The 288,358-nt window shown below is 40.1% G+C and overlaps 1 protein-coding gene across 2 annotated transcripts; it reads right to left on the reverse strand.

Moving 5' to 3' along the window:
- Positions 1–71,598: 71,598 nt before the first annotated feature.
- Positions 71,599–239,625, reverse strand: tafa4 (TAFA chemokine like family member 4). 2 transcript variants are annotated; one of them, XM_062969691.1, is made up of 6 exons: positions 239,202–239,625; positions 177,304–177,439; positions 171,648–171,763; positions 105,228–105,383; positions 87,412–87,495; positions 71,599–75,171 (listed from the first exon to the last, which is right to left on the reverse strand). In XM_062969691.1, exons 2-6 carry the CDS (start codon positions 177,381–177,383, stop codon positions 75,068–75,070), a joined length of 540 nt encoding a protein of 179 aa, XP_062825761.1. In that variant the 5' UTR covers positions 177,384–177,439; positions 239,202–239,625; the 3' UTR covers positions 71,599–75,067. The 2 variants fall into 2 exon arrangements, with proteins under 2 accessions (XP_062825761.1, XP_008103606.1); XM_008105399.3 differs by having other exon boundaries at positions 87,371–87,495; positions 239,202–239,623.
- Positions 239,626–288,358: the final 48,733 nt, after the last annotated feature.

Raw genomic sequence — 288,358 nt, forward strand, 5'->3', positions numbered from 1 at the left:
TAGTGAACCAGTATGTTTTCTCTGATGGTATCCCAAACATTTTTTCAACTCTAGAGATCTGGCTGGGATATCCTTGTTCCTCCTTAACTAAGTATTGTGAACACAATCTTATTGTTCTGGTGTGCATTCAAACCACTTATGGCAACCCTACAAGAAACCTTGCAGGGGCTTTTATGTGACTAAGATTGTGTGACTCATCTAAGGTCATCCAATGAGTTTCCATTAGCAGGGAATCAAACACTGGTCTCCAGAGTCATAATCCAATTCTCAAGCCACTACACCATGCTGGTTCTTACAGTCAGAGCAGTGAAAGAGAAATCATTTTCACCATATGGGTTGACGTGTTTAACCACTGTGGGTTAGTCCAATGAGATTTATTTTTCTGGTGGAACAATCTGAAAGCCTAGAGCATTATGTTAAAATGTTCAAGGGTCTCAAAAGGGGTGGAATTCTTCCTTCCTTCCAAGTTAAAATGTCTGAAAATGCTTTTACGAGGAACAGTAAAAAAAAAAAAACCCAAATATTATTTGAAAATGGCATGTGTCACTTTTGATAGCCCAAAATGATAGCTATTTATGCTATGCAGCCTTGCAAAAATTACATATACATGCCTTTATCTATATGCAGCAAATTTAAAATTTAAAATACAATGTGGTCCAACTCCTGGCAGGAATGATCACATGACCTGTTGGCTCTCATCACCGCCCACCAACCAGTTTTGGGCCACTCACCCCTAACTCTTTTCCCAGCTCAAATGTGCAGCCTATTGGGGACAGCTACACAATAACAACAAAAAACCAAGAATTCATTTGGACCTTTGGCCAGAATGTGGGGTAAAAAGCCATTCCTTTTAAACTCGTTTAAGAGCCAAAGAATCAGCTAGAACATGAATCATAATAAATGTTGTGTATCAAGATAGTGGCCAACATGAGGTGAACATGAAAATGTTTTTGTCCAACTAGAAAAGCCCCAAGAATGACAACCTTTGGATTTCCTTTCTAACAGAACAGGATAAATATTAACTCTGAAAATCATTTCTTCCTCTTTTCCTTTAACATTTTCTAAATTTCTCCTTCTTCATTTGAGACTAATAGTCCCCTTGATTCACCAAACTTTAATTTACTATCTTCTTGATGTTAAACTCACTCTTTGGTTGGTGAACAATAAGTCCTTGCCTTCATTTTTTCATAGAATCATAGAATCATAGAATAGTAGAGTTGGAAGAGACCTCATGGGCCATCCAGTCCAACCCCCCGCTAAGAAGCAGGAAATTGCATTCAAAGCACCCCTGACAGATGGCCATCCAGCCTCTGCTTAAAAGCTTCCAAAGAAGGAGCCTCCACCACAATCTGGGGAAGAGAGTTCCACTGCCGAACAGCCCTCACAGTGAGGAAGTTCTTCCTGATGTTCAGGTGGAATCTCCTTTTCTGTAGTTTGTAGTTTCTGCTGCATTTCTATTATTAAGCCTGATGTTCCAATCCTAAATATATTAATCAATCATATTATTTCTATAAATGTTTCTTACTGTAAATCAAAATGAAAACTGTAGACAAGAAAACATAAGACTTGGACTTGGAAGGGCACATAAGATTTTTATGTGTAAAAGTCCATCATTTAATAGAATTTCCAGTTTTTATGTATGGTTGTGAAAGCTGGGCAGTGAAACAGCTGTCAGTAAGATCAACTCATTTGAAATGTATTGGATAAGAGTCCTACCATGGGCTGCTAAACACAAATAAATGGGCCAGAAAATAAATGAAACCTGAACTCTCACTTGAAGCCAAAATGCTTAAACTGGCAATATCTTTGGAGATATCTCTTTGGAAAAGTTGATACTACTGGTCAAAGTAAAGGGCGGTAGGAAAAGAGGAAGCCCACATTAGCAATGTATCTATTCAATCAAGGAATTCACAGCTCTGAGTTTGCAAGACCTGAGCAGGACTGTGAATGAATTGAGCTCTTGGAGGACTCTCATTTATAGTGATGCCATAAATTGAAGCCAACCTGATGACAAATGACAACAAAGGTTTCCTAGTAAACTAAAACATCTGTTTTCTGTTGCCTCTGTTCTTGAGCTAATTTCCTCATTTTGTAATTACAGTGTAAAATTTACTATGCACACCCCCACACCTCTAGGGGGAAAAAAACTAAATTTCCAGGATCATCAGATATACAAATAGGAGTCATTCAAGTGAGTGTGCAGATATTATCTTTGCTGTGCGGAATGGGGATATACGTTACAATATTGCAACCTAGCAGTCCAATTAATAGTAAAAAGAATTTAAGGTCCTTTCTACACATACATTTTAACCCATATTAAATTAGGTTATAGGAGGTGGCGACTAAACGATGTTTAGCCAAAATGCAGGAGGAATCAGTAGGAATTGGATTAAGGGTTGGAAAACACGTGTTAAAAAGGTGTCCTTTAAACTCAATTCTTCTTGAAAAAAGCCACTTTCCATGCCTGTGTATCCCTGCAGCCATGGAAAACTCATGCTTTCCTTCCCTCTCCCCATCTAGACTCCTTCCAAGCATGTGTGTGTCAATCAAGTCACATACACACATAGCTCAGGTAAGCAGAAGGGAAAAGGAAATACAAATTATGTCTTTTGCACTTTGTAATCTTAAGAACTGAGGGAAGACAGAGGTGTGAGGGAAGTTTTTTAAAATCATTCTGTTATGCTCTGGATCACATATATGCATCTCCAGAGTGAATTTTAAAATAAAACTTCCACCTGATATCCCCTGTCCACCCTCCATCTTAATCTGGATCAAAAGACAGCTGTGAGGACAGCTGGGGATGATTTACTGAGATTCAAGTTTCCCTGTCTGGACTGCCTCTCAGGTACAGTGTTTTTTAAACTCAGTTCCCTATCTTATGTTTTGGGGCAGTCTGGCAATACCCTATGAGGTCATTACTTCCTTCTGTGATATTTACATAATATCTTTGGCTTTAGAAGTTCTTTTGAGTAGATATTGAAGAGGACACTTTTCAGATTTTCAAATCAGAGTCAATTCATTGTTTCATTAGAGAATCTCTTAGATGTATGGAATAGAAATTTACACAATCTATCAAATAGGACACTTGTGAAAATACTCCTTTTTTCAGTATGATATTTTATTTTATTTTATTTTTTATTAGTAGGGACCCCTGGTGGCACAGTGTGTTAAAACACTGAGCTGCTGAACTTGCGGACCAAAAGGTGCCAGGTTCAAATCCCAGGAGTGGAATGAGCGCCCGCTGTTAGCCCCAGCTCCTGCCAACCTAGCAGTTCGAAAACATGCAAATGTGAGTAGATCAATACGTACCGCTCTGGCGGGAAGGTAACGGCGCTCCATGCAGTCATGCCAGCCACATGACCTTGGAGGTGTCTACGGACAACACCGGCTCCAACGCCCAGAGTCGGTCACGACTGGACTTAATGTCAGGGGAAACTTTTACCTTTATTTTATTAGTGTTCCATAAGACAAAAAAGGAACTGTGATTTCATCATGTTGATATTTGAGGATGGGGTAGTGAGATCTGGACCACTTTGGGTCCTGACTCTGAATGGAGTTCCCTTAGCTCAATGGTGAAGTCCTGAAAAAAATGTCTGAACATCACCTAGTGATTGTTTTAGACATTTACATGAATCTATTGTTTACAGTGGACTTTGCAGAAGATGCTTCAGCTGTACTTCATAAAAAAGAAAATCAGCCTCTTTAGCAAGCCTTGCAAATGCTGATTTATTATCAGTAAATGTTTGTTTTGTATGCCTATTTAATAGGTCACATTAAAAAAAATTCGGGCCAAAAGGAGAAGTTTAAAAGGCCCTGATCAGGAAACATGCCCCACTGAATATATTTTGCTTTAAATTGCATATAGAAATTACTGGTTTACAGCAGCCAAACATAAGAGCACTAAATAGCCTAGTATTTATACAATACATATAACATTAGCATGGAACTCCTTACAAAGAAAGATGCAAGACCATAAATAAATATAACAAAGGAAGAAAAAGGAAGAGAGAAGCTATATATTGGTTTTCTTTGAGGGGGAAACCTAACTAGAGCTCAGGTGAACCCAACTGACCAATCAAGAATTGCAAATTCCTGATCATTTTAATATCCTGCCACTCAAATGGATTTTCACCAGCAAGCTTATTCTCTCACTAATGAGGAAGCCATTGAGCTCCCTTGAAAAGCAAATCAGAGATAATGTGAGTGCATTTAGTATTACATTTTTGCTGGACTGGCTTCTGGAAGTGTGCTGTATATAAATTTGTACAAAATGGAAACTACAGGAAGAAACAAGACTAAAACAGGATTTCCTGACATTGGAAATTGTATCATCTATCATGGAATTGCCCTGTGAATGTAACATGTCTAATTGGGTCACATAATTGTGAACCTCTTTCCTCTTTCTGCCTCCTACCTGAAGTTTCCTACCTGAGCACAATCCACTTGTCATATTATGTGGTTATTTCAAGGCTTTCCCAGTGCATGCTTATTCTGTCACCTGCAGGCATACCTAGCTGAGCAAAGAGATTGATAGATTTGAGAAAGGAAAGTGAAAACCCCAAGTGGGAGGCAAACACAATATAGGATCATGTCAAGAAGAACTAATTAAATGGAAAAGAGTTGAAACAGAATTTAGAATGATTGGAATGAGTATTAAAGTGTAAGAGATAAACTCTCTCCCATACCGCACTGATGCTTTCATGTTATGAACGGAAAGAGTAAATCAAAACCAGGTAGAAGTAAAGCAGATCAACATTTGGCATGAAAACAGAGCCAAAGAGACCTGCTAAATTCCCTAAGTGCTGAGATCAGTTTCAAAAGAGCAAAGCTGAAAATATACAACTGGCTTCTCTGGCCCAGGATAATACATGTGAGTCATGGACTACACACGTTGATAGAAAACCAACTATTATAAATTGTCACTTTCTGAAAGGGAACTGCTATGTGTAGTTCTACCGACTCAAGGCACAGAAAATACAATTCCCACACCTTATAGGAAAACTATCACAACAATACTGGAAATGTCATAAAACAAGAGTAGAACTGGACTTTACAGCCTGTAATGGCCACCCTAAAGAGAAAGAGCAAAGCATTTTGCCATTAGCAGGCTAAATGGCATCTGAGATAAAGCATCCTGGACGGCTGTAATAAGAAACCACTATACAAATCTGGGTTATGCACTTTACATTAATGGGGACTTGATAGATCGTCCACAGCTTGTATAACGGTATAAGACTGATGGACTTCCCACATTTCTTGTCTACATTTCATGTGCAAAATTGAACCACATTCCTTACTAGAATGTAATTTACATTTGTATTCAAACATACAATACAGATATGTCTTAGGGTTCATATTATAGATACCTGAGAGGTGCATCTACATTGTAGAATTAACACAGTATGACAGCTACAGTGGTAACAAATCAGCATTTTTTGACAGAAAAAGCTAACGACCTCGCAAAATTAAAACTCCCATGAATCCTATTATTGATCCATGACAGTTAAAGTGGTATGAAAGTGAATTAATTCTACACTGTAGATGGACCCTAATGCATTTATATTATGCCTGGCTCCATCCTAAGCTAGATACTGAGTGTTTCCCTGGTAGCGATTTCTAATATATTACTCTAGCAGAGAATCCCACCAAACTATAAATCCTAGGATTCCATTAGATAATGCCTTGACAATTATAAGTGGTATAATATTGCTGTAACTGTGTAGCAGAGACATATTCTAAATTGTTACAAAGTTTATGTATTCAACTGTTTTACCATTGCTGTATTTTAATTAATGTAACTGATTGCATACACAGCTAACTGATAAATGCTATCTATGAGGATATGGTTAACTAACTGCTATGATTTTGAAGGCTATTTCAGTCAAATAAAATTTTATGTTTAGAGATTACATTGTAGTTTTCCTCCCATTTATAGTTTTATATTGATTTCTTTAAAATTATAGTTAGCACGAAATGCGAACAGTAAAGAAGAGAAGAATGAGGGAACAATGGGCTTGCAGTCTAAGGGAGAAGATAATATTATGATCGCTTATACTGGATATTAATCTATATGGCATATATTGATACAAAGGAGGAAAAAAACAAGTGCACACATCTATATAAGCCACCCAAATAAGGTGTTGGAAAAACAAGGCACATTTTCAGAGACCCCAATCCTCTAGAATGATTGGCAACAGGGATTGGGCTTTCACTGATGGAATAGAAGAGTGTCTTGCCAGCCATAAGCATTCTCATGTGCTGATGATAATGATATAATAATGATGATGATATGGTGGTGGTGATGATGATGATGATGATATTATTTAAAACACCCAGATAGTACACAATACCATAAAATACATATATAAAAATACAAAGATTAAAACACAATACTAACAGAATGCAAATTTCAAATTCAGGTGTTAAAATTGACTGGGTAGGTCTACCAGTTGAGATAGGTCTTTCATTGTGTCTTAAATTTTGACAGCTCATTTAGCTGTCGAAGCTCTTCCGGCAGGTCATTCCACAGTTTCGGAGCAGTTGATGAAAAGTTCCTCTGAGTGGCTGGTTGAAGTAAATGTCACCCAGAGGACCTAAGTGCATTAGAGAAGATGATCCTGTAAGTAACCTGGACCCAAACGATGCAAATCTTAAAGGACAAAAGCACTTTGCACTTTGCTTGGAAACTATTTGGTAACCAGTGGAGTGATTCTAGCATAAGTGTATATTCTCACACCCAGATATTCCAATCTATGTCCATGTTTTGACGTAACTGCCATTTCCAAACTTGGTACAGCAGTAGCCCAATGTAAAGCACATTGCAGAAGTCCAACCATGAAGTTACCACAGCATGCACTACCATCTTTAGGTCTTCTGATTTTAGGAATGGGTGCAGCTGGTGGATCAGCTGAAGCTGGGAGTAAGCACTCCTGATAGTTGCATCTGTCTGGGCTGACGTTTGGAGAGACGGATCCAGGAGCACTCCCAAGCTACAAACGCAGTCTTTGATGGGGAGTGCGACCCCATCCAGAACTGGTTGACAGTGACATACTTCCATCCTCAGATTAGGATCCTTTATTTGTTTTTTTATTTATTTATTTAATTTATATTCCGCTCTTCTCGCTCAGGGGGACCCAGAGCTGTCTTACATTATGGCAAGATTAATGGCCACATATAATACAAAATATAGTAAAAACCAACTATCGTAAAACACATTTAAAAACCAGTATCATACCCAATTAAAACAGTAAAACACTGTGTGACCGTTACAACAGGGCCAGTAGCATTGGGCCAAAAGTCAGAACCAGTCTGTATTCAACTTCACATTAATTCAGGTTATATCAACTTGTATCTTAGGATGGGCCAAAGATGCTTTATGGCAAGCATCTTTGTCTTATCTAGATTCAGTTTCAATTTGTTTTTCTTCATCCAGCCAATTACCTCCTCCCGGCATTAATTCAGAGAAGATACGCTGTCCTTAGCTGAAGCTGTTTTTGGGTGTCATCAGTAATGGCACCCATGCCTTCATATAATTTCTGACAACATGTATATGTTTAAAAGCATTGGGGATGGAATACCACCTTGTGGAATGCCATGTAAGAGCTCCTTTTTTGAAGAGCAGCTATTCCCAAGAACCACCATCTGGAACCTGCATGAGATGCATGACTGGAAACACTGCAGCACAGTGTGTCCGATTCAAATCCCCAGGCATTTCAGAAGGATACTATAGTCGATGGTATAGAAAGCCGCTGAGAGGTCTAGAAGCACCATCGGGGACACACAGCCCTTGTCAATGTTAAGACTGAGATTATCCACTAAGGTGACCTTAGCAGTCTCAACTCCTCATCCTACTCTGAAGCTAGTTTGAAATAGATCAGAAATTGTCCTAGTAAAGCCCAAGGAACAAGCATAACATTGTTAATGTAAAATATGCCCTACCTGGCTGTTTCTTTCCCTTATACTCGATACTGAGGGGCCATCTAGACTGTAGAATGAATGCACTTTGACACTACTTTAATTGCCATGGCTCAATGCTATGGAATGCTGGGATTTGTAGACTGGCAAAGCACCAACATGCTTTGGGGGGAAAGGCTAAAACCTTGCAAAACAACAACTCCCAGGATTCCATAGCATTGAGCCATGACAGTTAAAGTGGTGTTAAACGGTATGGATTCTACAGTGTAGATGCACCCTGAGTGAATGGGGGAGAGTAGAGATAAACTCCTTGCTTCCATGGATTCCATTGTGTTCTCAGTGTCCCTGCCTTGTGACACTCCATAGCTTGGGGTTAAGATTAAAGAATGGAAAGTCTAGTCCAGGGGTCCCCAAACTAAGGCCCGGGGGCCGGATGCGGCCCTCCAAGGTCATTTACCTGGCCCCCGCCCTCATTTATAATATAATATTTTTATATCAGTCTTAATAATATAATATATTGTATATACATATGATATTGATAGTAATATTATCATTGTTTACAATATAATACTAATAATACCATATAATAATATTAATTATATGTTATATATTACATATAATATTACAATATAGTGGTATAGTTCAATATAGTAATATATAATGCTAATAATAATATTGTGCAATAATAATAATAATAATAATAATAATAATAATAATAATAAGTTTATTTGTATCCCACCACAATCTCCCCCGGAGGGGACTCGGGAAGGCTCACAGAAATATCAAATGCAAAACAATAACAATATACAATACATCAATAAACAATAACATGCACCAATTGTAATATTTGCACATTAACCAAAAAGAATAAAAACACACTTCTTAAAAACATAGAATTTAAAAACAGTGAGGTTGTAATAGTAGATTAGCAAAGTGCACATCATAGGTTGTAAACTCAAAACATAGATAAAGTGCTATGCTAATAATATAATATAATGTATGTACACACAGCTGCTCTAAGTCCCCTTTGGGGTGAGAAGGGCAGGATATAAATGTAATAAATAAATGTAGTAAATGAATAAATAAATAATTTTAGACTTAGGCTTGCCCAGAGTCTGAAATGACTTAAAGGCACACAACAACAACAATCCCAATTAACCTGACTAACTCATTGGCCAGAAGCAGGCCCACACTTCCTATTGAAATCCTGATAGCTTTATGTTGGTTAAAATTGTTTTGATTTTTAAATATTGTATTGTTTTTTCATTGTTGTTGTTTTGCAATACAAATAAGATATATGCAGTGTGCATAGGAATTTGTTCGGTTTTTTTTTTCCAATATGATAATCCGGCCCCTCAACAGTCTGAAGGATTTTGGACCGGCCCTCTGCTTAAAAAGTTTGAGGACCCCTGGTCTAGTCTATGCATTTGTAATGACTCAATCTGATTCTAGCCATTGGCTTTAAAGCTTTGAGACAGAACTAACTTGTAAGCTCAACTGCTATAAATGCACTGGAAATCAATAGCTTTCTTTTGAGCAGTACATCAGGAGCATGACAGAGATGCATATCTCCAGAAGCTTTTGCAATCAGTCAGTCTGTAAGCTATACAAATAAACTATCAAACATTATAAAACAACAACACTCATAAAATCAACCATGATTACAATCACAATTAAAATATCATAATTGAAATCCACTTCAGTTATAATTGCTACCCTTGAGTCAATTAGTTTCAATCAACAACACAGAATATATTTTTCAAATTACATACACATTTTCCTACATGTATAACAAATAATGCCATCATGTCATTAACAGAAAACACATTGTCTATTAAAGTTCTATTGCAACAAATTGTTTAATTTTAGCCCAGTACTGAGAAAGATATAATCAGAACCTTCTTCCATTCCGCCCCCAACCATATACAATAGTAATTATTATTATTATTATTATTAGTCTCTGACCAACACTGTCCGAATTTTTAGCACTGATATCAGCATGGAGTTTGGTTTGGACAAATGTTCGACAGTGGCATTGAAGAAGGGAAAAATCATTGAAAGTGAGGGCATAAATATGCCCAATGGCCAAACAATAAAGTGTCACCAGCCAGAGGCCTATAAATATCTGGGCATACTACAGCTGGACAACATCAAGCATGAACATGTGAAAACTGTGGTCAGCAAAGAATACACACAAAGGGTCAGAAAAATTCTCAAAAGCAAGCTCAATGGAGACAACACCATCAAGGCCATAAACACCTGGGCCATACCTGTCATAAGATATACTGCTGGCATTATAAATTGGACACAGGTGGAACTGGACAATTTGGACAGAAAAACAAGAAAACTCATGACCATTCATCATTCCCTGCACCCTCGCAGTGATGTTGACCGGCTATATCTGCCTAGAAGATCAGGGGGCAGAGGACTCTTACAAGTAAAACAAGCAGTCAAAGAAGAAGAACATGCCCTGGCAGAATATGTCAAGCAAAGTGAAGAACCTGCTTTGATTGAAGTCAAAAATCAGAAACTCCTCAAAACACAGCAGACAAAAAACCAGTACAAGAAAACCGCACTACAAACTAGAGCTGACATCTGGCACAACAAAACACTGCATGGAAAGTTCCTTGACAAAATTGAAGGAAAAGCTGATAAGGAGAAGACCTGGCTCTGGCTCACGAATGGGACTCTGAAGAAGGAGACAGAAGGCCTGATCCTTGCAGCCCAAGAACAAGCCATCAGGACAAAGGCAATTCAGGCCAAGATCGGAAAATCAGCTGATGACCCAAAATGCAGACTGTGCAAGGAAGCTGACGAAACCATTGATCATATCCTCAGCTGCTGTAAGAAAATCGCACAGACAGACTATAAACAGAGGCACAACTATGTGGCCCAAATGATTCATTGGAACTTATGCCTCAAGTACCACCTCCCAGCAGTAAAGAACTGGTGGGATCACAAACCTGCAAAAGTCTTGGAAAATGAGCACGCAAAGATACTGTGGGACTTCCGAATCCAGACTGACAAAGTTCTGGAACACAACACACCAGACATCACAGTTGTGGAAAAGAACAAGGTTTGGATAATTGATGTTGCCATCCCAGGTGACAGTCGCATAGATGAAAAACAACAGGAAAAACTCAGCCGCTATCAGGACCTCAAGATTGAACTTCAAAGACTCTGGCAGAAACCAGTGCAGGTGGTCCCGGTGGTGATGGGCACACTGGGTGCCGTTGCTAAAGATCTCAGCCGGCATTTGGAAACAATAGACATTGACAAAATCACCATCTGCCAACTGCAAAAGGCCACCCTACTGGGATCTGCACGCATCATCAGAAAATACATCACACAGTCCTAGACACTTGGGAAGTGTTCGACTTGTAGTTTTGCAAAACGAAATCCAGCATATCTATCTTGTTTGCTGTGCCATACAACGTCGTTGTGTTGATAATAATAATAATAATAATAATAATAATAATAATAATAATAATAATAATAATAATGGCATTTGGAAACAATAGACATTGACAAAATCACGATCTGCCAACTGCAAAAGGTCACCCTGCTGGGATCTGCGCACATCATCCGAAAATACATCACACAGCCGTAGACACTTGGGAAGTGTTCGACTTGTGATTTTGTGATACGAAATCCAGCATATCTATCCTGTTTGCTGTGTCATAATAAAATAATAATAATAATAATAAATTAATGGATAACAAATAATAAATTTAATCTTAAATGTGGTTGTGTCCGAATAAGTATTTCCTTTGGTGTTATAAGAATTCAATTCTTGGGACATAAGGTCTGTGAAAGCCTTAGGTAACTGCTTTTGCCTGACACTATAGCAAGACTCCACCTGCTTCTCTCCTCTCCCACCGGCTGAGGCCCCTTCCACACAGCTCTATAAAATCCACATTGAACTGGATTATATAGCAGTGTGGACTCCAATAACTCAGTTCAAAGCAGATATTGTGGATTTTTCTGCCTCGATATTCTGGATTATGTGGCTGCGTGGAAGGCCCTTGTGTACTTTGAACTGAATTTGCACCATCAGAAGTAAATGGAGACCAAAAGGAGAAAGTGGGATGAGCAATGATAAACTGTCACAATTTTAAAGTGTCTGGGGAAAAAATGAGGCGACTGAATAATCGTGGCTGTCTCTACCAATTCAGAGCGGCTTGAGACTATTAGTGGGTTTAGTGGGATTGCCAGGTTAAATAATTGACAGGGCTCCTATTGCTGCTGTTGTCAACTGCTATCGAGTCAACCCTAACTTATCATGACCCTCCAAGTCACCCTATCATCAAGAACCTTGCTCAGATCTTGCATATCAAGAGTCATGAATAGATTTAGATTGTCCATCTGGGATGTGGTCTTATTTTCCAGCTGTCTTCCTCCTTACCAAGCATTTTTGTCTTCTCTAGTGAGTCATGTTTTCTCATGATTCATCCCAAGTTCAATAGTCTCAGTTTAGTCATTTGGTTTCTTACAAGAATTCAAAAGCCCAGCCACTGAAATCTGCAATAAGATATAGCCTGAGGTCAAGGAGCCATAAATCAGAACAACTTCCATGTAGAGATGTCAGTGAACAGTTCAAGAGTCACAAATCCAAAACATTCAAGAGCAGGGTCCAGTGATCATGAGGTGGTTTGAAATTGCTTTCAGTACCAGACAGGACTTTAAGCTTTCTTTAGCAAGCCCCAGCTCAGCCTACATACCTATGCCCTATAGAATTTGTGTCTGAGGGTCTGCTTAATTTGTCTTTGCTCAATTTGTCTTTGCCCTTCTTGCTGAACTAGAGAGGGACTCAAGCTGCTTATTACACTGAACTTCTGAAGAAGGACTCAGTCTCTTCATTTTCTGAAGAAGATGAACTCTCCAGGGGAACATGACATGGAGTTGCCTTTGCCTTCCTTTTAGGTGAGAAGAAGACAACTCAATGGGTTTCCATGGCCAAGAGGGGATTAGAATTCTGGTCTCCAGAGCAGAATTTCAGTACTCAGACCACTACATTTAATTCTCTTTTTAGCAGTATCCATAGAATTATTCGTGAACAGATCCTGGATTAGAACAAGGTACAATAAGGATCCATTAGATGGAAGTATAGCATATCTATTTTCTGTCTCACACACCAACATACCTTTTATCTACTGCAGCACCTGCAAAAGCGCTTTATAACAGCCAAATTTGTATTTAAGCACTTCCATCAAAATGCACAATTTAAGTTGTGACTGTGCAAATGCAGTTGTAACAGTGCCAAATACAACCCATGCCAAGTTTTATTACAAAGGATCAGCTGTTGTCCACTCCGGCACCCATTCCCCACTTCATCTCTGACATTCATGGAGCAATCCTAAATCCACATTTAATTATCTGATGTATAAACGACTGGGTTGCCTTACAGGATTTTAAGCTTCAGATCTAAATATCAAAGTCTTTCAAAATAAATAAGAACAGAAATACAACAAGTTCCCACCCCCACCCTTGATTTAATCAAACCAAATTCTTCTTGTTATCCAGGGAGAGCAACAGGCTTGCCTATCAGAGTGGCCTAGGCTGAATGGATTAATATTTTTGCCTTATACTATCAAGAGAGTCTCATCTCCAAATAAATCCATGCTGATCTGTGTATAAGAAACTGGATTATCCCAACTAGCCTGCCGGCAAAATTTTAGCATTGGAACCGACTGGTGAACTGGGGTGGAAGGAAGCAGACTGTTTTTAATAGGCATACGCAGGAGTGGGGCATCCTGACTTCTTCATGAATTAGTCTTTGGCAGTAGGCGCACAACATGTGTTGTTTATCAGAGCCATGTTGAAAGGATACACTGAAGAAATACTGTAGTGCGCCATCCAGCATAGCCTACCAATAATTTGCAATAAAGTGGTGCAAAGGGTACTGAGGAGTTTCCCTCAAACTCTGGAATATTCCTCAACTTGGATCAAACCCATGTGATACTCACTGGAAGCCGCTGTGTGCCATGATGACAGCCAGTGGTCCATTTGGGTGGGTCCAGGATTTTTTGTTACTTAGACAAGCCCCTGATGCACCTCAAAATAGTTATTTTTAAAGATCTTTTAACTGGCGATACAGTTTTGTTTAATGTGCATGCTAGCTCCCCCGCCAGGTGCCACTGCACTCACACTCATCTTATTGGCTTCCCTGAGGCAACTAGTTGCCCAACTTTGAGGCTATGCCTTCAGATTGATTCCATGCAGCTCCATTTTTATTCTTCTGCCAATCCTGCCAGTAACTTCCTTGGACGGTATAAGTATTTTTGTGTTAGAATTTTAAGAAGCAGAATACTGTATGAGGGTGCAATTGACAGCCATTTACTTCAACAAACACAGTCAAATAATATAGTGGTCTATTTTGGTTTTCCTTTAGCCTATCAAATAGAATCTGTCTATTCATTGTTTACAGTTGCGAGTTGCCTCCCTCCACCTAATCTGGTGCTGTTCAAGTTTTTTAAAATATTTTTTTTTTTTGCAATGAGATGAGTTTAAATGTAAGAGACTTGTTGCAGTTTTTTCAATGCTCAGAGAAAGGATCCATTTGCATTAATGTGTCTCTTTGCCCAGCTGAAGACACTACATAATTCTTTCCCATTTGTACAAGATGGTTATCCCTTTGGCCTTCATGCTCTTCTAGGCGATGAATCTCTGCACTGCAAGATGCCTTGGCTAAATGGTGTGCATTCATTATAATGGGTTTCCTCTGTGCTGTCTGTCGCTCCTAATAGTCACATATATTGCTTTTAACTTCTAGAGCTATTCTGGGCACACACTAAGTGAAATGGGTTGTTTCATGAGTTGCATATGGGATTTTCTTGTCCATCAGTCTTTTAAATAGACAGTGCAGTGTTGTAATTTTCTTAAAACAGCTTGATTACATTGATCTCTCACCATGGATTAGTAGCAATTGCATGGCTATTTATTTCCCTGTTTCATAAGCATGGGGGGGGGGGAGTATACCCCCTCCCTCATTTATGACCTGATAGTTCAATCTCATCTCTTTCTTTACACCCAGTTGTCTCTATAGGAGAAAACAATACTTACACTTTGGTCTGAGACTTAAAGATAGTCTAGGACAAAACTAGGCTTTTTATCAAGCAAAAGGAACAGAATGCCTCGTTGTGAATTTGTGATCACAACCATAGCCAGTTCACAAGTCTTAATTGATTTATTAATTTGAGATATATCTGTCCTAGCAACACACAACATTTTTGTAATCGTGGTTCAAACTACTGCAATGATATAAATTAAGTAACAGAGCAGTACATTTAGACCAAAAACTAGTACACATGTATAGGATGGGGGCTTCTTAGTTCAGCAGCATTACATATGCAAAAGAGCTTTGGGGTTATCATTTATAATAATAGAATAATAATAACTTTATTTTTATATCCCACCTCTATTTCCCCTAAGGTATTTCCCCTAAGGTGGCTTACATGGGGACAAGCCCAATCCAACAAGATTAAAACCAAGCATAGATCAAAACATATTTCAATAAAATCAATGAATTTATCTTAAATTGATCATGTCCCAGTAGTGAGATGCTGCAACAAAGAATGCAAATAATAACTCAGCCTGCATTAATAGAAGAATAGTTTCAAAGTAAACGTAATAATCCCCTTTTGTACTGAGCAGGCCTCATCTGGAGTCCTGTGTTCAATTATTGGCACTTCATTTTAAAAAGGATATGGAAAAGTTGGAGCAAGGCAATGAGGATGATCAGAGGAATGTAGAACAAAACATGTGAGGAGAAGTTGAAGGAGCTGGTGAAGAGAAGACTGAGAAATTACATGATCACATTCTTTAAATGCCTCAAAATATGCCACAAGGACAGAAGTTCAGGTTTTGTTCTCTGCTGCATTAGGGAGTAGGACCAGTTCTAATGGTTTTAAGTTACACAAGAGTAGATTTCTATTGAACATTAGAAGGAACTTCTTGACAGTAATGATGATGATTCCGCTGACAAGAAATGAAAGAATTTTAGATCTCCAGTATAGTCTATAGTTAGAAACTGCTACTTGTTGTCATTCCTGCTCAGGATAAGTATTTCTGAACTAGAGATGTAAAACATTGGGGGGGGGGGGAATCTCATTCTCAGTGAAAAAGGATAGCCCCAAAACCTTGAAGTACCTTGCTATAGAAATCTTGAACTGCCATGAGATTTTTCACATTTCTGGATTTGTTTTAGAAAAAAAATCTTTTGAGCAAAAAAAACTCACATATGGTTTCTGAGGAAAAATCCCCATGACTAGCATCCTGTTCAGTATTGACAATGTCCTAACCCATACTTTGTTGTTGTTGTTGTTGTTGTTGTTGTTGTTGTTGTTGTTGTTGTTGTGTTCCTTCAAGTCCTTTCTGACTTACGGTGACTTTAAGGCAACCCTGTCATATGTTTTCTGAGGCTCAGAGTGTGTGACTCAAGGTCACCCAGTGTCACGACCCAGGCTACAGAGCACCAATAACCATACGCAGAGGCCAGATTCTATCTAATATCTTTATTAAGGAAATATATAAAGTTAATAAAAGCAAATGTAAAAGTTAGTCCAGAAGCAGACCTTTCAGGAAAGGTCAAAATTAGTCCAAAGAAACAATGTCCAATATGAAATATTAAGGTCCAAAGTTGTAATCCAATAACCGAAACACTCACTTTGCCAGGCAAAGTGAGGGGAGATGACAAGGTCCTTTAGTCCATGAACTTGAGCAAGGCTAGGAATTAACTTGATACTTGAAAGCAAGGCTTGAATCGTGGCACAAGGTAACAAGGAACAAGAACAAGATCCGTGGAATTTCTTGGTAAAATCCGTGAAACAAGGCAAGGTTTAGTCCTGAAAGGCGAGGCAAGGTCCGTAGGTAAACAAGGCTGGGAAACAGGAGCGAAGGCTTGAAAACAAGAACAAGGCTTGAACAGGAACGAGGCTTGAATCGGAGCGCGCTGTCCAGACACAACTCGCTCCGGAGGCTGACGAATTGACTCCGCAAAGTTACTCCGCGGGTAAAACACCTATATAGAGTCTAACTTTCCCGCCGAGAGCAGTTCTCTGGGAACCAGAAACGAAAGCTAATCTCTGAGACCAGATGTTTGACTCCTTAAAGATTCTCATGGAAAGCAGGCTTAATTGGCTAAATTCTTAGCAATTATTCTAGCACTCCTGCGCGAGGCCGCTTCCAAACCTCTCTGTTGTTTACAAAACTCATGGCGAGAAAACACAGGAGATGTAGCCTCAGTGTTTGTTTGACATACTTCTGGAACATAACCCTCTTGCAGGTGCAAGGTTCCCAGATCTGGCTGGGAAGAATCTGTCTGGGAAGAATCCAGTTCTGACTGGGAAGGTAAAAAACCCAAGTTTTCTTCTTCATCAGGCATCACAATGTCATGAGCAGGACTTCAAGGCCCATGGGTCATCACACTATCCCCCTCCTCAAGCCCCCTCCCAAACTGGGACTCTCTCCCCGAGGCGCGAGGTCGCGGCTTGGCGGGATAGGTCTGATGAAAGCGACGGGTTAGATCAGGAGCATGGACTGTGGAGGCGTCTTCCCAAGAGCGTTCCTCAGGGCCAAAACCCACCCAGTCAATGAGATATTGCAGGCGGCGGCGGTGAAAGCGAGAATCCAAAATGTCCTGAACCTCGAACTCGTCCTCCCCATCCACCAAAATAGGGACGGGGGCCGGCCGGTCTACATCTGGCCGCACACCATCCGCCGGAAGGAGCAGGGAGCGGTGAAACACTGGGTGAATGCGCATTGAACGCGGAAGTTGGAGTTTGAAAGTCACGGGGTTTAATTGCGCCACCACTGGATAGGGGCCAATGAAACGGGCATCTAACTTCCGGCAAGGGCGATGGGAGGGCAAAAAGCGAGTGGACAGAAAAACCCGATCTCCTACCTTGATTTCGGGGCCCGGCTGGCGATGTTTGTCCGCGTGACGTTTATAGTCCTCCTTGGCTTGTTCCAGTTGCTGGAGCAAAAGTTGTTGCACCGCTGTGAGTTCCTGCAGCCAATCCTCTGCTGCGGGAACTTCTGAAGTTTCAATGACAGGGGGAAAGAAACGTGGATGGAAGCCGTAGTTTGCAAAGAACGGCGTTTCTTTTGTAGAAGCCTGGACTCCATTGTTGTAGGCAAACTCCGACAGTGGTAACAGAGAAGCCCAATTGTCCTGTTGGTAGTTTACATAACAGCGAAGGTACTGTTCCAAAGTGGCATTGGTGCGCTCCGTTTGCCCATCCGTTTGGGGATGATGAGCTGAAGATAAACGAGAGTCTATGCCCAATAGTTTTTGTAGTGCCTTCCAGAAACGAGAGGTGAATTGGGATCCACGGTCTGTGACCAAACTCTTGGGCAATCCATGTAGTCTGAAAACATGTTGGAGGAATAAATCTGCAGTCTCTTGGGCCGTGGGAAGGCCTTCACAGGGAATGAAATGGGCTAACTTGGTGAAAAGGTCCACCACCACTAGGATCGTGGTGAATCCACAGGAAGGTGGTAAGTCAGTGATAAAATCCGCAGAAATTATTTCCCATGGGCGAGATGGGGTAGGAAGGGGGTGTAGAAGCCCTGAGGGCTTCTCCCTTCTTATCTTGGAGCGCTGGCATACTGGGCAGGTGTTGACATATTTTTCCACATCTTTGCGGATCTTGGGCCACCAGAAATCTCTTAGGATCAGATGCATGGTTTTAAATAGTCCGAAATGCCCTGCTGGTTTGCAGTCATGACACAGACGAAGTGCTTTTTCCCTGCCCGGTCCGGGTGGGATATAAACATGATTTCTATAGCAAAGCAGTCCATCTTTAAGCGAAAAGGGAAAATGCAGACCTTGACGAAGTTGGTCCTGCGCCCAGGCATCTGCTTGCTGACTAGCCCTGATTTCTTGAGCACAGATGGGTCCTGGAGTAGAGGGAGTTGAATCAATGGGAGTGGATTTGGTGTTCCCCACTGTGAGCGTGGCAAAGTTCTCGGGTTGTAGTAGTTGGGATTCAAAGGTCTCCTTGCGTCCTGCAGCGTCTTCCGGTTTACGTGACAGGGCGTCTGCTTGTTTGGTTTGGGCTGGGGTCACATAATGAATCTGGAAGTTGAAACGTTCAAAGAATAAAGCCCAACGTTGCTGCCTCTGATTTAGCTTGCGGGCAGTTCTTAGATGTTCTAGATTCCGATGATCAGTGTGGACTTCAATGGGAAATTTGGCCCCTTCTAGCCAATGTCTCCAAGTTTCAAAAGCTGCCTTTATGGCTAATAGTTCTTTTTCCCAAATGGTATAGTTCCTCTCTGGTGCGGTTAGTTGACGAGAATAATAGGCACAAGGATGAAGGTGATCTCCCACCGGTTGTAGGAGCACAGCCCCAATTGCCACATCAGAGGCGTCCGCTTGCACCACAAAAAGGGTTTCAGGATCTGGATGCTGAAGGATTGGCTGGGATGTGAATAATTTCTTTAGTTGCTGGAACCCTTTCTCTGCTTGATCAGTCCAGCGGAAGGGCTGTTTTCCACGGATGCAGCTGGTGATTGGGTCAGACCAGCGGGCAAAATCTGGAATGAACTTGCGGTAATAGTTCGCGAACCCCAAGAATCGCTGCACCTCTTTCTTGTTGGTTGGCGCCCGCCATTCCAATACTGCTGAAACTTTTGTCGGGTCAATGGAGAGCCCTAGAGGCGAGATGCGGTACCCCAGGAAATCTACCTCTTGTAGATCAAAAGCGCATTTTTCCAGCTTGGCATAAAGTCCATGATCCCGCAATCGTTGTAACACCATTTTAACGTGGTTCTCATGTTCTGATTGTGATCTAGAAAACACCAAAAAATCGTCCAGGTAGATGATCAAGAACCGATCTAGATAGTCCTGAAAAATGTCATTGACAAAATGCTGGAACGTTGCGGGAGCTCCGCATAAACCATAATTCATAACTCGGGACTCGAATAATCCGAATTTAGTCTGGAAGGCGGTCTTCCACTCGTCCCCTTCTCTGATGCGAACTAGATTATAAGCCCCCCGCAGGTCCAGCTTGGTGTAGACCTTGGCTCCTCGAAGTCGGTCTAGTAGATCCGAGATTAAGGGCAGGGGATAGCTGTTCCGCTTAGTGATATTGTTCAATGCTCTATAGTCCACCACCAAACGTAATTCCCCTGACTTCTTCTTCACAAACATCACTGGGGAGGCGGCTGGGGATTGAGAGGGTCTGATGAATCCCTTGCGAAGGTTTGTCTCTATGAATTCCCTGAGAGCTTCTTGCTCTGGTTCAGTCAGGGAGTAGAGATGCCCTCGCGGGATCGGGGCCCCCTCCACCAAGTCAATGGCACAGTCATAAGGTCTATGTGGGGGTAATTTTTCGGCTTCTTTTTCATTGAATACATCCCAATACTCGGAGTACTTCTTTGGCAAGGTGATAATGGGCTCGGTGTCTGTGGCATGGCAGACCTTGGCTACGAGGCAATGGTTTTGGCAGTACTTTGAAGCAAACTGCAGTTCTCTGTTGGACCAGGAGATGCTTGGGTCGTGAAGTGTCAGCCATGGAATCCCCAAAATCACAGGGAAATGGGGAACCTCAGTAACAAAGAAGGAAATTTCTTCCATATGTTCCCTTATCCACATCCTGGTGGGTTCCGACCACTGGCTTACGGGGCCCGTCTTGAGAGGGCGGCCATCGATGGCTTGCACCACACGGGCATTCTTGAAGTCATGATATTGTAATCCCAGAGAGTCGGCATACTCTCTATCAATGAAATTGTTGGTAGCTCCTGAGTCTATCATGGCGTGGATCATGACGGGTCCCTTTTTTGCTGACCATAAGGTGACCACTAGAAGGAACAGGACCCCGGTTGGCGGCTCTTGAATGGGTTTCTTGACCGGGTTGGCGAGCCTCTCTACGCCCGGTCGTTGGCTTCCCCCGCCGGCTGTGTGCCAGCCGTCTCAGACGCCATCGTCTCCGTGGAGGACGCCGCCGCAAGACGGGCGGCGGGCTTCCCTTTGGCTGGGCACTCTCTGGCGAAGTGGCCCCCATTTCCGCAATACCAACAGAGATTTAGGCGTTGGCGGCGGGCCTTCTCGGCGGCATCTAATCTGGGACGCACATTGCCCAACTGCATCGGCACCTCCTCGCTCCCTCTGGGGTATGGGGATGGTGGTGGGGGTCTCCACACTGGACGCGGCTGAACGCTGGCGGGAGCGGGGGGTTTTGCCCCAGCTCTACCGCTCTGGCCTCGTACCCACTGTTTCCTGTTGGCAATCATGACTTCGGCCCGTAAACATTGATCGAAGCGTTTGGGGAGGATCCACCTTGGAGATTTCCTCCAGCATTTCAATGTTGAGACCCTCCCGAAATTGTCCTCTGAGGGCAACATCGTTCCAGCCGGTGTTGTGGGCCAGCACTCGGAACTCGGCTATGTACTGAGACATGGGTCTGTCTCCTTGGAAGAGGCGGCGGAGTTTGTGACCGGCTGCCTCCAAATTGTCCTCGATTCCCCAAGTCTCCTTAAGGTGGTCCAAGAAGCGTTGCGCTGATCTTAGGTGTGGAGAGGCTTGGTCGAACAGTGCCGTCGCCCAGTTGGCCGCTGGCCCGTCTAGAAGACTGTAAACCCACGCCACCTTGATGTCTTCTTGGGGAAACTCGGCAGCACGGGCCTCTAGATAAGCTTGACATTGGCGACGGAAAACATGAACCTTAGAAGCTTCTCCAGTAAACTTGGTTGGCAACGCCATGGCCGGAAGACGGATTCCGCGTTCCTTCAAACCCTTTATTTCCCCATCCTGTGCATTGAGCTTATCACGGATTCGGTCCACCTCATCCTTGTCGATGGTGTAGGTAATCGGCTGGCCGCCCGGTCCAGGTCCGGCTCCGGTAGACATTCTGGCCGAGGTTAATTGGTGCTTAGGGTGGCGGAGTCAAACTGTCACGACCCAGGCTACAGAGCACCAATAACCATACGCAGAGGCCAGATTCTATCTAATATCTTTATTAAGGAAATATATAAAGTTAATAAAAGCAAATGTAAAAGTTAGTCCAGAAGCAGACCTTTCAGGAAAGGTCAAAATTAGTCCAAAGAAACAATGTCCAATATGAAATATTAAGGTCCAAAGTTGTAATCCAATAACCGAAACACTCACTTTGCCAGGCAAAGTGAGGGGAGATGACAAGGTCCTTTAGTCCATGAACTTGAGCAAGGCTAGGAATTAACTTGATACTTGAAAGCAAGGCTTGAATCGTGGCACAAGGTAACAAGGAACAAGAACAAGATCCGTGGAATTTCTTGGTAAAATCCGTGAAACAAGGCAAGGTTTAGTCCTGAAAGGCGAGGCAAGGTCCGTAGGTAAACAAGGCTGGGAAACAGGAGCGAAGGCTTGAAAACAAGAACAAGGCTTGAACAGGAACGAGGCTTGAATCGGAGCGCGCTGTCCAGACACAACTCGCTCCGGAGGCTGACGAATTGACTCCGCAAAGTTACTCCGCGGGTAAAACACCTATATAGAGTCTAACTTTCCCGCCGAGAGCAGTTCTCTGGGAACCAGAAACGAAAGCTAATCTCTGAGACCAGATGTTTGACTCCTTAAAGATTCTCATGGAAAGCAGGCTTAATTGGCTAAATTCTTAGCAATTATTCTAGCACTCCTGCGCGAGGCCGCTTCCAAACCTCTCTGTTGTTTACAAAACTCATGGCGAGAAAACACAGGAGATGTAGCCTCAGTGTTTGTTTGACATACTTCTGGAACATAACCCTCTTGCAGGTGCAAGGTTCCCAGATCTGGCTGGGAAGAATCTGTCTGGGAAGAATCCAGTTCTGACTGGGAAGGTAAAAAACCCAAGTTTTCTTCTTCATCAGGCATCACAATGTCATGAGCAGGACTACAAGGCCCATGGGTCATCACACCCAGTGGATTTCCATTACTGAGCACAAAAGACAGTATTGTACACTTTTTTTTTTTTTTTTGCAAAAATGAATTTTTAACACACACACACACCAAAAAAGCACGGAGCTCTGGAAAAAAACCTTGAAAAATGCCTCCATACTTTTGGATTTTTGCCCAGCAGAGAGAAAACTTTTGAAGTTATTCTTTCTTGAATGTACAAATGGAATATGTGAGAAGTTACATCCCTTTTATAAATACATCCACAACTAATTTTAATGATATCCAAGTGCTGCATTATAAGAAATTGTTTTCTCACAATAAAGTAGATTAAAAACTTAAAGATGAATAATACAAGTTCCAAAAATCAAACAGACTGTAAATCTAAAATGCACCGTATTGGCATAGCTACTGAGCAAGGCACATTTTCATTTGTTAATAGAATTAAAGATACTTTTCCATCTTCTCTTTCTTCATGTTCAGAATATAAGCCCCTTCAGCAAACAAATATCAGTCTAATAGGAAAGCAACCAGTGTCTGCTTCACCCGGGCTGCTTTTAGAGGAAAAGCTATTGTATTTCCAGGAGAACTGAGTCAGAACAAGCATATTCTCAACCAAAATAAAAGAGAACCAAGAAAAAAACAAATGGATCTGTAATGACAGGATAAGGCCCATACAATGTACCCAAAAGGGCAATGATGATACAATCAGATATCTTCTAGAAATTGATTCTTTTATTGAGAAAATATAACCCAAAAAAGCAGTGAAATGACTAACAACTGAAGGCTTCTTATAAAAGGAGGAGAGCAAAAGGAGATATGTGAAGGAAAGGTTACAGGTGTGTATTAAACTTTAGCTTCAGCAGAAGATAAGAGAAAGAAGGATTTTCGCAGTAAAACTGAGAAAGACAGGGAAAGAGATTTAGAGCAGAAAGTAAGTGATCAAAACATTTTATTGATCTTTTATTCTAGTCTGTCTGAATCCTTGGAAGGTGTCCTGGTTCAGGGACACACAAACATGCACACACCACACAGTAATTCATGGCCATTTTGGTAAAAAAAAACATAAATAATTAAAATTGTTTTGAAGAAAGTAAATCAGCTTTGAAATTATGGTTATTATTTCAAGCCAGCCCTCAACTGCTCATGCATGCGCACATATCCACCCATTTCCAGCATGATCTATTCATTCATATTTGCCTGAAAGAAGCACATGGGACTAAATAGTAAAGACAAAAATGTTGAAGGAACCGCTTGCTAAAAACACCGCTTGCTAATTTCAAACTTCACAAAAGAGGGGGCCAGGCTGTGGCACAGCTGGTTAGTAGCTAGCTGCAATAAATCACTGTGGACCAAGAGGTCATGAGTTCGAAGCCCGGGTAGGATTAAGTGCCCGACCCTTAAATAGCCCCAGCTTGTTGTTTACCTAAGCAACCCAAAAGACAGTTGCATCTGTCAAGTAGGAAATTTAAGCACCGCTTAAGTGGGGAGGCTTATTTAACTAATTTACATCACCATAAAAATGTCCAGAGCGTGCGTGCCGGAAGATAAGGAAGTATTCTATCAAGGACTCAGTGTTACAGTGGGTGATGAAGCAGCAGCTCCCACTGTGTCCAGAATCGAGCATGACTACCTCATGAAGTCAGAAAGCTAGAAAATGTTGAATAGCCTCTGTGTCTCTGTCTGTGTGTGTGTCATATGTTTAATGGCATTGAATGTTTGCCATGTATGTGTACATTGTGATCCACCCTGAGTCCCTTTTGGGGTGAAAAGGGTGGAATATAAATACTGTAAATAAATAAATAAATAAGATATATCAATCCTGTGTTTCCCTCACGGAATGGGCAAACCACTCAGGACAACAAACACCACTTTCCTTTTTTATTTATCACACAAATGTCACATGATTCATTGACTTTCTATTAATGGATCTTGAAGTGTGGCAAAGTGTTACTAGAGCAATTGCAAACCTTCAGCAGACAACCCTTCCTGAATGAAGCAGTGTTTGCTGGTGATACAAAAGCCCAGTTGGTGTGAAGAACTCCCCAAAGGTGGTTCAGACATAAACACCAAAGTAAATTTCAAAAATAAGAGGATCCAAACATATGGCAACCAAAGCTGGCAAAGGTGCGATGATCTGTGATTCCTGTCCTAAAGTCATTTTAAACTTCATCCTCTTTATGTCAGTTCACTTGTTTTTTTAAAACACTGATAAGAAAAATAATGTAATAAAATGAAATCTGAATTCATGTCAAGCCAGAGACACTTCGAGAATCCTCAAGAGAAGATGAGTGGAATGTCTTTTATAACAATATAACTCATGAATTATCCTGGCGACTGTAGGTTTAGGCTGATAGATTAATTTCCAAAATAGTTTGGAACTGTTTTTGGTTCAAATTAATCATCACACATTTTCCATTTAAATTGAGTTCCTGCGATGCAATGTCATATAGATATTTCTATGCAGGAAGATTATTGGTTGCTTGCATACATCAGGATAATTAATCAAAACACACACAAAAATTCAACTGATGATGATATAGATGTAACTTTGTGTGGTTCTTTTATATTGCACAATTATAATACCATTATTCTATTTAATCTATCATTACAACATTCTATAAAATCCTGGGCTTTGTAACTTGGGGAGGCATTAGAGCTGTCCAGTAGAGAATTTGAATTTCCCTTCCCCAAACTGCAACTGCCAGGGTTTCATAGGATGTTGATATCGTAGTGGAATCATACTGCTCTAATTGACTAGTTTAACTGTGTTAAATTCGTTCCTGAGTGAGATGGGAAGAAAACTGTGGCCAGGCTGTGGCGCAGTTGGTTAGTAGCCAGCTGCAATAAATCAAACTCATGACCAAAAGGTCATGAGTTTGAACCAACTCCGGGTCGGATTGAGTGCCCAACCATTAAAATAGCCTAGCTTGTTGTTGACCTAAGTAACCCGAAAAATAGTTGCATCTATCAAGTAGGAAATTTATGTACCATTTATGCAGGGAGTACGTGGCTACCATTCAAACCCATGCCACTAAACACAGCAAAGGACACTGTTCAGTTTAGCTGCCAAAAGAGGGATCTGCATTTCAGCAATCTCTGGTTTTTGACAGCACTCTGGCCACTTACTTGTTGAATAAGCAAAGGTCACCTGTATTGAATTTAATCCCATGTTCAATTTATTTATCGTATCAGAAGTAAACCAAGGGTACAGTTGTAATGTATTTTAAAAACACAAACAAAGTGAAAAACTTTGAATTATACTAAATGTCCTTTGACCAATAGCTGGCTACTTGGAGTGCCTCTGGTGTTGCTATAAGAAGGTGCATGTGGCAGGGATCAGAGTGCATTGTAATAGGTGGTCTGTGGTTTGCTCTTCTCCACACTTGCATGTCCACTTTGTGGCCCCATTTCTTAAGGTTGGCTCTGCATCTCGTGGTGCCGGAGAGCAGTCTTTTCAGCACCTTCCGGGTCACCCAGTCTTCTGATCAAGACGGTGGAATGTCTGGGAACCAAGCCTTGTGAAGAACAAGTTGGGAAGCTGGTTATGTTTAGCTTGGCTAAGATTATAAAACAGTCATGTTGAAATATTTGCCGGGATGCCATGTGAAAAATCAAGTGAGCTTGCTTTTTGCTACTCAAACATGAACCAATGGTTTCAAATTAGGAGAAAAGATGTTCCACCTAAGCATTAGGAAGAACTTCCTTATGGTAAGCACTGTTCAACAGTGAAATGGGCTACCTTAGAGTGGAGATTAATTCTGCTTCTGTGACAAACTTTGAACAGATATTGGGTGTCCAACTTTCAAGATTGCTTTGGTTGTGTATTCACATGATTCTGATTGTATGAACATTTTCAAGTGCTGTAGCACACCAAGCCCTCCACCATCCTATTTCTCATTGAAGGAAAGCTCGCAAGCAGGACATGAAAACCCTTTTTAAGCAATTGGCATTCAATATTATATTACCCTTGGTTCCAGAGGCAGCATACAGTCATCATGGATAGTAGGCATCGGCAGAGTTATTCTCCCTGAATTTTGAAATCCCCTTTAAATCCTTGTAAATGGTTAGCCATCATCAAAGGTTGTGGCACTGAATCCCTTGGTTTATCCCATAATTTAAATATGTGCTGTTTTAAGTTATAACAAGTCCAATAAGCTTTCCCACACAACAGGAGTTCTCAAATCACCAGCTTTCTGAAACTTTGACAGGGATAAAGCTTTAAATTCTGTTAAATCATACAGTTCCTTAGCAGGAATTTCTCTTGGGAAGGGTAGTCTTCTCTTCAAGTGTCATGTTATGACAAGCATGACAAGAGTTGATAGCAATCTATTCCAATTCATGACATTGTTTAAATTGGGTCAGATAGAGCATCTATGTGGCTTTCCAAGAACAACTCCCAGGAGTATGTGCACTTACTATTTTTGTTAATATCAGTGCATCAGATTTTATTCCTTTAAGAAGAGATAGGCTGTGTTAACATGTCATGTACTACAAGGTAGCACATGGCTCATGAACAAGGCAACTGTCCTATTATATATATTGCAGCCTAAATGAACAGTTGAATGTATTATTCTATCTTTGGTAGCACATTTGTCCATACTCCTTTATGAATGTTCACTTAACTGATCTCTTGCTTTGAACCTCCTGCCAGTTCATATATTTAAAGTACAGAATGTCCTAGAATCAATCCTTCTGGACTCCAGGAAGGACTCAAAAACATTCTTACCTGAACATCATCAGATTGGCTGATTTGCCTGTTGTACACGAGTTCCTCTCCCCTTTGGCCATGGAGCCCATTATACGATGCACAGGGACTTCTGGCAGCGACGCTTCCTCCCCATGGGATGGGGGCAGAGGTAAGTCGAGTAATGCGGGAAGTGGAGTGATAGGATATTCACTCCCTCCGCTGAGACCCCACGGATTTGCCATGATGCATAGCAAAGCCATAGGCCTTTGTGATAAGGTCTATAGAGAAATGCAACTGGTCACCATAAGCTGGTCGTTTACTAGTATTGTTGGGTCACAACTTCCAGAATTCCCCATCAATAGCCAATCAAGCTAAGACTTTGACAGTTGACAAACCATATCTGAGATCTGAGGTTGAGATTTACTGCCATATACAATACCAATTTAAATGGTCTGACACAGTATAAGTCACCATCCTATATTGTTATTTTTCACATTTCTGGGGAAATAAAGCAAAGGATTCCCCATGAGTACTGTTAGATATTTCACAGTATTGATAACAGGAATATAAAATAAGAGGACATGGCTTTATAGTATTACCACCCCACCCCCCCCCCAAAAAAACCTTACTGATAGGCTGTTTTGACATGCTCTGTATTTAACCAATATGAAAAAGACAATCAGGAGTGCATTGATTGTATTTTCCTGTATGGTGGGGGTCGGATTAGATGGCCCTTGTGGTATCTTTCAACTCAGGATTCTAGATGTACCTTCTCTTGGGACGCACCTATACAGTAGAATTTACGCAGTTTGACATCACTTTAACTGCCATGGCTCAAACTATGAGAACATGGGATTTGCCATTTGGTGAGGCACCAGCACAATTTAGCCAAGAAGGTTAAAGAACTTGAAAAACTGCAACCCCCATGATTTCACAACATTGAGCAGTTAAAATTATTTAATTCTACAATGTAGATGTATCCTAAATTCCTAATTGTCATGGGCACATCTAGCCAGAACATATGATAAAGAATTTTGGTGGCTTCTCTGTTGGGATACTTTGATATGTTCTGCTTTTAACCATCTCTCTCCATCTGCTGGATGTCAAATAGCTTTTTATTTAGTCAGATTTTTGGCAATGAACTGATTATTGGCTTTTAAATGCTCTTAATCTATTTTATGTTAGCACTGTTTTCAATAGCACCATATGTGTATTTAATTGTTGTTGTTGTTGTTGTTGTTGTTGATGATGATGATGATGATGATGATGATGATGATGATGATGATGATAATGACTGGTGGGAACTGTATGTGTGAATTATGATGATGCAAATCAAATTTCACCATCTATCTCTTTTTTGGTCATGCAGAGTCCAACATTCTTCTCCAATCAAACAATAATCTACCAAAATCTACCTAGTAAGCCCTCTCAAACTCAACTATTTCTGTATTGTTGGAGAACAGAGGGGTAGGCTATTTTCTTGTAGTTGAACATGGTGCAAGTGTGTACCCACAGGGAAGTCTTACGGAGCTCTGGAAATCTCTGAAGATGCCTGTCATGGTGCATTAGGATTAAAGAAAACAGCTAGATGCATTCTCTCTTAGCCTCCTGCCCTCCTATAACAATGAAAATGCTCTTTGTGGAGCTACACAGCTTACAAGGTGGGTTTTGGGGGAGCTAGCATCAGGAGATGTAACTACAGAGGCATAGCTGCATAATACTGCCTTTTAATGCAGGTTCTTGGTCACTGATTTTTAACTACCTTTTTGTATGAGCGTGCTGTGAATATATATTGGGAGAAAAACAGAAAAATAAATAAATAAATAAATAAATAAATATATTAAATAAATACATAAATACGGATTCCTGCAATGCACTCCATGTCACATCTAGGCTTGGGGAAATGGGTTCCACCTCAGGCAAATCGAAGGTTCAGACTCTATTGTCCTTTACAAAATGTTTAATGGTTGTTTGAAAAGTGGAAATAAAATAGTGAGGAGGGGGAGCATGTATCTCGCTATGGAGGAAACAATAAGAGTTGTTTTGCCCTCTGTTTTACATAGTCTTATTGCTTAGAGCTGTTGCTATGCCTGCTCACTGCAAGGAGAATTACCCCTGCATTTTGCCAACCATGAAATACTATGAAAAAAACTTGAATTACATCTCAGTGTAGACAGAAAAAGAAGAAAAATGTCCAGTGTGACACCTGGGATATTGTTGACGGATGGCGGGCAAAAGAGTGCCAAAAGAGTTGTCAGCATAACACAAGCCTTCTGTACACTTTCCCATCTGCATGTCTGAAGTACATGCACACAAATCAACAGCAGGTAATTTTGGTTTTTCTGCACTAATGATGAACGAGTCCCAGGCTCTTCCAGTAAATAATCGAAGATGGAGAATTGAATGAAGTAGGCTTCTCCTGAGATTTAGCTATATAACAAAAAAAGGAAAGAAAAACTAATTTCTTTACAGCTCTTTGCTACAACAGAGCTTGGGTCTCCCTCTGTAACAGAAAACTCAGGCTACCCTTGCAGGTAAAATATACGGTACAGCAGCTCTTGTGGGAAAAGTCCGCTTCAGTATGAAAAGGGCTGTCAGGTCAGGTCTTAATGTGATCGCTTTGCATTCTTCATACTGGGAGATATCATATATGATTCTGCGTACCTGAACTGACTTTTCAGTCAAGCTATATAAAGGCCAAGTTTACAAAGAAAGGCTCGATTGTCTGATATTTTCCTTGCAGATGACCAAAGACATTAAAAATTGTCTACTGACTGAAAGCTTCCAGCTCTTTTGATGCACACATGCATTTCTTTAGACCAGAGCTTTCCAAACTGTGTGTCATGACACATTAGTGTCTCAATTGCAGGTGCGTCACAACAAAAATCTTGGAGATGTATGTTATTAACTTACTTATAAATGAACGTTTTTCATGTGATATGTTGTGTCCTCATACATTTTGTTATCAAAATTCATGTATATATATCTCTTTAAAGGGGTTGTTTTAAACTCCATTTGCTACTTAAACTGAATTACTGTGTTGCAAAATGATGCATGTCTAAAAAGTGTATTACCAACATGAAATGGTTGGAAAGCTCTGCTTTAGATCCTCATTTGTTTCTTGTGAAATGAGAGTTTAAAATCGCACACATAAATAGAGATGGATGTAAATGTGTCAGGTACATGTCTTTTTGTTTTCTTTTAATTGCATTAAAAATAAGTGTTAATGAAAATTATTTTAAAAAAATACCTCCCTGCTTCAGCAGTACCTATTTATCTACTCATAGCTGTTTTCAAACTGCTAGGTGGGCAGTGAGCTGGGCTGAGGGTTGGGTGCTAACCCTGAGCCAGGCTTCGAATTGCCAACCTTTCAATTGGTAAGATTTATTGCAGCTGATTGTTAACTTGTTGTGCTGAAGTCCACCCCTTGTTTATTAAGCTGGTGGTTAACCCTGTGCTAAAGCCTGATTCATCTTAAAAGTTTAACTCAACCAGTTTCATAAATATTCCAGTGAGTTTTACACTGTGTTTATGCCACATTATGACCACATATAGTTGCTTTTGAAAGAAAATCAAATTGATCAAGAGCAAAATGAAAAAAATACTTATTCCCCCATAACTCTTTCGATATTGTATACATGTCAATTCATTTTTTTAAAAAAAAAATACAAATGAGATGCAAAGAAATGCTGGTAGGTATGGTGCAGATACAAGAAAATAGTCCTATGCAGCTCCTGTTTACACTTTCGGAATTGTCTTTTTAGCAGTAACTCACAAAATTTCAGAGATACTCATATTTAAATTCAGTCTTTGTCGCCATAAAGAAGCAAAAGGAATGGAGAAAAGATGCAGTCAGTGCTTTTCTTTGACACACTACTTTTCATATATTTGCTTTGCATAAAAATATCATTACAAAGGTACACAGAGAATTCGATATTCCAATCGGGTTCAGAGCCTTTTTAGTCTGTAGTTTTTCATTTAGGAAAGAAAATATAAGAGTTCAACTTTGTAGCACTTGCTTTATCTGAAGAGCATTGAGCTTTTGTAGGGCAAACCCCACTTTATGAGAAGTTAACATGAGATGGTATACATTGTGCAAAACTCTGCCAGAAAGGTAAAATAACTTGCTCACTGTGTGTCTTGCATAAAGGGGTCTACAGAGGACAATGATTAGCAGATGGAAAAATGAGATCAGAAAGGGCAGAATTTTTCTAAAAGAGACACATGAGGTAGCAAAAGAAGGACTCATTTAGAAAATGTCATATCGTTATATTAAAAACAAGACCTAATTGTTATTAGTATTCTAAACCACATAATGCTTAGCATAGTGGCTAAAACAAATGAATAGTGGTAATAGTGGCAACTGGTAGCTTCAGGGTTTTAATCGAAATAATAAAGAAAAGTGAAGAACCCATTTTTGCAACTTTTTAAAAAGCCCAGCTCAAGTACAACACTTCAAGTCAATGAGGACATTTAGACTGGAATCTTTATCAGCCACAAAATATCTGAGATGGTTTCAAGAGCATGCACTTTCTTGTAGGACAGTAACTAAGAGGTGTGTGTGTATGTGTGCATTTGTTCATGCTTTCCATTCTAATATTTGTTGCACAAATATTTGAAAAGAACTAATTTCTCCAGTGTCCTCATATCAGATGCATGGAGTATGATTACAGTGGACTTGCCTCCAGAGAGGTCTCTATACACATGCTCTTTTCCAAGACATAAAACAGAAGGATCCCCAAATCTCAACAGCAAACTCCTTCAACTAAGTGGAAACACTAGAACAAAGTATTACTCAAAATGTACAATAAATTGCCATCAAAATGGAGGGTAAAATTTCAACCACCTGTATCGATGGAAAGAAAAGAGGTAGCATAGCATGTTCGGTATGAAAGCCAATGGGCCTGCTAAGCAGTGCAAGGGAATTTCAAGGGTAGAACTTGACTATGAAATCTTCCTTAATTGCAGTTCTGTTAAGAAATCCCAGTATGATTCAAAAAATAACCTAGGTTTACTGATATTATTATTTTTGCTGAGTATCCTCAAAGTAACTTAACACATGCCATTAAAATAAGCATAATTCAGTAGAATAGTAATGGTAGGATTTTTTCAGGAGTTGTTTATTTGTTTGTTTGAAAAGGAGGGGAAAAAGAAGAAAGTATCAGCTTAAAATAATTACGGAGACTAAAATCCAAATTAAATAGAAAACACATTTTTTGTTCTTTACATAGTATTATCATGGTGGGGAATAGATTATTATTGCTTATATGGTGTAATCAAGATACTTGATACTTAATGAATTTTGGGAGAAATCCTTTCCAAATATTATCTAATTATTATGTTTGACTGTTGAGCTATAAAGGCATGTTTACAAACAAAATCCTATGGGTAGTCCTATTTAGAGCAAAACAGTTGATTCAGAGGAATTTACATAAGTGATGACTCACCAATTAAAACTGATTTAGTGGGCTCTCGCTAGTTGGAACTAACAATAGAGATCAAGTCCTAGCTATAGTATTTGCCTAAAAGATTGCTAACTACATTTCAAGGCACTTGGGGTTCTGGATTAGAGTGAATAGGTTCATGTCCATATAAAGCATTGTGGTTCAGGCCAACTCTTTTTTGCTGCCTGAAATGGAGTAGTAAATAAAACATTGTAGCCATGCAATTCAAGGTGCCTACTTCCAATGCCAAAAGCCAAAGCAGTTATTTAGCAGAGGAAGCAAAAAAAATGTATCTGTTGACAACACTCAGCAGATGTCTGTAAATCAGCCAAACCCTCCTTCTGTTCAACAGGTCAGTTCGGGATCAGAGGAAGAGGAGACCCCCTTCTCTGTTCTAAAGGAGGAACAAGTGAAAGATGGAGGATAGAGAAAGATGGAGGATCTACACTGCCCTATAATGGAGGTCAATGCAGTTAGACTGCATTCTGGAACTAAATCATATGGCAGTGTAGATTGGGCCCCAGTAGGCTGTTATTAAATATAGCTGGACGTCTGACGTCCACCTATCAAATTAAAAAAAGAACTCGAGTTCATTTTTAGGAGCAATACATTTCCTGGCTCTCCGCCCTTGGCATGGTTGCACTGTTCCCAATGGATTTATGACTCTTGTGTTATTAAATTGCTTTATTCTGGATAACCCCTGAACTTCTATCTCTGTTTGATGCCATTCTTGACCTTGACCTTGGAGGTCATCTGTTTTGTCTCTTGCTACTAACAGTGGGTCTTTCTGATACTGGAACTTGTCTTCTTTCTGACTACAGCTCATGAACTCTGAATACCTGAACTTCATTAAAGCAGGGCAGATAAGTGTTGAGTATGAATGATTCTATTGTAATGCCATTACAAGGGAAGAAAAGGTGACAAAAAAGAAAAAGTGGTCCTACTGTGTTGACTCTGACTTCTCTTCTATGGTCCACCCCTGCACTGAATGTATGTATGTTTCAGCATGTTGTGTGCACACATCATTGCATAGAATGAACTTCCTGACAGTTTGACAATGGAATACACTGCTTTGTAGTTTAGTGAAAGATCCTTCTTTGGAGGTGTTTAAACAGCTGGGTGGCCATCTGTCAGGAGTATTTTGATTGCATATTCCTGCATGACAGAAGGGGGTTGGATTAGATGGCCCTGGTAGTCTGTCCTGTGATTTAGTTGGTATATTCTAGTTAGAAGTAATTAATCAGATTTAAGACAATAATTTCCTGCCCTTTCCTGGAATCCTAAATCTACTGTCTGGGTTGACCACCTTCCATTGTCTCACCTTGTCTGATGGACATGTCTTTGAAACAGCTTCAGCCCAGGATTGGTTCCAGAAGATTATGATGTGAGATAATAAGTTATTTCAGAAGATATACAAGGGAAAATGGGTTCCCCAGCCTATTCTTTAACATTAGTGCCATCAAATTAGGAAGCAATCTAATTCTCACTGTCTAAAAACCCAGATTTGTAGCAATTATAGGGAGAAATTTACTCAGGATAGTATTTCTTTTTTGACAAACTCCACTGTTTCCTTAGAGGCTTCTGTTTGTTATATCTTGTGAGGAAAGCAGCTTGTAGCCCTGCATGCTCTCAAGCTCCATTTTATAGCACTCAGATGGAAAACAAAACTTTGCTGCCTGTATTTCACTTTTATGGGACACGTGGGTGGGAAAGTTATTGTTCTAACCTAGAAAAAGAAAACACCCTAATTCTGCCTCCCCCTCACCCAGCACATAGGAAGTCCTAGCATTTCTCTTCAGAGGCAGAGACATAAAGAAAACTGAGTTACAGTAGCATCATTATTTTTCATTAATGAATAGCAAAAGAGGTGATACTTGTCAGACCTTGAAAATGTTAACGCGGTGCATTTTCATAGGATATAATGTATGCTTGCTCATACTTGGTATTACGGAGTTTCAGCAGAAATCATGTATTGCCATAAATATAAAATGAGCGGGTGGTGTATGGATTACCAACATTATCCAAACTTCAGTGATATTTTTATAATATTAACAGACTAACTGGACAGTGGGAAAGACAGTAGATCTCACTGGCTTGTATATGCATTGCATACAACTAATTGTCCAACCAACATGGAGGCTACCACTAAGTGGCTTCTTCCAGTCCTAAAGATCTGTTTAATAGATACCAGACAACCTTTGGGCAGTCAAAGCCCACTATTGATTACCTGCATCGGTGCTTGAATCATAGTATTTGTGAATCATAGGAAATATTGATACACACTGAACAGACCAACACTTCCCAGACTAATATGCCGTGTGGAAAATAATTATTCATAATTAAATAGTATATTTTTAAAACAAATATTTTGAAATATATGTATGTGCATATGTATGTGTCATTCTTGAGGAAAAATCATTGAAACGTATCTGTGAATTTATATATCAATTTTTATTCATATTGGGATAGGGGGTAAATTGTAGATGCAGAGTATTTTGGAATGAGATATGAAAATTTGATATAGACCAGAAAACACTGTGATTTCGTACTTTTGAGTCACCAACATACGTGCACGCACACATACACACACACACAGACAGAAATAAATATACACATACACAAGGAATGCATGTGATATGATCAGCCTGCTTTAATTCCTTCAAATCCTGATTCCCAAAGTCTGGTCCTCCAGGTCCAAAACCCCTGAATAACCAAAGTTTGGAAATTGCTGGAATATCTGGAACTACACTTTTAAATATCTGGAATTACACTTTCAAAATGTACCTGTTCTGACTTATAAACAAATTCAACTTAAAAACAAATCTAAAGAACCTATCTTGTTCATAACTTGGGGACTGCCTATATATGGTATATCTCTGGAGCAGTTAACCCTTCCTTATGATATAAATTTTGGATACCATAGGGAAAGGTTAATGCCACTGTTGTGTTTGTTTTGCTGTCTATGTCTCTGTTCAGATAATTTCACCTCACTATCTGTCCCTGTGATAAGTGGATTTTGAAAAATGTGCCTTGTTGTGGAAACAATTATTGATGATAAAGCTTCAGTGGAGACACCTTTTCCCCATGATTACTCTTTCAGGAGTGAATTTCCCTTTCTAGGGGTAGATTTATCTTGCTTCCTGTTGTCTCACCCCAATCTTAACTGTGAGTCATTTGTAAGTCAGATGTAACTCGGGGACTCCCTGTAATGGAATGGAGAACATGTCCTGCATTATGTGTTGGTCTGCTATCCCTATCATTCCACACCACTGGCTGGGATGCATAGGGCTAAGTATGTTGCTGCAGTCCCACAATGTTTGTCAGGTAATACATTCTCCATCCTATGTAGAAAGTTTGCAGGAAATTTAAGTGGTGGCTTCCTGATCCAATGTTCCAGAATGGATCAGAGAACTGCTGCTTTTCCCATCACCATACCCATGGAAGCTAGATTTCTGTGTTGTATTTTAGTCTGAACTATAAAACAGCTTTCCTTGCATTCAGCACCTTGGATAGCTCCTTAAAAGATCAGGCTAAAGCTCACTGATCTAAAAGCCAGCCTTGAGTCTTGTGAACATCAGTCCCCCGAAGTGTGCAGTCAGCCCAGGTTGAAATGTGAATATTCAAAACGTTGTGAGACATACCCAAACAATGCTATCCCATCCATATTGAATGAGTTTGAGTAGGAATACTAAATGGCAACTTGTAATCATTTGAATTTTATAATTTCCTCACAAAGCCTGATATCTCTTCACATCCCACAGAAAGTAGGAAACTCAGGCATGGCTAAATACAAAATGTGATTGCTTGCAAAGATAGCCTTCTGAAGTACATTATCATTTCACAATGCTTGCTCTTTATGTTATTCCTGATGGCTTGATTAAGAAAGTAAACATGGTGTTTGGATCAATAGATTACACTTAATTTTAAAAAACTCAGCAAGGAACCAATCCTGCCTGCCAAGTCTTTTATTATTAGGTTTTTTTAGCTTTTTGATCCCATTTTTGATTCAACCTTGAGAAAAACAGAATGGTCTGATGGGATAATATTAGGTAAATTAGTCTGAACAAACTCTGTATTGTCAGCAGTTGTTGGCCCCTTGGAAGTAGGCAAGGTTGCATTGTAATTAGCAATGCTTCAGCTCTTTCCATGGATTTGGTCAGGTAAGTTGCTTCTGAGCTTTTAATTATGGGAATCATTCCCATATTGATTTTCCAGAAGAGGTTTTTAGCCAGGAGACTATCAGCATTGCCCACTCCCTCACATTGCTCATGATTGCTCAGATTTAGAGAAAGAAAAAAGAGTTCTCTTTGTCCAGTTCCAGCTACTTCTATTTGCTTTTCTGCCTAAAAAATAACTGGTTAAATATATTAGCAAATTTGTAAACAAAAATCCAGGTCGAATATTCCTTATCCAGGAATCAGAAGTGCTCCAAAATTATTCGCATAGGTCGCTAAAATAGTGGTACCTTTTGGTTTTGGGGTTTTGGTTTTTTTTGTGATTTTGTGTACACAAACTGTTTCATCCACAAAGTTATTAAAATGATTGTGTATAAAATTAACAATAGGCTATGTGAATATGGTGTATAAGACACAATAAATTAATTTCGAGTTTAGATTTGGATACCGTCTTCAAGATATTTTGTTATGTAAATGTACATCTTCCAAAATTTGAAAGACAGAAAAAACACTTCAGACCCCAAGCATTTTGCATAAGAGATACTCAAAGTGGATCACCTTTCTTTTCTTCTTTAAAACAAGAAGAATTTACCTGTTTTTTTTTTAATAAGCATTAGTTCATGAAGTCTGCAATCATTAATGTTGGAAATTATTGTGTAAGTTGGACTTACACAATTGTAAGTATTTTGTATTCATATTCACAATTGTGATTTATTGCTATGCTCCCAAAAATGTACTTTACAAGACATCAACTTTACTGAGAAGACATTCATTTTGATGGCAAGCAGGGCATGAATAGATGACATCTTCTCCCATTCCCATCAGCAAGCAAGTCTGTGACAACCAGACGCAGGGCTCTTATTGTACATCTGTGTGGTAGGGTCACTTGGTGGTAAGTGGGGACTTTCTGTATCTCAATCACTAGCATGCTGATCAAAGTCTGTTCTCCTGTTGATCAGGATGCAATAGATTGACATTTTCACCCCTTTCTACCAGTATCCTCAGTGCAACATCTAGAAACAGGATCCCTGTCTCAGTTTCTTCTCATACTGTTGTTTGTAGAGAAGCTGAAAACAACAGTTGGTTACATCCCTAACAACTGGAGAACTAACTGCCATCACCTGCAGTGGCTACTACATAATAAGGCAGAATTGGGAGCCTTTATGATACCTATGTATTCCTTGGAGCCACCAGTGGCGCAGTGGGTTAAACTGATGAGCTGCTAAACTTGCTGAAATGTCGGTGGTTCAAATGAGGGGAGTGGAGTAAGCTCCCACTGTTAGCCCCAGCCTATGCCAATCTAGCAGTTCAAAAACATGTGAATGTGAGTAGATCAATAGGTAGCACTTTGGTGGAAAGGTAACGGTGCTGCATGCAGTCATGCCAGCCACATGACTTTGGAGGTGTCTACAGACACTCTTTGGCTTAGAAATGGAAATGAGCACCAACCCCCAGAGTCAGACACAACTAGACTTAATGTCAGGGAAAAACCTTTACCTTTACTTATGTATTCCCCACTTTATTGCCATGATTGTTAGTACATAGGGATCATGAATATGATTCAGTTACAGATGTGTATACACATGTAATTGCAATTAGAATTTCCAGCTGCAGTTATTTATTAATCAAATCAGAGGCAATGTTAAAAGCTGAACACATTTTGTAATTATTTATGGAATTCGAAATGCAAAAGATTTTAAACCAACAAGTAGTAAAGAGGGGTTGGAAGCATTAAAAGATTATTTGTGTTCAGATTGTCTTCCTGTGTTCTCCACAAGATACCTTATTAGCAATTAACTAAATGCATTAACCCTTTCCTGCTAATTTCCTTCTCTCTGCTCATGCCTGAAGCCCCAGAGCAGTGTTTCTCAACCTGGAGGTCGGGAACCCATGAGGGGATTGTGAGGAGGTTGCCAAAGACCATCAGAAAACACTTATTTCTTATGGTTTTAGGAACACCTTTGGCAGAGAAGGCTAAAGATCTCTCTGCCTCTCCTTCTCTTCCTTTTTGGAAACAGACAGAGAATCCTCCCGAATTTGTGCCAAATTTGGTCCAGATCCATCGCTGTTGGGGTTCATAGTGCTTTCCATATGTAGGTGAACTACATCTCCCTCAAATCACTGTCAATTCCTCCCAAATCCCTCCAGTATTTTCTGTTGGTTGTGGGGGTTCTGTGTGGGAAAATTTGCCCAATTCGATCATTGGTGGGGTTCAGAATATATTTGATTGTAGGTGAACTATAAATCCCAGCAACTACAACTCCCAAATGACAAAATCATTCCTGCTCCCATCTCCACCAGTATTCAAATTTGGGAGTATTGGGTATTTGTGCCAAATTTGGTCCAGTGAATGAAAATACATCCTCCATATCAGATATTTACATTACAATTTATAACAGTAGCAAAATGACAGTTATGAAGTAGCAACGAAAATAATTTTATGGTTGGGGGGGTCACCACATCATGAGGAACTGTATTAAGGGGTCATGACATTAGGAAGGTTGAGAACCACTGCCCTAGAGAGTCAAGGTCAACCAGTGTCAATAATATTGGACTGGATGCTTCATTGATTTGACTGTGTTTCAGGCTGCTTCTTTTGTTCCTCGCTCAAGTGGCAGGGCGCGAGCATCTATAAAGTTGACCATGAAATGCTTGGCTGAAAAAATAGAGGCCCTGAAGCAGAAGAAAGAAGAGTCTTGCGAAACAAGCTATTAAAAATATTTTTAGCCGTAATTCATTTTATTACTCCTTCAACCTTATTAAACACTCCTGTTCACCCAAGTTGCTTTTGGCAATATCCAAGTAAGCAACCAGTGGTGTATACCCAAGGAGTGGTCTCCTCAGAGTATTCCCCATTTTCACACTTTGGAAGCATTGCCTGACTGTCAGCATTTATTTTATCTGTTGCTGTTAGACTGCACCTGTATCTGAGTCTCCTGAGACTGTCAAACCAATAATCCACCTGACATCGCCTCTGTCTGCTACACATTTTATTGTTTTTATAGCATACCTCTCTATAGAGTCATTGTAAGCATACATTTTATGCAGGGTGACCTTGAGGGGAAAACCCATTGTCATGTAACCAACTCCATAAATCCTGATACACCACTTTATGTCTCTGCTTCCCTTTGTCATCCTCGATGATGAGACAAATGAGAGAAACTTCAATTCTTCTGCTTCTACCACAAATGCAATATCTGGCTCAGATAATGGCATGACTTGGTTCAGTTGTGCCACTTTGCCTTTCAGCAAAAAGGCTACATAATATAATTGATGCACAGTCTCATAAACAGAGATTTGCATCATGAAGCTTGCGGTAGGGTCTTGGCCAATGTCTTCGCAGAAGGTTTGCAGAAGTACCAAAAAGCCACAAGTTTTTCTTGATGTAATAGGAATGTAAAAAATATCTAAATTATTCCATTCCAGCTTGAAAAATGGGTTTCCTGACAGTGTGGAAATCCCATCAGGAAGAAAAATAGACCAATTACAATTTTGCACAATTTTCTCCTGGCATTGAAATGTCCTAAAATGTGGTGGGTTTATTCTGTGAGAAAATAAAATGTGGAGATTTTTTTCCACAAATACCTATGCATAAAATGGGTTTCCTACATAAAAAAAAAAACAAAAAAGGTTACTTTTGTACAAGGAGGGCTAACAGGAAGCTGTCGGAAGTATTATTTTCCTTTTGTCCTGCTCAGCACATGAACTGACCTCATTTACCCAATCTGGCTGCAGTTTGTTAGGAGCCAGATTGGGGAGGATTTACATAGTTGTATTGAGTAAGATGACTTTCCTTATAAAACCAAATCTTGGGTCAGTTACATTCACTAACTTACAACTGGTGGGATTTCTTAAAGTTTGCAATGGACATTCCTTTGGGGATACCTTCCACAAAAACCACTATGAAAAAAATATAACTCCACAGGTATGTGGAGGAAGTTGGTATTTGATATTCAGGAAATAATTTTAGTATAACCTTTTTACTTTATCCATTCAATGCTTGTATAAATAGCACAGCCCACACCAAAGTTTATTTCTTACATTTATCAACTTTCCAGCCAATATTCTCCACGTCTATGCTTTCATAAAATACTTTCCCATGTGATCTCCTGCGATGGAACTCTTGTTCAGGTTGCCCTGCCATGACAACTCTTGGCCTCCTATCACTCACTTTGGCTTTCCTCTCTTAAGATCCATCAAGGTGACCCCTTCATTGGACAAATGGTTATGTCACCAATGAGTTCAATAATAAAACTCCTATGACTGATCACTCATATTAATTATTAACTTAAAACATCAAGAAGTAAGAAATAAGCATCTCATTTTATGTTGATTTCACACAGTACAATGGAACACTCAGTGTCAACCAAAGAACATTTCTTCCTGAATTCTTTTCATATTCTCAGTTCCTAAAACTTACTCAGATCTCCTCCATTCACCTCTTTCTAACTGGCTCTATCTCTAGTTCTGAAGATGCCGATGGCTTGGTGGGTTAAACCCTTATACCGGCAGAACTGATGACTTGAAGGTTGGATTGCTGACCTGAAGGTTGCTGGTTTGAATCCAACCTGGGGAGAGCATGGATGAGCTCCCTCTATTAGCTCCAGCTTCATGTGGGGACATGAGAGAAGCCTCCCACAGGATGATAAAAAATCAAACATCCGGGCATCCTCTGGGCAACGTCCTTGCAGACGGCCAATTCTCTCACACCAGAAGTGACTTGCAGTTTCTCAAGTTGCTCCTGACACTGAAAAGAAAAAAAAGAAAGCTTTCTAGTTCTGGTTGGCCTTAATTCTGCTTCTGATTGGCTCAATCTACTTGTTTTATAGGCAGGCATCTTAGTTAAATCAATTCCCGAATACCCCCCTCTCACAGCATCCCATTAATGGTGTGTGGCTAGATTTAACCGTGGTTGTGTTACATCCCCCCCAAAAAAATTCACAGGAAAGCTGAAATTTGAACTGTGGTTTCCAAGGGCCATGTCTCATATTCTAATGAGTAGATCACATTAATTTTTATAGCAGAAATATATTTATTCCAATGACTTATTCCAGCAAACACCAAAAATTGTACTCCTTTAAGTGTCTCCTGTAAGAGTCAGGTTACCAATGCCCATTATACAGAAATACAGTGGCACACTGTGCATCCCAGGCATTTCCACCACACTATCGTGGACACCTTTCTGGATGTTTTTAGGGTTATAGTGATGATCACCAAGATCATTTACCACACAAAAATATTTTACTGTATGAACTGGGAGACTATCTTCCGCAATAGGAAGCCACCCATAGGCTGCAATCACCTACCAAGGCCCCTTTTGATGTCCCATCATTGCATAAGTTTCGCCTAGTGTAAAATCCAGGCAATGCCTTTTCTGGCCAGCACTTTGGATCTGAAATTGCCTCCCTGGGGAATGCAAAGTTGCTCAGTGGATAATGGCTCTTAGGCATATGGCCAAAAACTGTTTTTAAAATACATCAGTGGTTTTTAATTTGAGAGTGAAGGTTTTAGCTCCTCTCTGGTTTCAATACTCTGTTGTAAATCTGTGACCAACTTGTTTGTGTATATCTTTTTTTTTTTAAATGTATTGGAGTTGCCTTTTGGGACCAAAAAAAGGTAGTGCAGAAATGTCTTTATAAAGTAAAATAACAGATGTAATTTCAAGTGGAATCTGAGTGATGGCAGACATATAGTCTAAATGAACTTTTATTAGCCGCCCCTGCATTGCTAAGCAAGATGATGAGAGGCGAGAAGAGAAAAAACATTCAATAACAGGCATCAGTGGGTACAAAATCAAAATCCTTGGTGCTGAAACCAATAAATCAGTAATGTCACCAGCAACCTTATACCCAACTGTTTGTACATATCACTCAGTGTGGCTTGCCATGTTTGCTAGCAGAGGTCTTTCCAATCACCCACTATTCAGTCACCGCAAATGACTGTGTTTGAATGGGGATATCTGCATGTAAGGCCTACATTATCTTCCTCATCTACAGGTCCTTCTGTATCTGAATTCAGTCAAATCACCCCCTTTAAGGATCCTTCTAAACTGACACATAAAGTCCAGATTATCATTCAGATAATCCACATTATTTGCTATGAACTGGATTATATTGCCATATAATCCAGTTGAAATAAAATAATCTGGATTTCATATAGCAGCTGAGGCCCCTTCTACACTGCCACATCAAATCCAGATTACCTGCTTTGAATATATGGCAGTATAGACTCATTTAATCCAGTTCAAAGCAAATAATGTGGATTATTTGCCTTGACAATCTAGATTATATAGCAGTAGAGAAAGGACCATAAAAGGTCATCATACTTGGTAAGGTGAAAGGCAATTGGAAAACAAGGCTCCATCTACATTGCTATATAAAATCCATATTTTCCACTTTGGCAGTGTAGACTCAAATAATCCAGTTCAACACAGATAATGTGGATTATCTACTTTAATAATCTGAATTATATAGCAATGTAAATTCAGCTTAGGAAGGCTATATTGCATTGCATTGATGTCTTGAGTTTGCAAGACCTGAGCAGAGCTGGTGAAGACTGGTGCTCGTTGAGGTTTCTCATTCCTAGGTTTCCCATGAATCAAATCTAACTTGACAGCAAATAACAACAAATTATACAGCGGTGTTGTTGAGTTATCCAAGCATTTCATTTCTGACTTGCTGCTGATCCAGAGGCTAAAGTTGGTGAAGTGAGAATAATGATGAGATCAGAAGTTAAGTGAAGGTGATCATAAGTCTATTTTGTGTTAGTACACTTTGACATGGTTCATCTATCTTATATTGATAGCACACAAGGAATCGGGTCATAAAGGCATCCCTCTGAAGGGCTCTCCCTTATTCCTTTCCACAAACAAATACTTGGTTTCAAAGCACTGTGATAAATAATTGGATTGAAATAGAGATTGGTTGTAAGAATCTTACAACCTTTTAGCTCACTTTTAAGTGCAATCATCACTCACTATTCTAATTCAAAATATGTTTTATAACACACATGTCCAATGCAAGGCCTGTGGTCCAAATTCAGCCTGCCGATTCATTTTTTTGGCCCACAAGGCTTTCAATGCCAAGGCAAGATACCACAATTACATTTATATGGTCTTACAACTACAATAGGAGTCCCCAATGGTGCAGCGGATTAAAGCGCTGAGCTGCTGAACTTGTGGACCGAAAGGTCACAGGTTCGAATCCGAGGAGCTGGGAGCACCCACTGTTAACCCCAGCTTCTGCCAGCCTAGCAGTTCGAAAACATGCAAATGTGAGTAGATCAATAGGTACCGCTCAGGTGGGACAATAACAGCGCTCCATGCAGTCATGCTGGCCACATGACCTTGGAGGTGTCTATGGACAACGTTGGCTCTTCAGCTTAGAAATGGAGATGAGCACCAACACCCAGAGTCAGACATGACTAGACTTAATGTCAGGGGAAAACCTTTGCCTTTGCCTTTCTTCTTCTTCTTCTTCTTCTTCTTCTTAGGTGATCTGTCGTAGTTCGAGGATGATGGTCCTCCATTTCTTGGAAGACGCCTGTGTGTGATTTTTTTTTTTAATGTGTGGAGGTTGGTGCACAACCGGTCAACACACAGTCTTCATAGATTGAGGTCCCAGCAATGGTGTGATTAACACAACAAGAGTGGCTTCTCAGTCTGTTGCAGCCTTCTTCCGCCTTCACAGCCATTGTAACATATACCATGCTATCCTCTGCCTGCTCCGCCGTTGAGGTCTTTGGGTCTTTGGATTGTTCTTGGTCTGGATCTTCCCCTGTGGCCACTCCTGGGAGTGTGTGACTCCCGTGGTTGTGCCCTCAGGTTCATTGGAACACACAAGCCCCCTCACCACGTCAAGGTGACAATCCATTTGTAACTACAGTTACAAATGGCCTTTTGAAGGCAACCATAAGGCTGATGTGGCCCTTGCGGGAAATGAGTTTGACACTTCTGTTTTATGTACAGTAGAGTCTCACTTATCCAACACTCGCTTATCCAACGTTCTGGATTATCCAACGCATTTTTGTAGTCAATGTTTTCAATACATCATGATATTTTTGTGCTAAATTCGTAAATACAGTAATTACTACATAGCATTACTGCATATTGAACTACTTTTTCTGTCAAATTTGTTGTATAACATGATGTTTTGGTGCTTAATTTGTAAAATCATAACCTAATTTAATGTTTAATAGGCTTTTCCTTAATCTCTCCTTATTATCCAACATATTCACTTATCCAACGTTCTGCCGGCCCGTTTACGTTGGATAAGTGAGACTCTACTGTAGTTCTTATAGACTCATTTAGCAGATTTCCTTAGTGCACCAAGATATTTTATGATGGGCCATTACAGTTTAGATGCTGAAGATAAAATTTTCCTATCACTTATTTTGGCTGAAGCATCATCACAGCTAAATGCAGGTTTAAGTTGCATCTACACTGTAGAATTAATGCAATTTGACACCACTTTATCTGTCATGTTCGATACTATGAAATCATGGGAGTTGTAGTTTTACAAGCTGTACAGCCTTTCTCTGGCAAATTGTGCTGGTGCCTTACCAAACTACAGCTCACATGTTTCCATAGCATTGAGTCATGCCAGCTAAAGTGGTTCAAGCTGCATTAATTCTACAGTAAAAATGTACCCTTAGCCTCTATGAAGTTGTTTTTTCAGGCACCATGGGGCCGGAAGCAGCAAATCTCGTGCCCTACCCTGTTTCCCCGAAAATAAGACATCCCCGAAAAATAAGACCTAGTAGAAGTTTTGCTGAATTGCTAAATATAAGACCTCCCCTGAAAGTAAGACCTAGCAAAGTTTTTGTATGGAAGCAGGCCAAGCGCCTGTCAAACAGAACACCAGAGCATGCAGGATTGGTAAATGTACATACCATAGAGTGTTGTACATGGAAATAATGGTAGTAAGAAGAAATTCTTGATAGGATTCACAGTTTGTCTGGTTATGCTGGTTTGTGATGACAACTATTGTACATTATATAATAAATGTTCATTTTTTGTTCAACAATAAATGTGAATTCTTCTTCATGGAAAAATAAGACATCCCCTGAAAATATGACCTAGCATATCTTTGGAAGCAAAAAATAATATAAGACACTGTCTTATTTTCAGGGAAACACGGTAATAGGACTCCTAGCACTCTGAAGAGCTGCTTCCTTGATGCTGGATTCTGAGTCGAGCCTTATGCTAGGAGCAATTTTCCTAGTAATTCCTCCCACTGAGCCTCACTCCAAGGTTCCCTCAGAATCAAACAGTGAGAAAGCACTAGGCTCTGTATAGTCGAATTGGCCTCTGGCAGTTGTTAAACTGGTGTGGGTCCTCCTGTTTCTCCCAAGCAGACAGACATACCATCCAAATCAAGTGGGTGATGATGCCACATCATCCTTTAAATAGAGTGTATGTATTCTACTGCTGCACAATGGAGTAGGGTGGCACTCTGATGCATGCCTCAGATGACAAGAGAATTTGTCCCAGCCTTGAACATAGCAATTTGCAATTACACAAGTTCACATTCATCACTTACCAAGTGATGAAGCATCAAGCAATGTGCATGAGTGTATGAATCAATCCTAAAATGTTTAATACAAACAAGGAGGAGGAAGAGGTAGTGATTCCTTGCACAGCAATTCTAGTAAGTAATGATGCTGCATGCATTGGTCACTGTCAGGCAATAACCCAAATTCACTTACTAGTATTAGTTAGAACAGACCCATTGAATCAGTTGCTAAATGGTAAGTGAACACTTGTGTAAATCCCACTGATTTGATAGATTTATTCTAGTTGGGACTAGTAACCAAATTCTGTGAATGTATTTTTCAAGCTGTGGACACACTTTTGCTTACATGGTGTGTGGGTGTATAAACAGCACTATTTTAGATGTCAAGATGCATGATGCAACGTACAAAGTAAAATTATTTGTTCCTGGGTGTATAATAATCATAGCAATAGTAGTAGTAGTAGTAGTAGTAGTAGTAGTAGTAGTAGTAATAAACCAGTGCAGGTGATCGGCACATTGGGTGCCGTGCCAAAAGATCTCAGCCGGCATTTGGAAACAATAGACATTGAAAAAATCACAATCTGCAAAAGGCCACCCTACTGGGATCTGCACGCATCATCCAAAAATAAATCACACAGTCCTAGACACTTGGGAAGTGTTCAACTTGTGATTTTGTGATATGAAATCCAGCATATCTATCTTGTTTGCTGTGTCATAATAATAATAAAAAAAAAAAATAATAATAATAATAATAATAATAATAATAATAATAACTTTATTTCTGTTTTGCCCTGTCTCCCTGAGGGGACTCAGGGCATTCTGTGTGTTGTTAAAGGTTTTCATGGCTGGGATCACAGCATTGTTGTGTGTTTTCCAGGCAGTATGGCTATGTTCCAGAAGTATTCTCTCCTGACGTTTCGCCCACATCTATGGCAGGCATCCTCAGAGATTGTGAAGTATACCTCACAACCTCTGAGGATGCCTGCCATAGATGTGGGTGAAACATCAGGAGATAATACTACTGGAACATGACCATACTGCCCAGAAAACACACAACAACCCTCAGGGCGTTCTGTCTGTCTGTCTGTCTATATCAGTGGTTCTCAACCTGTGGGTCTCTAGGTGTTTTGGCCTATAACTTCCAGAAATCCCATCCAGTTTACCAGCTGTTAGGATTTCTGGGAGTTGAAGGCCAAAACATCTGGTGACTCACAGGTTGAGAACCACTGGTCTATATTGCTAGATCTTAGAATTGTTGAGTTGAAAGGCATCCAAGGACCATCTAGTGAAAACTTCTACTAGGACAGGAAGTGACAAGCTTAGAGACAGCCAGACAACCTCTTTTAAAAGTTCAGTTGAAAGAGCTGGATGGTTCTTGGGGTCTCTTCCAGTTTGTCTTCTATGATTCTATGAGTCTGTGACAGTAATCATTTCCACAATCAAGTATGGAAAGGGCAAGCTTTCAAAGCTGGAGGAACAACTGTAATTGCAGCAGCCTACAATGGAAAATAGTGGAAGTCGCAACCAGCAACAACCAGGCATTTAAAAACAGCTACAGTTTCCACCACAGGTTTTAAAGCAGCAGTATCCCCAAAGCTCAAGGTAGCTTTATTCCAGTCTCCTGTTGCGAGTCCATGCTGTGACCTTCCCCAGCAATCATAGTGCCATTAATGGGTAATGATTTACTTGCTGCACAGTAGCTATTTGTGAAGCCCATCCACTCGGCTCGCCTGAAGTACTGTCGGGACTCTTCATAAGCCTACTCCATTCATCATTAGTGGGATTTACACTGTAAACAGGACGGCCACATTACCAAGTCTAATTACAAGCCAGGAAGACAAAGCGCCATGTGTCCCCTGCATCACGTTCGAATTAGAAGTCAAGGCAGACGGAGAGGAGAGAGGGCTTTTAATTAAGCCATGACAGCTCCCTTTCACAAGCAGCCTGCAGATTAATTTAAACCTTCTCACGGCAAGAACACCAGGGTCAGGCCTCTTCCTCAGTCTTGTAAATTTCTGGACTGCGGGCCGCAAACATAGTACAATTTTCAAACCCTCCACTGCACTGCTTTTTGGTGTGTGGCAGGAGTTGTTTTGTTTCAACTTAGACATTTTGAATGTTTCTCTTTTCCATGCTTTAATTAGAAGTAAAGAAAATGCGGTAGCAAACTTCAGAGGGTGTCAGTTTCCATTTGGGCACAATCCGTCACCTCTTGAAAACGTGTGGCGAATGAATACTTCCGTAAAGGACTATAAAATGTGCCTGCTGAGGATCCCTCCTTCTGTAGCAACAAGCCTCATGATGCCATACAGACCCAGCTCCAGCCTTCTAAATAAAACCTCTGGAATTTAAAACAGAACAATAAAATTGTCTTCTCTGTAATTGCCTGTAAAGCTACCCCCATTTGCACTGTTGATAGAACTAAGTAAGCGGTTTGTGGTAATGGAAAACCACAGCAGCTATGGCTCTGGTTTGTCAGCACCACCAACAAAAAGAGCAACCCAAGAATTTTTCAACATTCCTCAATGTTATCTGCTAATGATTTTCATACCAACAAGCTAATTATAAAGCCAAAGTACTTTGGGAATATGAAATTATAGCTATAATGCTCTGTATAATTGCTTCATATTTAATTAAACGAGAATTGCGTTTTTTGAGGAGGGATGATAGCTCTCATTGTGGAGAAGGCTTCTGAAATGGTTTGTGGAGAAAATAAAAACTCTAGTAGGAATGCTTGACATAGGCTCACTCCAGACCCACTTCATGCAGCATGGCAACAGACCATGACTACTTCTGCTTGACATGAACTCTAATTGCTGCTGTAAAATAGCTATTACTTACATGGGAGTGACTCGATATGGGGATTTGCCTTGTCACAACCATGGAAACAAAACGAATAACCTCTCCTTTTCCTAGAGCTTTAGAAACAGACTTCTAGAAATGAACAACAGGACCATTACATTTGAACTAATGTATGGACAACTGGCATATGGAGATCGAGTCATGTGCCAAGACTCTTCTTGAGTAATATAAGAAAACTATTTGGTAACAACAAAAATTAACTACATAAGATGTAGATATGGAGCTACATAGGTTTTTTGTATTTTTGTCAATTGTTGAAAGAAAACATATAATTCATAACCCTGCTGGGCATGCAACTTGTATAGTTTACTTTGAATGGGGTACTTGGGGTCATTTCCTAGCCCTTGTGCTCCTCCCATTGTTTTTTTCATCATATGAGTTCAGTATTTCTGGCTTTTTTTGCAAGACCACCACATATGATAAAATATTGAATTGGGAGAATACATGGCACAAGGAGTGACAACTAGATACAGCTTTCCCACATATATCCATTTGGTGCCAAAAAACCAGATTACCCCAACATTTAAAAATGTTGCTGCATTTAAAAATAATTTGTTCCTATTATTTACCAGAACATAGTTTCTTACATTTCTGAATGCATTTCTTGTTATTTTTCCACTGATTTATTTTAAAAAGTTTAGTATTGTTAAGAAACTGGTGTAAACTTCAGAAAATTACATTCAAAATGCCTTTGAATAGCCTTTAAGTAGTATCTTCAAACATATTTGTTAGAAAGCATTACCTGTAATACAAATCGATTTCCATGCTTCCTAGTTATATAGCTGAATAAGGTCTTGTGTTCTCCATCATCAAAAAATGTAATTCCTTGCAGATGTTACTTATATCTAATTATAGTTTCCTTTCCACTTTTGTGAGGGTTAGGGGCACAGCCCCCACATGAAAGTGGAAGAACTGCAAATATCTCTGAGGGAATAGGGGGCTGCTGCTATAGTCCCTGGGGAAGGACACCTGCCATGGTCCCAAGAGGAAGAGGAGGAGCCCTGATGCTTTTCCTCATAATGCATGCTCTGTCTTTCTGTTCCTTCAATACCTCCCTTCCTTTGTCTGGAAGAGGAAAAGAAGCCAGATCCACGAGTTAAATAGAGTAGCACATGGGGGCACTTCCTGCTCATCCTGCATTTTGCAAGTGTCGCTTTTGCCCAGGCAAAGGAAGGGAGGTACATCCAAAACAGAAATACGTGGCATGCCAACCTCTCAAAAAGCCCTCCTGCTAACCTGAGGGCAGGGCTTCAATATCAACCCCAACTTTGGGAGGCAAGGACAGTGATGCAAGCTCACAAATAATCAGAACCCCGAAAATGGAGGGACAATTGTGCTTTCATGTTCTGGATCAGTCTCTCTATAACAGTGATTCTCAACCTGTGGGTCCCCAGATGTTTTGGCATTCAACTCCCAAAAATCTTAACAGCTGGTAAACTGGCTGGGGTTTCTGGGAGTTGTAGGCCAAAAACACCTGGGGAACCCAGGTTGAGAAGCACTGCTCTATAATGTGGGAAATGGTTGTCAATGGCTGACATATACAAAGGAGACTTAAAGGTCACCCCTGCCACGTTACTCTATGGACCTTGTCATACGAACCGCCAGAACTGCTGAGAATCACTATGAATTATGGCAATTCCAGCGGTACCTGGCCAGCGTGTGTGAGAACATGTTGCCCTGTGTCCCGTGTCATCCCACCTTCCCCCCTACCTCATCACATCGGGGTAAAGCTGTTTAGCCCAGCTAACCCCATCTTTTCTTATGGAAAGACAGGGAGCCTTCCATCATAACCCACTGGCAATTTTTCGACAGCGGCAGGTTTTTGTTTTGTTTTTCAGTTCAGTTCAGCCTTGGAGCCACCCCTCAAAGTACTTATCTGGGATATGATGGTAGTTGTCAGGCTGGCACCACAAAACACCCCATGTGATGAGGAGGTAGGAGAGACATTTCTGAGAAGTGACAAATAAACAGGGAAACCGTGTATTAGGTATCATCTTTAAGACCTCTGATGTGCAACATCCAAGAGACACATGTGTATAATATTCTTGGACTAAGAAGCCCTTCAATAAAAGTATCTGTTATCTCCAAAATAGGACACGTGGCCACTGTGCCATGTATTCTGGGCAGAATTCGATGTGTTAGTTATTACATGTAAAGATCACCATGACATGGGTCCAAAGTATCTGAAAGACCATATCCTTATATGAGCCTGTCTGAGCTTTTTGGAAATGGACTCCCTTTCCTCCACACTCACAACCATGTCTGGTGAAGATATAGGAGAGAAACTTCTTGGTGGCTTTTCCCCAGTTTGGAACTACCTTCCATGGTAGGTCTGGCTTGTCCCCTCCCTACTGTTTTCCTCCTGCAAGCAAAGACCTATTTATTTTGGTTGGTTTTTAGGGTGTATAGAACCATCCTTAGTGATTTTTGTACTGAAAGCAAATTGCAGCTATTTTTAAAGTGAATGCTGTCAGAAGAGAAATAGGTCCCAAAATGACTCCTTCATATTGGTTCTCAAAAAGGCCCGTCACAAGTCTAGGGCCCCTATGGCAGTGCAGCTGGTTCTTCAAGTCATAAGTAGCTCTTGAGCATCAGTAAAACATCTTTATGTGCATTAGTGACATAAGGATTTAATCACAATTATGAGATCATAACACGGGTCATGTCACAGGGATCATTTCCATTGGAAATTATTCTCAGTTGCAATATAATGTGTTAATAGAATTGCTTTAACAAAGCAAGTAATCCTATTAACCTTTGCCACTGTTCTCTGTATATCTAGCTGGTCTATTAACAACTTCATGTTCATTATGCTGGAATAACTTTTGGCACACTACATTGTTATAGAGCTATTATTCCACTTTAAGTGCCATGACAACATCATATGGCATTATGGGATTTTCAGTTTTGTTGTTGTTGCTGTTCTTGTTGTTGTGTTGTGAACAGCTGTCAAGTCAATTTCAACTTATGGAGACTTCACAAACAAAAGTCACCCTATCGTGAACAGCCCTGGTCAGGTCTTGAGGATTTAGGGTCATCACTTCTTTGATTAAGTCTATACCCCTGTAATGAGGTCTTCACATTTTCTCATGACTTCTAGCTTGCCAAGCATTATTGTCTTTTTCTAGTGAGCGTGTCTTGTAATGATATATCCAAAATATGACAGCCTCAATGTAGTCATCTTGGCTTCTAGGGAATAAATTGCTCAAGGATTCATTTGTCTTTTTAGTAGTCTATGCTATCTGCAGAATTCTTCTCCAGCATCATATTTCAAATGAGTTTGTTTTCTTCCTATCAACTTTCATCATTGTCCTGCTTTCATAACCATAGATAAAAATGGGAAATATGATGGCATGGGCCATCCCAAAATTTGGTATTAAATGATATATCTTGACACTTCAGGATCTTGTCTAGTTCCTTCATAGCTGCTCTTCCGAGTCCAAGTCTTCTTCTGATTTCTTGACTGCAGTCTTCATTCCACAAGATCAAAATGCATTCCCTCTCCATCTACTATCTTCTAATGATTTGACCAAACATGTCGGGAGAGGGGGGTTGACTCACTTCCAGAACAGGTGATTGAACTGTCAAACACCAATTCAAATTCAGCAACATGGATAGATTCATTAAAGTTTGGACTAAAATGTGGGCCACTAACATCAGACACATGACCACCACTTTCCTGTGATTATATATATATATATATATATATATATATATATATATATATACACACACACACACACACACACACACACACACACACAGTGTTCCCTCACTTATTGCTGGGGTTAAGTTCCAGGACCACCCGCAATAAGTGAAAATCCGCGAAGTAGGGACACTATATTTACTTTACTATTTATGCATTATTTTAGTAGTTATACACTATTTTAAGTCTTTATCAACCAACCGTGTGTTTATAAATTGCCTCCTTCTCCTCCTGTTGCCGCTTGGGCTCCTTTTCTCTCCCTTTGGCTTCTCCTTCCTCCCTTCCTTAGGCTGTAAATTGTAATTTTTTATTTTTTATAATAGTCTTTTAGGGTTTATTGAAAAACTGCAAAACAGCAAATCCACGAAAAGTGAACCGCAAAGTAGTGAGAGAACACTGTAAGTGTGTGTGTGTGTGTGTGTGTGTGTGTAAGTAAATACGCCCCTGGATATACTAAAGGGTAGCAGAGGGAGGCAAAAGGCTGGTCTGTCCTTACAAGTCTATGGTAGCTCTAATCAGGAGCTAAAACAGATGGATACTAACTACCACATCTGTATGCAAAGGGATGTTGTAGTACCTTTGAGACTGAGAGAAAGAAGTTGTAGCATAAGCTTTCGTAGACTTAGTCTACTTCCTCAGATGCCTGGAGTGAACAGATGCCACATCTGACATGAATAGGTGGGCTGTGGAAGGCAGAATGTCTAAATTCTTCTCCAGTTGAAATGCTTCTCCATTCCTTTGATAATCAAAACTAGTATTTCTGAGAAATGCTTCCAGTCAAGATTTTTTCCCCTTGACATACAGGTTTGTATGTTTAGGGAGTATTTTAAGTGGGGAAATGTTCAAAACAGCAAGCCTACCACTCTGAAATGGCATATTTTCCAGAAACAAACATATCACATGGTTTTCCTCCTGAATGTTTTAGCACCAAGTGTAGAAAGTACATAGACAACTATGCATGTAAAATTGCTAGAAATATCCATCACATTCAGACTATTTCTAAATTCCAAGCTGAATTGGGTCTCTTTCAACCAGTTTTGATGCTCCCTAAGATGAAGAGGACTTTGTTCAGAAGCCAGTGGGACTTATGCTAAATTTTGGGAAGGTTAACAGCTGGGAATCACGATAGTTCAAGAGGTGAAGGACAAATTATCAACATCATAAACATACCTAATCTGCTTTTTATCCCATAACGTGCATTGCTGGAAACTACTCACTCTTTCTGTTGACAGATCTAACCCTGATAACCTCGGAAGAACTACAGTGGGCCCTTGATGGGATTTGGTTCTAAGAATCTCTATGGATACCAAAATCTACAAATGCACTAGTCACGTTATATACAGTGATATAGTAAAATTGTGTCCCTTATTTAAAATTATAAACTCAGGATTGCTTTTGGGATTTTAAGAATATTTTCAAGGTGTTGATGATGAAATCCCTAGATGCAGATTGTAACATACACTGATAGGAACATAAAGCAGCAAACAGAGCATCTTCTCCAACAATTTGCCTTTCTTTTTTTTTTCTTCTTTTGCTTGCTGTTTTGATGATTTTGTGTAGCTTTTGTGAGATCTGACTGAAAAGCATTATATAACCAGCTTAAAATAAAATAAAATATGATCATTGTCATTAGAAATGTGTTCAGATGCAGGAACATCACTCACCTGTAGCAGATAAATGGCATGATATCACTCTAGAGCATCTGCCTCAGTCATGAATGGCTGTCTGTAGTTTGCAAACTTCTCATAAATTCATCTAATGAACCATACTGATTGGCAAAAGCAGATTCTAAAGTATATTTTTAACAATTGCTCAGTAATGCTCCAGAGGTGTTCAAAAGGCTCTTCATTCCCCAGATCTTCACTTCCTTAATCAGTTAAATTAAGCAGATTCTGCTGTATTTAACAATCATTGGGGAAAACTGTGAAGCCATTCATGCAAGCCTTATGACTTTGGAGAGAGTGAGATCGGGGAAATGGAAGGAAGGAGGGGAAAAATGACAAAAGCAAGGAGCATAAAGTCAGAAAAAGGCAGGCACTTAGAACTTTCCTCCAATTTCCTATCCTTCTATTTACAACACATACAGGTGAAGCAGTGTATGCCTGAAACATTGTAAACAATCCATTTGCAGAAAATTCTTCATTGGTATTCAGGCCTTCATTGTAATCTGCATCACATTCGTGTTTTCTCAATTTGTCAAAGATATTTTGTGTGTTCTTTGGCACATGTAAGCTTTTGCCTCCTGAGGTGAAGAATGCGGATCTGTAACCCACATCTCATCTCCTCCATTGTAAATTACAGCTTTAAATCCAAGGAGAAACCTATTTTATTTATGTATTAGGCTATTCTAAAACAAAGACAACTATACCAACCCATCAGTAATAATCCAGGGACACTGGTATGCATCGTGATCAGAACGGAGCAGGGACTCCTCGGTTCACTCTAGTGTCAAAAATTACTCTCTGCATTTCAATCTCAGGTTTAGTTTCAATACACATAATGCAAGTCAAGTATGGCTGTGGGGGAAAGCAGCCTACATTTTCCTGCACAAAATATAGAAACCTATAACAAAGTAAAGGACAAGAGAACGTTCACCCATCCAACCCATTCCACATACATATGTCAAATGGACTGCCATTTACCTGCATATACTTGTGTATAAGTTGACTTGTGTATAACTTAATGGTTTGGGGGCAAACATTTTAGATTTGTATATGACCTGTGGATACGTCAAAGCCATTCTGCTGGGAAGAGAAAATGCTAGGGGGGCTAATTGTCCCTAGCTGCCATCATTTCCCCATACAGCGGTAAGTTGCCTTCTCATATACTCTTTCAGTTGTTTTTGCTTTCTATTATTGTTGTTGTCTCATTTGTGCTCAAAATCCTCACTTTTCATTTATTTTTAAAATCCGACCTCTTCCCTGAAACTTATAAACATTTATGAGATTCAAGTCCAGCTGAGAAGATTCTAATCAAATAATATGAGAATGGGGATAACATATGAATCACACACATATTCCTTTGCTATATATCAACATGACAATCACAGAATCTTAAGATTTGGAAGGGGTTCCATGGACCACTTCATCCAATACCTGTCAGGACCCAGGCTACAGAGCACCAATAACCATACGCAGAGACCAGAATCTATCTAATATCTTTATTAAAGGATTATATAAAGTCAATAAAAGCAAGTGAAGAATATAGTTCAGAAGTAGACCTTTCAGGAAAGGTCAAATATAGTCCAGGAAAACAATGTCCAATATGTGATATTAGAGTCCAAAGTTGTAATCCAATAACCGAAACACACACTTTGCCAAGCAAAGTGTGGGGAAATGACAGGGTCCTTTAGTCCAATGGAGCTTGGCAAACAATGCTGGAAGCAAACTAGATTCTTGGCAAACAAGGCTTGATACGTGGCAGCAAGAGGCAAGAAATAAGAACAAGGTCCGTGGCGAGGTCCGTGGAAACAAGGAAAGCTTGATGCTAGAACAAGGTCCGAGAAACAAGGCTTGGAACTTGGTCCTGGAGGCAAGGGACTGGAGTAGCGTAGTCCACACACGATCTCACTCCACAAGGTGACGAATTGACTTCGCAAGGATTTCTTTGCGGGCAAACACCTATATAGGATCTTGTTTTCCCGCCAAGGAACACTTTCCCTGGGGAACAAGAAACGAAACCCATACTGTGTCCAGATGCATGACTCCTTAAGATTTCCCAAGGGAAACAGGCTTAATCAGTTAATTGTCTGGCAGCAATCCTGGCGCTTCTGCGAGTCGCCTCCCTAGCGCCTCTATCTCGATTATAATAATCCCGGCGAGAAAATGGGGGAGATTTCTGCTCAAGGCTTGTTTGGCTGACTTCCTGTGGGCAAACATCTTGCAGGTGCAAGGGCTCCAATTCTGGCTGAAACGGTGGGAAACCCAAGTTTTCCTCTTCATCTGCCACAATAGTACTGGGAACGGGACTACATGGCCCAGAGTCATCACAATACCCTACCATGTAAAGATGCAAAACTAAGGCACTCCTGAAAGATACCCATCTAGGTAAAGATAAAGGTTTTCCCCAGACAATAAATCTAGTCGTGTTTGACTCTGGGGGCTGGTACTCATCTCTATTTCTAAGCTGAAGAGCAGCATTGTCCATGAACACCTCCAGGGTCATGTGGCCGGCATAACTGCATGGAGTGCTGTTACCTTCCCACCAGAGCAGTACCTATTGATCTACTCACATTTGCATGTTTTTGAAATGCTAAGTTGGCAGAAGCTGGAGCTAACAGTGGGAGCTCACCCCACTCCATGGATTTGAACCGCTGACCTTTAAGCAAGTTCAGCAGCTCAGCGGTTTAATTTGCTATGCCACTAGGAGCTCCTAAGCTCTGCTTAAAGACCTCTGAATAATGAGAGTCGACCCTCTTCCAAGATAGTCTATTCCACTGTTGAATAGTTCTTTCAGCAAAGAAGCTCTCCCTAATGCTTAGGTGGAATATCTTTTCATGTAATTTGAATCCATTGCCTCATATCCTGCAGCAGATGAAACAATGCTTGCTCCCTATTTCACACGATATCTCTTCAGATATTTAGAGATAGCTATCAAGCCACTTCTCAGCTTTCTCTTCTCCGAGTTTAACATGTCCAACTCCCTAAGTCTTAAAAATGTTCATAACACTGTGCTTCAAAGCAGAGGAGTGCATTATGAAAACGGAAAAGAACACTTGCATTGTAATTCACTCTATCTGAATGAATATACTCCACACATATACAGAGTAGACAACCTAGAATGGTGCTCCTGTCAATCATAAATGATTAACTACTGTCTTTTGTTTAAAAATCCCGTTTACAAGGTTATTCTGCAAGTTAATATGCTCGTTTTCCTTCTACTTTCCACTGGAAAGCACCTTTAGGCAGCATTTGCATAATGAAGCTGATGTTGTTGTATTTTGACAGTATATCTGTCATTTTTGCATTTAATGTCAAGAGATCAAATAAGCATTTGTTTTTGATCCGGTGGACCATCAATATTCAGTGGGCTGGAAGTTTCTTTAGCATGCGTTTTGTTCAAAGCTTATGTAAGAACTAGACCATTCTTTTTATCTGGCTGCAAATAATAATTAATAATCAGCAATATGATTGCATCTCCTATCTCTTGACTGTTTGGAATGCTATTATCTACTCATCCTCCAACTGCAGCTATTTAGAAATGGGTATCTGCTTATTCTATACAGAGTCTACAACATATACTGAGTAAGGACAGACTGAAACTGCCCGCTGTGCTGATTTTGATGTAACATTACTTTTTTCTTTTCGGAGAAATTAACCTGACAATTTTGTTTCTGTACATTAAATATCGGCAATCTGGTGCGCTTCCCTTTGGAACACACCAGTGAAAAGCACTGTTATTGAAGACTAACTAAAATTCCTGAATAAGGTTTTAAGTTTTGAATTATCCAGAACTCTGCATCAAGATCAATGGCACCAAAATCAGGAGATCTAAGGGAAAAACAAAATATGATGCAAAATGCCAAAGACCTAGTGCAACTATGATGTCTTTAGGCTAATGAGTATATCTCAATGAGGAAAATTGTCGTAAAGGTTTGAAAATACAGCAGTATTTTGAAAGGAACACAGTATGACACCTATATCTGGGTGGAATCCTAAACCTACTGTAGAAACAGGATATAATCATAGAATCAAAGCGTTGGAAGAGACCTCACAGGCCATCCAGTCCAACTCGCTACCAAGAAGCAGGAAAATTGCATTCAAAGAACCCCTGACAGATGGTCATCCAGCCTTCGCTTAAAATGAAGGCGCCTCCACCACACTCCGTGGCAGCGAGTTCCACTGCTGAACAGCTCTCACAATGAGGAAGTTCTTCCTAATGTTCAGGTGGAACCTCCTTTCTTGTAGTTTGAAGCCATTGTTCCATGTCCTAATCTCCAAGGTAGCAGGAAATCATGGATAACAGCAAAACCTTTTGAAATTTACAATGTCTGCAAAGTATTACCACAGAGTCTTCCATGTAGGTGAAACTATGGGTACAGTATAGGATCTGTACTGTACTTGCAAATTTCCTTTGCAGTTAAAGGAAAATTGCCTGCAAAAGAGATAGGAGAATATAGGGACAATCTCCTATCCCTCCACTCATGCAGTGGCTTCAATATGAACAATTAATGCCAGTGGTGTCTCCAACAGAATGACACAAATCATGTAGGATAACTCCCAGCATGATGGCTATGTGCCATTTATAACTGTTGTAAGGCCTGAATATGTATAACTAACTGAAATACACAGTGGCAATGAGACATTTTGTATCATCACCATCACGGTAGGAAAGACAGCTGCTACACACAAATTCCTCACATGAAAACAAGCAATGCACACCTCAAATAATGCTAGAAGTCTAAAGGTTCTACACATTCTTGAAAATGAACATATGTGAAATTACTTAGCCCCCGAAAATTGGGGGGAAACCACCCAGTGCCTTAAAATTAATTCTTTATTTACTTTGAAAATTATCAACAAGTGTATCTATTTTCCTCCATCAAATGTTAGCTAGTATATCATGCATTTTAAAAATGTAATTATAATGAAATATTGATCGACTCGCTGATCTGCAGACCAGCTTTGAGGGGGAGAGGGACCCATGGCCTCAGTTGTATAAAATTCAATCAGACTGCACCTGGCTTTCATCTAAGTTTTCTACCTTAACTGTTTGTTGATGAAAAGTCTTAAATTAGCCCATTAGGACAACATCTGCTTGTAAGTAAAGGCCTGATTAGTTTTTTCTATCAGTTGTGTTCAAAGTCAAATTTTCTTCAAATTCCTATCTTTTCCTTCTTCTTTTGACTTCTCAGTCTAAATTCCTGACAGACTACAAGGTACTAGTCAAGTTAAACATAATACCATTGAACAGAGCCATTTCAGAGGACCTGGAGAGAATGCATTAATCAATTCCACACACACACACACACACACACACACACACACACACACACACACACACACACAAAACATCAAATCTGCAGAATTTAAACTAGGATAAGCAGGAGTTTGACTGTATATTTCTAGATGGCCTTGCTGGATCCCTTTTAAAAAGGTAAAGATTTTCCCCTGACGTTAAGTCCAGTCGTGACCGACTCTGGGGGGTTGGTGCTCATCTCAGTTTCTAAGCTGAAGAGCCGGCGTTGTCCATAGACACCTCCAAGGTCATGTGGCCGGTATGACTGCATGGAGCGCCGTTACCTTCCCGCCGGAGCGGTACCTATTGATCTACTCACATTTGCATGTTTTTGAACTGCTAGGTTGGCAGGAGCTGGGGCTAACAGCGGGCGCTCATTCCACTCCTGGGATTTGAACCTGCGACCTTTTGGTCTGTAAGTTCAACAGCTCAGCGCTTTAACGCACTGTGCCACCAGGGCCCCCCACTGGATCCCTTATTTATCTGAATTTCAAAGCCAAAATTGCCTGTTAGCTGCTGCACTTGCAAACCTTCACTGTGATAGTTTGTTATTGTAATGGGGACAGACCTAAGCAGCATTCAATGCCCGTGGGTAGGAGCCCCTGGTGGCACTATGGGTTAAGCCCTTGTGACAGGATTGCTGATTGAAAAGTCATGAGTTCAGATCTGCGGAGTGGGGTGAGCTCCCATCTGTCAGCTCCAGATTTCCATGCGGAAACATAAGAGAAGCCTCCCACAGGATGGTAAAACATGAAAACATCCAGGCATCCCCTGGGCAACGTCTTTGCAGACGGCCAATTCTCCCACACCAGAAACAACTTGCACTTTCTCAAATCACTCCTGACTGTAGAACGAATGCAGTTTGACTGCCATGGCTCAATGGCTATGGACTCATGCGAGCTGCAGTTTTACAAGGTATTTAGCTTGCTCTGCCCAAGAGTCTGGTGCCTCATGAAACTACAAATCCCAGGATTCCACAGCATGGAGCCATGAAAGTTAAATGGTGTCAAACTGCATTAATTCTACAGTGTAAACACACCCTAACATGCTTGTCTGTGACTTGAATTGTGTACCTGGAAGAAAGCCGAGCTTGTTTTGAATGAAAGGAAAGGGAACTGTACTGAATTTATTAAGTTACTCTTGCTTGCACAGTAGATTCCAGCCCAATATTTTCTCTGAAATGGCAATATTTTGTACTGAAAACAAGTATTGGCTAGACAACCAAAATATGCCTATGCAAAATTATTGTAAGCTTCATGTTAACATAATTTTTAGCTAAGCATCATATTTTAAAATGTCTGAAAGATTATTTTTCTGCTACTCTTAAAAAACAGTTTGCTGTATTTTAATGCAAGATGAAAAGTATGTGCTTAAGCTATGTTTCAATATGACTGTAATATAAGTCTTGGATACTCTAGGCATGTCCCCTTTGTAACAAAAAAATTTTGATCAACAAGATTGTGAACAGCCTTTGCCGTAGCAACATATATCTTTAAACAAATGGAAATCTATCTCACATTATTGTATCCTGCTGCTGTGGGTATCAAATCGGAAGCACTGAAATAGCTTTGAAGGGGCTTTGGAATACCTGATGTGCTACGAAATGTCAAAGAGTGTTTAGCAGCATCAGTTTTGCTTTGAAGTACACAGCTGAGCTGACGCCACATGCTGAGCAAGGATTTGCGGGGAGTTTAAAAACAACACCCCTCTCCCTACAGGAGCACCTATTTGTAAATAAAACCTTCCTTTGTTGGATCATATGGATGGAAGGGAGATCCTGCTGGTAGTATGGAAAATGAGAGTCTTGTATACTATTTCAGTCCCTACTTCAGGTTAGAGTGTGAATTCAATTTTAGTTCATTGACCAAGGCTTTCAAATTAAAATTTGTCTATCCCTAACTGTATATGTCATAGAATCATAGAGTTGGAAAAGACCACACGGGTCATCTAGTCCAACCCCATGCCATGTAGGAAAAGCAAAATCAAAGCACCCACAACAGATGGCCATCCAGCTGTTGTTTAAAAGCCTCCAAAAATGAGTTTCCACCACACTTCGAGGCAGAGGGTTCCACTGTTGAATAGCTCATATAGTCAGAAAGTTCTTTCTAATGTTCAGGTGTAATCTCCTCTCCTGTTATTTGAACCCATTGCTCTGAGTCCTAGGGTCCCTCCACACAGCCATATAACCCAGAATATCAAGGTAGATAATCCACAATATCTGCTTTGAACTGGAATATCTGAGTCCACACTGCCATATATCCCAGTTCAAAGCAGATAATATGGGATTTTATTCAGCTGTGTGGAAGTGGCCCTAGTCTCCAAGGCAGCAGAAAACAAGCCTGCTCCCCCTTCCTTATGACATCCTTTCACATATGTATTCATGGCTAGCATGTCTCCTTTCAACCTTCTCTTCTGCAGGCTGAACATCCCGTTTTTGAAGCCACTCCTCATAGAGATTCATGGTCTCCAGACCTTTGATCATTTTAGTCACTTTCCTCTGGATATTTATTTATTTATTTACAGTATTTATATTCTGCCCTTCTCACCCCGAAGGGGACTTAGTTACATTCCAGTTTGTCAATATCCGTCTTGAATTGTGGTGCCCAGAATTGGACACAGTATTCTAGGTGAGACCTGACCAAAGCAGAATAGAGGGGCACCATGACTTCCCTTGATCTAGACACTATATTAAAGTCCTGCATCTCTTCACAGGTGTAATATCCTTAACATATAATGCTACCCTTATTCCTCTCCTATATGGTCTATTCCTCTGAAATAAATTTTAACCCTCCATTACTACATTCCAATTATAGGACTCATCCCACCAGGTTTCAGTTAATTCCTATTACAATGTAACTGTCCCAGTTCATCTTGTTTATTTCCCATGCTCTGTGCATTAATGTTAGAGACATTTAAGCCTATGGGACATTCCCCCTAACTGGTTATTTGAGATTAAATTCCTCTCACTGCTTGGTACTTGTTCTGTTTGTCCAACCCTGTCTTTAGCCTTTGGGCTGTTTTGTATGGGCCTTGATAAAATACTGAGTATCACCCTCCCCCACACAATTCAGTTGAAGGTCCGCCTGATCAGGTTTGCAAGTCTCTCAGCAAACACGATCTCTTCTGTGAGGTGCAATCCATCCCATGCCTGAAGCCTATCTTCCTGGAAAAGCAGATTATGGTCCAGGAAGTCAAATTGTTCTTGACAACACCATTTGTAGAGCCAGTTGTTCACATTACTATTTTTCTCACCCTTCCTGGGCCACATCGTGCAATTGGGAGAAGAGATGAAAAGACAACCTGTATATTACGATCGTTTAGTTTTCTTCCCAGAGCTTCAAAATCCCTTCTGATCTTTTGTAGATTATGCCTTGAAGCATCAGGAGGGAGTCTTCTACTACCAGCACATGTCTCCTCTGGGGAAGACAGGGTCCCTTTCCTATGCTGAATCCAGTAAGATGACTGAGAGCTCTCCTGAGAACTGACCTTGTTGGTCTTGTTTCTGTTCCTCTTCATTTTCGAATTAATTCTGTAGCTCTAAACTGGCCTCTTCCTCAGAGACATCCCCCTGTATTCATCAAGGACAGTCTACTCAGCTGTGTCGAAAAACCCCTCATCCTCCCCAGAGTGTTCTCATTCTGCATAATTTATATTTGGGGAAAGAGCTTCTGATGGCTTCACAGCCAAAATGAGGGGCAGTTGTGGTGCATTGGTTTGCGCATTGGAGTATGACTCTGAAGACAGAGATGGAATCCTTGCATGGTCAATGAAACCCACTGGGTAGCATTCTATCAGCTTGGGAAGAAGGCAAAGACAAACCTGCTCTGAAGGAATCTTGCCAAGAAAAACCCATTCTTTATGGTCACTATAAGTCAGAAATGGTTCCAAAAAAGTAACATTTCCAAGTCCTGTGTAAATTACAACAAGGGAGGATGTAGTACAGTTTCTGTTTACAACCCCAGAGGTTTGAAAGAATCAAGAAGTGTTATGGGAGAAAGTGACTGCCTTGAAACATCTTTGAAATGTGTGTGTTGATCCTGATACTCCTTGTATTATCTCACCTTCAGAGGCATGCCTTTAAAGAATGAGACAGATTGTCCTGCTTTCAGCTCAATCCATGCCAACTCCTTCACTTGCCAAGGTGTGAGAGTCCAATGTAGTCATCTCAAATGCAAGCGTTGTTTCACAGAGCTCTACTTTTTACTACACTGGGGCTTAGATTAATGTATTTTACATTGATTTTGCCACTACAGTAGATTACTTTGCGGAGCACTTAATTTAAAAGGTAAGCAAACAACAGGCACATTCCATAGCTTACATGAGGAGTTTAGAAAGCCCTCTTGCTATTGAAACACAATAAATGATAGAATGTGAGGGGAAGAGGGGAAGAGGGGAAGAGAGAGATCTTCCTAAGCTTGCGATTTCCTGCTTCTTGCAGGGGGTTGGACTGGATGGCCCATGAGGTCTCTTCCAACTCTACTATTCTATGATTCTATGATTTATTTTGGGACATGTCTAGTTAGACATGTAATTCTTAATACAGTTCCATGGGTGCCAGATGACAAATTGTGTAGTTCCAAAGGTTGGAAGAGGGTTTTTTTGGCCCACAACTCCCAATGACTATGCAGGTCACAAGAAATGCTGAGAACTATGACAGGGGGTGCACCTACACTGTAGGATTGGTGCAGTGTGACACCACCTGAACTGCCATGGCTCAATGGTATGAAATCCTGGGAGCTGTTTAGCTAAGGCCCCTTCCACACAGCTGAATAAAATCCCACATTGTCTGCTTTGAACTGGAATATATGGCAGTGTGGACTCAGATAACCCAGTTGAAAGCAGATATTGTGTAATTTTCTGCCTTGATATTCTGGGTTATACGGTTGTGTGAAAAGGCCTAGATTTCTTAAAATTACAGCAATCAGGATTCCATTGCATTGAGTTAAAGTAGAGTAATAGTGTTATAATTCTGCAGTGTGAATGGGCTCTGGTCGTATAAGAGCTTTCCCACTGCCAGAAATACAACCTCTTTGTAGCTCCCAACAACTTGGAGCAGCAGAATCAGTGATCATAAAAATGACTGTGCATTTGTTGGCCTCTAAGTTCATTAGATGCTTACTTCCTCTGCCTTTGGACAAAACTTCTATTACTTTTTGTGGAATTCCCTGCTATATCATCCTCCTTTAATTCCTTAGCACTCCAGCATTAGGCACAGTCATGCAGATTCCTCAGGCATATTGCAAGTGTAACATAAGTTCCTTGGTTGTTGTTTTTTCAAGACTCTCAATGGGTGCAAAGCTATGCATAATGCACACCTTGTCTTCATCCCCCCAGATCTCCTTCCTTCAGGTATGCCTATGGGATGCTATCCTTTCGTACACACTGAAATAAAATTCAACCAGCCTTCCAGTCAGTTTCTCTGTATGGTACAGGAGAAGGCAACTATTTGTCTTGCCTCCAGCAGCAACATTGCTTGAAATATCTTTTCTCTCTGGGGAAGATAGAAGCAATGAAGTGAGAAGTTGAAAGAATTTATCTCAAAGAACTGGAATTTCTTGAAGAGAGCTTATCTTCCCTTGGACATAGTTTGATAAGTCAGCTCTTCCTAAATGGTTCTATGCTCAGGAATGTTCCTGGCAATAAGATATGAAAAGTGGTTCTTTCTTAATTTTTCTAATCCAGTATTATGGTCCTTCTCTGCCTCGGAGTGTGGTGGAAGCATCTTCCTTGGAAGCTTTTAAACAGAGGCTGGATGGCCATTTTTCAGGGTACTTTGATTGTGTTTTTGCTGCATGGCAAGGGATTGGGCTAGATGGCCCATGTGGTCTCTTCCAACTCTATGATTCTATGATTCTAATCCAGTATCATTGTATCAACACTTCACTGCCTTTTGCTTCAAGCTAACCTTGAAAAATGTGGTATGAACACCAAGAACTGGGATGCCATAGCACTTACGTATTGTAACTGCTCGAGCAGTACGGTGTTCCCTCACTACTTCATGGTTCACTTTTCGCGGATTTGCTGTTTCGCAGTTTTTCAATAAACTCTAAAAGACTATTATAAATCATAAAAAATTACAATTTACAGCCTAAGGAAGGGAGGAAGGAGAAGCCGAAGGGAGAGAAAAGGAGACCAAGCGGCAACGGGAGAAGAAGGAGGCAATTTATCAAAACACTATTAGTTGATAAAGACTTAAAATAGTGTATAACTACTAAAGTAATGTATAAATATTAAAATAAATATAGTGTCCTTACTTCATGGATTTTCACTTATTGCGGGTAGTCTTGGAACCTAACCCCAGCAATAAGTGAGGGAACACTGTACTATGAATTTTGAAGAGGCACAAATGCAAGGCAAAAGGAAGAAATGTTGTTGTGACTGCCTTTAATCTGGAAATCTATGACTCCTTCCATACAGCTGAATAAAACCTTCACATTATCTGCTTTGAACTGGGATATATGACAGTGTGGACTCAAGATATTCCAGTTCAAAGCAGATACTGTGGGTTATTCTGCCTTAATATTCTGGGTTATATGGCTGTGTGGAAGGGCCCTAAATCCTTATTGTGAAAGACTATGTGAACCCAGAAGAGGTCTTCACAGTCATTTATAGATTCACCACCAAGACTAGAAGACAATCATACTCTGCCATGAATGATCATCACCCATTGGCTGAGGCAAAGAAGGAAACTGTGTTTATTTCCCTCCCCACCCTGAAGTCTGGTTCCAAAATAACTCGTTAGCCAAGGCTAACAAGTTATTTTATAACCAGTGGCAGAGAATAACACTGTTATATCTCCCTTGGACTAAAACGAAGCTGTCATGGATGGATAATTTGCAGAACTTTCATGACACCTCAAATCCGTAATCTCAGGGGCAGCCCACAATAGGTCTACATAACGGGAAGGCAGTCCTTGTCTCAAATGTTTTTACTAACCATACAAACAGGGCGGAAAGGAAACAGGCCTTCTCCCCCTCAGCTTCCATTTTGCTATTACAGCTAATAGAGGCTGATAGATCTCTAACCCCTTTTAGAAAGCCATTTGAGCTCGTGCCCATTATTGCGCACCTTGACAGCAATTTACTGCAAGAGGGTGACAGTTATGGAAGTTAACTATGTGTTGTGTGAAAGGGAATTTCCTTTTGTCAGTTCGGAAACTACTGACAACCCGTTTAATTGGTTAGGCATCATTCTAGTATTATGAGAAAGAGCCAATATCTCCATGCCCTTCATAAACTTCTCTCATGCCTCTTATCTGTATTTTTGTTCTAAACTAAGCACACACACACTCTCACACACACACTATTCATTTCTCATAATTATATGGGGAAGGAACTGTGCCTCACAATCACAATTTTAGTTGTTCAGTCCTGTACTTTCCTCCTGGACTTATTTATTTGTTCTTTGTTCTTTATTGTTACTATACTGTGATGGATGGAACTGTCAAGTTCTGGATATATTCCGAATGCGGTCAGACTATGCATTTCAAGAAGTACATCATGAGATTGACAGCTATATTTCCATATCCTTGTTAAATAATTTCCAGTACTACATTTCTGTTTTGGAGTTAGTGTTTTCAGCAAGCCTGTGTTTTATCTCAATAATATTCCCTAGTATTAAAAAGTAAAATCATCTTTAAATTTTTTTATTTATTACACTTTTTAACAAAATTTGAAAAAATCTGTTCCTGGTTTGCAAGTGTTATTTCCTGTTTAATTGTGCAGTACTTAATTTGAAGGTAGTTGTTATACTCCAGAAACTTCATTTTTGTGGCTGCCACAAACTATGTTGAATTTAGACATGATCAGATATTCATTGAAAAACTATAGCAAAATGTGCTGCAGGATGTTCCGCAAAAACATTTTTGCAGTTTAATACTTTTTTTTCTTTTTTATGATAGAACCAATTAGGAAATGATGTTTATAACCCAGGAACAAAAAATCATGTTACATAGTGTTATTTAATATGACTTAATATGGCATTGACTACAGAATACACCATTATCACAATGACTGAGGAATATGATACTGTGATACTGACTGTATCATTAGCTACAATGCATTTCCCCCTCAATGTACTGCTGAATTTCAGCAGGAAACTGTGATGTAATGGTTTAAAATATATACTTTCCCTGCTATAGAATTTTATATGTCATTTTGTTGGCTCTGTTGGCAAAAGAGAATGACTCTATATCCAAACATATTTACTAGATTTCCTTCTTTCTCCAGTCCTTTGGGTAGTATAAAATCCCACCCCAGGACTAGATGTTCTCCAAATTCCATCTAATTAGCCGTATCTGGCTGCTTTATTGGTGAGATTCTGGTTCATATTGTATGGACATAAACTTCTGCCCTCAACCCTTATCCAAAAGGTGGATCCTTCTAAAAAAAAAACTATACCCGATTGCTTTTACTATTACGTAGAATTGAAAGTAAAGGTATAAAGACTAAATTTAGCCTCTAAGTGTTTCAACAGTGATATTAATTCTTCCTGTTGGAGAGCTTTTCCCTCATGCCTGTAATAAAACTGTATAATGGTGCATAAAGCAGAAAGGTCTCTGAAGGTTATTGCAGGCTGTTATTTTAAACAATTATAACTTATGTGACTTTCTGTCCAAAGTTAAGCAGGAACATATGTCTAAGAAGAGACAGCCATTTACAGAACATTAGAAGATTCATTCCTTATACCAAGATAGTCTTGTAGAGATATTGCTACCCTTCTGGAAAGCTAACTTGCATTCTGTGATGTTCGTTTCTTACCTCTTGGAAGTATCTCTAAATGTATTGGATGTCTTCCTAAACATTGTCATTTGACAAGGCTTTTTAAACAAACCACATTTTACTCCATTTCTGTAGTTCAGAAAACTCTGTAGAATTCAGCAAGGCAAGTATATTTTCTGGGACTGCACCCAGGTGAGGCTGCACTTAAGATGATGTATACATTGCCAGTTATTAAATCAAATACCAGTTATTATTTGGATGTGTATTTATTTCTGACACTGGGCTATTAGATTTACTATTTGCACTAGTGTAGAGCCCTGGTGGCACAGTGGATTAAACAGCTAAGCTGCTGAACCTGCTGAAAGGTCAGCAATTCGAATCTGAGGAGCAGGGTGAGCTCCCGCTGTTAACCTCAGCTTCTGCCAACCTAGCAAATCAAAAACATGCAAATGTAAGTACATCAATAGGTACCACTCTGGCAGGAAGGTAACAGCACTCCATACAGTCATACTGGTCACATGACCTTGGAGATGTCTATGGACGCCGGCGCTTCGGCTTAGAAATGGAGATGAGCACCAACCTGCAGAGTTGGACATGACTAGACTTAATGTCAGGGGAAATCCTTTACCTTTACCTGTTTGCACTAGTAAATCATTTTTATGTGACTTCCAATCATTTCCAACTTATGGTGACCCCAAACTGGGCTTGAGATGGGAGTTTAGAAATGTTAATCTACTTGTACTTGTTGTTATGTATTTTCAAGTCATTTCCAACTTGTGGCAATCCTCAGGTGATCACAGGGTTTTCTTGGCAAGATTTGTTCAAAGGAAGTTCATTGCCTTCCCCGAGAGTTGAGAGAGGGTGTCTTGTCCAATGTCACCAAATGGATTTCCACGACTGAGTGGAGATCCAAACCCTGGTCTCCAGAGTCATAGTCCAATGTTCATACCACCATCTCATATTGGCTACCAACCATAACAGAAGTCTTTCATCAAATACAGTACTAAAAACATTATAATGGTTTGTGGCTACCACAGATTCCCTCTAAAAATGAAAGCATGAGCTAAACCTATATACTAATTTTAGCATCCTGTTGGTGACATAGAAGAATATAAATGAGTGTTATGCACCCACGTTTCATTTCTAAATGGGTGAAAGATGGTATTCTCTAGCCCTTTGCTCTTTACAAAATTTCTCCCCGGCAGCTGCCATGTCCCAGCGTATGTGTACTGCTGTAGGATGGGGAAACAACTTGAGGAAGAGGAAGTGACTCATCTTGGATCCAAAGGCAATGGAAACGCCATCTGGGAAAACACACTTTATCCTTTTTCCTTTGAAGCCAAGGGCAGACAAATGTTCCTCCTTTGAACTGCTTCTCTCTTCTCTCCTCCCCATGAGTAAGTAGTATCGGCCTTTTGACCAGGGACACAGAACTGCACGAGCACATTGTCATACTCTGCCTGGTTGATGCAGAATTTCAGCCAGAGATTAAAAATGGAATCGTTTGAATTATTTTGCACATATATTTTTCACCTGTAATGATAATGTTACCAGAAATGTAAATTCACAGTGCTATCAATAGTGTGGACGGTATCCTTGAAATGACTGGGATGACCTTGAAGGAACTGGGCGCGGTGACGGCCGACAGGGAGCTCTGGTGTGGACTGGTCCATGAGGTCACGAAGAGTTGGAGACGACTAAATGACTGAGCAGCAGCAGCATCAATAGTGTAGCACTGCATTAAAAAAAACAGATTCCAAAATTCATGACCAAAATATGAGCATAAGAAAGACCAAAGATCTAGCTCCTTCGCCACCTAATTCCCATTGGTAGTCAGCCTATGCGAAAGCAGTGGTCCATTGAACCATGGCAGTTAAAATGAATGACACTGAATTAATTCTACAGCATCGGTGTACCCTACTCTGCTAGTCCTGGAGGAGGAGCATAGACTTCCTAAATAGAAGCCATTATCATTTGTCTAACTCCTTACCTAAATGAAGTTCAAATGCAGGATATAAACAGATCACATACTGGGTGCTTTCTAATGATTTATGTTGCATATCATCATTATCACCATCAACATTGTCATTATCTTTATTTCTGCAATGAGTTCCTCAAAATCTGGGATATGACTCCTTCATGAATATCTTCTGAATGCGATCCAAGATTCCACCTATCACCAAATTGGCCACATGACCAATAATATTTTTTCTTGCACATCTTTTTTTAATGTGCATCTATTTTTGTCATCTTTTAATACAGAATAGAAGCAAAAGAATTATTTAAATCCTGACATGTGCTGGGAAAAACCAGTTCTGATGAACCATTTTTGTCTTGAGGAAGATTTCAAAACATGCAGTTCTGGTTGGGAGGACTTATTTACTAATTAATAAAGATAATTATCAAAATTAAGCATCTAAAATGTAGGATTTTCTCCAATTTGAATAGAGAAAAAACATTTTGTAGAGGACTTGGAATATTGTATGACTATTTCAAGATGTTCCTCACAAAATAAAGCCAACCATGACTATTATTGTAGACAACTTCACATTATAGCAAGGAAATCCTGTACACAATTAAATAAATTAGTGCAACACCATCTCAATGTTTTTGGCATTTCTGGATCTACAAGAATTGGTCATATATCAACACCATAAAATTTACATAAAGCATAGGGTCAATGACAGTTCATCTGCAGAGAGACGTGTGTGCATCGCTGCATTTGAATGTGTTCCAATGTATCCAATGATGCAACTGAGAACAGACGGGCTATAAATTCACCTCCCTTTATAGTTCCTTTTATGTAAGCTGATGACAAAAGAAAGGCATGTAGCACTTAGGGAAAGAAGAAAAGCAGAATGAAATACAACTACAATAATACGAAACAATTGCATGTCATAAATCATATGAGTTAGAAAATATAGTCTGTCAAAGGACTGGACATTTAATTATTATAATTATTATAAGTAGCAAGTAACTGAAAGTGAACATCTTCTTTCTATCTAGAACTTTGCTTATGAGTGATAATTACACTACTTCATAGGAGGTTATCAGGGAAACAAAGATCAATGCGGCTTTCTTCTACTAATTTTTCTAGGTGCTATGTTGGCAATTTGATCCTGTCCCATATATGCAACATATATTCAGTTTTGTTCTCTTTTTGAAAAGAAAGGGATGTAACCTGTAACACATTTTCTTAGGTTTCTTCTCACAGTGACTGGGTTTTATATAACTATTTTTGTTTTTATTTAATCCTATCCCCCACTTATAATATTCAGCCCTTTAAAGATGACCAGAGCTACACGCCCCTATCTGCCATCATCTCCTACACTTACTTTCCCATCAAAAATACTTACTTTCCCCCTTTTGGCCTATTATGCTGATGGGAAAGCACCCCTTCACCATTCTTCTGTAGACAGAAAAGAACATGACAGCAAGCAGCTGGAGGGAAAAGGGACTGAAATAATTTCAAAAAGAAACCCTGATTATTACTACAATATGAGTGAGGAAATGGAATAGATAGGGACACATGGGTACATTGCTGTTCTTGATAAACTTGCTTCTTCAGACATACATGTAAAAACAGATGGGTTTATAGACAGACAGGCACATACACACACATGTGGTTCTCATTCACCTTTTCTCAGGCTCTGAGCTGAACTTGGTGGCTTGGGGTGTACCACATGTGCTTTCTCCAGTAAAGTAGGACACAAGAAACATTTTTAAAAATCTTCTAAACACTTCAACTGGTACCTTTCTGCCTATCCTTCTGTAGGAAGGTAGAAACAGTTTTGCTTCAGTGGGCCCTTGTGGGAAGATATTTCAAAGGTAAAAAGCCTTTCAAAAGGTGCAGCATTGTTTAGATTTGTTAGTTTCCTTTTTAACGGTCCATGCGTTTTTTTCAGCGTTGAGTCCATGGCTGAGGAAAAGTCAGGATACAACAATCATCTCTACACATCCTGTTGTAGTTCTTCTTTTGTTTTGAACCGGGGGGGGGGGGGGTAGGGCTCCCATTAATTACCTTTACAATATGTTTCTTTTTTCAATATCAGTTTTATATTACTTGATCTCAACAATCACAAGATGGCATCCTGTTCAATAGTTACAATTTGTAAGCTAGAGTTATAACTTCAACCATTTTTAAGGTCATATTTAGAATTGTTGTGCTATTGCAATGACTATGGACATTTTCCCATCAGCATAATAAAATAGAGGCAATCATTGGAGTTCCTCCTGCAGAATTCTGGGAAATATAGTTCAGGGCAGAGCCTTTGGAATTCTCAGCTAGAGAGGTCCTTCACTTCCCTAAACTACATTGCCCATAATTCTGCAGGAGCAGATCAGATTTTTTTTGTGTGTCAGGAGCAACTTGAGTCGCTTCTGGAGTGAGATAATTGGCTGTCTGCAAGGACGTTGCCCAGGGGACGCCGATCTGTTTTGATGTTTTTACCATCCTTGTGGGAGGCTTCTCTCATGTCCCCGCATGAAGCTGGAGCTGATAGAGGGAGCTCATCCACACTCTCCCCGGGTGGGACTCGAACCTGGCAGCTTACAGGTCAGCAACCCAACCTTCAAGTCACTTAGTCCACTACGCCATCTGGAGGCTCTCTTCTACAATGCTGATGGGAACACGTCCTAGGATTGCTCCCCAAAAAGCCACCTCAGAAACCAGGTCACTGCACCGGGTGAAGGAGTTCTGAGGCCCTGATGTTAAAGGAGGACATGCCCAGCCCCCTCCCAACAGTCAGCTGTGTTGCAACATACAGTTGCAACAGAATCTTGCAGACTCATGGCACTGTGGTTCAAGGGCAGTCAAAGGCTGGATGCATCATCCTTCAGCACACCACTCACTTGCACCACTGAACCCCTTCATTTAGAGCAGTTCTTTGGTTTCTTAGGTGGCTTTTGGGGGATTGAATTAGGAGACATATCATAACTATGTCATTGTAGCTATTTCACCCATGTAGAATGTCAGCCAAAGTCTTTACTTAGATGTAGTATTACTAAGTACAGTAGGAGCCTCATAACTGCAGAATAAATATACAACATTTCACTTATCCATAATTTCACCTATTCACTTAGGGCATACTGTAAAGGTTAACACCCTCTTTTCAGAACCTCCATCATTTGTCCCATTAAAAATAAGGTTTGCTATTATTTGTGGTTTCATGTAACCCCACAATGTCCAAGAACATATTACCAGCGGATATGGGTCCATACTGTACTAGTAAAAGCACAACAAATAAAAGAAAATATAAGCAGGGGTCATGAAAACATGACAGCTAGGAGAGCACCAAATATGTTCTTTACCCACCTTGTCCCCCATGTAGGTTGATACTTCAGTGTCACTGACACTTGAGGTTACAAGTTCTACTATGGATAAGGACTTAATGAAAAACATGGGGTGTACATATTCCATTTCTATGCTCCAGAAGTTCAAGTCACTTCAGCCCACAGTTATTCACCATTTCACCATGCCAGAGGGATCAATGCAGAAATTCTATCTCAAGCTTGCAAACTCCCCAAATGTATGGAGAAGGATAACAATCTTACTTAAGGGTCTATCTATTTTTGGTTACAAAACCATCACCTAAACATTTCCTTGACCTGGGTGAAATTTCCTAATACATATTTCCACTTTCTTTCCATATCTGGAATAAAAAAGAAACAGAAATGTTGATTCTGCTGTTTTACAAATGGATGGCAGCATTGGGTGTGATAAAGTCTTTCTACTTTTAGAACAAGTATCCTCACTCCAGACTTTAAAACTGTACAAATGGAAAGAAACATAGCTATAGAGACTATAACAAAACATGAAGGTGAACAAGAACTACTAATTTAATAAACATCCCTACTTCTTTTGATACTTAGTAAATTCCAGGTAAAAATATATTGAAGTGGATTTTTCAAACAGTAATATTTTTTGTCCTTCTTACTGTTTTCATGGTGAGGCTCCTTCATTTGAAATATTGTGTATTCTTAACCTTATTTTTCCCCAAGTGTTGTTCAATCAAACTTTAGTATTCATGATGCCATAAACAAAGTTGACTTTGGATGTTATTTCATTGCTCTTTTTACAGGTATTCACCTTGAGTGCAAACATTCTTCATCATTTTTGTCTTTAAAATGAATCCAGTTCTTTGTAAGAAAGTTTTGAACTGAAGAGAGCTGTCTTCCTTAGAAAGGAGTACTACACTAGGTCTGGCCAGCTAATTTGAAAAGTTGACAGTCCAACTGAATCATTTCTCATAAAATAAGGGTCTCTGTGCAATAGTTATGCCACGTAGCTGGAAATCCCATTGTTCCAAAGTTGGCACATGCTTAGGTTTTGCTACCGTGTCACCTGAAAACAAAGGAAAAAAGGAAAGTGAGAATCAAATGTATAAATGGTTGAATGACAACACAAAAAATAAGCTGGATTCTTTAGAGATTTTATACATTTTTATGCTGTTAAAACTCAAAAATTTAGAACCATGCTTGCCAAGCTCTGTTCACTCTTAATCATGGAGAGAAGTCTACATTCATAGAGAATGTATTTATTATTTATTTATTTACAGTATTTATATTCTGCCCTTCTAACCCTGAAGGGGACTCAGGGCGGATCACAGAACATACATATGCGGCAAACATTAAATGCCGTTTATACACCGACAAGACAATTATACATAGATAGAGGTATATGTAGGCTTTTCCCATCTTCAGCATCTTGTAGGCTAGTGCTCAGTTCCGGCCACGGGGGGCCATCTTCCTGCTGAAAAGCTCCATCTTCCTGCTGAAAAGCTTTGTTCGTAAACTTCCTCCTTGATCAAATCGTTGGCATTTTTCTGGCATTTCCTTATGGGTGCCTTAAAATACTTCCTTGCTTTTAAGCGGTACCTATTTATCTACTAACATTTGCTTTCAAATCACTAGGTAGGCGGAAGCTGGGCTAAAGGCCAGGAGCTCAAACTGTCTACCTTTTGACTAACAAGATTTACTGAAACTGGTGGTTTAACCTGCTGTGCTAAAGCTCAGTCCTATATAGCAATAGGGAAGAGGGCTGCTGCTTTTAATAAAGTCAATATTAAGCGTTTGATGGCTCTTTGGGAAAACAACAACTGAAACATTCTGCAGCAGATGTATAGATTGTAAATATCTGTTCCAATAACAGTGTGCACAAACATTTTATCAATTAGTGGTTCTTTCTCCCAGTTTTAAATCTGCTTTTTAAAATAATTGTATCAAAGAGTTTGAAACATCTCATGGGCCATTGAGACCAATGATAACCCAGTTTTTGAAGGTGTTCAGGGAAGGAGACACAACTACCTAGCTAGTCAATTGGTCAATTGGTTCCATTGCTAATCTGCACTTACGACCAAGACAATCCTCCTAATGTACAATTGAAATATACTCTCCTGTAACCTAAAACCATTAGACCTGGTCCTGCTTTTGGGAAAGCAGAGAACAAGACCCAGGTGTGTATATTAGGATTAGAACAATTTATTGTGACATAACCCCAACTGGGAAAAGAGAGACCTGTATCTCACTTGCACATTGCTGACACTGAAGTCTGAAACAGCTGGATGACTTTTCCTAGTAGCTCCACAGAGATTTCAAAAAAATATGGTGTATATGAAGTGATCTTCTGGACCAGAGGGAGAACTGAAATTACCCAACATATTTTCTATAACTTGGTTCGGTCATAAATCAAAATGGTGTCAAGAAATCAGAAGATTAAGGGTTGATGATTCCAATGAAGAAATTAGATAAAATCCTGACATATAAAAATATATCATTGAATATCATTGAAATCAAAATGACGACTATAATAAAGACTTCTGAAAACTAAGAGTTCACAATCCCTATGAAAGAACTTGATAAAATCTTGAAGTATAAAGATACATCATTAAATACTAAAATCAAGATAACTACACTATAGTATTTCCAATTTCTAGATAAGATTGTGAAATCTTACAGGGAGAAAATCAATTAAATCAAAAGGTAATAGTGCTAGAAATAAATGGGCCTGAGAGTAAATCAAGACTGAACATGGCCCAGACGCCAAAATTATTACTTTTAGACACATGAGATGACAGAATTCATTGGAAAAGATTATAATGTTCAGTAATGTAGAAGGAAGTACAAAAAGAGATAGATTGCATCAATCATGTAAGCAGTGACCCTAAGTTTGTTAGACATATCTAGGGCTCTTGGTAACCAAACTCTAGGAGATCTCTGATTTGCTGTTATTTTTGCTGTTGTTGTTACATTGTTGTTTGTCTTGAAATCATTTCAAGTCTAGATTAAATTCATAGGAGTGAACCTGGCAAGATTTTTCAGAGAAGTTTTGCCTCTGAGGTTGAAGAGCAAAACCTGGCCACAATTCACCCTGTGGGTTTCCAACTCTTGTCTCCCAGAATCCTAGCCTAGCACTCAATCCACTACAATATGCTGAAATAGCAAAATTGCTCTAAAAATAATTTTTAAAAACAGCAGAAGAGAAGGAAGGCAGGATTACGAGAATATGCAAAAGTAGTCATGGCACCACAAAATGCTGAATCAACCCAACTACAGAAAGGAAGAGAGGAGGGATCTTGAAGGTGCTCAATCTGGTATGTATCTGCTACCAATACTAATGTGACTGCAAAGGAATATTGGATTTGTGCAATAATGTCCCAAATTAATAAACTCTACCATGGGTTCCTTTAACAAGAACTGTGCCACTATTTCTAAAGGCAGAAGGAATCATACTATTCTTCAAGGAAGTATTCACTTTGTCTAAAATATCAACCCCATTGACCAGCAGGGAGTTAATCAACAGTCTGAGTTCAAACTTTCAATTAGTCCAAACGAGAGACAAACAATAGCAGAATAACACAACAAAGAAGCTGAGTGTCCATTCCAGAGTTGTAAGTTGAATACAAAAGAATCCAGAGTCCAAGGTTAAATCAGAAACTGTAAGCCAGAGTCCAGGATAAGTACAGAATTTAGGAACAGAAGATAGCAAGAGTTCAAGGTCGTAGCTTCTAGAACGTATGTTGCAGCCAGCAACAAGGTGTCACACTTGAGCTCCTTAAATGCTATAAATATTCAGGTCTTCCATATTGCTGGCTTGTTTCTCTGCTAATCTCGAGGACCCGAGAAGCTAAGCCTTCACTCTTCACAGGTCCATGAAAGCTGGGATACTTAACCCTTCCTCTGCTTGCTTAGAGGAATTTGCTTGCCCTTGCTCTGCAGGCTGGAAATGGGTAGCTACTTTCATGGGTTCTACCTCTGAGCTTGGCTGAGGGAGCTGCTATGCCCTGCTGGGCTCCATCTCCAATGCTGGCCCTTCAATCACCATCTCCTCATCCTCGCTATGCATTACACACTTTCTCTGATGTCCAATAGTTTCAACCTGCTTTATTTTAATAACGATAAAACGCAAGGAGCCAGAGAATGAATGTTCTCAAATATCCACATACCCAGATTGCAAATTGTTCATAGCAAAGTGAGTAGTATGGCTTCCATAGGCTCTGGAAGGGTTGGGCTAGATGGCATCAGTAGCCACTTTCACCTTTAGAATTCTCTCATACTATGATGCATCATGGGAGTTTCAGTTCAACAATATCTAGTGGTTCTCCATCCCTGATATCCCAATGTAGAAAACTAAGTGAAGCAAGGTAACTTAATAATTTCCAAAGAAGATTTTTTTTCTTTTATCTTGATCTCTTTCACAGGAACAAGAATAGCAAAATAGCAGCAACAGGATTGAAGGATACTAAGGAAGATATCACTTTGCAAGTAAATATAGGCAACTTATCAAAAGCTGAAGGACAGATAGGAATCTTCGGAGTGATAGAAAAAATGAGCTTAAGTTCAGGCAAAACAGATAACATGGAAGAAAGTTGGAGAGCTTTTCTTCCCCCACCCGCCTATGTAAGTAGATGAAAAACCTGGCCTTTATTTTCTACGAAAAAATATATGCACATTTTAAAATAGCTCTGTTAATTAGTTGTGCTCAGCAAAGATAAACAATAAAGTGTGTTCCATTAATTTTTATTTAGCATTATAATGAGTCCAAAAAGTGTTTATTTGTGTGCCTATATTCATCTTGCTCAACATTATTGCAGCTATTAACAATGTGCAAAAGGAACATTATACAAGTATTATTTATTTGTTCCTTTTCCCTCTTCTTTTTTACTCTGTTACTTAAATAACTATCCCCAATCCATTCCAGCACAGGCAAAGCAGTTTAAATTTTTTGAAAAAGGCAATGAAATCACTCTCTCTAGTGGCTAAAAGAGATGGGAGGGACAATGGCACCAATAGTTTCAAGCTAGTATGTGGAAACCTAGGGCCCTTCCACACTGCTGAATAAAATTCCACGTTACCTGCTTTGAACTGGAATATATGGCAATGTGGACTCAGACAATCCAGTTCAAGGCAGATATTGTGGGATTTTCTGCCTTGGTATTCTGGGTTATATGGCAGTGTGGAAGGGCCCCTAGTTACATTTGAGGAACTTTGTGTGACATCCCCTAAGAGTGATGACTGTTACATCTGTAACTATGATTCCAAAGCCCTTTGACTGCATAACCTGTCTGGTGACACATCTATACAGTACCAGCTGTTTTATCTGGGGCCAATCTGAGAGCATTATGCTCTAGATTTGCCCTGGATAATTTGTGATGTTGGCCACCAGGCCACATTCTCAGCAGTGTCACATTGGTATCCAGTCAGTCCAGCCATGCTGCATGGCCCCACTGCCTCATCTTCTAATGTTGCTATTAGAACTTCATGCTGGCCACAGAGCTGCCTGTGAGCACCTGGACATCGCCTCTTGCATCTGCCGAAGTCATAATGAGGAATCTGTGTGATCAGCAAGGAGAGATGCCCTCCTTTTTGCTGATCACGTGGGTGCCCCATTCTGACCTCAGAGGAGGTGTCCACAATGGCCAGGCATTCATAATGAGCAGATGACCCAGTGTGCCTGCTATAAGGATGAAATGGACACCATCAAGCTGCCTAGATGACCACAAAGCCCATGGATATTCCAGAATTTCCTTCAAACCAGAGTGTCATCCAACATTGCCTAGTGTGAGCAAAGTTGGTTTGGGGGGAAAAACCTCAAGACACTTACCTAAGCATTTATTATATATCTCAAGACTGCAAGTGCATGATCTGGAGTGAATATGGTATTTTTTATTGATATACATAAGCCCTTGGTCAATAGATAAATCTGATTTTCAACCTCACTGTTTTTAACTTAGTCATATTAAACATTTTCACATAAGCAAACATTACTAATGCTATAGGAACACATCAAAATGTGTTGTTGAAAGCAGGGAGTTTTGCTCTTAGTTTACTCCTCTGTTATCACTGGAATCCATACTGCCTTCATAAAGCTAGTTATTCTCAACAATTTGCTGCGATGAATCCTTTTTAATCTCCTGCATATATCTCTCTCTCATACCAGCACAATGCTTTATTGAACACAGCCCATGGTGACAAGCTATTAACAGTCATCTAATCCATACTGCTGTGAGATTTAAAGGAGGTGCAGTGGTTGAAACTGAATTCCACAGAGGTATTAGCCACAATCTAGCATACAGTTATTCACACTTAAATCCTATTGATTTGAGCTGACAAGGATATTTGAATGCTAGATTGCAATCATCACTTACCAAGCAACAGCAGCAGTAAAAGTCTAGCTTACAGATATATGTAAGAATGCAGGGGTTTGCAGAGTTTGGTTCCAAGGTCCACCTAAGTCACTTATATCTCTGCTATGAGTCATCTCGGGCTTTGGGATTATTAAGAGAGGCCTTCTCTCAGTTTCACTACCATTGCATATATGATTGGTGAAGATGGAGATATAGGGCTACCTCCAAATAAAATAGTCTGAAGCAAACCAATATGATTGGTTTCTGAGCCTTCTACAAGATCTACAAGCTTTCAGTACATGAAAAACTTCAGAACAAAGAGAAGGAGGAGAAAGAAGAAAAGCTTGGTTTACTCAGGGTTCTCCAACTGCAGACCTTTTGATGAAGGTACATTAATGGAAAGTATCAGAACCTGTTTCAGCTAATTTTCTCCTCCATGACATGTAATGACTGGTAATCATGATTAACTGGCTGTTAAATTCCCTTTGCTGCTTGCTCACTGATCGGCTGATATGAAATTCTGCTGTGTCTCTCTGTTGTTTGGTCAGCCTGTTATTCATCCAGTCTGTTGTGTTCCACCTAAGATATATCATAGTGCATAATTGTAGCACTTTGATATCACTTGAATTGCTGTGGCTCTACCATATGGATTTCTGAAATTTGTAGTTCAGTGGAAACACTCAACATAGTGTAGTCTCCCCCCCCCCTCACCAAACTCTAATTACAGGAAAGTAGATTCTACCTGAACATTAGGAAGAACTTCCTGATTGTGGCCCCTTCTACACTGCCATATAAAACCCAAAATAAAGAATTAGAACTCTGTTACAGTATCTCACAAAAACTTAGATCCCAAGATTCTGTGAGTAGGAGTCACAACAGGTACAGTGATATCACTCTGCTATAATGCAGTCTGGATACATGCCAGGTCTTCATACAAGCTCAGTCTTTCATGGCTTCAGCACTGTCTGTTGGAAAGCTTGCTGAATAGGATGAACATAATGGATATCTAGGAGTATTTCTTGCATCCCAGCTCCTTCAGTGAGGACTATTGAAGGTCTTCTCTCTAGCGAGTGGAGCAGCAGGAGGGAATTCAGCTTCTCAATTCTGAAGTAAAGAACTATCTAATATAGCTCTCTTGAGGAGTAGAGGGGGTCCTGAGGCTTTACCTGAATGTTAACAAGTCACTTTTTTAAACCTCATCTCCCCAAATCTAGTACTGGATTCAGGGAGCTGTAGTACAAGCATATATTTTCCAAGCTCTGGGTTCCATATACACAGAGACCCTAGCTCTACAACAGGTCTTTGGGGTGTTCTAAACTTTAGCTCTTGAGATCCTTGATCATTATCCAAGACAGCTAAAGCTTCTGGGATTCCAAACCACCCACAAAATTAAAGTTTAGTAATCACTACTTTAGGGTACTCTAGGTCTGCTGCCCTGAAAACTGGGACTCAGAGCAAAGGGTTCTAATTACAGGAAAGGAGATTGCACCTGAACATTAGGAAAAAGCTTCCTGTCTGTGGCCCCTTCTACTCTGCCATATAAAATCTAGTTTATCTGCTTTGAACTAGATTATATGGCATTGTAGACTCAGATAATCCAGCTCAAAGCAGAGAATGTGTATCATCTGCCTTGATATTCTGGATTATATGGCTTGTAAAAGGGCCCTCAAAGAACCATTCAGCCATGAATTTCTTTGCCTCAGAGTGTGGTGGAAAATCCTTCCTTGGAATTTTTTAAACAGAGGCTTGATGACCATCTGTCAGGGTTACTTTTATTGTGCTTTTCCAGCATAGCAGGGGGATGGACTAGATGGCCCAGCTCTATTATTATATGATTCTATGATTGTATGTCTACATGGGCCAAACAAACCAGATACATTTTGCAACTGTTGTGGAGTCCGTGTGATGTCTGGCTGATTTCTCAGCAGAAATGCTGTTTCCAGCCATTAATTCAGAATAAGGGGGAACAGAATCACTCCAGAGCTCCAGGAACAGCAGCCCCAATGCACTCTTGACCCAGTTGACCATCTGTACCAGCAAAAAGCTCTGGGGAGGTTTCCATGCTGCATCAAAAGCAGCTCTGGCACCATATTCTGTATTATTTGGGTAAGTGTAGATGGAGCCTTATTGCCCTGAAGTAACCAAAACTGCACATAGTATTCGAAGCATGGCCACTCCATAGATTTACATAATGATATAATTATATTGGAAGTTTTGTTTTCAGACACCTTTTCAAATTATTCTAAACAGAGGATGCAACTTTACAATTAGTTCTGGTCCCCAGCTATCCCCTATTGCTCTAGCAGATCCAGTCCTTCTCCATCCTACCCTTCCACTCTTCTAGTATCTTCTAGGGTTGTGCATTTGTATGGAATCCATTTCTGTATGTTCCATTCATATGGCCTCATTTTCATTTTTGGCTCCGCTTCCGAAAATGGGTGTCTATACAAATGGGCGTTTTGGAAAAGGTCTGAAAAAAAGAATATTTTTGTGCCTGTCAGGGCACTGAACGGCAAGTGCCTCTTCAAGGTCTGAAGTGGAGTGCTGAGTAAGATGCGCTTAGCGTTCGGCACTCCACTTCAGGGCCTGCTGGCAGGCCTACTCGCCAGATGCAGTCTTTTTCCAAGGAGGGTGCATCTAGCGAGCAGGCCCAAAACACACGCACGTGCCAGACCCTGAAGTCGGTGCCGAAGATGTGCTGTGTCCACACATGCTGATGGAGTTACAGTAAGGTTTTTTTTTTCCTTTGCTTTACACGGTTAAGGGGGGAGAAGAGAGAAGCACCCATGCCCCCAGGGCCTGCAACCCTGGCAGACATGAAAATCAGACGACAAACAGTTACCATTCCCACTTTTGATTAATTTCACTGGTGTTTCTGTACCAGAGGGGGGTGTACCGATTCGTGCATTCTGAATAAACAAAACGAACGAAACGGATGAAACAGTAATTGAGGCCATGTCTAGTATCTTCCTCCTCCTCCACTTCACTACTCATAGCTTTTCTTTTTACCATAGCCTCCAAATCCTCCAATAATTTTAACAACTAATTCCAGTGAACCAGTACAAATCAGCTGAATCACATTATCATTTTCATCACATTATACACTGAAGTTATTGACTGGATGCTGTTTTTCTGAGTGGGCAGATCCACTCTTTATAATTCCTAAGGAAAGACCTCTGTCTCTGAAAGTCCATGATGTAAATATGTTTACTGTTATGGAAGTTTTCTTTATACACAGAAGTAAGATAAGTTTTATATCACTTCAAGCACCTAGTCTTAAAATGGCAACAGCAGCAGCTTTGTCTAAATCTAAAATTATTCCCCAGTTGAATGATGATAATAATAATAAAAACCATCCTACTGTTTCATGACAACTCAGGGAATTGTATTTTTACTTCTGGAAGTGCCAGATGAAATGGTTGAACTTTCAGGAAGTTGGACAGGTAAAATTTATATTTCCCAACTCACCATGAGGTTTCCCTGTGAAGAAAAGAAGCCAGATACAGCTGAACACAAAAATAGGACAAGTAGGCGCATTTTCACTATAAAAGGTGGCTTATGGGCATTATCTCAAAATTCCCCACCTTTTGTTTTTCTGTCTGCCAAAAGTACACTCTCAAAATAACAAGAAAAAATGGGAAAGCCCCATCATAGGCATCTTATCAAATTAAAGATACTTGCAGCACCTTTGGGTGCAATGCTAACCCATTAAGATCAAAGTGAGCTTCGCTACAGACTTCTGTGGACCGTGGATTGCACACTTGGGGATCTCTTCTTTGAAGAAGGGAGTTAATAGCTTGTTACTTTAATGAAGCAAAGCCAGTTTAGGGCACTCCTGGGTGCTCATTCAGCACAGTAGTTAATCTCAAACTGGAAATGTGTGCAAGGGCCTAAAATCAGAACTCGAAGCCACATTCACCCACGTGATAAAAAAAAAAAAAGACAGTTTTGGCTCAATTGGAATCTAAGGGCTGATTGCTCTGCAGATTAGCCAATTTTTCACAACAAGCACTGTGCATGGATTTGTGCTTTTTTCATAACCAGTGCCTGTGTGTTTGTTTATGGTCCCTTGCTCCTTCTTCACTCCCTTTTCTCCATGGCAAATGTGTTGCCCATTGCAACAACTCTTCGGTAACCTTCCTTTCCTTCTCTTTTATAAAGGAATGGATGCCAATGGGCTCTATAGAGCAGAAGAAACCAGACTACAAGGTTACAGGCTTTCTTCATGTTGTTTCGTTTTTCTTTAAAATCTGTGGTTGACCAGCTGGAACCAAATGCAAAACATTAGCTTAGAATGATGCCCCTTTCACACAGCTGTATAAAATCCACATTGAACTGGAATATATGGCAGTGTGGACTCAGATATCCCAGTTCAAAGTTGGTATTCTGGATTATCTGCTTGACTTTCTGGGTAATATGGCTGTGTGGAAGGGCCCTGAGATATCATGTTAATGTCTGCCAATCACAACCCAGAGAATGCTGGAATGGGGACTCTACAGGGGTGAAAGTATATAAAATTGAGTGTGATCCTCTGTGGTTATAATGCAATTTGACACCACTTTAACTGCCATGGCTCAGTGCTATGGAATCTTGAGATTTGTAATTTGGTTAAAAAATTCAGTCTTTGGCAAAAGATGGCTAAAGACTTTGTAAAACTACAATTCCTATGATTCCATAACATTGAGTCATCATAGGTAGAGTACAGTCAAACTGCATTAATTCAAGAGTGTAGATGCACCCTGAGGCTTATCTCAGTCTCCTTCCACACAGCTGAATAATATTCCACATTATCTGCTTTGAACTGAAATATATGGCAGTGTGGACTCTGAGTTTGGAACTTCAGGATCAATCTGAGAGGGGATCTGTATGTGATGTTATGGATTAGATGTGTGGGTAGGGAAAAATAATGTTGAGCTTTTATTAGAGAAATTAAGCTTTATATTGAATATCTATTTAATAAGCTATTTTTGAATCATATACAGAATGTTTGAATACCTAGTGTGGTGACAGTATCTATTTAAGGATGATGTCCAGTGGTGGGACATCTAGAAGGTCTTTACATTGGACGCCGCAGTGGTGGGACACAAAAAGATCTCACAATTGTTGGCAGTGGTGGAATAAGTACCGTGTTTCCTCGAAAATAAAATAGTGTCTTATATTAATTTTTGCTCCCAAAGACACACTAGGTCTTATTTTCAGGGGATGTCTTATTTTCCCTCTTTGTCTTTCGCCTTCCTCAGAGGAGGAGGACAAGGGAGCCACTGCCACCAAGGAAGGCAAAGGACAAGGAGGAAAAGGTGCATGCCTTTCCCTCCTTCTCCTTCACACCGCACAAGCCTTCCTTGGTGGCGGCAGCTCCCTCCTCCTAGGTCTTACTTTCAGGGGATGTCTTATATTTGGCAATTCCACCAAACTTCTACTAGGTCTTATTTTCAGGGGATGTCTTATTTTCAGGGAAACACGGTAGATCCCTCAAGATGTACACTAAGGGCCCTTCCAGACAGGCCCTATATCCCAGGATCTGACCCCAGGTTTTCTGCTTTAAGATGAATGATATGAGTCTACACTGCCATATAATCTGGGATAAACAAAAAACCTGGGATCAGATCCTGGGATATAGGGCCTGTCTGGAAAGGACCTTAGAATCAAGAAACAGAGTTGATCTTAGTGCATTTCTGATTCATTACCTAGGCTTGAACTTTTAGTCTTTTCACCCAAAAATCTATTTCTGGTTTCCACCCTCAAGCTTTTTTTCTTGTAATATTCTGGGGAACTATTCAGACATTAGAGTCTTAAATCCTTGGTGATTTACTTCAGGTAAACTGAGAATTTATTAAGAGGCTCAGTCCATCCCTATTATAGCAAACAACAGGCTGTCACCACAGGGCAGTGTGGAGGTAATGGCAAAGTCTTAGACATTGGGTGGCGAATTTCTAAACATAAATACCTCCTCTCTAAGTATGTCACTTATCATATTGACAGGAATGTCATAACTGCATATATTATGTTTTACTATAGTTTTTACTGATAATAATAATAATAATAATAATAATAATAATAATAATAATAATAATAATATAAAAGTTTATTTTTAACCCAGCCTTTCTTCCTGAAGGGACTCAGGGCAGCTTCCAAACTCAGGGTGGCTTCCAAACAACTATTAAACAACCAATTACCTGATGCTAATAAGATCAAAGCCAAAGTGCAATAAATAGACTAAGTACAACATTTGAAATAACATTTAAAACATGGAAAGGAAGCTAAAATGTCAGGGGAAAGAAGAATATCTTTGCCACTAGGCAGATTTTTATGTTAGCTGCATTTAATAAGCAGAGTGTCACAACCAAGAAGCCCTCTTTCTTGCTGATGTTCATCTAACCTCATTTAGGATACTTGGAAAAAGATATCCTAAGGTCTAAGGACCCAGTGATGTACATATTGGAGGAAGTGTTCTATTATAAACTCAGACCAGTCAATTGTCTATTTCTAGTTGTGAGAACAAGGACAATAGAGGAACAATGTAAGATGGTGGAAGAGCTATGACTGAATTGCACAGATTGAAGCTAAATGTGGAGACTGAATCAGGACAACTAGGCTGGCAAGGCTAGGTTTTTTCTCCCCATGCTACTTTTCCTGGTCTGAGTGGCCCCCTCAATTAATGACCTTGTGAGGAAAAATATACAAATTCCAAAAAGGAATTTGCAACATTTTCCCTTTTGGAAAAAGCAGACATTTGTAGTTCTTGAGATGTTTTGCGGGCTTTAGATCAGGAAATGATGTCAGGAAGGCAATTAATCCCCTCTCATACACACACACAGACAAAAGCCAACATACACCTGATTTAATCAGGATCTCTCCCAATCATCCCATCATTTTGTCACACCTACATGTGACATTTAGAGCAAAGGATAAACTTGCCTTGGTGGTTTTGACTTTATTTCCACTGCTGCACGACCAACCTGAATAATCTGGAAGCACTTTACAGTCTTCTCCATCCAGACAAGGGTTCATATGACACCACCACTTCTGGATGACAATGGCAGCTGGAAGAAAAAGACAAAGTAGGTTTTTAAACAGCAAAATAAAACAAGTTCTTATCAAATGACTTATAGGTTAATACAGCCTTCTACAACATGGTGCCTTCAGCTGTTTAGTGGCTGGCACAGTTAAGCATATTTGTAGAGTGATAGGATAGAAAAGGCTAGGCTAATGCAATGCCTTCATACCAAGTGTAAAAACTGTAATTCATATTAATTCAATTTATATTCCACTATTTCTCTAATAGAGCAGCTCTTTATATAAATCACACAGCTAAAAATCATGAAAAGCTAACACCACAAATTACATATATCTAAAACAGGCAATTCTAAATATCTGCAAAAATCCAACCACAACAATATAAACAAACAAAAGCATTAGAAAAATTAGACACTTTCCAGTTTTCTGAATGCTTGTACAAATAGGTATGTTTTTTTAAAAAAAATTTTTTACAAATCTGCCATCTGAACGTAAACAGAAAGACCTCTTGGAGAACTGCATCCTCAGAAATCAGAAGAATGGTTTTCTAAGGCAAATCTCTGGTACCACATGCTAGAAATATTATAAGGACCAACAAACAATTTGAAGGTCACAGCACCAATTATTTTTGAAAATTTGATTATAAGACTCTTCTAAAACAGGAGTCATGTCTGCTGGAAATATCTGATAAAACTCTTATGCCAAACTGCAGAAAACATAAATCCTGAAATCATAAGTACACTTATTGTTTTGTGAGTGTAAACATTGTGTTAGTAGTAATTTGAGCCTTTTTCATTCATTGTCCTTTGTAGTTCTGATCTTGTAACCTTAGCAACCTGTGTGCAGAGCAGAAATAGTGAGGAGAACTACAAAGGGTGAACAGTAGTTGTTGCCTTTGCTTATTGTTACTTGCTGTCAAGTTGACTTTGACTTATGGCAACCCAAAGAATGAGGGACCTCAGGGATCCCTGGTCATAAACTGCCTTGATCTGTTATTGCAACCTCAGAGTTGAGACTTCCGTCTGCACTGTGGTCCCCATTTTTTTCCCTACTACTTTCTACTTTACCAAGCAAGAACATTTGTCAATGAATCACACTGTACCATGGCATGTCCAATGTATGAAAAGCTCAGTTTAGTCATCTTTGGTTCCAGAGAGATGTTGGGGTTGATTCACTCTCAGACCAATCAATTTGCTTTTTTAGCAATCCATGGTGTCATAGAACCATCTTCCAGCATCACATTTCAAATTAACTGATTTTCTATCTGTCAGCTTTTCTCACTGTCCAGTTGTGTCCAACCACAGAGAGAAATGTGAGATGTTACTGCAAGGATAATACCGATCAAGCCACCTACACTATTCCTGGCACAATGTTTGTGAGCCACATTTCCATGGAGTTTCTTTGGGCAAAGAAACTCTCCTGGAGTTAGAAACCCTGCACAGTCATCTATAGCTGTGTTTTCACTGGACTAAACTGGCTGGGGACCCACCACCAGTCTACCTGTACAGCAATGTTTTGCCCATGAAATTGAGGAGTTATGGGATTATCCAGAAACAAGGAATGGGATGAAGATAATGTCCGTACTTTATCATGCTGGAGATCTGAGACAGAAATCTTCCCTAGGAGCCTTTAGCTCCTCTAATTAACCTGGAGTACCCAAAGATTCCTACAGAAGTTTTCTCTCATTTTAATATATAAATATATTTATATCAGTTTTCCCCATTTTTGTGGTGGTTCTGCACTCCTAACCTGCAAACATGTAACTGCTGTGATGGATTTTAACTATGATTTTTTTTAGTGCTGGTTGTGTTTAATTCTATTTGAATTTTTGCATAAGTATATATTTTATATTGTATACTAATGCTTTTATATCAAGTGGCTTTGAGTCCTTTTTGGGGAGAAAAAGTGGGATATAACAACAACAACAACAACAACAACAACAACAAAAACAACAACAACAACAACAACAACAACAACAACATGTCTACTGTGTTGTAAGCTAGTTTGAGTCTCATTTTAGTGAAAGGTGTGACATACAATAAACAAGCGAACATGTCCTCTTTCTTAACTGCAAGTCGTCCAAACCCAAACCCTGCTCCATTTTTCCCTTTTATTGACCTTCCATTTGTCTGGAAAAGGAAGAGGAAATGAGACCATTTTGCTACAGCAAGCAGACTGAAATGCCATAGCTTGCGGTTCTACAACAGCTTCAACACCATTACGAGGAAAGAGAGGACATCAGCCCAGGTACATTAACTGCACAGATCCATCTTTAACATATTAGCCTGTCTAAAACAATGCACTTACAAACCATCATGACAGCCATTGTTGGTTTGTTGGTAGATAGACGTTCAGAATCAATAGTGATGATTATGTATTTGTTTCATTGGATATTTCTGCCCTTTTTGGTAAAATACTTCAATTATTTTACTGAGATAAAGCATACTGTTTATATATACATGCTGCAGTGCTGCATAAGATAAAGGTGCTTAACAGTGCAATCCTATGCATCTCTATTCAGAAAAATTGTGTGTGATTGGAGCCTAAATTCCTTTGACTTCAATAAGATTTAAGGTGTTTCTGCACATGATTGTGAACAAAGGAAGCTACCCTCAATCAGTCTTCTCTTTCATTTCTTCATTATGATTTATCATATCGTGTTTATTGCTTGGGGGGAGGAGGGGAGTCATAAAATGTACTTACACATTCCTTATTTGATTCAGTGAATGCAATTCATCAATGTATATGAAATTACTACAAAATATATTGGTTCACCATCCAAACTGAATGAGATGCTGAAATATGAAAATGAATGCTAATTCTGTTAATTCAAACAACATTTTTCTATGCATGTATACCACATTTGTTGATAATTTCAATTCTTTACAAAAGGGTACTACATCACAATTTTTACACCTAAAGGACAAAGCAATAAAACAGTAATTCATAGGGCACTTTTTGGTCCCAAACTCTAAATTAAATTAACTAGCAGCAGGTTGACAATGGTACATTCAGAAGCCTGGATGTTGATTCAATTATTTTATTCCTGCTATGCATTTTCAATGCAGGTAGCAAGTAGAGGTGCCTTTGGGTGGGAGTCTGTAATTTCATTGCCTGAAGCTTCATTTAATAAAAAGAATGCAAATTATCTCTCAGATCTGCTTCTTAAAAGTACATTCATATGTTTCCAGTAAACATTTATTTTGGCTTAACTTGTTAATGATTACTTGTTAATTCAAAATGTGAGTGTAGCGACGCAACCTTGAGTTTAAAAGACAAACATCTAAAAGATACAAATGAAAAGGATAAAAATGTGCCATGATGTGCGGAAGCCAGTAAGGAGGCTTGGAGGATTCAGTTCCTTCCATCTTCTCAATTCTCTTCCTCAAGGCCAATTTTTTTTCATTAGGCCTTATGATGCAAGCACTCAGGGGACAGATTTTGGTCAACCACAGAAAGAATCCATAGTCTATTATGTATGAGTCATCTCCACCTCCGCAAGGCTCCCCTTGGTTGTAGTCATGCATGTGTGGTGGAGAACATTGTCACATCACCAGGGTTTCAGTAAAATTCCACTTTTAGTTGTGTATAACAGCAGCTTGGGCTAGATGCTCCTTGGGGTCCCAGTTATATGATTCCAGACTAGTCAATGTCTATATAAGTCAAAACTAGCAACTACGCTGTTCCCATAGTCAGTGTTTTTGAGCTCAAAGTTCAATGTCCTTTCTTGGTCTGCCTGATGTAATTTTGAACTCCTGGTGGACCAACTAAAAATCTTTATGCTGTATTTCAAATCTGGTATTATCATTATTATTTTCTAGAAATGTACTAAGTTTACAATGGGTGTCAAAAACCATTGGGGAAAAAAGATACAAGTAAGACAAAATATATATATATATAACGCACTTAGGCCCTTTCTACAACCCTTGGCCCTGGTAATATGTATTGGCTACCCACAATCAACCTTGCACCCATAAATGGATTGTAAATGTTCTGCCTTGATAGCCACCACAGTAGATCTTCATTGTGCTGATCTTTGCTCAGAAAAGTACACTGTGATCCAGCAGTTGATTCTCTAGACCGGCGGTTCTCAAAATGTGCTCAGTGGAGCCCTTGGGATTCCGCAAAGCATATTGAGGGGCTCTGCGATTCCTTCCCCCTCCTCTCCTCTTCTCCCCCTCCAAGATTTCCGTCTTCTTTCCTGCTTCTCCCCTCCTCTTCCTCCCTCGCCCCCAAAAGTCTTTTCCCACCGCCTCCCTCGCCACCCAGATCCCTTTCCCCTCACCTTGCTTGATTCCAAAACCCTGTTTCCCTCCCACTGCTCAGGAGGTGCATTGTTTTGTACTTTGCCTTCCTGGCAGATTGGGATTCCTCCTATTACTATTATTACAAAGGCTGGGTGGACATCTTTTGGGGATGCTTTGATTGTGCTTGACCTGCTACTGTCCCAGCCCATCTGTCAAATTTTAAAACACAATGTATCAAAAAGCTTGCCCATAATATAGAATATAAAAACATTTTGGGGGACTCCACGAGAAACTTTTGCTTCAAAAAAGGGCTCTGTGGGTGAAAAAGTGTGAGAACCCCTGCTTAGACCTAGCTTTTTCCTCACTCTCAAACTTTCAGCTTTCCTGAGGTCTGTTGACAGTAAAATACTGTATTACTTTCCAGCCTTTGGCTGAGACCCTCCTAGCTGTTCCGTTCTCCATATATTTTCTTTTTTGTTCTCATTGCTCTCTATTTTCCACCTTCTTCTCCTTAGCCCTGTTCTCATCCTCCCTTCTGGGCTCTTCTGTAGCTCAACATTCCCTTCAGTTCTTTAAAGTTCAGACTTCAACTGTCTTCTCTCCACTATGGCTTTTTCTGCTTTCTGAAAGATTTATCCTTGACACTCCAAAGTGTCCGATCAGCATACTCTCCAACACTTCACTGATGAAAACTGGGACATGTGGTGCTAAGCATAATTAGAGTGTGATCAAGTGAGCAAAAGTTATCAGAGGAAAAAGAACCCACAAGCTAGGGCAAGTTGCAGCAATTTGCTTTTACCTTAACCTATAGGGAAGAACAAGATTTTACTCCCGCATAGCCTCTCTCCCCTGATAAGTTAGCTGCTTGAACTCAATTTGCACCAACTGAAGCAAACTGTAAACCAAGGAAGAAATTAGGAAAAGGAGAAAGAAACTGAGGTGTCGGAGGATTAACCGGAACTGTCCTTGCCAAATACAGGCTTTTGTATCAAGCTGCATTTCGTGTGGGGAGGGGGGCTTTCTGTTTTGTACTTCTGAATAAACGGAAGAAATTGTAAGAACAAATTTCACACACACACACACACACACATATATACTGTATATGGAGTTACACTTAAAAAATGTACCTGTTCAGACTTACATACAAATTCAACTTAAGAGGAAACCTAAGAACTTATCTTGTTTGTAACTTGGGGACTGCCTGTGTGCACAAACTAATAGATTTTGTCACATATCAGGGCTATTTCTTCAATTTATGCTTTTCAATAAGGAACTTCAACCCATCTCATGCACGAAAAGAACTTAACCAGAGTATGGACAGCAGACATTAAACAAATTCTCTTGTTTTACTTCTCTCTTTTTCTGTGATCTCATGAAGATTTCATACTTTGTCTCAACTAGGAGCAGATCTCTCATGTTGCAAGCCAGATTAGGTACAGATTAAACTGAATGTATGAGTATATCAGGAGGATCGTTCCCCCCGCACCACTATAAATATTCTATGGGGAAACATCTGTTGCTGTTCTTGCTGAGAGAATCCCGGTGGAATTTAGGAGTACTTTCTCTTTAGTGCAATGAAGCTCTCCTAATTATGAATGAACAACCAAAGGAATGAATGATTAGAAGACTACTTTAGCTTTGCAGAAAACTTCAACAAAAAGGTGAAAACTGACTAGGATATTTGAATCAAATTACAAGAAAACTGGGATTAAACTAATTGGGTCTATTTGGATTCTTTAAAGAGTAACTTTCTGAGCCACAACTTCTAGGACAAAGGCTTTGGAGAGCTGACATAAAAAAATGTTTTCCAAACTCTGTGCCAAACAGAACAAAATGACAGCAAAACTCTCTTACCAGTCCAGAGTATGGCATCCTTCATAGACATGAGTCGGTTTTGCTCAAAGCAGGGTTGAGGAGTATATGATCCTCCAATAGTGTTGAATACCAATGGCCATCAGCCCCAGTCAGTGATGAGGTATTATGGGGATAACAATTTCTCCATATCTCAGAGCACTGAAAGTTACTTGCTCCTTATGTTGACCCACAGTTTACACAGTGGAAGAAGGCAGTTACAGGAAGTTTATTTATGCTTTAGCTTCTTGAAAGTGGCTGATAGCCAAGTTCTCCATATTAACCCAACAGTTTTTATTCCCACAAAATAAGTCAGAGTAAAAGAAATCCCTTGATGACTTTAAATTTAATTGTTTACTTCTTGTTAAAAATCACAGAAGAGGTTGACCTTTAGGAAACACAATACTGTAGTATGTAGCTCTGTTGGAATGCTACAACTGCAGCATGAGGCAGCTGAACACTCTCTCTTTCATTTCTGTTTAATTTTTTTATTCTCCTTTTCATTTGTTAAACTGCTTGGAGAGCCCAGCAAATCGATATATCTCAAAGGGGAAAAAAATACAAAACAAAGAAGAAAACCGCAAGCCATTCCCATTTCTGGGGGCACATTCAGCCTCCCAAAATATAACGGGAGTGGCTGACTTATACACCATATGTCTCAGTTGTAGCTTTAAGGTCTCTTAGGCCTCAAAGGGCTATTTTCTGGAGCCTCTTCCTTATTGCTTACCAAAAATAAAAAAAAACTCATCACCGGAAAGGATGCTAAAGTAAACTGTGTGTACAGAGCAAATTAAAAAATATGTAAGTATTCCACTTGGAATACAAATGCTATAGATTTATTTGATGGACAACTCCAGAATAATTGGCCATCTCTTCTCTATCTTTAAATTTGACTTGGACTGGACAGAAAGCAGAGACTGTCTTCAAATAGAGACCTGTCCTTTTTAGGGTGCATCTAAACTGTAGAATTAATGCAGTTTGACATCACCAGTTGCCATGGCTCAATACATATGGCAAGCGAGGAGGAGCTGAAGAAAATCAAAAGCTATTAAACATCAAGAAAACCAAGATTATGGCAATCAGACTAATTGATAACTGGCAAATGGAGGGAGAAAACGTGAAGGCAGTGACAAACTTTATACTTCAAGGTACAAAGATTATTGCAGACACAGACTGCAGCCAGGAAATCAGAAGACATTTACTTCTTGGGAGAAGAGCAATGACCAACCTCAATAAAATAGTGAAGAGTAGAGCCATCACACTGGTAACGAAGGTCCGTATAGTTAAAGGAATTGTATTCCCCGTAGTAAGCTATGGATGTGAGAGCTGGACCATAAGGAAGGTTGAGTGAAAGAAGACAGGTGCTTTTGAACTGTGAGGTTGGAGGAAAATTCTGAGCGCCTTGGACCCCAAGAAGATCCAACCAGTCCATACTCCAGGAAATAATGCCTGACTGCTCACTGGAGGGATGTTAGAGGCAATGGTAGAGTACTTTGGGCACATAATGAGAAGACAGGAAAGCTTGGAGAAAAGAATGATGCTGGAGAAAATGGAAGGAAAAAGGAAGAGGGGCTGACCAAGGGAAAGATGGATGGATGGTATTCTTCAAGTATCTGGCTTGACCTTGAAGGAGCTGGGGGTGGCAACAGGCAACAGGGAGCTCTGACATGGGCTGGTCCATAAGGTCACAAAGAGTCGGAAGCGACTGAACAAATAAACAACAACAACAAATGCTTATGAAATCATGGGATTGGTGTGAGGCACTAGGACTATTTGGTATCCACAGTAAAATATATTGTAAAATGACAACTGCCATGATCCATAGCACTGAGCAGTTAATTCTAGATGAACAGTAAAACACCCGTGTCTATCCACTGTTCCAACTTCAATACTTTCACACCTTTTGCATTTGGTGTTCTTCCACTTGGTTTGAACCATGATCATTCCTAACATCACACCACCCAGCATGCCATCTGATGGATGTTAGGGTCCAACAACACCCCCCAACCCATATGGTATAATGACAAATTTGGAAATGCAGGTGGTCCTCATGACAGTTATCACCCAGGAAAGGTCAAAGACAGAGCTAAAGGTGCTTTTTCCTAACATTATGAAGAAATATTGTTATATCAAGCTCAACAAACCATTAAATCAGTTTCCATCTGCATCGAGAGCCAGTACCTAAGAAAAGGAATAAGTCTGAACTGCATCTTCAAGAGACAGACACTCTATAATGCTTTGCAGTATGGCAACAGTTGAGAACAACATCTTGTTAGACAAATACCCTTCCAAATCTGTTGTGAAGACTGAAAAGAAGTTTGGAAGCAAAAAGGAAATCAGAGAAGATGCTAGATGTTTGTCACCATTCCTGCTAATGAAAAAAAATACTGGCTTTCTGATACAGGTCGCTCTTGGCTCCATTACATCTCTGCTCACCCCTAAAGCTGGCATGATTCAGTCCACAACAGAAAAAAAACAGGAAACATGACTGCAGCCTGTAGAGGAGACAGACACCATAGATTGCAGCATCTTTAATCCTTTCCATAAGCAGATCAATATCAGACAACTATTTCAAGCAATCCACAATTTTCATCTGATCTCTTCTCCCCCTCCCCTTCCTCATCCTTTTCTTTTAATGAGGTGCTTTTACTTTTATCATCACCTCCATTTGCAACTGAACAGCACAGAGGAGCTGCAAAGTGCTGCACCAACATTAATTAAGCCTTGCAACTTGGATGGCTATTATTAGACCCATTTCACAAATGAGATAGAGTTTTAAGCAAGACACAATTTAAAGCATTACAATTCTCTCATTCATGGCATTCAAGGCATTTGGCCGGCTGGATTTCAAATTTTAATTACTGTTTGTGGTTATTCCTGTTGATTGCTTTTACCACCTGACAATCTACTTGGAACAAGTTCCCTAGCCTCCTTTAATCAAAATACTGTAAAGCTTTTTCCTTGTGACAAAGTTTGTCTAACACAGATGTTTGTTTGGCCTATTCAAAACAAGGATTTTCTTGAACTGTCACAAATTAGATTTTGAATCTTTGCCAGGCTTGGAATGGTTTTCTTTCTTGTGGACAAAGTACAACCACAACAAATTAACTGCACTTTGCTTTGTTCTTAAGTAAGTAAAACCATCCTGGACCAGACCAAAGCTGCATTTGGTTCTCACTAGAATAAGATATACAGTTATCACTCCACATTTGTGGTTTTGACTTTGATTAATTAATCCATTAAGGATTTGTTTGAAAATCATCTCTGATGTAACTCTATGGTCAATTTTGTCCAGTCACCTCTCTAGAAATCTCTAGGTCATCCAGTTGAAGTTGACCATAAATTATACTGGAAGGCCAAAAGATTCCTAGAGAGTTGTTCTCCAGATTTAAAAAAGCATTTTTTATTCATGGTTTCTCACTTTCTAGGAGTGCCCCTAACCCGAGTAAATGTGGAAGGCTGACTGCACAAGGAATGCCCACAAGCAAGGCATGAGCACAATATGACAGTGTGTTGAAGAGAGGGTGGGCCCAGGAATGGAGCTTGAAAAGGCAAGACACCAAACACAGCTAGAGGGGAGATGTAAACTAGGAGAGGAATGACAGGGAGGATATGGTGAGAATGTGAGAACAAAGGGAAGGATTTGGCTGAAAGGACATAGGACCTTGGAACTGTGGGATTTATCTTGGAAAAAGAGAGATAACTAAGACCCTTTCCACACAGCTGTATAAAATCCACACTGAACTGGATTATATGGCAGTATGGACTCAGATAATCCAGTTCAAAGCAGATATTCTGTATTATATGGCTGTGTGGAAGGCCCCTTAGTGACTGTGAGAAATTATTTCCTTCTCACACGTCTTAGGGCACTTCCAGACATGGGGAAAACCCATGCCAAAGTGGGTTGTCTGTTATTTATATGCTTACGGGAAGGATTAATTGTATTGAAATCTATCATCTCTGTCTCCTCTACAGGGTGCAGCCATGTTCCCCGTGTTTTGCTTTTTCTGTTGTGGATTGAATCATGCCAGCTTTATGTCACAGCTATCAAACTGGAGTTCCAAACATTCAACCCCTTCTGCGGAAGTTGCACCCTTCGTCCAAGGAGAAAAGCCCAAACACAAACTGTCTTTTAGTAAAGAAATATTTATATGAAAATATATACAAACATAACAGTCCTTGGCTTTTATCAGCAGCTTTCAACTGGCGAAACAAAATGTTATCTTCAAGCTTTCTTCAGCTGCACTTCAACAGCTTTCCAACAGCAACACCATCATCGTCACCAGCATCCTCATCTTCACATTCACATTCACTAACTCAAGATTTACTCAGTCTCTATTAATAGCACTCAGTCTTTAGCAGGTGTCTTGATTGCTGCTGGTCATACATGGATAGGACATGATTCTTACAAACACTCATCCATTTTTACATAAGAAATGACCTAAATAATATAAAACTCTGACACTTTAGGGGTGAGCAGAGGTGTGACAGAGCCAAGGGTGACCTGTATCAGAAAGCCAGTATTTTTTCATTAGCAGGGATGTTTTTTGAATCCACACCCTCCCAAAAAAAGGGCTTTCCCGGTTGGGTGTCCCCATGCCCTCCCAATACCTTGTGTGAGAACATGGGGCCACCCCACCCCACCCTGCTAAAAAGCTCTTAAAATTGAAAGAAACCCTCCTGAAGGCCTCCTGGTGCATACAAACAACTATCTTCACCACAGCCTGAAAACTCTTATATTGAACTGCAAGGTCAGCTGGCTTGCCAGACAGACTAACCACATGACACTCTCAGACATGACTGATTATTCCTGTTCCTTCCATCACCGTTTCCAACATAAATATAAAAGTGCAGAATCCTTTTGAAGACCCCTCATAGTATATGCTATGGTAGGCCAGGAGAATAGCTGTTATCATCAGATGTAATTGCCCTGTGACCAGGGCCGGTCGGAGATAAATTTAAATATTAAGCGGGGGTGCTGAAAAGCGCCCCCCGCCGGCCCCGCCTCCTGCGCCCTGGCCCCGCCTCCCACCCAGCGTGCCCTGGCCCCGCCTCCCACGCTGTGTGGGAGGCGGGGCCAGGGCACACTGGGTGGGAGGCGGGGCCAGGGTTGCCCCCGCCTCCCATGCAACGTGGGAGGAGCGGCCAGGGTTGGAAAGAGGGCGGCTTCGCCGCCCGGGGAGGGGAGGAGGGGATCCCTCCTCCCCTCCCCGGGCAGCGAAAGAGAGAGGCTTCGGCGCCCGGGGAGGGGAGGAGGGGATCCCTCCTCCCCTCCCTGGGCGGCGAAAGAGGGAGGCTTCGGCGCCCAGGGAGGGGAGGATGGGATCCCTCCTCCCCTTCCTGGGCGGCGAAAGAGGGAGCCACAAGGCCAGGGCGCACTGGTCGGGCGGCGGGGCACCGTCAAAGTGGTGCCCCGCCTCCCACCCAGCCTGACGGCGCCCCCCGGGACCTGCGCCCAAGGCGGCGGCGTCACGTGGCCTCTATGGTGGGGCCGGCCCTGCCTGTGACCTTAGCATTGTTGTTGTGGATCTTCATTTCTGACTTACAGCAACTTTAAGTTGACCATATCATGGACTGAGAGTGTGTTACATGTGTGCACATGAGGTGGGTTTCCATGGCCAAGCTGGGAATCAAAACTAGACTCATATCATAGTCCAATGCTGAAGCCACTACACCACACCGGCTCCTTAACCTTAGCATACTTTACAAAATTTCACAGATGGGAAAAACAGGACATATGTTGTTCAAGGAATTATTAGAAGGTGGTCATGATGGCAAGTAATGAGTGAGGAAGAACACATAAGCTAGGAGAAGCTGTAATGTTTTACTTTTGCCTAAGTATATAAAAAAAAAAAGCAGGATTTTTTCCCCTCTTCTCTTCCCTCACTGCTGAGTGAATGGAACGGAAACTACTTTTGTAGTTTGGATTCAGTTTTCAGTCACTCAAAGTAAAAGGTGAAAGATTATACAACCTGAAGAGAAACCAGAGTGTGACCTACTATGGACTGTATGCCTTTCTATCAAAAAGCTCATTTAATCTGAGGATTTTATAATATATCGATTCTAAATAAGTGTGATTGCAAACTGAATTAACTGTGAACAAGAGAGGAAACTGGGACATTTAGAAAGCAGTAGTAAAATTGGGGCAACAAAGGATTGACCAGTCCCTGACAAATTGGGATATTTGAAGGGTATGCTTTAACCAGGAAACAAAACAATGAAAATCATGGGAGCTGCAATCTAGAAGGCCATAATTACCCATTTCCTATAGTACAAATAGTCAGAAACATTAACAGTTTGAATTGGTATTGGGCAAATTCCTATGATCATTTACTTGTAACTGAATTTTAAAAATGCCTGTAGTTTCATATACTGATAGCACATAGGTCCGAAATAGCTTTACAGTAGTGGGAATGACTTTAGAGCTCTGGTCAATATTTCATTTTGCAAAATAAAAAATTATTTTAGAAAAACCCTATTGCCACCTATGAACAAAATAGGTTCAAGTTACACAGTCAAAATCAGGGATGGGAGAAGCTCTTTGAAAAGAAAATGAATAATGAAACTCTTTCATGATACTGAAAATAATTAGTTACACAAGTGGGGCCAGGAGGAGGCAGGCTTAATTAAAAACCTCCTTCAGGCTTTTGCAGCATGGAGGCCTCCACAGGGTTGGGTATATCATGAAAAATAAAATTTGCAAACTGTAAGTGGACATGCATGGTTTTCTGCCCTGAAGTACCTGAATAAATTACCTCTGTGCTTACAGTATAAATAAAGTATGCCAGGCTTCTGTACTGAAGGGGAAAATGCAGGGGTGTCTGCTTCTCTGTCTCCAGTCCTTGCATTCATAATATTTCTCTTATTAAATCGAAAACATTGGCACCACACTGTTTAAACCACGGGTTTGTTTTGACAAAATGAATGTAATGTCCGCTTCAGTTCTGCAATCAGATTATTGTCACTAAACCAAACGGCATTACCTTTGCTGTGCGGCTGCATATTTTAATAAATATCTTTAATTTACTGTCTATCATAAAGTGCTTTAGTGTTGCATGAAGCATAGTATATAATTTACAGCCTTGCCTAGGATTCAGCAGAATATATACGCAGTATATATTGAGTAATTAAATTTGAGTTGCACACACAAATAATACGATATGAAAAATTTAAACCACCAAGGAAATCTAATCACTAAATTAAAAATAAGGAATGGTGTGGCATAGGAAATATGCAAATATTTGGAGTAAATATTTTCATATCTCAAACTGTGACAATTGATGAAAAGGTCCGATGCATATGTATATTGGTTTGGGAAAGGGAAAGGTAAGGCACAGGAAAGAAACAACATAATGGAACTGCCTCATCCTGTAAAAATTCTGCCCTGCCAAATGAAATTTTCTTTCAATCCCCACATTTCTTGCATTTCAGAAACATAGAACTCTATTCATTGTGTTCTTATTCCCTTGCCATTCTAAGTGCATCTACACTAGAATTAATGCAGCTTGACACCACTTTAATTTCTATGGCTCAATGCTACCGAATCCTAGGAGTTGTGGTTTTCCAAGGCCTTTAGCCTTTTCTGCCCATGAGGACTGGTGCCTTGCCAAAATATACATCCCGGGGTTCCAACAGCCTTGACCCATGCTAGCTACAGTCATGTCAAACTGCATTAATTCTACAGTAGATATGCTCCTCTTTTCTTTGCATTTTTCTTTGCATCTAAAGTGCATTTTTAAATGGTCACTTGACTTTTAAACATGTTGCAATACTAGAAAACTGGGAAGTGCAGAAATTTTATGGGGAAGAACAGAATTCTTATTTGGGGGACAGTGTCCCGATTTTACCCTCCTACAACCCACAAATCTGGTGAGGCTGCCGTGCTACATTGGACATAATCAGTAACCACACCTACATATCAATGATAAAATTTGCTCTTTGGGAAGATTCAATGTGCTATTAGATAAAGCAGGGCTGAGGAACTGGCTCAACAAAACATTTAAATAGCTACCTTTTTGCTAGTAGGACAAGTGGGCCACAGTCGGAAAAGGCTTAAGAAGCACTGGTCTAGATCTCTTTGACAAGAATGTGTACTTGCCCTAGCAATTGTTATTATTATTATTATTATTAGTAGTAGTAGTAGTAGTAGTAGTAATAGTATTCTTTACATCTCACATTATTTATATCCCACTTTATGTAAAGGTAAAGGTTTTCCCCTGACATTAAGTCTAGCCATGTCCGCCTCTGGGGGTTGGTGCTCATCTCCATTGCTAAGCTTAAGAGCCCGCGTTGTCCGTAGACACCTCCAAGCCGTTACCTTCTCGCTGGAGTGGTACCTATCCACTCACATTTGCATGTTTTCGAACTGCTAGGTTGGTAGAAGCTGGGGCTGACAGCGGGAGCTCACCCCACTCCCTGGATTCAAACCACCAACCTTTCGGTCAGCAAGTTCAGTAGCACAGCAGTTTAACCTGCTGCACCAACGGGAGACTCCATATATCCCACTTTATCTCTCTGAAAAGAGACTCAAGCATAGACAAGAATAAAGCATGATGGGTATAGCAGGCCAAATGCACACAAGAGGATTACTATTTCTCACTCTTGGGATAAAGTACGGTTTAAAATGCATACAAAAAATAATCTTCTCAGGGAAGATTATGACCCCGAGGAACTGATTTTCCATAAGCAACTGTATTGTTTTCATGCATCAGTACTAACAGATCACTATAGAGATCTCAAAAAGCTGCATTGACTTATTCGGTCTTTTGAAAATTTATGACATGAGTCACAATTTACATATTTTCAGACCCTATTCTGTCCTACTCCACAACTGTACAAATATGATTTACAACCTGAGACCTTAATATCATACTGTAAAAGGCAAAGGGAAAGGTTTTCCCCTGACATTAAGTCTAGTTGTGTCCAACTCTGGGGGTTGGTACTCATCTCCATTTCTAAGCAGAAGAGTCGGTGTTGTCCGTAGACACCTCCAAGGTCATGTGGCTGGCATGACTGAATGGAGCACTGTTACCTTTCCACCAGAGTAACACCTATTGATCTACTTGCATTTTCATGTTATTGAACTGCTAGGTTGGCAGAAGCTGAGGCTCACAGTGGGAGGTCACCCCGTTCCCTGGGCTCGAACCACTGACCTTTTGGTCAGCAAGTTCAGCAGCTCAGCAGTTTAACCCACTGTGCCATTGGGTTACTATACTGTACTATATGTGAAATTGACTGATATCAATGAAAGCTCATGCTAAAATAAAAAAATCAATCTTAAAAGTTGTTGCTAAATTCCTTCACACTCCTTTTCTCCTTTTTAGGGAACCTCAATGTTAGTCCTTCCTTGACACTTGTTCTATACTTTGCTATACTTTTGCTTTTCCCCACACTGCCCTTGGTGTCTTATCCCACTTGCTTTGATCTCTTGTGTTAACTTTCCCTCACTGATATTATTCACACAAGAAACAATCAGAGCCAGTTAACATCTCCCAACAAAGGATTCCCTCAGGCAAGAAGCAGCTAGGCTTTGAATCTGCAAGGCCCTTAAATGCTAATCAAGCTGGCCATTTGCAACATTCACACTTGCTTCAAACAGACAAACATTCTTTCTCCCAACCCGGACTTTCCACAGATATATAAACCCCACTTGCCTAGTTTCCAAAAGACCTCACAACCTCTGAGAATGCCTGCCATAGATATGGGCAAAACATCAGGAGAGAATGCATCTGGAACATGGCCATACAGCCCAGAAAACTCACAGCAACCCAACATTTAAACTGGCTGCAATTTCTTAACCCAGATCCATTGTGAATCCTTAATATTAATAAATGACACTCAAATATAAAGAAACTTAAATGTGTGTTTGTGTGTGTGGCTGGGGTGTGGGTACTTCAATTCAGAAGAGAGTTACAGATTGTAAAATTTCATTTACTTATTGTTTAATTCATAGATTAAAACATCAGGAGGAAAACCTGAGGCTCTTTGTTATTTCACTTTTAAAGGTCATGATTGTGTGTGGAAAGCAATGAAAATAGAAGATAAGTGTCTTCCATGTGGATTAGCAAACATGATTTCTATGTCAATATTAATTAGCAGCAATCATTAAAATATTGTACTGCTTTGCTTCTATTTAAATGTAAATCTCACCACATTTTGTCTTCCCATTCTTTCCATTGCTGTTGACAGACCCACTAATTAAGATTTAGAGGTGCCACTTCCTAACATGAAACCACTGGAAATATGCCACTACGTAGTCGCTGAGAGAAATGGGGAGGAAAAGTGAAACATTGACCCATTTCCTATAAAGGGTCATGTGTACTGCAAAAGTTATTATACCAGAATTACGAAGCAACACTGTAGTATTACCAGAAAAATCACATCCAGACTTGTGTATAGTCAATAGTAGCAGAATAAACAATAATAATGTTTTGGATCAAGGCATTTCAAATTCTCCCTGTTTCTGATCTGCCTTCAGTAACTGACTGAATGCTTTGGCTGATTTGCTTATTTATTTATCTGCACATTTTACATCATGTTTGTCTTGTTAACGTCTGCACATGTCTTGCTGAGGCTTAATGAAAAGCGGTATTGTGGCACCAGCACTTTAGATAAAGAAATGGCATGGAAACCCTGGATTTAGCTACATTTTGGGCCCCTTAAGGCACAAGAACCTATTTGATCTTGGAAGCTAAGCAGGGTCAGCTCTGGTTGGTACTTGGATGGGAAATGGTTAGCAGATGACAGGACTGTAGGCTATAATGTAGGGAAGGAACTGATAAAACCACATCTGCGTATTCTTTGCCTAAGAAAACCCTATGAAATTCATGTGGTCACTAATAGGCAACTTAAAGGCACATAAGCACACAACATATTGCTGTCACCAGCTATATTAAGTCAAAAATGCCCATTTTGTGAGTCACGCTAAAGCAAAGTGCTGGTAGAATGAACTTTGGGTTTAGACACTTCCTTGGGAAACTCTATGAAATGGGGCAAGTTTTAATCAAAAAGAAATTTTCTACTGTTATCCCCTGAAACTGAGAAAGAATGTTCCACTGTTGCCCATGGTCACCCAGTTGAACATTCAAACTCAACCCATAACATGGTTCTGGTACACCACTATAGTACAGATCATTGACTCTCAACCTATGGGTCCCCAGATGTTTTGGACTTCAACTCCCAGAAATCCTAACAGCTGGTAAAATGGCTGGGATTTCTGGGAGTTGTAGGCCAAAACACCTGGGGACCCACAGGTTGAGAACTACTGGTATAAACAGAATCAATATGACTTTATCTTTCATGGCACATGAAAAGTTGATGACACCAAGTAAAGAAGACAAGAAGTCCTAGCCTAATTTCCTTTTTCTAGCTTGAGGAGAGTTTTAAAGTAGATTTTCTGGCACAAAAAGAGAAAAGGAATACAAAAGTATTAAGGAATCTTCTTGGCACAGACATCGAGTGGACTAGTACATAAATTAAAGAGATTAATTACACCATGATTTAGGCACACACTCATTATTATTAACAAAGAGAAATGTGTCCAAAATTAACAAGGGGGAGGATTGTTCTTTTTCAGACAGCTGGAATTCAAGTCATCAAGGAGACAAGGAGATTTCTATAATTATTAAGCCAGCATGACAAATGAAGCTGAAGCTGCTTACCTTCCACGCAAGAGGGCTGAGCTCGCGTTGTGCCAGCAACCTGCCCAGGGAAGCAAGAACACTTGACAGTTTGTGACCGCTCTTCAATCTTGTTCTTGTTGCAACATCGATGCACTGCAACCACTTCACATGTCCCTTGCTTCACTTGGTGGTGGCCTGTTAATGATGAAGGCACACACTGTTGGCTCAACTATGGTTACAAAAACAGAAGGACATGGTTCCCTCCATTAGACTCCTCCCGTCCCAGTTACAGGCAATCTTATCAGAGCTAGCATCATGCTGACACATCTTTTCTTTGTAACCATGAAAGTAATTCCTGGAAGTTTATATGGTGGGAACTAGATGTGGGGAATTCATGTCATAGTCCCTAACATAAACCCCATATCACCTGACCCTGACCACAATAACAAAGGAATTCAGGAAACTGTATTGCAAAAAAGTAAATGTTCCTTGTTCTGTACAGGTGCAGAGCTTTTTTAAAGCAATAGATACATTTTGTAAGGTTCCCCCTTACATACATTCACATTTTCCCATGCGAAAGAAGTTCTCAGCTATTTAGTTCTGCCAGGTAACTACTATCACTCTATGTGTGTTCAAATACTTTTAGCATTCAATTACTGTGGAACTGGATTTTGTTGGTTTTGAACAGGTGTTGTTGGTGGCTTCTATGCCAATAGGGCAGAGAAGTCATTAATATTTTATTGAAATTTTAACGAAGATAACCAAAGTGCTAATACTAGTCTTGAGGTTGGTTCAGTACCTTGGATAGCTCATTGAAAGTTTGAGCTTTTAAAAGAAGCAGATTCATTCACAAAATAAGACCACCAACTGCTACTGATTTGGATTCTTGTATTCTTCTCTGTTCTGTTGACAACAATGGTGGAGGCAAACTCCACTGAAAACAATGAGAATTTCTTCTGGTAAGACATATACAGAAGTACACTAGAAATGACTGTATGTAATCTATACTGCAGTTTATAATTGACTGCTGAATATCATGCTGCATGAACAATGACAAGATAATAAACTGGCACTTTCCCATTTACAGTGTATTACTTTCCATATAAAATGCTCTGCTGTTCAAAGAAAATATAGCCATTAAAAAGAACATATGCTATAGACATTCATAATTCACTCAGACTACAATCAACTTTCACTAGGGTTAGGAATCCAGGACCCGTAGAAAAATCACAAATATCTCAGGTATCTCACGTTCCCTTTTTCACTCAGTTGATGTATTGATGTCTGGAGCAAAAAGATGGTGGGAGAAAAGAAGCGGGAAAGAGAAAAGAGCTGAGCTAGGTGGGTGAGATGGTGACAGGAGGAGGGCAAGATGGATAAAGGTGATGGGAAGGGGCTGCTGCAGCTGCTCTTATGGCAGGTCTGGACTTCAGTGAGTGAGTGAGTGAGTGAGTGAGTGAGTAAAGTTTACCTTCCCAGTTGGATGCAAGCATACATTGGTAAAATAGAGTCAGGAAATCTAACTGGTGGGGTGGCTGGGCTCCTGCATATTCCCTGGCTCACTCATTCATGTGGGAGGAAGAGATAGCCAAGATGGGTGAATGCAATGTGATTCTTATAATACCCAATTAAGCCCAAACATTCCAAGATCAATACTGTAGGAACAGTTTCTACAGGGACGTTTTACTGTCCATATCCTCCTTCCCACTGCTGTCATCCTGCCCACATGCCATAGCTCTCCCCTCATCTCCCCATCCCACTTCCTCCATCCACATCTCCACTCCTCCCGCATGAGCAAGAGAACATGGACATGGACAAGCCCAGGTGCCCCAACAGTATGATTTCCTGCCAGCAAACAACAATTTGGCTACAGATGATGATGGACACCAGTGTTATTGAAAAGTGAGGCAGGTCAGCAGTGGAGAAGGCAGTGAATAATCTGTGAATAATCAAATCTGCCAAAGTTTAACCTGTGTATGTGAAGAACCAACTGTAGGTTCACAGTTGGATGCCCTAGGATTACATCATTCTGTTCCCACTTGTTTTAAGCCTTCCTTAAAGAATCCCTAAATATGAGCTCAGTTCGACTTTCTGGTCTAAGGAGATTATAAGGTCACTTCCAGACAGAGCCCAAAATGTGGGCCCTGTTGGACTTTTACCCTGCTTTGTCCCAAATTAATTTGATACCCCATTAGACCCGGGCCTCCATGAAAGGCCTGATTCTAATGGGGTATTAGGCCTATGGGGGTGGGGTCAGTTCCCACTTCCTATCTCGCTTGTTCAGACTCTATGAGCTTGGAGAAGCGAGAGGGCACCTCCCTTCCCAAACCCCCAACCCCTTAAAATAAGTAAAAACTTTACCAGGCTGCCATGAACCTCTTCCGGCAGGCCTCCTGGCATGTAGAAATGACGTACTAGGAGATGAGGGTGGTGAAGAGGAAAATTGATTCCCCCCCCCCCAACGCCTCGTGCTGTGACATTTCTATGTGCTTGGAGGCCTGCCAGAGGAGGTTAATGGCAGTCTGGTAAGTTTTTACTTTTTTTAAGAACCTGGTGGGATGTGGCCCCATGCCATCCCAAAAGGTATCAGGATGGCATGGGGACACCCAACCAGGAAAGCCCTTTTTTGGGGTGGGCGTGGGGACAAAAACCCATGCCAAAGCAGGTTTTTTATAGCTGCTTCGCCATGGATTTTCCCCATGTCTGGAAGCACCCTTAGTAAAGAAACCTGCCACATCACTCTGGCCATTTGCTTCTCATAACTAGAAAAGGGATTGACTGAAGGGATTCCCAGAAACCTGGGAAGACCCAATGGACAAGATACATTACCCAGAGAAGTAACAATCCTGCCTCTATTTATTTATTTATTTATTTATTTACAGCATTTATATTCCGCCCTTCTCACCCTGAAGGGGACTCAGGGCGGATCACATTACACATATAGGCAAACATTCAATGCCTTTTAACATAGAACAAAGACAAGACAAACTCGTGACCTCCTGGTCAGAGTGATTCATTGCAGCTGGTTGCAGCTGGCTTGGTCTCCAGCCTGCGCCACAGCCCGGGTCTCTACCTCACAGCACCTTCTTGAAATTTCCTAATCAACCACCACTTTGAATCTCCTTCCAGAGAGAAAAAATGGGGTATAAATAAACATAATAATAATAACAAATCTATCCATTACATTACTCTCTCTTTTACTTGCCTCCTCCCAGCTTATGGGGCAATGACAGAACGGGTTTTTCCCATATATATGTTGACAGAGAGTGTCTAGATAGGCAGGAAAATGATGGCAGAAAATAAGATTGTGTCTCTTCTATGTCATTCCATTCTCAGATGAAAAAAATCAGTTCCAACAGAGTTTCCTAGAAATGAGGGCTTTTATAGATGTGCTGCTAGGGGTGTTTTTGTTTTTTTTAATGGTGTATTATAAAAAGTTTAATTCTAGATGTAGTTTAATTGTATTTTATTAATATAATAATTATTGTATATTTTAGCTATCTTTTTGTAACAAATTGTAAAATATATTTGTTTGAATTTTGGTAAGCTGCCTTAGAACCAGATTGATGTAATGGTTTGTGCATTCTGGAAACCAGGGTTTGGATCCCTTGATTGTAAGTATTAAATGACCTGAAAGCATACGACGACGACGACGACGACGACGACAACAACAACAACAACAACAACAACAACAACAAGCCACCTTGGGTTCCAATATTGGGGAAAGGGTGGAATATATGAATCAAGGAAGGAGAGAAGGTTCAAGCCACAACCTGTTAATATTTATTTAAGAAGGAAGGAAAAGAAAGAAAGTCATTAAGTAATATCACTTTCCTCCTAAAAGTCCACTATTAATAGTACTGTGACATATGCTGCCTTGTGGCTTTCAGGTGCAGCTCAAAAAATACTAAAGACCAAGGATGCATCAGGTACATTCAGATATACTTCATGTTTACTTTATACAAAGCTGTAGCATTTGTTTTCCAACAACCTTATCAATTTATGCATGATGGTTTCTTCAATTATGATAATGTGATTTATATATTGCAGATTTGATGCTGATCTTATTTCTGATGGCACACAAAACCCAAGATGATAGTCAAAGACAAGAGTAGGCATTCCCTAAGCGTTAAAGCGATAGAGAGAGAACATTCATAACGAGTGCTCCCTCCAGTTTCCCATGCTGCTCCAGAAAATCAGATACTAGAAGCATTGAAATTAATATTCACTGGAGATGTTCACGAAAAAAAATCCTTTGTTTCCTTAGTGCTATCGTTTTGTTTCAACCGTTTGTGTACACAAAATGAATGACATTTTAGTAGGAAATGAGAGGTGACACGAAAATGAAAGCCACACAATCATCATGCTTGCTTTCGTTTTCCTTTCGTATCCGCCCCATTACAATAAGCAGGTACTGACAGAGGACTGCTTTCCCATTACAGGTGATGTGTACCAAATGGGTGTTAATAATAATATTAATATAAATAACGATAGTCACTCTGGTAGCCTAAGCTGAGTCTGAGAGAGGTCTGCTTCCCCATGACATCTGATGTGTACCATTGGATTTTAATATTAATATTAATAACAATAGTTATTATGGGACCCTAAGCTGAGTCTGAGAGAGGAGTGCTTCCCCATTACATCTGATGTGTACTAATGGATCTTAATAATAAAAATAATATTAATAATAATAGTTATTCTGGGACCCTAAGCTGAGTCTGAGAGAGGAGTGCTTCTTCATTATATCTGATGTGAACTAAAAGTTGGTGGGCTAAAAGGGGTCGAAATGCCTTCCGTGTGTGGTGATTTTCACCCCTCTAGCCCAATTTTCTTTTCTTTTTTTCATAAGCCAGTTGCAAATTCTGTTTGTATAGGTGCCCCATTTTGTTAGCAGGAACAAATTCAAAAATTAGATGAAACAAATGAAATTACACAAAACAATCAGCAATTCCATACAAAAGCACAACACTAATATTCACAGAGAACACTAAGGTCTTAATATCCAAGAAAGCTTACTGAGAGACAGCTGCAATTTCTTCTCTCCCCACTTCTACCCATACCTAAATCCAAACATTTCCTACATGCACATACCTGTGGAGAGGACAGGCATCTTATCAGCAGGGCAGTGAAATCCTGTAATCTCAAGTAAGATATCTGCCTATCTGGGCTTGGAAACACCGGTCAACACCGGCAATTCTTAGATTGTAGCCCATTTGAGCATTGGAGACCAGGGTTAGAGTCCTCACTTGGCCACGGAAATCCACTGAGGGTTTCACATTTTTTCTGCCTCAGAGAAAGGCAAGGGCAAACCTATTCTGCCAAGACAATCATGCCAAGACAAACTCCATAACTTAAGATCACCATAAGTTATAAATAAATTAAAGGCACACAACAAGTTCAAAAAGGATATAAATTTCAAGTCCTGTTAGAATTAACCAACTACCTGTTGGAGGGATATTACAGGATTCACCTTTACAGTATTAACAACCACTCTTTTCTGCAACATTTACATAAAAACAGGACAAAATAAAACGGATGGGGTAAAGGGAAAAAATGTTAATTGTAATTTTCTTCTTAAATCTATTCTTTCTTTCTTTCTTTCTTTCTTTCTTTCTTTCTTTCTTTCTTTCTTTCTTTTGTGGACTCAATACATTTTCTCACCTAGAGTAAAATCATAGACTCATAGAGTTGGAAGAGATCCCATGAGACATCTAATCAAATCCCCTGCCATGCAGGCAAAGCACAATCAAAGTATCCCTAACAGATGGCCATGCAGTTTTTGTTTAAAAGCCTCCAAGGAAGGAGCTTCCGCCACACTCAAAGCAGAGAGTTCCTGTTGAACAGCTCTAATATTCAGGTGGAATCTCCTTTCCTGTAATTTGAATCCATTGCTCCGAGGCCTAGTCTCAAGGGCAGCAGAAAACAAGCCTGCTCCTTTTTCTTTATGACATCCTTTGATATATTTATACATGGTGATTATGACTCCTCTCAACCTCCTCTTCTGCAGGCTAAACATACTCAGTTCTTTAAGACACTCTCACAGGGTATGAACTTCACATACTTTGAACTTTCTAACAAAGCTCTGATGACAACTAGAAAAAAATGTGCTTTTCCCTGTTGATTTATGACAACCCCATACATTTTATTGGATTTCCTTAGGCATTGAGGGGGAGCCTCTGGTGGCCTAGGGGATAAAAGCCTTGTGACTTGAAGGTTGGGTTGCTAACCTGAAGGCTGCCAGGTTCGAATCCCACCCGGGGAGAGCGCGGGTGAGCTCCCTCTATCAGCTCCAGCTCCATGCGGGGACATGAGAGAAGTTTCCCACAAGGATGGTAAAACATCAAAACATCCGGGCGTCCCCTGGGCAACGTCCTTGCAGACGGCCAATTCTCTCACTCTAGAAGCAACTCCGGTTGCTCCTGACACGAAAAAAAGGCATTGAGGGGATTGCCTTTGCCTTTCACTGAAATACAGCCTATATGGCCTGGTATTCCCCAATGAACTCCCTTCCAAGTGCTAATCAGGCCTGATTCCACCTAGCTTCCAAGATCACTACCTATTAAAAAACAGTTAATACATTAAAAGTGCTGTCAAAATGGTAGATGATACTGGACTGTATAACTCAGTGGGGAAAAGATTAGTCCATAATAGTGTGCAAGCAAAGAAAAACTAGTCAGGTGCCACTTTTCCCAATGCTGTGGTCCTTTCCACTACCTTATCTCATATTGAATCATACAATCTTACTCAGTCACCCTGACATTCCTGCTTTTTGTCTCCCCCTATTCGCCCCTACTGTTCAATATGAAGTCAAAAGCAACTTGCAGAGGAGTAGTGAATCTTTTCTGTTTTTCTGCCCAAAATTTAAAATATTTACCCAAGGTGCTGAATATGTTTTTGGAAAACACCAAAAGAAAACCAGAGGGAGAGGGTTACTTTCAAGACATAATTTAAAAAGTAATACAAGGGCAATGAACAATATTATAAGAAACAAAAGGGATGCAATACAAGATAAGCCAATAGGCAATGCAATATGACAAAATATTGAAACTTATAAACCATATGCAAGCAAATGACAACTATCTGCATAATGCAAGCATTAAATAAACAAATAGTAATGATAGATTGTTTCAATAAGATGCCAGTCAGACAGTACGTACACACATCCCTCCACATTTACAATTTTGACTTTTGCGGATTTGATCATTCATAGATTTGATTAAACATATTATCTCTAGGAATCTCTAGCTCCTCCAATGTGATTCTATGTTCAAATTCATCTAGCTTTCTGGAGAACCTCTATTGAAATTCTATAAGTTCTCTAATGAAATTGAAACAGAAGTCATGCTGAATAGCTTAGACATTCCTAAAGGGGAATTCTCTCAAGTAAAAAATAATAGTGATTTCTTTATTTGTGATTTTTCACTTTTACAGAGGACTTGTGTCCCCAACCCCAGCAAATGTGGAGCACTGATTGTAATACACAATAACAGCCGATCGACAACACAACAGACAATATACAACACATGTAAGGATCCACAAATCCAGATAACAATTAAAAACATGAGTGGCTATTGTCTTGATTGTTTAGAGACCATTATTTGAATCTATTTTGGGGACAACATTCAGGACCTTGGATAGCTTCTTTACAATGCAGAGCAAGGCCTCCAGCAAATTCAGCCTAGAGGAAATTCATTGCCCCGCTGCCCCCACTCCTTTATCACTTTCTCACATAAGTCCTAAACTTCTCTCACTCTCTCACTGTCAGATACTTGCTCATCTTCTCATTCTCAGCTTTCTCCCCCCCCCCACCCTCCTCCCCTTCTCCTCTTTAGATTGCAAGGTCTTCAAGGCATTGGTTACGGCTTATCAGTGTTTGCAAAGCCTTAGGTAAATTAACCGCCCAATGTGATAGCAATTTCTTTTAATAATTGAGTTAGTTGAGCAGAAGTGTGATTTGGAGAATAATAAAACAGAGTCATCAAAGCAGCACAAATGTTTCTTGCACAGAAAGAAAAATAATAGACCTAAATGTGGGATTTGCATTACAAGTCAAAGGAAAGCATAACAAAAGAAATAAAGATGTTATAGAATAATAGAATTGGAGGAAACTACTAAGGCTATCCAGTCCAATCCCATTCTGCCATGCAGGAATTCACAACTACAGCACTCCCAACAGATGGCCATCTAGCCTCTGTTTAAAAACCTCCAGAAAAGACTCCACCACCCTTCAAGGCAGCATGTTCCACGGTTCACCAGTTCTTGCCATGAGGAAGAACTCCTCATTGATGCAATACCCTTTTAAATATTTAACATGGCTTTCATTTCCACTCTTAACCTTTCTATCTCCACGCTAAACATACCCAGCTACCTAAGCCACTCCTCATAGGGCTTGAATTGTGTCTCCCAGAAGTGAGACACAGTATTCTCATGAGGTCTGACGAAAGCAGAATAGAGTGACACTATTGCTTCCCTCTTGAGACACATTGTTCCTATTGATGCAATTTCCAATTACACTGGCTTTTTAAGTTGCTGCATTACATTGTTGACTCATAGAATCATAGAGTTGGAAGAGACCTCGTGGGCCATCCAGTCCAACCCCCTGCCAAGAAGCAGGAAAATTGCATTCAAAGCATCCCCAACAGAAGTTCATGTTCATCTTATTCTTCTCTCCCTTCAAAGGCCATGCCCTTCAAATGGAAGGAGAGATAAAAGGACAACCTATACACCAAGATCTTTCCATTCTTACCCAAAGCCTCATAATTCCTTGTTATATCTGGAAGGCTCTGTCTTACAGTTTCATTGGTTCCCATGTGGATCAAAAGAAATGAATAATGGTCCATACACTTGATGAGTCTTCTCAGCCTCTCTGTTACATCATGAATTTTTGAACCAAGGAGACAACACACCTCATGAGGAGAAATTCTGGCAGATTTGCAAATCACTGCTTTTGTCCTTCTTGGTAGGAAGTCCCCTGCCACCACTACATGTCTTCTCTGAAGATTAGTTGGGCTATTCAAAATGATACATTTTCAGAGGTCAAGCACACATTCTCTGGGGACTGACATTGTTGCTTTTGTTGCTGTGTCCTGTCATCACTTATTAGGAAGAGAACTTCAAATAGATTCTGTCCCCATCCTTCTACTTCTATGTGCCACTGTTCTCCTATGTTTGAAAACTATCCTCCTCCTCATAAGTGTCATCTCTTTTGTGTTCCTCATCCAGGACAGCTTCCTCTGCTCTATGCAAGGAAACCTTTCGCTCCCTAATACATTGAAGAATAGATACACAGGCCTCAAGTTGTTGCACCTTCTCTTCCAACAATAGCCATGAACTTGTATTTGCTATGGGTATGGTTACCTATATCCTTTGATAAAAATACAAACATACCACAGCAGTTGCAGGTGACTGCAGCAGCTCCCCACCCTCCATATTCAGTAATCTTAAGTACACGCTGAATCAGAAATTTGAGACTCCCCCTAAACACCCACACAAAACTAGTGTTGGTCTTCTCTATTAACCAAGCTTCTGTTCACTAAGCTCTAGGGATTGGGGCTTTAGTCATATAAAGAGCTAATTTGACATTGTTTTATAGTCTCCAACAAAGTTTCTGAATCACTTCTTCTCAGCAAATGCCTCACTCCCCTGAGACTATGTACTCAGACGCAGGATCTGGGGTTACAAAAAATAGAATCTCAAAATGGAATATTAGAATACTAACAAACAGGCACACATGTGCACAAAGAAGCTTCAAGACACCCTAGATTCTTATGTTGATAGAAATTCAATTATCAGAACAGTTGAATTAAGGCAAGAGAATCAGGTGAGTTGCTGTCTTCAACTGGGAGTCACATTAAGATAGGAATCCTGAAAGCCATAATCCTTAATTTGGAAATATCCCAAATCTATCCCTTCTGTGTTAGTAAGATTAAACAAAAGGAGAATGTTTGCATCATGTTCTCATGGATACTGTGGTTTACTACACCACGTTTCATGATTTAACATAGCATCCAAATACAAGCATTATCTTTTCTTCACTCATTGATTAAACTATTGAGTTCATTATCATAAGATGCAGCATTGACCATCAAACCAGATACCTTCAAAGGGATTGTGGAGATGATTATTAGGATCATCATCATGATTTCTTTATATAGCACCATCAAGTATACATGATGCTTTACAGTAGAATAACTAATAACAGTGGGTCCTATCAAAAGCATACAATCTAAAATATTTGTAAATACACACACAGAGAGAGAGAGAGAGCTGTACCACAAAAATTACCCAGAAAAGGCAGGGGGACAACACAAAGCAAATGGACCAATGCATGTAATCAAAATATACAAAACTATGTCAAACTAAAATCCCAAAGACTTTGGAAGACAAAAAAAAGTTTGCTTCTGCTGGATTTATGGAAAATAAAACTATAAGTAGCACACCACTGACTATGGATAGGTAGCCACCCAGTACCAGAAGTAACACACATATATATCACTTTCAGAAACTCACAAGTAGATACATTTCATGCTTGCAAGTTGCCTATGAGCAGTGGTTTTACTGGTGTATGAACAGAATACTGGACTAAACAGCCTTGTGTTTCATTCAGCATGCATCTTCCTAGGTTCTTATATTTAAAAAGGAACATAGATTATTCTCATCCCACACTACTTTACACATGCATGTTAACACTAATATTATTCATGTGGTTGAAAAAGTGACTTTCTCAAGGCAATCTGGAGTTGCTCTATAAGATTTCAGATCCGAGCTGGAATTTAACACAGATCCAAGGCCAATACTCTATCTACTAGAACGCATGAACTCTATGATATCCATATCTGGGATAACATGTGTGTTCCATTAATTGGCATTCAAACCTAGGGTGGTAGACTGGAAAATACGCAAGAGGAAATGAAGTTTTTCATTTTCACACTGAATAATGTATAGGAAATATGAGATTTTATGCCACCCTCCCTGCCCCACTGCACTTTTAAACAAAATAAGCTACAGCTGTGAGATGCATAATGCATTTCACAGGAAGTTGGGAAAATGTTGATCGCAGCATAAAAGTGTCTCTCTCAGCCAGTGTGTTACGTTTATGGGCAGGTTATGTATTTTTGTGGAAGTGCCTAATATCTATGTAATAGCAATAAAATAAAGCCTCCAAAGGGCAACAGATGCATTGTAAACTGAGAAATAAATAAGCCCAAGAACATCACTCTGCCCTTCCATATTCCATTAGATCAATGCTTAAAATCTTCAGGTACATATTCTCAAGAATAAATAAAGAGCAGAATTTGAAAAAGTAAAAATATTACAGCAGATATTTGAGATAGTGAAGAAACTACACATAGTTTTGTTTGCTAATAAGGTATTTATTATTTATTTACAGTATTTATGTTCCACCCTTCTTACCCCAAAGGGGACTCAGAGCAGATTACAATGCACATATACATGGAAAACATTCAATGCCATTATTAGACATACAACATGCAGACACAATCAGGGCCGGCCCAACGCGGAGGCCATTGAAGCGCCCGCTTCGGGCGCACAGTCCCGGGGACGCCATAGAGGCCAGCCGGGCAAGGGTGCGTGGGGCGGGAGGCGGGGCCCCGTCTGGGCGGAGCCCCGCCTCCCGCCCCGTGCACCCTGGCCCCGCCTCTCACGCTGTGTGAGAGGCGGGGTCAGGATGAGCAGCGTGGGTTGGCCCCGCCTCCCGCGCAGCTCACCCTCGCCCGTCTGGCCTTTTCCAGGTGGCCAGACTGCAGCGGAGGTGTCTCCAGACAGTGATCGTGGCCTGGAGACACCTCCGCTGCAGTCTGGCCACCTGGAAAAGGCCAGGGCGCGCGGGGCGGGAGGCAAGGCCCCGTTTGGGCGGAGCCCCACCTCCCGGCCTGCGCGCCCTGGCCCCGCCTCCCATGCTGCGTGAGAGGCGGGGTCAGGGCGAGCAGCATGGGAGGCGGGGCCAAGGTGTGGGAGGCGGGGCCAGGCATGGCCACACCTCCCGCAGCACGAGGGGCGCAATTTTCGCCCCCCACTTAATATTTAAAGTTTTCTCGGGCCGGCCCTGCACACAATAGAGACAATTTGACATTTTCCAGCTTCTGGCTTCATGAGGATATGTGTGATTCTGGCCACAGGGGGAGCTGCCGCTTCATCATACACTGTGACACCGCGTCATTTTTGATGGTAGAACTTCCTCATTGCTCTTTGCTTGCGGCTGGCAGTTTTATGGTGTTGTAAATTAAGTTAAATTAACTTCCCCTGCTTTAAGTGGTATCTACTCTCATTGAGACTAATAGTGAAATTTAGGTCCAATCAACTGTATTCCAACTAAGATGTCATTGATGGAGGTCATACCTAACCTTGGCTGTCAATATGCAAGGACTTTAAGGTTCTGCTTGTACGTCTGTAAACTAGATATAACAATACCACCAAAGTTTCTCCCAGTATGCTTTCTTATGCCAAGAAAACACAAGTACAGTGGCCCCTAGAATGTTGTAACTGAGACAGCAAATAGCCCTTAACAATAGTATTTATTTAACACTAAATATCAATGATTATTGAAAATCATTAGCAATAACCATTTAACTTCCAGGTAATGAAAATAATATTGCACCTCATTAATACAATTTTACACTATCAAGCCAATAATATACATTGTTCCCTCACGACTTTGCGGTTCACTTTTCACGGATTCGCTGTTTTGCGGTTTTTCAATAAACTCTTAAAGACTATTATAAATCATAAAAAATTACAATTTACAGCCTAAGGAAGGGAGGAAGGAGAAGCCAAAGGGAGAAAAAAGGAGCCCAAGCAACAACAGGAGGAGAAGGAGGAGATTTATCAACATACGATTGGTTGATAAAGACTTAAAATAGCATATAACTACTAAAATAATGTATAAATATTAAAATAAATATAGTGTTCCTACTTCACGGATTTTCACTCATTGCAGGTGGTCCTGGAACCTAACCCCCATTATATGTGAGGGAACACTATATAGTTTTGCAAGATCCAAGATTCAAGATTACTTGAAAAGTTGTAAGAATTTAGTGCAATGGACTCTGATATATTTGGATGTATTACTGACAGTGATATGTTCTCACAAAGCAGGGCAAATAGCATGATATAATGGCAGAAGTTTTCTTTGCCATGGCAGTACAATTCTGAGGTCCTGCCCTCTATCACTAACTATATCCACACAAATAAAACAGAGTTCAGAGGGATCCAGTCTTTTCATTCACAAGGATGCAGGCTAGTCCACAATGTCTGATAATTGCTGCTTAGTCCCTCTTTAACAGAGGGAGCAGTTTCAATAAATACAGCAAACAACTGGAAGAAGAAAGATCAGTGTGATAATCAAACCAGCATTTATGATTTGTTACTCCCCTAACAGAATCTAAAGCCAGCATCTGGTTTATGATTTCTGACTTTTTAGGGAGAGCAATCAAGAAATTGGGCTCAATTACCCACATTTTGAAAATATTCCCTCCCAAATGAGCAGAGTTTCATTTTGCTATTTTAATATAAGGGATGCCATTTTACTACTCCATTGTATATAATGGAAATTTAACATCCACAGATTTTAGTATCTATGGGGTGTCCGGGAAACAAATTCCAGCAGATACCAAAGACCAATACACCTTCCTGTGTGTGAACTGGTTTGCAGTATGTTTAAGATGGCATCTCTTTGTATATTGTCTGTTCCAATAATCTCATTTTAAATTTTCTACAGTGGAAGGAAAACAATCCTACAGATGTGCCTCTTCATCCCTCAGTGAGGCTTTGAATGAAGGCATCACTCTTGGTTGGTTTTAGAGGTCATTGGAAAGCTTAGGGCTGGTGATGAGATATGGACCATTTGAATGATTCATTGCTTGGACAATAGTTTTCCCCATCCTGCCTCCTGCCAGCACCATGCCTACCTAGGCATGCATTTTGCTATGAACAGAGATATGTACTTTGATCACTGAGCACTGGGTAAATTTACAGCAGGTATTGTATGAAATCGAAACAACTCACATTGAAAGCTAAAGTGCAGATAAATAACAGCAATATAAAGATTGTGTTTCACCACAGAGCGGAATGCTGGAAGATGACAGCTATGATCTCACATAAGTCAAACACATTTCAAAACAACTGTCTACAGAGAATAATGGGGATTTAAGGGTGGGAGATTGAGAAAGGAAGAAATGCACTATTCTAAAGGGAAAGCAAGATGTCAATGGATAGGTAGTTGATGCAATATGGCAAAGATAGGCAACTGCAGCAGGTCCAGGGCCCACATTACTTCCCCTGGGACACTTGAGGTGGTAGTGACTATGAAAATAGGGAGAGGGAATGGTAGAAACAAAAATATGGAATTGTTTGGAAGTCCAGTTTGAAAAACAGGTGTTTTCCACTGTTAAACCTACAGGAGTCATGATGGTGCAATGAGTTAAAGCCTTGTGCTGGCTGAACTGCTGACCTGAAGGTTGGGTTGCATACCTGAAGGCTGCCTGTTCAGATCTGCAAGATGGGTGAGCTTCCGTATGTCAGCACTAGCTTGTGAGGACATGAGAGAATCTTCCCAGTAGGATGGTAACTCATCCGGGTGTCCCCTGGGCAACGTCTCTATAGACGGCCGATTCTCTAAGACCAGAAGTGGCTTGCAATATGTTCTCAAGTCGCTTCTGACACAAAAAAAAGGTTAAACTTATTCAAAAGGTAACATTAGGTGTGTCTTCAAATTGTGTGATGATTTATTGTGACCCTGTGAATTTTGTGGAATTTTCATATGAACCACTTTGAATATTAAGATCATCTGAGGAGGCCCTGGATTCTGTCCCGCCTGCTTCGCAAGCACAACTGGCAGGGACGAGAGACAGGGCCTTCTCATTGGTGGCCCCTTGGCTGTGGAATTCCCTCCCTAGCAATATAAGACCAGCCCCCTCCTTTCTGACATTCAGAAGGAAAGTAAAGACCTGTCTCGGGATCAAGCTTTTGGATAATTGCATAGTGTAATAATAGATGTTTCCAACTCTACACTTTATGCAGGAGGCTAATTTAACTAATTTACAACACCATTAAATTGCCAGCAGCGTGCGGAAGAATGAAGAAGTACTCCATCAAGGACTCGGTGTCACAAGTGGACGATGAAGCAGCAGCTCCTCCTGTGGCCAGAATCGAGCATACTCTCATGAAGCCGGAAGCTGGAAAATGTTAAATTGCCTCTGTGTGTGTCTATATGTCATATGTTTAATCACATTGAATGTTTGCCATGTATATGTGCATTGTAATCTGCCCTGAGTCCCCTTTGGGGTGAGAAGGGCTGAATATAAATACTGTAAATAAATAAAATAAATACATTCCTTGCCTGTCTTCATTTGAAGAATTCTGTTTAAATGGTACTTAGACTGACCCACCTTCACCCCAGAGAAATTAGGACACATTTGTCTCTGCTCCCATTTCCCACTAGCAACCAAAGTTTCAGAAATGAAGACTGGCAGTCAATGGATGTAGAAAGTGGTGATTCTCCTACCCATACAGTATTTGTGTTGTCCTTCTTTTTGAATTTGGACAATTGACAGGGAAGAAGTCATGCTGTTTTCCCACATTTTGCCAGCCCCTGGAATGATGGCTAGTTTTGGGCACTTGAAGAAGGGTGGCTCAAGGGGAATTTCTGCTATCATAGCTGTGCTCTCTCTAAAATACCTACTCCAGATTCCACTTCTTTTTTCTTCATTGCCCTCTGCACCATCTGCTCATAGGGTTGTGTGGGATGCCATAAGTCACCACACTGCGGTGATACCAACCCTAATGATGGCACTGTTTAACCAGAGATGTGCCAGAGATGCTGGAATTTTATCTCTCACCTAAAGCACAGGGTCGCACTAGATGACTGCTAAAACCACTGATGATGATACTACAAAATGCTGAAACACCAAAACTATCCATTTAGCTACAGGGTATCTTCTGATCTCAGCAGCTGCCTCCATTCAAGCGCTCCAAATCAGATCCATCTCATAAAAGAAAGAAGGCTGCTGTTTTCCCCTTTTCTTGCCAGTTGACACCCATTCGTTTCCTGAGTAACAAAAACTCTATCTTCTCATCTCCTGAATGACAGAGCTTTCTGCAGAAGGAGAGACCAACCTGCGAATCTTGTAATCAGTGTGCACAACATAGTGAGGCAGTACAACTGCAAAGCAGGTTTGAAGAATTGGTTTAAAAAAGAGAAGATGAGAAGGAGTGAGTTCCTAAAGATATCGGGGGAAGCCATTATGGAAGGAAGTGGAAAGACACAAATGAGGCAAAGTTCCATTGAAAAAAACACACTTTGAAGCATGAAATCCTTATTAAAAATAGTGGGGATGCTTCATGCTCGTGATTAAACACTGCGTCATGCCAGCACTCCAAATGTGTGCAGCACAACCGTGAAAGCATCTAGCCCATTGGCCTTTGATAGTTATTATTCTGGGGTCTGCCATACCACTCCATGCCTGTTACCAGGAGCCATGCCAAAACATGAGGGCCTGGAAATAAAGAATATCTTACTGCCTTTGAAAAACCCATAGGAAATGCATGTAAAAGGGCTGTGACATATATACACTCACACATACACCCCCCCCCCTATTTGTCACACCAGGCAGAAATATTTTAAAAAGCTGCTTCAGCTCTGCAAATGAACCACTTATCCCACTCCACACTTCATTAGGTGTCTCCCACCCAGGCTGCAGAGAAATTCAGCGCTTGCCTTTTCTGTCACTCCAGTTTAAAAGGAGGAACATGACAGCAATATAGAGCAAAAACCCCATATGTTTTTTAACCCAAAATTTGACAGATTTATTGTTTCAAACAAAGCTCAGATTTCTTCTCAGGCAAACATCTAGCCGAAGGAAGGAAGTCATGTAGTTTTCCAAAGACTACAGGATTGCAACTCTGATCATTCTTTCCCACTGGCTGTGCTAGCAAAGCCCAATGGGAGTTGTATCTGAGAAAGTTCGTTTTACCCACCCATGAACTAGTCCACTAGTACATACATGTCAGATGGATATTCCAAGGAGAAATTGAGAGCTGGGAACACATCTGTGACCCTTTCAGCCCAACTCAATTATAGAGCTATCATTTCACTTGGGCTCTGAAGTTAGTTTGCAATTTACCAGCAGCTTCTTTCCTTTGTGCACCAAATCTCTCCACCACTTTGGGGGGAAAGTGTCAGAACATGTTTATATGTTAAGAAAACTTTTTGCTTGTCATATTATATTGTATTTGTAAGGTGATAGAAACATTGTAATTGAAAAATCTGAAAGACCATATTCTCCCATTTGAGCCTGCCTGTATTTTGAGCTCTGCTTCCTTGGAAGGACTTCTGTGGGAACACAAGGAAGAGCCTTTTTGGTGGCTGCCCCAGGCGAAGGAATTCTCTTCCAAGAGGTTAGACCAGGCATGAGCAAACTTCGGCCCTACAGGTGTTTTGGACTCTAGCTCCCACAATTCCTAATAGCCAGTAGGCTGTTAGGAATTGTGGGAGTTGAAGTCCAAAACACTTGGAGGGTCAAAGTTTGCTCATTCCTGGGTTAGACTTGTGACCACCTCTGTTATCTTTCTAGTGAATGGGGACTTGGCAAGACTTCTTTAAACATTTCTGCAAACCACTGAAAATTGACAAACAAAATGAAGTTCAACAGGGACAAATGCAAAATACTTCACTTCGGCAGAAAAAATGGAAATCAAAGATACAGAATGGGGGACGCCTGGCTTGACAGCAGTGTGTGCGAAAAAGACCTTGGAGTCCTAGTGGACAAAAAGTTAAACATGAGCCAACAATGTGATGCGGCAGCTAAAAAAGCCAATGGGATTCTGGCCTGCATCAATAGGGGTATAGCGTCTAGATCCAGGGAAGTCATGCTCCCTTTCTATTCTGCCTTGGTCAGACCACACCTGGAATACTGTGTCCAATTTTGGGCACTGCAGTTGAAGGGAGATGTTGACAAGCTGGAATGTGTCCAGAGGAGGGCGACTAAAATGATTAAGGGTCTGGAGAACAAGCCCTATGAGGAGCGGCTTAAAGAGCTGGGCATGTTTAGCCTGCAGAAGAGAAGGCTGAGAGGAGACATGATAGCCATGTACAAATACGTGAAGGGAAGTCATAGGGAGGAGGAAGCAAGCTTGTTTTCTGCTGCCCTGCAGACCAGGACACCGAACAATGGCTTCAAACTACAGAAAAGGAGATTCCACTTGAACATCAGGAAGAACTTCCTCACTGTGAGAGCTGTTCGACAGTGGAACTCTCTCCCCCGGGCTGTGGTGGAGGCTCCTTCTTTGGAGGCTTTTAAGCAGAGGCTGGATGGCCATCTGTCGGGGGTGCTTTGAATGCAATTTCCTGCTTCTTAGCGGGGGGTTGGACTGGATGGCCCAAGAGGTCTCTTCCAACTCTACTATTCTATGATTCTATGATTCTATGACTCCTTCAGCAGACCAAACCTTGCAGAACTGTGCTATATTATCTATCCGTGTTTTGTTTATTTATCTTTTTCAGTTATGATTTCTTTTATTGTATAGATAGCCTAATAGATAGCCTAATTATCTTTTTAACTTTTGTATTTTCATATCTTAGCTACTTCTTGGGAGGAGAGCAATAATTAACCTTGATAAAATAATGAAGAGCAGAGACATCACACTGGCAATGAAGGTCCACAAAGTTAAAGCAATGGTATTCTCTGTAGTAACCTACGGATGTGAGAGCTAGACCATAAGGAAGGCTGAGCGAAGGAAGATAGAAGCTTTTGAACTGTGGTGTTGGAGGAAAATCCTGAGAGTGCCTTGGACTGCAAGAAGATCCATCCAGTCCATCCTCCAGGAAATAATGCCCGACTGCTCACTGGAGGGAAGGATATTAGAGGCAAGGCTGAAGTATTTTGGCCACATCATGAGAAGACAGGAAAACTTGGAGAAGTTAATGAAGCTGGGGAAAATGGAAGGAAAAAGGAAGAGGGGTTGATCAAGGGCAAGATGGATGGATGGTATCCTTGAAGTGACTGGCTTGACCTTGAAGGAGCCGGGGGCAGTGAGGGCTGACAGGGAGCTCTGGCGTGGACTGGTCCATGAGGTCATGAAGAGTCGGAAGCGACTGAATGAATAAGCAAGAACAACATCTTAGCTACACGATTTAACTTATTTTAAGCCATTTTTATTCTGAAACCTGAGAAAAGAAGAGCTATAAATAAATTAATGATGATGACATAATGCAATTTAATTTAAAAAGAGAGAGAGATAAAAGTTTTGCCAACATCATACTGGCAAGGAGTTTAAGAAAAAGGGCAGAGAAAGAGAGAGATAAGATTCCATTCCTAGTATGGCAAGGAAGGTTTTTAAAAAGTGCTTACATTATAAATGGAAAACAAATACTAGTCCACTTTTCCACACTTCATCCTAAAAGTGACATGTTGAGCAAACAATGTACATCTTACAAGCAATTTATTGGCACGGAATCCTAAGGAAGCAATATAAACTAGAAGTGTATTTGAAATCAAGGTGTGCGACCTCAAGTCCGAGTAATGAGAGACCCAAGAAGTTAACTAAATGAAAATCATGACCTTTCATATGTCCCTGCAAAGGAAAATGCTGACAATGCAGGAGCAGGCTATATAGTACGCTAAATTCTCCAGTGGGCCTCGGAGGTCACATCTGTATGGAGATTAAAGTCCCCTGGAAATAAGTAGTGTAGGTGACCTTAGATCAGATATGAGTCAAAGCCTTCACCATGAAAAAGAGCACAGCGTTGAGTCAGAGTGGTCGATAAATCAAAACAACTTTGACAGAAATGGGTGCTCCCAAGCAAGCAAGGTGGAAAGTTGCTGTGTCCAAAAAAGAAAGTGAGTGGGATGTGACCCAAAGCAAAGTAATGCTCTGCCAACTTACTTCTGCTAGAACTCAATACATAACTAGGTGTTTTCTCTGTCGAGATGCCAAGAATTCATTTAGCTCAAAGATGTGTCTTGTATGAGCGACATTTACTCCTACAATGTTTCATATTTTTATTTAAAATGTTTTGATTTGATTCATCTGAGACATTACTAAACACTGGTAAAAATAGCTTTTTGAATAAAAATGACTGTTATGGTGAAGTCAGCACATGGAAGGGAGAAGAACACCATTGCTTTCTCCAAGGAAAGAACCCTGCTATCTACCCTGCTGATACCTACTCCAAACAACTATGAAGAACCAGGGTCCAGGTTCTCGGCTAGCTACTGGCTAATAAGCCAGAGGACCCACTGTCCCCTTTGCAAAGGAACAATATTTGGGTGTCTGTTGTGATTTGCTTGCTGCCAAAGGGGGCAATACCAAATAGGTTAACTGTTTGGAGAGGTGACACATGACACAGTTTGGCCATCTTCCCTCGAGAGTTGACCATTGAACCCCTCCCCCCAATTTGTACGTTTCACGAAGGCACAGTATATAACAGAAGTTTTTTTGGAATAATGTGTCTTCTAAAACTATTCACATCACAAGAGCAGGCAAATAATGCCTCCCTCTGCAGTTCTTGTAATATAGGATGAAACAATGATATATGGGAACACTAGGTGGTGATAGTGAATAATCAATTTCCTGGCTTCTAAGGACATCATCACAAATGCCAGGTGAAGTGTCCTGCTTCGCCTGGCATCACATCGAAAGGAGAGGGACAGTGAGCAAATCTATTGCCCCATGCACAGCTCCCTCTTGGCAATGCTTTCTTCATCACACAGGAGAACTCGGAGAGGACCCATGCTGGCTCCATAGGACCTGGTACAAAAGGAGAAGACTCCCATGTTGTCAGGTTAGCCTCCAGTGATGCTTTCACCCCGGCTGGGGGTGGAGCCACCACTGGAAGTCATGAGATGTCATGTGATGGCCAGTGTAGGACTCCGTCCAGAAGCCAGGGTGAAAGCGTCAAAGAACACTAAATTCCCCCATCTGATGAAGTCATAAGACTTGTTAGAAAGAATTAATTGCTCACTGAGTTATCTCTCTTTTTTCAAAATAAATCCCACAGTTCAAAGGTTGGTGTTCTTTCAACCAAGTCCTTCCCTCTGTTACCAACAGTCTAGTTCTCACCATGTTCTCCTGTCTTTCTACTTTCATCTGCCCCTGGACAGTTCCTTCTCTCAGATCAACCATGTTAAAGTGATACTGCTGAAGTGGAGCAAGGGTGAGGGCCAGTCCATGAATTTTATAACCTACTTGCCAGCAAAAGAACTTGTGTTACATAGAGAGCACAAATGAGAAGGCAGCTTAAGGAACAGCAATTACAATAGTCAGAGGGAGATATTGTGTGGAGGAACAGTGCTATTATAATGGTAGAAGGGAGCACCACAGGGTGTTGGATATCCCCAAGATGTCCCTACTTCAAATAATCTTGATAACCATGCTGACCTGACCCATATTATGGAGACCTGGCAGAATGGCAATTCTGTTGGGCAGTCCCAAACCCCTGCTCAATAGCCTCCCTTCCTGTGTTGGTGTTAGAATGATTGTTGGAATATCCTAAATTTTTGCAGCTTTTGTATGTTTATTTAATTTGGTATTCAGTACCTCTCTATTTCTAAAACTTTGGGCTGAATACAGCAGCGTAAAATGTAATAAAATAAACTATAATCTCCATACCTTTTACTTTCTTTGCACCGATTATAAGACGTCCTTTCACAGCATCCCTCTCTAAGCCCGTGTCTCTTTGCCACATATCTATCCTTTAAAACCATGAAAATTTCCTGACTAAATCCTCTTGTATTACACCTAGTGACTCATAATCTCAAAGATGAGTCTCTCTATTCCCAGAGCTCCTTTCTTCCTATCATTCTTCATTCTCCACATATGTTTAAATTTCTACTGTATCTGCTCCTCTTTCTCCCAGTTCCTCCCACTCAACTGGACTCTAGGGTCAGGATAATAGCTCTTGGTTATGGACTGATTTCTATGAAAAGGTTTTTTAATGGGGAGAGCTGTACTAATTTATGTTTTATGGATGATAATTTGTATTGGTTTGATTTATGCATTTTAGTTGACTACGGTGTTGAATGTTTGCCTTTTTTGTATGTAAATCGCTCTAAGTCCCCTCGGGGAGAACAGGCAGTCTATAAATAAAGTTGTTGTTGTTGTTGTTGTTGTTGTTGTTATATTACTCTTATCCACATTATTATGTTTTAATGTGATTGTTTTCTTAATGTAGGGCAACTTTTGTATTACCTATTGTTTTAAATGTTGCGAGCTGTTGTTTTTAATTTTTACTATTATAATCGTTTTAGTTGTACAGTAGAGTCTCACTTATCCAACATTCTGGATTATCCAACACATTTTTGTAGTCAATGTTTTCAATACATCGTGATATTTTGGTGCTAAATTCGTAAATACAGTAATTACTACATAGCATTACTGCATATTGAACTACTTTTTCTGTCAAATTTGTTGTATAACATGATGTTTTGGTGCTTAATTTGAAAAATCATAACCTAATTTGATGTTTAATAGGCTTTTCCTTAATCCCTCCTTATTATCCAACATATTCGCTTATCCAACGTTTTGCCGGCCCGTTTATGTTGGATAAGTGAGACTCTACTGTATTTTGTTCTAACCTATATTATGAACCTGCTTGGGTCCCTTACTAGGACAAAGACTGGGAATAAATAAAATGAATAAATCATCTAACTCAATGAGAACTCAATGATGCAGCCACCTTGTTAAAGTTACATACAGGGTGTTTGAAAAAGAATTCCCTATTCACCATTTAAATTAAACAGACCCAAATCTACAGGGTGATCTACACCCTGTATCTACACCCTGTAGATTTGGGTCTGTTCAGTATCTTGGTAGGTGGCCATCTAGGGACCTCAGGTATTCCGTCTTATGTTCAATGGGTAAAGATGGATATAAGTGTGCCAATCAATCAACAAATCCCTATTTCATATTTCCAAAACTCTTGTGACACCTGTGTTTAAAATCCAGTCAGCCTTTCACATTTATATGTTTAACTTTTCTGAATCTGATTATTCAAGAATTTGAGTAATATGGTTTTTCTAGGAATCTCTAGGTTTCTCTAGGAATCTCTAGGTCTTCCAGGGAAACTCTTCAAAGAATTTTACTGGAGGGTCTAGAGATACCTAGATACTTCTGCTCTCATGTTAAAAGAAAAATGTTCTTTTTATTCATGGTTTTACACTTTCATTACAGTCTTGCATTCCTAACCCAAGTGAATTTGGAGGTCTGGTGGCAATTCTTCCATTCAACATGATGACATGATGAAATTAGCAAAAAACAGGATTTTCCAAAATGTCGTTGAAATATCAGAAAAGCAGAAGAGGGCTGTGTTTCCTCATTTGAGGATCCCCCCCTCCACTCCTCATAAACCAAGGCACAATACACTATATTAGGATCTCAGTACTCTAGCCCCCTAAATTATCTATTGAACCATCTCAGATGTGATTTTTACACCTTTCTCAATAAATGTGGAACTGGAGGACCAAGCCATGAATAGGCAAAATGTATCTATAATTGCATGGGAGCCCTCAAAGGTCCAGCAGATTAAACCACTGAGCTGCTGACTGAAAGGTCAGTGGTTCCAATCTAGGGAGCGGGGTGAGCTCCCACTGTTAGCCCCAGCTTCTACCAACCTAGCAGTTCGAAAACATCCAAATGTGAGTGGATCAATAGGTACCGCTCTGCCGGGAAGGTGGCAGCACTCCATGCAGTCTTGCCAGCCACATGACCTTGGAGGTGTCTATGGACAACGCCAGCTCTTTGGCTTAGAAATGGAGATGAGCACCAACCCCCCAGAGTTGGACACGACTAGACTTAACGTCATGGGAAAACCTTTACTTTTTTATCTATGGTTGTATATAGCACAAAAGGGTGGAAGAGTAGCTACCCTGTATACATACAGCATTTCTTTGAATAAGCGGAGTTGCCATGATAGGAGCATCGCAAACATTAGGACCAAAACAAGGAGCGCATGTGAGTCCTGGTGATGTCATTAAGCATGATGCATTAAGCACCAGCCACAATTGCTCAGAGCATACAATTCAAATAACAACAGGAAACCTAAAAAATGGGGAGAAATTATCTTGAAGATGGTCTTTAAAACTAAAAACCATTCTGTAGGCACACTGGGATTAATTAAAAGTCCCAATCAACAGGGATTTTGTGAGCAATATCACTGAAAAAGTATAAATGTGTCCCTTCTCAGAATGGGATATCTTTAAGTCTGTGGGATAGACTGTTTCTAAGGCTGGCTTGTGCAGTTGCTGCAGGCAAAATAAAATAAAATAAAGTGTGTTAAAGTCACGCGAAATCAAGATGAATGGTAGCGAATATGAGTGCAGGGGAGCTCAATAGTTATTCTTGATTTCTCGAGAGGCCTGAGCAACAGTTTCCCCTCCTCATTCATCAAGAGTCATGTGATAATCTGCAAATGCCTCATCGATTCGCAAAAGCAGAAGCAGAGGTGGCTGAATGAGAGCAATCTCCTTGGTTCGGAAACAAGAAATGACATTTTAATATGAGAGGCATGCATTAAAATCTAAGATGACTGGACTGTTGAGAGATGTTTCAAGCAATCAGGCTGGCTAATGTCCTGGGCTGGAGGCCATCAGCTGCTTTTCAGCTAGTCATTAATCCTCCGGAAAGGCCTAGGCCTTGCAAATGCTGTTTAATTACTTTCATGGGTTGGACTCATTTTTGTAACAGGCCTCATATTGGTTTTACAGTTGTCTTGGGCTTATTCAGACAAAACAGATTAGGTGATTCTTCCCGTTGTTCAAGTTTTAAAATCTGTTGGTTATCCATGGAATAACAGCCCATAAAAGCTAAACAGCAAAAGAGCATTTTAAATATATATATATATATATATATATATATATATATATTACAAAACACTTTTAAAAGTCCAATTATAATGTGTTGACTAAATAGCTATTGAAACGCTGAATACTTACAGGAAATGAACTTTTCTTTACTGCTGTTTTAAAACTACAGCATTAAAAAGCAGAATTGGCATTTTACATTCCACAAGATCCCACTCTGAAGTCATGAATCAAGAGTTACATAAAATCATCAGAATCACAAAGTGCGGCAAGAATCATAAAAAGAGCAAACAGTTTCTCCCGGGACTGTATTGGAATTCATGTTGCAGTGCTGAAAGGTTCTTATATTTAATGAAAAAGCAGTCAGGTTTATTGAGTTTCTGTATTTGCTCCAGACGCTGTAGTCACAGACTTGATCATACATTATAACCAAGCATGATCAACACAACGTTCCACCATGCTAAGCCCCTAAATTCTACATATTTTGAAACATACTTTTTGAACTTATAGCACAAAAGAGTGAAAAGCCTACCACTCTTTAAGGGCCTCAGTATGTTAGCCACTGGAATAGCCACTGATCTTGGCGGATCTGGCAATGCCCAGCAGGGGGCATGGTTTTTTTTCTCATCGTGTCAGAAGCAACTTGGGAGCATACTGCAAGTCGCTTCTGGTGTGAGAAAACTGGCCATCTACAGAGACGTTGCCCAGGGGGTGCATGGATGTCTTACCATCCTGCTGGAAGGCTTCTCTTATGTCCCTGCAAGCAAGAGCTGATAGATGGGAGATCACCCCATCTCGCGAATTCCCAACCTTCAGGTCAGCAGTTCAGCTGGCACAAGGGTTTAACCCATTGCGCCACCATGCCACCCATTGCCCCATGTTCCGCATTGTCTATCTTCCCCCTTATCCCATCTCACAGGGGGAACCATCAGCCATCCTGCTTCCTCGCATTGTTGCCAATGCAACACAGGAAGCTTTAAGTGTTGCCGTAGCAGTAATGTATATCAGTTTCTCTTCAGTTTTGCCACAAAGTCCCACTGGATGTATGTCATGAAATGGGAGCCAGCAGGCTCTGTGGCAAAAGCAACCCTCTACACATGTTAACCCAGCTAACAAAACAAGTACAACAATTAAAACATATTACAATAAATAAACCACAATAAAATCGACATTATAGAACAATACATTACAATGATCATAAAACTCATTAAAAGCATAAAATGAATAAAGACGAGGTAAAATGGAATGAACCACCAGGTTAATGGAGGGGGGTGGTATGGGGGGGACATTTGAGCTAAAGTGTGGTAATATAGTTATAAAGTATTGTGGGACAGATATTTAAGGCCAATGTGTCCTAAGCAGACGTCCTATGGACTGTGTAGGATTTTATCTGTCATAATGTAAAATCAGAAGTTTATTTTTATTTATTTTTCATGTCAGAAGCGAATTGGGGGTAAAGTTATTTTAAAAAACACAAACAAAGTTAAACATTTGACATTTTACTAAATTTCCTTTGGCCAGAAGCTGGCCATGTGGAGTGCCTCTGGTGTGGCTGTGAGAAGGTCCTCTGTTGTGTATGTGTCAGGGCTCAGACTGCATTGAATTAAGTGGTCTGTGGTTTGCTCTTCTCCACACTCACATGTCGTGGACTCCACATGGACATGAGAGAAATCTCCCTGCAAGATCATAACACATCTGGGCATCTCCTGGGCAATGTCTTTGTAGATGACTGATTCTCTGACACCAGTAGCAACTTGTAGTGTGCAACCAACCAAACTAACAAATCAGAAGGTATTTTCCTTTTAAGAAATCATGTTTCAATGAAGGACTAATGTCAAATTTAATACTGATGGAAGTAACAATGTTGTCAAGATTTCTTTGCTTTAATTTTGCATTGGGCGTGTATATATAATTAATTTGCCCTAAAACATCTTCAGTTGCACATTATTTATCAAAGTATTAATATTCCACAGACCAAGGAAAGAATTTCTAACAATAAAAAGAGACTCAAAATGCAAACATAAGTACATTACATTCAACAGTCCTTCCCATATGCAAGCTTATATTTGGATTGCGGGGGGGGGGGGGGGGTATGTAAAATGCTTTGCTTATTTTTCAAGCAAAGGAAATCATGAGATATGGGGTAGGAAATAAATAGTACTGTTACGATAAGAAAGGTTCCACTTAGTATGGGGTTTTTTTGTTTGTGTTCTGAGATCGATGGCAGATCAGCAGATGGCCTGAGGTTATCATAAATATGTAAGTGCTTGGAAACAGCCTTATTTGAAAAGCGTCCAGAAAGACTGCTGTGTTTTACCAGCCATGGTAACAGAAAAATGTTGGCCCGAACGAAGAAACAAGTATGTCATGTCCTCTGCTTTACAGTGAACTCATGATGAACAGCTTGATCTAGAAATGTTTCTAGCACACACCAATATTTCAGTACCTGAGAAAAAAGGTTGCAGAAAAGACGCTGCACTCCACCCACGGCCAAAACAACTTTTACCATTTCACAGGTTTACCCCTACAAACCCTCAATTGTACCTGAAAGCGAGGAGTAGTATGCTGAGACGGGTGGATGTCTTTTTCCAATTCCCTTCTCCCTCCTCAACTTACTGTAAAGACCTTGAAGCCATGGCCATTTGCAGCAAGAATCAGAGAAGAACCTTGGGCATGCCCCTGCAACTAAACATAAAATAATCACACCAACACAGAGATCTGCCAGGGGTTTCAGTGTTGCTCTAATGGGCCACTGGGATCTAGCCAAACATTTCTCTGATCCTGCCATGAAGCACTGAATGGCTGGGACTTCAGGGGGTTTCACTAAGTTATAGTCTGGTGAGGCAACAGGGAAGGCAAAACACCTTGTAAGACCACAGTTCCCGTGATTTCATAGCATTGAGCCATGACAGCCAAAGTGGTATCAAATTGCATTAATTACATAGCGTTGACACATCCCAAGTTAGAGAGTGGGGGTATATGGCTCAGTATAGTGTAGGATCACACGTGGATAGAATCACAGTATTGGAAGAGACCACATGGGTCTCCGGTCCAACCCCCCTGCCATGCACCTACATTAAGTTTTTTTTTTTCAGTTGCATCCTATTGAATGAAAGAGTGACACCCAGAAAGATAACTAACTAACTACAGTTGGTTCTACGCTGCCAAATAATGCAATTTGGACTGCATTATATGGTCAGTGTAGAACCATATCATGCAGTTCACTGTAGTTCGAACTGTTTTATATGATTCTACACTGATCGTAATATAATGCAGTTCAAACTGAATTATTTGGCAGTGTAGACTCAATCTAGGAGAAAACTTGAAAACAACAGCAAAAGCAGCATCTCTTCAAAAGGAATCTTCACCCTTTCACAGTTTATATGCATTTGTATACCAGAGATAAGCAAATTAGATCTCTTCATACTCTGTTGGACTAAAACTCCCATCCACACTTTCCACCACAACTAAAAGAGGGAAAATGCAGAGATCTGCAGTCCAACAACATCTGAAAGAGAGCCCCTGGTGGCGCAGTAGGTTAAACCGTTGAGCTGCTGAACTTGCTGACCAAAAAGTTAGCAGTTCAAATTCAGGGATTGAGGTGAGCTCCCACTGTTAGCCCCGGCTTCTGCCAACCTAGCAGTTCAAAAAATGCAAATGCGAGTTGATCGATAGGTACCGTTCCAGTTGAAAAGTAGTAGCGCTCTATGCAGTCATGCCAGCCACATGACCTTGGAGGTGTCTACGGACAACGCTGGCTCTTCGGCTTAGAAACAGGTCCGTATGAATGAAGCAAACAGAAACAGGAGGCGATTTCATACAAATGCACAACACTACCAAGAACAAGCCATGAGAGTAAAGACAAAGATACACCCATAGGAAAAGTGTTCTTACCATACATCAAGGGAATCATTGACCACATAGGGAAGCTGATGAAGAAACACAACATGAAAATGATCTACAGACCCACTAAGAAAATCCAGCAAATGCTATATTCAACAAAGGACAAGAGGGATCCTATAATCTCTTCACAAGTCTACACAAAACGCAGCATTGCCCAAACATGAATCAAGGAACATGAAAGGCACTGCGGACTAATCCAACCAGAGAAGTCAACCCTAGCACCAACCTGGACATATCATATTATTTAAGAACACAGAAATGCTGGACCACTCTAACAACCACCATGTCAGACTGCACAGAGAAGCCATTGAAATCCACAAGCATGTGGGCCATTTCAACATAAAGGAGGAAACCATGAAAATGAACAAAATCTGGTTACAGTATTAAAAAACACTAAAATCAGGAAAGTAAATAAAGAAAAACACTTAGAAAACAGGGGAAATCCAGACAGAAAACAATCAAAGCTAGATAAAAACACCTCCCAATAAAGGATTCCCCCAGGCAGGAAGCAGCCAGGCTTTGAAGCTGCAAGGCTATTCAATGCTAATCGAGGTGGCCAATTGCAACATTCACATTTGCCTCAAACAGACAAGAGTTATTTCTCCCACCCTGGACATTACACAGATATATAAATCCCACTTGCCTAGTTTCCAACAGAGCTCACAACCTCTGAGGATGCCTGCCATAGATGTGGGTGAATTGCGAGAGAACGGTTCTGGAATATGGCCATACAGCCTGGAAAACTCACAACAACCCTTATATGTTACATTTTTAGATATACATGTAAAGCATCTTAAGTGTGCACTTTAAAAAGTTTAATGTGTGAAATGGCCACTGAGCCCAACTGTTCTTGTTACCCTCAAATTATTTCTGACTTATAGTGACCCTAAGCCTAAGTGCTCTATATGTGCCAGATTCTATCTGATCTTCAAAGCTAATTAGATTTAGTATTTGAATGGGAAATTGTCAATGAATACTAAGTGCTATAGGCTATTTTTGAAATCAAGAAGCCCACCTCTGAGAATTCCTGGAGTAAGAAAACCCTTGAAATCCATCTGGTGACTATAAATCGACAGGTATCTTGAAGACATACACACACTAAATCTATCATTGCATTTTCTTGGCATGATTTATTCAGAAGGAGATTTGTCAGTACCTTTGTCTGAGGTTGAGATAGTATGACCTGAGAGTATGACCAGCAAGGTCACTCAGTGGGTTTCCATGACAGAATTGGAATTTGAACTCTAGTTTCCAGTGTCCTAGCTCATCTCAAACTACTTCTACATATTGGCTTCTCGTCTATAGTACCACACTGAATAAAAATCTAAATATTACACAGCAATTATCATACCATTATGCAGGTAATCAACTTTCAATTTGATCGCCAAAATTACATTTTCTCTCCATTGAAAATGAGTCAAATACCTTCAGTGGATATTTAGAAATCTCAGTAATATTAAGAATTAGACCAAAAGCATTGCCTATTAAAATATGATAACTCCTGGCGCTATATGCCTAAATTACAGAGCTCTCACTGAGAAAAAAAATTGAATTAATATCTCAGACATTCCCTCCTCCTTCCCCTTGCAAGATGGACATGTCAGAAGCTAGCTAGTCTGCACAGGTACAGATCTTTGCCACAGGCTAGGTGAGTTATATTCATTTCGGTTTCTTCTGCTGCATCCTTTAATGTCAATTTTTACTCTAATACATTCCAAGAGCGCACAGATAAAATTAGAATTGTCACTAAACAAGAAAAAGCCAAGAATCTACGGAGCTATTGCCGCAGGTTCTCCTGCCACAGCGACACAGAGGGAAATAGATTGAGAGGAGCTGCAAAGGTGCCCCAAAGAGGAACTTTTACTCCCATCAGACACTGAATCTACAAAACCTTTTTCAATACCACAGGGAATCATAGATGATTAAGTGAAATCAGCCACTGTGCTAAAAAAAACCTGTTTCTTCATAAAGAAAATCAGCAAATGTTTGGGGGAAGGGATCCATGCACATGCATGCTCAATGAGAGGATTTATTTATTTATTTATCATGTCAGAAGTGAACTGAGGGTACAGGTTGTAATGTATCTGAGAACACAAACAAAGTTTAAAAACATGGCATTATATTTAAATGTTCTTTGACCAGTAGCTAGCCACTTGGAGTGCCTCTGGTGTTGCTATAAGAAGGTTCTCCATTGTGCAATGAGAGGATGAAATGACCATGTCATTATCAGCATTACACCAAATTGCCATTTCTCATTTAAAAACATGTGAAATGTCTTTGCTGGATCACTAAGTCACAAACTATATTTAAAAATCTTTGAAAAATGGTAAAAAAAATCAATTGTTGGAAAATCAGTGTTCAGAAACTGATGAGAAGAGTACTGGATTGATGAGAGTACTTGCATTTTGTGGCTTATTCTGTGCAAAATTCACAAATGCTTGTGAATTTTCTCCCCAGCAAACAGCATTTCCTGCTTGGACATATTTCAATGCAGAAATGTTGATTTCTACAAAGAAAGTGATGTTATTATTAATTTTCTGTCCAATTAGAATCTTTTCATTGAGCTATTAGTTTTCAGGCAGAAAAGGGTGTTTCTTGCACAACATCCACATGCACATCTTGTGCAAAATCAGTCTTAAATTACAAATAACCTTCAAAAACTGCATGATTTTCAAAAAACTTTCTTGCAGCAGGAAGAACATGTCTGAAATTACTCCCTGTTATGTTTGAGATTGAAGAACTGCACCCCTACATTTTCCTTACCTCTAGTATTACAGATAGTAACACTTACTGGGAAACTTGAACAGAAGAGTGCTATGACATGTGAGCATGCCGGAGTGATCTTGGTGAGTTCCTCACTCATATCTGATTGCCCACTATGAGAACACAATGCTGGACAGAAGATATGATTTTCCCTTTTTACACTCTGAGTCCATTTGATTTATACTCCTATGTGCATTGTGATGGGCCTTCAGAGAAACCCAAGAACAGGATTTGAAGACAAGAGTGCCCTTTCTATTTGCTGTTTCCCAGCATTTGGCATGAAGTTTCAAAGAAGCCATCCTGATCAATCAGCCATTCAGGAGTTGGACAGTTAATATGAATGGGTATCATGTTGTGCTGAAACCAGTCATCGTGACTCTGTGGTCAGCCTTCCACATTGCTTGAACTTAGTGGCAAAGGCACTCCAAGAAAGAGAAAAACTGCAAATAAAAATTGCTAATTTTTATCTGACGGAACACCTTTCTAGGAATGTCTTACCCTTCTAGCATGACACTGTGGTCAACTTCTGCTGCAAACCGATTGTAGAATCATTTTGGAGAACCCAGAGATTCCTAAAGAAGTGCTCTCTCTAGGTCTTCCAACATGACTGAGGTAAATTGACCATAGAGTCACATAAGAGGACCTAGAGATTTCTAGAGAGAATATTTTTAGTCAAATCCATGAATAATCAAGTCTGCGAAAGTTAAAACCACAAAAGTGAATGGACAACTGTTGTAACATGATGCTTCTGGATCGCAGCGATGCAGATATCTTTATATTAAACTGTCCTACTCTTTCATAGTACACAATAGGAGCCCCCGGTGGCCAATGGGTTAAACCCTTGTGGTGGCAGGACTGCTGACCAAAAGATCGATGGTTCAAATCCAGGGAGCAGAGTGAGCTCCCGTCTGTCAGCTCCAGCTTTCCATGCAAGGACATGAGAGAAGCTTCCCACAGGAAGGTAAAACATCTGGGTGTCCCCTGGGCAACATCCTTGCAGATGGCCAGTTCTCTCACACCAGAAGTGACTTGCAGTTTCTCAAGTTGTTCCTAGCATGAAAAAAGTACACACTATGGCAGTCGCAGGCTTTGGAATAAAAGACAGGAGCTGGAAAGCAGACAAAAATGGCTGAAATAATGTAGTATCCCCAAAAATATATGGGCTGCATTACAATGTAAAACCCTCTGCATTCCCTACAGAAACCCTGCAGAAATACCGCCAGTCAGTGACAACGATAGTGACACCACTACAGAGGGAACAGTGGTCTGATCAGTATGTGTTGGTTTCCTTTGTTGTAGTGATTTAGGCAGGCTAACACTGGGTGGGCTTAATTAAGGTCCCTTTTGCCCTGAAAATCAATGCTTAGGATTGGATGGCCAGGCTTCTGCAGGAAAAAAAAATCACCAGACATTACACAAGCTGGCAATATAGAAATGCGACACTTCCTTTTGCAGTTTGAGAGATTTTGCACTACAAAGCAACTTTATTGCAGAGGGTCTCAAAAACTCTGGACCCTTGATACTCATAGAAGTGTCTTATCCACACATAAAATCAGATAGAAGAGTCCTTTCAGGCTCATCATAAAATTCCCTGGGGTTTTCTGCTGGGTGCAAAGGAAAGACGCATATCTCAGAAGTTTTTTCTTTAAAACCATTAGTTGTTCAATTCTTATTTTAAAATGTGAATCGAGGATTTGGCACAAGGGGGGCATTTCCCCTCTGACATGAATAATATTAGCATGTTTCTCGTTTATATACTTCGTTCATTTGCTGGGATAGTCTTTTCTCCACAATCCTCTTCTCCTTCTTTTCACTGCTGTCTCCCGAGACACACTGACAAGCTGAGAGAATGTGGAAAGAACGGGAAAACTGGCTCATTCGGCATCTTTTCTGCCTTAATTACAAGGCAAAGATTTAAAAGACCAATGGCTTTTATCACTGCCTCTATGGCCTTTAGGAAAGAGAATGGGAGGGGAAGAACAAAGCAAAAATAAATAAACAAACAAACAAGCAAAAACCCCAGTTGAGCTTTCTAACCTCAGATAAATTGATGAAGTCAGCAGCTCCTAGCTACAGAAAGCAGATGAAATCCAATTTATGGGGAATTTCACTACAAAGCTTGCATGCCTTGTGGCGGTCTTGCTAAAGAACAAAGTTTTTTGGTGCGCCACGCAGGTGACATAATTAGGTCACTAGGGGCAAGAATGCTTAGAACTGCTGCATAAAGAAATCCATAAGACTTCTCAAATTAGATCCCTTCGAGTGCCAGGGGTAGGCTTTTCCCTTTTCCCTTATGCCTGCTGGGTTTTCAAAAGAGCACTGTGGAACTATTACACAGACACCCTGCCCTCTCTAGCAGCACAAGGCAGTATCCTAGGCCTACGCTCATAATGTTACTGGGCTTGGAAAGACTGATGAGACTGCAGTTCATTAAAACATACACATTCAGGATCAAAGGCCCAACTTGGTAAAAAATCAAAAAACTTGTTATCAGCAGGCTTCTATCCATTTCACAGCTCCCTCCTAATAAATGTAGATTGAGTATTGGCCTATCTGCTATAATAAACATGAATCACGTATAAGCTAAGTGCCTATCATTACAGTGGATCAAATTATCTGTGTTCACGTGCCCTGCTAAGCCATGATTAATCTAGCCATAGAATCATAGAGTTAAAAAAGACCACATGGGTCATCCAGTCCAACTTCCCTGCCATGCAGGAAATGCACAAAGTACCCCTGACCGGTGGCCACCCAGGCTCTGTTTAAAAGCCTCCAAAGGAGGAGACTCCACTACACTCTGAAGAAGAGAGTTCCACTGTTGAACAGCTCTTACAGTCAGGAGGTTCTTCCTAATGTTCAGGTGAAATCTCCTTTCATGTAATTTGAACCCATTGCTCTATGTCATAATCTCCAGGACAGCAGAAAACAAGCCTGCTCCCTCTTCCTTATGACATCCTTTCACATATTTATACATGGCTATCATATTTCCTCTTAACCTTCTCTTCTGCAGGTTAAACATATCCATCTCTTTAAGCTGCTCCTCATACGACATGGTCTCCAGACCTTTGATCATATTAGTCACCTTCCTCTGGACATCTTCCAAGTTGTCAATATCTCTTTTAAACTGTAGTGCCCTGAACAGGACACAGTATTCCAGGTGAGGTCTAGCCAAAACAGAATAGAGGGGTACAATTTCTTCCCTTAATCTAGGCACTATACTTTTTTTGACACAGCTGAAAATCCCTTGGGCTTTTTAGCTGCAGCATCACATTGTGTGCTCAAATTCAACTTATTGTCCATGAAAACTCAAAGATCTTTTTCACATGAACTGTTTTTGAGCCAAGTGCCGCCCAATCTGTATCTTTGCATTTTATTTTTTCTAAGTGTAGTATCCTACATTTCTCCTTGTTGAAATTCATTTTGTTAGTTTTGTTCCTACTCTTTTATCTGTTAAGGTTGTTTTTAATTCTGACTCTGTCTTCTGGAGTATTAGCTATGATGAAGGCTGAAGAGCACCCTTTGGGTTTGGTCGCTTAACCAATTACAGATCCACCTAACAGTAGTCTTGTCTATCCCACATTTTATTAGTTTGATTTTAAGAAGACCATGAGGGACCTTATCAAAAGCTTTACTGGTGATTGAAAAAGGAAGTAAAGATGTGGACAAGAATGGAGCTTACCAAAGGCAGGAAAAGAAAGAAGGGAGAGACCATGTGGATGTGTAGTAGTAATAAGTAGTAGTAGTAGTAGTAGTAGTAGTAGTAGTAAGTAGTACAAAAAGACAGGACAGCTCTAACCATAAATACATACACAATCACAAAAAAGATTATTTCTTTACTCAAACTTAGAAGCCAACACAGGACAGTCTGCATATACGGGGAAAGAAGATTGGTTTCCTGTACCATTACTTGATTTAATTGGGTGTGATCTTCTCAACATCTTTGAAATGTTTATATTTTGGAACTGTGTCAGTGTTGGGCTGGCCCGTCTGATTGGATCCCAGGGGTTTCCATGAGTCTTAGAATCATAGAATTGGAGGAAACTATAAGGACCATCCAGTCCAGCCTCCTACTATGCAGGAACACACAATCAAAGCATTCCTGGCAAAAGTTGCTGTTTTGCATGTTCTTACTCAGAGTGCTTGCAGCAGCTATTCCACAGGGCAAAGATTACATCCTAGCCTTCTTTTTTCATCTCTAACTTCTGAGGTATTCACATTTTTCCTTCTTCTGGTCAGACAATTACCTCTCTCTCTTTGTTCAGGCTCCCAGAACACCCATTCATTTTGTCACATCCACTTCCTCATATACTTGCATACATGGCTTCACAAACTCACACCGGAATTTCAGGTGATATCAAATTAGTCACTTGTTGAAATACCTCTCTCAGTTCTACTTGATTGAGGGTTAACACTTGCCATAAAATGCTTAGAATGTTTACCATGCCAGCAAATGTCATTTATGCAACAACAACAAAAAACCTTAAATGACAAATGACAAAGCATATGTTCCAGAATGATACATACCTTCAGCAGCTGTTGTCTACCTTCAGCAGCTGTTGCTGATCACCTGGGCTCTGTCTGCTGAAATCCCCTCTTCCACACAACCATGAAAAATGTGCTGACACCCTATCCTGTTTTTATCGATCAATGCTAATTCCAGTTTACAGCAACCCCAAAATGGCATAGCAAAGCCACAGAGGAGATCTGTCACACTCAAATTTTGCTTATTCCATCATGCCTTAAACCAGCGGTTCTCAACCTGTGGGTCCCCAGATGTTTTGGCCTTCAACTCCCAGAAATTCTAACAGCTGGTAAACTGACTGGGATTTCTGGGAGTTGTAGGACCTGGGGACCCACAGGTTGAGAAACACTGCCATAAAGCATAATGATTTTTAAAAGCTATATTAAAGCATCAGAAAACCTCCACAATGCATTAACACAAATAAAAATAATGTAAAAATTACACTTTGCTAGACTATAAGAAAATGGGAGAAGGAAGTAGCAGAGAACTTGATATTGTCTAGTCTAGACGTTTAAAATATAGAGAGCACACTCCATCAATCAGGCCCGTAGCTAGGATTTTGATTTGGGGGGGGGGGGGGGGGGCTGGGATTTTGGTTCGGGGGGAGGGGGGGCTGAGTGAGAGAGGATCTAGCCTAGCAAACCTTTTGTATCATTATCCCAATACCCCCAATGCATATAGGATAGACTGAGCATGGTGATCAGATCATGATACAAATAAACATAACAGTTTAAATAATAAATGTAAGGCCTTCTCACGGACCATCCTGAGAATTTCAGAGGGGGTGGCTGAAGCCCCTAAAGCCCCCCCCCCCCCCCCCGGCTACATGTCTGCTAAAAAAGACCCTTGCTAAATAAATTCATTGTTTATTGCAGGGGTCCCCAAACTAAGACCCGGGGGCCGGATGTGGCCCTCCAAGGTAATTTACCTGGCCCTCGCCCTCATTTATAATATAATATTTTTATATCAGTTTTAATAATATAATATATTGTATATACATATAATATTGATAATAATATTATCATTTTATACAATACAATACTAACAATAATATCATATAATAATATTAATTATATGTTATATATTACATATAATATTACAGTATAGTGGTATAGCTCAATATAGTATAATGCTAATATTGTGCTATGTTAATAATATAATATATTGTATGTACATACAGCTACTCTGAGTTCCCTTCGGGGTGAGAAGGGTGGGATATAAATGTAGTAAATAAATGTAGTAAATGATTTTGGACTTAAATAAATAATTCTGGACTTAGGCTCGCCCAAAGTCTGAAATGACTTGAAGGCACACAACAACAACAACAATCCTAATTAACTTGACTATCTCATTGGCCAGAAGCAGGCCCACACTTCCTACTGAAATCCTGATAGGTTTATGTTGGTTAAAATTATTTTCATTTTTAAATATTGTATTGTTCTTTCATTGTTATTGTTGTTGTTTTGCACTACAAATAATATATGTGCAGTGTGCATAGGAATTTGTTCGGTTTTTTTCCCCAAATGATAATTTGGCCCCTCAACAGTCCGAAGGATTGTGGACCGGCCCTCTGCTTTAAAAGTTTGAGGACCCCTGGTTTATTGGCTGGCAACATACCATGAATGTACCCAAACTAGCAAAGTCTATTATGGGATGTAACAGCCAGATGTCCCAATTATGGGTATTATTCTTATTACTATGGGAGACAGTGAAATATAAATAGTTTCTTTGGATAATCTAAAAATCTCAAAATGAACAGTCAGTCCTTGCTAGAAAATCACAATCCATTGCTAAATTTTATGTACAGCTTTGCTTCCAGCTTTGCCAGAAATCCACATAGGCTGTGTTTATTTTTAATCTTTCTTCTATTTGGTTGTCTTCTGTTCTTCAAATGAAAACAGGGGTGAGGAATAAAGACCTTAATTCTTGCATGGATCAGACAACCAAGGCAAATCAAATAATCTACACATATTGCATGTTCCTCTTCACTGATTCTTGCTCCTTGTCATTCCATTCAGAGTATCCAGTTTGTATGTGCTGAAATCCGGGACCTGTTGACATTTTCAGCAGAAAATGTCTTGTTCTTGTGAATGGTTGCATGGTGGGATCACAACCTCAACAGTTTAATTCCACCCACTTTTCAGAACAGATTGAGTCAGCACATTGAATCACTCGTTGAATCATTCACAAGATCAGTCCTGCATTCTCAAATCCAATGGCAACATCAATTTATGAAAAATCCCCATTCATCCCTGGAAAGCTACAAAGAAAAAAAAATAGGCTGAAAGGCTCTTGCTTTGAATACTTTCTGGGAAACAAGACCTGTCAATCTATGGAATTTATTACGGTTACACCCTAAAATGAACAGTTCTAAAAGTGAAAGAAGACATTGTGACAAATGATGACTTTACAATCAATATAATGGACAGGTAAATAAATGAATTACATACTTACTAAAGAATAGAAAATGATTAACAGAATGCAACCAGCTAAGGGATCAATCCCTCCTTGCTCTACTGAAGAGTACACTACAAAAATATTCTTGTATTGCCATTGGTGCTCCCACAACCTTCCCCCAACCTGTTCCTTATCCAGATATGGTGGACCAATGGCCATGCTGGCAAAGGATGATGGGAGTTGTTCCCAAAGCATATCTGTAGAGTGCAAAATTGGGAGAAAGTGACCTCAATGGCAAAAGGCATTATGGTGTATTGGCTAGAGCAAAGGTAGAACCATACTGTCCATAGGTTACATGAAGCACATGATGGGGTCAAGACTTGCATTCCCCTACTTCCACAAACAATAGCAAAAAACAAGAGGACTTCTATGTGCTGCTTTGATCCCCCACCCTCCATCCACACCAAGAAACAGGCAAAAGTCACCCCACTCCAAAATGGCCCCAAAGGTAATCAAGGAATGATGTAACACCAACCATTCCAAGATGGCAAAAAATCCAGTGGTGTGGCCCTCCAGGCTCAAAACAATGACATGTACTCACCCAGATAACAGTATCTGGCATATGCTTCAATTTCCACTAGTTTCAGGAGCTTTTGTATTAAAAAGGGGGTGATGGGGAACGGAGACATTACAATATCTTGTGTTTCCATCTCAGAATACATCCTTCCTATTCCACACTATACTGTAAGCTGCTCACTGGAGGGAAGGATATTAGAGGCAAAGCTGAAGTATTTTGGCCACATCATGAGAAGACAGGAAAGCTTGGAAAAGATCATGATGCTGGGGAAAATGGAAGGAAAAAGGAAGAGAGACCGACCAAGGACGAGATGGATGGACGGTATCCTTGAAATGACTGGCTTGACCTTGAAGGAACTGGGGGCGGCGACGGCCGAGCTCTGGCGTGGACTGGTCCATGAGGTCACAAAGAGCCAGAAACGACTGTGTGATTGAAGAAGAAGACTGTAAGCTGATAAGACAGGAGTGGACAATTTGTGGCCCATCATTTTGTTTTCAACATGATAGGCACTCAGCCATATAGGGTCATTTTGATACAGATTTAACCTTATTAAGAAAGTCCGAAATGTAGCCCCATGAATTCAGTGACAAAGAATGCTGAATCAAACTGATAGAGGAGCACATTAGTGTGACTTTCTTTGTCTCCACTTCCATTATTCAAATGGAGAATAAGTCTAACACCCGAGTGCCCCTCCTTGTTTGGGTCTTAAGAAAAATAGGAGAGTGCCACTATGTTGGACTGGAGAGGGAAGAGCATGGCAATTGACCATTTAAAGACTTTGCGATTCCTAAATATTCACACTGAAACTCCTAGATCCCCCACTCAACAGAGTTAATTTTCAGGTGATGGGAGTTGCCCCCAAACCAGGCAAAAAATGCTGAAAACCTGGCCAAAATGGCAGCTAGAAGTTATTTCTTATCACTTCAGGTGTGCCAATGCATACTTGTGTTATCTACCTGGCAGTCTCAGGAAAGGAAATGTCCCTCTGTGATTGCCTATACTTGGTGTTAGGAAAGTGATAGGACTGGAAGTAATGTGGTTTGGTGCTAACACGTTTCCCTGTTTCATGTACTCATCCGACATGCTTTGTCAATGAGTAAATGGGGCTTGTGAAGGCCCTTGCCCTCTTAAAAGTACTACAGAAATGATTAATAATCATTTTCTACTTCATACACTTTTCTACTGACTATGCTGGCTTCACAATGTATTCATTTGCCACATCATTTGAGGGACCAAACAGCAACATTCCCAGAGGTTCAATCACAGCACCACATTAATAGCATTAACTACTCATCTTAGCTGGATGACACGATTTATCTTAATTAAGAGACTCTACCCCTTCCTATCCCCCCCCCTTAAAATCCTTTTTCAAAAAAATTTTTTTGCGTTTATACCTTTGGGTCTATTAAATTAATCAGAAAAGCTAGGCAGGTCAAACTTAAATACAAAAACGAAATCCAGTTTCCGCAGTGCTGTGGAGGATGAGTTGTCTGGCATGAAACAGCACATTCCTGCACATCACAATCTCTTTCCCATATTACCACTGTTTTTATTTGTGACTGCTATTGTTCTAGGCCAGACATGGGCAAACTTTGGCCCTCCAGGTGTTTTGGACTTCAACTCCCACAATTCCTAACAGCCGGAATCTAGGTGTCTATGAGAGGATGCATTCTATACTGCAGAATTAATGCAGTTTGACACCACTTTAACTGCCATGACTCCTTGCGGTGGAATCCTGGAAGCTGTAATTTTGCAAGCTCTTTGGCCTTCTCTGTCAAAAAGTGCTGGTGCTTCACCAAACTGCAAATCCTGGGATTCAATAGCAATGAGCAGTTAAAGTGGTGTCAAACGGAATTAATTCTACAGTGCAAGAGGCAGCCTTGGATTCACAAGCAGCAGTTCTTTTTTTTCTTTTCTTTTTTTTTCTCGGAATAAAGGCTACAATCTTATAGCTACTGAGCTGGGAACAGATCCCACTGAAATCTATTGGGCATCCTTCTGGATATGCACATATGGACAGGTCCAAAACCTGCCAAGCCTCCTGCCCTGTGAGACCTGCCTTACAAATCTCTTAATTCTTTCTCATGTTCTTACTTTTTGCTGAAGTGATTTCTGTTTGCTACCTGGAGATATGAGAAGCTCTCGAGTCCTACAAACCCAGTCAGCTGCATCAAGCCTACTCACAGGTGATAGAAATAAGAACACGTGTTATTTTCACATATGAGAAGTTTTTTTAGAAGATCTCTTCTAGCTTTTCTTGCACTGGTTAGGTTAAATTCTAGCTGCTGCTGCTCATGCAGAAGTGGAGTAGACAAATACTATCACTGAGCATTTTGGCCACAGTAAGTTTTATATTCACACTTCAAACCCTATACATTGGGACCTGTGACAATATGTTGCTTCGTGATGTATTTCCAGTTTTCCAGACTTCTTTCCATTATGTTTCCATTTTCTCCATAACACTTAGTCCCTATTCCATGCCCACCAAGGATGGGAAATTCTTACAGGGTTGTTTGTGGAGATGACTTGCACCTTTTGGGGGACATCCCTGTTGTTGTTTCTGCTGCTGTTGTGTGCATTTAAGTTCTGCTCCAATTTATGATAATCCAATCACAAGCAAGATTTATTCTGAAGAAGATTTGTCTTTGCCTACTTGAGAGAATCATTCAAAAGTGTTTAAACACTGGTCTCCCCAAGTCATAACCAATATTCAAATTACTACGCAATTGTCAGTATCCTCTACCTTTACTTTTTACTCCTGAATAGCTTGCATTCTCAAACCTGCTTAGACACAGGGAATGTCATTTGGCTACAAAAGCAACAGCACCCATCCCTTATACACTGGAGGGGGGAGAATTCTTTGATGAAAGGATTTGTTTATAAGCCTCAGGAGTGAAAATGCTCTTTGTCCCATTCACACAAGATCTGCTCTTTCTTTCTTTCTTCCTACAGTGGACCCTTCCATACAGCTATATAACAAATAATATCAAGGCAGAAAATCCCACAATATCTGCTTTGAACTGGGTTATCTGAGTCCACATTGCCATATATTCCAGTTCAAAGCAGATAATGTGGGATTTTATTCAGCTACGCTGAAGGGTCCTCAATCAGGAGAGAAGTCGCCTTGCTAGTTCCTCAGCTACTTTGAAGCTGACTAGACAGTACCTCTGGTGACAGAGAGAGCCTTCTCTACCGTCCCTCCGCCCCAGCAGTACACACCACTTCAAAAAGTGCCTTGTAGTGGTAAATGGAGCATTGGGCCAGCCATAAATGGGGAGGAACTGCAAGGCTAAAAATCTAACATCATTCTGGCAGAGGGAAAAATCTTGCCTACTTATCAGTTGCTGTGAACACGTGGGAGACTAGGGTGGACTTCTGTCCTAATAAGACAGAGTTCATCCTGGGGCTCTTCAACACAGCTCTATATCCCAGAATATCAAGGCAGAAACGTGGGCGGGAACTTCAGGAGAGAATGCTTCTGGACCGTGACCATACAGCCCGGAAAACGCACAACAACCCTATCAAGGCAGAAAATCCCAGAATATCTGCTTTGAACTGGATTATATGGCAGTGTGGACTCAGATAACCCAGTTCAAAGCAGATATTGTGGGGTTTTCTGCCTTGATAATCTGGGTTATAGCACTGTGTGGAAAGGTCCCTGGTGGCACTCAATTTCCCCATACATCAACTCTGGGTAAGTACATACATTCAGGTTGTGTACACATAGTATTTCATTTCAGATTTCCCTAGAGTTGGGAGGCTACAGGCAACAATTCCTTGTCCAGTCAGATGGAACTACTACAGCCCATTGGTGGAGTTGGTATGACCCACTGATTCATTTTGGATTTTCACTGGCATAACAGAAGAGTGCACAGGAAACTCTAATTTCCTTTCTGTAACATGCTAAATAGCTGCTTACTAAATCTAAAGGACACCTGCACTGATGGATCAGTGGGAACCCTTGAGGGAAGGTCCAGGAATCTCTAATGAATCTATGCTCTAGCAACTGAAAGCCATTACCTGTTGCAAGTATAGCAGCCCTCCAAATATTGATCATCTCCTAATAAGATTGCCAGATTTCAGCTGTGGAGGAGCCCCAGTAATTCTCAACCTGTGGGTCCCCAGGTGTTTTGGCCTACAGCTCCCAGAAATCCCAGCCAATTTACCAACTGTTAGGATTTCTGGAAGTTAAAGGCTGAAACATCTGGGGACCCACAGGTTGAGAACCACTACCTTAACTGATCTTTTACCAAGATGAGGTACTTCATCAAGCAGGATGAAGGCACCTGTCTTTCATCACCATCCATATCCCAGCTTTCTTCACAATTGCCTTATACCTGAAGAGCAGAAACAGATAACATGTTCTGGGAACAAGACTGGGCCTTGGCCATACCAGCATGACTGCAAATATGGCCACCAAAGAAGACTAGCAGGTGGGCAAAGTGTAGCCCACAAACTAAATGTGCCCCTACACCTTCCCTAAGAAGCAGGTAAGGTTTCTAGGGGTGGCATGATGGTTCATTTCACCAAATCGGGGCAAAGTAACTTCTTTTAGGCCAGTGGGAGTCTGTTTGCAAAAATAGAAGTAACCAGTTGGAGGAATCGGAATGGTCTAGTCTTAAAAAATAAACATTGATGTCCATAACTTAGAGTTAGGGATCCATATCTGCTCTGCATTCAGTAAGACTATGTAGCTCTACTTTCAAGGTAAAATAATGCCACTCCAGCCCACCTTAAAAGCCAGCAGCTGGATTAATCCATTCAAAGTTGGATCTCCCTCCTATCACTGAATGAGGCTGCAAGCATCAGAAGCTGAACTCCTGCCAGATGTCCTTGTTTTAGGCTTGCTCGATGGTGGGAGGGGTCTGGAAACGTCATCCTCGTTGCACCCTAGGCCCCTTCTAAACTGCCCTATATCCTGCTATAAACTGGATTATATGAGTCTCTACTGCCAGATAACCTGGGATAAGAAGACAATCTGGGATCATATCCTGAGATATAGAGGCAGCATGAAAGGAGCCCTAGTCTTGAATTGAGTTGCACAGATGTAACTAAGAAGCCAGTGTAGAATACTGATGGATATTTCTAAGATCAACAAAATCTTGCATAGTCCTTTGGATTTAAAACACTAATGACACTTAATGTTTTAAGTCTGATTGGAGAGATTGCCTTTACTACACAAAGATTTCCACTATTGTGTAGATTCTGCAGGGAGTCTGAAAACTGTGAGCTCCCTGCTTTCATCTTAATGGATTGTTAACTTCAGAGCTTTCCTGGCCACCATGTCAAAGCTGGCACTTTAAAGCGGAGAGGTATGGGAATGCACACAGAACAACAGTCCATATAAAATAAAAATGTTTAGTTGTCAAACATTTCCCCACATTTCAAAAGTGCAATGAAACATTGCATTTTACTGTAAGGGTTTTCTATAAGGAACATCAGCAACAGAGGGCACCTCAAGGGCACGTATATTGACAAAGTCAACCTGGAGGGCATGAGATTAGATTTGTTTGTTTCTTTGTTTTAAGAGAAAAATCAAATTATTTGTCTGTGCTCGGCAGAAATGAAATCTCAGCATGTTTTAATCCCTGTATTTTGACACACACCTCAATAGGAAACGTTTCTTTTGCAATAGGATTCTGAACCTGACTGGACTATGTGTTCCTGGAGTATGACCCATGAAATGTATCCTGGCATTTCTGTAATAGACAAGGCGCAACTCAGCCACCTGCGTCTTCAGCAGCCCGAAGAACAAGCCCGTTCCTCTGATCCTTGCAGTAATTATTAAATTAAGGATCTGGTAGTGTCTCGCGGATGCATGGAAGCCAAAACTGAGAGGCAGAGAAATGCAAAACCAGGAATAACACAAGGGGGAATGAGAGGGGTAATGAGAGTCTAAATTCTACATTCTTTTTCTAAATTAAATCCCCTGATATCTTCTTTCTAGATGTTCCTCTACAGCCATCTGCTGCCCAGGATGGATATAGCAGCAGTCAAGGTGGCCAGCCAACTACGTCATAATCACAAAGAATCTCAGTTCCAGGCATGTCTTTCTGTTGTTACTGCATACCATGAAGCCATCAAGGAAAAGCCAACCAGTGTTTTATGAAGTCAGCTCCACTAAAAAGCCATGCTATTTGCATATTGCTGTAGAAGTAGAGGGAAGGCTGCATTTTACTCCACCTGTCCTCCTGACATCTCCCATGGTGCCTCCCATCTTTTACTCTTGGTTGTTTGCACATCAGTCTGCAAGAAGACTTTCAGCTCAGCGTAGGGATTACCAGATGAAGTTTCAAGGCTGAGTTTATTCCAGGGATCAGAGAGAGGATAATACAGTGATAACAGCAGTGCAGTGCTATTGTCAGAAAGGAAAGGAAATTGGGAGCTTTCCTTCCCCCCTTCTACCACCTTAAAAGGATTTTAAAATGACAGTGCGCAGATCCCCAGCAAAAATGTAAGGGATCTCATCATTCATAATTGCAGCGCTGTGGATAAACTCTGCAGATGGAAGATTTCTATGATCTATTTAGTCTTTTTTATAACTGCCAGGGTGGTGCAGTGAACAGAGTCTTAGACCAAGGACCTTTTCACAAAACACAATGTTAACACTATGTAGCATGATTTTTGTTTGTGGGTTATAAATGTCACTTCCTCAATGGTTGTATTGTAAAAACATGGAAAAGGTTTATTAAACTGCAAAAACTTTGTTTTGCAGGACATCCTGCAGCACTTTTTGCTATAGTTTTTCAATGAATATCTCATTGAATTTCAACCAATTCTACATGGTTTGTGGCAGATACAAAAAAAAAAATGAAGTTTCTGGAGTATAACAACTACTTTCAAAGTATGTACTACAAGACATGGGCCTGAAATTTGTTTCATCCATTTGATTCGGGTTTCCATTTCATACCATCCATTCAGATGGCACATAATGGAAAAGTCCCTCCTAAAACAAAAATCAGTTTGATCTGAAAGGAAGGCGGGAGCGGGTACTGTCTCAAAGCCTGCTTTTCAGATTGACGTAGGCCCAAAGTACCGGTCTGCAGGCAACCCAGCTCTTTGGGCCTATGGGTGTAGGCTTTGGGTCTATGCACTTGGACTTCGCAGGGCCTGCAGCCTTACTTGACATTCGGCTGCAGACCCTGCTGCAGACCCTGCAAGGGCCGGACACGTAGGCCCAAAGTCCCGCCCAAAAATAATGGGCTGAAAGAAAACGGATCTTTCAGCCTCAAGGACAAAGAACAAATATCTGCCCTCCCAATTTCGGGAGGATCAATCAAAATGGATCAGGGGGGCCACCGAAAGCTGGGACACTAAACAGATAAAGGTTTGTCTCGAATGCACATGACTATGTACTACACAATTAAATAACACTTTCAAACCAGGAACAGATTTTTTTCCAAATTTTGTTTCGTAGTCTAATATGATGATTCAATTTTGACTGCTATGGTTTAATTCAATGGAATGCTGGGATTTGCAGTTTAGGGAGGAGCATGAAATCATGGAATCCTAGAGTTAGAAGAGACCCTAAGGGCCATCCAGTCTAAGCACCTTTTATCATAAAGGAAAACACAATCCAAGACCTCCCAACTGATGGCCATCCAGCCTCTGCTTAAAGAGCTCCAGAGAAGGAGACTCCACCAGATGTCCAGGCAGCAGAATAGTCCACTATCAAATAATGTTATCACCTTTTCCCCCACTATTTGAATCCATTGGTCCATGGTTTCCTGGTCTCTAGAGTAGCAGAAAACAACCCAGCCTTCTCCTCAATGTGACATCCTTTCAGATATTTAAACATGGCTCTTAGGGGACCTTTTGTCAACTTTCTCTTCCATAGGACAAATCAAATCAAAATCTTTATTATGGTCATAGACCAGCATACCATAGGACAAACATCCTCAACCCTCAACTAGTCCTCATGAAGATTCATGATTTCCAGACCTGAGAATTCTCAGCCAGAGATCTCTAATGCCTCCCCAAACTACAGAGTCCAGGATTCCACCAATGCAGCCATGGCTGGTAAACTGGAGTTATCATGCTTCACTTATTTGGTGTGAAATGACCCTAAGATCCAGGAAAAAGGCTTTCACGTCTCTACTCTGTCATGAGGTCTTTTTGAGCCTAACTGATAAGGTTGTTGTGAAAATACAATTTATACTAACAAAAGATGAATAATTTTGTGTAATTGATTATCTAGTCAGGAAGTACCCAGAACCATCCAGCAAAAACCACCCTACTATTTGGCCTTACTGTGTGCCAAATGTATCAAGCAACAAATGCAGTAGTGATGTGGTAGAGTTCGACTATGAGAACTCAATGAAACTTTAAACAATACTGATGTCTCAAATGATCTAACACCAATAAAATTGTCCAGGTTTACTGTATGGCTATTTTAAATGCATGTGTCTCTCTCTGTTTAAGTCACTGTATACATTGACTGTGATTTGACTTTGAATGGACCTAATGCTTTATTTTGTGTGTACTCAAGCATACATATTGTGTTTGTTTGTTTGTTTGTTGGATTTATATCCTGCCTTCATCCTTTCTCCTGTGCTTCATTATCACATGGGTGAAACTGTTTTTAAGAGTTAGTACCATATTATGGCAAGCAATGTTTCAGGTGTATGAAAGCAAATTATATAAAGTGTCAACATAACAACACCCAACCCAAAAGATTTGTTAAAGTTTTAAACTGTTTGTGCTTTGATGGCCTTATCTGTGTACTTATAAACAGCATTTTTGTATTAAAAATCTGATTTGATTTGAATATAACAATCTGCATATCCCACCCTAAATTCTACAGTTAAGTCCCAAATATATTACCACATTGAATCAATTGCAACTTGGTAAGTCAGTGCTCATGTAAATGCCAGTGACTTTACTGTAGTTGGAACTAACAATAGGAATCAAGCCACAGAATGAGCCCACCCAGACCATTTGATCTATTCAGTTCAGTATAGTTTACATTGACTGACAGTGGCTCTCCAAAATTTCAAGCAAAGATCTTTCACTACTCAGTTACAAATGTCAACAACTAGGATGGGGTTCCTTGTATGCAGAACAGGTGTTCTGTAGCTGAGTTCAGGTGCTTTTCTTGCACTATCATATATTCCACATTTTCATTTTAGACATAACTGAAATATCTGTGCCCCATACCCAGAGACTGAATTTGGACAATATGGCCCATCAACCCCAGCTAACATGGCCACCCACCAAAGATGATGTCCAATATTCCAACAACATCCAGAAGGAAGCATGAAGCTGTTAACATTATAATATATGGTGGAGGAGGAAATCAAATAAAAACAAATACTATAATACATTCATAAACATGTTCAGTTTAACATTTAAATACACAATTATTACATAATTACAAAATTCATAATCATCATATCAAACAAACAAGGCCATAAGAACATATATTTGAATCCCAAGCACACATTTACACCCTGCTGCAGTTGTCTACATATGGCACTATTTTGTATGTCCCATGGAATCACCACAAATATTACACTCTAAGCTTAGGAAAAGTTACTATTTTTGGACCATAATGTCTAAAGGCCCCCAGCAAAAGTTTATAGCCATAATAGCTATAAGATACTGGGAGTTCAAAATCTAAATTTTCAAGGCTCTGATTACAACATAAGGTGTTATGTTTTGTTCCAACACCCATGGTGGCTAGAAATGAACTACCAAAATGGTATAGTGAAGATACATCCATAAAGACTACTTATGATACTAAGCTTAGGCATATATGCATCCATGCATGTGTGTGTGTCCAGCAACAAGCTCCAAAAACAAAAGAAACCTTGAGCCATTAAAAGATGAGCCACACTTGTTTCTGAAAAAGCTGTCCTAAATACAATGGGATAAATAGCACTAATAATCCTTGAAATTACACAGATGCTCCAGTCCCAACCCAGGCACTGGTCTTCCAAAGGTCCGAAGAAGTGTCCTAAGAGATCATGGCACCTGATGCAGAGTCGTTCTTGTAAAGGCCTTTGTAGTCATGCAGAACCTCCACCAAAACTGGTAACCCTCTGGGGAAATATAGTTTACAAGACCTTGGCTCATTCCATTGAGCCCAATGTCCTGCTACCAAAGTCCCTCGATGATAATGCACAGCTTCCAAGCCTGCCTAGCAGCCACCGCTATCTTAAATATTTCAGTGGAGGAACGATATAATCACTAGAGCAGACCTATTTATCTCCATCTCATTTCATCACTTGGTAATTTAAATCTGATTTTGGATTCTCAATCTGCTTATCAAGCACTAAACATCATCACAAGATCCTGTCTCTGCTGAAAATGTCTTTTCCCACTCTGCAGACTGTCATGTCCTATTCACTTTATCAATCAGCTTGACATTATCTCCATTCCACAGTGCAGAGAATTTAAGTCATGAGATTTATGGCAGAATTATATATTATTATTGTAATAACAATAAACACCAAGGAATAGCTCTTACAGCAGCAGAAAGAGCCCTATGAAATTAGGTGGCATCCTTTATTTAGCGAGAACATTTTCAAGGTTTCCTATTTCATAAATGTTTTTCAAACTCTCTTGTCTTTCCATTTCATCAGTTTGTGGTTCACAGTCTATTGCACTATCACAGACTAATACATTGCTGCAGTTTTTATTCACTCACATCAAAAAATGAGCACTAACCATACCACAAACCATATCATCCAAAATATAACTCAACTATTAAAACTGTGTGATTTAGCTGGAATGAATCAAGAACATTATTTAGTTAACAATAATCTTGTATTAACAATTAACAATTATCTTGTACTCAAAAATAAATTCCATTGTGCTTGTGAAGTTTATTTTTAAGTTGGCTGAGCTATGAAGAAAGTCTAGCACTCTTTAACATTGCTTTAAAATATACCTAATTAAGTAGTAATGTTTCAATGTGACTTATTTTAACCTAAAGTACTTAGGGCATCTAATTGTTATAATAACTACATGAATGATAATTACATTAACAAGCTCAATTTTTATACACACACAAAATAATAATATGTTTACAATATTTCTATCCTACCTGGTATCACATGGAAAATTTTAAAAAATAGTTTGACTGTGTACAACCAAACAGTCACTGAATTTCTATCCCGTCTTTCTCATGAGATTTGGGAGTCAGGATGGTTGTTTGTTCTTAACTGCTGTCAAGTTGATTTTGACCCATGACAATCCTCCAAGTCACCAAGATATCAGCTCAGGCCTTGCAAACACAAGGCCATGGTTTCTGTAATGCAATTTTGCTCTTTTCTAACTGATTTCTACCTTACCAAACATTACACTACAGCCCCCGTATCCACAGGATCACTATCTGCAGTACCACCTAACTGTATCCAACAAAATATGTGTCCTCTAGGAATTATCTAGATCCTTCTGCTGGAAGTCACCTTAGAGTCCCACTGGAGGACCTAACAAATTCTTAGAAAGGTACCTCTCTATGAATGTGTTAGGTCCTCCAGTGGGACCCAGTGGTGATTTTTGGTGGAACTCATTTGTTTCAATAGGATTAGCTAAGGAGCAAGTTAATGAGTTCCCGTTCACTACTACTAGTCAAAAGAGTAAAACAATCTTCAGTGGAAGTCCCTGAGAGTCTTTCACCCATTGATCATGTTAGCTAGAACTGATGGGACTTGTTATCCAATGTAATGGAGAACACAAAGATGGGGGAAATTGGTTTAACAGATTTAAAGGTAATGCTTGGCTGAGCTGGAGGGGACAAAGTCTAAACTAGGCAGCCTCTCTGACCAACCTGTTGGGAAGAACATGAAACGGCACATTATTCTGTGGGAATCCAAGAGAGACAAAGAGGAGGGCCTTCTTTCCTCATTGCTGGATGATGGTTTCCATGCAAGGAGAGTGGGACACTATTCCGTTTTTTATTCAGAAGTTTAAAGGAGCTTTCCAGGTTGCTGAATATATTTGAGGGACAGATGTTAGCACCTTGGATAGTTCCTTTAAAATTCTGACAAACTCAACAGGGATTCACCACCGACCACGGATATGGAAGCCATCAGTGATTTTCCACTTTCTCTCTGCCCTGCTTTGCCTGCAATCCAGCATCTTACAATTTCCTGCCTCTTTTCTGTGTTTGCTTTCAATACAATTTCCTTGTAAGAGCATTGCCATTTGTTGGGAGAAAGGCAGGACAGAAATAAAGTTAACAACAACAACAACAACAACAACCACAACACTGTGATAACGAAAAAGAGGGAGAGAAGAAAGGAGGGAATCTAATTAAGAGTTTGGGATGATCTGAAGACAACAAAATACTGTAAGTGTGTTGCTCTGTGGTTTGCCCAGGGTTACTTTCTTGGATAGATCATATGATACCACAAGGCAGCACTCTGTCTCTTATTTGGCCTGAGCTCATATACAATCATCCAGAGAAATGGGGTAGAGTCTAGACATTGGCAAAGCAGAATTAAACTTCAATATAATTATCTTGGCTCCTTGTTTGAGAATTGGGTCTTTGTTTTCCATAAACAGCATTTCACTGAGGCTAGTATTTATTTATTTTTACTTACTGCTTCCACAGGACTTCTCTTGGCAATTTCTCTCACTCTCTCCCAGCCATCCTACCTGCCCAGCTGTATAAGGAATCTCCAGTGACTATTGCAGCTCCTTTTGGCAAAAAGACATTTGTGCATCTAATTCAGATCCCCCACCACCACCAGCACTTTCAAAAAAGAAGGTAGAGTAGGAAGGGGATGGAGGCACAGATGGGAAAAGCCAGCATAATCTGTACTGAGTCTCTCCTCCTGGTTCTCTCCCCCTTCCCTTTTCACACAACAGATACAATCAGAAGAGCAAAGTCAGTAAAAGCAAGTGATTAAGTTCACCAGACTTCCCGGCACTGACAATTCACCTTGGGATGCAGCCTTGCCTCTGAATCTCGTTAAAGAGGAACCTTACAATTCAATTGGCTTTTTATTAAGAGCACAGTGCCTCTTAACAATGAACGCTTAAGAGAGCATGATGGACCATCATTACAGAGATGCTGTGGCACTTATTGCTCACGGAAAATCTCCAGAGGTTTCGGTTCAAGGAGGCCCTTGAAGGAACAAAAAATCGCAGGCCAAAGCCCTACAAACAGCCTTTTGCAAGAGAGATGTGGAGAACGGGAGGTGGAGAGAGACAGCGGTCAAACAAAACGATGTGCACTGTCAAACAGCTATAACCAAGCAGAAGCAGGGTAAGCCTCAAGATATTTTGCTGCCAAAACTGGCAACTGTATTGCCTCCTACTCAGTCTATATTAAAAAAAAACTGGCACAGCTGCCCAATGAATCTTAGGGAAATCGTAGTGTCCAGCACACCTTAAAGAAGGAAACAGAGCAGCTAAAACAAACAGCTAAGAGCCAGAGAAGCTATAGCATGCCTCCCCCCATGATGTAGTCACCTCACTTTGCCTAATTCAGCAAAAGCATCCAAATAGAAGAGAAAAATAAGAATTTTTGTCCCAGCAATCTGAAATGTTGAACCAATTCCTTTTCTCTGGCTGGATTAGCTGCCTCAAAGAGGTTGTTCTGCTCTGTACATAATTTGTACTGCATCAGATCCTTACTAGGATACCAGTGCAAGGTGCTCTAAATCTGTCACAGTCTTGGTTATTTACTTCAGATAGACTAGCTAACATCAGCATGGCTGCTTATGAATGTAACGGCGGCACAAAAAGACAAAATTAGGAAATGTGTAGCATCTCCATCATACTAGGGGTGAGAGGGGAATGCCACAGCTATTTTTAAAAACTCTTCATATCATACCTGTGTCCAAACCATTGCATCATACTCAAACTTCCTGCCAAACACTGGTGGCTTGTGGGATAGGGAATATACTGTCTCTTCAGACTGTAAGTTCTTTGGGACAAGGACTATCCTTCCCACCAAACCCAAACAAAAGCCCCTTCTACACTGCCATATAATCCATATTATCAAAGCAGAAAATCTACAATATTTGATTTGAACTGGATTATATCAGTCTACACTAACATATAATCTAGTTTAAAGCAGATAATCTGGATTTTATATGGGAGTGTAGAATGGGCCTAAGGTTGTATCTAAACTGTAGAATTAATGTCATTTGACACCATTTTAACTGCCATGTCACAATGCTATAGAATCATGGGAGTTGTAGTTGTACAACATCTTTAGATTCCTCTATCCAAGTGCTAATGCCTCATCAAATTACAAATCACGTTTTGTTTTTCATGTCAAGAGCAACTTGAGCAACTTGCTTCTGGTGTGAGAGAATTGGCTGTCTGCAAGGATGTTGCCCAAGGGATGTCCAGATGTTTTGATGTATTTACCATCCTTGCAAGAAGCTTCTCTCATGTTTCTGAATGGAGCTGAAGCTGATAGAGGAAGCTCATCCGCACTCTCCCCTGGTTGGATTCGAACCAGCAACCTTCAAGTCAGCAGTCCTGCCAGAACAAGGGTTTAACCCACTGCGCCACTAAGGGCTCCTCATGTTTCCATAACATTGGGCCATAGCAATTAAAGCAGTATCAAATTGCATTAATTCTACAGTATAGATGCACCTTAGCCTTTCTCTTCACACAAAGCACACACTATACTTGCCAAGAACACACAAAAACAGAATGTTTGGTTGATCTGAAACATCAGACAATGCAAAGTACACAGCACAAATTACTAGCTCCTTCTGAATTTTGTACAACAAGATAATAGAAACAGAAATTGAAGGAGAAAAAGAGAGGCCTGGTTCCAAGTAAGGAATGCGTTGATCTCCGGGCTCCTTGCTCATAATTTATTTTTTATTCTAGGGAGCATGGTTAAAGATTGCTATCCTAGAAAGTTAATGAATACCAAATGTTGGTTCCATTCTGGTCTGACAGATATCATTTCCAGCATGATGAGAAGAGATTACCCAGCAGAACACAAGATGATATGTCTAATCTCCTGATTTAAAAAGACACTGCCCTCCAATGGTCAGTTCTCTGAAACAAAGCACAAACTGGATATAGCAAAGTCAAGAAAACAGAGGGCTATATTTCATTACAATGAAGAGAGATTTCATGAGAATTTATGCAAACAAAACCCAACTCAAAAGGCTAGGAACAGTATAAATTACCCATTGCTCTGAAGAACTCATCCATGTAACCAATATAGAAAAGCCTGAGACAAAATGGCACGGTGTTGAAGAGGAAATGCATCAAGGAGCCTCAATAGCCTGCAATTTATACAAAATCCATACTTAGACAGGATGTGATCCAAAGCTTTCGTCCTCTCTGGTATGAAGGCAGTTTCACACATGCAGAGTCTGCCTCACACCTTTAAAAAGATATTACATGTGCAAAGAAATATATCATTTTACTCAATGTGCTGCATGCATATAGGCATTATGTTAATTCTCTCACACTTGCCAAAATAACAGATTTTCTTAGTTTACAGTACTTGTTCAAATGCAAGAGTTAAAACCCCTAACACGTCATGCCTATGCAAAAGCTTACTGGGACTTTGTGCTTCTCTCTTGTATTTCTTTGTCCAGTTTGGTCCCTGAATATAAAACCAATCTAGGGATAGGACATTCTTATATTAATAAATCCTATGACTCCCTTTGGCCATTGAAAGACAAATTCTACTTTCTAGGCAGGAGCTGAAACATAAATTAACCTTATAGTACACAAAGACCATAATGCACAGTTGAGTATAAAGAGAATAATTTTTCAAGATTAAAAAAATACCAAAGAAAGGTTCAAGCTTTCAGGTTCCTCAGGATTCTTAATCAATGGAAAGGTAAAGATTTTCCCTTGACATTAAGTCTAGTTGTGTCCATCTCTGGGGGTTGATGCTCAACTCCATTTCTAAACCAAAGAGCCAGCATTGTCCAAGGTCCTGTGGCCAGCATGACTGCAAGCAGTGTCATTACCTTCCCATCAGAACGGTACCTATTGATCTACTCACATTTGCATATTTTTGAACTGCTAGGTTGGCAGAAGCTGGGGCTAACAGTGGGAGCTCACCCCACTCCCCAGATTCAATCCACCAACCTTTTGGTCAGCAAGTTCAGCAGCTCAGTGCTTTAACCTGCTGCCACACCAGGGGCTCCTGCTTCATAAAGCTAAGAGGCAAAAAAAAGTGGATGGGAGAAACATAAATGTCTCCAACAGAAAAAGTACACAAAAATGAAATGACAGTCTAGACTCTGTCACAAAAGAGGAATTTACAGAAATAACGGATTAGTAATTCCTAACAGTGTGACACGTATCATCCATATAGCAGTATGAATGGTGGACTAAGATTCTAAGATAACCGGTTTAAATCCCCACTCAGCCATGGAAATCCACAAATGGTCACATGCTCTCAGTATCGAGGGAAGGGAATGGCAAACCTCCTTTAAACACATCTTGCCAAGAAAATCTCATGATGGGATTTCCTTAAGGTTGCTGTAAGTTAAAAATTACTTAAAAGCACAACAACAACAACAACAACAACAACAACAGATGTTACAGGTCCTTCCCTATGAATCATTGAATCATTGAATAACAGAGTTGGAAGAGACCACATGGGACATCTACTCCAACCCCCTGCCATGTAGGAACAGTACAGTCAAAGTCCCCCTGACAGATGGCCATCCAGCCACTGTTTAAATGTTTCCAAGAAAGGAGCTTCCACTACATTTTGAGTCAGACAGTTCCACTGCTGAACAGCGAGCTACCATCAGGAAGTTCTTCTTAATGTTCAGATGGAATCTCCTTTCCTGTAATTTGAACCCATTGCTCTGAGTCCTAGTCTCCTGGGCAGCAGAAAACAAGCCTAGGCCCTCTTCCTTATGGCAGCCTTTCACATATTTATACATGGCGATTATGTCTCATCTCAACTTTCTCACATAAAGAGCATTGGTGGAACAAAGAAACTGGTTTCTGTTTCTGAAAACCCAGGGCAATTTTTCTCTGTCTGTTGTCAAAAAGAGACTACCTGCTGAGGATCCTCTAACTAAAGATGTTGCACTAAGCAGGAGATTAGAATTGATGGTTGATGGGGACTTTTCTAATTCTATGATTCAATGAAGCCCACCCCCCAAAGACTGGTGATTTCGTGGTGATTTCTTATTTGAAATTGACCAAAACCACCCTTCCCCCATAGACAGCAAATATTTACTACTCACACTTCCTTAGAGCTCCCTGAAAATACAAAAAGCAGCCAAGGATAAGTCCAAATGGCAGCTAGAGATGATATTATACCACTTCCAGTATGACAAAACATAATGGTTCCAGATATTGGGGGGAGGGGGCAGGAGTGGGGTGGCCTCCACCCTCCCTAAAGTTGCCCTTCTCGATGTAGATGGTTCTACCTGTCCACATGGTCTCTCTTTGGGGGATGTGTGATGGGAAGCATAGGGGAGCAAAAGTAATGAAGTCAACTCATTTTTCTACCTTCCCTCTCAATCTCAGACATGGGATGGGAGTAAGAGACAAGGTAGAAAGAATGGGCTTATTGACCTAACCCTCATCCCTATATAACCTAAAGCAAGTCTGCATAACCTTGAGGCGTTTGGGCCTCCAACTCCCAGAAGCCAGCTTGTCCAAAGGTCAGGAATTCTAGGAGCCGAAGTTCAAAACACCTGGAGGGCCACAGGTTGAAGAGAGCCAACTTTGAGGGAGAGTGCAGGTGCACGAGTGGATGGGTAAGTGAGTGAGTGAATGAATGTGTAGATGGAGATGTTTCCTTATGCTTTTTCTCCTTGTAATCCACAGAAATACCCAGAGGTGAATCCTGAGGAGGAGAGACATGCAGCTGCCACCTTCTCTTGTTTTCACACTTCTCTATCTCTAAGTGATGTCCACTCATTTAGCACATACTAGAGGCTTCCATGATGTTGGGGATCCTGAATCCAGTCAAGGTTTAACCATATGTTAAACATAAGGCTTTGGACTTCTTCCCTATTTTACAGCCTCTCTTACAAGGAAAGAGAAGAGAGAACATATTGCTACTGACTGTTTGATTTTTTTTTCTTCCTAATATTAGCTATGACAGGTGATATGCTACTTTTCCATCAAAACAAAAATGATACAATAACGATTAAATATAACTGAAAGGTTACGTTCAACATATTTATTAATAACTTGGATTAAGGTTTTAAAGAGGCTTTTAAGCAGAGGCTGGATGGCCATCTGTCGGGGGTGCTTTGAATGCGATTTCCTGCTTCTTGGCAGGGGGTTGGACTGGATGGCCCAAGAGGTCTCTTCCAACTCTATGATTCTATGTTTCTAAGGTTTAGAGGGCGTACTTATCAATTTTTCAGATGACACCAAATTAGGAGGGATAATTAATACTCTAGAAGACAAAATCAGAATTCAAAATGACCTTACCAGATTAAAGAGTTGGGCCAAATCTAACAAAATGAATTTGAATAAGGAGAAATGTAGGATACTGCATTTAGGCAGAAAAATGAAATTCAAAGATACAGGATGAGTGGTGCCTGGATCGACATATAACAGGAGAACATTTAGCGTTATCTACAACTATGCATGTTAATGTGATTAATTTAACCACATTGGAAATGGGACAACTATGAAAGCCACTTCATAGCCCAAAATGGGTGGGTATTGATTGGTAAAGTGGAGAGAGGACCTATTCAGGGAAAGACCTATAACACCGTGGTAAAACACTGGATTTGTATGACCAAGGGCTGAGCTCCCATCTCCAGCATCTGCAAGTAATGCCGGGAAAAGTCTTGCCCAGAATTCTGGAGAGATGCTGCCAGTCAGTGTTGGTGAAACAAGATTCAACAGGCTAAAAATCTGAGTCAGTATAAGACACTTTATATTCATTGATCATTCAAACATTCACCCCTTCCTTCTAAAAAGAATGTTATTTTTTTACTAATCATTAGGAATCCTGACCCAGGAAACCTACACATTAATCATCCAATCTGTAATTTGTTTTCAGCTCCCTTGAATACATAAATCTATTCATACAGGAGCTCTTTGTGAAGTGCACAAGTTCTGAGAAACTATACTAGAGGCTATATTTTACATTATAAAAAGACCAAATTAACATTGAATTGCTCCCAGTGGAAAGTATACCTATGCATTTAAATTGAAGGCTTTATCAAAACCTATGCTGTGTGTACTATGTTCCCTATGGTATTTAAAATAGATAAAAACTATAGATTCGCTGCTGCCACCCTCCTTCTTCCCATCTTTATCCTTCAGCAATATGTATGTTATCTTGTTTCAAAGAATCCATTTTGTAAGACTGATGTGCTCCCTTCACCTTATCCCTGGATACAATTGCAAGCGCAGCTAGCTTTAAAAAACAACAAGAAGAAACACTGCTGCTGCAGTGTGGCAATAATATCCACAAATGTAACACGATGAATAAAACATTAAGACATAAATGGAGTTAAGTGTAACAAAAGGCTGGAGCATATTGTGAGCCGCCCATGTCTGACCCACAAAAAGACAAAAGGCTCATCACTATGATTAACAAATTACCCAGTTATGACTTCCCTCATTAAAGGGAGAGCTTTGTGTCTCTTTGAAAGCCTTTGCCTGGTTTTTAGTCTTGGAGAGCCCTCTAGTGGGATGTAGACAGGTACTGTATTCCCACCTTTAAAAATCTCTTCCTTTTATGATCAACAGTGACTATTAGCAAACAAAAGAGGAGGAGGAAGGTTCATGGCTTCCATAATGGTCAGGAGGTAAACCTGCTGCAGGCTTTCGTTCAGTGCTATCAAAGGTGCTGAAACCTACTATACACTTATATTCAGCACTTGGGATAGTTCCTTTTATGGTTGCTTCCTAACTATAATTAACCATACAAATAAAGATAATAAAGATGATAAATAAAGATTGTTATTATTATTATTTGACATGTGAATCCCCAGCTGCCACTGAAAGAAGGCAAACCGCCCCCACTTATTGAGTTGACAGAATATGCAAAAAAGGGCCTGGGTCCACACAGGCTAGCCTCAACCATTGCTGAAAGTGCATGATGCTCCTCCTACCCCCAAATGAACATAATGTGCAAAGAAATTCACTATGCATACAAATATATACACATAGAGCATTCCTTCATCAGTTTTCTACATTTGGGGAACATGGGGAAAGTGTACTTTCAGGGACAAAATTTCTTATCCTGGGTTCTGGAGGACTTAATAAATTGCTAGAGAGGACTGCATTACAGTCTATGGATCACCACTCAGAGTAGCACTGTTCTAGAGCAGTGGCTCCACATCATTAATTCTCCAGGTGTTTTGGACTTCAATGACCAGAAACTGCAACTAGCACGACTAAAGTTAGGAATTCTGGGAAACGAAATCCAAAACATCTAGAGGAACAATGTTTGGGAACATCTGTTCTAGAACAGGGCTTCCCAAACGTTTTCAGCCATTCCGCCCTTTTTGAAGCCAAGGTTTCTCGTAGAAACCCAAGAAATGTTTAGTGTTTAAATTTATCTATGTTATTTGAGGCATATTGCACACAATACGTATACGTAAGTATGAATAATAAGGTATATATATGGTATGTATAAAGAAACCAATCATAAAAATTAACTGGAGACAATATTATTCATTATTTAAATCTACAAAATCTACTAGTTAAGATATTTGAAAAATGTTACAATATTATATGTACACCAAAAGTTAATGTGAACAATGTGCCTGCTTCTTGTGACAGAGTTTGTCAGAATTTAGCGGAAATTCCCTGAAATCTCCCTCCTCACCATGTCTTCTTTTAATGCCCAGAGCACCGTCATTATTATTGTTTTGCTGACTAATGAAGGTCCAGCTCAGATTTTTTCCAATGCCCCCCCCCCACCCCACCCCATTTTTTCTTCTGTCTTTCAAACACATTCACTGCCTGACTGAGTCACTTGGCTCACCGGCTCCTCATCCCAGCTCTGCTCCTGTGATCTCTGCTGAGCTTTGAGGGTTCGGCTTTTCTATTTTTGCACAGTGACCTGCTCCTGCCAACGAATCTGCTTCGAGGGACAGCCCCAGGGCAGCCACCCATTGGATGCACCACACATTTGGCAGCCTGCATCACAAAAATGGGAAAAGGAGAGGGGGAGAGGAAGAGCAGGAGAAAAGAGGAGGAGGGGGGAAAGCATGGTGCTGCCTGATGCAAAGGAGCTGCCTGCTCCTCACAATCACTCGTGGAGTCCCAAGGGCTCTGCGGAGCACACTTTGGGAACCCCTATTCTAAAGTAACAGAGCTTTAAACATGTGGGGGAGAAGCACAGTAAAGTGCTTTACAATGTGGAGCACTTTGTGACATGGTATGATGAAGAAGAGTTGGAGTGATAGTTCTAACCAGGCCTGTAGCGAGGGCGCGGTTTTAGGGGTTCAACCCCCCCCCCCCGAAATTTTTCAGGTTATAAAAAAAACCTGGTTTACTCATGAATTTTAACTGGTTAACCAAATCCCCATGCTAAGTCTATGAGACACAAAACCTTAAGAGTCGCTCCAGGCACTATCTCAAGCAGATATTGACAGGTTTGTAGCGGGGAGGGGTGTGTGCAAGGGGTTAACCCCCCCCCCCCCCCCGAAATTTTCAAAACCCCTCCTGAATTTTTTTTCTGGCCTCGGCCCTGGTTCTAACTTCCAATCTGTCGCAAAGGTTTCACTAGTATTTTCCAATAGCTCTAAATACAGTGTCTATGGGGAAGATTTGTGTGTGGTAGAGCTGGAATAATGTATTCCCCTGCTCTTCCCTGTTACATTTTGTAAGGTATGCTTAGAGCAAGGTAGAAAGAAAGACACAGAAGAAATCAGTTTCAAAAGACTCCATCCCGGCACATGGGTATGTGCTTGCTTATGAACTTTAAACCTGCCGGCTCAACTCCCACACCATGAAAGTAACTGTTTGCATTGTGGGGGATTTAATCTATTCTTCAGCATCTACCGCAATTATGTTTCATCCAGATGTACAAAGTGACATAAAATTTACCACCCAGCATGGGGACTGAGCCGCTTTCCAGATGATGATGAACTACAAATTCCAGCAGTCATAACTAGCATAACTAATGCTGAGGAATATTGGGAGTTGCAGTTAAGCATTTGGGATGCTGCACAATTCCCACCACCATTATAGTACTTTATATTTCTCTATTAAAAGGAATGGGAGAAACAGTGATCCAGATTTCCAAATTACAATCCAGATTCCGTCTCCGAATTGGATTTGATTTGGACTATTGGATTGACCCTCGGGATGGATTGGGGGCCTGTGCACAGTTCCAGAAAATACATGCAGATGTTAATGGCACAGCACCTGCTAGTAAATTACATGTCATTTTCACTATCATTTTAAAAGAACCAGAAATATGGTTTTATATTAGATTTAGATATGAGAGTGAAATGCAGTTATCATGTCAACCTCTTAGCTTAAATTAGCTTCAGAGTGGCAGTAAAGAGAGGCTATAAAGTTGAACAGGTCTATTTTTCACGGATAGTAGAGGGGAAAGGTGACGATTTATGCACTACAAATCTTGGAATTTTTTACCCGCCCTGTAAATAACATTTATTTCCTATCTCCACATGTTGATGTCATGATGTGGCAGTTTGACTTGATGATGAAGGGAGAATTGAGCTAAAGGCTCAGATGCACTTGTGTGTCCTTTGTGCTTCCCTGAAGCGATCCTCTTTCTAAACACTTTAAAACCTGTCTTGAAAACAGGACTTTTTAAAAAACCAGTGCTCTGTCCAAAACGACATTGACTCTGTGCTCCTAAGGGGGTTGGAAGGGCAGACTCACTGTGCCATGAAAACCATGCCACAATCCACATCACGTTTTGAGGCAATAAACTGGAAGGAAGCATCAAGTGTCAGACAATACACAATAATCTGTGAAATAAGTTTTTGACCTTTTGGCTCACAGACCTGGTACTATGTGATTGCAAATGTGAGTTCCCAGTACAATACCCATTAGGAAAAGTCCTCTGACTGGGATTGGGATAAACAAATGCTTGCCATCTTGGCCTTCCTCCTTCTTTGATGTAAACTTCCAAAAAGCTTTTAAGCCAAAAAAAAATGTCAGAGGAATTGGTAGTTGGCAGTCACATGTCAAAGTAGTGAATCTGCCCTGGATTTTAGTCCAAATTTTAAGGAACCATTTGAGGATTAGGCTCAGCACCTTGAGGAGATCTTTTAATGTGGATTCCAGGATGAAATCACCAACAATAAGTGGGCAGAGGATACTTTCAGAAAGAGTACAGTTCTGTTCTTTCTCCATAGCAGCTAGAAAAACACTAGAACTAGATTAAACCCAGTTCTACTTGAAAGCATTTGAGAGCTCTTGAGATAACGCTAGTCCAGTTGCAGCACTCAAAAGACAAGCAGAATTGCCAAAATAAGTGTGATAGATAACCCTACTATCAAATCTCTATGACTGTATATAGCAGTTATAAAGCCTAGAAGTCTGGCAGATTCACATAAACTCACTTGAACTTAAACTGACAACTTCTTTGCACTTACTATTCCCAAAGCTCACTATAAAATGTTCCAATTTGGAAACCACCCACACCTATCCACTACTTTCTTATCAATATCATACATCACCTTCTGTGCTTCAGCCCCATGACTCATTGGCTCTTCCATCTCCACATGCTTCCTCTTCTCATTCTCATCCTTCCTGTCCCCAAGTTTCCTGCCTCCTCCCTTTGAGGTCTCTGCTCTCAACCTACAACCTACTTTGCTCCTTTTCTTTCAGTCACATCTGTTTCTAAATCTTCCTACGCATTCTCTTACATCTCTTTAGGGCCACATTCCCCCACTTCCACCATTCACACATCATCATCATCAATCAATCAATATTTTCATCCGAAAATACATCACACAGTCCTAGACACTTGGGAAGTGTTCGACTTGTGATTTTGTGATACGAAATCCAACATATCTATCTTGTTTGCTGTGATATAATATAATAATAATAATAATAATAATAACAACAACAACAACAACAACAACAACACTTTATTTATATCCCCCCCCCCCCACACTCCACAAGAGGACTCAGGGTGGATCACAGTACACATACATGGCAAACATTCAATGCTGTTTGGACAGACAGGACAGAACAGAATACAGGAGGTATGTTGTCTCAAAATCCAGTTTCGATGCCTTGGAGGTTGAGTTCGGATTCAGTCACGGGGCAGTGCTGTTGCTCCATTCTCTATGACGAAGAGCCATCAGGACTTCCTCCTTCCATGATCCTTTTGGTCACCACATTTCTGGTCTTCTTTTTTATGGTGTCGTAAAATATCTCCCCTGCTAATTAGCGGTACCTAATTTCTCTACTTTCAGCTCTAAGCTGTTTTCGAACTGCTTAGGTAAACAAGTGAGCTGGGCTTGATGGCTGAGTGCTCACCCCAACTGGGCTTTGAACTGGACACCTTTCAGTTGATCTTATTACTGCTGGTGATTTACCAGTAAGCCCTTGGACCCTTAATGCCAACAACTCTCTGTATTTTCATTTCCCTGACAAATGCATCATTATCTGTTAACATTTCAATTCATCCTGAACCCTTAGAATTTTATGAATTTTCTGTGGCATCATATTAGGTTATGAGGCCATTCACGGCCCAGCAACAGCTGTTTTCTAGCTCACATTACAACCTGATTTCTCATTCAAGTTTGCTGCAATTTCTCAGAAGAAACAAAACTTAGCAATGACAACAATGTATTATGCGTATGTTCCTTGAGGCTTCCAGAAGCAATTACCTTATGGTCATCTATTTTTCCTTCATATAACTTTGTGGGTGCTTTACAAAGGCTTTAATATTGGCCGCTTGCATTTTGAAAGGAGTAAAATCAATCTTAATCCAACAAAAAATGTACAATCAGACTCCCGCGCTGTAAAAAGTGAAAGCATTTGCATTGCATATAACAAGCGTTCATTGTGCATGCACACAACAGACACCATCATCTTCCAATCACAGGTATTTCCCCTGGGACTGAATGGGGAATGAATTTTAAAGGGCCGTGATTCAATCCTAGAGGCTGGAAACCAATTCCAATGTCAACATGTTTTTGCCACAGTTAATATCCCTGCTTTCTAGAAAACCGCAACCAGACTGGAAGGCCATGGGAAGACATTCTTTAATGAGACAGGCCTTGTGCACACCTGTGTCTTCAGAACATGAAAATATATTTTGCTCATTAATTGTAGCTGGAGGTATATTTTCAATGAATAAACAGGTCATTCCCTTCATAAAGAAAACAGAGCTGAAGTTCACCCCGCAGGGACAACCCAAGATAAGACCATACATTCAGACATTCATACACCGTCACCACTTAGTGAAATCACCACACTTAGCGTTAACACACCATTAGAGCACCTCTCCACTGGACTCCCGGCTGTGGGGTGTTCCTAAGACAGAAAGCAGGCAATTCACATGCTAATTGATGCAGGTTGTTTCCTACATTTTCATTACAAAGTGGTGATAACTGAGATTCTTATTACCCTCGTAACTTGCCTTTTAAATGAGATGGTAACAGCAGACAATTCCGGGTAGTTGTTTTTTTTAATGCATAATGTACTAAATGTTGGATTCCTGTAAAACTATTTTTAAACACAACAAATAAGAAAGAGTGCAGTGGTAAAAGAACAACAACAAGAACTGTTAAATATTAAATTACGCTCCCTCCCCAATGCATCTGATTTGTGTTCATATGCAGAGGTGAATTTGCATAACTTATTTTGCTTCCACAGTTGGCTTCAGGGAATTTCGGAAGGGTTTTTAAAAAATCCCTTTGCCATCATGGTGATTTTAAGAATTTCTCCACACCAGACCCCTTCCCATGCTGTCTAAGCATTCAGCAGGAAATATTCAAATTGTCCTTGTTTCTCAGTGCAGTCAGAATGTCAAGACATTCATTCTTTCAAGCATAAAAACTAGAATACATGATTGCTATACCCTTAATCAGGCTCTGCTCAACAAAAGAGGCAGAAATGGAGCTTGGAATATTGCGCTTACACATTCATAACCTAGAGGTATGGACCCATAACCGGGTCCATACATTTTTATCTTGTCAGAAGTGAATTGAGAATATACTGCAAGTTGCTTCTGTTGTGAGAGAATCGGCCGTCTACAGAGACGTTACCCAGGGGACGCCTGGATGTGCTATCATCCTGTGGGAGGCTTCTCTTATGTCCGCACATGGGAAGCTGGAGCTGACAGACAGGAGCTCACCCCCTCGTTAGATCCAGTCTGCCACTGCTTGTGAATCTTGTGTTGTTCATATGAACCATTACCCCTTTCTCATTATTTTTTGAGATTTAAAACTCCATTAGCCATCCAACTAAATATTTTAAGAGCAACATGTTATTTTATTTTTTGCTACAGCCCCTTCCATACTGCTGTATAAAACCCAGATTATCTGCTTTGAACTGGATAATATGGCAGTTCATTATATTTTACCCACCTCTCCTCGTGGCTCAAAATGAGTAACAACATAGCTAAAAACACATAATCATTATATAACATATAGTTTTTGCTACAGAATATATGCCTTATGCCAGCCACTATTGCTTGACCCCAGAATCATAGAATCATAGAGTTGGAAGAGACCTTATGGGCCATCCAGTCCAACCCCCTGCCAAGAAGCAGGAAATCACATTCAAAGCACCCTCGACAGATCACCATCCAGCCTCTGCTGGAAAACCATGATAACCATATCCATGAAACTAATGTCAGTTAGAGCAGGTAACTTCCATGGTCTTGGAGGCCGGGGGGGGGGGGGGTCCATGAAGCTATAATGCCATCCATCATTCCCACTCTAGAGCTACACATCTCTACCTGGACACTAATATTTCCATGTTGACCACTCAACAGCTGATGCAACAGCTCTAAAAAGTGAAACCGACCTCTGTGATTCTGGTCTTTGAGCTCAACAGTGCCTGCTGCACTGTTCATAATACCATCTGCCTTTCTCATGCTACAGCAGGCTGTTATCCCACCAACTGCTTAAGGTTACTGCAACTGTTCACAAAAGGAATTTATCTTATAGTAATCAGCTTATTATATTTTTAAAAAATAACCTAACCACTGAAGTGTACATAGAAAACAATTATTTTCCCCAACAGCGATCTCCAAGAACATATTCCTGCTTGGTTTTTTCTTTTCCTTTCCCCCCTTACTAGTGTGTTTTTGAATTGTAGAAGTGATAAAGACACCATTTCCAAAACTAGAAGTTGTAAATTTGCTCAGAAAATTGTCCAGCATTCGATAGTGCTGTGAACTCTCTTTGAAGTCTTAGCAATAAGTCATCTCCTGTTAGTGTGTATGTTTCTGTGTGTGCATGTGTGTGTGTGTGTATGTTTACAATCCCTCTTTTTAAACCCCCCACCCCACCCCACCCCACCCTGCTTTTTGGTGCTTTGGTTGTAACACATTGTCAAACAGCTTCATCAATAATCCATGGCTTTGAAAGTGGAATCTAACATTCGGCGAGTGTTATTAATTGGCCACAGCAGTGTGCAATGAGTTTAAAAGCTCCTACCTGGATGCCCCCGGGGATGGTGGCCAGTTGCAGACAACAATTTACAGCACACCATTAACACATATGCCAGGAACAGCCACTGAGCCGGAAGCATTGATTTGGCACAGGACCTCATCCTGTAGGCAGGAGGGGAGGGAGGAAAGAAGAAAGGAAGCCACTGAGTGAAAGGAACCAGAGGTAAAGTGCGAGTCATGTCAAATCAAAACCCAAAAGCTGCAAACAAGGAGGGCAGGGGAGCCAGTGACAAGGCTGGGAATTAATCGAAATGTAGTACTGAAAATATCATATTTAAGAGGGAAGAATGACACCCACGGCTCAACCAGAATCAATTCTCTGCCTGACATATTTCTTAATAAGAAGAGAATGAGTAGAGTGCAAAGTTCATCTTCATCCCACTGCGAGTTTCTTTGTGCAGAGCCTTTATGAGGTTAGGAATATGAGCTGTGTGTATTCTTTTTTGTCATGAGATCTTTATTTCCTCCACTTTGCATGCCTTCACGTAATTTCTGATTTATGGCAAATAGAAAGCAAGCCTGTTTCAGGGTTTTCTTGGCAAGATTTGTTCAGAGTGGTTTTGCCTTTGTCTTTTTTTGAGGCTGAGAATGTGAGATCTGCCCAAAGTCACCTTGTGGCTTTCCTTGGCCAAGTGGAAATTCAAATCCTGGTTTCCAGAGTCCCAGACCAATGCCCAAACCACTGTACCACACTGGCTCTCTGACAAACTAAAAAGAAGAAGATAAAACCTATGAAGGCTTAGATTTAACAGTATGGATTTTCCTAGGACAAGTAAAGGTTTCCTCTTGGTATGGAATATGTGGCCCTACATCTACCATTAGACTACAACTGCACCGGTAGGTTGCTGGCAGCCAGCCATGCCAGGGGAAGGCATGGCACTGATTTCTAGCACCTATTTTTTGAGCTTAGATGGAGGGTAATGGAATACTTGAGAAGCTGCTGCATGCCACATGGATCAACTCTGGGAAACCTTCCATCTAAAGCGTGCCCTGACTTGATACATGTGGTGTGATAAGGCTGTTGCCTCGTGTCTTGTCTGTGGATATCTCACAGGAACATCTGGTTGGTCACTCTAGAATAGAGGATGCTGAGCTGAATCTTTGGTATGAATCAGGGTGCATTGACACTGTAGAATTAAAGCTGTTTGACACACTTTAATTGCCATAGCCCAATGTTGTGGAATCATGGAAGTGTAGTTTTACATAGTTCTTAAGCTTTTTTGCCAAATATTGATGGTCCCTCACCAAATGACAACTTCCAGGATTTGATAGCATTAACTGTATTATTTCTAAAGTGTAGGTGTATGTACCCTGAGTGTGTCTTTCATTATTATATTTGGCAAAGAAAAGTGATGATGAATGTGAGATAAAATATGAGAATAGGATGGATGTGCTTGTATTCTTGGATGTAAAATGACCACCAGTTTAGAAAGGTTGTAAAACATTTGTATATTTGTAGGATCAATTCCATGAGTAACATGAAGAGAGATTTATCATCTCGAGTGCAGACCTGGGAATCAAACAGCATGAGAGAACTGACATTATCATTGCTCTGGACCCTGGTCAGAGGAGGCTGCTCTGCCATCTGGTCCCTCTGGCTGAGTCGAGCACAGAGAGGCAACCAAGCAAAGATGTGTCCACAGTCCAAATCAGATGTTCAGCTGCATGAAACAGAACAATAGCTTGTGATATAGAGCACGGTGAATGGGGTGGGTAGATGAAATGGGAATTCAGTCCACTGTGTCTGACATGACAGGCTAAAACCTGTTCTCCTCTCAACTTTATATTTCTCCAGACCTTTGGGATAAAAGAAGATTACAATGCATCCTCCTGGCTCTTATGGCAGCATGAAAAGAAATGGAAATTCAGAGACCACAAAGTTGTTATGAAACTTCCCAGATCTACTTGTTTAGTCTAAGTTGAAAGAACCTATTGTTTTCTAGTAATGTAGGTAAATTTGGTCCTTGTGTGCATTCACTCTTTTTTTCCCCCTTTCCTAAGATCTGTTGTTTATGCCCACATCCATTTCAGCAGTTAAGTATTTCATTTTGAGGTGTTAGAACTGCCACTTCAGTGAAGAACAAAGTACACTTGTTCCTCTGTGCTTTGCCCTCAGGCTGGGAAATAAAACTAATGGCTCACCGAATGATTGTTCTTTTGTACGAAGCAGTCTCACATTTGGGAAAAGGCACTGGGCATCTGAGATAAGCTAACCTTGGTCTTGCATCACCTCCCTGACCACTGAACTTGAACTGGAATACAAGGGAGACACAATATTCTTCTTTTCCCCTTCACCCTTGTTCTTCCATGAGCTGCTGAGACCATCTGGAATGTAAGAAGGATTCTAACAAATTATGCTGCAGTGGAGTCATCTTATCATGATTTAACATTGTTCTATTGTTATCATATTGCTGCATGTTTGTTTCTCATGGAGGCCACCTTAGAAAAATGGAACATAAATATTTAAATTTAAAAGACTAGAATTCTCCCTGGATAATAGCAGCTGGTGGCTTCCATGCCAGCAATCTGCTCTGGGGTTTTGTGAGAACTTTAAAAAGGATGTTCAAAGGTCTGAAGTTATTTTAATGTTCTGTTCCTAGGATAACTATAATATAGCTTCCGCCAGGAGGTTCATCATGGACAAAATAAAGGTTATTTTGCATTTAGAAGGCCCTGCAAAATAGTGTTCCTTTAGCCTGATAGTTCAAGCCTGCAAAAAGACCAAAGGGTGAAAATAGACCATGGGAATATTCATTCGCTGATTTGTTTGTTCGTCTTTCGGTTATATACTCTACCTGAGACTTTCTCTATTTTGATAGCAGAGTTCAGAACTTTGGATAGCTTCCATCAACCTCACAAAGCAGCTCTCACTGCTCTCTGTCCTATTAGTAACACACACAAATGCAAATCCAGCTGATGCCTCCAGATGTTTTCTTTTGATCATGAGGGAGGCTGGATATCTCTTCCTCCTTTGGCAACAAGCACAGCTCACAAGGACACCATTTAACTGCAGCAGCCCCCTCCACAGTCATTCACTTGCTGGTGGAGGGCAGGAGTAGGGATCAAAGAAGCATATAGCTATTTCCCCATAATTAGATGCAACATTATGACATTGTATACAAAGCCTTATGGAGGATCATAGCAGATCTTGGCAGATGATGTCATGTTTCTGATCCTGGCTATGGAGGTACAGCTAAACCCTTCTCTATTCCTGCCACCCGGTTCTCCACCAGCCCTTGAATCTCATTATATATTATACAATATTCTGTGATATAAGATCACTGCCATTACAACCATCATGAATTCACTGCTCCAAATGAATGGTGTCACCAGTTGTTCTCAACTATAGCAGTGGTTCTCAACCTGTGGGTCCCTAGGTGTTTTGGCCTACAACTCCCAAAAATCCCAGCCAGTTTACCAGCTATTATGATATCTGAGAGTTGAAGGCCAAAACATCTGGGGACTCACAGGTTGAAAACCACTGCTCTACAGAAATATAGAGGCAATTCATGACATGGCACCACTGCTTGCTCTCATGTTGATATATTGGTGTTTAAACAGCCCTATCACATACCTGAAACTGGCCAGCTATCTAATTAGTACACAAAGGTCTAGATTCCTTCTACTCCCGTCTTTGGGACCATTTCTATTTGGGAAGATAAAAGTGAGTTTCATTCCCCACATCATTTGGGACTCTCTATAAAATGCCACAGTGTTTCAAGAAATGGCTTCATAACAGAAATTATCTGAATCCTTTAAAATGATTTTGGCTTTGCTTTTTCTTGAAATAAGGGGTTCAGTAAATCTGTTCCCTGGGCAGTAGTAAAAAAGAACACAGTTGTGTGTGTGTGTGTGTGTGTAGTCATGTTTAAGCTTCATAATATTAAGGATTATAATGAGCATGTGGCTGCCTCTGAGTATATGCAGAGTGGTGTCGTTTCCTAAGATGTAACAACTGCTACCCCAGGCACAGGGCAGCTACATATTTGAGGGGTCAAATCACCAAAATTTAAAATATCACTTAAAATGAATAAAAATAGCCAATAACATATGAAGTAAAACCACAAAGTGCTATTAACTGTTGCTCACAAAAAAGTCTTTGGCATTTAACGTTTAGACAATGCATTTTCAAAGTGTTTTGATAAATCTATGGAGAGACCAAAAGTGTGACTGTTTAAGAATGAATACTTTGACAGCTTTTATGCAAGAATCTGTGGCTGGCAACCTGTTGGGAATCTATGGCAACGTAAACCAACTTATGATTTGTGCCATTTAAAACTGTAGTGTTAAGGGGCAGTGACATAGCTGCACCATTGGGATCAATGCAAAAGTAGCACAAAGAGTGTATGTTACAGAACAGTTGTGATGCATAACATTATGGCGCACTGTGGGATAGGCTGACTTTGCACAACCACAGGACACTGGTACCCCTGAACAAAGAAAAGGAGAAAAGCGTGAGTGCCTTCCTCCCAGGTGGAGAAGTATCCCCACCTTCCATGGTGCTTTCTTGCAACAATGGAAACCTACACTGCACTACAGAACATCTTGCATGATGTCCCTTAACTGGTGGGGTTTAAATCAAAGCTGGACAGCCATCTGTCAGGAATACTATGATTCCTGCATGGCAGGGGGTTGGGCTGGATGGGCATAATGGTTGCTTTCAACTCTATGCTTCTATGATTCTATACTGCAGTTGAATTTTGTATTGGTCAACCTGAGATCTCTTGCAGTGTCCCATAAAGCATTTTTGCAGGTCTCTAACATGATTGCATATTGTATAAAGGATATAGCTTCTCCAGTGTCAAGTTATGCAACACAGGTTAACAAATTCATGTTATAACCCAGCTCTGGGCCTCATGTCCATTGGCTGTGGTGTCACTGCACTGAGCAGCAGTATCAACTGGGCACCAAAATGGGTATTTATTGGAGCTGAGGAAATCAAGATGATGGCTTGAGTCAGTCCTACAGCATTGCTTGGAAAGCAGAAAAACAGTAATGGAGGAACTCATGGCAAATATTGGCAGCAAGGCTCAGGATCTGCATTTGGAGGAAGATTCTGAGATTTCTATTTAAAAATTTCAAACAAGTTTAAACACTGGCAACTTCCTGTTATTTTTAAAAATTGATGTTAAGAGAAAGTTAACTCAGAGAAAGTAAGATTCCTGATTCTTTAGAATTAGGAAATTTGAACAGAATAATAATGCTTTAAGATAAAGGTAAAGGTTTTCCCCTGACATTAAGTATAGTTGTGTCTGACTCTGGGGGTTGGTGCTCATCTCCATTTCTAAGCCGAAGAGCCAGCATTGTCCATAGACACCTCCAAGGTCATGTGGCCGGCATGACTGCATGGAGTGCTATTACCTTCCCTCCAGAGCAGTACCTATTGATCTACTCACATTTGCATGTTTTCAAACTGTTAGGTTGGCAGAAGCTAGGGCTAACAGCAGGAGCTCACCCTGCTCCCCGGATTTGAACCACCGATATTTTGGTCAGCAAGTTCAGCAGCTCAGAGTTTTAACCCACTGTGCCACTGGGGGCATGGATTTGCAATTGCCTGGGATCAAATATAAGTAACTAATATTCCCTGTTTCCCATCCCAGAAATCACTATTACTTCTTAAAGGGAGGAAACATTTGCCTTACCTTGACAATGTTTCCAGGTTTTTACTGTAGTCAATAGATTCTGTCAGTATACATATTCTGCAGTACATCCAAAGGCCCATTTGCACATATGCGCCAGCATTTCTTCACCTCCTACATTTTCATCCACATCCAAGTCCTGTGGAAGAAATCAGATTGGAGAGCCATTACTTAAGGCTCATAAAGAAGCTGTAAAAAAAGACCTGCTCCTTGATATAATTGTTAACACAGTGCCATCTGCAGCATTATGCAAGAATACAGTAGCAGGCAAGGTTTTTCTACAGTGGTTCTTGCCTTCACTTTGAACTGCAAGGGAGCAAGTTCAGTAGTGCCTGCTCCACTACTTCTCATTCCTATTCTAGAGTTATTTGTGAAGCAGTTTTCCTGAAACTGATGAATCTTACTTAAGTGGTGCAGCAATACGAGAGGTCCACTTTCACTGCAACATCTACCACTACTGTCATCTATTAACTTCCCACCCACCCTTTTCATGGTGCCATTGGCATGGACCTGGTGTGTGCATGGCATCTGCTGGCATCTTGTAAAATAAAGGGCTAGTAGTGGGAAGTAAGAAACAAAAGGAAGGGTGGTAGCAATACATCTGATACTGCCGTTCCTTCCAGCCTGTCAATTGAGACCCTTGCCTCAGTCTACCCCATGGAAGAGCTGGATCCATCTAATGTGGCTCCCACATCCCATTAAAAGCACACACATTTGTAACTTTTGAATGTGTTTTATGGTGGACACATGTAAAGTCTTTTTGGTGGCAGTGCATTATCATGAGCCCTATCAAAATGGCATCAAGATAGCTGAAGGTTAAACTGAGCCCAGGGCAAGAAAAGCAGCAAGAATAAACAATCAAAGGAAAAACTTGTGCATTTGAATGAAGTAGTAGGGACTTTCTTGGCTCGTGACTTTGTGGGACATATGTCCACGAAGACTGCTGGGATTTCCCTTCCAGACTGTTTCTCAAATTTAGTGCATATTTGTAAATGTTGGGCATTTAAATAACTTCACTCACTGACTTCATAAAAAACAAAATAATTAAAGTTGTACAGGGTCACTTGAAAGTTATCACATATATTTTGGTTCCTCTCCCAAAACTCTATTTTCTCCAGAAAATCATTGGAAAAATGACTTCAAAATTTCCAGAACTGTTACATCTCTACATCCAATATTGTCAAAGATTTTAATTTGTAACTTTAATGTTATGTTTTAAAACATTATACATTTAATATTGTATGTACTTTAATATGATAGCTTTTTTAAAATTGTGCCTCAATTTTTAATCATCAGGTGTTTAGCTCCATCTCATTTTAACTTGGTCCCAGGCTGGGGGAAAAGGTGGGATACAAACAAGCAAACAAACAATGACTTTCATTACAGTGGAGATTATTTTGTTTTTGAGTTCAGCAGTTTAGGATATGAGGTGATAGAATGAGAGGCAGATTTCTTTTGGAAGTATAGGAAGAATGGTCATTGCCAGAGGACAGAACTCAGGGTCCACCAAATGTTGATGCTAGTTTGGCCCTGACAATAGCGCCTATGCAGGTTGAGTATCCTTATTCAGAATTTTGAAATCCAAAATACTCCAAAATTGCTCACATGGAGAGCTGAGATACTGACACAATGTTTGTTGTGTGTACAAAATTATTTTTAAAAATATTGTGGATGAAATTACCTTCAAACTATGTGTATAAAGTGTGCTTGAAACATAAATGAATTTTGCATTTAAACTCGGGTCCCATTTCCTAAACATCTCATTATGTATATGCAAGTATTTTTAAAAATGGGAGTTTGGGAAACTTCTAGACCCAAGCATTTTGGATAACCTGTAATCCCTTTGACTTTGTAAAAATTACTTGGGAGGATGAATGGGTTAGAAAACTGATTATGGGGCAACGGTAGCACAGTGGGTTCAACTGCTAGCTGCAAGAAATCTGCTGACCGGAGGGTTGGCAGTTCGAAGCCGCGAGTTGGGGTGAGCTCCCACTGTCAGCCCTAGCTTCTGCCAACCTAGCCATTCAAAAGCATGCAACGCGAGTAGATCAATAGGTACCACCTCGGTGGGAAGGTAAAAGAGCGCTCCATGCAGACATGCCAGCAAAACGCGATCGGAGATGTCTACGGACAACAGGCTCCTCAGCATGAAAAATGGAACGACAGCACCTCTCCATGGCCAGAGTTGAGCATCGCCTCCAAATGACAGAGTGAAAAGGGGAAGGCCTTTCCCTTTGTCTGTGTATTGTATGTCATTGTTGTTCATTGTGCAAAAGACACTGAATGTTTGCCTTATATGTGTATACTGTAATCCGGCTGAGTCTCTTTGGGGAGATAAAGTGGAATATAAATAAAGTGTATTATTATTAGGGGCTAAAGTGACATTCCAGAAGGAATGAATAGAAACCTTCTTTTTTGCCTGTCTCCCCTAGTGACTCACTGCCTTCAAAATGGCTTTGTCAATAAGTAGCAATGAGATTTATAAGCCCATGTTCCCATAGCACTGAGCCATGGCAATTAAAGCATTGTCAAGATGCATTAATTCTACAGTGTAGGTGCACCCTATGATTCACCTCTAACCAATAACAGAACACAAAAGTCAAGAGTTGCCTAGCCAGATGAAGGTCAACCCGTTATTCGGTTCTGCACTACTTCTTCCTGCTGATTTGAAATATAAAGTGAAAATTTTGAGGGTTTTTCCAAAGAAATATTAAGTCTTCATAGTAAGTATACAGAGATTATGATCCCTCTTGCCCCCTTGTGGCATTGTCATGCTGGTTTTCCTGGTAATTATGAGATAATTAAAAAGTAAAATATGAGCTATAACTAAAAAGCAAATATAAAACTTTATTATAATATACTTTTAATTTTTGGCAAATTAATCCAATTTCCTGCAAACCTTTTGAAACAGTTGCCCATTCTCCCTCAAATTTCCTTTCCCTTCTATAATTATTCCAAAGCAGAGAAGAGACTACCTGATTTCATTGCACAAAAGGAACCAAAGCAAGCTTGACACTGTGAATAAGGCAAAAAAAGATCAAGGGTGCTTTAGTCTTAATGGGGTCTTTTTGCATGGTGGAAAATATATCTTAAGACCAGCTGCCATGTCACCATTTGCAGCAGACTGGGATACACTGGGAAGGCCAGTAATGACACAAACATAACATAAATAAGATCACACCTGACCTTCTGGGGCACATGCTCTTCTGGGGCAGTGTGACTTGCAAATCCAACCATTCCCCAAAGACTTGGTACCATGGTAAGGAAAGAGAATAATAGCCTCTCGTTTTTACAGCTTTGTTCTCTTAGAAGGAGCCCAACCCAGAAACACATCAAGTGGTGTGTGCATTCTCCAAAGAAAAACAGCATACTTCAGTTTGTTGGATCCTTGATTTGAAAAATATCAGCTAGGGAAGGGTTCCTCATTCTGTGCCACAACTTTGAGGACCCTGTTATAGCAAGAGGGCTGAGCTTGTCCTTGCAAAAATATTTTTCATTTCAATATATAGTTGTGAAAACTGGATGTTGAAAAAGATAGGCAGAAAGATGAGCTCCTTTGAAATGTAGTGGTGGACTAGAGAAGCATTCTCTAAATATCATGGATCACCAAAAATACAAATGCATTGGAGTGGGGAAAAAAAATCAAGACTTAAGTTTCCCTACAAGCCAAACTGAGATCAATGTGGGCTATTGTACATAAACAGAGGGTGTTGTGGTTTGAATATTTGACTGTCTCTAAAGACCAAAGTTCAATTCTCTGCTCAGCCAAGGAAACTCGCTTGGTGACCTTGGGCGGGTCACACACTCTCAGCACCAGAAAACCCCATGATAGCGTCATTACAAGTTGGAAATAATAATAATAATAATAAATAAAACTTTATTTATATACCGCCCTATCTCCCGGATGGGACACAGGGCGGTTTACAGTCATAAACTATTTGAAAGTACACAACAACCAATTGCATGTTGGAAATAGCAACCTCCCAGGCTATTGTTTGTTAATGTGCTTATTTGGTAACCTGTATTCTATATGTATGTTGATTTGCCTCTTTGGTGTGGGAGGAGCTTTAGACATGTGATTATACTGAGCATGTGCAGACTATGGACTCCATTTTATATTAAGTATGTGTTTGGACTTCAATGGGAGCAGATGTCTTGCATCAGACCGCAGAGGAGGTAAATGCATACAAGTTGCTGTTTGGACTTCAGTGGAGAAGTCAGTTTAGAGACTAAAATATTTGCTTATGGACTTCAATGAGTACAACTATACTAAAGACTATGGGGTATTGATTATGACTGATACCCTACTAATAATATTACAATGTAATGAATATAATACAATATAGTAATTTAATGCTAGTATTGTACTATGCTACTAATATAATGTATTGTGAATGGAATCTGTAAGCTGCTCTGAGTCCCCTTTGGGGTGAGAAGGGCGGCATATAAATGTAGTAAATAAATCAATACCCTGTGTTTTCAACACAGAGAGAAGAACTTTATCATCTCTGTAAATGAACTTTATTAAGAAATGTGCCTGTATGGTGAATTAACACAAGTTATTAATACAAGAGTTGACTTCTAACAAGGTTATGGCTTTCTTGACTAGTGGTTTTCCAAATGTGGTCTCCACATATTCATGGAGATTCACATTTTCTAAAAGGATATGTGCCCATAGACTGGGTGCAGTGATGTTCCAATAACTTATGCAATAAGTTACGTTTTGCAATAAGTTATGGAATGTCCAATATTGTACTTTGGACAAATCATGTGACAGCAATGCTTAGTGGAGTGGAAGACAATAGGAAAAGAGGAAAAATGCATTAAAGATGTATTGATTCAATAAAGGAGGCCATCATTTGCAAGACCTTGACAGGGATATTCATAACAGGATGTCTTTTGATGCATCTATACTGTAGAATTAGTGCAAGTTGACACCACTTTCACTGCCATGGCTCAATGCTATGGTTGTCATTTGGTGAGGCACCAGCCTTCTTTGGCAGAGAAGGCTAAAAACCTTGTAAAATTACAACCATGGTTCCATAGCATCAGTCTATGGCAGTTAAAGTGATGTCAAACAGCATTAATTCTATAGTTCTGGGGCATCTCTCATTCATTTGGGTCTCCTATGAACAGAATGCAGCAAGTCAAGTGTAGAGCGTTTAGATGATACTAATCTCATTCTAGCCAGCCACTACTTAATGGCTGTGGGAAGGCCCTCCTGTTTCTGCCTGCATTTACACCACATTCACAGAAGACCATTAGCATTCAGGTGTGGAACAGATCCACAGTCAACCCTTAAACTGGCAAACTCATTCTCCAAAGCCAACAGAGAGATTAAACGACAACACTCTAAAGAAACGGCTTACACTCACAGCGGAAGAGCTGCAGTCTAATTTTTGATTACAATCAGTTCCTAAATCACATTATTCCATTCAGCTAAATTCTGCTTCTCCCCATCAATATTTACACATTACAAAATGCATTTTATAGCCCGCTATAATATCATCTGCTAACAATTTACTCCCAGTGCATTTTATAGTATCCTTCATAATGAGCAATTAAAGATGATGACTACACCAATTAAGGAATTTATGAATGTGGATTTAATTGTGAATTGTTCCCCAGCTTCTCCCAGTCTGTAAAAGGAAGAGCTTTACCCCTTATTCTCTCTCTCTCTCTTGCATTTAAGATATGCTTACACGTCACATTAACCTATGAAACAAATAAACACAGAAGTATTCTTAAGTGTAATAGAATGAGGGCTATTAAAGCAGAGCTGATGAGATACAGATAAATAGATGCTGAATATTACATATTCTGTTATTCACTGTAATGCCTGAAGAGCTTTTACATGAATCTGAACACAGAATAAAATACCTCAAACTGCTGCTGATCAGGTAAATTTTTTAAGCATCAAGGCAAGCAAGAGATGAAGTTAAAGGCAAATTATACTTACCAAATTCTGAACATAACCTGCTGTCCAAGAGAGTTTGCCCTTTTAATGGGCTAAACAAATGCAAGCTGTAATGGATATTTAGCAGTAATTCCCTAAAGGGCCAATTATCCTTATTTCTGATCTACTTTTTTGTTGAAACTGGGCTGGCTTTTTTAATTGGTCTTTGGCCCTAATTTTAATGTACAATGAGTGCTAAAAAGAAACGAAAGAATAACCATTACAGGACTCATAACGAATGTGTCTTATCATATAATCATAACATACCAGCAACCATTCCATCATTTCAGACAAAACACATTTTATAAATGCAATACAGGACCACACAAGGACAGTAGAATTCACCTTCTATCCTCTTTAGAGACATCTTCCATTGCTGTGACATGATTATATGTTCCTATGAGGTTGTTGATACAGTAAGTCCAAGATTGTTATGTGCAGCCCAATTCTCCAGATGGTGAGGAAGTCAAAGGTTGTGTAGTTTCTATCAAATGAGGTCATAAAGTCACAGACTAATAAATCTGGAAGGAATCCTATGGGCCACCGATTCTAACTCCCTGTTCAATGCAGGATTGCCATCTAAAGCATCCCCAGAAAGTAGCTGTCTAGCCAGTTTCTGAAAAGGTACAGAGAAGGAGACCCCAACTCCTCTCCAGGATATTGCTTCCATGCCAAACTTTTCTTACTGTCAAGAAGTTCCTTCCAATGTTCAATAGTAATCTACTTTCAGTAACTTCAAACCATTAGACCTGGGTCACAGGTCACTGGAGCTGTATGACCTTTCTGTGATGTATATAAACAGCTATCACATTAATAACCTGTGCATAGTTGGGAATTCATAGCAGTCACACTCCAACAGATATTGCTCCTTGACCATTGTGTTTCTGAGATGGAGGGAGAGAGCTGGATCCTTAAAAGAGGCCTCCAAGGCTGCAACATTCCTCTGTCTTCTTCACATGAAGGTTCTCTAAAGTGATATTTTGCTTCAGAAAGGAATTGGGAGAAATCATACATGTTTTAATTTTTTTATTTAAAAAAACCACATTGAATTTGATTTGTTTTCTTAACACTATCAGAAAAGAGGAGCATGGGTCAAAGATAGATTCACGAATACCAATTATAAAACTTCCAATTCTTTTCTATTAGTATTATTTCCCACCAGCTTGAGATTCAAGGCACCTTCATCCTGCTCCTAAAGCCCTAAAGTCTGACATACAGGTTCGATCAGGTTATCTTCCAACTCCATATATTGCTGTTAACAAATGCATCAAAAATGCATGTTTATGGAGAGCTGAAGAGGACAGAAGGAATACTCACAACATGCCCACAATCAACACTGACCAAAGCCGCTGCAGAAGCAGTTTGAGATTGCCGCATGGCTCAAAAAACTTTGAAAACTCATTGAACACACATTCAGCATTCCTAAAAACATATGCTTCACCACAATCTGCAGTTTTATTTGCAGTCAGTTTAGAATGATGTCATGCAATTGTAAGTGTTTTCATTCATGGCTAGGAAGCCTCAAATGTGATACAAACCTCATACAATAATGTCCTTACTCTCCTCACTAGCAAGGATTCACCTCTTTCTAAGCACCAAAATAGAAAAGACCAATGGATGGAGATCCAAGGGAGATGGGGTAAATCTGAAAAAAGTGTAGGAGTCGGGACACAAATGCAAGAAGTCCAAGTTTTTGATGAACTGGAACATTAATCTAAATATAATTTGGAATCGCTGCTTAGGTGTGTATCTACTTTTTAATAAAATCTTCAAATCTGAATGTGGATTAAGGCTATATTAAACAATAATTACTTTCAGCTAAATGGAGATTAGATATAATCTTCCTTGCTAGTGATTTTAAACTACAATTTAAATCATTAAAACTGAGTCATTTAGTGAAGTGATTTAAATCGTGATTTAAAGAGATTGGTTTAAATGAAACCAATTCTGTCAAAATCAAAACTCTCTCTGGAAGAAGACAGCACATCAGTAAAATATTAACAAAAGTAAAAGTGGGTGGCCACTATGCCAGAGCGTTCAATGAAAAACTCAGCCTTTTTGTCACAAAAACAGAGGTGAAAGATGTCACCAGAACAGCAAAGAACTTCAAACAGTGAGGAGTGTTGGGAGCACTTGCTTTGCATATCAAAGGTCTACAGTTCAATCCTCAACATCACCAGTAGAAGAATCCCATAAAGAATCTTGCAATCCCTGAAGAAATAGAAAGGCTTTCCAGTGTAGCAGAGAGCCATAGGTAGTGAAAGGAAATGTAAGATGGTCTGTCTAGAAAACAGAAATGTAGTCAGCCTTCCACTTTCACTGGGGTTAGGTGTCCATAACTCCCATAAAAATAGGAAGAACATGAATAAAAATGCTATTTTTAACCTGAGAAAACACCACTCTAAGAATGCTTAGGTTCTTTAGAACACATTGGGCAGAAGCTAGTTTGAAAACGGCTCCTCAGCATTCAGATATTTGGTTTATTTTAATGCATCACTGGTAAACTTTCCAGAGACAATGAATAAATATAAACCTCTGCAATGATTGGTGGTTCATTCCACTCCAGGGCAAAGAATTGCATTAAACAAATATCTAACAGAACACAAAATGACTGCACTTCCATACCATACATGTTAGCAGAAATTTTGCAGGAAAGGGAAAGTGTGACTTCGAGCATTTCATGTAGCAAGGAGGCCCTCTTGTGGTCTGATAAAAGATATTTCTCCATCCAGCCACGGAGCTTTAGCGGTGATATTTGTCTGACTTGGGCACTTCATTCTCATTTCAGTCTGTATTTTTAAAGTAATCAGAGAAGGCCTAAATGAAATTTATCCCTGTCTTAAGCATCAAATTAAGTCATCCCTGACATCTGGGAGTGAAAGCAGCTAACAGCCTTGTGCATACATAATGTACAGAGTTAAAAGATATTAAATATCTCCAATTTGGGTCATAATCTCATTACATCTTACATCTGACAAAATGCCCAGAATTTTTAAATTTTTTTTAAAAGAGGCTTCCTTCTTTTTTACTCGTCCTTTTCAAACAAATCCTTTCAAAGTCGCTTGTCTTGCCGCAAAGCCACTAATTTGAGAATTCTCTTTTGTGTACCGATGAATCATCCATGCAAATTAAGCTGTGCCATTAATCATATTAATGTGCCAATGTCACTGGTGCCTTCAATTCATCCTCTTTCCTACTTGGTTTCAGACACTGCAGTCAGTCTCATCACTGAATCCTACTCACCCATGGAGGTGCGCACCCACAGCCCTTCTCTGCTTGGACCAGAGGAGGCACAATGTAGCAGTTAAATTCCTCTTTCATTTTCCAATAGAAATGCTTTCAGCCATCGGGCAGCCTTTACAACCTAAGTACACACCGAGAGCACTTTTCCTTCTGGCAGATCACCTTTAGCTCTCCATCAAAACAAAATGAGTCACACAATGCCAAGAAAAGGATCTGCAGATCCCAAAATAACAGGTGCACAGCAATTAGAATAAGGCCAAGCTTGTTCCCAACCCCTGCATCTTATGATATAAGAATAGTTATAAATAATACAATAATATAAAAAGTAGTACAGGACACTGTGACACCTCAAAGTGGCCTGTGTCTATTCAGAGTCCTGAATTTCCTGTAAGTAAAAAGCATCTGTAAAGTCCCCGTCAGCCCTGGTGACTTTGACTTCCCTCCCTCCCTCCCTCTTCTTTTAACACACACACTGCTAGCCATACAGGTACCTGCAATGAGTGCACATGGTTAAAAGCCATCAAACAACACCTGAATGGTATCTACATTCCTGCCAATATGATCATTGGGTCAGAAAAAGCCATGGTATCAACCCTGTCCAGAACACCTTTCAGAAGCACTTCTTCATGGGGTTCACTGAAGCCACAACTGCTGGCTCTGCCCCCAGTCTCATCAGTTCTTCTTTCTTGCTCCAATGCATTCAGTGGAAATTTGTCTCCTTTGTGTCATCAGGAACCCTTCATAACCCTGCAGAGTCAAGATTCCTAATCTACATGATAGAGTGTGTTTGAACAGTCTTCTTTTAGATTATATGCTGAATATGTCAGGCATCTACCACAAAGAAGTAAGTGACCAATGGGTATTGATTGATCAACAAACTGAGCAACAAAATATTTGAGTCCAGCCCTGAAACTAGGTGAATGTGTCAAATTCCCTTTACTTCCAAGACAGCCACCAATGTCAGAAATACATAGCTATCAAGTGACACAGAAAGGATATTAATGTAACAGCAGCACTGCAATTCTAAACCCATTTTCAACTACAACAGCCCAGATCTTTTGAGAGCAGATGCCAACCAGGGCAGACAACTTTAGACAGGGTGAACTGGGGATTTGACTCAGTATAAGGCAACTCTTTATATCTTAAAGTGAAGCAGAGAAAACTATCAAAGCAGTGTTCAGAGTGACAGGCATATAAATTCCCCCAAGGTCAAGAATTCAGGCAGATAGGAGGTAGAAGCAAATACTTGTAGCACTTAAGGGTCCAGCTGAGACACCACAGGTTTTCACCAGCCATTTCCAAAAATGGCAGAGCAGAAATAGATCCTTATGAAGTGCCCTTTCTGTGACATCACATTCCACTCTCAGGTAGGAACCTTTCAATCTGTCACAGCTAGTCAGCTCTCCTCAAAAGCATATTTCAAAATTTCATTTTGCACTGGAGTGAGGAAATATATGGCAGCCATCCATACCCATGAAAGATCCTGTACTTCTCCTGCAGCTAAAAACATGTCCACCCTGGAGTCCAGACTTCATACATATAGACTTATCTATGCTCCACTACAGGGCACATGCCCTGGAAAAGCAAAGGTTTTCAACAACACTGCAAGTTTGGAACACAGACAGTCTTCCTTTCTGTTCCTTTAGCATGCTGAACTGGGTTTTGCATCTTACAAAGCTTGAATCTGGACTATCAGAAAGACTGTAACTCTCTGTATGGGCCTGGACAAGATCCAACTCCTATGATCTATAAAATTGAGCCACGGCAGTTAAAGTGGTGTCAAGCTCCATTAATTCTACAGTACACATATACATCTTCCAGGTTTGGAGCAACAGTCCTCATCTTGAGTCCCAGATGTTGTTGAATTACAACTCTCAGCTTCTGAGAATTGAAACCCAACAATACCTGGAGACCCAAGGCTGAGAACCAGTAGTGTAGCGACTACGGCCTTAGCATATTTGCATGGGTATACAGAACAGAGAATAAAGCTTTGTATAGAAAAGCATCTAACAGCTCTTATACTCCCACAGGTTCTTCTTATAATTCATTACTTCCTTAAATGAAAGAGGAAAAGGAAAATATAGTAGAAAGGAGGAAAAAAATAATATTGCTATTTATATCTTTTTAAAAGTAACCCTAAAGTGTGTGTTCCAACAGAGAAAATGGGTGGTGCAAAGGTGAACAAGACATTTCAGAGAGAAGTTTATATGCACAGCAGTTTGTTGTGCAGAAAAGAAATGTCACCCACCTACCTTAGTTGTAAAGTGGAAGCCAATTTGTCTAGAAAACCATTCAAGTAAGAAAGCAAAATAGTAGGGATGGGAAAGGGAACTGTGCCAGAGAAAGTTGGGACACTAGTCAATAGACCCATTGTGCTGTCGCACACTGGACCTGTAATAATGTCTGTTTACAGGACATGCCTTCTGTATGCCCAATGGGACGCCGGGGTGCCTCAGCTGAAGGGTCCATAGATTTCCCAACACAAAGTTCTAATGAGACTCAAAATAAGTTCAACAAGGTTCTTTATTTAGGCTTAAATCTTCAAAAAAATGAAATAAATGCTTTATAACCTTGGAAAACCGGTAGCTTCCTCAATCTGCTATCAAGGACAGGCAACTGTTGGTAAACTGTTTCCTTTTTTCCTTAGGGAAATCTTCTGACCCCTCCCTGGGCAATCTTTCTTTACCTTGCTGGCGTGAGGCCCTTGCTCCTGGCTCCACAATGAGTTATGGATAGCCCGAGTGGTCCCTTACCAGACAAGGTTGCTGTAGATTCTGGCAAGCTGGAAGATGTCCTTTAAATCTACCCCACAAAGGTTGTAGGAACTGTTCTGATCCCCCAGCAAAGCTGTGGAACTATTCCTTTACTCCCCCCAGCAAAGCTGTGAGAAGTGAAGCTTTTGTGCAGGTGGGAAAGAGAATCCCACACATCCTGCCATAAGGCTTCAAACAGTGAAACTGAACAAAATCCCCCTTTCCCTCCAAAACCCTGGGAAAAGGGGAGAGTTTAAAGATTCTAACAAAGATTGCCAAGTTGTTGGCCCTATGAATGAGAAAGAAGCTACCTTATTGAAATAAGTACAAACTAGCCGTGCAAGAAAAGGAATTCAAATCTCCTGGCACTGCTATGCCAGCACACCCATCATATCAACTGATCAGTCTCCAAACCAGCATATCATTGACCATAGATGCACTAGAGTTTTAAATGTTTAACATATTTACCATCTCTGCAAAGCAAACTACCTATGTAATAATTTTATGTGGTAGCAATTAAGAGTCACAAACAGAGAATCACATATAATTTTGCTGTAGTTATGTACCTTCAAGTCAGCTCTGATATTTGGCAATCCTATCCTACCCTAGGCTGGCTCTTCTTGAAATTGTTTTTTCAGAGTTTGGCATTGTTTTCCTCTAAGGATGAAAGTCTATAACTTCAAAGATTAATAAAGTAGGAAGAGACCACAAGGGCCATCCAGTTCAAGTTCTTCCAGTGGGTTTCCATGTCAAAACACCCTGGTCTCCCACAGCCCTAGCCCAACATTCAAACCACTACACCACACTGGCTCTTAAACCATAGCGGCAGTTGCATCCTTTAATTAACAGATATGGGAGAAGGACAGACTACTGCATGTAAAAGAAACTGAAAGACCTACCAGCGCAACAGCATGTGGAATTGTGCCTTTTATCATCTTTCTAGACCAAAGCAGAGAAAGATGCAAGGTTGCTTTTGGATGTATATTTGTCTTAAACAAAAAGATTACAAAGCATAAACATTCCTTTAGCTAAGATAACTGACACACTCAGTAAGGCTATGCATACATTTACTATTGAATTTAATACAGGAAAAGTAGAGTTGGAAGAGCACAAAGGGGTCCCAATGGTCAGAGGACACATGCAAAGCAGCTACTTTAAAAATGAGTAGAAGACAAGACCATATCCATATGTTGGGAGTGATATGGTTATTTATTTCTATACATCAGGGGATTTGACTGGATGGCCCTTGTGATCTCTTCTTAATGTATATTTGAATGATTCCAGGTCTTAGCAATCTGATTCATCTTGACCCTCACAGTGGGAATTGACGTGAAAAACCATAAAGCAGAGATTACATGTATTCAGATAAAGAGTTGCCTGATTTTGAGGTGTTCCATGGAAATCAAAGTTTTCACACCTTTTGAGGCAGCATACAAGGGAGATGCCATGGAGATGAGCTTTCATATTCACTCTGCTGGATATGTTGTTTCTTCCAGATGCAGTATGCCGATACTCTTTTCCATTTTTGATAAACCTATTGGTTCAATCCCACATAAAGAAAAGAGAACTCACTGCCTTCCTCTAACCTTCACTCCTCTCAGCAGGCATTGTCCTTGGCATTATTAGTACCATACTCTCATAGAATCATAGAACTGGAAAAGACTACAATTACTTGTGAGCCAACTGGTCCACACTGAACAAGTCCTCATCCTGGCATGAGTCCCTGTGAAACTAATGTCTGGATCCAATATAATTTGTGTTCTACTTTGACAAAGCTTTCAGTAACAAAACAGAACAAAGCAGATTGACCCAGAATTCCTTCATGGTGGAATGAATGCTGCAAGGGAACATGGCAAAGGTGAGGTAGCCTTCAAAGTGCCAGCTGAATGCATCCAGCTGCATTACTATTTCACTTTCTCATTTGAAGCAAAGTAAGAAAGAAGCAAAGCAAAATGCTTTTGAGATCAAGATCTCATCTCCCTCCTGAGGTCTGGGGCTCCTGACTGTAGGCTGGGAAAGGTAGAGATCACCAAAAGCAAGGTGGGGCAACCCAGTGTGCCATTTGGAGGTAAATAGGAGAGGGTTTCCTTTGATACAAGAAATGTACATTACACAAAGAAAATGGATTTGGAAAAGAAAAGCAAGATATTTGTATAGAGTTGATAGACTGCCTAGGAAGAAGTCTCAAAAATGATGTGTATTTTCCTAGAATAATAATTATCATCATCATCGTCATCATCATAATCTTTATTTATACCCTGTCACCATCTCCCTGAAGGGACTCGGGATGGCTCACAGAAACACTACCAGTGCCAAACATAAAATAATACATAAACATATAGACTATAAAAATATAAATTTACAAACAGCAAACATGCATAAAATGACACGTAATAAAAATTTTAAAATTAGTAAAACACACCGGTGCCTGAGGATAAAACTAGCAGTCTTAAATTAGCAATCCAAGTGCCAGAGTGAAGCAAGTGCTAAGTCCAAATGCTAAGAAAAAAGTCTTTTAGATTACTTCAAAACGTATTAGATAAAGGCCACAAAAGAGACTACAGATGGAGTAGAATAGCCAATACAAAGATAGCCAATACAAAGATCGAGATACTGTGAGATGGGAGACACTAACATAGAAGGTTTGGCTCAATATAGACTCGAACAATATAGATATTATTAAAAGCCAGGACAACGCTATGGTTTGCATATTAGACTAAGGCAGGCCTCTTCAATCTGCAGTCCTCCAGCTGTTTGGGCCTCCAACTTCCACAATTCCTGGCCATCACCTTTGTGGCAATCAGCAAATGCACCCATGCAACAAGAAAAAGGGAGGGGGGGTTGCACAAAAGTATGTTTTCAAAACAGAGACCAATGGGAAGGATTACCTTCAAGATGAGAAATGTTTTGTCCATATGAGTGGGAATTGGAACTTAACACTTAGACTCTAGAAACCCAGATTCTGTTTTGCCAAGGCATGTACCACCTGCACTCAAGGTCCAAAGGCTGCTCCTTGCTATCATCAGTATGTGGATTCTCATCCTCTATCACAAAAAACATCATAATAGAATTGCCAATGCAAACAAAACAAAAAGGCCAAAAAAAGAGAATCTAGCCTGCAATGTCTTAATCCGGCATGACTAACCAAGCCCTCATGGCTATTTGAGACTGTGAATGTGAAAGAAAAAAATGACAGACACAGAAACTAGTCTCGGTGTGGTATTGATTAGCTTAGTTTTAAGTCAAAACATAATATGAACAGAATTCTGATATTTGAAAGTAAAAGGCATCACACTATGGACTCTGCATATAATCAGTGATGTGCTAAAATAATAACCGGAATCACCTTTACAATAAATCAGCAGCAGGAACTATACTTCTATAGAAAAAGTGCACATAATACATACGTCGTAAAAGTCACATACATGAGTTCTTATAGCCACCAACAGTACAACACAACACACAGTGTACATATGGAAATTTCCTTTCTAAGCAGGTAATGGCAGACTATGTGCCCCATCTTCTGTACTGCATATAAAGTAAGAAGTCTAGTTCCCAACCTCTGGAATGATTTATGTATTTATCTATCTCGTGCCCCTTCCACACAGCTGAATAAAATCCCAGATTTTCTGTTTTGAACTGGAATATATGGCAGTGTGGGCTCAAATAACCCAGCTCAAAGCAGATATTGTGGGATTTTCTGCCTTGATATTCTAGGTTGTATGGCTGTGTGGAAGGGCCCTTAGACAGAATTTTGCTCATGCATTTTTCCAGTAGTATATACCATTTCACAAATAAATGAGCTTTTTGGGAGACTGTGTAACCTGTTACCATTGTTGAATGCCTTTTTAAGTGCGCTTCCAGACAGGCATTTATCACGGGAACATTCGCGTTTAAAAAATGCAGATGTTCCCGGGTGCCCATCCACACACATCCCAGAAAGCCCATGCGTTCTGGGGTGAGTGTCCAGATGTTCTTCCAGAACTTTCCAGGAGAACACCCGGACATTGTAACCCCTTCCACAAAAGCCCCCCAAACCACTTTAAAAAGTAAAATAACTTACTGGGCCTCCATTAGAGTGGTCCTGCAGCTGTCCTGGTGTGTAGGAATGAGCAATTTTCCTCCTCCTGCCCCCCGCCCCCCACTCTCCTGGCACGTCATTCCTACATGTCAGGAGAGCTGCAGGACCATTCTAATGGAGGCCAAATAGGTTATTTTACTTTTTAAAGGGGTTTGGGGGGCCTTTGGGGAGGGAGTTGTTGTCCTTGCAGTTTTCCAGGCTAATTTAGCCTGGAAAATCATGGGACTGCTGTCTGGACTGCAGTCCAGACAGTGGAAGTAGTGGGTTTATCCCGTGCCTTTTACAAAGGCACGGAATAAATGCACTATCAAATTAATTTACCGTAAACCAGGATTTTCCTAGTTGTGGCAAATTAATTTGATATTGGGTTTATTCCGCTAGTAGTGGGTTTATCCCGTGCCTTCCAATAAGGCACGGAATAAACCCACTATCAAATTAATTTGCCATTAATTCGTGTGTTTCACAGACGTCGTCTAGGCAGCCCCCTTTTTAAGGGGCTGTCTGGATGCACCCTAAGAAGAACCTATCACAAGGTTTATTTGGGCTGAGTGTTTGACTCACCTATTGTCACCCAATGGGTTTAATGACCGAGCAGGAATTGAACCCCAGTTGCAGTCCAAGACTCTAGCACTAACCTTATCAAAGCTGGGCAAGCTGTCTTACACTGAACTAACTTGTGATGTTTCAGAGAAGGTGTGCCTTCTGTACCAGGAACACCATGGCTTCCCCTAGCCATGAAGCAACACTTAAAAGTGATGGCTGTCCCATCCCATTGCTCTGTAGCTGTCAGAGCTCAATATCTCTGTTCATTTAAAAAAAGATGAAGAACTTCAAGAATTTTGGGGAAATAGTTGCAGTTGTATTATGTAATTTTATATCCCACCATTTATCTGATTCTAGCATTACGGTTTCAAAAAGATGACTTCGGGGGGGGGGGGAGCTAAGAGAGCAATCAAAACAGTTCTGCAAAGAAGCAAAACTGACATATTTTCCCAGCCTTAATAACAGATTTAACAATATACTGAAAAATACCCTCATGCCCTTCCTGTCAACTACGTAACTACCAGGCAATTGGCATCTCCAAAATATTGACCTCATTCCAGGAGGGAGAAACTAGTTGCTCAAAAGCATAGCTATTCTTGGTTTGTTCAGAAAGAGAGAGGTGAATTTGGGCTCCTTCATGCATATGGGAAATATATGTATCTTCCTATTTCTGGGTTGGTCTTAAAATACCTACTTCAGTATGTTATTACCTTCACAAGGTAGTAGGTATTGTTCATTGCCATGGGGAAACATTATATAGTAAAGATGAGTGCTGTCAGTGAGGGGAAAGAGCTAAACCATAGGTTTAAATGGCAAAGGGTGTTTCCTCTTTCATCCTGCTCCCAACCCAAGCCCTTCCTAATTATTGAAGGGATGAACTACTCCTGCAATTTCCTTCTAAATGATACAGAATACTTGTTCATTTTGCAGAATGCTCCATCCCATCATACTGAAACGAAACGCTATTTTAAATCTCTGCATCTTCTGAATGGGGGAAAGCTGACACCAATTTCCACCCTTTCTTCATCTTTTGCAGTTTGATCATCATTCCTGAAGACGGTTTGTTTAATGTCACTCTTCATTTTCTATAATTCACTGACTGAAAGCAAAACACAGCTAAGAGGCGAACGGGGCATTTGTACCAGTGTGATGATTCAAAGCCCGATCAATAAATAATTGCACTTAAAAGATTAACCCAATCTCATCCAATTTTTTTCCTTAGTTAAGTGGCTAAAAATACATTCAGAAAAGGGTTCCCGCAGATCTTTACCTATTTCTGGTTTACCAATACCAGACAGGGCAACAATGGATAATGTGACACGGGTGCTTTCAAAAATTATGGCTCACTGGAACATTGATTTTTCCATGGGTCTTAACTGCAGGAGGCCAGACATTGAATATTGATAGCACAGATACTGTTATCTCTTGGGCATTTCTTTAACTGAGCATGGAGAGGAAGGATCATTGGGCTTAATCCAATGCCTACTGAAGACCATAGAAAGGCTTCCTTAGCTCCTAATAGGTAGAGAACTGAGATAATATTTTGTGCTATATTTATGATACATGCTTCAATTTAAATCAATTTCATAGAATATCCAACAGCAGTATGCCAATGTACCTTATTTTAATCCCCCCCCCCCACCAAGAATGTCATGATGTCCTAGGAGAAAAATACTGATTTTTTATTATTTCCTTATCCATAGTAAATGACATAGGTGTACATTCCATTTTGATATCCAAAAGCTGTAGGGAAAAGTCACCATGTGATGACTTCAAATTGAGAAATTAATTAAAAATGAAACCATAGGCAGAGGTCAATACAAACTCAAGGAATGAGAAAGGACACGTTAAAACTAAACTACACATTCAATTACATTTGTAATGTGCAGGGGAAGCATCTCTTGCTTTTTTGCAAAAAACACAGAGAAGTAAAAAAAAGTTTTAAATCACCCCTTTTGCTATTTTACAGAAAACTTCTATCACAACAAAATCTATCCATAAATGGTTTTTATTCTCCCATGATCCACATAATTCAGCTATTCTAACTGATGTTTCATATTAATGTTATATCCACAGTTCTTTGAAAAGATATTCTAATTCTGCTGTTTCTTTTTCCAATCAATGTATTCCGTTTCCAATCCATCAATAGTAGAGTTAAACAGACACAATGGTTTCTTGGCACACTACACATATTCTAATGCTTTTTAACCCCCCAGCCTCATGTGGGCTCTCTTTATCACATCACCTTTTTAGTTCCCAGCCACCGTCATGCTGCTATCTTTTCCCCATTCATATGGTTATCTATTCACCTTGGCTTTAGCTAACATCTTCCCTCCTCTGTTTATCCTCAAAACCATCCTAAAACTGAAGTTGTCACCTCATCACCATACCCACAAGTTCTACATTTCTATAACTATTCACATACATAGTCATCTCATAAAGGTCTTGTCGAAGGCTTTCATGGCTGGAATCACAGGGTTGTTGTGTGTTTTCCGGGTTGTCTGGCCATGTTCCAGAAGTATTCTCTCCTGACGTTTCTCCCACATCTGTGGCAGGCATCCTCAGAGGTTGTGAGATATATTGGAAAAACTAAGCAAGGAAGGTTTATATATCTGTGGAAGGTCCAGGGTGAGAGAAGAAACTTGTGTCTGTTCCAGACATGAAACAATCAGGGGCAGCTAACACCTCTGAACAAAGGATTCCCCCAGGCACGAAGAAGCCAGGACATGAAGCTACCAAGGCCATTAGTGCTAATCATGGTGATTAATTACAGCATTCACACTGGCCTCCAACAGACCAGAGTTCTTTCTCTCACCCTGGACCTTCCACAGATGTATAAACCTTCCTTGCTTAATTTTTCCAATATACCTCACAACCTCTGAGGATGCCTGCCATAGATGTGGGTGAAATGTCAGGAGAGAATACTTCTGGAACACGGCCATACAGCCCGGAAAACACACAACAACCCTTATAAAGGTCTGTTCCTATACACTTTACTCCATGCATATGAGAAAGTAAACTTAGTCTACAGAAGCTGATGCTATCAACTTCTTCCTTGCAGTCAGTCTCAAAGGTGATACAAGACACCTTTGCAAGTTAGACCATGGTGAATTCGTTTTAGAATTATACCTTTCTGTTTTGTAATATGTTACAGGAAGTTGAGCTGCATTCTTCCAGTCATTCATTATGAGGTCAATGATAATAAAACTCAATACAAACAGCCTGATAATTTTCTCAGCAAAATGCAGGGATTGGTAATGTTACTTTTTGAGAACCCTTGCCTTTGAATCCTCCAGCCAGAATGGCTACTGAGTACTGCCAACCCTCCACTTTACATATATGGCCAGTTGCCTCTATAGACTTTTTCTAGCCATGTGGAGTCAGCAGTTGACTCAGTAGTTGAGTTCGCACCATAGCCATGCTACCCTTAATTCCACACAGTCTATGAAGAGGATTATCTCAATGCTGACAAGCCAGAACCTACACCCTGAAAGAGAGAACATTATTATTATTTGTCATTGTGGCAGGCTGAGTTTGAACATATAAGAACCTGTATCATGATCAGCTGGATCTTTTGTATATGTGGCCCTGCACTGTCTCCTTTGACTGGTCCTCCAAAGAATAACAGTCCTGGTTTGAACCTGATGCTAGACACTGAAGAAGGGTCCCTTGCTGAGTTACGGCCAGCCATTGAGTTACAATCAACTGTTTCTGGGAAGGGTATATGGTGTAAGTAGAAGAAAGAGAATGAGGGATGGAAATAAGAGATCTGATCTGGTAGATCTCTGAGTAAACTAGCCAATGTGTTTACTCCAGCTATTTTGACCTACAACTCTCAGCATCCCTGACAATTGTCCTTAATGACTTGGATTTTAGGTGATATAGAAGAAATATCTGAAGTATCTCTAATAAGGATGAAGCCAAGCCAAACTAAGGCAATTTCAATGTGATTGTCCCTTTCTTGAGAACTCTTTACCAGCAATCTTAGCAACTGGAATAAATTTGAGCTGATACAGCAAACCAAGATTTTTTTTTCAAGAAGTCAGATTTATGCAGTTAAGATGCAACAACACATTCTGAGAAGAATAACCAATGATATCAACACTCTGTAGCCCATGCAGTGTTTTGTTTGGTTTCAAAGATCCAAGAATTGCTGTGTTGGGACAAATCAAGCCCAACCTGGTGCCCTTCAGATGTGCTCAATTACACACACACCCTTCACACATAGCCAGCATGGGCCACAATGAATCTCAATGGGTTAGAGTTGCATTCAACACATCTGAAGGGTACCAAGTTGGGAAGGACTTGTGTAAGTCATCCTTCTGTCTCCTCCAGTAGCAGTTGGACATGATATCTCTGGCCCATTAATAGTTCAAAGTATTTGTCCATTTCCTTCCTCACGGAAGTTCAGTTACGTAACTCACAACTAAGATCAACCAATAAACCTATCATCCATGAAAGGTGTCATTTTTACATCTTTCATGGTCACCTTGAGAAGCTCAGAACTGCAGCGCACTTATCGAACCAGATCTTGCAAAATCTCAGCACAAGATTAGCTTTACATGTGATAAGATACATGTTAACCAAGATTAGAGCTCACAAAGGAAAGCAGAACTAATTTGTTATCTACCACTAAAATATGGTGTTTTGGGATACCGGTATTTTGCTTTTAGCATATGCTTAGGAAGGTCATCTGAATGAATGAAACACTGCAATATTTTATTTTCAATCTGGTTGAAATGGTGTGGTTGTTACAGGGAAGCTATTGAAAATTGCTTCTGTCAGGGTTAAGGAACCTAGAATCATAAATTTATAAAGTTGGAAGGAACCACATGGTTCATTCAGTAAAAAAACACCCTGCCATGCAGGAAAAGGACTGTCAAAGCACTCCCAACAGATGGCCATCCAACCTTTGTTTAAAAGCCTCCAAAGAAAGAGCTCCCACCACACTCTGTGACAGAAAGTTCCACTGCTGTACAGCTCTTAGAGTCAGGAAGTTCTTCCTAGAATCATAGAATCATAGAATAGTAGAGTTGGAAGAGACCTCATGGGCCATCCAGTCCAACCCCCTGCTAAGAAGCAGGAAATCGCATTCAAAGCACCCCCGACATATGGCCATCCATATGTCCATCCTAATGTTCAGGTGGAATCTCTTGTCCTATAATTTGAACCCATTGCTCTGAGTCCTTGTCTCCATGGTAGCAGAAAACAATTCTGCTTCCTCTTCCTTATGACACCCTTTCACATATTTATGCATAGCTATCATGTCTCCTCTCAACCTTCTCTTCTGCAAGTTAAATAGACCCAGCTCTTTAAGATGCTCCTCACAGGACATGGTCTCCAGACCTTGGATCATTTTAGTCACCCTCCTCTGGAAACATACCAGATTGTCAATATCCCTCCTGAGTTATTGACACAGTATTCCGACTGACCAAAGCCAAATAGAGGGACGCCATTACTTCCCTTGCTCTAGTCTAGACACTATATTCCTTTGATGCAACCTCAAAATCTGTGACACTCCAGATATTGCTGGAGTCTCAGTCCTACTACCCAGACAATCAAATGGAGACATTTCTTGTGTTATGGAAACACATATACTGAGCCTCTGCTATTTATCACACAGAGAACTGTTTCATTGTAGACCATTACGTTGACTGTGGAATAACCTCCTAAAAGAGATGCAACAATTGAATATGGTGTGTTGTTGTGAGTTTTCCGGGCTGTATGGCCATGTTTCAGAAGCATTCTCTCCTGATGTTTTGCTCACATCTATGGCAGGCATCCTCAAGGTTGAGGGGTCTGTTGGAAACCAAGTAAGTGAGGTTTATATATCTGTGGAATGTCTAGGGTGGGAGAAAGAACTCTTGAGGTATGTGCAAATGTTGCAATTTGCCACCTGGCTGGTATCTGCCTGGGGGAATCCTTTGTTGGGAGGTGTTAGATGGCCCTGATTGATTCTTGTCTGGAATTCCCCTGCTTTTTGAATCTTGCTCTTTATTTACTGTTCTGATTCTAGAGTTTTTTTTTAATACTGGTAGCCAGATTTTGTTCATTATCATGGTTTCCTCCTTCCTGTTGAAATTGTCCACACACTTGTGGATTTCAATGGCTTCTTTGTGTAGTCTGACATTGTGGTTGTTAGAGTGAATATGCTGTCTCAATCTAAAACAGCATTAAAAGCCAGTCTCTTCTGGCAGGCCTACCCAGATGATTTTCAAAATGTGAATTTTAAATGATAACTGTATGGTCTGATTGTTTTACTATTTATCAGTACATGTTCTTTCAAATTGAAGTTAGGTGTTTTTAACTGATGCTGTGCACTGCATTTTAATCCATTGTTGTTCACCACCTTGATGAGCATCTATGTTGGTTCCACCAATTTAGTCAGTGTATGACACCAATTTAATCACTGTATGGCTGGATTTTAACTGTTTGGTTAATAGGAGCTGGTTTTTTCTCTGATTTATAACATGTTTTAATCATAATCCAGTTTATATTTATTCTGATGTTTTGCTGTTTAATTAATATGTTAATTACTGTTTTATTTTGTTTATGTATCGTGATTTGCTGATTTGTCTGTGGATTAATGTTGTTTGTCTTGGCCAGTCGAGTATTATTATGTATACTGTATTTTTTCTATTGCGAGCCGCCCCGAGTCTCTTCAGGGGGAGGGGGGCAGGATATAAATAAAGTTTTATTATTATTTATTATAGTTACATTACTTAATTTCAATTTCTTATTATTGCTTTATGCAAGCAAGGAAACTTCTCTCAATTCACTTTTCATAATCTGAAGACCCACCAGGCAAAGCAGCTCACCAAGAAGATCTCAGAAGAAAAGGACTACAACTCACTCGATTCCCCAACCCTCACAGTCAATAACCATCCAAGTGTTTGACAATCTCTCTGCCAAGATATGCAACAAAAATAAAACACTAATCTGACCTCTACTAAAGATTGCAGTGTCCCAAATTATGGAGGCCTGCTATAAAATTAAAAATAATGTCATATTGACAGTTCTTGACATCATCACCAACTTTTATAGCACATTAAATGTAGCAAAAATATATTTAATGAAGATAGCCTAATACAAAAAGTTATTTTTAGAAAGTACTTCATTGATTCTTAAACTAATTATGAACTCAGTGTGAATAAATGACAGCGTGTCATTCACAGTGGTCATTCTTCTTTCAGTTAATCCCAATGGGCAATTAAAAATAAATTTTGTGTTAATATTTTAAAAGCTCATTTTATTGTATTGTGAAAAATAAAATTGCCTTTTCCTTACTGTTCTTTCACTGGTATGAGTACTTTTTATTCCAAAAGCCTTTTAGAATTGAAGATTTTTGAGGGAAAGACTTTTAAGGTATTGCTAAACTGTTGCAAATTGCAATGCTTTAAACGTTTTATCAATAGGTGTATGTTACAAATTGTTTTAATATTGTCAATAGCCGAGCTTTATTTTTAAGTTGACTTTTTGTACATTTGTACCCAGTCTTGGAAAAAGTATAAAGATCATGACAATGATAGTGATGGTGACAATTATGGTGATAAGACCATATCCTGGAACCTCTTGTGGATACATTTTTTATAAAGTCTATGGAGTGTGGAGACAGTTTATGTTCTGTACGATGAGCCTGTGATTTCTGAATCACTGGTGTCCAACCACATTTACCAGAACAAAGATTAGAGCTAATTTGCCATAAAGAGGGAACTCCAGCATGTGAGAAAATTTTGTTTCTAATTTCACGCTGCAAATGAACTGCAACCTTCTTTTGAAAAAGGTGGTTCTTCTTGCAAATCAGCCAATTAGGCCTGCATAACCTGCCACTGTATCCTTTAATGATTGATGCAGTGCAAGGTAAAAGTGAAACTCTTACACATTATAACTGCCCCCTGCTGAATTCCCTTCACTTTTCAAGTTCCACATGAGAACTAGTTGGCATTCCTATTTTTCTTTTTTAAGCCTTCTAAAAACTGGTGACACCATGTTTATCTCACATACAGCATGGCAGCAGTATTGTAATGGCAAAAGTGGCAAGCCAAAGAAAGGACCATTAGCAACAATTGGAACTTTAAATGGACTATTGAAATAAAAAAAAACGTTCTCACTAGAATTGCACTATGTCCCATTGTGAAAGAAAATAATAATAACATAATAACACTTTATTTATATTCCACCCTTCTCCCCAGGGGAACTCAGAGCGGATTACAGTATATAAACAGACACAGGCAAACATTCAATGCCTTGTTACAATGAGACACGCAGACAAAGGCAAAGGCTTCTCCTTTCATTTCCGACACTGGAGACAGTGCTCATCTCTGGCTCTGGAGGAGATGCTCTTCTTCATTTCCAAGCCGAGGAGCCTGCGTTGTCACCTCCTGGTCGTGTGGCCAGCATGACTGCTTAGGGCATCTTTTAGCCTTTTTCTGCCCAAGTGGTAGAAATGGGTTTAACCCATTGTGCTGCTAAAATGTTTCAACAAGGAGCAGGGAAATCAGTAGTAGCAATACTAGTATCATCAAGTCATTTCCAACTTATGGCTCCCATAAAGTGAACCTGTTTTGTTCAGACCTCCCCCTGGAAGACAGTGTTCAGTTTTGGGCACCACAATTCAAGAAGGATATTCAACAAGCTGAAACATATCGAGATGGTGACCAAAATGTCAAAGATCTGGAAGGAAAGCCATATGAGGAGTAGCTTAGGTATACGTATGTTAAGCTTGAAGAAGAAAAGGTTGAGAGGGGACATGATAGCTATATTTAAATATTTGAAAAGATATCACATTGGAGAGGAGGCAAGCTGTTTTCTGTTGCTCCGGAAACCAAGATTCAAGCAATGAATTCAAACTGCAGGCAAAGATATTCTACCTAAACATTAGGAAGAACATCCTGAGGGTAAGGGCTGTATGGCAGTGGAATATGCTGTCTCCTCAGAGGATGGTGGAGCCTCCTTCTCTGGAGGTTTTTAAGCAAAGGCTGGATGGCCATATATCAAAAGTGATTTGATAGTGTGTTTTTGCAGGGCAAAAATTAATTGGATGGTTCTTGGGGTCTCCTGCAACTTCAGCTTCAGCTCTATCATATAATTTACTGGAGAGGTGCTGCTGCAACCTGATGTTGATCATCTGTGTTTCCACAATCTTCCTTCATCACCCCCTTCATGCTGCCGTTGCTGCTGCTGCTGCTCAATATCTTCCAACTAGACAGAGGACAAAGAAAAAAGTGGGGTCCTGGAACCAAACCCCAGTGGATTCCAAGGGCCAATGTAATTCAAAGGAAATGATATTATTTTTTAAAAAAACAATAATTTAGGAATGCCTTAATAAGATAATTAATAGTTTACTTAGATTTGTTACAGATATAGTTTAACCTGCCACCAGCCAATTTAGAAGGAAAGTGGGACTTCTATATCACATTGCTTCTTCAATATTTCTCTGTGAAACTGCTTCTTATAACTAGGGGGAAATGACAAACCAGACTTGACAAGTTTACAATTAATTTCAGCAGTTCCTATTTACATCTTTTATCCTGGCAGTTTTCTGTTTCTCTAAACTAAGAATGCTAACTCCCGTTCTGTTGCTTCAGCTGTAGCTAAATCCATATTAGAGAAGCAGGTGTTTATTACTTCTTTGCAGTGACACCAAATATATGTTTAATCAAAATTAGAGCAGGGAGATGTGCCAACAGAAGCAAGAACAGAGCACAATGAAAAGAAAGGAAATGAAAAGAGGGATGTGATTTTTGAATTATAAAACATGCATACCTGTACTTAAACCCTTACACTTAGTGGCATATAACACTACACCATTGTTTAATATTACAAAAATGAGCCAAAACACACAGTCTCTTCTCTGGTATGATGAAGGAGAACTGTAGCTTCAATCCCCACTTTAGATTACAGACAATCCCCAGTTTAAAACATCCACCTTACAAATGACTCATAGTTAAAAAACCGGGGTGAGACTACAGGAAGTGAGAGAAATCTACCGTTCATAAGGGAGATTCAATCCTGAAAGAGTTTATCACCAATCTTTGTTTCCACAACAAGCCACGTTTTTCTAAGTCCAATTATCATAGGGATAGAAAGTAAGGCAAAATCTTCTGACCAGGGCCACAGACAGCAAAACAAACACTACAGCGATACAAAACAAATCTGATGCAATAAGAAAAGGAAAATAAGAAGGGAGTGGTATGTAAGTTACCCACAAAAAGACAATAGATGAAGCAAGTGCACAGGTTACACATCCTGTGAAAGGCTTGAAGATAATGATAAAATGTGGGCTAGACAATGCTACTGTTATGTGGATTGGGAAATGGTTGACTAGTCGAACCCAACGGGTGCTTCCCATGACTCATCCTGGAGAGGTGAGCAGTGGGGTGCCAAAGGAGTCTGTCCTGAGTCTGGTGCTATTCAATATCTTCAGACCTCATCATATGGAAGTTTCCTCTGTTTCGCCCCAATTCTACATGCATTAAAGTCAAACTCCCACCTCCTCCCCTGGACTATGTTTTTTGTTCCTGGGTTATAAATGTCATTTCATAATTGGTTCTATCGTAAACAGATGGGAAACATTTATTAGTCTGCAAAAACTTTGTTCTTGTAGGCGGGACATCCTGCTATAGCACATTTTACTATAGTTTCTCAATGATCCTCCTCTCTCTCTCTCTCTCTCTCTCTCTCTCTCTTTCTCTTTCTCTTTCTCTTTTTTTTCTTTCTCTCTCATACTCTCTCTTTTCTCTCTCCTTCCTGGTCTTGAAAGAAGGATGGAAAGAGGGGGAAAAGGAGAGGAGAAGAAGGTAACACATGGTACACACAACACAGAGAGAAAGAAGGAAGGAAGGAAGGGAGGGAGGGAGGGAGGGAGGGAGGGAGGGAGGGAGGGAGGAAGGAAGGGAGGGAGGCAAGCCCCAGAAAGTGCATAAGACGGAAAGGAACACAACATACTGCCGATCTTCCCTCCTCCGTGAGCAAAAGATTTTTGTGTATGTGTCAGGAGCAACCGGAGTTGCTTCTGGATTGAGAGAATTGGCCATCTGCAAGGACGTTGCCCAGGGGACGCCCGGATGTTTTGATGTTTTACCATCCTTGTGGGAGGCTTCTCTCATGTCCCCGCATGGAGCTGGAGCTGATAGAGGGAGCTCATCTGTGCTCTCCCCAGGTGGGATTCGAACCTGGCAGCCTTCAGGTCAGCAACCCAACCTTCAAGTCACGAGGCTTTTATCCCCTAGGCCACCAGAGGCTCCTAAGCAAAAGATAATGGTGGAGTTTTTTCTCAAAGGGGCATTTTGGCTCCTCCCACAAATTGCGTAACCATATCATTTTAAAGCTGAGAACGACAAATGCCATCACATGACAGAATTGGCCTTTTTGGCTATCTCTATCTGGAAAATTTGCAAAAAAGTCACATGCCAACCAGCTTAGAAAGCATTTTAAAAGCTAACCCTTTGCAACACTTTTTAAACATGAAGCTATCTCTACCCTACACTTGAAGCGTATGTCATGTGATGAACACATTAGTTACCGTTTCTTAAGTGGGTGCCTCAGTAGTATTTAATGAATGTGATGAAGTGGTTAGTAGACCATAAGCTGAATGTGACTCCTTGAGCTTGTTTGGAGGTTCTAGCAGGGGAGCGCAGCTATCATGTACCTGGAACCGTAGACTGGAGACCTCGGTACACTCCTTCTATACCTGGAACGTGGACCTCTTCCACCGAGTGCACAGTTTCGGGAGGGACACACATGGAGCGGTGAGGGAGGAAGGGGATACCCACCTAGCCAGCCAGATCAGCCGAATCAACCCTGGAGATCAATGGGTTGACAGATGTCGCAGCCAGATCGCCCTCACATGAATCAACTGTGTTATGTGGAAGTTTAAAAAGTCAACACCAATACAGCATAGTTTCAAGATCGAAAAAAAGTCATAGTCCCACTCTATTCAGCTGTGGTCTAATCTCACCTAGAATAATGTTTCCAGTTCTTGGCACAATTCAAGATATGAACAAAGCTAGAATGACCAAATAACAAAAGTTCTGGAAACCAAGTCCTGTGAGGAGCTGGGTTTCTGCTACCTCAGAGCATGGTGGAATCTCCTTCTCTGGTGGTTTTAAGCATGGCCGTCTACTGGGGGTGCTTTGATTGTGTGTTCCTGCATGGCTGGTGGTTGGACTCGATGGCCCTTGTGGTCTCTTCCAGCTCTATGATTATAGGATTCTATGATTTGTGTGCCTATCAGGAAAAAGACATGTGATGAAGCTACAAAGAATTTAAACTCTCCTAGCCACTGTTACTAAGTACATTATTGGAATGCAAACTAGCTACAAGACTGGCAGCTGGTTTTAAGTTATTAAAAGCAGGACTAATAAAATGCTGGAGCATAAACAAACAAACAAAATAAGTGAATATGGAGGATAATTGGCTTTATTTTAAATATGAAACAAACTTGCACAGTGTACGCTGAGCTGCTGATCTTGCTGACTGAAAGGTTGGCTGTTCGAATACAGAGAGTGGGGTGAGCTCCCACTATTAGCCCCAGGTTCTACCAACCTAGCAGTTCGAAAACATGCAAATGTGAGTAGATCAATAGGTACCGCTCCGGTGGGAAGGTAACAGCGCTCCATACAGTTATGCCAGCCACGTGACCTTGAAGATTTCTATGGACAACGCCAGCTCTTCGGCTTAGAAATGGAGATGAGCACCAACCCCCAGAGTCAGACATGACTGGACTTAATGTCAGGGGAAAACCTTTGCCTTTACCTTATACTGTACATATACATAAAGTCCATCATAGGATACTATTTGAACACTGTATTGCAATGACAGTATTATATTCAAAATGAATGGTCATAACAACTGTCATCACCACCATACATTTTGAACATAATGCTCAAATTGCAATTTTGTGTTTGCTCATGCATTTGCATATATTTGAATTTGATTCAATTTGTGCAAATATTTATGGTTTTGCTCTTCCACTATTGCTTTTTCTCTTTGTTTGCTTGAGGGACCCCTTCCTCCTGAGTTTGGTGATGTCTGTGCACTGGAAGAAAATGGACATGTGGTCTCTCTCCCTCCCCCTTTTTTTTTAACTCCAAATTCTATTCTGGAGATGTTCAGGGGGAAGAATTGTGCTTACTTTATAACTTATCAGTTACTTTTACATCATTATTGGGCGATTGTGGAGATAGACATTTTTTCATCCCCTGTGGTCAACTGGTTCCTAGAACTATTGAGAGTGTGTTTGCAAGTCCTATGGGGAGTATCATTGTATGAAGAAAAAACCACCAATGTGGTGTTGTCCATTCACCTATAGATCTCTTTATCACTTTATAAAAACTTAAAATTTGCAATTCATACATGCAATGTAGTTTTTCAAAAGTTGATAATAAAAATACTTTGGCAGTTCAGCATAAATTACAGCCACAATCTCTCTCTTGATTTCATGAGACTAATCCAGTTTGAGGGTGGGGTAGGAAAACAAATGAATCATGGAGGTGGTTCTAAAAATGCATTATAATAATATAAGGATTTGGGTTCACATTTTCCTTTGTAGAGTTCTTCTCTTACCTGACACACACAAATTTAAACAACCAACACACAATTTCTTGAAGCTCTTTTAAAAAGTCTATTGTCTTCATCTACATACTAGAAAGAAATGAATGTCCCCATTAAGTTGTATTTTCTTGTATATCATGATGCATTTTGTGCATCGTGGTTGGCCAATAAATAAATCACTTTTGTGTGGATTTTGAATTTTCTTGTATAACACTATCATTACTCATGTGTTATGCAAAAATCAATATTATTTTGATTTTCTATGGCTTGAATAAGCCAGCAGATATTAGTTAAGAAGTTCCATAGAAAAAATAAGTCATTAGCTGTATTAACAATACCTTAACAGTAGTCTGGGGCATTTAAAATGATTCCCCTCCCGTCTGCCTTCATCAGATAATTAATTATATGTATTTCCGCTTACCCGGATGGATGAAACACAATGCCCATACACAATAGAAATAGATCTATATCCATGTAATATAAGATACCTTCTTATATTTATTGTAATACACTGTTTCTCCTTAACATAGCTGTACTTTTGGGGTGAAGGAAAAAACCTATCATGTTTGACACACCGAGGTATCATCACACATTTTTTAAACTAATCTATAGTTCTCTTTGAAAGCTAATATTCTAATTTGGTCTGCCCTATAGAATACTATGGTGTTTGAACATCAAAATACACTCTGGCGTTTACACTTGGGATTGCTGAGCTTTATAACAGAAACTGAGACACACAGTAAACTTTGAATCTTGGTTTCCTCAGGAGGCTGGGTTTATCACCCCTCAGCCATTGCTAGATGTCCTTATCTTTTCAAGGTGACCTTAACTTCATATCTGTGAAATGTTTGTGTGTGAAAGAGAGAGAAAGAGGGAGTACCTATGTGCTTAATTCATCTGTATCATAATATTTATCTTCCTTAATGCATTGGAATAACATATAGAGAGAAATCCTCTTTGAAGCTTCTTTAAACACAACACATTCAGAGAAACGAACAAGGTTTAAGTCGCTACTGATTTAGAGTGAATTTCATTTATTGACAAATCAACCATCATGAATAAATTTGCTTGAACCTCCTCACACACACCCCTTTCTGCCTATTTTATACATCAGATGTAATTTGAAACATCTACATACCTTTTTATACTGACCATGACATTTCTTAATACTACTCAAGTTGGGAGGTTTTGCACACATATATCATATTACCCCAACTAAGGTGCATGGAAAAATAAATCACGTTATGTCTCTGCCTGAAAACTGATAAGAATGTTTTGCCCGTTTTTTTAAAGGTGTGTTTATTTCTATTAAGAACAGATCAATAGATTGCAAGAGAGGGGTGGATTTGTTAGGGGAAGAGTTGAAATATTAAGCTCTACTCAGACGCGTTGACATTTTGCATGGCTAATTGTGCTCTCAGCTGTTTCCCACTACCTAATGACTGTAATGAATAAACATGCTGCGGTTATGAAGGACTCAGACCTAACAAGCTGATCAATTGTTAATTCTACAAACTGACAGTAACGTGTTCCTACTATCAATAAATAAATCAACTCCTGTTTCTGGGATTAAGATGCCACGCTGTCGCAATATCCTCCGGACGTTCCCTGCAATAATGCAGCTCACATTTCTGTGGAATTTATAAAACAAAAGGCAAAGTTGTGCTTACATTTTAAACACTCTTTTATATTAAAGAAAACACTATTAGCACCCAGGTTTTAATTAATAGTAGAGTCAACTGAACATCCGTTTCTCTAGCAACAGCTTTTTTTAAGCCTCCTTGACAATAAGCAAGCAGCAATTCCAAGAGTGAATTCAAAACATTTTCCTTTGTTGCATCTTTCGCTTCAGGCCCAAGCAAACAGCAACGCAAGATTATTTTCAACAAATACAGAGAATCTTTTATCCCAAAGTGCTATTTGCACTGAGAAATGTATTTTCGATAGAGCAATTTGGTTACATCTTAGCAGAGAGAGGAATCCAAATGGACAAGATCCTATTTTGTAGCGGGAAATATTCTGAAAATGTGTTTCTTACAAACAGCTACCATCACCAGCTACAATTCCAAACTAGATTTAGCATTCATGGTTTATTCACCACCAAAGTTGCAATATACATTCAACATACCAGTACAGGAAAAAATCATACTGACACTTAGGAAAACAAAACACATTTCCCCTAGTTTCTGTACTAAAGCACAGAGTTATGAATGTTAATCCTCAAATGAAATAATCTGAAAAGTCTGGGCAATAGATACAGCTATGTGACAAAATAGATCACAGAGCCCAAAGCATCTTATAACTGCAACTAACATACTCAAAAATATAACGAGATTTCTCATTTACAGTTCTGACCCTTGGGTATTAAAATCAATGGGCAATTTGGAACAGATTCATCACATACAAGGTCAAGCATATTGCCATCTTGTGCAGCATTTCTATGAATCTTAGATAGCAGATATTCTCCAGTCTGTATGTTTGCGTTAATTTACACAATGCTTCTTTTGTTCAAAAAGTTACAAGTTTCTTAGAACACTAAAACAAAGTTATTACTTGTAGATATTTAATATGCCTTTGTATGCTAAAGAGTAAAACTCAAAGTACAGTATTCTTTAGAAAACAAATTACTAAACTGGGATATTTTTTAAAAACCAGACAGTAGAACCCCATTGTGTCTGAACTCTACAACGAAAGAGGGATTAAATGTAGTATAATGGTCTGAGTGCCAGATTGGGACTGAGGACATCCAGTTTGAAATCTCCACTGCGCCATGGCATTTGTTGTGATGTCCTTCCAATGATTTCCTCTTATCCTGACCTACAGCATAAGGTAGTAAAGAAGACATGCAGAGACCATATTAACCATCTTCATAAAGAAGAGATTAGGTCAGTAGTTCTCAACCTGTGGGTCCCCAGATGTTTTGGCCTACAACTCCCAGAAATCCTAACAGCTGCTAAACTGGCTGGGATTTTTAGGAGTTGTAGGCTAAAACACCTGGGGACCCACAGGTTCAGAACAACTGGATTAGGTAGACACTAGATAGATAGATAGATAGATAGATAGATAGATAGATAGATAGATAGATAGATAGAGATAAACAGTCAGACAATGGACAGATAGACAGACAGACAGACAGCACTATGAATGACTGACATATCATCAACGTAACCCAACATATATTGAAATACAAAGTAGTTTTTGAGAGATAAAGTTCTGCCTCCTACTGATAAATTGTAATGAAAACTGTATTCTGTGGCAAGGGCAGGAGAGTAGCTGTAGAAAAAGGTAAAAATATTACCCCCAAAAAATGAATTACCCCTCCAAAAAAAAAAACTTGATCAGTTCCCAAGTTTTAATATTGCAGTAACTGAAAACTCAAATTGAGCATTTAGAGATACAGCTGAGGCATCCAAAGAAAATGGGCATGTAAACTTAGCAAGCAAATAAGAAATTTGGATGTGAACAGTTCTCAATTAATATCTGCAATGCTAGAAATTTGAGGATTGGGTGAGAATTTTATTTGGGGGGGATGCCTTTGTTTGCCCCTCCTCTAATAATTACATTGCAGAGTTGGGAGGAGGGGACCAAGACAGATAAACAATTTCTATGGAGATACATTGGACCAGCACTACCTTCAACAACTTGCTTAAAGTTTGGACTAAAACCAAAAACAGATTCATCCACTACAGCAATGGAAACCACCAACCACTACTGCATTGATCCTTTCCCGAATAATCCATGTTCACACTATGGTGAAAGGCAACATGGGCAAGACTGACATGTGTCCCACTTCAGAAAAGCCTGACTTCATGGGGTTGTCTAGTCAGCTCAAAAGGAAAGAAGATTAAGATTAGCAGTGCCTAGAAATTTCCCAATAACTCGAAGACAGAAGACTGATCTGGCTGGCACACAGACCACTTAAGTGGAATGTATAATACTTCTTTGTAAATTCTCTGGTAATTTCAGATATACACATACATTGCACTTTGGCACATTTTATGCAAAACCATGTCATCTTTTGTCCTTCTTTTACTGTGTGACATTTCCTTTCATGCTTAATCGATCTTTCTGAAGATGCCAAAGCTGCCACACTAAACATCAGGCACGTAAGTGGCTTGTCCTAATGGATGCACACTTAGCAACAGGGGTTGGCACCTTAGGGGCCTACTGCTGGCTCTTAGAACTTCTCGCCTCTTACCATGGCCACCCGCTGTTCAGCAGCTGAGTGTGCGTGACCCAGCAGGAGAGTGCCAACATGCAATAGAAGTGAACTGAAGGAAAAGCAGCTGCCGTTGTCTGCTCTTCCATCTGCCATCTGCCCTGAAGCAGTGAGATTGTGCCCAGAAGTAGAGGGAGGCTGAATAGAATATATAGTTAGCCCTCCACATTTGCTGGGGTTAAGGGCACAGGACCCCCATGAAAATGAGAATACACAAATAACTTGGTATTTTATTATCTGACAGATCACCTCTCCAGGAATTTCTAAATCCACTGGAAACTGACCATAAAATTGTATAGAAGGACCTAGAGATTTCTAGAGAAGTGCTCTCTGGAAATATCTAGATCCTCTAACATGACTGGAGGAAGCTGACCAATGAGTCACACTGAAGGACCTAGAGATTCCTAGACAGAACATTTTAAATCAAATCCCTAAAAATAATCAAATCCGCAAAAGTCAAAACTGCAAATGTGGTGAGATGACTACTGATGGCATCTCTGCCAGGCAGCCTTCGAAAGCTGGACCTGTCTCTACCACCCAGTTGCAGTCCCACATGTTGTCATATGGTCAGTGCATTTTGTAGCACACTTCAGGAAAGTTTCTTTTTTTACACAACAACTCCCAAAATCACTCAGGCATGGTGGCCATTGGTCATGTTGGATGATTCTGGGAGCTGTGGTCCAGAATAAGGAACTGTCTCAATTTCATTGACTAACATAGGCCAAACAAATATACATATCTTTAAAGCATAGAAGGGCAAAGTGTGGTCCTTCAGACTTTAGTGGTCTGCATCTCTACAGCCAATGACAAAGAATAATGGGAGCAGCAGTTCAGCAACATCTGGACAATGTCACTTCTCTTGCAGGTTTTATTGGAAAGACAATCACTGATTGAAGAAGCACACATTTGCCTATGCAAATATTATCATTGTCTTCAAATAATGGAAAAAAACTAGACCCAAGCAACTATCACTCAGTTATCTTGACACCAAAACCAGAAGAGGTTCTAAAATAGGTCATATTTAAAGCATGGAGTTCTCAAAACTAATTGTGTGGTAGATCAGGGGAATTCTGTGAATGTAATATATCCTGATTTCAGCAAGGTCCTCCATGATATCAGGCAAGCTAGGAAAAATGTACTAGATGATACTATTGTTAGGCAGATTAGTAACTGGTTGATCAATCGAGTGCAAATTTTGAACACGTTGAAAAGACTGATACATAAAAGAATAAGGTGGCACAGAAACAGCTGAGATCTACTAGCCATAAGAAGCCAACAAATACAAACACATACAAAATGGCCCTACCTTTTGTTCTATAATTTCAAAAAAATAATTAAAAATTAGAGAGAAAAAGAGAAAGAAGAGGTTAAGGTAGCTTCAAAATGACTGTATAAAATACAGATAGAGGAAATGTAAGTGGCATTAAAAATTAAATATAGGCTGATATCCAACTGAGGAATTAGGATGGCAAAAATCAGGCATTTGCCATTACAACACAGTTTTTGGTTGGTGTACAGGCTTACATTCTGTTCCGGCCACAATGGGTCCTAGAACAAATCAAGCATGAACTCTCCTTAGAAGCCAAGACAATTGATGGCATCATACTTTGGTGATATCATCAAAAGATGACTCATTAGAAGAGATGATCATTTTTGGTAATATGGAGGTAGGTAGGAAAAGAGGAAGACAGACTCAATCCGAGAAGAACAGTCTTGAATCTTCATGGGTTGTTGAGGAAAGGGTAACTTGGAAGTCCCTCATTCATAGGATCACCATAAACCAAAGTCAACTTGAAGGCAGTTAACAACAACACCAAAAAATAGGGAAACATTGCTACATACATATAGCTAGAAACACATATATCTCAAGCGGAATCCTGGTCATAGTTTTCAAAATATTATCCATGTCTTTCCAGACTTCTCTTAACTGGAGATCCCAGGATGGAACCCAGATCCTTTGGTATACAACATGGCACATGGAAAGTTGAGGTTTTCCAGTATGCCAAATTTGTGCTGTACTGCTGAATGATGTTCCCTCACCAAATGTTCTCATTTAATTCAAACAGTAGCTTGCAAAAACTTTAAACAAGTTAATGCATTAGTTAAAGGATGAGCTAGGGATTTCCCATGCTTACGTTTAAAAAAAATGAGTTTGAACAGTGTTAATGCAAGGAGGCACAGCTGTTTGTACAATCTGGTGGAAAACGAGGAAATCAAAAGCAGACACAAACTACTTCAATTAGCAAAGAATTATATTCTGAAATACAGCAGTGCATATTTACAATTGCACCAAACTCAAGAAAAGGTGGGGAAAGAGTCCTTGTGCCTATTCAAAGAGTTTCATGTATGCAAAGCGATGAATATTTAGAGCTGGTCCTTCCCAAATCTGTAAAAACACAGGTTTGCATCAAAAGTGTTGTGGTGGCTTAACAAGTGCTGTGACAACTGATTTACTCTGGAAAGAGCTTCTATAGGCAACAGATAAAAGTTTAGCCATTGACTATCTGGCTACATCATTCTGGGAGTTGTAGCTCCAAAAAGCAACTTTTCCCCCCTCTGTGCTCCTAATGATTAATATTTCACATATGCAAGGGATGAAATGAACCATGAAGTTTCAGGAAGTTTCTATACATCGATGGTGTTCTCGCACACTGGTGGATAGTGAGCTAAGAACCAAACACAGCAAAGGAAGCATGAAACCACCCTTGCTTCAAAGAGCTCAGAGTTGCTTATAAGCTTCTTAACAATGACAACAATAATGCTAAATATTTTATCCGGATCCGAATCATGTGAGATAGATTTGACTGTTCTCCTTTCGGGCCCACTATCATCATAGGCACATCTATCTCTTCAGCTGTTGCTCCTAAGTTCTGATACTCTTCTCCAGGTTTTCAAAACTAGCTGCTTTTTTAGAAAGGACTTAGAAAGAATGGAGTATGTAGGTTGAGCAGCCCTTATCCAAAGTGCTTGGGACTAAAAGTGATCTACATTTCAGTTTTTGGAATGCTTGTACTGTATATACATTGACTTCTTGGAGATGGGATGCAAGTCTAAACATGAAACTCATTTATGTTTCATATACATCTTGTACACATAGCCTGAGTACACAATAGTTTTAATACTTCTGTGTATTAAGCAAAGTGTGTCTATATTAAGCTACCAGAAAGATGCGGTGTCACTGTCTCAACTACCCATGTACACAATTTTGGGTATGTATGTATGTATTTATTTATTTACAGCATTTATATTCTGCCCTTCTCATCCCAAAGGGGACTCAGGGCAGATCACATTGCACACATAAAGGCAAACATTCAATGCCATAACATAGAACAGAGACAAGACGCAGGCACGGGCTGGCCTCGAACTCATGACCTCTTGGTCAGAGTGATTTGTTGCAGCTGGCTTGCTATCCAGCCTGCACCACAGCCCAGCCTATTAGAGTATTTTTGATTTCATAATTCCTGACATGGGGTACTCAACCTATACTGCTTTTTAACTGACTGTTTTTTAAAGTATGAATTGTTTTGAATATTGCAGATACTTTAATTACATTTTACTGACAATCATGTCTGATTTTATATTCATTAGTTTTGTTGTTGTTTGCTGGACATTGTTGTTATTTGTTAGGCACTGATTGTTTGCCAGTTTTGTTATTTTTGTCCTGAGTCCCTTCGGGAAGAGAGGGTGGGTTATAAACAAAGTATTATTATTATTGTTAATTTTGTAAGTCACTCAAAGTCCAAATTTTGTTGTAAAATGCAGGATACAAATAAGGAGGAGGGAAAGAAATTAGGAGGGCAAATAACAATAACAACCATTGTTGTGGTTGCTGGTGGTGGTGGTTCGAGCTCATTCATGCCCAAATGGAGATCTCTGTGGTTTCAGGCTGAGGCTCTTCATAAATATACCTGCATTGTTACCCACATATCCAGCTCCAGTTATTCTAGTGTTTAGATATACAGCTGACTCTTACCATATTGGTGGGTGTGACAATTCACTGGAACAAGTGACATAGAAAATTTTTCATTTTATTGCTATGAATTTTAGATGAGATAAGGAAACAAAAACTTGATCTGCCCATCCCCTTTTAAATGTATAAATAGGGGCAAGTTTCACAATTACCTCCGATTATTTAATGCTTCAGGCAAGCAGAATTAATTTCTGTGTATATTATTAGCATCTCACCCTGCTGAGATATTCCCATTGTTACACTACGGCACATAGTACTCAGACCGCTTGCAGCTACCGTGCCTGCGTCTAAAAGAGGTAAATCTAAATAAATTACATTATTAATATATTATCCTCATTGCAATAGCAGTGAGGGGCCAATTGGAAAGCAAACCCTACTGTGCCTGCAACTATATGGACAAAAAGTATTAACTCCAATCCGAAACAATACAGAAACCATACACAAGCAAACAAGGAAGCAATCGGGTTTCATTTTGCAAATGTTCTTCTTATTTGCAAATATGAATCCTGCATAATCTTTCCCTCCCTTAAAATTTATTTATTCCAATTTTCCATTTTCACCTCATTTTCCACCAACAAAAAAAGAAAGAACGCCTTCACCATCTCTCATTTTAGTCTGCTGCAGAAAAGAAGCCGTGACAATATTACCCACATAGTTTTCTCGGGTATCACTACCAATGTTGCAGCAACAGATCTGAAGTGTTCCTGCAGAAGTTTTGCTAATCAACTATTCCACTGCTTAAGCAAGAAGAGACAACCTCTTCTGGAAAGAGCATATGTGTGCATTAGCTGGTGATATCAGCATCACCAGCAAAAAGAATAACAATGCAGAAGAGGGAAAAGTCTGGCCTCAAAAAGAGGTTGTTGAACTGCAACACCCATTGACTCTAGCCAGCTGAAAATGACTGGGGGTTTGGTGAGTTTCAACCCAAGGGCGTCTTGGGGAGCTTCCACTAACGCAGAAACTTTGGAAAGGTCATTTCTCTGCCTGAGTCCCTAGGCTTTTTCACACTACACCATTATAGCACTACAATTTCACTTTGATTGCCAAGGCTGTATCCTGTAGAAACCAGATATTTGGTGAAACACTAGGGACCTTATCACACTCAGGGAAATTGGCCCCTTGCAACACCCTGGGGACAGGGCCTGCTGAGCACCATCACATGACCCGCCCCACTGATCAAGGAAGCGTTGCAAGGGTTTTTTGGGTAGTTCCAACAGAGCTACACACATTTCTGGGCCCTTTTCCCCATTTGATGGGGGAAAGGGCAATGCGGCTATGTGCATTGCCATCCTTCCCCCATCTGATGTGGGCGGGGGCAGAGCACCATCTCCCAGATCTGGTGGGAGAAGGAGGAAGGGTATGTGTGGCACAGCGAGGGGGAGAGACATGTGAAGAGGTGTAGAAGGTTGCTTTAGCTGAATATTTTTAATACCTCCCACTCAACTGCCAATTGTAGGATTCCATAGGTTAAAAGTGGAATTATAATCCTATAATTGTGTAGTGTAAGGTCTATATTGCATTAGCGAGGCAAATCATCATGATCATTTTATTTGTTACCAGCCTCTCCTTGTGGCTCAAGGTGGGGTACACAGCTGTTAAACAGACAGATAAAGTACAACACTATTGAAATACACTGTCTTGGAGTGGCCAGTGGAAAGGTCATCGGATTCTGGCCAGCTGGAGTACCCCCTCCCCCAAGAATCCATAATCCCACGTCCAGGGCAGGCTGTACAGGAGAAGGCGATCCTGTATTATTTAACCCATAGATGAGTCCATGACCCATCATCCCATCTGGTTAGTCCTACAGTTGAACTTTGAAGGGATTACAGACTGAGCCCTAGCTCATGGGAGACGCAGATGAATTTTCCTAAAGTATATCTTCCTTCTCAGATTAATTTCCATAGCTCTAAAGGACTTGTGAATTACAATGATATAATGAAATGGCTGTGATTTACTCGTGAGTAAATACCATCCAACCTGACTATTCCTTAAGATCATAGATATTCCAACTTCATGAGAGTGACTGAGATCCAAACATCCTGTACAATTCTACTGCTTTAGAGACAACCAGGGAAAGACTAATCAAACATGCTTCTCCTTCTGTTGGTGCCAGGTTTTAGAGGTTTCAATAGTTGCATGGTAAGAATTTGGGAACAATGATTTAATAGTAGTACTTAGACTACTACTAACCAGTTGCTTTAGAGCCATTTGAGAGAGTAGTTGCCTCCAGAACTACTATACTGTATTGTACTTTCTAATCCCAACAAATCCCCAACAAAGCCTAGCATATACACACACTACAAATGTGTATTCCTGAACCAGGAAAAATCAGGTTTTCACCTCTCCTCAAATAAGTTAGCTAAGTATCCGGGTAGGAAGTCATTTATGCATCACATCCCCATTACCAGAAAGAAGACTGGAATTTTTGTCCCTCTTGCATTCAAAACCTGATCTGTGCATTAAGCTGCCTTATAGTGATCCAGACAATTGGTCCTTCTTAGACCACTACCATCTACCCTAACTTGCAGCAAGACTGGCCTTAGACAGCCATACCTGATAATTTGGTTGAAGGAAACTATTAATTAGAGCCTGCCACAGACAAAGCATCTGTCCTGCCACAGAGCCATGTCTCACCAAAGTACAGGCAGTCTCTGAGTCACAAACATCTAACTTGGGAACTGCCTATAGTGCAAAAACTACAAGTTACCAGCTATTGCTGGAGAATAATTTCCATCCTCCTTGACCATGAGCCAAACTGATGGAGATGATGGACGGTGAGATGTATTGCTTAGCATGAAAATAAACCATTCTTTGTAAATCCCACACCATAAACTTAATGGTGTGGACATACATCCAAAGTTAAAAGAAAACCTTCAGGAATTAATGTATTTGCAAATAACTATTACCAGTGTTTCACATTTTTTCCATAAATGATCATGACATAGCATTAATGAAGAAGATAAAGAGAGAGAGCTCATATAAGTCAGAAACAAAATGTACAATTCAGACAATAAAAACTTCTTTCATACAGGGAAATAAAGCAAATTATATAAAATGATAAACAAAGCCTGACTCAGTGAATTAACACTTTAGATATTTAAAGCAAATTACAAAACTATGTCTGTAGGTTATACACTTAGGCTGTTGCTTTCTTAATTTATCATATCCAAATTTAATCCTGCCCTCCTCTTTTTCTTCTGCCTTCCACTTTACCAAGCATTATTATTTTTTCTGAAGAGTTGTTTCATCCTGTGACATGTCCTCACTATAGTCATTTTGGTTTCTTGACAAAGTTCTGACTTAAATTACTTTGGGTCTCTTTTATTAGTCATTTTAGCAGTCCTTGGTACCTACCCACAGAATTTTCCACCAGCTACTCATGTCAAATGAGTTTACTCTTTCTATGCATGTTATTCACTTTCCAGATTTCACTGCCATGCCTAGAAATTAGGAAGTTGATCGTCTACACACACACACACACACACACACACACACTGCTGCTGATCTAGCAAGTTCATTATGTCTTTATTGTATTTATATTTCACCTTTCCTCTAATGAGCTCAATCCTATACATCATTCTCCCTATAAAGTCCTGAAAGGTAGGTCAAGCTAAGACAGAACAATTAATCCAAGATCACCGATGTCATAGGTCAATGGACTTGACATTTGGTTTCACAAGTCTCATATACACAACTTATGGCTGGCTCAAGTTGGTGAAAAGAACCCAAATAATCTAAAAGGCCTCAGGTTTAGTCCATCCTGACTCCAATATAAAGTCTAGAACATGTAGGCTATGTCTAGGAACTGCAACAGTATCGTGAAAACTGAGATAGCCCACTTCCACCCTTCCTGAATATTAAAGAGGGAAGTGTGGGGCACCTGTTTTCTGTGATGGTGTGAAGGTATATATCCTTAAACATACAATAGCAGTAACATGGAAAGTAGATACAAAAGTCTGCTTTTGATCTTTCATCTGGGAATTTATTTATTATTTATTTTATTTACAGCATTTATATTCCGCCCTTCTCGCCCCGAAGGGGACTCAGGGCGGATCACATTACACATATAGGCAAACATTCAATGCCTTTTAACATAGAACAAAGACAGACAAACATAGGCTCCGAGCGGGCCTCGAACTCATGAGTGATTCATTGCAGTGATTCATTGCAGTTGCTCTCCAGCCTGCGCCACAGCCCGAGCCCACTTACAACACTAACTAGAAAGAAGAGGGAGGAGAAAGCTCAGAGGCTGACCATAAAGCAAAAGTAAGGCTAAAGGGTAAGTATCATCAACCAAGGGAAATTATATAAGCTGTAGCATCATTAGGTTCTTAAGAAACTCAAGGAAAAACAGTTCACACATTTTCAGAGCATTCTAAATTTACTGCCAATGAACTGGCATTTTCAACTAACAACAATGAAAATCTGAAATGTAAGGGGAAAAGATTCAATATGAATAATTTTCACTTGGTACTTACTTAGTAATTTTCCATTGTGGCTTAATGGCTGTTTAAGGATTGGCTACACTGTTTTTAGGGTACCTCTGTGATTTGGTATTTATTGTGTGTATGCTGTTGCTGAGTAAATTTTCCAAACAAGCTATGAATTGTAAGGTGTATGTTTGCTTCAGTGCCATATACTGCAGTTTGAATGCCAACATCTGGACTGGCATGTCATTAAATAAACAGTTGTTTTCAATTCACTAAGTCAGCCATTCATGAAACCAAATGAGAGGGAAAGTTCCCCCAAAGAGTTCAACTGAACAATAAGAAAAGTAAGATAATAAAAATTCATCCTCAAAAAGCTGTACGGCCCTAATGCCTGCACCTTTTGTTAAAATGAATATTTCAGAAATTCCACCTTCCTTATCTTTTCACAAGAAATATACTTATTTTCATTGCCATAAGCAAAATCAAAACAACTCTTGAGGTAACATAATATCTTTAGAGTCCAGTAAATTGGAAAGGTACATATGGCAAATGGTTTTCAGTTTTTAACTGCCCCACAAAGGAACAGTAGTAAAGGTAAAGGTTTTCCCCTGACATTAAGTCTAGTCATGTCCAACTCTGGGGGTTGGTACTCATCTCCATTTCTAAGCTGAAGAGCTGGCGTTGTCCATAGACACCTCCAAGGTCATGTGGCTGTCATCACTGCATGGAATGCCCTTACCTTCCCACCAGAGCGATACCTATTGATCTACTCACATTTGCATGTTTTTGAACTGCCAAGTTGGCAGAAGCTGGGGCTAACAGTGGGAGTTCACGCTGCTTCCCGGATTCGAACCACCAACCTTTCGGTCAGAAAGTTCAGCAGCTCAGCGGTTTAATCCGTTTTACCACCAGGGGCTCCATACAAAGGAACAACTACCATAGAAAACATTTCAGATGTTTACAGGGTCTAACAATCAAGAATATAGGGAATAGGCAGTGGCATGTGGTCAGTTTCAAGTCAGCAGGATGGTGACTTTGTTCTAGATTTTGGTCTGAAACTTGAATGAATAAAGATTCTTAACCCTATAGGTCCACAACCTTGGATAGGTCCTTTAAGGTTTAGTCTGAAACTCAACCAATACGCCACCCAACTGATATGGAAGCTTTCAAGAGATGATTATGATGATGTTTATTTAGACCCCATAAGTCAGTTTTGGTCTAGGAACAGGAGGCCCAGGTTCACATCCGTATTCACTGAGTAAATAAATTGTGAATTCTCAGTGTAACCAGTCTCATAGGCCTGTTGTGAGGATCAAATAGCAGAAGAAACATAGACCTAATACACAAATAGCATAATAAGTAAAGCAAGTGTTTAAACAGCCCAGAATATTACTGAAAATATGTCACAAAGAATAGGCAGATGAATGAGGAAAGTGCTGGTATCTCCTCCCATATCTGCTACACATGATTTGCAACATGAGGAAATTGTGATGAATGCATACATAAATCACAAAGGAACTAGGCACAGGTGGAAGCATCACACCAAACTTATAAAATTATTTAAATCTATGTGTGCGATAATAGTTCAACAAAGTTAGTTCTGCAGGGCTGATTTGTTTATTTTTTTAAAGAATTCTGGCTGGATCCTTTTAGAAATCTCAATAAAAGTAAAGGAACTGAACAGATTATTAAATGGTGAGTCAGCACTTGTGGAAATCACACAGATTCAATTGGCGTCTTCTGATTGGCATAACAATAGGATTCAAGCCCATGGGGGCATGATTTTATTCTTGTAATGTCTTTCAGCAAGAAACTAATATTGCCCCTTTAAATAGCTTGTCTCTGTTGTCATTTGATTAAAGAACATTGTGATACAGCATGGATTAGCAGCACCTGAATCTAGGTTTTATTGCAAAAGAAAGCCAAGGTAAGACAACAACCATGGGTAGCTTCAAACACTCCATATGTTTTGGACTACAACCCCTGTAATTCCAAATAATTCTGTCTGGACTTTCTGACATTCTATAACTTGAGGAAGGTCACATGTGCTTGATCCTTGGTACAAGGGCTGAATGCCTACTTTAACATAAGGATAGTACATTACCCTCAGCAGTCTAAGGGTAATACAAGCAGTTGCAGCAGGGCTACATGGCTGGTCCATTTCCCTGACCCATCTTCCAATGCCCTCACACTGACCACCAGCTACATAGATGCTGAAGGGGTGAGGATGAGGGACTTGTGCCCTCAATAAAAATTCTGCCTCCTCAGTTTGAATTCAGTCCCAAAATAGATAGCAAGAGAGAGAGAAAGATTGAAAATGGCTTATGTTTGGCATTTATCTATTGGCTGCATTCACATTCTCTCACCTACCACTTTCCTTTGGATTCCATGACATCAACATTGACTTGAGCTGATATTATAAATGAGAGCATTTTAGATACTTAAACTTTATTTAGATAAAGTAAAAAAAAATTCACCTGACATTAAGTCTAGCCATGTCTGACTCTGGGGTTGGTGCTCATCTCCATTTCAAAGCTGAAGAGCCAGCGTTGTCTGTAGACACCTCCAAGGTCATGTGGCTGACATGACTCCATGGAGCGCCATTATCTTCTCACCAGAGTGGTACCTATTGATCTACTCACATTTGCATGTTTTTGTACTGCTAAGTTGGCAGAAGCTGGGGCTAACAGCAGGAGCTCACCGAGGTCCTCAAATTTGAACTGCCGACCTTTAGTCAACAAGTTCAACAGCTCAGCACTTTAACCCACTGCACCACTGGGAGCTCCAAACTTTATTTATTCAGGGTCAAATAAAGCTTATGAAGGTACCATAATGCTAGAACTTTGGGGACTGAAAAAAATTCATGGAGGACAGGACTTCTATTCGTGAGGACAATGCACTGATTTTCCTCCACTAGATCTATGATGGGAAGTTCTTGGAGCCTAAAGAACTTGCTGAGCAATAGAAACCTAAACTGACAGAATATTTAAATAAGTATGTCACCATCCCCTTCTTTATTTATTTATTTTATTTACAGCATTTATATTCCGCCCTTCTCACCCCGTAGGGGAATCAGGGCAGATTACAATGAACACATATATGGCAAACATTCAGTGCCAACAGACAAACAACATATATAGACAGACACAGAGGCATTTAACATTTTTTTTCCAGCTTCACGATTCTGGCCACAGGGGGAGCTGTTGCTTCACTGTCCACTAGTGGTTGTACTTCCTCATTCCTTTCCTGTCAGACCCCTGGCAGCAGGGCACCAAGAACCATACACGGAGGCCAATCTCTATCTAATATCTTTATTAAAGAAATATATAAAAGCAATAAAAACAAGTGAAGAATATAGTTCAGAAGCAGACCTTTCAGATGAGGTCAAATATAGTCCAAAAATGTATTGTCCAATAAATGATATTAGAGTCCAAAGTTTTTTATCCAATACCGAAACACACACTATTGCCAAGCAATAGTGTGGGGAAATGTCTGAGTCTCAGGAGTCCTAGGTAGCTTGACAACAAGGCTGGAAACAAGGCTGGATACAAGGCTGGATTCAAGGCTGGATACAAGGCAACAGTGATTCTCAGAACAAGGTCCGTGGTTAAAGGCAAAGCGAGGCAAGACTTGAATACTTAATCCGGGAAGCAAGGAACTGGGGTTACGAAGTCCACACACGATCTTACTCCTGAAGCTGCTCTGTTGACTCCGCAAAGATTCTCCCGCGTCAGGCACCTATATTGGGGTCTCGTTTTCCCGCCAACAATCTCTTTCCCTAGAGAACGGGAAGCGAAACCCAACTTTGTCCAGATGCAAGACTCCTTAGAATTTCCCAAGGGAAGCAGGTCTAATCAGCCTGTTGTTTGGCAGCAATCCGTAAACTCCTGCGATTCTGTTCCCTGACTCCTCTGTCAGCACAGTAGGATTCTTTTCTAGGGAACGGAGGCATGGAATGTCCAAGGTCTGTTTTACTGAATTCTTGGGGACAAACATCAACATCCGGCAGGTGAAAGGACTCCGGCTCTTGTTGGACCGGTGAAAACCCCATGTTTTCGTCTTCATCTGCCACGATGGCACTAGGAGCAGGACTACAAGGCCCATGAGGCATCACATTTCCTCGTGTTTTGCTGGCAGTTTTTATGATGTTGTAAATTAGTTAAATTAGCCTCCCGCATAAAGCGTACCTAAATTTCCCTACTTGACAGATGCAACTGTCTTTCGGGGCTGCATAGATCAACAGCAAGCCGGGCTATTTAATGGTCGGGGGCTTAACCCGACCCAGGCTTCGAACTCATGACCTCTTAGTCAGTAGTGATTTATTGCAGCTGTGATCCCTGTGTTCCCCCAATTCAGGGGTGGGCTACCCTCCAGGTGTCGCTCAGCTGCAGTCCCCCCCCCCCAGTGTTCTTCACCATTTGTTAAGCCAATGGAAGTCATTATCGAGTCATTATGTGGAAGGCCACAGATTGTAACCCCTACTTTAACAGCATAGAGTCCTGTCACAGCATGAAGGAGACCCATAACCCAAGAGATATAGGAAACTCTATACATTTGAGACACACAGCAACACTTTACATGTAATTTGCAAAATGCAGACTAATTGGGGATATGAAACATTGTGCTCATTTATCCAATTACAGGGTTTGCTTCGACATTAGTAATGGCTGTGAACTGATGTTGCCTTGCTGATCAATTTACCAATCAAATACCGGTAGTATGGATTGACTGATCAGTTTTATCCTCTATTATTTAACCTGGTCTAAAACTGCCAGCTATTCCAAGAATACCCATGTGTAGGTGGTGGCTAGCTTTTGAGGTTTTGTTTTAATTTAAGTGTTGTGCCCTATGCTAACACAGCCAAAAGTTCAGCATCTTTCCATATAAATCTGGAAGCATTCAAGGAAAAACCCAACAGCACAGCAGAGTTTCTGCCACAGGTTACCCCAATCAAAACAGATATTTTTAAACCAAAAAAAAAACCAACTTTACATCTATGGGAAATGCCATCGACTGACAAGTATTATTGTGAAGTTAAAGTGGGAGAAAGTGGTGTATGCCTCCCTTGATTTCCTTGGGAGAAGAACAAAATAATAGTCTAATAAAATAAAATACACTTTTGAAATTAATGGTTTTCAGCTTCCCTTTCCATTCATAAGCAAAGACCGCTTTGTCAAACATAAAATGCAATGACAATTCCTAGATGGTAGGACATTTTGAAGGATTGCACCATTAGCCTCATTAGTCATTTACATAGTGTTAATAACAGTGACAGTCAGCTCTCCTTATTCATATATTCTGCATCCATGGCTCGAAAATACTCCTCCCAAAAACTCCAAAAAAAACCCTTGGTTTTGCTATGTTGTATAAGAGATAAGATTTTACTATACCACTGTACATAATGGGACTTGAGCAGCCACAGATTCTGATATCTATAGAAAGTCCTGGGACCAAACTGCAACAGATACTAAGGGCCCACTGTATATACAAGCTTTACAGTGTTTATTCACCTTTACCACAGCAGTGGCTAGATCAAGAGTGGGGAAAATCCCATTTTACATTTAAGTAGTGAAGGCTGAATGATAGTGATATTAGTAGTGAAGGCTGAATGACAGTGATATACCTGGAGCAGTCCTGCGGAGCACAACAGAGATTTGAAGGATGTACACGCCCAAAGGCTACACTCCTCTTCACCTTATCTCCATGATTTCCTTGAGTGATAAGCTTGACTGCCTTTCATAAACACTAAAGCTAAGGTATCAAAAAACAATCCAATCACCATTCTGGAACATACGATCTTGATTTGTTTAACTGTATTAAAAATAAAAAAGAATCATAAGATGCATAAAATCTGCATGATAAAGAACACAAGAACACAACATCGTCCAATGTGACATAGATTACAGTGTTTAGCGAGTATGGTAGTAAGCAAAACTTTCTATTAAATACTGCGTAAAACAGATGAGCACAACAGAATATCAAATTAAATGAAAAGTTGATTGTTTGAAGTAACAAAGCTTGCCCCTTCAGTGTAGAGCTTTGAAAGGTACATATTCTCCCAGAATTTGAGAACTATAATCCAAGAAAGTAGCTTTTCTAAGCTCTATAATAAAGAAACTTTATTTATATCCCACCACCATCTCCCCGAAGGGACTCTGGGAGGCTTACAAGGCACTTCAGGGTAAACATATAACATACAACAGGTAAAACGGTACAAAAGTATAAAACAAGTCACATAAAATTATAACAACAACCTCCATCAACACATGTAGCATAAAATCAAAATAATGCAATTTTAAACAGCAGTAGATAATTGCTGTCAATTCTCTACTAGGTCATAACTGAATCCCAGTATTTTCAACTGATGATTCCCAATATAAAAGCATCCAATCAATCACAGTTTTGTGTGCTTTCAAGTCATTTCCAACTGATGGCCCATGAAGATGAGACTATCACAGAGGTTTCTGGACAAGAATCTTTCAGAGGCGATTTGCCTTTGCCTTCTTCCTCTGAGGCTGAGAGAGTGTGACTTGCCAAAAATAAAGTCAATTTATTTCCATGCGAAGATTCAAACCTGGTCTCCGGAACCATAGCCCAATGCTCAAACCACTACACCATACTGGCTCTATCCCCAAGTATAACTTCGCAATTATGCTTGTTCCTGTGCTTTAAAATTTGACAGATGGGCTGAGTGGCACATGGATGGAGAGTGTTTGTGTGAACTAATTAAAAAAAATCATCTTAATAATAGGAGCAAACCCAGGGGCCATCCAGTCCAGCCCCCTTCTGCCATGCAGGAAAAGCACAATCCAAGCACTCCTTGAGTGGTGGGATGGAAATAGGGTTTTGGAAGCAAGGAAGGCGAAAAGCACACTTTGAGAACCACTGATTTTTATCATAAGCAGTCATTTCAGACATGCAACTGATAGGACAAAATCTAAACACCAAAAATATGCATCAAACATTTCACATGAAAATTAATTAAACTCTTCTTGATTATTTCTTCATCAATAAGAGTCCATACAGGTTTCTTACTAATACCACACCATCTCAAAAGATGGTAATGTCCATTTCATTGGAATATTCCCTAAACAAATAACACACAGGTTATCTTTTCCTTGTTTACAATAATTGATTACTTTTATTTTATTACCATCCCAAAACAAATTATATACATGTGTATATATAATTACAATGTAAACTTCAAGATAGTTATAATCCTAGAGCTGGAAGACAGAATCAGTTGGATAGTTAGTTGGAAGAGACCACAAGAGCCATTCCAATCCAGCCCCTTGCCATGAGCGAACACACGATCTATGATATTTTTTTAATATTGGACATGGTTTGTTTGTAAACTGTGGTATGAAAACCCATATGTCACTTGTATGATACCTATACCAAAGCAAAAGCCACTGTAAGATTTTGAACCAGATCCATCATCTATTTAAGGCAGTGATTCTCAACCTGTGGGTCCCCAGGTGCTTTGGCCTACAACTCCCAGAAATCCCAGCCAGTTTACCAGCTGTTAGGATTTCTGGGAGTTGAAGGCCAAAACATCTGGGGACCCATAGGTAGAGAACCATTGATGTAAGGTATCTCCCCAGCATACTTTGGATCTCTGTTGACAAAAATGTTCTAGAATAAATATTCATGAACCAGTTTTGACCAAACATGATATTTACATTTATCCTGATATCTGGAATATTTTCATGCACATATGGGACTGATCAGCAAACTGTTGAGTGAAACTGATCCATTCAACACGAAGATTTGAACAAAACAAATTGTAAGGATATTATATGCTACCTCTCATTCAAATCATAAATGAAATCATCAACATTAACCCAGTCAATAGATGCAAATCCCCCTCCCTATGCAAACTATCAGTGTTGTAACTCACTTATGAAAATATATATATGTATTAATGGTACAAAATGATTCTAATGATCCCACAGACTACAGCATAAATGAATTTAAAACACAAACATTACCAAATGATCTGAGGGCTGAATGTTAAAGAAAATACTTCACATTAAAAAACGAATGTTCTGTCTATAATATCTAACAGTGTTAAGCCTATACATGATTATTCAGAAACAAGTTACATTAAACTTTGATGGGATTTACTCTCAAAATAATTGCACAGCATTGCCCTTGCACATAATTGTCCTTACAAACTTAATTAGTTAATATCTTTCCTTCTATAAAATCATATTGAGACTGTCTCTGATGTCAAGTATATCTGAGATTTGAGCAAATGTATCAAGACATTTTAAGACTGGCATTCAAACTGGGTAGTGTTAGAGGTTTAAAGAGTAGAATGCTTCAGTTTTTATTTTCCTAATTTCTTTGTTTATTTTGCTTTCAATTTGTCCATCTGCTGTAATCGTATTTGCCTTTATTTGAATTTTAATAGATGGCCACCATGGAGTCATTGTGTTTAGCAGAACGGTGGCACAGACATTTTGTAAATAAGTAAATTTGCATTAAAGCATACTTGAAAACAAAACTAATTATTACTAAACCATCACAATAAAGCAACTACTTCAAATCTATCAAGTGACATTATAGCTGGGCTATTATTTAAACAGGTCTCTAACTCTGTCTTTTCAGTTACCCATGACATCCACAGCAAGTGAAAAACTATATCAGAAAAATACTGTATTCTAAGAATAAACTGGAATAATACTGTGAAAATATAGTACTTTTTGAAAATAAAAATGCTTTGTGAGTCAATAAACTGTCATCAATGGTGTTTCCCATATTCTTATATATTGGATCAGACAGAAGGATCAGACAACACAGGTACAATTTAATTACTTTCAAAACAGCTTGTATGTATAAATTACAGCAAATACTTGATTCATGAAAAGTAGATAAAACTATAATCATTGATATAGCACTGTCCATTTTACTAATCGTTGTGAAAAACGTGAAAATTAAACATTTGTGTCTTTCTTAACGAAGCAATGAAGTCTTAAATCCAGCTGGACTTTCATGTGCCATCTCTCTGTTTATAGGACATCTGGGGGTAAACAATAAAAGAAATACACAGTAACAGTTGTAGCAATAATGTATTGATTAAGCAAAATAATAGAAAAAAGTAATTGAAACTAGAAAAAAACGAAACACTCATCCAAATTAATGCTGGATTTAGACCCGTTAGTTAGCTGTGACAAGACGTCTCATTCATTTCAATGGGTTTAATCTAGGAAACAGAAAGTCACGATGGTGGTGTGCTTTGAACACTAGATTATGACTCTGGAGACCAGGATTCAAATCCTGGTTGGTTATGGAAACCTACCAGATAACCTTAAGAAGACCACATTCTCTCAGATTCAAAGGAAGAGTTGCAGAACACTGAAAACAACTCGAGAGCACATAACAACAACATATCTAGCAAAGGCAAGTACTGGAATTGAGTACAATCTTTCAATTGTGTTGTTTTAGAAACCATTCAGATAATTCACTGGAAGGCCTTGATACGTAAATATGAAAGTCTTCACCAGACACAAAGCAGTAGCTCATTTAAGGTCAAGGTTCTTAGAGGTTCAACATTGAATGTGCCATCTATAAAGCATCTCGGCTTACTACATGCCTAAATCCAAAAGACTCCAAGGAATATATCTGAAGATGAATGTAAAATGTGTGTATATTTGGGAGGAGACTAGACAGTAGAGCCCCAAGATATGTATGTCTTAAGCAGGTTTATTCCAAAGTGGTACCAAAATCCCCAAGACTAGTTTCCACAGATATGTAATTGAAATCACCTTATAAAGGAGTGATGGATATGTTTGGAGTCCAACAGTAGCCCAATCCATTGACCATTGATGGTGATCTCTGAAGACCAACAACTTTTAGAGATCCTCAGGTTTTTCCATCCCTATTGTAATGGTTCAAATGGTTCTAGACAGGTCCATCTTAATCATGTGAGGTGGAACAGAATGACCAACCAGGACTGATGAAATCATATCTGGATCAAATTTTATATGACCTGATTCAAATATGAACAAAATACCTGATTGGCTGACCATGGGGTCAATGAGTTCATCTTTGGGGGTCTTACTTGTTTTTCAACAGCTATATAGCACAAGCAGTAGCAGATGCATTGCTACTGTATAAAGAAGGAATAAACCTTTTTCACAATTTGTTTAAATTGTTTCACAATTAATTTAAAGCCAAATTAACTCTTTAGGATGAGGTTGGCAGTTCAAGCCGAGGTCAGGGTAAGCTCCTTCCATCAGCCCAGCTTTTGCTCACCTAGCAGTTCAAAAACAACTATGTAAGTAGATAAATAGGTACCGCTTTGGCAGGAAGATAAAAGGCATCCTGAAAAAACATGTTGGCAATAATCCAACCAGGAAAGACATCCATGGATGGCAGGTTCCTCAGCATGGAAAATGAAACAACAGCACCTCCCCATGGCTGAGTTGAGCACAGCCAGATGCCGGGGATGAAAAGAGGGAAGCCTTGCCTCTGTTTGTGTACTGTCTGACTTTGTCAATTGTATAACAGCATTGAATGTTTGCCAGATATGTACCTGTAATCCACTTTGAGTCCCCTTGGGGAGATAGAGCAAAACAGAAATAAAGTATATTATTATTATTATTATTATTATTATTATTATTATTATTATTATTATTATATTTTTCCACTCATGACACCTTTCCTCCAATATATTTTTATGTGATCCCAGATATTAAAGTATATAAAATCGGTTAAAAAAATCAAACATTTACTGATAATAAATCAGCATTGCTAATTTGCTAAACAGGCTGATTTTCCTTTTTATGAAGTACAGCTGCAGCATTTTATAATCCACTGTAAAGACTACATGTTATTGTTAGCAGATTCATACAAATGTCTTAAATAGCCACAACATAGTATTCAGAAACCTTTTACTGTTGTCAAATTTGTCATGACCCCCCCAACACTGAGCTAAAGGGATCCTATTTGAGGTCAGGACCCACTGTTTAAGAAGCAGTGGCATAGATGACAATTCTTCCTCCCGCTCCCCCATACTTCAAAATCTCCAATCCTAAAATAGCAGAATACTAAATATGCAGAAAACTACCATTCCAGCAGTATTAATGAAGCTCAGGAATTGAAGCTAATAAGAAACTTGTGACATTTTTATGGTTATTTGAATTTTTGGTAAAGAGGAACTCTTAAGGTTTTAATGAGAAAATATCATGAGAGTAATCCTGCCCACATTTACATGGGAATGAGTTCCAATGTATTTAGTGATGCTTACTTCTTGCTAAGCTGTAGAGGGTTTAGTTCAATTATACACCATTGAACCAAAATACATATCTATATTAGCTTATTTCAAGCATATTAAAGATAATATTAAAGATAATAGCTTAGTACATAGCCAGGTAAGGCAAGAATATAATAAATTCAACATTCTAGCTATGTATTTTTTAAAAAAATAATAAAATGAAATGCTACCGTACATAAAGCAAAGAATATGAACACCTAGATAGTCACTGTGGAACAGAAAATGTTCGCGACACTTTCAATACTCAAAGATGATAACTGCCATAAATATATGTTAACGTAATAGACTCACTTAAATTGTTTGTTGTGAAAAATGAACATGGTTCCCACTGTTAAATCATTGAATTTCTTTTATTAAGAATCATCCTGTGATGGGTCTGTTTGTCCATGGTTTCCCCAGCAAACAATAGATTTTCAGTCAAACATTAAGGCATAATGTTCAAATATGACACCGTTCCAACTCATGCAAGGAAAAAGCCCATGCCAACTATGCAAATATAGCATGTGCCAGGGAAAATGTATGTCAAAGCAATTTCAAAACACATCTGTGCAATGGTTTGCATGCAATTACGGAGCGCGCACCTTGGAATACATTGAGTGGCAGACTGGGAATATGCTGTCATGAGTTATTTATTTTTACAGAATGCGGATTCAGAAGTTGAGTGAGGAAAAGCATATTTGGAAAAGTAAAGATTTTCCAAAATAGAGGCACATTATGCTGGAAAGGCTTTATCAGCCAAAAAGTTTCAGGCATTGTTTTAGTTTAAAAAGAGAAAGAGAAAGAAGCAAATAACAACACTCAAGTTGATGGCAGCGGACGGGTTGCCAATACAAACAGGAATCAGACTTCTTTATGGCTCTCATCACACTTTTTGGCCCCGCAGAGACATCAAGATTCAATGCCCTAAAGTCTCACTGTGATCAAAAGAAATTACTTTCAGATAAGACTGCATCAGTACCCAACATCCAGCCATATTTGGGCCATTTGCCACTGTTTGTGCAAACCTTGAAGCTGGACAGATGCCCATCTTTGTCCTACCAGCCGAGAGAAGCAAATGAGCCATGGCAACTGAGCAAAGGGAGTTTTCCCTGCTTGCCAACTAGTTGGATTTTTTTCCAGTGGACATTGTAGGGAAGTAGAAGAGACTTGCACCATTTAGCTGATTTCATAAAATCTAGCTAGAATGGACCATGGAAATTTAAGGCACAAGCATAGCTACTCATTCACACTTTGACATTTAACCTATATTCATAGTGTTTGTTTATTACACTAAACCCATCATTTTGAGTTGAGAGGTGTCACAACAGAAGAAGTAAATGAAGGTACTGACAGTGCCAAAGGAGGATTTTGCCCTCACTGGCATTTTTCTTCCGTCCCATACCCTTTAAAACCTTCCATTCTGAAAAGTAACTTACACTTCAATGACTTAAAACTTTAGTTGAACATTTAGGGCAGCCTTTCTTAACTTTTATCTTACACTCAAGAAAGCCTTGAAGCAGTTTTTTCAGATATTAGGGAATGCCTGCACAAAATGACAGATTTCAGGGAATCCCTGCATAAAAATCTCAAAAATGTTTGCGTTTTTAAAAAATAACAATTGTGGAACATATAGCAACCTCTCAAGGAACCTAGGCATCCAGCAAACATGCTGAGAAGCCCTGATTTAGAGATATGGATTAGGGATTCAAGCAAAAGGGATAGGTAAAGTCACCAAGGGAATGTATATATTATATCAAATACAGGAGTTCTAGGTATGAATGATTCTCAGTGTCTTGCTCTCTGGGAGACTAGAAATGTTGTTTGTGCTACAACCCTAAGGTTACACCTTCACATATGCACAAAGAGAGAAAGTAAGATCCCTAAAGACCAAAAGAAGAATGAAAAGTGTCTACTTTTTCCCATTCACCATCAAAAGTCCCCCTTGGAACTAAAAAGGCTGTGTTGTGTGCCTTATATTCTGACTTAGGGCAGCCCCAAGATGAATGTTTCACAGGTTTTCCTTGACAAGATTTGTTCAGAAGGGTTTTGCCTTTGCCTTCAGCTGAGGCTGAGAAAGTGTGACTTGCCCAAAATCACCAAGTGGGTTAGGATCCCCCGGTGGTGCAATGGGTACCAGCAAATCACCAAGTGCGTTAGGATCCCTTGTGCTGGCAGGATTGAAGCCTGAAAGGTCAGCAGTTCGAATCCGGGGAGCAGGGTGAGCTCCCATCTGTCAGCTCTAGCTCTCCATGCAGGGACATGAGAGAAGCCTCCCACAGGATAGTAAAACATCAAACATCCAGGCATCCCCTGGGCAACGTCCTTGTAGATGGCCAATTCTCTCACTCCAGAAGCAACTTGCAGTTTCTCAAGTTACTCCTGACACACACAAAAAAAACCAAGTGGGTTTATGTGACTGAGCTAGTATTTGAACCAAATTTCTCCAGAGTTTTATTCCAATGCTGCATCACACTGGTTCTCGAAGCTTGTACTTCCCCACATTTTATTGCTATGTTTCAGTCAAACTTTCTAGTCTTTTACACATGACAGCAATGCAATGTCCATGGGTTTATGTACAACATGTCTCATGTGGTCTGCTGGAAGACCAGTTATGACACACACTTCAAGCATTGGGTGGACATTTGGCCGTTCACAGTAAACAGGTCTGAGCTCCACCATGATCAAAACACATACAAATTCACAACACTGTCTGCCAAAAAGCATCAGCGTAACAACACAATAGATAGTGCCTTCCCAAGGAAAGGAACAAGGGCCACAAATGTATATACACACAAACCAAAAAGCAGTGTCAAATTTTCACATCCCTCCATATCATTTGCAGAAGTCGTAACTATGGAAGCCTGAAATGACAAAGGAACTCCTCTGTCTCTCAGGGAGAGAGAGACCAAGATAGTGGTCAACTCAGCCTTCTCTTCCCTCACCTCCTTTGCTCATTAAAGAACTCTCAGTACCAGAGCTTTCCAAACTGCGTCTCCACAGGTTCATGTGTTGGCTGCAGTGTGTAGGTGTGTTGGACAAACTGAACAAGAAACCCCTGTATCAATGTGACAAGAGCAATAAATCATATATTTTAACACATATAGCTGACATTTTCATGAGATATGTTGTATCCTCATACATGTCATCATTACAATTTGTGTGTGTGTGTGTCCCTATCTCTTGGTTGAACCTCTAGTTTGTTAGTGACAACAAACTACTGTGGTCATAGAATAATGCAAGTCTAAAAAGTGTGTCACTCATATGAATTGTTTAGAAGGCTCTCTCCCTCACTGGCCGGAATCACTGGGTTGCTGTGGGTTTTCCAGGCTGTATGGCCATGTTCCAGAAGGATTCCCTCCTGACGTTTTGCCTGTATCTATGGCAGGCATCCTCAGAGGTTGTGGGTTCTGTTGGAAACTAGGCAAGTGAGATTTATATATCTGTGGGATGTTCAGAGTAGGAGAAAGAGCTCTTGTCTGTTAGAGGCAAATGTGAATGTTGCAATTGGACACCTTGATTAGCATTGAATGGCCTTTCAGCTTTAAGGTCAGGCTGCTTACTGCCTGGGGGAAATCCTTTGTTGGGATGTGTTAGCTGGCCCTGATTGTTTCCTGTCTGGAATTCCCCTGTTTCTAAGTGTCGTTCTTTATTTACTGTCCTGATTTTAGAGTTTTTTAAAAAAAATACTGGTAGCCAAATTTTGTTCATTTTCATGGTTTCCTCCTTTCTGTTGAAATTGTCCACATGCTTGTGGATTTCAGTGGCTTCTCTATGTAGACTGCCATGGTGGTTGTTAGAGTGGTCCAGCATTTCTGTGTTCTCAAATAATATGGTGTGCCCAGGTTGATTCATTAAGTGTTCTGCTATGCCATGAAAATGAACAAAATCTGGTTCCCAGTACAGTAGAGTCTCATTTATCCAACATAAACAGGCCAGCAGAGCATAAGCGAAAATGTTGGATAATAAGGAGGGATTAAGGAAAAGCCTATTAAACATCAAATTACGTTATGATTTGACAAATTAAGCACCAAAACATCATATTTTACAACAAATTGACAGGAAAAGCAGTTCAATACATGTACTGAAAACATTGACTACTAAAAGGCAGACTGCATTGGATAATACAGAATGTTGGATAAGCGAAGCTTGGATAAGTGAGATTCTACTTAAAAAATTGCTAAAATCAGGGCAGTAAATAAAAAACACCACTCAGAAAGTAGAGGAATTCCAGACATGAATCAATCAGGGTCAGTTAACACCTCCCAACAAAGGATTCCCCCAGTCAGGAAGCAGCCATGCTTTGAAACTGAATGCTAATCAAGGTGATTAATTGAAACATTCACTCTTGCCTCCAACAGACAAGAGTTCTTTCTCCCACCCTGGACTTTCCACAGATATATCAACCCCCTCTTGTCTAGTTTCCAACAGACCTCACAACCTCTGAGGACGTCCGACATAGATGCAGGCGAAACGTCAGAAGAGAATGCTTCTGGAACGTGGCCATACAGCCCACGGAAACTCACAGCAACCCAGTGATTCCGGCCATGAAAGCCTTGGACAACACATTGCCTGTTCATTGTTTGCTGGCGCTTCAGTCCCAGGGATTTCCTTCTGGGCAGAGAAAGCAACAAGGCAGCCTATTCAGAAGAGATGAACGAGGAGATCTTCTCCTCTGGTCAGGCAGACAGGAGCCGCCTACGAAGCAAGGAAGAGCGGAAGAAGAGAGGAGGGCACAGAGGGAGGAGGGCAGCCCAGGCTTTGGCAACGGGAGCGTCTGTCGCTCCGGGAGAAGCACCACCAGCCAGGGCTTGGAAGGGCATCCAAAAGAGAGAGGAAGCGAGAGAGTACAAGGACTCTGTTTTCAGGTCAGGTTTCCTCACCGCCCTGGGCAAGGAGTCCCAGGTGGCGCAGTGGATTAAATCCTGGTGCTGGCAGGACTGATGGCTTTGAAGGCTGGGTTGCTGACCTGAAGGCTGCAGGTTCGAATCCAACCCGGGGAGAGCGCAGGTGCGCTCCCTCTATCAGCTCCAGCTCCATGCAGGGCCTCCCACAAGGATAGTAAAAACATCATCCGGGCGTCCCCTGGGCAACATCCTTGCAGACGGCCAATTCTCTCACACCAGAAGCGACTTGAAGTTTCTCAAGTCGCTCCTGACATGAAAAAAAAAACTTGCTCTGGGTTCCATCTGCACTGACCACTATAATAATAATAATAATAATAATAATAATAATAATAATAATAATAATAATAATAATGCGGGCTGTGGCGCAGACTGGAGAGCAAGCCAGCTGCAACCAGCTGCAAAGAATCACTCTGACCAGGAGGTCATGAGTTCGAGGCCTGCTCGGAGCCTATGTTTGTCTTGTCTTTGTTCTATGTTTAAAAGCATTGAATGTTTGCCTATATGTGTAATGTATCCGCCCTGAGTCCCCTTCGGGGTGAGAAGGGCGGAATATAAATGCTGTAAATAAATAAATAAATATAAATAAATAATAATAATGGTTTGATTCTCCATAATGCTAATGGGGTAGGTGCTCTTAGTTCTGCTCCTCAGCAGAACTAAGAGCACCTAACCCATTAGCATTATGGAGAATCAAACCATTATTATTCAAAGACTCTGGCAGAAACCAGTGCAGATGGTCCCGGTGGTGATGGGCACACTGGGTGCCGTGCCAAAAGATCTCAGCCGGCATTTGGAAACAATAGGCATTGACAAAATTACGATCTGCCAACTGCAAAAGGCCACCCTACTGGGATCTGCACGCACCATCCGAAAATACATCACACAGTCCTAGAAGTGTTGGGAAGTGTTCGACTTGTGATTTTGTGATATGAAATCCAGCATATCTATCTTGTTTGCTGTGTCATTAATAATAATAATAATAATAATAATAATAATAATAATAATAATAATAATAATAATAAATACCCCACTGCATCTCCCGGAGGATTCGGGGCGGCTTACACTGGGACAAGCCCAAAAGAAAAGAAGAAGGGACTTAGAAATTAGACTGACAGGCAGTCCACGAGATACAAACACCCGACTTACAAATGGCTCATAGTTAAGAATGGGGGCTGAGACAACAAGTGAGAGACCTGTACTCTAGGAAGGGAAATCCACTCGTGGAAGAGTTATTCTCATGGGGGAAAGGCGTCCCTGCGGATGCCAGCTTCAAACTGGGGCGGCCACGCAACTCTCCCAAAACAAAGCAAGTCCTGCTTGAGGTTTGTGTCCTCCCCAACTGGCTCCAGGGTTTCCTCTGCAACCATCTCCACGTTCTTCAATACATTAAAATGGTCATTGGTTTTGCTCTCCTGGGGGAGAGAACCAAGCCGCCTTAATAAAGCCAGAAAGGGATCCTTGGAGAGGGAGAAGGAAAGAGATCCCGGCCCAAGCTCTCCTCCGCCGGGGACATCATCTTGCAAAAGAAATCTCCTCAGTTATGATATACCTCACAACCTCTGGGGATGCCTGCCATAGATGTGAGCGAAACGTCAGGAGAGAATACTTCTGGAACATGCCCATACAGCCCGGAAAACACACAACAACCCTGTGATTCCGGACATGAAAGCTTTCGACAAAACCATAGGATTCTTAGTCAGGGAAGGCAAAAGATTCTGTCAAACTACTACTGGCGGTGCAAGTGATCTCAAACTGCATTCATGCTCCAGTGTAGATGCCCATGAAAGCCTTCGACAACACAATCTCCTCAGTTGACACGGAGTTTGTCGCCACTCGAGCTGCCATGGCTCTGGGCTGGGGAAACATAGGATTAATGTTAATGTGTTATCCAAGGCTTTCATGGCCCGAATCACTGGGTTGCTGTGAGTTTTCCGGACTGTATGGCCATGTTCCAGAAGCATTCTCTCCTGACGTTTCGCAGGCATCCTCAGATGTTGTGAGGTACTGTATATTGGAAACTAGGCAAGGGAGGTTTATCTATCTGGGGTATGTCCAGGGTGGGAGAAAAAACTCTTTTGTCTGTTGGAGGCAAGTGTGAACGTTGCAATTGATCACCTCGGTTAGCCTTGCAGATTCAAAAATTGGCTGCTCACTGCCTGGGGAAATCCTTTGTTAGTAGGTGTTAGCTGGCTCCGGTTGTTTTCTGTCTGTCAAAGCTGACTTGGCAACTTGAGGAAGTAAGAAAAGCAAGCCCATATCACAATCTAGTAAAGTTGGGCGGATATTTGGGATATAAATATGATGGATCTCTTAAAAATGTTTAAACTTTAAACGCTGGCCCCTAGCCAATCCTAAACAGTTCAGCACTTTGATTAGCATTGAAAAGCCTTGCAGCTTCAAGGCCTGGCTGCTTCCTGCCTGGGGAATCCTTTGTTGGGAAGTATTACTTGGCCCATGTTTCCTGTCCGAAAATGAACAAAATGAACAGGTCGGAAGCAGCCAGGCTCTGAAGCGGCAACACCATTCAATGCTAATCAAGGTGATCAATTGCAACATTCACATTTGCTTCCAACAAACAAGAGTTCTTTTCCCACCCTGGACCTTCCACAGATATATAAACCCCACCTGCCTAATTTCCAACAGACCTCACAACCTCTGAGGATGCCTGCCAAAGATGCGGGAGGGAATACTTCTGGAACATGGCAATACAGCCCGGAAAACTCACAGTGATTCCGGCCACGAAAGCTTTCGACAAAACCATAGGATTTTTAGGCAGGGAAGGCAAAATATTCTGTCAAACTATTTCTGGCGGTGCAAGTGAATCAAACTGCATTCATGCTCCAGTGTAGATGATCCTTTGCTCCCTCCTAACCTGGCCCGGAGCTTTCCCTGGGCAAAACTCCCACTGGGACCCCTCCTCCTCCCCGGAGAGTTCTGGGCTTGACTCGAAACCGACGCGCGAGAAGGAATCTCACGGGGACCCACCTGTCTCGCGGGACGGGACGAAGGCAGGAGCACTTCTGCAGTCACCCAATCCGGATCGGAGGGCAGAGCGGCTCCCGTTCCCGAAATAAAACAAAGCAAAGCAACGAGGAGCAGCCTCGGCTGTCCCCCCGAAGGCTCTGGGCTGGAGGGAGCCTGAAAGGAAGGAGACGGACCCCGGGTGAACGTCTCTCCAGGAAGAAGCCGATCCGTCCCAGAAAAAGGAAGACAAGGAGAAGCCCGAGCCGGGAAACAGAGATATGCCGGTGTCACAATGTATGTGTGTGTGTCACGATGGCAGGGAAGTTGGGAAGGCTGAGGGAGCGCAGCCCAGGCAAAGGAAAGGCACTCGGGAGAGCCAAGCGCGGACAGAGGCAAAAAGGGAGCGAGCTGTCTCTCCTGCTGCCGCCTGTTTGAACGGGCTCCGAGGCGGGCGGCCCTGATTGGTCGGCGGGGGGCCAGGCCCCGCCCTCTCCGCCTCCTCTACGTCTTCTTCCAAAACCTGGGTCGCAGTCCCCGCCCCCCAAGATGGGCTACAATTGAAAGAAGTGCCCAAAGGAGCTAGGAAAGGGCTGCTCACGCCCTCTCTTGCTCCTTCTCTTCTTTTTATAGAATCCTAGAGTTGGAAGAGACCTCGTAGGCCTTCCAGTCCAACCCCCTGCCAAGAAGCAGGAAATCTGCATGCAAAGCAATGCTCTCTACCTGGGGCTGCCCCTCAGGACGGTCCAGAAAGATGGGCAGCCAGGCTCCTAACTGGAGTTAACTACAGGGAGGGTTGTTGTATGTTTTCCGGGCTGTATGGCCATGTTCTAGAAGTATTCTCTCCCGGCGTTTCGCCCACATCTATGGCAGGCATCCTCAGAGGTTGTGAAGTATGGAGAAACAAAGCAAGGTTTATATACGAGGGCTATCCAGAAAGTAGGTTACGTTTTGGATTTTAAAAAGGACAAAGTATAGGATAAAGCATTTACCATATGCAGCTGAAAGGCACATTCCAATACTACAATCTCACGTAATCCCCACTGAAATCTAGGCATGTTTCTTATAGATAAATGAGTTTGAAAAGGTCTGCCCCAGTAAATTTGCCGCCAATCTCCTCTGTTTCCAACAATGGGGGCGTGGCTGGCAGCACAGCGTTTTGGCTACGCTGCAGGAAGGGAGAAGGGGGAAGAGCTAAGGACACAAGCTGGGAATTTACTGAAGCAGTACTTTTCAAACTCATTTATCTATATGAAACGTGCCTAAATTTCAATGGGGATTACATGAGATTGTAGTATTGGAATATGTTTTTCAGCTGCATATGGTAAATGATTTATCCTATACTTCGTCCTTTTTAAAATCCAAAACGTAACCTACTTTCTGGATAGCCCTCGTATATCTGTGGAAAATCCAGGGTGAGAGAAGAACTCTCTCTTCCTCTCCCAGGCAGGAAGAAGCCAGGAGATGAAGCTATGCAATGCTAATTAAGGTGATTAACTACAATATTCACACTGGCCTCCAACTGACAAGAGTTCTTCTCTCACCCTGGATTTTCCACAGGTATATATTGTTAGATCCCAGCGAGCCATGGCACCAGGGTCTGCAGTGATTCAGGACATGATCTCTGACACAGATGATTTTGAGGACTGTGCCTCAATTTCCCCCTCTACAGATGGGCCTCTGCAGTTGCAAATGCCCGGAGAGATTGACTTTAGAGACTCAGTAATTGGGGAGGATTCTTCACTAATAGAACCAGATGTTGTTGAGATGCCTGAGAATGCGAATTTTAATTGTAGGGAGTTTGTGACCGGAGAGCGAAGTGCAAAACAGGGGGTCCGTCGAAGCCAGAGATTAGTGAACAAATGGGATAATGGTTAGTGTTCCCATGAGAAAGTTCTGAGAGTTCGTACTCCCTAATTGTGGACAGTCTGAAATCTGTTAAAAGTGTTCTGCCCAGTACTTTTCTTGTGGTGTCAACTTGCCTTTCCTGTTTGTTTCCATGCCAAGTTTCCAGTTCCAGTCGGGCCGTTGCTGTGCTGTGACTCTCGAGTAGACTGGACTTCAATCCAGTTGTTTCCTTGTTCCTGATTCAAGATTTGTCTCAGCCTTGTCACCTTGCTACCTTGGATTACTACGAAGTATTTCTAGTGGACCTGAACTTCGCTTATTGCAACTCTATTATACTGACTCAATCTTTGGGCAATCTATCTTCCTTAGAGAGAGCTATCGAGTTCTCATTGTGGATTATAATATTTGACCTTTTCTTTTACCCATTTGGAGCTACCATTGTTTTTCTAAAAAGAACTATCCCTTACTCGGTCTCTATACCTAATTTCCTTTGGATATATAATTGCTTTAATAAAGATATTGTGTGTTATATTGGCTCTTATCTGATTTCTGAGTGCTCATGCTGCCTTGGGGTGCAACATATATAAACCTTCCTTGCTGGGTTTCTCCATACCTCACAACCTCTGAGGATGCCTGCCATAGATGTGGGTGAAACGTCAGGAGAGAATACTTCTAGAACATGGCCATACAGCCCGGAAAACATACAACAACCCTGTGATCCCGGCCATGAAAGCCTTCGACAACAAACTACAGGGAGCATACAACAGCTCTACTAAAGCAGCTCCACTGGCTGCCCATAAGCTGCCAGTCCCTATTCAAGGTGCAGGTGATGACTTATAAAGCCCTATACAGCTCCCGTGATCGCATCTCCCCCTATGAACTGGCGCGGGCTCTAAGATCTGCCAAGGAGGCCCTCCTCTCGCTCCCACCACCATCACAAGCAGGGTTGGTGGGGACAAAGGAGAGGGCCTTCTCGGTGGTTGCTCCCTGGCTCTGGAATGCCCTTCCCAGAAAGATCAGGTAAGCCCCTTCTCTATCTTCCCTCCCTGTTATGACCCTGCTCAGTACTTTATCCACTTCCTGGCCCCGTGCCATACTGTTGCACTTGACCACCCCAACGCTGGGGGTGGCCACCCCAACGCTGAACCCCCTGGTCACTATATCTTGGCCCCTTGATGGGGTATTTTGTTACTAGTTTTTAATTCTGTGGTTGATTTGATCTGTATGTTTTGCATATTCGTATTATGGTTAAGTTGTTGTATGGTTTTAAGTTGTTGTATGGATTCCTTTGCTATGTTGGAAACCACCCTGAGTCCCTTGAGGAGATAGGGTTGTATATAAATAAAGTTATTTATTTGTTTGTTTGTTTATTTATTTATTATGGTCATCCAGCCTCTGCTTAAAAGCCTCCAAAGGAGGAGCCTTGACCACACTCCGGGGCAGAGAGTTCCACTGCTAAACAGCTCTCATAGTGAGGAAGTTCTTCCTGATGTTCAGGTGGAATCTCCTTTCCTGTAGTTTGAAGCTATTGTTCCGCGTCCTAGTCTCCAGGTCAGCAGAAAACAAGCTTACTTCCCTCCTCCCTATGACTTCGCCTCACATATTTATACACGTCTCCTCTCAGCCTTCTCTTCTGAAGGCTAAACATGCCCAGCTCTTTAAGTCACTCCTCATAGGCTTGTTCTCCAGACCCTTGATCGTTTTAGTCACCCTCCTCTGGCCACATTCCAGCTTGTCAGCATCTCCCTTCAATTGCGGTGCCCAGAATTGGACACAGTATTTCAGGTGTGTCCAAACCAAGGCAGAATAGAGGGGTGGCATGACTTCCCTGGATCTAGACGAGGCATAGGCAAACTTTGCATGGTGGGCCGGAACAGGGTAGGGTGGGCGAGAGGGAGGGGGATTCTCACCAAGCCCCCTCCCTGCCCTTTCCTCCCCTTCCTCTTCTCTTTCAGAGGCAGAAAGTGAAGGAGAGATGGAAAACAGTTCAGATCCCAAAAGGGTTGGTCTTGGTCAAGATGAGATCGTGGACAGGAGAGAAAAAGTGTATCCATTAGACCCTGTATTGCCTAGTCCTGATATAGAATCCTAGACCTGGAAAAGACCCTCAAGACTCCCAAGGGCCATCCAGTCCAACCCCCTGCCATGCAGCAAGGCACAATCAAAGCACTCCCAAAAGACAGACTCTGCAGAAGAGCCTCCAGAGAAGGAGAGTCTACCACACTCCCAAGCAACCTATGCCACTCTCCAGGAAATTCTTCCTATTTTTTTTCAGTCAAATCTCTTTCCCTTCCATTTCAACCCATTGCTCCCTTGTGCCCTGATCTCTAGAGCAGAAGAAAATCAATTTCCCCCCTCCTTCCTCCTAAATCGGACATGATTGAAACATGGTTCTCATGTTCCCTCGCTACCTTCTCTTCTCCTAACTAAACATCCCCCAGGAGGAATGGAGGAAGGAAAAAGAGAAGGAAGGGAGGGAGGAAAGAAAGGAATGGAGGAAAAACAAAAGGGAAGGAAGGAAGGAGAAAGGGAGAGAAGGAAGGAGGGAGGAAAGAGGAAAGGAAGGAAAGATATGATGGTAAGAGAGAGAGAAGAGCCCGAGGGGCCTCCTCCAGCCCCTAGGCCTAGGTTTGCCCATACCTGATCTAGATACTATACACTTGTTTATGCAGGCCAAAATCCCATTGGCTTTTTTAGCTGCCACATGACATTGTTGGCTCATGCTTAACTTGTTGTCCATGAGGACTCCAAGATCTTTTTCACATGTACTGCTGTTGAGGCAGGAATCCCCTATTCTGTATCTTTGCATTTCATTTTTTCTGCCTAAGTGCATTTGTCCCTGTTGAACTTCATTTTGCTAGTTTCAGCCCATCTCTCTAAACTGTTAAGATAGTTTTGAATTCTACTCCTGTCTTCTGGAGTATTAATAGCTATCCCAATTTGGTGTCATCTGCAAACTTGATGATCGTGCCTTCAAACCCATTGTCTAAGTCGTTAATAAAGATGTTGAACAGAACCGGGCCCAGAAGGGAACCTTGTGGCACTATACTTGTGACTTCTTTCCAGGATGAAGAAGATGCATTAGTGAGCACCCTTTGGGTTCATTCACTTAACCAATTATAGACCATCTAACCATAGTTTTGCCTAGCCCACATTTGACTAGTTTGTTTGCCAGAAGGTCATGGGGGACCTTGTCAAAGGCCTTACTGAAATCCAAATACACTACATCCACAGCGTTCCTTGCATCTTCCCAGCTTGTAACTCTATCAAAAAAAGAGATCAGATTAGTCTGGTATGACTTGTTTTTTAGGAGGCAAAAACTCCTATTCGCAAGTGTGCCAAGCCAAAACTGCTATCAGAAATTTTAAAAAGTGGGGAAAGTAACACTGCCCCTTTAGGGGACATGATTCACCACCTTGGATATCTTCGTGAAAATTCAGACTACGATCACAAGCAGATTCACCATTCTACTGATGAGTCCCTTCGGGTGAGAAGGGTGAGATATAAATGTTGGAAATAAATAAATTATAAATCAGTGACCTGCACCACAGACCTCCTCACAAAGTAAGGCATCAGCACAAACCAAGTGGGGCTAGAAGACCAACTAGAGCTCAGAAGGACCCAATTAACCAATTGGGATCCATAAAGATCTAATATCTTGGCACGCCAATCTGTGCTCCTCCGAATTCTGCTGAGATTGTTCTCTCACTAATGAGAAATGCCTTTAATATCCCAAGCAAGAGACCACAAAGATCCTTTTGGCTATTACATTATTCTGGAGTAGTTTCTTGAAAAATATTTGCAAATAGTACAAAATGGAAATAATAGAAAGACACAGGTGGCAAGATTTCTTTCCCTATTTTTGAAAAGCACATTGAGGTATCACAGTTTTCAATGGTTTTCTCAATAAAAACCCTTCAAACCTCTCATACACTAAGTTAAATAATCTACACGTCCAAACTCTGTCCATCCTTCTCCTTGTTGCTGGTATTTTTACACTATTTCAAACCCCACCTCAACAAAATGTTCTGTTAGCATTAGCAATACGACACATAGGAACTATCTAAACATATGGAAGAGATTCTTCTCTCAATTCTGGGGCTGAGAGTATGTGACTCATCCAAGGTGAGTTTCTGGAACTGAGAGCAGAATAGAATTCTGGTCTTCAGAACTTTAATCCAACACTAAATCATTAAACAATGCTGTATAATTTTAAACAATGTAAAATAATGGCTGAGAACAGAGATAATATACAATATATGTATGTATATTTGCTCTCAAAGTGGTTACTAAACTGTAGCAGGATAGGATTTATTAATCGATAAAAAATAATACATTTCCAAATGATTGAACAACACAACAACATTACCTCATGGTGCCACGGTGCCACACCTGAAGGTTAGCAGTTCGAATCCGTGAGATGGGGTGAGCTTCCACTGTTAGCCCTAGCTCCTGCCAACCTAGCAGTTTGGAAACATCTAAATGTGAGTAGATAAATAAGTACCACTTTGGCAGGAAAAGGTAAAGAGACGCTCCAAGCAGTCACACCGGCCACACGACCAGGAGTTGTCTACGGACAACGCAGGCTCCTTAACTTGGAAATGGTAATCCGCTCTGAGTCCCCTCAGGGAGAAGGGTGGAATATAAATAAAGTGTTGTTGTTGTTGTTACAGCACTGAGCGTAATCATATCATGGAGCTAACAGTTGCGCACTTGTGGTATAATATTTTCATCTGATAAGCGGAGCCCCCAGTGGTGCAATGGGTTAAACCCTTATGCCGGCAGGGCTGCTGACTGACAGGTTCAAATCTGGGAAGAGCAGGTGAGCTCCCTCTATCAAGCTCCAGCTCCCCATGTGGGGACATGAGAGAAACATCAAACATCTAGGCATCCCCTGGGCAACGTCCTTGCAGACAGCCAATTCTCTCACACCAGAAGCAACTTGCAGTTTCTCAAGTCGCTCCTGACACTAAAAAAAAATGTTATTTGTTATTTGATGGGGCTGCTACAGAAGTGGGTTTGATTTAGTGCAGAATATCTGCATTCGGTTTAAGGTAGCAGATGTACATGCAAGTGTCCACATGGATGCACATTTGCATCTGTATTTAGTTGGACATTCACTTGTGCAATATTGTCACTTAATAAAGGGGTACTCTGCATGTGGACACTTACACTACCCAAAACCAATGAGATTTTCTGTCTAATAAATCCCTACCGCATAAATCACATACAACAATGTATTACTTCATACATATTGAACACAGCAGTATCTCACCCAAGATGCTTTGCACACCTTTGGTATTGGCGAACTTTTTCGGTAACACTACACAGTGCATAAATCAAGAACTGGATTGCCCAGACTTAAAAGCATGCAGACTGTTGCTATAGTTCATAGCTGATATTCTGTCACTTGCAATCATGCATACTTTGAATTTAAAAGAAGAGTTGCAGACTATTCTAACCACAGAATACACGAGACATGAAGTAATGGTACAATATTAGATAACGATATATCATAGCCCAGACACTATGTCAATACTCTCTGTGAAGCTGTCAAATTATAGTTAAGTGCATCTTCTGCTTTGTCACTTAGTTGCACATTCTATATCTTTGTGCAATAATACTAAGCAGTACACTTATTCAGCTTTTCCATATAAAGGAGGGAGAAGGCTGGAATCTATCCTTCTGCCTGTATCCATTCCTCATGTTGGTGGAGAGAACTAAACAGAAATTGTAACCATAGCTGGCTGAATGCAGTTGAAGTTCTCCATATGATTGAGAACCTTGTTTGTCCAAATCACTGAGGCCACTTCTATGTTTATTTGTTCAGTCGGCCTCATGAACCAGCCCATGCCAGAGATCCCTGTTGGTCCTCATGAATGTGTCCATACAATAGCTATGTAGCTATTGTGTTTCAGTATTATAATCTATGCAATTGGATTATCACATTGTATTTTATTGTACCTGTTTTATTCATATTGTGAATTGATTTGGGTCCCAATATTTGGAGCAGGGTGGATTATAAATAAAACACATATGCACTTAAATATGTATGTACAACTCCCAGAATCTTTGAGCCAGCAAAAATGCTAGTTTCAGTAAGCTGGGAGTTGCCATTAAAAAGTACTTTTTCTGAGCTCTAGAATTATTTCACTGAATCACAGGGTTGGATTTTTAAATGTTTTTATTGAATATTTCAATTTTTTCCACACAAGAGGGGGGATGGGAGAATCAGGGGGGAAACGAAGAAGAAATCAAGTGGGGTAGTGGAGTTATTGTTAGTAACTCACGTCTTTACAAATATCTAATACATATATCACCAAGAGAAGGGCGCGAGTTGGAGGGGGAGGAAAAAACATAGTAAAATTTATAATTCTGTTGTATCCCAGAGCAACACCTCTCTCACCATAAGACACCACACCAACTGAATATATCAGCAAGCAGTTTATTGAAGAATACAGTATATATAAAAGCCAAGCAATAAAAAAGATGAAAAGGTAAAGTCTCAAAAAGTTTCTTCAAAACATTAGCAATAGTCCACCACTTTCAAGGTACAGGAATACATCACAAGGTACAAGGTTGTAAAATTAAAAAACACAAGGCAGAGTAAATCCCAAAAGACAAGGCATGAACTTGGTAAACTGAAACCAGAAAAGAATGCACTTGGATTCAAAGAGCAAAACTTGGCATGACAGGAACCATGAATCAAAATCCATATATGAAACTTAGAGCATGAACAGGCATGACTGACTTGAAGCACCAACGTTGACCCCAATGAAGTAAGTTTTTTCTCTTTGCGTTAATAAGACTCTCCCTCTGAGAAAAAGACATTTCATTTCACTTTCTCAGCAGATAATTTGTCTGCTCTTGTTTCTCGAAGACGAACTGACCGACGAAGAAGCTGGGAATTCTCTCTCTGTTTACAAAAGCCTCGCTCCTATCTGCCAGCTCATCACTCTCTGCAGCTGCATCTGTATCTGAAGAATCTCCCTCAAAAAAGTGGCCCCTTTCAGGAATTTGGCCTTGAGCTCTGGTCTCTGTTTTGCAGAAGCCTCTGGCTTTAAGGCAAGGCTGTCAAGACCATCATCCCCATTGCAATCAGACACAGGCCCAGGCCCAGAAACCTCATTGACATCAGGCACTAATACAGATAACACAGGCTGAAGTACAATCAATTGAAACTTTTATTTCTTCATATCAATTACCATTACACACATTACCTAAAGCATTAAGAATTCTATGTATCCTCTATAACAAAGAGAGGAGAAATACTGGCATCCAACATTAAATCTGGCAGTCATATCTTCTTGTATTATCCTGGGTTCTTTCTGTCTTCTTCATTATTTTCTTCATCTTGTTTGTTTTAAATCTTTTGTCTAATTCTAGTTATTACCTAATAAATCTAATACCTCCTTCTCAGGGGCAGTTGATAGGGACGAGAGACAGGGCCTTCTCAGTGGTAGCCCCTCGGCTGTGGCACTCCCTTGGCAGTGAAATCAGATCCGCTCCCTCCCTCCTGACCTTTAGAAAGAAATTAAAAACTTGGCTGTGGGATCAAGCCTTCAGAGAGTAATTCAGTGCAATAAGTGGATATGAAATAAGTGCAACATGATTGGAATGGCTCCTGGACTATGACTTTGGATCTGTGTGGTTTTAATAATTGATTTTTAATGGATTGATGTTATGATTTTTTTAACTTTTATGGTTTTAAGGTATATGTTTATTGTATTTATATGTTTGTTTGTATGGCATTGAATTGTTGACACTTTGGAAGCCGCTCTGACCCCCTTCGGGGTGAGAGAGAGCAGGATAAAAATATATTACATACATACATACATACATACATACATATATTAGCATTGTTTAGGCAAGCATTTACTATATTTCATTATCACCCTTTCTTCCCTTTTTAAACATTACACAAAGTTTATGTATGTATCTCTATGTAAACAATCCAAATCTAATTAGGAGTATAAACACATCAATTATCCAAAGTCTCTTAAATGTGGGATAAGTGATACAAAATATATGCCTATCCTGTTGTCACCATGTTCTTCTGATTCTTTATAAATTCCATAAAGGGTTTCAATTCTTCTTGAAAATTTTGTGTGTTGGTTCGCCATTTTAAAAACATTTGTAATCCAATCTTCTGGTGTTTTGTTGTTTCCATAATTTGGCCTCTTCAGTTCTTGCTGCAGTTGTTATATAAAGGAAGATTCTTTCTTGCTGTTTCAATGTTTGTTTGTCTAATAGTCCCAACAGGGAAGAATTCTGGTTTCAGTGGAATGTTATTCTTTAATCTACTTTCCATGTCTCTGAATTTTTATCCAGAATTATTTTGCTTTTGGTCATGTCCACCTTAAGTGGTAAAAAGTTGTTTGGTTGCATTTCCAACATGTCAGATCTTTCTTTTTCTTATTGGATCAGATTGGATAGATCATCAAACAGAGGGCTGCCCTTGGAAAACCTTATGTTAAGATGTTGGTTTCTAAGTTACAGTTTAGTGTTTGGATGTAACACTAAAATGTGGTTATAGCCAGTCCCCAACTTACGAATAAGATAGGTTCTGTAGCTTTGTTCTCAAGTTGAATTGCTATGTAAGTCGGAACAGGTATATTTTTAACGTGTAACTCCATCCATATATATACACACCTACATAGAGCTTTGGATATCATAGAGAAGGGTTAGCACCCCTGTGGTGTTTGTTTTGCTGTCTGTCCCCCTATTCAGAAGATTTCACTTCACTTTCTGTCCCTGTTATAATTTGATTTTGAAAAAATGGCTTGTGAAAACAAAGATTAGTGAGAAAGCTTCAGTGGAGATACCTTTTCCCCATGATAACTCTTTCAGGAGTGAATCTCCCTTCTGAAGGGTAGATGTATCTCGCTTCCTGTTGTCTCACCCCTGTCCTTAACTGTGAGTCATTTGTAAGTTGGATGTATGTGACTTGGGGACTGCCTTACCTACATGAGGGCTAGAAGAGCAAAAACCTTCACAAAACATATTATAATGATAAATATCAATAGTAGAATTCAACCTAGAAAAAAACAACATAGAAAAGCTATAGATAAAATTTCAGCTATACTTGTCTTATCTTTTCAGGCATGTATTAGTGTGTTGCATCTGCATAGTCCTTGTTTTCTCCAGAAACAAACTCAGTTCCTTCAGCCTTTCTTTTTCAGACTTATTTTTCTCCCCCAGCCGTCTTTGTTGACCTCCTTTCCACTTATTTTAGTTTATCCGCATCTGCCTTAAAGTGCAGTGCCCAGAACCAAGCACAATTCTTTCATGAAAAGCTAATAAGATTTAGAGACTGAATGAATATTCAGGAAGACCTGAAATAAGTGGTCTGGACTCTGCATTGTCCAATTAGGATGACATATCACAGGAGGTCTAACAAGTCCATGTACGCAATAAACACGGCAGTCATGGAAACCCTGACTGTGCGACTCATTTGAAAAGCTAACCTTCGAAAATGAGAGATTATATAGCTCAAATCTGTCTGGGAAACATCCTGCCTGCCCTCGAAGACACTTACCCTTACAGTATATATATGAAGGCTGTGATAATGCAGCAATGAAGGGAAGGAACTCTACATTTGCTCAGAATCCCATCAGCCAAAGATTTCAAAATGAATTCATATACTGAAAGAGTCGACTCCTAGCAAAGCCCTTTCATTCACAACACCAACTCACACAGATTATGGATAAATGTATGCATCTTGAGTTTTTTAGAAAAGGATACAGGCTACCCACAGATTTTAATCAACTAATTAATTAACTGAAACAATTTAATTTGCTTTTAAAACAATTGGAGTTAGTCTTTTCTAATAAGGACAACAGGATTCCAACCACAGTGTCAAATTCAAAGGTTTGGAGAAGTTACATTTTTGGACTATTTTTCCCATGTGGTCTTCAGAGTTCTGGGAGCTATAATCCAAAGGATTGCATTTTTAAGAATATTTCTTGAAGTCTCATAAAACAGATGCTTTCATGCTATATTACCTTGGCAAAATTAGGTCTCAGGTTGGCACACTTTTTTTAAAAAAAACAACTCTGGGTTCACTTCATTATGATTAATGTAGTCTATGTGCCTATTGATATGAAGCATAGAATAGGTAAGGTAAAGGTTTCCCCTGATGTTAAGTCCAGTCGTGACCGACTCTGGGGGTTGGTGCTCATCTCCATTTCTAAGCCGAAGTGCCAGCGTTGTCCGTAGACACCTCCAAGGTCATGTGGCCGGCATGACTGCATGGAATGCCGTTACCTTCCTGCCAGAGCGGTACCTATTGATCTACTCACATTGGCATGTTTTTGAACTGCTAGGTTGGCAGGAGCTGGAGCTAACAGCGGCCGCTCACGCCGCTCCCGGGGTTTGAACCTGGGACCTTTCGGTCTCCAACTCAGTGCTTTAACACACTGCGTCACCGGGGCTCCGAAGCATAGAATAGAACCATAGAATCCTAGAGCTGGAAGAGACAACCTGGACCATACAGTCCATACCCCCTGCCATGCAGGAACACACAATCAAGGCACTCCTGACAGATAACCATCCAGCCTCTTCTTAGAAACCTCAAGAAAAGGAGACTCTGCCACACTCCAAGGCAGAATATTCTGCTGTCAAATAATTCTTCCAAAAATTTAGGTATAATTTATTTCTCTCTTTTTACATTGTTCCTAGTCTTAGTCACTGGAGCAGGAGAGGACAAGCCTGCTCCCTCCTCAATATGACATTCTTTCAAATATTTAAACATGGCTATCATGTCACCTCTGAAACTTCTCTTGCCTAGGTAAAACATGCTCAGCTCCCCATAGTGCTTGCCTTCCAGACCTGGATGGGATTACACTCCCCATGAAAGACTGTGTTCGCAGCTCCTGGATCCGTCTCTCCAAATGTCAGCCCAGGTAGATGCAACAGTCAGGAGTACTTACTACCAGCTTCGGCTGATACGCCAGCTGCACCCATTCCTAGATTTGGAGGACCTGAAGATGGCAGTGTGCACACGGGTAACTTGAAGGTTGGAGTTCTGCAATATGCTTTACTTTTAGCTACCTTTGTACTAAGTTCAGAAACTCCAGCTGGTTCAAAATAAGGCAGCCAGATTTGTTATGGTAACGTCCAGGAGTGAGCATATTCCAGAAGGGGCTGGGTTGTGGCACAGGCTGGTGAGCAGCCTGCTGCAATAAATCACTCTGATCATGAGGTCATGAGTTTGAGGCCAGCCCATGGTGGGGTGAGCACCCGTCAATTAAAACATAAAAAATAGTCCCTGCTCTTTGCTGACCTAGCAACCCGAAAGATAGTTGCATCTATCAAGTAGGAATTAAGGTACCACTTATAAAGTGGGGAGGCAAATTTAACTAATTTACGACGTTGGAATGAGGAAGTGCCGTCACAGTGGATGATGAAGCAGCTGCTCCTCCCTGTGGCCAGAATCAAACATCCCCTCAGGAGAAGGTTAAATTCCCTCTGCGTCTGTCTCTGTCTCGGTTCTATGTGTATATGGGCATTGAATGTCTGCCCTATATGTATATAATGTGATCCGCCCTGAGTCCCCTTTGGGGTGAGAAGGGCGGAATATAAATACTGTAAATAAATAAATATTGCAACTATCCTAAAGTTACTCCACTGGCTGCCAATTAGTTTCTGGGCAAAGTACAAGGTGTTGGTTTTGACCTTTAAAGCCCTACCTGGTTTGGGTCCAGGTTACCTACAAGGTCACCTTCTCCTATACAGTCTGCCCCAAACAGAATCCGACTGGTTACTATTAGATGACCTTTTCACTGACTGCCCCAAGACTATAGAATGACCTGCCAGTTGAGCTCCGACAACTAGGTCAGCTGTCAGAATTTAAGACACAAGCGAAGGCCCATCTCTTCTGGCAGGCCTACCCAGTTCAGTTTTAATCATGAATTTTAAATTCACATCTTGTGTTTTAATCTTTGTTCTGTATTTTATAGAAATAGGTTTAATATGTGTATTTTATAGAAACATGATTTAATATGTGTATTTTATAGAAACATGATTTAATATGTGTATTTTATTTTAAAAATTACAATGATTGTGTGTGTTCTAACTATGTTGTAACCCATTTCAAGCCAAGAGGAGAGGTGGGTAGGAAATAAAATTATTATTATTATTTACCAATTTGGTTGCCCCTCACTGGACACATTTCAGCTTGCCACTAGGCTTCTTCTTGATTTCCTCAAGGTTAATGTGAGCATATTCAGTATAGCTTCCCACACTCTCTGCTTTCTGATTCTTGGTGAGATCATGCTGATTGTACATAAGCAATAATGACCAAACTATGAATTTCCAAATCCTAAATTATTAAAGGAAGAAGGTTTTTTATGAAAATATAATTGTCCTTTTTCTTTCGTGTGCTGTTTTATTCAGAAGCCTAACTCCCGTAACCTCACCGAATGCTAATGAGCAACATCATGATCTGCAAGGACTAGCAGGGGCTGATTAATTAAGAAGAGAGAGGCTGCATGCGCAAGCTTTCAGATCTACTTACAGCCAAAAACAAAAATCACTTTGCATTCCTAAAAATATATATATATTAGGAAAACACAGTTACACCCTGTTTGTTACTACCTAAACTGTTTTGCTAACATACATCTAAAAGGCATAATTAGGATGTCCAGGTGCGATGCTTCAGTGAAAGGAACAAAGCAACCTCAGTCAGCTTCATTACCCAATTGCATCATTTCCTGGCGTCTGTATCATTCTTCTTGGCTGGACATATTTCAACATGAATGGATTTAATCAAAACATTTCTACCTTTGTATTACACAGGGTTAGATTGCAGGACTTAGCAAAAGGTCCAGAAAAGTAATAAAAGTAATAAAACCTGTAAATATAAATGTTTGTGCACATTTAAAGTCCCCTACACCCTAAAGAAAGGCACCAGATCCTGGTTCATCTTGATAGTTAATCAGGATGAACTCAAATTGGCATGTGAACAGCAGACTAACAATGAATACAGTATGACCCCTGTACTCATAGGACCAGTATGGATGGTTTTACTTACCCATATCCAAGAAAGTAGGCCATTTCTGGAGTGTTTTAGGTCCTCCAAGCAATTCTATGGTATCTTTCTGCTAGAAGTTACCATAGAATCTCTTTGGGGGACCTAGCAAATTAGCAAAACTACCTCCCTGGTCTAAGAAAACTCTTTGAAATTCATGAAGTCGTTCACTGTAAGTTGAGGGGTGACTTGAAGGCATACGCACGCACACACAATAGATCTATCCCTTTTACTTCCTAAACTACAATTCACTGCTGCTGTTTCCCTCTAAAAGGATAATGCTTTTATTTAAATCCTAAAATAGTCTTCAAGCTTTCATGTTTTGGACAACTCTTCATCAAGCAAGATGGTAAAGCATATAAGGTCAGTGCAGGAAAGAGAAGATGAAAAAGATAGCTGGTGCTCAAGCCACACAGTCTGATGTGTCATTTTTCAGCTTTAATTTTTTTAGTCATTTCAGGTTTTTACATAGTCTCATTTGTTGAATTTTAAGTGGTCTTCAGAAAACCTTCTCCTCTATTATAACAATGTCAACACAGACAACAGACAGAGGTATATATAGGCTTTCTCAGGGGGTGCTGTTGCTCCATCTCCCTGTTCATAAACTTCCCCCTTTTTCTGATCGAACGCCAAGCCTAAATACCTCCCCGCTTTTAATGCAGTTCCTATTTATCTACTCATTGGGTTCCTCAAAAGGAAATCTGAGTTGGAGAATATTTTGGAGAAAGGAAATGAAGGATTGATCTCCAGGTTATACAAATATATTCTGGAAGATAGCCAAATATAAAAAGTAATGATCTCCTGGGCTAGAGACAGGGGAAAATATAGATTTGGATAACTGGGAATACAGTGTTCTCTCACTTATCACGGGGGTTACATTCCAGAACAACCCGCAATAAGTGAAAATCTGCGACGTAGGGATGATATATTAATTTTAATATTTATACATTATTTTAGTAGTTATACACTATTTTAAGCCTTTATCAACCAATTGTGTGTTGATAAATCTCCTCCTCCTCCTCCTCCCGTTGCCGCTTGTGCTCCTTTTCTCTCCCTTCAGCTTCTTCTTCCTCCCTTCCTTAGGCTGTAAATTGTAATTTTTTTATGATTTATAATATTCTTTTAGAGTTTAGAGTTAAAAAACCGCAAAACAGCGAATCCGCAAAAAGTGAACCACGAAGTAGTGAGGGAACACTGTACCTATGGAATAAAGAGTTTAAATTTTTAATAGTGGGGTCCATTTGAGAAAACATGTAAAATGTTCTATAGAAGTTACTTAGAAGTTAATGGCCAAAATTGACAAAACCCAAAGGGAAGAATGCTGGAGATATAAAATACCGAAAGGCACCTTTTTCCATGCTTGGTGGACGTGTAAGGAGGTTAAAGGATGATGAAAAAAACCTAATAAAATTATTTCTAAAAAGGTCAAGAGGTCTACTGAGCTTATTTCAATAGAGAATTAGTAAAGATTATGTAGAAATTTGCCAATATAGTTTTGTGGCTGTGAGAATTGCAAAGTCTTGGAAGGGGAAAATGAACCACTCATTAAGGATTGGAGAAGAAAATTAGCTGAGTACATCCAAATGGCCAATCTCTCCAATGGCTTAAGCGGAGGAAACAATGAAGAATTTATTAGGAAATGGGGACTTATCTTTGAGTATTTAAAAAAGAAGACAAAAATAGATTTTGAAATAGCCATACGCGAAATGTATTGGTAAGGATATAGTTTTGTTAGATACTAGTTCCATACGGTGTGGTGTTGGAAGTCATGGGTGGGAATGGGGAGAAGGTGAGACTGGGGAAATAACACGTGTGATTGCTGAATTCTCAAGATTGTATGTATTTTACTTCATATAACACAATAAAGTGTACACACGAAAAAGAAAAAAAGAAAAAGGACTGCTTTCAGTCATGGTTGCACTATCCCTAGTGCTCCACTTGCACCTGTTTTTCATCCAATGTTGTTGCACTTTTATATCATATTTATTTTGTCTGTAAATGGCCTATGGTCTAAGATTTAACAAACTACTACTATACACACTTAAACAAAGGTAATGAATCCTTCTAATTCATCCCTACATCACCATAATCTGATACTGAATGATTTGAGTTCTAAATCTTGGGTTACAAATACACTGTGAGCGTCAGATTTACTGGAAATTTTATGATACATCAGAGAGGATATATCTCTCAGTGAGGTTTAATGATTTGAATACTTGATTATGATTCTGTAAACCATGGTTTGAATCCCCACTTGCCATGGAAACCCACTCCAGAGGAAGGTAAGGAGGAACCCCTTCTGAACAAATCTTGCCAAGCAAAAACCCCAAACACAAGAAGGTTAGAAATCAGGTATTCAGGATCTACTTCGTTTTTGTTTCTCTGACAGATAAGATCTTCCAATTAGCCATATGCTATTTAGAGCTCATACTGGTAGGACAGGGAGACAGTCATTTTTGTGTTGCTATCATTAAACAACTGAGAGATGGAACTGAAATTCTTATTGAACTGCTACAAGTCTCCTGGAGATTTATTAGTAGATCCAGGATAACTATAAAGCAATTGGGATTCTGAAATCCTCACCTACGTATTGCAAATCATGCAAGAATCTACCATTACATCCAAATGAATTGTTACACTACTAGGGATTAGGAACCCTTGATGCAAAATCATTCAGGTTTGTATAGACCCAGATCCAGGTGTTGCACGGGTGGAAGTCAAAAATCCAGCAACTTGCAAATCACCCACGGATCTGGCAGTGGGTCCACATCTACGTTCTGCCTAGGCCTGATGTCTATGCTAGCTGCCAAATGTAGAAGGAATAAAACTATGTGCTAATGTTCTCATGAAGAGAGGCAAAATGTCTCGCAAAGAGAAAGGTTAAATGCTGGAGTTGCGGTCAGGGCAGGGGCAAAGAAAACAAAACATGTTTCAAACAACCGATTCACAATACATGCAGTGTGTCCCCCAAAATGTATACCGTGTTTCTTCAATTCTAAGACAAACTTTCTTAATAATAATAATAATAATAATAATAATAACAACAACAACAACAACAACAACTGTATTTATATCCCGTCACCATATCCCCAAAGGAACTCAGGACAGCTTACAAGGCACTCCAGGGAGCAGCATATAATAAAATGATACATAAGTATATGTGATGTTTCAGAGACCCTCGAGTCATGACCCCGCAGCCATTATAGATCAGACTGAAGAGGATATGGGGTTTGTTCCAACTCAGCAAGATTCTGTTCCCTTCTAGATGTTCCCTGTTGACAGTTTGGGTCCAAAGCTAATTACAAAAGCCCTTGAAACAGAGCCTGGTTCCCCGGAAAGTGTTCCTTTTGATAGGAAATCGTTTCTCAAAACATTCCGCTCTGAGAAGGAGATTCGGAGACGAAGCGCGAGATTAGCGGAGAGAGAGGACGCTAATTAAACCAATTCCCTTGGGAGTTTCCAGGGAGGGTTGCATCTGGCAAAGTTGTTGTCTTCAGTCCGTTTCCCTTGGGAAAATGTGATCAGGCACCTGGTTTGGGGGAAGATTTGAAGTCCCATAAAAGTTCTGGGCACAGGCTAGCCATCGCGGTGTCAACGTGTCAGTTGGGAAGTTAACATCAACTCTAGTTTCTGCGGCGCGCTACTCTTGAGTAGACCGGGCGTTGCGTCTCGTCTCCCTGTCAAGTCTGGACTGCAATTCAGTTCCACCACGACCAACATTGCCTTGCTTTGCTTCCTTGCCTTGCCTTGTTATCCCTGCCTTGGACATTGAACCTGGAACTCTTGTGAAAGACCTTGCTTTATTCCCCACTCAAACTGCTTGGAAGTTTGAGTGTGTTTCAGTTATTGGATTTAAAACTTTGAACTCTAATACTGGACATTAAACTTTATATTACTGGACTATATTTGACCTTTCCTAAAAGGACTATTGCTGGACTATATACTCTGCTTATTTTTGTTTGATTCTTTTATTGCTTTAATAAAGATATTAGATTGTTTATTGGCCTCCGTGTTGGTTTCCAGTGCTCACACAGCTTAGAGGCGTCACAGTATAAAACATACCACATAAAATTATAACAATAACCACAATAACACACATAACATAAAATAGAATTGCTTAATTTTAAAATGCAGAACACAGATAGATAAAAACTAGCTGCCATCAATTCACAAACTCAAGTGCCAGAGTGTCACCCTCATATGGGCCCATTACAGCCTACTCCAGATCAAAGGCCTGTTTAAAAAAATCCATGTTTTAGACTGGATCGAAAGGATTGGAGGGTGGGGACTAACCTAATCTCTTTTGGGAGGGTATTCCAGAGCCGGGGAGCCACCACCAAGAAGACCCTCTCTCTTGTCCCCACCAACCATGCTTTAAATGGTGGTGGGACTGAGAAAAGGGCCACCCCTCCAAATCAAAAAGCCCCATATAAACTCCCCCCCCCCATATAAACATCTCTAAAAATAGAGTACATTAGAATCATGGTGTGTGTGTGTGTGTGTGTATTCTCAGTACAACCAACAGAAAAAACTATACATATAGCTTTTTTCACTTTGTCATTTTGAAATTAGTGTTCATCATGCAATTAATGATGACATAGAATCTAAGACATTGGTAGATTCTTAACAGCCTCCAATTCTGTATTTATTTATTTTTTCAATTATTTTCAAAAATATATGCACTCCTAACAGGGCTAAAGAATTCAATTATAGGAAACTATTGCAAAATTACAAGAAAAATCTGAAGTGGAGTTTGCAATTGCTTCAACAAGTGCATTGCTGAGCAGAGACGAAAATCTGAATACCTCATATAACCTTGAAAATGGAATTTGTTACTCTGATGAAATAATTATTGTATCATCTATTCTTCAATATAAATGTATTTACTTTGCCTTCAAATAATCACCACAGGTAATATTAGCTATTAAAGGGTGCATATGTGGAGTTGTTTCCAAAAGGTACCATATTTTTGAAAATGAAAAATTACATATAGGTGGCAGCATATTGTTAGCTAGGAATAGAATGTTATGCACAGATCAAAACTATCAAAATGTATCAATGTACTAGGCTTGGAAAATTGCAATTACTCGCAAAATAATGCATATCCTCAGCACAGATTTTTATTTCTGTAAAATCTTTTCAGATGAATTTGGTACCTTTTGGAAACAAACCACATATATTTTTGGAGCACCTTTAATTTTTTAACAGCTATATGAACATGACAGTCAAATGAAAAAGAAACTGAGGAATATGCAATGGCATCAACAGAAAAACAGGAGAAACATCTCACCATGCTCAAAAGGTTTATTAATTTTTAAAAAGCTTGCCACATATTAGTCTGTCCATACTGGTCAGGGGATATATAATATTATAAACGGATAACATTTATATACGTGATATCACAGTACTGCAAGCAACTTTGGAAGCATAGAGGATTTTCAAAGCACTTTGTGATATGGCCCAGAGGCCATCAGGAGCAAGAAAGAAGAAAGAAAAGAAAATCTTCCTATGGATGCCCAAGCCTTTAAGTGTGCCCAAAGTATTCTTTTGTATTATGCCTTTTTTGCAAAGAAACTTTGCAGTTTTAAATGCATCCATTTGAAAGGCCATGCACCCTTAAAATGAACACACTAACCATAGAGGAGGAATAGGCTGTGAACAGTTTGCAATACTATAAGCATTAATTTCCCTGGGTTAATTAAAAGATAATGTCATTGAAACGGAAGATTGCAAATTGGTAACGGGCACCAGCAATAAGATTAATGCAATAGGAATAAGCAGAGGATTTGCAGAAAATGAATGCAGAGCATCTTCAAAGCACTGCGCTTGTACTAAATCCCAATGAATGTGGCAACAGTGGTGGTGATAAAAGAAGGGAAAAGATACACAAAAGCAGAGGGAAACAACAGCAGCAGCAGCAGCACAGAATCATAGTTTTGGAAGCAAAAACATAGTTCCATCTTGCGTGTACCTTCAAGTCACCTGTTGACTTATGGCAACCTCAAGAATTTCATAGGATTTTCTTGGGCAAGGAGTATTCAGAGGTGATTTTACTATTTTTCTTCCTTTGAAATACAGCTTACAGCAACTGATATTTGTTGGTGATCTCCCATTCAACTACTGATCAGTGTCGACTCTGTTTAGATTCCAATATTATGGGTTGTAGTGTTTTTAGAAGCTAAAAATATAGCTCAACTCAAGGTCCCAATGCCATCAGATGAGAACTGGTGCCTTTATTTAGGCCATTATACATGTGTAATGGGTAATATATGAACTAGATTTGGTGGAGGTTGTATCTGTACTTACTGAGAATATATTTTACTATCCATTCAATATCTATATTCACATCCCAGTCTATTTCTCATGCATTCTTAGAGCAGCAGATAGGGCTTGATATTTTTTTTACTAGCCTGAGAGTTTCAAATACATGCAAAGGTAAATTCCCATAATTGTATCCATTTGTTCCTTCTTTACTTCTGGGTGGCCTTACTGATGGTGTATTGAATGTGAATGTTATCTTTTCCACAAGGTTTTTTCTCTCCTCAACCATGGACTAATTCACACAACAGAACTATAGCACCATTGTTCACTGAAATTGCCATGGTTCCATCCTATGGAATATTGGGATTTGCAGTTTAGGAAGGAACAATGAGAATTCTCAGTCAGAATTCTCTGATCTGATCTCTCACCAAACTACAAATCCCAGGCTTCCGTGGCAGTGAAAAGTGGAATAATAGCTTATACGAATCATTCAGCAATTCCTCTGTGCTGCATTGAGGATTTGATCTTTTCTTTTGGGCTTTCTACAATATAATGCTAAAATATAGCACTTTGCCTCTATTACATTTTTTGCTCTTCAACTATGCAACTGTCTATCTATCATATCTTAATGAATCATACCTGGAACACTGTTACCTTGGGGAGGAGCATGTATGTATTCATGGATGGGCTGTGGCGCAGCTGGCTAGTAACCAGCTGCTATAAATCACTACTGACCGAGAGGTCATGAGTTCGAAGCCCGGGTCAGGTTAAGCCTCCGACCATTAATAGCCCCGGCTGCCCCGAAAGACAGTTGCACCTGTCAATTAGAGAAATTTAGGGACGCTTTATGTGGGAGGCTAATTTACAACACCATAAAAACTGCCAGCAAAACACGAGGAAAGGAATGCGGAAGTACAGCCACTACTGGACAGTGAAGCAACAGCTCCCCCTGTGGCCGGAATCGTGAAGCTGGAAAAATGTTAAAAATGCCTCTGAGTCTGTCTAGTGTATGTTGTTTGTCTATTGGCATTGAATGTTTGCCATATATGTGTTCATTGTAATCCACCCTGAGTCCCCTAAATAAATAAATAAATAACGGGCAGAAAGGAAACCCCTTGCACACTACATTCAACCACACCTTAAGCAGGGGGAATGGACTGGATGAAACCCTGACATGACCAGATGCAGGAGCAGAAACAATGATTCTGAAGCATTACAAGGTATGAAATTCTGGAACAGATTAGATCAACATTATTGGGGTTATTGGACCCTCTGCCGCAAAAGGTATCTGTTAGCCATATTAATTTTTCAGGAATTCCCAATTCACACCCACTCTGTACCAAATCTACTTGAGGGTTGTAGGAAGAAAACTGACATCTTTGGAAGTCTGTTCTATTGGTAAACAGCTTTTGCCGTCAGTAATTTCTTCTTAAGGCACATATACACTGTATAATGAAAGCAGTTGGGCACCACTAACTACCAGGGCTCAATGCTATGGAATCATGGAACTTGAAGGTCTTTAGCCTTGTCTGCCAAAAGAGTGCTGGTGCCTCATCAAACTACATCAGCCATGATTCCATAGCATAGCATTGACAGAGTGGTGTTAAACAGCATTCATTTGCCATTGTAGATTCCTGTCTTCAGGAATCTTTTTGGGTCCTTCCTCTGGTGCAGCAGAAAGCATGCTTGCTCTGTCCTTCAGATCATGTTCAAAGTTCTCTTGAACTTGATATACTTCAGGCTCCTGAATCTCATAAACTGATTCCAAGTACACCTAATACAATAACATCAATTCAACACTAGTCCTATTATTTCTCCAAAATGTTAAACAAGAGCAAGAGAGGACACTTGTTACATGCCCTAAGACTGCAAGATGCATTCCAGTCACAACTGCTGTAAATGGGAAATCTAGTGGACTTGAGAGAGAACTTTGAATTTCCTCCTTATCCAATTATCCATTCTGTTCCCAACATTTTTCAAGGCAGCAAAGCCAGAATCTACTTTTAAATATTCTTTAGTATCGTTAGGCTGGCAAAATGCCATTGATTTTATTAATGCAAAAGCTTTGAAAACCAAAATAGGCTCCCAAAGTGTTTCTATCATTTACTTGCTCAAATGTTTTCCTGATTGTCAGTGCTGTTGGTTGTTAGAAGACTTGTTTTCAACAAATAATTTCATTGGGTTTTTTTGTTCTTAATTTATTGTTTCTAGAAACTGGTTTTATGGCATCTTAGTTTTATAGTAAACCTGCTTTGTGGTTTTCTAAAAGGAGAAGTTGTCATTAAAAGCTCTTAAATGAAAGAAGGGGAAAAAAATAAAACATGGCTGAAAAGTATTGCGCAAATGTGGTTAAATAAATAAAATGAAGGCAGAAGATCCAGAAGTTTGATTCTTTGGCCAAAGGGACACAGCTGTTCTGAGGAAGAGCAAGAAATGGCCTGATATAGTAAAAGGCAGCTCTTGGTTATTTTTATTACTTGAATTGTATGGTTCCTTACAGTTGTTCCTACACATTTGCGGTTTTGAGTTTTGCAGATTTCACAGATGTGATTTAAAATATTTCTCTAGGAATCTCTTGGTCCTCCAGTGGGATTATATGGTCAACCTCTTTCTGGAAGACCTGCAGATTTTGGGAGAGAGCACTTCTCTGGGAACCTCAAAGTCTTCCAATATCATTCCATGGCCAGCTTCCAGTGGGAGTTGACCATAGGCTCATACTTTTGGACCTAGGTCCTCATTGGGTTTTTTTTAAAAAAAATTTTATTAATCTATCAATCAAAATGTATAAGTATACATTCTTTCTTCTTTTTACAATATCTTAGACATATTGTATACAATCTGACAGTAAAAAAAATCAAAATCAAAAACATCTTTAAGCATATTTCTTATCAGTTTTTAACTTTTCCATTACAACTTTACTACATATCTCTACTACACACCTTTTATCTACTTATATATGTTTATTATTATTATTATTATTATTATTATTATTATTATTATTATTATACCTTTTCCCCCTCTTCCCCTTACCCTTATTTTGAGCCCCATCACCAGGACCAACCAACTCATAATGTTTCACAAGTCCAAAATTTCATTGCCTCTGTTGCTGGCTTGTACCCCTTTCCCTCATTAAAGATATACTCAATAAATTTCCCCCATATTTTCCAAAAATCTGTTTGTTTTGATATTCCCTTTTTAATGTTAATATTGCCAGTCAGTTTGTCATTAATAGCTATATTCCAAATTTCCCTGTACCATTCTTCTAATTGAATTTCCTTCTCTTTCCATTTTTTTTTGCTGTTAGCAATTTTGCTGCAGTTATCAAATTAGAAACCAGTTCTTTCTCCTCTTGTGAGAGGATATTGTCATGCATAAGTAATAATGCTAATTTAGGTGTATTCTCTACCTCTATTTTTATTATTGCTCTTATTTCTTTAAATATCATTTCCCAAAAATTTTCTATAATTTGACAAGACCACCACATAAGAAGATATGAAGCCTCTCCAACACTGATTTGTGTATTTTTTTATCCATCTAGGTCCTCATTGTTAATTTAAAAAAATAATTTATTTATTCATGGTTTTTCACTCTCACATGAGTCCTGTGCCCTTAATTCCAGTACATGTGGAAGACTAACTATATAGGAAATAGATGTCCCAAGTAAAGTAATAAAAATAATCACATAGTCCAGATTCGCAATCATATGAACCAAAGAAAGTTGTACCACAAAGTAAATATCTAGAAGAGATGATATACTGAGAGAGCACAAACAGCTGGAGTGCCAATGGCGTGGTAAATCCACTCTAGGTTTTGGCTTTGACTTTAAGGGAGTTAAGCAAAGTGCTGAATATATTTGGGATTGAGTACCTTGGATAGTTTCTTTCACAACTGTTTCTCTAGGCAGCAAGGACTGAACTTTTTACACATTTAATTTCTGACAATGTTGTTATTGTTAATTCATTTTATGCAATTCCATCTTTAATTGTAGTCAATTTGTTAATAGCCAGTGGTTTTGTAGTCAATATTTTCAATACATTGCAATGTTTTTGGTGCTAAATTCGTAAATACAGTAATTACTACATAACGTTACTGTGTATTGAACTGCTTTTTCTGTCGATTTGTTGTAAAACATGATGTTTTGGTGCTTAATTTGTAAAATCACAGCATAATTTGACGTTTAATAGGCTTTTCCTTATTCCCTCCTTATTATCCAACATTTTAGCTTATCCAGCATTCTGCCGGCCCGTTTATGTTGGATAAGTGAAACTCTATTGTACGAGGAATTATCTCCAGTGGGCAAATTCAGCAACATATGTGACTTCTCTGATAGTGTGCACTATTTTTTCCCTTTCTCTATCCAATCCCTCCCAAATTCTTAGTTAAGTGTGATTTTTGTGTTCCTGGCCATCGCAATATTTAACAAAGCTTTAAGGCTCATGACATCCAGTAAAGCTGAATTAGCAACAGACGGTTTTATTTTGAACATTTAAACTACGAACTCTAAAATTCCATTTCCATGCTCTTAGAGAATGAATGGCTGTATTTAAGGAGTTCACGTGTGGTCATCTTCTGTGACTCATGTCTTGTTTATTCCCTTGGAGTTTTACAATTCTGCAAACTAATGTCTGTACTTAAAAGGTATTTTTGCAGATGCTGTTCTTTTAAAAGGTTGTATTAGTGGGGAAAATCACTTGGCATTAAGGTTCAAATTGTATGATGAATATTTGAATAGTTAAACATTTAGTGAGGGAGAACAGACGGGGGTTAATGTAGTAAATAAATCTCTTTGTGGCTTTTAATGTGCAAAAATGGACAGTGGTGGTTTCAAAAACTTTCCACAAGTGCTTAGATCTGTACTCTTGTACCCTCGTTATCTGTAGGCAATAATGTTTTATTGTAACTTTTTAAGAAACTAGACAAGTACGATAAAAACTTTTTTCTCTCTCTTTTGGCTGTAATAAAGTCTCATCTATGTGTTAATAGGCCAGACATTTTCAGAAAATGTCATTGATCAAAAAAAGTCCAACAACCTGATTGAGTCAGGTTTTATTTTTAATTTCATAGATTTTAATGTGAGTGTTAAACACAAGCAAATCTCTGTTCTAATACATGAAATGCAGCAGCCTTTAATTGTATAGAGAGTTACAATCTGCATCCTGAAAACTCTCATATCGATTAATAGTATGCAATTCTTGAATCTGTTTTAAGTTTGATAATAATAATAATAATAATAATAATAATAATAATAATAATAATGATACTTTATTTGTATCCCACCCTATCTTCCTGAGGGACTCCAACAAAAGTAACAAAATGGCAAACATTCATTGCTGAAAACAGACAATGATAAATCTAACCAAAATCGTGGATAAAACAATCTCAATATAAACTTAGAAAACTAAATAAGAAGTAATACACAAAGCATAATAACGTCCAGAAATAAGATATAAATAAATATTAAGAATTAAAACATTTAAAACCAATTACAATCATTGTGGAGACTCATCAATTAAATAGTATATTTCTGTAAGCATCAATGATAAACATGAACCAGCGAGAAAATTAAGAGAAATCTCCACGAAGTAAATAAATAAATAAAATATACTAGTCATATCATCATCATCATCATACGTGATCACTTGTGACCAAGTATGATTGCCTTCCAAGGGCATAGTCTTGGTGGTGGGTCCATGAGTGACTGTGAAGATCTATTTTGGCAATACAAAATCACAGAAAAAGGTAATAATCCAATGACATAAATACCATGACAATTGGTGGCCTCTTATCTATTGCAGCCTTTGTCTGCCTTCACAGCCATTCTAAGATGTACAATGTTGTCATCTGTCTGTTTCGCCGTTGAGGTCTTCTTCGGATCACTCGTTGTCTGGTTCCTCCCTGTGGCCTTGCTGCAATGGGTGGGCCCATTGGGAGTGCATGACTTCCAATGGCTTCAGTCATAGGTTCACAGGCACACAGAAGTCCTTTCATAATGGCGAGGTGACAATCCGGTGAGGGGGAAAAAGACAATACAGTAGTGCAGAAGATGTGTCTGCATTAAGGGCCATATCTAGGTTTTGAAAAGAAGAAATTGACAACAATATATCTTTTGAGCAACCCATAGTACAACATAAATCCTCAGCAGTGCACTTAGACAGTTTTAGGTTTTCAATTTAGCTATCTTATGGAACCCTGGTGGCAAAGTGTGTTAAAGCACTGAGCTGCTGAACTTGCAGATCGAAAGGTCCCAGGTTCAAACCCCAGGAGCGGCGTGAGCGGCCGCTGTTAGCTCCAGCTTCTGCCACCCTAGCAGTTCAAAAACATGCAAATGTGAGTAGATCAATAGGTACCACTCCGGCGGGAAGGTAACGGCGTTCCATGCAGTCATGCCGGCCACATGACCTTGGAGGTGTCTATGGACAACGCCGGCTCTTCGGCTTAGAAATGGAGATGAGAACCAACCCCCAGAGTTGGATATGACTGGACTTAACGTCAGGGGAAACCTTTACTTTTACTTATGGGAGTGGGGCAGTTTTTAGATTACGAAAGTCTAATATTTTATTACTTCAAAATGTATAAATCCATTCTATGCATCTCTCTCTCTCTATCTCTCTCTCTCTCTCATGTGCTCACACATACTACTTAATCAGTAGTATGATATGTATGTTTTCACTTGATTCACAATGCAATAAGCCAGCTTGGTTGTATTTTCCAAACAAATTGAAAAACAGCAATGCTACTAAATGTTTTTTAGAACATAAAACATAGGCCCAGTTCTATCATACGTATTTTACAGGCAAGGTTGTGTCTCTTGTGTTCACTCTGCTGGCATAAAGTATCTGCAAGCATACCTTCCAAATATCCTGATTTGGCAGGGACAATTCCAATACGTCCTGCTATTTTTTCCACTACTGTTTCTTTCTCTTCCTCTTTTCCTCTTACCCTTCAGCTTCCTTCAACTGTATAAAATGAGTCTAAAGCACAAAAGTAATTTATACTCGAATAACTCAGCAAGAAAGAAAGAAAAAAGGAGGAGGCAGCAGAAACCTCTCTTTCAAGTAGGCTATAGCAAAAGCAAACAGCTGCAGCATCTTCTAATTTGTCTGTTCTTCCTCCTTAAAAGCTTTTGCCTTCTTGACCACTCAGATGTTACCACAGGTTTTCTGGTTTTCATCTGTGAAATGGTGCAGGGTATGGGAGGTAAATAATTTTCATTAATTCTTCCCTCCCATTCCAGATGTGCCACTCTAGTGGCAATGACTGACTCAGGGTTGCTAGTGAGACTGATGGCTGGATATTGTTATGAACCTAGATCCCTTGGGTTCTTGTTTTCCTCTCAGAAATATCTGAGTTAATCTTATACCTCATAGTCCCATGTCTTTCCTGAGTGAATGATACATTGCTCCCCTCCATTGTATTCATTAAAGAACTCACTGATCAATACTTCTAGCTAGCAAGTCATATGGGTGGGAAGTTGACTCAGAAGCTCTACATTTGTATTACATTCCCAAGAGTTTTGAGATAGTCCCTAGAGAATCTTCTTAAAGCCTGAACAGATGTTTAAGATTAAGATTAAATGGAGGATTAAATAGCAAGATAGTGATCTCCAGGTTGGGGTGGAATTGAAATGAGTGACAACGGTGTCATATGACACTATTAGTCATATGACTAGACTTTTATGTAATACCATTCAGCGTTGTGCTTAATTCAAAAAGAGAAAGTTCATGGGAAGGGGAAGAAGAGATGAACGAATAGCAATATGATTGAGTGGAGCACCTCCCGATTTTGCAGCTGCTACCCAAAGCTTACTGTGTATTCATTTCATATTTAACATGAAAGGCCTGACTTCTACTCCTGACTATTCAGTTCCTGTAAATGGAGTTGCAGTATTTTTGTACATGATGTAATTGAGAATGGCTTTTGATCCCTAGCTGTTCTCATTATGCTTCTCCCTTAAGAAAGGAAGATTGGAAATAATCTTACTTTAAACCAAGCGGCTTTAATCACCCACGACACAGAGCACCAAAAAAACAGCACAGAGAAAGACGAAAAGCAGATATGAGAATCCTCTAATCTTTGGTTTAGTTGTAATGAAATTGTCCAGGATAAGGAGGAAACAGATGGATCCTGATTAATTTCTCACTGGGAAAAGAATATAAAAAAACACTAGGCATAGATCTAAGCATCCAGCATCAACAAGTGTGGCAAATGAATGCCCCTCAAAGACCAGGAGCAGAGATGTTACTGCTGCAGTGGCACAAAGGATTTTATTGGTGTATTGAAGACCTTAAGTGTGTGACTGTATGCATCCTTTGCATCGAGTCATTAATTAAACATCCAGATGCAGACAAGTCTAGCCCCTTTCCGGTGCCTTTCCCCACTTCAATAAACTGTAATAAACACTAAATGCAATCTCCCTTCCAATGTCTTGCCATGCTTCATTATTTAATGTTTCTCCAAGACTTGCAAGGAGGAAAATTGCTCTCTCATCAAGAAAAGACAACACTATTCTTTTGATCAGTAGGTTTCTAAAAGTTGGACTAGATATTAATGGAAAAGTTTGAGCAAGCTGAATTCGACACTAAGGTTATTACATTCTCCATCCCCCATCCTGAACCCTTTCAGAGTGGAAATGGGAAAAGACTGGCAACAGGGTTATGAGATTGTAAACTGGATTTAGGATCTCATAACTGCTAGGGAATTCATGTTTATGGTCATTAATCATCAAATAAAGCACCTAAACATACCTTTTCACCTGGCAATGAAGGTGCATAAATACATACAACTTTTGGCTGTATACCAATAGCTTTGACCTCACCAAACCTTCACAGCATGTGACCAACAATTCAGAGGATAGATGAAAAGCATCCCTAGTCTCCACCCAGAAAGGTGCTGGTTGGACTAGGTGTTAATAGAACAGATTGAGCCAGGTAGACTCAACGCTAAGGTTATTTACTTCTCCATCTCCCATCCTAGACCTTTTGAGAATGGGAATGTAAGAAGATGTGGGTCACTCACCAAAGCTTGTCAGAGAACCCTTTGTTCAAACAAATCTCAACCCTACACATCCCATTCCAGATTAAGAAAACAATGCAGTATGACCTTCATGTTAGGGTTTCTTGGAAGAACAAGAAAAATATATACAGTCAGCCCTCCACATTAACTGAGATTGGGATGCAGGACCCTCACAAAAATGGGAAAATATGAATAAAAGAATAAAATATGAAGCTTAATCCCGAAAAGACAGAGGTCCTCCAGGTCAGTCGTATGTCTGATCGGGGTATTGGGTGGCAACCTGTGCTTGACGGGGTTGCACTCCCCCTGAAGGCGCAGGTCCGCAGTTTGGGGGTCCTCCTGGACTCAGTGCTGACGCTTGATGCTCAGGTGTCAGTGGTGGCCGGGAGGGCCTTTGCACAATTAAAACTTGTGCAACAACTGCGACCTTACCTTGTGAAGTCTGATCTGGCCACAGTGGTCCATGCCTTAGTTACCTCTAGACTGGACTATTGCAATGCGCTCTACGTGGGGCTTCCCTTGAAGTCGGCCCGGAAACTCCAACTAGTCCACTGTTTGGCAGCCTTGCTTCTGACTGGAGCTAATTATAGGGAGCTGTCAATCCTCCTGCTTAAGGAGCTCCATTGGCTGCCGTTCACCTTCCGGACCCAATTCAAGGTGCAGGTGATCACCTACAAAGCCCTGAACGGTTTGGGACCCTCCTACCTTTGTGATCACCTTTCCCCCTACGAACCTGCACGATCTCTTCATTCATTGGGGGAGGCCCTCCTCTCACTCCCACCTCCATCACAAGCACGGTTGGCGAGGACGAGAGAGAGGGCCTTCTCCGTGGTGGCCCCCCGGCTCTGGAACTCGCTCCCCAGGGAAATCAGGCAAGCCCCTACCCTGGTAGCATTCAGAAAGAGCTTGAAAACCTGTCTCTTCACTCAGGCCTTTGGATAAAGATTGCTCATCCCCATAACAATCCTGTATCTGTGACCATTCTTGTACCGGTTTGCACTTTTTACCTTTGTCAACTTGATATAGACACAGGGTCTATTTCCATCCCAATTTGCACTTCCAAGAATTTGCAGCACTTTATCAATCACCTTGTGTTTACAATATTTATATGGTGCACCTTACCCAGTCTACTTTTACAACCTCTCCATTTTAATCCATGTTTTTGTTGGTTCTTGTCATTTGTTTTTATTGGCTAATGTTTAAATTTTTATAATTGTGCATGTCTTTTGTCTATTGTTGTGTTTTATATTGCTATTGTTTTTATTCGGGCTTGGCCCCATGCAAGCCGCCCTGAGTCCCCTTTGGGGAGATAAAGGCGGGGTATAAAAATAAAGTTATTATTATTATTATTATTATTATTATTATTATTATTATTATTATTATTAAAGAACTGCTTTCTTTTGAACTGAGAAAACACCTCTCTGGAAATGTCTAGATCCTCCAGCAAAACTTCTGCCAGATGTTGACCACAGAATTGCACTGGGGACCGAGAGTTTTCTGGAGAGAGCATTTTTACCAAATAATCAAATCCACAAAAGTCCAACCTGCAAATGTGGAGATTTCACTGTATATTGTGGTCAGTGCATAGGTAGTAGTGGTGTGCATTTGTATGGAATCAGTATCCGTTTCTATTTGTACCATTCATATGACCCCGTTTCCGTTTCTGTCCACCACTTATGGAAATGGGCACCTATATGAATGAGTTTTTCCATCCAAGGTCCAAAAAAACCCCAAAGATTTTCCAGTCCTTGTGTGGCAAAGCGCTAGGGCCTGCTAACCAGGGCCTAAATTCGAGTGGGTCCAGCACTTGGCTATAGACACTGCCTGCTGGGCTGACGAGCATTGATGTCTCATAGGCCTGGCTCTCAGGGCCTACAGTCGAGCACCGAGCACTCAATGCTCATAGCTCTGGCAGGCAGGGCCTACAGTCAAGTGCCGGGCCCGCTCGAATGTAGGCCCTGGGCCTACAAGCGTCGAGTGGCCAGCTCTTAGCTCTTGACCTGTCAGCCAGGGCCTACAGACAAGCGCCAAAAATCAGCTGACCAAACAGCTACTGTTTCCCCCCTTTTTTTCCGTTTCACTGCTTCTTTCGTTCCAGAGGGTGTTGTACTGTTCCGTGCCATCCAAATGGACGGAATGGTACAAAATCATGAGATAAACAGATGAAACAGGATTTGAGCTCAACTCTAATAGGTTGTCTGAAAGGAAAAGAATTTTGAATAATGGGATGAAGCTGAACTTTCCAGCAATCAAGTTTCTAGTTCATATGAGGAATTTTATGTTTCCTCCAGTGTGCTGGGCTACCCCCATTAGCTATAGCCAATTTTAGGCACGTCCCATGATCCGATCAATGACAGTTTTACATCAAATGACCAGAATGATATCACACACACACACACTTTTGTTTTTTCTTTCAGAACACCTCAGATTCTCTCCTGAATCCCTCACTTCAAAGAAAAAGCATTAAGGTTATTAAGTGTAGTAATGATTGATTTATTACATAACATTCCGAAGTGTTGTCTTTGAAGCCCGAATTAAAAGGTCTCGTATTCCCAATTTTTTCTAAGGGCTGAATGCTAAAAATGCTGAGCAGATAATATCAAAGGCAATATTGTAACCAAGGGCATTGGAAGGAGTTTTTGGCGCATCTGTTCTCCTCTGCATTTACTTAGCAGTATTTTAATGAAATGTTTAATATTCTGCCTAGGATCCTGACTGTGACTCCTTTTTCCCCTTCTGGATAAAAAGAGTGGGGGGAGATACAGAATGAAAGATCCAGTTTGAAAACCTTGTTACATACGTGAGCTTGTGGAGTTTTTGTGCAATGCAATGCAGAATAGCCAGCTCTGTTCCACACTGGCCCACTTTGTTCAATCCTGGGGTTCTACGGAGAAGCAGCCGGCTGCCTGGAATTCCAATGACAACATAATATACTGCTCTCTGACTTAACAATGTACACACTCAGCACCCAGTTGCATTCCCCTGACTATCCTCAGTTGACGCTTATTATCCACAGGATAATTAATTACAATAAACCAAGGATTTTGTACCCTGCCAATAGTGCCTTCTACTTAAAGATCTCGATTTGCTTTGCAGACATGAAGAAGTTGTTTCCAAAGGTTAGCAGCTTCTACATCAGTGAGGCAGGTTATTCCACTCTGGGTTTTGGTCCAGATTTTAAAGACACTATCCAATGTGTTGCTGTCATACATTCTTTATCTTGAATAGATTCTTTAAAGTTCAGACTCAAACACAGAATGGATTCACCACACAACACTCACATGGAAGCTCTGTTTTACTCCATAGAATCTCAAAAGATAAGGAAAGAACAAGGTGCACAATTTGAAGTCAGGGTGGGTACCATAAGAAGAGACATGCTGCATCATCACAGGATTGCCTAGACCAGTATCTTGTTTTCCAAAATATCTGGCCAGATGTTTCTCAGATGTCCAAATGCAGAACTTGAAAAGAAATTGGTCAAATCTGTTTTTCTTCCAAACAGCTGTTCACCCAGAGAGACACATCTTGAAAAAGCATTGCAAATGTTTTCTTTCCAAAGTCGCATTCACTCTAAATGGAGCTTGCCCGTGACATTTTTCTGTCTGAGGTGAAGAGAAAAATCACCTGTTTCTTTTATTCAAGCTGGATATGACAGAACCGTACTTCAGTGCTCATGACGGGCTACTGTCCTCCACCTTACGAGAAGATATTTTTAGGAAGCTCATGACAAGCTGGATGGAATACACAGTTTGGAAATGTACCTGATGTAGTTTGCAATTAACCAACTTTACCCTTGTGTTCACAGCTACTCTGGCCAACTCATCATCTGATGGCCAAACTTCAGGTGACAAACTTCTGTGGACTTAGCTAGACAAATCCCAGATGGCAAACATAAAGTATGCCCACTGGGACAAGACATGAGGTTTGGCAGCTTAGAAGAACTTGCTAAAGCCTGGGATCCATTTAGAAAACCTTCAAAATACCACCAAGGTCAAATTTGCAACATGGTGAGTAAGAAGGTCAGGGATTTGTTGGGAAGAGTTGTTGTAGAAAGGTGTCATTTTTATGAAGAAATAGAATTAAATATTTTTTCAAGTGGATCTGGTTCAACATGAAAAGAAGTAGTGGGAAAGGAAAAATGAAGTGTCTTTTAGTACCTTTAAGATACATAGATTTGTTTAACATAAGCTACAAAATTCACAATTCAGTGCCGTTGATATTAATTGAAATAGATTAAAATTCACAGTTGCTGATGCTCAAATAAATACGTAAGTTTTGTCACAAGTCTGTTTCATTTCTCTTCTTGCATCTTCTTTCTAGAACAGTGGTTCCTAACCTTTCGTCTTCCAGTTGTTTTGGACTTCAACTCCCAGAAATCCCAGCCAGCTTGCCAGCTCTTAGGAATTGTGGGAGTTTAAGTCCAAAACATCTGGAGAACCAGAGGTTGGGAACCACTATTCTAGAATCATAAAGCAAGAGTCGCTCTATTGCCACGCATCAACCTGCCTGGCAGTGCCTGGACAGAGCACCTATCTACATGGGCCACTCTTGTACCATGAATCAAGCAGGAAGTCAGTCTTGAATCTTCAGATAGCATTCAGGGACTTCTGGCCCTTAATGCAGGCCAATGCCACTATCCCTTTTTCTTTGTGCTCCACAAAGACATTCATACAACCTGAAGAAAAGAGGATGGTGAAGGACCTAGAAAATGTCCAGAGAGGGCATATTTTGTCAGACATAGATAACTGAAACTGCAGATTCTAGCCTATGGACACTCTATGCCAGCCGAAGTCCTTTTCATTCCAGTGGGTAATTATAATAGAATGTTTTAAAGAATGGGCTGAAGGCATTGTATTGTTTTAGATGGCATTTTTTAAAAAGCTTTACATATTTTAGTTTTCAAACTGTAGATTTAATGGTGTCAAAAGTTTAATCCTATTTTAATGTTCATTATTATTGTTACATTTTTGTACATTTTTGTACATTGTAAACTGACTTGAATCCCAATTCTGGGAGAAAGGCAGAATACAAATATGATGATGATTCAATTTTAAAACAGAGAGAAATAATGGCTGTTGGAGTGAGCAGCAACTGCTGGCATTAGCTGTGGTCTATTAGTGCTGAACAGTTGTCTGACTCCAGGCCTGCTTACCACTGCCCTTTTCATCTGTAGGTAGTATCTCCAATGTCAATGGGATGCTGAATCCACTCTCAGGTTTAGTTAGAATTTTAAAGCTGCTAAGCCAGTTTGGAAGGATTGAGGGCACAGCTTTCCACCCTCAATAATAATTTACAAGGGATATGGACCCAGGTCTGCTGCCCCAAAGTCCAATCTAAACTGCATTGCTCTTTTAACCATACTACAAACATCCTTTTATGAGTCCATTGCTGTTCATGCTGGAAAGTTATGTCATACTAAACCAATTTATAAGCACATAGAGTTGGATTGTCCTATTGCGCAATCTTCATATTTCCAAGAAGAGAATGAAGACATAACTATGCTATGGGGCTTTCTGACCATGTGAAGCCACCAGCTTTGCCAAAATGTCCCAGTATGGAATGTGTCCCAATGGTCAGTGCATCCCATAGAGCCACAGAACATCTTTTACATCATCACAAGTCACTAATCTGGGACCTCAACACACACAGTCTTCTTTCCATTTCTCTGCATTGTCGAAACAGGATCCCACTGAGGCCATCACATGATGCAAGGCCACTTATGGTGGTTGCCCACGGGACTCCATTGTGGTGGTACAGGAAACAAAGGGAAGATTGCATTTTCAGGAGTCAGGTGCTACCCAACTTCCAACAACAGAAGCCAAGGAGAAGATGGAGAGAAGCCAGAGAGAACCAGGAAAAGAATGTGGGATGTCTGCCATCCCTGAAGATGGAAAGGTATGGAACCTTGACAGTTAGGAACAAAAGAATGGTTTTCTTCACTTTCCCCCACTTTCCCCACTTACATATGATGAGGTCCCCAGTTGCAAAATGTGACAGTGATATGGCCCCATCATTGCAAACCTACATGTTATAACCTCTGGTACAGGACCCCAGCCCATATTTTATAAATGTTTTCAAAGGATTCCAGTGATGTATCATTCCCAACAGGAGATCTGTAAAAGCAGTGCCGAGGTGAGACAGGTTAAAAGGAAGAGGCCATTGTTAATAAGCCCCACTTGTTGCTTTCCAAAATGCTTTTGACATAACTATGCAAATTCCTGGTGATAGCATTAAACTACAAGGTGGGGAAGAAATGGGGAGGACACTTTAAAGAGTCAAGTAGGATCCCAGCCTCTTTAATAATAAATAATGATGCATCAAAGGAGGAAGATGTAAGAGGGCCGAAAGGGCAGAGCAGATATTTTAAAGTAACTTAACACCATGGTAAATAAATTATAAGAAAAGTTTAGTACAACCCTGCATGCAAAGGAGGCTAGTGAGAAGGAAATTTTGGACGTGCAAAAATGTGTTCTTTCCCATATGTGCAAAGATATTCTTTGCAAGCAAGGGTACACAACTATGTGAGAGGTATTTTTCCCCATAAACACCTTCTTGTGAGGCATATCTTCTTCCACAACAAATTTTCCTCAATTTTCTTTGATTGTTTAGGAATAATATGGGCTTTTGTGGCACCTGTGAGGGAATTTTTGCATATTTTTGCATCTTTAAGGGCTTTCTGCATATGCTGGGGACAAAACTACACTGGAAAGCTTATAGTTTTTAAAAAAGGAGATTATGGGTCTCTGGTGGGAGGTCAGGAGCCATAAAAGTTTAAAGAGGTGCTCTGAGAAATTGATACATAAAATAATATGGAAGAAAAAAATCTTAAGTTAAATTCTGAAATTAAGACCCTTTAAGAAGCCTTGGTGAGCCTGCTAAGAAATGTAATATTTCCGCCTACAGGAAGTAGGATATTTTGGTTTTGCAAAACAGATGAAAACTGAGACATATGGGGCGAAGAAATATCAGATCGTGGTCTAGATCACTGTTTCTTCAACTGTGGGTTCTGACCCCAAATGGGGTCCCTTTCACTGCATGTTGGGGTCTTGAATAACTTGGCAAGAGTAAAAGATTTCTGAACACCATTCAGACATTTACAAAAATCTGTTAGCAACAACGTGCTGTGTTTTCAGTGGACTCAGAAGAAAATGTTTCAGCTGTACTTCATTAAAAGGAAAATCCATTTGTTTAGCAAGCCTTGCAAATGCTAATTTATTATCAGTAAACAGTTGACTTTTTATCTTTTTTATATACCCGGGGTCACATTAAAAATTTAGAAGGAAAGGGGTCACGAAAAAATCTTGTGCAGAAAGTGGTAATGGGTGGAAAAAAGTTTAAGAAGCTCTGGTCCAGATGGCTAAAGTTATTAATGAGGAAGAATACACAAGCTAGAAGAAGCTGCAGCAATTTGCATTTGCCTGAACATACTAAAAAATACCAACATATACTTACCTGCAAAGTCAATGGGGCTTATTTCTGAATAGACTGTATATTGTTTCACTCTAAAACAATATGCAAGAGCTGCGGTAGCATAGCAGTTAAAACCGTTAGCTGCAGGAAAGCTGCTGACTGGAGGGTTAGCAGTTTGAAGCTGCGAGTCGGAGTGAGCTCCTGACTGTCAGCTCTACCTTCTGCCAACCTAGCAGTTTGAAAGCATGCAATGTGAGTAGAACAATAGGTACCACCTTGACAGGAAGGTAAAAGGGTGCTCCATACAGACATGCAATCATGCCGGCAAAAAGATTGGAGAAGTCTGCAGGCTCCTCGGCATGGAAGATGGAACAAGAGCTGGAAGTTGAGCAGTGCCTCCAGACACCGGAGATGAAAAGGGGAAGGCCTTTACCTTGTGAATTGTATGTCATTGTTCGTTGTGTAAAAAGGCATTGAATATTTGCCTATATGTGTACTGTAATCTGCTGTGAATCCTCGCGGGGAGAAAGCAGAATATAAAAATTGTATTATTATTATTATTATTATTATTATTATTATTATTATTATTATTATTATTGACAAAAGGCTCTAAAGAATGGGTTATTTAAAGAGGTGATTGAATTATGCTTCTGCAGGCCAAGATGATGTTTTATGCCCAGGGCTGAGATGCAATAAAGGCTTCTGGCTAGAGATAATTAATGTAGATCTAACAATGGTGGAGTTGATAAACAGCCACACATTTGATTATATATCCTGGACACAAGAAGGAAAACAATCTGGCTGGTTCTGACAATCATCGTTAAAGAAAATTCTGATTTAATAGCACTGGGAGTTATTACAGACACAGAAGAAGAAACAGAGGGATTATATGCAAAGAGTCTACTTTGTTAGGGACTCAAGCCAGTACAAAACAGTGTTTCCTGCACAGGAACAGTCGATTTACACTCCTTCATCTCATCCAAGATCTCAAAGTGTCCATAGCACGCTTTGGTCCACATAGTGGAAACACCCACAAGCTTCTTTTGGTCTTAGAGTAAAAATATAATAACACATTTTAAATGACAAATTGCTGGATTTTCATGACACTTCAAACCAGCTGTCTCAGGTGACCCTGCCTCACATGGCTTCTCATAGTCTATTTCTGAAGCTCATTAAATAATAGGAACAATGCTGAGATTTATCAAAAATTAAAGCGACTTAAGTAACTAAGATGACCATTTAATGCAATTTCAAACTAGCATTGAAGAAAGTGATTTCTTCAATTATTATATAGAAAATCATGGAACTAGTTTGAGGCTTGGATGGATGATTATATAGGAAATCATTGAGCTAGTTTGAGGCTTGGATGGTGATTACAGAAACCATAGAGCAGTCACGTCCATTAAAGGCTTTCTTTTTGTGCACTTTTGTGGAGTTTGTTGTTTGGCTGCCACAGTTTAAAGCTACTTTCAAGCTTTATTGAATGATAAGTGTAGATGGAGCCTTTGTGAATACTAGGACAACCGAATAGAACCACTCAGAAGAGGATACTAGGTCAGTTAATAATTGTTGCAATATTTTACAGCAAGCATGTTTATTTTTCCATCCCTCAAAAGTAGGTAAGTGATGCTTGAAAGGCTTTTTTGTTAGTTTTTTTTAAAATAATAAAAAAACAGCAATGCTACAATGTATTGGTCAGTAGCATAAAGCCTACTTATGTAAGCCATGAAGGTATCTCTTGTTAGGTTGCAGTCATAATGTAACTCAGCTTGTCTTAGTTATTACAATAAAGGAGGGAGGGAGGGAGGGAGGGAGGGAGGGAAGGAAGGAAGGAAGGAAGGAAGGAAGGAAGGAAGGAAGGAAGGAAGGAAGGAAGGAAGGAAGGAAGGAAGGAAAACAAGTTTCCAGGGGGACTGTATGGCCGTGTTCTAGATAACATTTTCTCCTGATGTTTTGCCTGCATCTGTAGCTGGCATCCTCTGAAGATGCCAACCACAGGCCCACAGATGCAGGCAAAACATCAGGAGAAAATGTTGCTAGAACATGGAAAACACAACACCCCAGTGATTCCAGTCATAAAAGCCTTAAAGAACACATTAAACAAGTTATTTTGAAACTTTGTCTAGCTTCATCCTTTCATGGCTAAAGATATCAAGGGCACAGTTATCCTTGCTCTGATGGTCATCCCCTTTGCACGCTTACAAGAAGTTGTACAAGCCATTATGGATGGTGTGGAAATTTCATTTGACAAAACATTCGTGGAATCGGTTCAAACAATTGACTTGAAGTAGATGTATGAAACATACTTCAGCAGATTTCAAAACGACTACAATGATTGCTCCCAGTCTGAGTCATAGTTCTAAGTTATTGTCCTGAGTTTGTGGGTTTGACCGAGAGAGGACCCAGAGAGGTAGAAAGACTTGCTGAAATTGCCTTCACACTTAGTGGTAAGCAAACACAATACGACAAATGCCAAAACAACCTGGAAGTCAGATTTCTTAAGAACTGCTTTTCCCCACCAATATTAAGAAACCCTCTTTTTTTTTTTTTTAGAAGTCTCATCTTTCTTTGTTGGTGAGGGGTGTGATGGACAGATCAATGACTTTTTTCAAGTGTCATTACTCTGAAACGACCGATGTGGATAATGGCATTATATGATTCAGTCAATAGATTGTGCTGGAGCTAAATTGTATATGGGTGAAACCCTGAGTTCATATTCCTGTTCTTTGCTTGAGAAAGGCAATACATGTTCCTGAGCCCTGGAATTTTTAATGACATCCTTTGCCTAATGAGAATTATCCGGACCTTGGTCTGTTGTCTTTTCTGTGCCAGTTAAGACCCCTATATTTGCCTGGAGGTTTAATTCTGGCTGTTTATAATTTGCTGCATTAATTGCCTGTTCCAATGCTGATCTCTTCTCCTTGGCAGCTTCCTTTGTTTCTATTCTTGTAGGTTGTACTGTTGTTTTATTGTGTTTTAGATCATTGTTAGCCCCTATGAGAGTTTTTGGCCTGAAGAGCAGATTAGACATTGCTGGAATAAATAAACAGGAGGCAGAAATAGATGTATGAATTATTAAGGGTCTATTTGGAGTGTTGGCAGGTAATTATTGTCATTTTTGTGATTATTTTAAAACGCTGGCAGTAAAACAGCTGAAGGTAGAAGAGTGTATGAGAGGCTAAAAGTCTTGTTTAGCCAAAGGCTTTCCAGTTTCCAGGAAAATATATTTAATTTATTAATCTGAAAACTTCTGTATATATTACAGAATCTCCCCTTTCTTGATCTTATTTATTGTCTCAGTTAAGATAATGAGCAATAGCTTTGCATGTGTAACTCCTGTTGATTATTCCGATAGAGAAATCCTAAGGAAGTGGTTATTCTTAATTTAAGTTTTAGTTCAGAATAGACAGTACCACTGAGCAATTAAGGTATAATGACACTGAAAAAGAACTAAGGCCTTATCCCCTTGAATAACGCAAAATACTGTAATTTAGGAGTGAAGGAAAAAAAGAAAAGGTAAAATTACTTATCGTACTTTTATGTTTTTGTATCTGTATTATATTTTAATTTAACACTATGGGAGGTTTTTTTTGTTTATTTATTTGGGAACCATTGAGCTTCACAGCTTACACTTTCCCGTAAAGCAGGTTTTGTACTGGTATCTGTAAATACGTTTACATTTGCATTTAGGTATGGTATATTTTGCATTATTGACATTTTTGCATTTGATTTGAATTTCCAAATTATTTAAAAATGTAGTTGTTTTGGCATTAACTTATAAAATAATATCACAGAACAAAAATGAGTGATACGAATATATGGTTGGAACAAAAATAAATTTCAGCTAAGAGTTCAGTTTATTACACATGGTGTACAAAGAGCTGAATCAAACATTTCTATATTTGTAGGTTTTCCCTGTAATTGCCCCGATTTGGCAGGGATAGTCCCACTCCTGTTAAAATGTCCCTCTCTACTCTCTGTTTCTCTCTTTGTACTCAGCTTACTTCAAGTGTGGCATACTGTGTTGAAAGTGCAAAAGTAGTTTATAATTAACTATTATTCTTATTCTTTGCAAGTAAGTATATATAGGTACTGAAGTGTTTTGGAGTTTGTAAAGTCTGGGTGTTGATTGATAGGGAGCAATGTCAGGTTGAGTATAAACAAAATGTCAAAATTATTTTTGGTGTAATATGCCATCAAAATTAAAGTATTTGAGAAGGATTGGAGGAGGGCAAATGTGGTCCCTATCTTCAAGAAGGGAAAAAAAGAACGACCCAAACAATTACCGTCCGGTCAGCCTCACATCGATACCAGGCAAGATTCTGGAAAAGATCATTAAGGAAGTTGTCTGCAAACACTTAGAAACAAATGCAGTCATTGCTAATAGTCAACACGGATTTACCAAAAACAAGTCATGCCAGACTCTTTTTTCGATAGAGTTACGAGTTGGGTCGATACAGGGAATGCTGTGGATGTAGTGTACCTAGATTTCAGTAAGGCCTTCGACAAAGTCCCCCACGACCTTCTGGCAAACAAACTAGTAAAATATGGGCTAGACAAAACTACGGTTAGGTGGATCTGTAATTGGCTAAGCGAACGAACCCAAAGGGTGCTCACCAATGCGTCGTCTTCATCATGGAAAGAAGTGACAAGTGGGGTGCCGCAGGGTTCCGTCCTGGGCCCGGTTCTGTTCAACATCTTTATTAACAACTTAGACGAAGGGTTAGAAGGCACGATCATCAAGTTTGCAGATGACACCAAACTGGGAGGGACAGCCAATACTCCAGAAGACAGGAGCAGAATTCAAAACAATCTTGACAGACTAGAGAGATGGGCCGAAACTACCCTGTTTCCATGAAAATAAGACATCCCCAGAAAATAAGACCTAGTAGAAGTTTTGCTGAATTGCTAAATATAAGGCCTCCCCCAAAAGTAAGACCTAGTGAAGTTTTTGTTTGGAAGCATGCAGGATCGATAAATGTACATACCATAGATTGTTGTACATGGAAATAAAGGTAGTAACAAGAAGTAATAATAATAATAATAATAATAATAATAATAATAATAATAATAATAGAACTTTATTCTTGTATCCCACCTCCATCTCCCAGAAGGGACTCAGGGCAGCTTATACAGGGACAAGCCCAACAGCAACATAAATTTACATACAAACAGAAATTTAAAACAGTAATTTAAAAACAGTATAGCAATAAAATATAATATGGACATTCTTGAAAGGGTTCACAGTTTGGTTACGCTGGTTTGTGATGACAACTACTGTACAGTAGATAATAATTTTTCATTTTTTAAAAAATTCAACCATAAATTTGAATGTATGTGGAAAAATAATACATCCCCTGAAAATAAAACCTAGCGCATCTTTGGGAGCAAAAATGAATATAAGACACTGTCTTATTTTCGGGGAAACAGGGTAACAAAATGAAGTTTAACAGGGACAAATGCAAGATACTTCATTTCGGCAGAAAAAATAGAATGCAAAGATACAGAATGGGGGACGCCTGGCTAGACAGCAGTACATGTGAAAAAGATCTTGGAGTCCTTGTGGACAACAAGTTAAACATGAGCCAGCAATGTGATGCGGCTGCTAAGAAAGCCAATGGGATTCTGGCCTGCATCAATAGGGGAATAGCGTCTAGATCCAGGGAAATCATGCTCCCCCTCTATTCTGCCTTGGTCAGACCACACCTGGAATACTGTGTCCAATTCTGGGCACCACAGTTGAAGGGAGATGTTGACAAGCTGGAATGTGTCCAGAGGAGGGCAACTAAAATGATCAAAGGTCTGGAGAACATGCCCTATGAGGAGAGGCTTAAAGAACTGGGCATGTTTAGCCTGCAGAAGAGAAGGCTAAGAGGAGACATGATAGCCATGTACAAATACGTGAAGGGAAGTCACAGGGAGGAGGGAGCAAGCTTGTTTTCTGCTGCCCTGCAGACTAGGACACGGAACAATGGCTTCAAACTACAGGAAAGGAGATTCCACCTGAACTTCCTCACTGTCAGGGCTGTTCGGCAGTGGAACTCTCTCCCCCAGACTGTGGTGGAGGCTCCTTCTTTGGAAACTTTTAAACAGAGGCTAGATGGCCATCTGTCAGGGGTGCTTTGAATGCGATTTCCTGCTTCTTGGCAGGGGGTTGGACTGGATGGCCCATGAGGTCTCTTCCAACTCTACTATTCTATGATTCTATGATTACAGTTTTTATTTTTGCTGTATGCACTACAGGAGGATTTTCCCAAAAAAGGCAGCATATCAATCTGCTGAAACCTTCTTTCATTTTGACATGGGGAAATTTCACTCCCACCAGAGCATAGATTTATTTAGCCTCAGTTTGTGTTGGGTGATAGCAAAAGTGATTGGCTATCCCTCTGAATGCCACCTGGATCTCACATCAGGGGACAGTAAATGCACTTCTGGGTTTGGGTCTGCACTTCATGAACACTATCCAATGCACTGGACCTATTTGGGGATAGGGTTTAGCACCTTGGATGGCTTTCTTAAAATCTGTACTAAAATACAGAACAGATTCACATCCCCATCAGCATGGGAACCATGTGAGTTACAGCAGGGCCCATGCATCAGGGGAACATCTGGAGTGACACGATGCCAATCCCTGTAGTGGCATCATTAGATGAGACCCTTCCTTGTGCACTTTCCCATGTCAGAGGCGAGACTGACATTCACAAGAGGCAGGATCTTTTCCATTGTGGCTCTTTTTCCAAAAAGCTTGTCTGGGAACCCTATTGTTACTCATCTATAGTCAAAAGAATTATTTAAAAGTCATATTTTGATCAACACTGCTCCTATTTTATCTGAAGAGGTAGGCTTTGATTTTATGATGTGCTATGTTATGCTTTTAATTCACTGTCAAATGGTCATGGAATTAAGAAATAAAATAAAGCCATGAGATTGCTTATACTTCCTATGTGGGCAATTGCTGTTTCCCTTCGGTAAAAAACAGAGTGCCGGAAGCCAAAGGAACACCACAGTGGAGAGGAATGTAATAATTGACTGAATTATTATAGTGTCAAGGGTCATATTGCTCTATAAACGGGTACATTTCTATACCACGAAGCACACAGCATGTGCAATGATGCTCCTACCAGTCATAACAATTTCACTCATCTAAGGACAATATTGGAAAGGTTAAGCCTTGCTCGTTGTCTACTAATCTCTTTAACCTGCTCTCCAAAAAGACAAACAATTCAAGCTGTGCTCATCAGAGGATGACATGTGTGCCTTTCTACTGGCAAATGACACCTCTGTTTTCTAGCCTGCGGCATTTAGAACCCAATTTATTGTTATTTTTTAAAGTGGCTCTGATTAAAGAGGGTGGAAACTCCAGCGAGGCTGAGCACCCAATGGACCTTGCCAGATTCAGCCAGGCAATAGCAATAAGGCGGGTAAAGGGCTGGCTCAAGATACATTTGCTGTCAGAATTACAGGAGGTGGCACTCTATTCCTGGAAGACAAGTGGCAGGAAAGGACAATGTCATCTCAAATTGGTTTCTGGGACACTCCTATGATTTGTGGAGCTGGGTGCAACTGGGACAGGTGGTACGGTTACCGCAATGAGCAATATCAAGGCCAGCAATGCAGTGTTAAAGGATTACATTTAATGCCCGGAGAGTAGGCAGCACAAGCTGACCTTAGCTCAAACTTACAGCTGTGAAGAGTTGAAGACACTGTTACACCTTGTGTATACATTTGAGTCTTACTCTTGCATTGTGTCCGGTGTCATCCCTGTAATACTAGATTACTAGAGACTCTTGGGTTGCAGCATCAGGATGTAACCAAATGCTGATTGACTATACACTTGAATGACTCGGCAGAGGCCATACACCTGAATGAATGAAGTGATTGGCTTTCCCTCTGAATACATATGGTTCTGAGTGAGCAGCTGGCCCATGGATGCGTGATTCTGTAATTGTAATAATGAGATACATAACCAGAGGATATTACAAACCCCCAAAATTGCTGATGTAAAGTATACTCAACTCAGGACGATTCCCAACCATCTTTTGATGTCTCTTCATGGTCCACCATCTTTTGCACAAACAAATTTACAGGATGTAGTACAGTTTGGATCCAATGTAACACATAAAAGAATTCAGTGATCTGTCCAGAATATGTTTTAGCACTTTTATAAGAGGAAATGCCACCATATAAATGTTATCTATAAAAATAAAAGAGGATGTGTGTCTACTTGCCTAACTGGGTCACACCTTGAAATTCCTGAGATATAGAACCCTGAAATTTTGTGATAGGGAAGCCTAAGGGTGTTCATTTCAGAGACATTTAAATGTTAGCACATATGAATTAATTTCAATGAATTAAAATATCTCTCTCATAGAATCATAGAATTGGAAGAGACCTCGTGGGCCATCCAGTCCAACCCCCTGCCAAGAAGCAGGAAAATCACATTCAAAGTACCCCCGACAGATGGCCATCCAGCCTGTGTTTAAATACCTCCCAAAAAAAGAGCCACCACCACACTCCGGGGGAGAGAGTTCCACTGCCAAACAGCTCTCATAGTTAGAAACTTCTTCCTAATGTTCAGGTGGAATCTCCTTTCCTGCCGTTTGAAGCCACTGTTCTGTGCCCTAGTCTCCAGGGCAGCAGAAAACAAGCTTGCTCCCTCCTCCCTATGACTTCCCCTCACATATTTATAAACGGCCCTTGTCATGACTCCTCTCAGCCTTCTCTTCTGCAGGCTAAACATACCCAGCTCTTTAAGCCGCTCCTCATAGGGCTATATGGGTATGGTGTGTTAGACTGCTAATGGAGCAGTAAAGGTACACAATTACAAGGGACATGCCTGTGTCTTTGAGTGGCCAAGACTGTACTCAGGACACAATATAAGCACTGGTGTGGAAGGAGACGATGCAGAGAATGTATAACAAAAACAGTTATTTTTGTAGATAAATACTATAACACAGTGACAAATTTCCAGTTCCTCATATGCCCAAACATTCCAGTGGCTTGAAAGAACATAAACATTTGATATTGTCCTTTCTAACTAACAAAAGCCTTTTTTCTCGACCCATTTCTTGACTTTCTTTGACTTTACACTAGCTACATTTTGTTTGGAGGAGGTCAATCCCATACTCAACCTGCAAGTTTTACTATAAATCATTGTGAATGAGGAATGAATACCTATAGAAGCATATCAATTTCCTTACTAAATATTTCTTTTGTCCTTTCTACTGTAGTTCTTTCACATTTACCAAACATTAGTAAAGATCAAGACAAAAACGATTTAGGCTGCCTCTTTCAAAAACACATTCTGCTTTGTTTAACTGTTACCATGAAAGTGAAGACATTATTATCTATTCCAGATTCTACACCTTTTAGTTCCAGCAATCACCCTCAATGACCGAATGTGACCTAACCAAGATACTCTGACAATTTTTTTTATAACATTCCTCATTCAACCTAACAGCGGGGGCTCGCTGACACAAATCATCATGTTGTTGCAACGGTATGGGGGAAAAGAAGCATTTATAGTAGAACAACAATAAAGCCCAAATATGATTGATGGAACACCCAATTGTAATTCTCCAGCATTTTCCATTTCCATTTGCAATACCTACAGTAATTGTGTAGCCGTTTATGCTGAGGTAGGGAATGATATTTTTCATCATCTCTTAGGCTATCACTTGACAGCAGCAAGAGCCGAAAAAGACATCTATTTAATGAAAAGTTATTTAACACAAATTATGCATTTTCATTGCCTCCGGTTTGTTTGTGCACAAGGTAAATAGGGCCCTTTAGCAAAAATAGGTGACAAAAAACCATGACCATTGCCCATTCTGCCAGCATATGTTATTTAGCTGAAAAGCAAGACAAGGATATCACCAAAAAGAGAGGCAGAAGAGAGATCAGAAGAACCCACATCACAATTACATAGAAGGGCCACATGGGTTAGGAACCAAAGGCCAAAGTTTTGAAGTCACTTTTTTGTGAAGTGAGAAGCAAACCTCTCCGGTCATGTTGATTGGAAGATTCTGGGACTTGTGGTCTAAAATAGTGCTTTTAAAAAAAGCGCTGGTGTAGTCCAGCAGTCATTTCTGCTGTACAGTCTCATTTCAGCAGTATTGAAGGAAATGGAGCTGCAATGCAAGAACCCCTGCTGAGCAGTATTCATAAGCTTACATCCTAATTAACTTTCATGACTTTCTCTTTTTTCTCTCTCTCTCCTCACAATCTTGGAACAACTGATTTGCTCAATTAGCCATCCAAGGAGGGGTTTTTTTTATAACCAGCCTGGGAAGTGGAATATCGTGTCTCAAAAGCTATCCAGTGGGTTTCATTGATAGGTATGGATTTTTATCTTGCATTTCCATAGTCTGGCTCCCACACTCATTTTCTATACCACAGATGTTGGGCATATAGCCCTCCAAAGTTTGTTGGACTGCAAATGTTGCCATCCACCGCTGTTGGCTTAATGGAAGTATGAGTTCAACAAAGTCCACATGTTCCAGCATTACAGTACTAGGGCATGCACATTTGCTTGATATTGGATTTATGGCGTTAAATGCCAGACTTTGCAAAGGGTTGATAGCTCCCAAGGTATGTGCAGTCTCCTGAGTATGGGTTGCTAAAGGCACAAAAACAGTGATCCCATGTGAAGTATCTGTCTGACCCTGGACTATGCCACTATAATGCCATTCACAGGCTCTATGTGCACCATGAGCCCCATGTGGCAGCCATTAAATCCTACCAAGGGATTTCAAAAGCAGAAGTTTCCCCCAATTTTCCAAACAAGGGTCCAAAACATGAAAAACAGAACACCGAGCAAAAATGTGGTGTTTGGAGCTCTTCAGACACAATTCACTTCATATCCCATTCCCCCCAAGAGAAATAAAAAATAGTTCTAGATTAGCCTTTTGGGGCTTTTCTACAATGTGCCCTTTCAGTAGACTCAGGCAACAGTAAACTGGTGCTGCATTTTATTTATTTATTTTATTTATTACAACATTTGTATCCCGCCCTTCTCACCCAAAAGGGGGCTCAGGGCGGCTTACAATAAAATGCATATGTATAAAAAATATATTAAAAAATACAAATCAATTAAAATAGTTAACTAATTAATTACAACAACATTCATAAAATACAATACTAAATAGCAGATAGGCGCCGTCAGATCTAGAAATACGAGTCTATCAAATTGAGTTCCAGCACACATTATAATACTTAATGCTGCTATTGTTGTTCGAAGGCCTGGTCCCACAACCCCAGGTATATAGGTATAAAAATTAAACATTTGATAATAACAAATCAGCAATTAATTGTAAGGCTTGCTAAACAAGCTGATTTTCCTTTTTATGAAGTACAGCTGAGGCATCTTCTGCAGAATCCACTGTAAACACTGTAGAAAATATTTGTGTAAATGTCCGGAACAACCACTAGTGATGTGATGTGTATGTGTGTATACACACACACACACACACACACACACACACACAACACCTTCTAGGTTCAAACTGGCCCAGGGGGTGAAAGAAAATGACCCACATTGCATTTAGGTGCAAGTAGTTGCTCCACGGAGGGCTCTGGAGGACGGCAAAAATGGCCCTGGCAAATAGCAATATTTCCTCCT

Source organism: Anolis carolinensis, chromosome 2, assembly GCF_035594765.1.
Source record: "Anolis carolinensis isolate JA03-04 chromosome 2, rAnoCar3.1.pri, whole genome shotgun sequence".
Taxonomy (NCBI): Eukaryota; Metazoa; Chordata; class Lepidosauria; order Squamata; family Dactyloidae; genus Anolis; species Anolis carolinensis.

What these genes read in the sequence shown, in the direction of transcription:
- tafa4 (XM_062969691.1), bottom strand. Translation starts at nt 177,383, where the DNA reads ATGGGCCTTTGGATGTACTGCAGAATATGTATACTGACAGAATCTATT. An exon ending in AACCTGGAAACATTGTCAAG is followed by an intron (nt 171,764 to 177,303) that starts GTAAGGCAAATG and finishes TCCTGCCTACAG; the next exon opens with GATGAGGTCCTGTGCCAAAT. An exon ending in AGTGCTTCCAGATTATTCAG is followed by an intron (nt 75,172 to 87,411) that starts GTTGGTCGTGCA and finishes CTTTGTTTTCAG; the next exon opens with GTGACACGGTAGCAAAACCT.